The sequence below is a fragment of the Hyaena hyaena genome, unplaced genomic scaffold (assembly GCF_003009895.1).
Source record: "Hyaena hyaena isolate Hyena2069 unplaced genomic scaffold, ASM300989v1 scaffold_43, whole genome shotgun sequence".
In the NCBI taxonomy this organism is placed as follows: domain Eukaryota; kingdom Metazoa; phylum Chordata; class Mammalia; order Carnivora; family Hyaenidae; genus Hyaena; species Hyaena hyaena.
In genome coordinates, this window is record NW_024080675.1 from 926,782 (window position 1) to 1,170,574 (window position 243,793).

The 243,793-nt window shown below is 40.2% G+C and overlaps 2 protein-coding genes, 1 non-coding gene and 1 pseudogene across 5 annotated transcripts; 1 reads left to right on the forward strand and 3 right to left on the reverse strand.

Annotated features, from left to right (window-relative positions):
• Positions 1-67,368: 67,368 nt before the first annotated feature.
• Positions 67,369-67,878, reverse strand: LOC120230540 (annotated as a pseudogene).
• Positions 67,879-106,328: 38,450 nt separating this feature from the next.
• DTL (denticleless E3 ubiquitin protein ligase homolog) lies at positions 106,329-155,776 on the reverse strand. Of its 3 annotated transcripts, none has more exons than XM_039230135.1 (16): positions 155,614-155,776; positions 149,762-149,887; positions 148,852-148,950; positions 147,897-147,958; positions 147,692-147,812; positions 144,780-144,845; positions 143,491-143,603; positions 142,198-142,271; positions 140,756-140,859; positions 140,367-140,471; positions 137,213-137,325; positions 129,630-129,719; positions 127,072-127,204; positions 117,305-118,140; positions 114,629-114,739; positions 106,329-106,604 (listed from the first exon to the last, which is right to left on the reverse strand). In XM_039230135.1, exons 1-15 carry the CDS (start codon positions 155,663-155,665, stop codon positions 114,641-114,643), a joined length of 2,193 nt encoding a protein of 730 aa, XP_039086066.1. In that variant the 5' UTR covers positions 155,666-155,776; the 3' UTR covers positions 106,329-106,604; positions 114,629-114,640. The 3 variants fall into 3 exon arrangements, with proteins under 3 accessions (XP_039086066.1, XP_039086065.1, XP_039086064.1); XM_039230134.1 differs by lacking the exon at positions 106,329-106,604 and adding an exon at positions 112,759-112,937; XM_039230133.1 differs by lacking the exon at positions 106,329-106,604 and having other exon boundaries at positions 114,425-114,739.
• Positions 152,560-152,707, reverse strand: LOC120230543. Its single transcript, XR_005528069.1, has one exon. It is a non-coding gene; the product is annotated as a small nucleolar RNA SNORA79 (small nucleolar RNA).
• A 196-nt stretch (positions 155,777-155,972) lies between the features above and the next one.
• On the forward strand, positions 155,973-243,029 carry INTS7 (integrator complex subunit 7). The gene is made up of 20 exons (XM_039230100.1): positions 155,973-156,211; positions 168,184-168,313; positions 169,128-169,274; positions 176,056-176,193; positions 182,524-182,570; positions 185,855-186,054; positions 186,516-186,638; positions 203,927-204,044; positions 208,536-208,670; positions 211,904-212,001; positions 214,413-214,652; positions 216,231-216,368; positions 218,292-218,498; positions 227,424-227,618; positions 228,125-228,228; positions 229,265-229,333; positions 233,378-233,510; positions 236,869-236,967; positions 238,269-238,454; positions 241,560-243,029. Exons 1-20 carry the CDS (start codon positions 156,118-156,120, stop codon positions 241,845-241,847), a joined length of 2,889 nt encoding a protein of 962 aa, XP_039086031.1. The 5' UTR covers positions 155,973-156,117; the 3' UTR covers positions 241,848-243,029.
• Positions 243,030-243,793: the final 764 nt, after the last annotated feature.

Here is a 243,793-nt window from a genome sequence, read left to right on the forward strand (position 1 = left end):
GATTTAACCAGTCAGTGTACTGGACTCTAAATCTCCTCACCTCCCCCTGAAATGGCCTTGAAACTGTTTATTCCTTGAGATGTCAGAGTTCGGTTGTTCTGCCCTCATCTCAAATTTTGCACATTCAAAATCAACACTTCATCTACATCTTCAAAATCAGCCTCGATCCCCTCACCTCGATTAAACAGTAGTACCACCATCTGCCCAGCTGTTCAAGTTAATCTCTGACTCAGGGCACCTGGGTGGCTCAGCCAGTTAAACCTCCAACTCTTGATTTCAGCTCAAGTCATGTTTTCATGGTTCATGAGTTCGAGCCCCATGTTGGCCTCTGCCCTGACTGCACAGACCCTGCTTGGGATTTTCTCTCTCCTTCTCTCTGTGCCCCCTGACACCCCAATAAATAAATAAACTTAAAAAAAAAAGTTAATCTCACAACTGCTAGCTTCAAAACGGGCACCAATACATTTGTCTGACTTCTTGATTCTTCTGAAATGTCACTCTTGGGGGGGGGTTAATCACAGTCACCCTCACATGGTCCCAGCCTTTATCACTTCCTCATGTCTCTGTAACAACCCCCTACCAGACTTCTCGACTCACTCCAGCATGTCAAAATTAATTCACCTGGAGTTCAGATTTCGTCACTCTTTAATGCACAGAAGCCGCATCACCACTTAGGGTGCAGAGTGCAGCCAGACACCCAGCTGGCCATTCTCCACATTCATCTGAGGTCTGGCTGCCAGCTCACCCCCACTGCAGTCTCCCCACTCCCCCAAAGACACCCACTGCTCCCACCAGGCTGCTTTTAGTACTGCACTCTGCTTGGTGTGTGGCAGATGCTAGTTCTTGGGTAGGGGGAGAGGGAGGGAGGGAGGGAAGAAGGAGGTACTCAGCTTCATCTCCTCCACCAGCCATTATGGTCCTTACCACTTGCACCCTCCTGGGAGCTGTTCTGGGTCTACACCATTCCTTACAAAACAAACAAGCAAACCCAAAAACTTTTATCATGAAAATTTCCAAACTTATGTATAAACCTCTCATGAACCATTTTGTCAGCTTTCAACAGCCATCAAGTTTTGCCATATTGTATTTCATATTTCATCTACTCTCCCTCCATATTTTTGTGGACCTATTTTAAAGCAAATTCCAGACGTTATGTCAATTTATTCCCAAACATCTCAGCATGCACCTCAAAAAAGGACATTTTTTTAACATAGCCACAATGCTATTCTCACACCCAATAAAATTGCTAATTCATTCCTATCATGTATTTCTCAGTCTATAGTCAAACTTTTCAAATTGCTTAAAAAATCATTTTTAGAGTTGAGTGTATTTTAATCGGGATTCAAACAACAACATGCTTTCTCATTGTATTTGGTTATGTCTGTGAGTTCTCTTTCAACACCTTTTAAACAGAAGAATCCCTCCTCTACTTTCTCCTCCCTGCCATGGACTAAATAAATAAACAAACCAGGTTAACCGTTCTGTACAATGCCTAACATTCTCGATTTGGGTGATTACTTCCTTGTGGTATCATTTACGGACCACTCATTTCAACCCTTTATACATTGCCTTACCCTGTCTTTGACCTAATTTGTGTGTGAGTGAGTATGTACGGCTTCTTCTGGCGGAAGTACAAACTCCCAAAGGAAAAGTGGTGTGTGTGTGTGTGTGTGTGTGTGTGTTTGATTTCAGATCTTCAATAAATACTTGCTAAATGGCATTTATTAAGCACTACTGTCTGCAGAATTGTGGACTAGAGAGAGACATATAGAAAGAAAGAGACGGATTCCTAACCATGATGTTGCCAGTGCTGTTCATTATATAGGACAGTGGTTCTTCAACTTGAACAAGCATCGGAACCAACTGGAGGGCTTGTTAAAAACATAGATTGGGGGCTCCATTCCCAGAGTTCCTGATTCATTAGGTCTGGGATGGGTGTTGGGAATTTGTGTTTCTAATAAGCTCCCAGGTGATGCTGCTGGTCCAGGGACCAAACTTTGAGAACCACTAATATCAGATGTGAGCCTCAGCAAGGCTTCCACAGTCCCCACTGCCCAGCCCTTTAATGCAGTTTTGATTCCCAAAGCTGCCCATTTCTGAGGCCCAGGGTGTGACCTGAGTGGTCTAAAATTTGCAGTGGTGAGGAGCTACTTTGAAGACATGTTTCTGGTGGAGAAGGGTGAAATGAGGAGCCTGACTGTAGGGTAGAGGAGTGGCTTCCTCACATGGAGGAAGGGATCAGCAGGTTCTGTGAGTCACAGGAAGTCGGAGAGGAGTGACAGGCAGCAGGGGCCTGCCTGGATCTTAAAAGCTTCAAGCCATGGTCTCTGCGTATAAAGTGTATGCCTGCAGCCTTGCCCTGTACTGCAGTTCACAGCGGCCCTGGGATTTCCACAGGCAGGACATGGCTGAGGTTTTTGCTAAGGCTCTGGCTCCAGTGTTGCATCTAGATACGGAAAGGAAATATGCCCTTTGAAAGGAGTGGGAACAATGAGAAAAATTGAAAGTGTTTTAAGAGCATCCTAGACTCAGAGTGACTAAATAAAAAACCTTATTATTTTGCTCAACACACTCAACTAGGCTTTTCCCTATCCCAGGCTTATGTCTTTCCCTGCTGATAGCAGCCAGCTATCTCTTGGTGTTTTCCTTATGATAATTCCTCTTACTTCAGCTTCTTATCCCCTACCTCTTTCTTGGGGGGGACAGACTCCCTTATCTACCTCTTCAATGTGGACATTCACCCTGTTCTAGACTCAGCCCTCATTTCTTCTCACTATATATACTCTCCCAGAGAAACACTAGCTACTTTTTGAGAGACAGACAGACAGACAAAGCATGAGCAGGGGAGGGTCAGAGAGAGAGACACAAACAGAATCTGAAGCAGGCTCCAGGCTGTGAGCTGTCAGCACAGAGCCCAATGTGGGGCTTGAACCCACAGACTTCAAGATCATGATGTGAGCAGAAGTCGGACACTTAACTGACTGAGCCACCCAGGCTCCCCACTAGTTACTTCTTTAGCTTCAACTTTCCACCCATATGTTCATGGCTCCCCCCAAAATATCTGCACCCCAGACCACTCTCTTGAGCTCCAGACCATACCCCAACTTCCTGCTAGATGCCTCCATAGGTAGCATGCTCAGTATATCAAATCTAACTTATTTTCTCCATCTCAACATTTGTCTCTTCCTCTGGCCTTGGACCCCATCATCGAAGATGGGGTTACCATCTTCTAAGTTGTTCAAGCTTGAAATCAGGGAGTTTTTCTTCAATTCTTCTCTGTTCCTCGCCCTCCCTCTATCTAATTGTTCACCAGGCCCCGATTTTCACTCCTGAAATATCTTTATAATTCATATCCTCCTTGCAACCTCCCCTGCCTTTGATGTAGTTTCAATTCTCACTATCTCTTTCCTGAATCATTGCTAACTAAGCACTGTGTGTTTACTATGCACCAGGAACGGTGCTCAAACACTTTGAAACCTTCTCTGATTTAAGTACAAGCTAATAACATCTCTGTTTTACAGACAAGAAAATCAAAGGCTTAAAGATATTAAGAAATTTGTCCAAGGTCCCCTGCTCGCTGGTACATGTCCTGCACCATGTTGGGTGCATATTAGAATCAACTGGGGAGGGCACCTGGGAGGCTTAGTTAGTTGGGCAGCCGACTTCAGCTCAGGTCATGATCTCATATTTCATGGGTTTGAGTCCTGCATAGGGCTCTGTACTGACAGTTCAGACCCTAGAGCCTGCTTCGGATTCTGTGTCTCACTCTCTCTCAGTTGCCACCCTCCCTCCCCACCCCCGCACTTGTGCTCTGTCTTTCTCTGTCTCTCTCTCTCAAAAATAAATAAGCATTTAAAAAATTTAAAAAAGAGAATCAAATGGGGAGATCTTAAAGCCTACCATGTATCCAATCTGTGCCCCAGACCAATTAAATCAAAACGCTATCTACTATAGCTTCAACTTTCTACCCAGATGTTCATGGGTAGAAATATCTCCAGTTCAGACCTGTTTCTTGAACTCTGGGCTCTTTCCTTAGGTGATGCTCCTGGGCAGTCAGACTTGAGAACCACTGCTTTACTGCTTCTGTGCATAATTGCCTTCCTTGCTTCCCATCCTGCCCCACTTCGAACGTTCCTCCAGAATGCTGTCTCCTGTCCTTTTAAAACACCACCGTGATCACACTATTCCAAGGGCTCCCCTGTGCTGATACAATGAAGTGGATACTTCTCAGCGGAGCATCTATACCTCCATGGTCTGAATTCTCATCTGGGAGCTCCTTTCCCTTACTTTCTACCTGCAGCCACACCATACACTTGAGATTTCTAGTACTTTGCACCTGCTATTTGCTCAGCCTGAAGTGGCCTTTCCTGCTTTCTCTTCCTCAGCTTAACTCTCTAGCAAATAGCTTCTCTTTTTCCTTTTTTTGAGATGCAGTTAAAATGTCACCTCTACAACTTTCCTGGGTAGTATTAATGGCTTACCCTTTGTTCTCTTTTTAATGTGCCTCATTACGCTGAGTTGCAATGATTTATTTATACTCTGTCTCCTTCAAAAGCCTGTGAGTCTCAAGAAGATATGTGTCTTATTCATAATTTTGCCCCCAGGATCTAGCCCATATTAGGCACTCAGTAAATGTTGAATGAATGAATGAACGAATGAATGAATGAACTTCAAGACTCTTGCCAGCTTTTGCTGACTTCTGTTGCTGGGCTGTAGGGTCAAAAGCAGAGTCCTTGAGTCAGATGAGTCCAAATCCAGGTTCTGCCCCTTTACTAGCTGTGTGGCCACTCCTCCGATGCTAACTTTATTTACCTTGTCTATGATTTAGTCTCCTCATCTGTGAAATGGGGATATCGGTGGTGCCCACAACTTAGAATGGCTATGAGGCTTAAATGAGGTTAGTCCATAGCACTCAGTAATGTCCATTATTATTATTTGCTTAGAAAACAACTTTCTAGTATATTGTTAGCAGTTATGAAAAATCATATCCATATGTTTGCATGTGTGTATATAAATGTATGTGTGTGTGTGTGTATATATATAGAGAATATATATATATCGATATCTTCATCTATATATAGAGAGAGACATGGAAGAATATTCACTAAGGTAACACAGAGTAGAGTAGTTTTTTTTAACTTACATTTTTATTTATTGTTAGAGTGTTTTACAATAAATATTGATTTCTGTAAACACTTAGCCACTTCAATTCTCCAAATACAGCCACACACACACACACACACACACACACACACACACACAAACACTCTAACCTATAATATGCATATACAAACCCCACAAACTCACGTATAAAACACACAAATATGCACACTCCCTCAGGGGGCAGAAACTCTGAGTCCAGATGTGACCAGCCTCGGGGACATTGAGAACGTGCCTGTGCAGAGAACGTGTGGACCTCAGGCCATCTCTGGCTCTCCGCCAGTAGGGAGGGGTAGGCATGCTGCCAGCTCTGGAGCCAGGAAGTGACATTCCTATTCATCCAAGCCTTCAAGTAAACACCCAACCTGGGTGTCTGGAGACAGACCCCCTCCTCCTGCTCCCTGTGAAATGTGGGCCCTTGCAAGCGCAGGCTGACTGCACAAGTCTGCTTCTCAGGGTGGAGGACTGGGGAGAGGAGTAGAGGCCTCCAGCCCACAGCACAGCACACAAAGGGCAGTCAGGAAGTTTCTAGAGTAGAAAGGAACTAACTAACTGCTGTCAGAAAAATGATTTATTTTTATTCCTGAAAGTTTAGGAAATGCAAGAGGAACTGGCCGGAAGGAGCTCCCTTCTACACTTTAATTGGAAGTTCTTTATTTTTCCCCTGAAAGAGAAAACTTGTAATGACTTTTGAACTGGCTTTGATGCTTAAGCCTCAAGCTTACTGGAGTTTACAACAGCAACTATATGATCATAATCGGCCTGCTGCACGTTGGCATGTATTGTGACCAAGAATAAGCCGGTGGGTATCATATGGCCTCTAGAAATCAAACTTGCTTTCCTGTTGTGGGGAGCAAACGATGCCAACTATTAGGACAGAAATGAGGGAAATTTCTGGACCTGTGAACCATCCCCAACCTTTGGAGAAGGACTTAGAGAGACTGGCAGTAAATAGAACAGAGACTTGTCCAGGGTTGAAGACTCACACAGGTGGGCCCTGCTTGGCAGTAGCCCCAGGCCTCCATTAAGTTTAGAGTCAGCGTCGGGGCGCCTGGGTGGCTCAGTCAGTTAAGCGTCTGACTTCAGCTAAGGTCATGATCTCAAGGTTCATGAGTTCGAGCCTTGCGTCAGGCTCTGTGCTGACAGCTAGCTCAGAGCCTGGAGCCTATTTCAGATTCTGTATCTCCCTCTCTCTCTGACCCTCCCCTCTTCATGCTGTCTCTCTCTCTCTCTCAGAAATAAATAAAACGTAAAAAAAAATTTTTTAAAAGTTTAGAGTCAGCATGAGGAGGTCACAGGGTCAAGGCACTCCTATGGAAAAGAAGAGGGAATCCCTAATTCCCTAAAAAGATGTGATCTCTACCTTCAGAAGTCATTGTGATTGGGGAAATGAGATGGGCACTCATGAAATAATTAGAAAAAAGTCTCCTTCTATCTCCTTCAACCTTCTATCTTGGGCAGTAGAGACCCTAGGTACTGAAGAAGTTTACAGAAATATACAACTGACCAGGGCTACCACGTACAGCCACAGAGGTCCTACCACATACAATCTCCTTCAACACTTACATAACACTAATGATCCCAATCATCATCAGCCAAAAGAGGAAACAACACTACATTAATATCCAAAGTTTTACTAACTTGTGACTCTGGTGAATGAGGACCCCAGCCCCTCCTTCTACCGCCCCCAAGTTTCCCAGTTCTTTTGTTCATTCGTTCTCTGCTCCCTCCCTTCCTTCCTTTTTTCCTTTCCTTCTTTTCTTCCTTCGCTCCCTCCCTCCTTTTATTTATTTATTTTTTTAATGTTTTTTATTTATTTCTAGGAGAGAGAGAGAGAGAGAGAGAGCGTGAGCAGGGGAGGGTCAGAGAGAGAGGGAGTCACAGACTGAAGCAGGCTCCAGGCTCTGAGCTGGCAGTCAGCACAGAGCCCGATGCGGGGCTCGAATCCACGAACCATGAGATCATGAACTAAGCGAAAGTCGGACGCTTAACCGACTAAGCCACCCAAGCACCCCCCCCCCCTTTTAAAATTTAGCATTTTAAAGTGCACAGTTTTAGGGGCAGGCTCAGTCAGTTAACCAACTGGCTCTTGATCTCGGCTCAGGTCATGATCTCCTGGCTCATGGGTTTGAACTCCATGAGCTTGGGATTCTCTCCCTTTCTCTCTCTGCTCCTTCCCCATTTGTGGTCTCTCTCTCTTTCTCTCTGAAAATAAATAAGCTTTAAAAAAGTGCACAGTTTAGTGGATTTTAGTATATTCACAAAGTTTTGCAAACATCATCACTGATTCAGAACATTGTCATCACTGAAAAAGAAACTCTACCCATTAAGCGGTCACTCTTGCTCCAGCCCCTGGCAACCACTAATCTACTTCTGGTCTGAATGGATTTGCCTGTTCTGGACATTTCCTGTAAACGGAATCACACGCTATGTAGGCTTTTGGGTCTGGCTTCTTTCATTTAGCGTGTCTACAGGGCTCATCTGTGTTGCAGCATGTATCAATACTTCATTACTCTTCTCAGGTTTTTCTGGGCCTCCCAGATGGTGGTTCCCACGTGCTCGGGCACAGTTCTGCTCATGGACCTTTGCTCCCCAGAAGACACTTGGGAGAAGTGCCTCACAGCTGCTACCTCTGCCCAGTTTGCAGGTGCTGTTCTCCCGTCTCGGTTTTGTCTTCCAGTATTCTTCAGATTGGAAAACGCTAAGGTGTCAAATGATATTCAGTTCCTATCAGGTCCTCCCCCCAACACACACACACTGGAACTACGTCCTGTGCAGACTTGGGGACATGGCCTCCCTCCCTGCCTGAGTGTGGCCCCTGTTCCCCAGGCCTTTCAGAAGACCCCACATTCAGCTTGTAATGACAGACTTCTCTGGTGCCTGAGGGAGGGCCTGGTCTTCCTCTCCTGCATCTCTCATTCACTGCCATACTCCAGACCAGAGTAGGAAGGAGCCCAAGACAAAACAAACACATGCTAAAACAAGAATTGATGTGAGTGATTTTTAAGGCTGTGTTTCCAGGAAAAACCTGTAGGGGTGTGGGAAAGTAGTGTGGGGAATATGTGGAAGCCAAGAAGGAACTGATATCAAGTGAGGTCTCACAGAAAGTAACCTGAGCCCAGTCTCACCAGAGACCAACTGTGCACGTCAGCCCTTGGAGTCAGGTGTTTGTACCCTGCACCTGTCAGTCACCAGTTGAGGGCTCCTCCTTGCGTGTATACAGTCCAGGCCCTTTAGCCTGCAGGGTTCCCTGGCAAAGGACATCCTGACAAGCTGAGGGCAGCCCTTTGACATAGAGATGCTGGTGTTGGCTATTAAGAAGTGAAAGCAGAGAGTCTCAACTACATTCTTTCTATTTTTTTATGTTTTATCTTATTTTATTTTTATTTGAGAGAGAAAGAGAGATAGACAGAGACAGAGAATCCAAGCAGGCTCCACTCTCAGCATGGAGCCCAATTTGGGGCTTGATCTCACAAGCTGTGATATCATGACCTGAGCTGAAATCAAGAGTCAGATGCTCAACAGACTGAGCCATCCAGGTGCCCTAAATGGCTTTGGCTTTTTAAAAAAATATATTTTATTTATTTTTGAGAAAGACAGAGAATGTGAGCGAGGGAGGGGTGGAGAGAGAGGGAGACAGAGGATCCGAAGCAGGTCCCACCATGCTGACAGCAGTGAGCCTGGTGTAGAAGCTCAAAGTCACAAACCACGAGATCATTACCTGTAGAAATCAACAGTTGGACGCTTAACCAACTGAGCCACCCAGGCGCCTCCGGCTTTGGCTTCTTAAAAGGAATCTTGGGCAACTGAGGAGAAGAGTTTCAAAGAATGAGGCCGAGAAGGTTCCCCTGAGTCCTTAGTGAGTTCTGAGTCTCAGTGAGAAGTCAACATGACCCCAGAACTGGCCTGTGCCTAGTTAACCCTGCCACCAGGAGCCTGAGCAGACCTTTCAGGGTACAGCGTGACTACTCAGGAAAGGTCCCTCAGGGGCCCAGGCAGAATTAAGAGGCAAGGGAAGAAGACAAAGAGAGGATATGAGAAAGGGTGAGGGGAAAATGGAGGAAAGTAGGCAAGAGAAGGTAGAGGGTAGGTAACACATAAAGAAGTCAGGGGTAAAGGACAGAGAGGAGACAGAGGTGGCCATCCTGGAGGGTGACAGGTACCATTGGCAGCAGCTTCTCCTGTGATGTTTGCAACCTAGGCTTCCGGACACTGGTTCTGTGATGGAGGCCACATTCACTACATCCTTGTCACAGCCCTGCTCTCAACCCTTCAGCTACCTTCCCAAATTATCCCGGGGGCGGGGGGAAGTCCAGGAGGGTCTCCATGGTAGTCTGACCTTGACCCCGCAGACCTTCTACAGGCTTTGGGCTGAAGGTGGCCAGGAGAACCAGGAAGCAGAAGCCCTGATCTGGCCGGCAAACAGAGGGCCCTCAGTGAGTGTGCCAGCCTGTAAATTGTCCTTTTGTTTCGCGGGCTTTACCGAACACGGTTTTATTTCATGTGACTGTGCTATTTCAGGAGGAGTAAATATTGCCGGCGGTCTGCTTAAAAAGGCCAATGACCTGAAATTTTTTTTTTTTTCCCTTTTCTTTTCCATTTGAATTATCTCCAAAAGACAGGTCTGCCCAAGCATCGTGCCATTTTAATTCATTGGCTTTTACTTCTAACTTTCCCTTTCTGTCTTATGATTTGTTGAGCTGGCAAACAAAGGGAAAAAGAGAAGGGGAAAAAGATACAGGCACTGACCTAGGCCCGAGGGAAGAGGGGGAGATGGCCAGGGTGCAACCTGGAAGAGGGCAGGGAGCCATAGGCCCTCTGCTGCCGTTGCTGCTTCCGGAACTTGTGTTTGACCTATAATTATAGCCTCTTTCCTCCGATTTCCTCTGTGAAAATAGCAACATTCAGACTAAGCACAGAATAGAAAAGAGCCCTACATAAAGGATCAGGGATTTATAAATACAGTTAAAATTACAGGATTGTTACCCCCACGGTTCAGTTGTCTAAGAGTGGGTTGGGAAAGGGGGAGCGCAGTTCTTGAAACTTGTCTCAGGTGCTAAAATACCCAGGTGTGCTTCTTTGGGGGCCCTGTCAAGGAGAGATTTGATACAGGTTTTTTTTTCCCCCCATTAGATGTCAATCATCGTAAGAATGGATGTCCCTGGCCAGGCCCCTCTCACTCCCAGGAGTTCTGTTTTGACTTCTTAAGGATTCTCACTCACCATCTGATTGTTCAGGTTCTTCTCAACTCATTATCTCTAAGGAGGGGGAACAGGATATCCTTGTCTCAGCAAATACCTCCTAGTTTTCTGCACTTTTCCTCCCAGACAAACAAACACCGCATTCATGTTGTTATTGTCATGTTCTTATATGGCCCAGCACCCTGCCCATAGCTTACCCACACTGGCCCTCTCACTGGGATCTCTTAACTTGGAACAAGTGAGAGGTCACCAGGAAAGTTCATCTCTGGTGACTGAGACTGTCAGATGGAAATATGGCCATGGAAAGTGGAGTAGCCTGTTGCCGTGAAAGAGTGTGAAGCAAACATGAATGAGCAACAGAGGCCAGAGGCAGAGACAAAGGTCAGCCTGGTACTGAAATCTTTGGTTCTCATGGTTTCTGAGGCCTAGCTCCATGTATCCCTCATCTTTGCAAGGTTTTGATACTCAAACTTTCCTTGAATTCTGCAAGCAATAGATTCCCTCTTTCACTTCTACTAGTTCAAGTGGGGTTTTTTGATGTGCACAACCAAAAGTCTTGACTAATGTGATAGAGCTAATGCCAAGAATTCCCTAGGGAAGTTGATGAAGCAATATTATCAGTGCAGCTTCTCAAAATTAGTTTCACAAAGGGCTAAGAACAATGTTTATATGATGCTGACTGAATCACTGTCACTGTCCTACTTTCCAGAAGATAAGCCTTGGGAAGAAGAGTGAAAATATCCTAGGCAACATTCATGACCCAGCTACTGAAGAAGAAGAAGGAATCTGGGAACCAGACTTGTGGCCTTGCCTCTGCCTTCATTGAAGTGTAATTGCACATGAGCTTTCCAGATAGGAGATTTCCAGAACAGAGTGCCAGAATTATCTTCCCATCACTCACTACAATGTCTTAACTCTCACTATGGGATCTATGGTAAGTTGCCCCAGCGTCCCACATCTGCCTCTTCGTAGAGCCGAAGAATCGTGACTGATCTTGGTCAGCATAACAGCTGACTCTATGCTCTGAGTTGTCACCTCCACTCTAAATGACTACAGTCCCCTCTCTGTGTCTACAGGGCAAATATAATGGTCTGACATGATGGTGTAGAATATGCCCTAGGCTGGGCATCTGAGGACTTGGATTCCAGCTGAGGTTTTGCTACCAGGCACTTAGAAGCTAAGTCTTGGGTCCAGTTTCTTCATCAGCTAAATAAGGGATCGGGCAAGATCATCTCTAAACTCCCTTTTTACTCTCATGAACCATTACTCAAAGGTAAATTCCTGGCCTAGAATCATTCTCCACAATGAGTACTGTTTGCTTTCCACCCAAAACAGGAGGAACAAAAAGGAAAGAGAACAAGAAATTCAGACATGTTGTTTTCTCCTGTTTAAAGTGAGATGAATCTTTTTTTACAAATTAAGGTTATTTCAACATTTGATTTGATTTTTGAAATAACAAGTTTATTACACAAGAAATACAAGTTTACTATAGAAACTGTAGATATAAATAAGTAGAAAGGAAAGAATTTAATCTATAATCCTTCCTAGCAAAGATAGCCTCAATATTTTGTGTGCATAAATGTTTTTCTGTATACAAATATACATTTTTTTAATGAAAATAGGATCAGAATATCCATTTTGCTTTTCAAGTTGATCTTGACATACTGAAAACATCTTTCCATGTTAATAAATATAGAGCAGTGATTTTAATAGCTGTATGGTAATATGTTGTTTGGGTGTACCTTAACTTATTCACCAATCCCCTATACTTTGTGCATATATATACACTTTGTGTGTGTGTGTGTGTGTGTATGTGTGTGTGTATTTTAAGACCTCTGAGTTAGCAGACAGTACAATTCAACGTGATAAAGGATGCGCCACACCCTTCCTTGTGGGTTCATGTGTTAGTCAAGCTCTTTCACGCTACAAGGAACCATTTGAGTCCTCTGTACCATGTGACCTCCCACCACCCTGGTCACAACTGATTGGACTGGCATTCTCTCCTCCACAACGGCAGCCAACTGGAGGCTGGCCAAAAGCCTATGAGGGGCCTGGCAGGCGTCCTGTGCCCTGAGAGGGATTCCTTTCCAGGGTGGTGCTGAACAAACCAAGCAGATTCTCCCTCAGGGGAGCCAAGGCTAGACCTATGAGCAACCTCCGTTGGGGGGGGAGGGGGGGCAGGCACTGGGATGACTCTGTGGGGTAAACCACATGCACTGAAATAACCAGTGGGTTTCCTACAACCTGGGAGAGGAGGGAATCTCTTCCTGTATGAGTCCCAGGGTTCACCCTCCCTGGCTCTGGGTAGATTAACAAGGAGGGTGAGGGTGTGGTGTCTGGAGCCCGAGAGCTCGGGTTTGGATCCTGACTCTGTACTTCTTACCTGTGTGATCTTAGGCTAGTCCCTTAGCCTCCCTGTTCCTGAGTTTCCCCATGTGGAAAATAAGGACAATAAGGCCTACTACAAAAGGTTGCTGTGAAACTAAAAGAATTAATGTTTTATTTATTTCTAGGAGAGAGAGAGAGAGACAGCGTGAGCAGGGGAGGGTCAGAGAGAGAGGGAAACACAGACTCTGAAACAGGCTCCAGGCTCTGAGCTGGCAGTCAGCACAAAGCCCGATGCGGGGCTCGAACCCACGAACCGAGAGATCATGACCTAAGCGAAAGTCGGATGCTTAACCGACTAAGCCACCCAGGCGCCCCCAGGAGATGCTATTCTTATCATGCCTCTGCTAGTACGGTCTGCTTTACCTAGAATCTCAGGAATTTAGGACTCTTACAGGTCACTAATATCTGCAAAGACACACTGATGACTTCAAATATCCTGCTATTATTACTCTTTGAAAAACTTTTTTTAATGTTTATATTTTTGAGAGGGAGAGGGAGACAGAGCACGAGCAGGAGAGGGGCAGAGATAGAGGGGGAAACACAGAGTCTGAGCTGTCAGAACAGAGCCCAACAGTGGCTGGAACCCACAAGCTGTGAAATCATGATCTGAGCTGAAGTCAAAGGCTTAAATGACTGAGCCATCCAGGCGCCCCTAGTTTACTCTTGAAGTACTTCTGTTCCTTCCACCAGATTCCTTTTAATTTTTTTTAATGTTTTTATTTATTTCTAGGAGAGAGAGACAGTGCGAGCAGGGGAGGTCAGAGAGAGAGGGAGTCACAGACTGAAAAAGGCTCCAGGCTCTGAGCTGGCAGTCAGCACAGAGCCCGACGTGTGGCTCGAACCCACGAACCGCGAGATCATGACCTAAGCGAAAGTCGGATGCTTAACCGACTAAGCCACCCAGGTGCCCCTTTTCCACCAGATTCCTAACCTCTTTAAGGGCTTGGGTTGTACCTTAGTTTCCACTGTGCCCTCCATGGTGCCTTGCGCTGGGTAAGTGTTCAACACATGCTTGATTCTGCCATTTGGTAAGAGAGTATTTGCCGTGCAGCCCCAGCACAGCCAGCTTGGACCAGTGCAGTGGTCGGCTGGGCCAGCAGCCCAACTCCCCCTCCCCCATGCAGCCTCCCCAGGCCGGTCACCCTGGCTGGCAGAGCACCCGCAGCCCTGCTGGCAAGTGGATGCCTAGCGCTCCGTGCAGAGCCGAATTCTCCAGACTGGAAGTTGTAGCCTTCTTCAGGTTGCAGACTTAGAAAACCATCTCTGCCAAACCACCAGGGCCTCCCTGACATGTGCCAGAGCTGACAACATATAGGGTTACCTGGGCGCCTGGGTGGCTCAGTCGGTTAAGCTTCTGACTCCTGATTTAGGCTCAGGTCATGATCTCACGGTTTCTGGGTTCAAGCCCTGCATAGGACTCCATGGATATCGCAGAACCTGCTTGGGATTCTCTCTCTCCCTTTCTCTCTCTCGTCTCCTCCCCGACTCGTGCACTTGCTCACACTCTCTCTCTCTGAAAATAAATAAACTTAAAAAAAATATATATATATATGGGGTTACAATCTGTTCTGGGGACTTCTCTCTTCAGAGAAGCAGCAAACCTGCATGCTCTAGTTTCCCCTCTCAGGGGGTGTCCCTGAGGCTAGAGTCCTGGATGAAGAATGGAATGAGGGCAGTGAAGGTTGCTGGTCCTTCTCACGGCGTTGGTCTCCTCTGGACCCATCTGCTCACCTACTTGTGCCATCAAACATGGGCTTTCAGTGTCTGATTGCTGAATAGCCCTTGAAGCCCCAGTTTCCTATTAGCTGGAGAGGGGCTCAGCTGAGCAGGACAATAAGAAAGAGGAATTCCAGGGGACAGGCAGCAGGTTTAGTACTAAAGGCATCAGGACTTACCTGGGCATGACTCTGGGCCAGCATTCTGCTGGGTGTGTTGTGTCGTGTTAATAACAATAATAGTAACAGCAGGTAAATACAATTACCACCTGCCAATTACTATTCCAAGCATCTTATGCTTCTTAGCGCACTTAATCATTACCCCAAGTCATTGGAGTAGATGGTATTATTATCTTCATTTTACAGATGAGGAAACTGAGGCACAGAGAGATGTTAGGTAACTTGCCTGACTTCCCACAGCCTCTCTCAGTGACACACCTGGACATGTACCTAATCCCTACTCAAAAGCTTTTCAATTAATGTTTAAGTATAATCCTGTATGCAGGCACACATTTCATTCTCACTGGAACTCTGTAATGGCTTAGAGGTTAATGTGGCCCCATTTCACGGAGAGGAAAATCGAAGCCCAGAGAGGTGAAACATGTTTGGGTCACATAAGTAACAAGTAGTGGATTTCACACCAGGCTCGTCTGGCTCTGTGACACAAAGAAGACCACGTAAAAGGACAGGAGATGGCTTAGTGGCCTTGGGAAAGGAGGCCATTGGAGACCACAAAGAATTAGGGTTGTGCAAATCGGGTCTGCTGGAAATCACAGCAGGCACAGCAAAGGAGCCACACCTCTGACTACCTGGTTCTTTGCTGGTTTCCAGCCATATCAACTAGCTAGATGGGTGAGCTGATTTAAGACTCATGGCGGCCTGCCTTTTAGAAAGGTGAACTCAGCAGAGCTGAAAACTGGCTCTAAATGCAGCCAAATTGGGGCACCTAGGTGGCTCAGTCAGTTAAGCATCCGGTCTCGGCTCAGGTCATGATCTCACAGTTTTGGGTTCAAGCCCCGCGTCGGGCTCTGTGCTGACAGCTAGCTCAGAGCCTGGAGCCTGTCTTCGGATTCTGTGTCTCCCTCTCTCTCTGTCCCTCTCCTGCTCATGCTGTCTCTCTCTCTCTCTCTCTCTCAAAAAGAAATAAAATATAAAATAAATAAATCAATAAATAAATGCAGCCAAATCTCCAAATAGAAAAATCTCAAAGCTTTTCTTGCACTCCATACTCACTTCTAAGCCATCTAATTTTTTTCCCCTCTCCCTGATGAGTTTGTTCAGCCCCCTTCACACTATCTCTGACTCAAGAAAATTAAGATTCTAGAATCCCAGAACTGGAGTGAAACTTAGCAATGATCTAAAGCACCTTGTTAAGGCTACTTAAAGCAAACTACTGCTTCTCATTGCGTGTTTAAACTGTTTCTCCCTGAGGCAGAAGATTTTCCCCTTGTTAATGAGACTGAGAAACTGGCTGGTGGCAGAGCTATTTCAGGTACTTACCCAGGAATTGTACAAAGGAGGCTGATACTTATGCTATCTCCCAAAAGATAGATCTGTCTGCCAACCCTCTACCAGCGGCAGAAGCAGCAAGGTCCTCAATGGGAAAGGCCAAAGGGTCTAACCCACCGTTTCCAAATCAGAAGGAGGTCTAGGAAGGTCACCAGGAACACAGAAATACATAGGATCTATTAAGAAATTCACAGATGTAGGGATCCAGGGTGGCTCAGTCAGTTAAGTGGCTTGGGTCATGACCTCATGGTTTGTGAGTTCGACCCCCCGCGTCGGGCTCTGGGCTGACAACTCAGAGCCTGGATCCTGCTTCAGGTTCCGTGTTTCCTTCTGTCTCTGCCCCTCCCCTGCTTGTGCTCAGTCTCCCTCTCTCTCAAACAATGAATAAACAAACATTAAATAAAATTTAAAATAAATAAAATTAAAGAAATTCACAAATGCATAATGTTAATACCATGAGATTGTGTTATAGGATAATTGTAAGCAGTTTTAGGCAAGCACTCAAACCAGAAACTATCAGTGCCTGCAGGCATCCAGAGATCTCACCAAGAAAGAAACCCAGGAAAACAAGTGAAGTCTAGAGAAACTGCAGGCCTGGAAGCAGTAGGGCTTCTCAGTTGAGGGTAGGTGGCCCTGGTTTGGCAATCTGAATTTGTCCTTTCTGGCTGTGGGATCACAACCATTGACACACCTTGGCATTGTCAGACCTTCTTTTCATTGTGCAGCTGTCTGATTGGGTGGTTGCCCACACTGAAGAGGAAATGAATGGTGACTATAAAATTGAGTCCATAAAATGAATGACTATAAAATTCAGTTACACTTTACAGATACTTTTAAAACTTTTTTTGAAAGTTTATTTAGTTATTTTGAGAGAAAAAGAAAGAGTATGAGCAAGGGGAAGGGCAGAGAGAGAGAAGGAGAGAGAATCCTAAGCAGGCTCTGCACTGCCAGCATGGAGCCCAACATGAGGCATGAACCCACAAACTATGAGATCATGACCTGAGCAGAAACCAAGAGTTGGACGCTTACCGAATGAGCCACCCAGGCTCTCCTACTGATTTTTCTCAACACCAGCGCCATTGTCTGCACTAAGCACTAATTGATTACCCAGCCAGCAACTTTTAGATAGAGTGAGGAGGTTTTTCTAATATGGTGGAGGCTTATTTTGAGCTCAGCATCTCTGGTGCCATCCACAGAGGGCTAAGTTCCCAGCTATGGCATTGCTGAGGCCCTCGGCTCCCAGTAGGGAGACTGGATGATGGCACCAATAGGCACATCAGGGCACTGATGATTTAAAAAAAAATTTTTTTTTACATTTATTTATTTTTGAGAGAGACAGACAGAGCGTGAGTGGGGAGGGGCTAAGGACAAGTGAGACACAGAATCCCAAGCAGGCTCCAGGCTCTGAGCTGTCAGCACAGAGCCTGAACGTGGGACTCAAACCCACAAACTGCGAGATCATGACCTGAGCCGAAGTCGGACACTTAACGGACTGAGCCACCCAGGCACCCCCAGGACACCGATGATCTTAATTATACGTCAGTTGTTCCTCAACAGAAGCTGACAGCCAACCTTAGATAAATGTCTGCTGAGGTCAGGCACCCTTGATGAGTGTTATACACATGTTGTCCAGTGAAGCAGTACTTCAGTATCCCCATTTTGTAGATGAGGAAACTATAAGAGATGAAGTCATTCTCCCAAGGTTTCTGCACTGTATTGTGATTTCCATGAGAGAAAGGACTCCTTTATTGCTGCCTCCCTCACACCCAGAACAGTGCTAGGCATTGGGAATCTTCCAGTAAAAACTTTTTGAATGGGTGGATGAATAGGGTAATAAATGGTGACGCAAAGAAGACTATATTCTCTAGAAGGATTTTCTAGGCTAACTGAAGAAAGCCATAATAATCCACAGCTCTTTTAACCTTCTCTTTCTCCACGTATTTGCCCACTGGTCGAGTGTCTTCAATGGGAAGTGTCTTACTACTCTGTGGGTGTACAAGGTTGGTTACTAATTTTGGAATGCTTGTGAATCCTGGGCCCAGAGTCATGACCGAGGCTGGTGAGTCATATTCCCCACACAGAGCACCCTACACACTGGCTGTCAGAATAAGCCAGAAGTTGCCATCTCGTCCCCCGCTCTGGCTATCTCATTTTACCTTCTTGAAATGACGAAGGATATTCTGCAGAGGGTGGGGTCAGGGTGACGGTAGACTTCTGGATACCCTTGCTCTCTGGCAACCTGCAAATTGCACAGGCTCTGCTGGAAGCCTCACATTCTACTGGAAGAATCTATCCCTCCTCTAGGAGATCAGTGTGAACCTATAAGTGGCTGCGTGTCTTTATTGCAGGCAATGGCTGCAGGAGCCCCATGAAGCCATTGGAAGGGGTACATAACATAACCTGTCACTAGACCCTTAGCCTCTATAACAAAGGATACATTTTCTCATTCCTTACTCAAAGAGTTTAAAAATACAAATGCCCCTCTTCTGGGTGGCTCAGTTGGTTAAGCATCTGACTCTTGATCTCGTCTCAGGTCATGATTTCACAATTTGTGAGGTGGATCTCCGCGTTGGGCTCTGTGCTTCCAGTGAGGAGCCGGCTTGAGATTCTCTCCCTCCCTTTCTCTCTCTGCCCCTCCCCTGTTCACATTCTCTCTCTCTCTCTCTCTCAAAATAAATAAATAAACATTAAAAAAAAGTACAAGTGCCCCTGAGAGAGGAAACACATTGATTTAGTCACACGAAGGTGCAAAAAGCTGATGGAAGACAGGAAGAAGACAGAGTTCAGCAGAATTAAAACAGGGGCAGAAGAGACTTGGCAAATAACCGGGTACTGAAAATACCATCTACTATCTCTCATTCACATTGTGGGTTATTCAGGCGCCTTTGTGTGCGTGGCTGGGGCAGATGACTAAATCCTTGCTTCCAAGACTGCCAGTGGGAGAAATAAAAAGCCAGGAAGAGAAGAGAAAAGGTCTTTTGCTAGAGTAGGTCACTTGTTACCTGTGAACAACACCATGACCATGTCCTGATAAGTGATGAGGTTAAAAGTTAGAGATTTTCATTTTCTCTTCAGATTTTAATTTGCATATAGTCTGCCATCCCCTTTATTATAGAAAATGGAGAGTGGATAGTATCTGGCTGTGTGAGGACACTCTGACTGGGTGAGCCACCCCAGGATGCTTCCCAACGTCAGTTCCTCTGCCAAAAATGCCCCGATAGTTTCACTCCTCCTGACCGAAGTGGATAAAGCAGGTGTAAGGACAGAGGGAGAATCGGTGCTCTTAAAAATAGATCTGACTTAGTAGTCTTTAAATAACTAAGGATTGTGATACAAGAGAGGGCTACTTACATTGGATCTGTATCTCCACCGAGAGCAGAATCTGACAAAGTGGCCCCAACTGACTTGCATAAAGCGATTTGGCTTTGCTAAGTAGGAACTTATAAAAGGTAAGAGAGAGGGGCACCTGGGTGGCTCAGTTAGTTAAGCTTCCGACTTCGGCTCAGGTCATGATCTCATGATTCCTGAGTTCAAATCCCACATCGGGCTCTGTGCTAACTGCCAGCTCAGAGCCTGGAGTCTGTTTCAGATTCTGTATCTCCCTTTCTCTCTGACCCTCCCCTGCTGTCTCTCTCATTCTCTCTCACTCAGAAATAAAAAAAAAAAAAAAAAAGGTAAGAGAGCTGCTAAACAAGAGAAGGTCCTTCGCTGCAGCAGGATGGGTTCTGATTTGACTGAGATGGTCACTAAAATTCAGCCTACCTTGACACATAGGGATAGAGTGAATCCTTATCATTCAAAGTATGGTCCCCAGACAGCCTCACTGGAGAGCTTGTTAAAGATGTTGACTCTCAAGCGCCACTCTCAACCTACTCAATAAGGATCCCTCCACCCCCACAAAATTCCCAGGTGAAACACACGTACCCAACAGATGGAGAAGCCCTCGACTAAATGACCTTTACAGATTCCTTCCACTTGAGGATTTCATGGGCCATCTCCAGTTGAGAAGCAGTGAGCCCTCTCTGCAGAGGGGGACCTAGTTGCTAAGGAAGTCTGAAGCTCATCAATGTTCCCCCTCCCAAGCCACAGCTCTCCACTCGTTTGTTTTTATAGGACATGTTTCTCCGTGACCTCAAGGGTACTACAGCTGAAGTCCCTCTGAACACACACCAGACTCCCTGTAGCAAATTCCTGGGAGACCACACAGCTTGAGAGTCTGGTGTGTGTTCAAAGGGACTGCAGCTGCAATACTCTTGAGGTATGTCTCCCTCAGGCCCATCAAAGACATCCAAAGCAAGGAGTGAGGCAGGTAGTCCGGTGATTAGTGTAGATCCTAGCTTTCCTCCCTGGGCCAGAACCACCTACATACCTCCCTGTTCATTCATCTGGGGGCTACAGATGGCAGTCACCAAACATATCATCTGCTGAAGGATCATAAGGCAACTCACAGATTTTCCCTGGAAGGATTTATGAAAGTCATTATGCATAAGTTATTCATCAATACCAATAAGAAAAAGAATACCCAAATCTCAGGTGGGGAGTGAGGGATCTCGAGATATGGTGAACAACCCTCTAAGAGGATCTAGTTCATAGACACACACATTGGGGGGAGCAGATCCACCCAGACGCTGATACCAACTATTGATTTGATCCATTTGGAGTGCTATAACAAAATACTATAGCCTGGGGGGCTTACACAACAGACATCTATCTTTTCACAGTTCTAGAGGCTGGGAAGTCCAAGATCAAGGTGTTGGCATATTCAGTTCTTGGTGAGGTCATTCTTCCTGTCTTATAGATAGCCAGTTTTTCATTATGTCCTTACGTGGCCATTCATCACAGTGGATACATCAAGAAAGAGTTTTGGTGTCTCTTTCTTCTTATAAAGGCATTAATCCCATCATGGTACCCTACCATCACGGCATCCTCTAAACCTAGTGACTTCCCTAAGGCCCCATCTCCAAATAGCATCGTGTTAGGGATTAGGACTTCAATATATGAATTTGGTGGAGGACACAGACATTCAGTCCACAACAACTATCAATGTAATGGACATCAGAAAGGCTGATTTTTTTCCCCCTGAAAGGGTATGTTCTTGGCTAATATTTTTTAAAGAGAAACAAAAAATTAAAGTTATGCATCTTCATAACAACTAGTAGTCCTGTAGAAATGTAATTTATCAGTCCCTAGGGTGTCTCCACTCCACCATTTCAGGTCAAAGATGAACTGCACTATTTATTCATAGTAAGGAAAGCAGTTTGGATCTAGAAATTCTCCAATGTTTGATTTCCCCATCTATAAAATGGAGGGAATTATAAGAACTTCTATCATCATATATCATTTTACAGTCATGTGAGGGTTAAATTAAATAATCCATGAAGTGCCCTGCTACAGAGTAGACATTAAATATACAATGGCTATTACTATTGCTGTAGTTGCTATTATTGGACATGATATTTAAGTCTTTCTGGCTCATCTACTCTCTTTCTACCATTAGGTTGAGACCTCCAAGAAACAGGAATTAAATGTCCTCAATAGACTCCTTCTTACCTTCTTGAGTTTATAAAAGGTCTCCTGCTTCCTGTATCTCATGGAGCAGCCCATATAGGGATCTGCCCTTCGAGAGCCTAAGAACAAATGTGGCCCCTAGTCTGACTACTGGCTGGAAGAACTCCTCCTGAATCCTGAGCTCCTGGTAAAATTTGTAGCACAAGGTAGGACTTGTTTGTCAGGAGGCCAGGAGATCTCCTCCACCTCTATGACTCCCATTGTTCCACCCTGGTGAGCACTGATCTTCATCCATACCTCTTCACCCCTACCTGCCTGCTTCCCCTTATACGACACTTCACCCCTGAGCACATATCATGCAGCTGGTCTTCAAGGGTTACCTCTCCTTATGTTAGCTTTCATTTCTTCCAGGATTCCTTGGGGTCAGCCATCTGAGCAGACCCCTTGGAACATACCCAGTACTTCATGGATGGGTCACCTGTACATTACCAGAGTAGAAGAAGGTATCATTTCTACCCTGCTCATGCAGTCCTAACCATACCCATGACGTCAAAATCTGTTGTCATCCATCCATGGAAGACCCACTTCCCCAAATTCTATCATCCCAATTCCTTTGTCCAATGCTCTTAAAGCACATGAATGGCTTGTCCTCGGGCCTTGCTCCTCTCCTAGTCAATCAGCCAATTATCTTTTTCAGGAAGTTTCCTGCCTTCTTCCCCAAGCCAAGGACCCCTCGACTGAATTTACCCCTATTATTACCCATTATATTAGAATGACTTGTGTCTCTGTCTGCCTCCCCCAGTAAATCAAGTTCCAGGAGGGCTGGGGCCATGTGTTATTCATCTCTGTATCCCCAGCATTTAGCACTGTGTTTAATACATAGTAAGCATGCAATAAATATTGAAGAAAGAAAGAAGGAGAAGGAAGGGAAAGATAGGAAGCAAGAAAGAAGAAGAAAGGAAGAAAGGAAGGAAGAAAAAAATGAGAATAGGTTGGATTTAAATCTGTAGAATTCCCACTAGCCCTGAGCAATGAAGCTAAAACCCATCCTCCTCTACATTTAATCTTCCAATGTTTCCCTCCCTGTTATTAATATAAAAATAGAATGAGTTTATATAGACTCATTAAAATAGTTGGCTAAATAATCATTATGTTTCCTGGATCCCTTGGCCATCAGCAAGCCCTATAAAGTACTCTCTACTGACAGCAGGGCATAAAACCATCATCAAACGCAAACACTGAACTTTTTCCTGGTCACAGACACACAGTCCATTCGAAGGTCAAGGTCAGTCACTTCTTGTGTACATGAATCCTTCACAGCTGACAAACATTTCCACACACATCCAAGGAGAGGGGGAGAAGAACCAAGAAGCTCTTAGGAATTCCCTGTTGGTCATAATAACCTTATAGGTATCTCCACAAATGGAGAGGAGAAGGGCCCAGAGAGGTAAACAAAAAAACAACACAGTCAGATCATTATGAAAGTGTCCACAAGTGTACACATACAGACACACTCAACAGTTTAACTTTCCTAACACTGTTTTGCTCAGATTAATAATTAAATGGCCTTGTGTACTTTGAAAAGAAGCCAACTGCTCAGCAAAGAGAGGTGACAGAGAAGCATATCAATGAGATCAGCCTGGAATGAAGATTAGTCAGCCCACCATGCAGATAATCTTGAGTTTCTTGAATTCATTTTCTATATTTTCTCTGCCTGTGTCTAACTTGGCATTTTAGAGGTGGATTAGATATGAGGTCTGGAAAAGGTTCACTCAACAAACTTTGGTTTATTCCAGTCATTTTGGTCATTGTTCTCTCTACCAACTAGAAGTAATAGTTTGACTGTGAAACCTGAGCTAAACTGTGTTGGTTCTGTTTGGAGGACAGTTCCTCTTGGCTTTGGGAACTAATCCATCTGGGTCCCCCCTTTCATTAGAGCATGCCTCCTTATTAACAAAATGAAATCTCTCTGAATAAAGAGTGTGTATTCCCCATGATTCACTTTGTGGTCAGGGATTTCATTACTGAAGGTAGAAATCATGTGGGAGGGGACTACTGGGAAAAATGAGTGTGGTTGTAGGAAAAGATAAATTACTATCGATTACTTTTTTAAACACTGTCAAGTGCTAATCTAGTCCCTGGAAATAGAGGGAGAGATTAAACTAGAGTTAGCAGGAAGTCTGATGTGAGCCCACCTAATGCTCAGGCAAGGAAGGCAGGAAATGCGGAAACGATGCATGAGAGGGACACACCCACATGCCACAGCAGAGGATTGTCCTCCCCAAATCAAGGGAGAATGAGTGCTTCCCAGAGATCAGACTGTCCTCCCCTCCTTGGGCACCTACCAGGCAAGGATGCAGATTCTTGCCTGGGTCAGCCTTCTTCCCACCTTCTTTTTTCCTCCTTCCCTCTCTGCCTCCTTTCCCTCTATCCATTTTTATTGGCCGTCTTTTGTGTCAGATACAGGGCAGGTGATAGGAATATGAAGAAAATCATACAAGTCCCTAACCTCAAGTTATTGTTTGACAAACCAACAATGCAGTTGTACTACAGGGCCTGTGTCAGCATGCAAAGTGCCAGGGCCAGCGGGGCTCAGGGGAAGCTGTGGACGTTTCTACCTGGTGGCCAAGCCTTCATATAGCTGATTTCAGTAACGATGCAGTTCTTACATTTCTGCACACCTACTGCTCTAGATTAAAAGAATACAAAGAGACATCTTGACCAAACTCAACATAAGAATTTCAATTGGATCTTGTTTGAAAAATTACCTATTAAAGGACATAACATTTTGGAAAATGTTATATGGACTGGAATGAGGTGATTAAGGTGATTATCATTAATTTTCTTAAGTATAAGAAAGATGATTGTGAATATCCTCATTCATTAATGTCCTTATTTTTTTTAAGAGATATGTGTTGAAGTATTTAGGGGTCCTGTGTACATCTTACTATGAAATGGTTAAAAATACATATGGACAGCAAATTGCAAACAATTATGGAATAAGTGATTGTAGAATTAAAGAGAAGGGTTTGTGTGTCAATTGTACTATTCTTTCAACTTTTCTACACATTTGAAGCTTTTTGATGTAAAAAAAACTGAGATTCTCACCTCTTGTTCACTGTTATACTAAGGATTTCAGTAGAATAAAGCCATTTGTGTGTTGATTAGCCAATAGATAATCATAGCTGATATTTATCATGTGCCAGGAAATTCCGAGCTAACATGGGTTTTCTCCTTGAGTCTTTACAGCAACACTGCTTTCCGGGCTTTTCTTTTCAGAGAGGGGAACCGAGGCTTGGCAAGGTGAAGTACTTATCCCACATCACACAGCTGGTAACTGTCAGCGCCAGTTTCCAGCCTGGCTGTGATCTGGTTCCAGACTGCCCACTCTTAACCACCACTCTCTACTCATGGCCCCCCAGGAAACACTTTGAAATGCAATGTCTAGTTGAAGTTATGGTGACAGAAGTCATTGCCGTGAAGGGCAATCTGTCAACCTGTGAGTACAAACAACCATTGTAAGAGCCTTTCCTGTGTTGATAGAGAGAAGGGTCTCCAGGGCAGGAGGCTTCCAGGGAAGGAGAGGCCATTGGTGGAGCAAAGGGCAGAGAAAGGAAATGGGGAATGGAAGCATGGCCTAACCCTAAGCACCCACAACTGTTTGGGGGCAAATTAAAGCTGTTAGGCAGGTATTTCTGTCTGGAGCAGCAGACAAAGTATTTTCTGTTTAGTAGAAAAGGTGGTATGATTAATGCTGCCCCATATCACTACAGAAGCCTGGAAAAAAATCAGAGCTGAGATGGAAAATAGTGCTTTCTTCCCTAAAGGTTTCTTAATCAAGGTCTCTTTATGTCTGAAGTTCCTATTACTGACCCACCATTGAGGACATGCAAGTGGTTTAACAGAGTGAGACTAGGGCTGTGTTTGAGTCACTGTAACCCCTTACTACCCCTTATGACCAGAGCCAGAGAGTGGAGAGCAGGATGTTCCCAATCAGCTTCTGTAGGAGTTTCAACTATGACCTCGACCTTACTTGCCCTCTCCTCCAGTCTCCTGACTAGCCCATTGCATGGCCAGCCTGGCAGTCTCACCATGTAGTAAGCCAGGGTCAAGTTCTATTTTGCTCTTGGTGTATGAAATATTAAGAGTTAGAGAAATCATGTAAAAAGTCAAAAGGATGTAAACTTTGCAAACACCAGTCTCCCAGGGATTTGGCATTAGAACAGAAGTCACTTCCTTCAGTGCCCTTTCCTTACAGCCCAGCTTTTCCTGTGAGGACAGATCTACCTCCGAAAACATCTGTCTAATTCTGAGTAACTCAGGACTAACCATTTATGCAGTGAGGCCAAAGGTCTCCTTGTACAGAATTTGGGGACTGCCCCTGAGAAATCTTTTTTTTTTTAAACAAACACAATTGTGGCAACTGATTTCAGTACATATTTCCAGAAACTTCACAGCATTGTGACAATCACAGACCTTCCATCAGTCCCAGAACAAGGGACTCTGAAGCAGCCCTCGGAAGACAAAAAGTTGAAGTCAAGTCTGATGAATCCTGTGAAGCAGAATCCATTTCAACTGAGAGAAAAAGGAAGTCATTACCCAAACATCAGAAAGCTACAGAAATGACAGCTATTTTAACAATTCCAAAATGAAAGGTGCTCCTTGGGGAAGAAATGGAACAATGGAAAAATATTTGTTAAAATAAATGGCTTTGGGGGCACGTGGGTGGCTCAATTGGTTAGGCATCCAACTCTTGGTTTTGGTTCAAGACATGATCTCACAGTTTTGTGAGTTCAAGCAGCGTGTCAGGCTCTGCGCTGACAGTGTGGAGCCTGCCTAGGATTCTCTGTCTCTGTCTCTCTCTCTGCCCTTCCCCAACTCATGCTATCTCTGTATCTCTCAGGATAAATAAACTTAAAAAATTTTTTTTTAAATAAATGGCTTTCACAGGGCATTTCCCCTAATAGTTTCCCTTAACCCAGATAATTCTCTTGCCTTGAATCCATCTTGCACACCACCCAGCTGTGAGCATACCATGAGCTGCTGCCATTTCCTTGCTTGTTTTTTTTTTTTTAAATATTTTTATTTATTTCTAGGAGAGAGAGAGACAGCGTGAGCAGGGGAGGGTCAGAGAGAGAGGGAGTCACAGACTGAAACAGGCTCCAGGCTCTGAGCTGGCAGTCAGCACAGAGCCCGACGCGGGGCTCGAACCCACGAACCGTGAGATCATGACCTAAGCGAAAGTCGGATGCTTAACCGACTAAGCCACCCAGGAGCCCCATCATTTCCTTGCTTGTAAGCCTCAGTGCCTCCCACCCAACCCACTAGCCCCCAGAACTGGTCCCCTTCCTCCTGGCTCTCTAAGCTCCAAGACTCCATTCTCTCAGTGATCTTTCTAAAGGTAAGCATGAACCCACCCTTCTCCTACTTAAAACTATGGCTGGCTCCAGATCCCCTACATGATAAAATCACACACTATTTGGCACTGAAGGCCTTCAGGATCTTTCTCTTGCCTCCTTTTCCCAGACTCAACTGCTATCATAGCCCACACGCATCCTTTGTTCCAGTTATACAGACTTCTCTAAATTCTCACACTGTCTTTAATAGGTGGCCTCTGTCCATGCCTTCTCATTCACTGTTCCCCCTGTCTAGAATGCCATTTTTTCTGAGTCCACAGAGTACAGGGAAGCTTCAGAACTCAGCCAAATGTTACAACCTCAATGGAGCCCATCCAGAACTACTTTTCTCTATCTCCCTCTTTCTCTCTCTCCACACACCAGATGCCACACACACACACACACACAGACACACACACAATGACCCCAGCTTACTTCCCTAGCCACCCAAATATCACACCTTTTTCCAGGGCTCTGCTTTCTCCTCTGTTCCCACACTGCTGCCCGCCCACATATATGGTGAGTCCTTCCTTGAGGACAGAGCCCACACAGTGCTCATCTTTGTGTTCTGGTTCTTAGCACAGTGCCTGACACCCAGTAGGTGCTTCATTGTGTGGAAGGAATCTAGATCCTCCCCAATCAGCAAGGCCAGGCTCAAATTCTAACTTTCCTAAGTCTTCCCAGACACCTGACAAGAAACATTCCTGCCACCTCGGAACTCTATATCCTATATTGTCTGTGAATTGTTACTTCTCTCTTCCTAAAAATTTTTTTTTTGTATTTTCTAGGATTGAAAAAATTTATCCTTCTAAACTATAATATGCTTTCAGGAAGTCACAATTTTTACTCCCTCCCTTCCCCGACTGGCCTTTGGTTTTGTTTAGGAAATATTTTTGATGAATTAATTTGTCACCAGGTCCTTTATGACATCAACATCGTGTTAAAGTTTAAAATTGTTTAAAAACATCAATTGTTATAAAGTCTTAGTTTATAGAGAAAATGTAGCCAAAAGACTGGCTTCATTTATCACCTCTTAAGAGGCCCAGCATTTCTGTAAGATGAATGCTCTATATTCAGAAGTTGCAGGGAAGCCATGGGCTAATTAGGATAAAAAGTCCCAGCCCTGCACCATGGCCACCTTCTCCATTGTCTGTTCTTCTGCTTGGCTTCTTCCCAGGCTGGACTGCTTCCCTTTCCAGGGCCAAGGGATTCAGGTTTACAGACTGAAGTCCTCTCTGATTTTCTGGGGACAATCCCTTCAGTGCCTGGTTCTCTGCTCTTCTAATAACACTTCATCAACAGGACTGGTAGCTCTGCGGCCCTAAGGGCAAAATTTATATACATTGCTTCTTTCAAAGTGACTTTGGAGAAACTTCTTTTTTAGTTTCACCATTTCAGAAATTCTGAAATGCAGATCTGGGGAAGGAGAAGGAAATGTATAAAAACTCTCACTTAGCTTCTAAACGGGTCACTTCTTTGTATCACCAGCTACCTGAAGAGTCTAGTTGCCTGGAGGCCTGTAGCTAGGACAGTGGTGTGCTAGATAGGGTTCCTGGGCTGCAGTCTGGAACAGCATCAAAGTACCTCAGGGTTGGAAGAGGCCAATAGGAAAGCAGCTGGTGTCTCTACCGCCATTCTCCCTCCACCTCTATGACCCTCTCTTATCCTCTGTGGCCACCCTGACACAAAGTGCCCCTCAATGTCCTTGGTAGCCGAGTGTTTGTTAGTTGATGGAAAGGAGTCTCGTTTCAGTGTCAGACTGACACTGGTAAAGGCTCCCTCTGACAGCCTCTTTTGCCCATATTCTTCATATCCTGGAATTGAGCATTGGTGAGATGGGAATCCAAATCCATACACCTGTTCAGAGTCAAGGAGTAGCCAGGAGTTGAGAACAAGAGCGCAAGGTATAAGATTATTTGCGAGATAGATGGACATGGGTCCAGGCCAGCCTGGGAAGGCCAATGTGACATAATTATGCTTAACAAAAGTGGGGCTCAACCTAGTCCAAGAACCTGGGAGCATCTTGTAGGCAATCATCCAGGAGGCTAACAGCATCTCGGGGTTTAACAGGTATGGGACCTCAAGCTGGGGAACTAGGTCCTGGGGCAGGAGATAAACTATTGGATTTTACAAAAGAAATGCTGAATTATCAGGCAGAGGCTTGGTTAAAACAGAATATCCCAAAACAAATTGATAACAAGGAATCAGGATACTAAAGTCAAAATCTTGCTCACCAGCTGTTGAACTGCCTTGGTGGTGGGCTACAGGTGGAGAATCTAGAGCCAGGCCTAGTGCCAGACCTGGGCAGGACTTGACTTTGCATGTGGAGCCCTCCCTATTCTAAATTATTATTTTTTTAATATTTAAAAATGTTTTATTTACTTCTGAGAGAGAGAGAGACAGCGTGAGCAGGGGAGGGTCAGAGAGAGAGGGAGATACAGAATCTGAAACAGTCTGCAGGCTCTGAGCTAGCTGTCAGCACAGAGTTCGATGCGGGGCTTGAACCCACGAACCATGAGATCATGACCTGTGCTGAAGTCGGGCGCTTAACCTACTGAGCCACCCAGGCGCCCCTATTCTAAATTATTTTTAATGTTTATTTATTTTTGAGAGACAGAAAGAGACAGAGCATGAGAGGGATAGAGGCAGAAAGAGAGGGAGACAGAATCTGAAGCAGGCTCCAGGTTCTGAGCTGTGAGCACAGAGCCTAATGCAGGGCTTGAACTCACAAACTGTGGGATCATGACCTGAGCTGAAGTTGGATGCCTAACTGACTGAGCCCCCCAGGCACCCTGGAGCCCTCCCTATTCTAGATGACCAGCACCAGAAGGACAAAGACCACATGTGGCTTGCTCTCCACTCAGTAAGTGCCTGGCACAGAGTAGGTGCTGAATAAATACTTATTGAGGATGACCATTATGTAAATTATTGGGGAGAAAATGAGAAAGCCAGGCACAGCCTTCTACAAGAAGGTCAGAGTTCTTCTTTGTCCTGCAGGCAGCATTGTTACCAGAGCCCTATCTGGACCATTCCCACTCTAGTCCCTGTATTTATTTTAACAAACACATATAATGCTTGCCACAGTCCAGCAAGTATCAACGAACTTAATTCTCAAACCAACTCTATGAGTGCTTGCTTTGGCAGCACATTTACTTAAACCACTCTATGAGGTAGGTACTTTTATTAGCCCCATTTTGTAGATAAGGAAACTGAAGCACAGAGAGGTCAAGTAACTTGACCAAGGGTTCACAGTAACCAATAAATGATAGAGTCTGGATATGTAGCCAGACACTCTGGCTCTAGAACCCATGCTCACATAGTCTAGCATCTAAGGGATCCAGACCCATCACTATCCATGATTTGAGAGCTGTGTAGTGCTGATCTCTGTGACCTTCCAGAGGCCATTCACCACTCATAAGCATCTTGCTAAGCCTGAGATGCTGGCAGTGGCTACCAGATGTGGAAATGTTTCCGATTGCCTTTGCATGTCTTGGAAATGCAAAGTCCCTGGCCCTGGACTATGTCAAGGCCAGCTTCATAGGGGTATGTGGCTATGTAGTCACACAGGTCCCTGTGCTCAGAAGGGCCTCCTGTGCTTGGTTTAATGTTCTTTTGTTCCTCTGTCACCATCATAGAATTCCTAATGCTTTTTCTTTTTTTTTTTTCAACAGAGGGAGCACACAGGAGGGGCAGAGAGAATGAATCCCAAGCAGCCTCTGCACTATCAGCGTAGAGCCCAATGCAGGGCTTGAACTCACAAACTATGAGATTGTGACCTGAGCCAAAACCAAGAGTTGGAAGCTTAACCACCTAGGAGCCCCATTCCTTATAGTTTTGAACAAGAGATCTGGGATCTCTACTTGGCACTGAGCCCTGCAAAGGATGTAACTGGTCCTGCCTGCGTTTCTATGTTGACCATCAGATTCAACCAGATTTCCTTTCACTCACCCTCCCTTTCTTGCCCTCAGGAATCAGACTCACATCTCCGTAAATTCCTCTCATTCATAAGTGTTAAGAGAGTACACAGGCCAGCTCCAGTTTTTTGAGTCTCTTATTTTAATTTGCTTCCCCCAAAGCCAATTAGAATTTTTTTCCATAAGATTAAGGATGCTGATACTCACTGATACTCACTCCATCCCTCCCACCCTTTTCTCATATGGAGATCTTAATCTTTCAGCTACCTGCTCATCCAGGAGAAAGAAAAAGGCAGGGAGGCTGAGGTGGGTGATCAGAAACGAGATACCCCAGTTCACAGAGAACATCCACAGTGTTACAAGATAAACTGAGGCATATTAAAAGTTTTAGGAGTTTATCTAAGCAAAGATCAATTCAGATTAAGTAGCACCAAACCAGAAGTGGTTAGGAGTGCTCCACCAAGGGGAGCCAGAAGAAAGATTTAGGTATAGAAAGCACACAAACAAAGAAAGAAAATTATTTGCATGACTACCTTCAAGCCTAGGTGGCTGTTTGTAATTGGTTGTCCTTAGCATTTTGATTTCATAACCTTGAGGCATTTACAGGCTTAGCTTTGGGTTTGCTTTCGTCGGCTTTCAGGGCATTAGAGCCACATCAGTCTAATGACCTCCTTGTTTAATTAATTTAATAGTAGTCTAGATTAAAAGAGATTTAAGAGACATGTTGAGCAAATTAATGTGTGGATTCTGTTTAGATCCTGATTCAAATAAACCAACGGTAAAAAGATAACATCTTAGATGATCAAGAAACATTGAATATGGGCTGGGTATTAAATGGTATTGAGGCATTATACCTTATTTTGCCGTGCATGTGAAAGTTATTGTGGTTATGTAAAAAAAAATTCCCTTATTTCTTTTAGAGATGCATACTGAATTATTTAGGAGTGTTATGACAACGTATCTGGGATTACTTTAAGATGCTCTAGGGGGAAAAAGAGTTGGAGAGGGAGGGAGATGAAAGAAATATGGCAAACTAGGGATGCATTTTGAAGTTGGGGATGGGGTTTCTTGTACCCTTTTTCTTTGTTTATGTTCAGAAGTTGTCATAATAAATAGTTAAACATGAAAGAGAGGAAGAATAAGAGAGAGAGCATCTACACCACAGTGTTTCCAGAAGAGCAGAAGCAGATGTTTACCGTTGTTCCCTTTTGCTGTCTCAGAGGAGTCTGATCCCTGAATGAGCTGGTTTTTATGTGTGTGGACAACTCTCAACTTTGCAATGTCCTTTGAAACACAATCTAGAGCCGTTTCAGTGACAGTGGGAATGGCTCCGCCCAATCATCCTCATTCATTCTCCTTATGAGTAATATCTTTCTACGATACCAGTATAACTGGAGCTACAGAGGCTCAAACTCATGCCCTTGACTTATTAACTTCCTTCCCTAATTTCATCACACCTAAATCCTTTTCCTTTCCTGGACCTAGTTCCCATGTGAAGCTTTTATAACCACCAGCTTGTCCTGATATCTTCTTCCTCATCTCCCACAGCAATTACAGTCTACCAGCTGGCATTTAAATCTTTATTTGGCCCTGAGTTGTTCTTGGATGACTTTGTGCAACCCATTCTTATCTCCCCACCCGACTGCAGTTTCCCATGCCTTCCATCCTGACAGAGTTCGGGGTGCTCTGAACAGGTCTATTCCACACTGAGCAAACTGCAGGCTATTTGTTTGTATATTCGCTCATTTATTCTTCTGATACCGAGCACCTACTATATGCTAGGCATGGTGGTAGATGTTGGGGATTCAACAATGAACAAGCTAGATCTGGTCTCTGCACAGGAGCTCTTTCTGTTGAGAGGGAGAGATGACATTAAGTAAGTCCACAACACTGTAATTTGTAACAATAGTGGTGACCACCGCAAAAGCAGCACCCACAGTACTGTGAAGGTGCAGAACAGGAGACCTGGACTGGTCTGAAGAGTCAGGGGAGGCTCCCTATAAGGAAGTGACTTTAGGAAAGAACTTGAAGGAAATGTAGCATTTAGCCTGATGAGGTGAGGAGGAGCATTCCAGGCACAGAAAACAGCACAGGAAAGCCCCTGGGGGAAGGAGGTTGGCATTCCAGAAGTCCAATTTTACTGATATGCAGAGACCAAGATTGAACGTAAGCATGCTTGTTTAATTGAGACAAATTTCTTTAAGGAAAAAAATTTTAAATGTTATTTATTTTTGAGAGAGAGAGAGAGAGAGAGAGAGAGGCAGAGAGAAAGGGAATCCAAAGCAGGCTCCAGGCTCTGAGCTGTCAGCATACAGCCTGATGCTGGGCTCGAACTCATGAACCATGAGATGATGACCTGAGCTAAAGTCAGACGCTTAACTGACTGAGCCACCCAGGTGCCTTGAGATGAATTTGTAAGCACATTGTAAGCTGGGTTCTTATTATCATCTGAGGTAGACTGTTGCAGCAATGTTCCTGTCCCCCTGCATACATGTCCCTGCAGTGTGATCCTATCCCTCTTCTCACTGGCAGCAGAGTCTGTTTCTCTGAGTCTACTTCTCCATCTGTTGAATCCAGGCTTGGCTACATGACCTTATTTGGTGAAGGGGACAATAGTAAATGTGACACAGCAGAGGCTCTTGCTGGTGGAAACTCTTTACCACCATATGAACAGCCTGGCCCTTCCTCATTGAGGATGAGAGGCACTACATGGAAAGAGGTTCCAGCCACACCCTTGGTCCAGCATTCCACTTGAGGCCCCAGATGTATGAGTGTGGCCGTCCCAGACCATCTAGCCCCAACCAAACCATCCCAGACCGGAATAACAATCCAACCAACCCACACAAATCATGAACTAGGATAAATGTTTGTTATTTTAAGTCACTAAGTTTTTGGGTTATGAAAAGCTAACTGATACATTATCTTTACATCTTATATACTCCTACCAACCATCTCCTACATTCAAAGCATTTGGTAGGCACTAGGGGTACAATAGTAGGTAAAAACTCAAAGGTTATAATCTACTTGGGTAGATGTCTTACCTGTGAAAAAGTAACACTGCAGTTCAAAGTGATAAATGATAAGTGAGTTCTACTAATAGTGCTAATGCATAAGAGGAAAGAAGTGATCCCCAAGGCAGAGAAAATGTCTGTAGGAGCCTGAACTTCAACTTGGTCTTAAAGGGCACTTATTTAATCTTAAGATGACTGGAAAGGAACAGGGGTGGGATCTCCAGGCCAGGGGAAGATAGCAAACAGCATGTTCAGGAAACTGGTGAGCAGTCTGGTTTGGCCAGAGCATAAAGGAAATCAATGAGAGATAAAGTTGGAATGGGGGAGGCCAAGCTACTGAAAGCTGGAAACCTGGGGTTAGAGTTGATAGATTTACAAATAAAAATACAGTGAGTTTAGCAATATTTGGGACATACTTATGCTAAAAAATTATGTATTGTTTATTTGAAGTTCCAATTTAACTGGAAGTTCTGGTTTTTATCTGGCAACTCTAGCTAGGGTGGCAAACTCAAACTCCTACAGAAGGCTAGGAGATAAAATAAATGAGTAATATGAGCAGGGTGTAAGGCAATAGAGTGGGCTGAGGACCATGGCAAAACAAGAGAACACTTATTTCACTCAGGGGATCAGCTCAACTTTGCTCATGCCAATTGTTGCCATGTGAAAATGCAGGTCCGATGTTTCTTTCTTTCTTTCTTTTTTTTTCTTTTTTTTTTTTACAAATAGTTTATTGTCAAATTACAGGTCTGATGTTTCTAACGCTTCCAATTTTTCAAGAGAAGTTAAAATTTTGGATATTTATATGAAATCTATTATTTAGTATAAATGAGTATTTCACTATTTTAAAACACCTGACTGGGCCAAGCAAAAGTCTGCCAGCTATATCTAGTCTGAGAACCTCTGGTTTTCCACCTTTATTTTAAGTCCTAAATACCTAATTTTTTTTACTGTAGTAATATATGCCTGTAAAAAATTCAAGCATCAGAGAATTAAGGTGAATGTAAAGGTTTTCCTCCCCATTCTTTCCTCAAATCCTATTTCCTTCCCTAGAGGTAGCCCCTATCCGTAGTTTGGGCACACATGCTAATAACTTTATAATCTGAGGCTGGGATAAAGACAGAATCACAAATTCTAGATACATATTCTAGTAAACCTTTTGCATATGTGTACAAGGAGGTATGTGTGTAAGGAAATACGCACAAGGATGTTTATTGCTGTGAAAAATAAAAAGTATCCTAATTCTCATGTTAGAGAACTACATAAACTGTGATATATTCATTACAAAATACTAAATAGCAGTTGAACTGGATGAAATAAATGTTTATGTATCAAATGGATAGATTCTCAAATACATCAAGTGAGTATAGAAAATACCTGAAACAAAATTACTTTCTCTATTTCTTTCTTTCTTTCTTTTTTTCTTTCTTTCTTTCTTTCTTTCTTTCTTTCTTTCTTTCTTTCTTTCTTTCTTTCTTTCTTTCTTTCTCTTTCTTTCTTTCTCTTTCTCTTTCTTTCTTTCTTTCTTTCTTTCTTTCTTTCTTTCTTTCTTTCTTTCTTTCTTTCTTTCATCATCTATCTAATCCAAGTACAAAAACATGGACCAGACATGGAAACCTCTGTAACTCACTGTAATAGTTTCCTATTGTTGTTCTAACTAATCGGCACAAACTTAATAACTTTCAAGAACAGCACTCTATTGTCTTATAGTTCCCAAGGTCAGAAGTCTACAATGGGTCAGCAGGGCTGTGTTCCTTCTGGAGGCTGTGGGAGAGATTCCTAGCCTGTTTCAGCTTCTAATGGCTGCCCATATTCCTTGGCTCTTGGCCACATCCCACCAACCTCTGTTTCCATCATCATGTCTCCTCTCTGATCCTCCCTCTAATAAAGACACTGGTGATTACATTGGGCGCAGGTGGATAATCCAGAACAATCTCTCTATCTCAAAATCCTTAATTTAATTACATCTGCAAATTCCCATTTGCCATGTAAGGTAACATATCCACAGTGTGGCACATAGATGCCTTCGGAGGGCCATTATTCAGTCATGATAGTGTTTATCTGACGAGAGAAAGAAGAAAGTAGGATTGGGAAGACAAAGAGAACTTCAACTTTGTCTGCCAGGTTTTACGTGTTTAAAAAAACCTTTATGTTAAATTATAATTTTCTCATCATGGATGGGAAGTGTTAGTTATATTATTCCATATATATATTCCATATTACACACACACACACACACACACACACACACACACACATCTACATATCTATATATATACCTCTATCAATTTTTGTTCAAAGGTACCAGAAAAAAAGAAATGAGGTTAGGAAGGGAATATACTTTCCCCTACTTTGTATCTATGGAAGATGTGCTGTGCTACTGTGTGATCTATTAGAGAAGAATCAGGCTTTCTAAGGAAAGAAGGAAGGAAGGAAGGAAGGAAGGAAGGAAGGAAGGAAGGAAGGGAGAAAGAAGGGAAGGGAGAGAGGAAGGAAGGGAGGGAGGGAGGGAGGAAGGAAGGGAGAAAGAAAGGAAGGGAGAGAGGAAGGAAGGAAGGGAGGGAGGGAGGGAGGGAGGAAGGGAAGAAGGGAGGGAGGATTTTTAGATCAGAAAGGACCATAGAGAACAATTAGGCCAGTGGTTGTCTAATAGCCCCAGGAAGGTCTCACCTGGGGCAGTACTTCAAGGGGTTGCTGGGCCCAAGAGAGGGGCCTTGAAAGACCCCCTTCTTCTCCTGCTCCACCCTTATCCCTTCCACCCTCCATTCAACCAAAGCACATCTGTTTTTATCTGCTTTTTTATGATGGCGTCTTACATAAGAGGTCATCCTCCAAAATGATATGCCGTTATGTAAATATGTACTCACACACACATGCATGCGTACATACACATCTATGCACATGCACACATACACAGTTTGAAAACCACTAACCCATTTTACCTTTCCTCACTGTGTGACTGAGGAGTCTGAATCTGGGAAAGATGAAGTGACTTGAGACTACATAAAAGGTGTTACTATTATCAGTAAATCTCTTTTATTTGTGAGTCAGAGACCAGGCCATTATAAACTCACAGAGGAAAGCCTTAAGATTTTCCAGTAACTGGAATTGTTTTATCTGAAAACATTTCCTGGAATCATAGATTCCTAGGACAGGGGTGTGGAGACAAGGAAGGAGGAGGTGTTTCTTGAGGAGGAAAGATCCTTTGTTCATCCTCCCTGCTTCCGGAGGAGTAAAGAAACTGCTGAAAAGAGGGATATTAGGAAGGGAAGCAGTGGTAATAAGTTTAATGAAACTTAAAAAATAGCTTAAGAAAATCTGGTTTTCCCAGAGCTCAAGTGAACACAGAAAGATATTTTTCCCTCTGCCTCCTTTTCTTCTCTCTTGCTTTTGTGAAAGTATGTTTTCCTTATTCTGTCTTTCCAAGCCTGCTTTTTCTCTGTCTCTCTTGTGTTTTACTTTCTTATATATTTGTTTATGAAGTGAAAGGGACGTGGCTGGAAGTCACCCCTCCCAGGCATGGGGTCTGTGTGTGTGTGGTGGGGCCTCCATCTCAGGGGAGACTTTCTTTGCCAGTTGCGGAAGGAAGGCTCTACAGAAGTTGAGAAGGTCCACCAACACTGAGGAGAGCAGAAGCAGCACCCAGCCGGCCCGAGGACACCCACGTGGCCATATGTTGTGCAGCGTGGAGCAAGGTGACAAGAGCTAGCATCCACTATGGGAGGTGGTCACTCTCAAGCTTTTGAAACTATTTTCGTTGGCACTTGTCAAATAACTTGATTTCCAAGTGAATAGCTGTATGAAGGGGTTGACCTCAAGCCAGTTTGGATAGATTGGTTTGGGTTGTAGTGGAGAGAACTAGTAACTAACATTTTTTGGTTATATAACTGCTGGATGGTTGCCATTGTCCTGGGCATTTGCAGACTGTAGTGGGACAGGCTGGTGGCCTCCTCAACTTCCATTTCTCTCTTTCTTCTTTGCTAACAGAAACCCAGTTTTGTTCATCAATTCTTTCCTTTTGAGGGTCAGAGAAAAGTGACCTGTCTCCACTTCCAAAGGTAGGTACTAACTGGTCTAAGCCAATTAATATTTCCATTATCCTTGATAATGGCTGGCTTAGGAAAGGTCATGTATATAATTCTGTCAGAAATCATGCTAACTGATGTTGATAGGTTAGTTCACTTAGTCTTCTTCAGCACTGCCCATGAGGTATCTTATTTCCTTTTCTATAGATTAAGAAATGCATTTAAGTTAATACAGCTGGTGATCAGTTTACTCCAAATTCAATCTCTTTCTGACTTCATGAAGAAGATGGAACTAGGCAGGACCCTGAAGGCAAGGTCAGAATTTTGTTCACTGGTGTCTAGTACAGTGTCTTGCACATGGTAGCCATTTAGAATAAATTAACCCAGATCCCAGGTTTATTACCCTATGCCACTACTTTAGAAATAACAGGTAACTTCTATTTCCTGCAATGTGGTAGGCCAGCTATTCTTAAAAATCCCATCACTACCCAATACCTGAAATATCTAAAAATACTAAAAACATTTTTTAAACGATTAAAATGTACTGCTGAGCTGACATTCCCGTGTGTGCATGCATGGGTGTGCACACACACACGCACACATACACACACACAGAAGAGGAAACACTAAAAGGCAAAAAAAATCAAAGCAATAGCAAGTTTAGAGAGGTAAGCGAGTACTAAAGTCAGACGCACCCTGAGAGAAATCTTTCAATTTCTAGAAACCACAGAGCCCACACAAGCTGAAGGATCAGATCAGAGACTGCAGCTCAAAGCTGGGCTTCTGAAGGGCAGAACCGCAGTGTGAGTGGGGTACCCTCCAAAGGGACATAACAAAGAATCACTTGTCTTGGCTTTTGCTCTCAGTTTGAGAGAAAAAATGTTTCCTTGAGCTATGAATCATCACAAACCAGCCCTCAACTCAAGTTTGGGGTCCAATTCATTCTACTTGCATATTCTGAAGCCCTCCAACTGAGAATTACATTTAAATGGATCCTGGGTAGACGGTGATTCTGAGTGCTTAGAAGAAGCAAATATAAATCCTCTCTGGAGGAAGATACCACTCTAGGTCAGGCTTCAAAGAATTCCATCAGGTAAAGATCCAATAAATATAAGCCCACAGTTTTAATTTTTTATTTATTAATTATTTTTTTAATGTTTTAAAATTTTATTTCTAAGAGAGAGAGAGATAGCGTGAACAGGGGAGGGTCAGAGAGAGAGGGAGATACAGAATCTGAAACAAGCTCCAGGCTCTGAGCTAGCTGTCAGCACAGAGCCCGATGCGGGGCTCGAACCCACCAACCGAGAGATCATGACCTGAGCTGAAGTCAGAGGCTTAACCGACTGAGCCACCCAGGCACCCCAAGCCCACGGTTTTTAAAAACAAATCATGAAACACACAAGGAAACAAAATGCCATGAGTGAGAGTCAACAGAAACAACAAACAGAAAAATCGGGTCACAAAGACTTAAGATACTGGAATTATCCAAACAGAATATAAATTAAATACATTTAGTGTGAGTGGAATGAGGAAAAGAAAGAAGTCTTAGGGGTAGAAAAAAGGTAAGAGAATGAAGAGGGTATTAAGCTTGTATTTTTTTTTTTTTTTTATGTTTTATTTATTTCTAGGAGAGAGAGAGAGAGACCGCATGAGCAGGGGAGGGTCAGAGAGAGAGGGAGTCACAGACTGAAACAGGCTCCAGGCTCTGAGCTGGCAGTCAGCACAGAGCCCGACGCGGGGCTCGAACCCACGAACCGCGAGATCATGACCTAAGCGAAAGTCGGACGCTTAACCGACTAAGCCACCCAGGCGCCCCTAAGCTTGTATTCTTTTTTAAAAAAACTGTTCACGTATACTAATTACTCAAATAATACAATGACATATACATGTTGTAAAGATCCTAGCAACGCAGAGTGTAAGGGAATCAGAAATAAGAAAAAAAATTATTTAGTATCTCCAGTGGAAAGCTATGCACTGTTTAGGGCTTTTCCTTTAGGATGATCTGATTCTAGCTTTTCATTGTCTTTGCTTTATTTGACAGTTCTGTAAAGAGTAGAGAGCTGATAGCAAAGCAAAATAATGTTTGCCATAGACACACAAGTGAATTCTGTCCAGTGGAGGGACAACGTCCCCTGTCTCTGCCCTAGAAAAACCAGTTTTGTATCCATTTACAAATTCTTTTCAATAATCCTGATCTATAAATCTGCTGTCTTTTGGATTCCTTTGAACCACTTGTAACAACTGACTAGTCCTCTCATTAATAATAAGTTTAAACAATCTTCAAAAAAAAAATTTTTTTTAATGTTTATTTATTTTTCAGAGAGAGAGACAGAAAGAGAGAGAAAGCAAGTGGGGCAGGGGCAGTGAGAGAGGGAGACACAGAACTTGAGGCAGGCTCCGAGCTGTCAGCACAGAGCCCGACCTAGGGCTCAAATAAATTCACAGACCACAAAATCATGACCTGAGCCGAAGTTGGATGCTTAAGTGACTGAGTCACCCAGGTGCCCCTTAAACAATCTTGAACATATGTTTATTTTATATCTCATCATGATTTTCACCTTTTTAAAAAGTTGTCCTTATAACAAGAAGTGTAATGAAATAGAATAAACAATGGAAAGTCTCCTTCTTCCTGAACCCTTGGAAAAACTACTAATGACCTGGTCATCCTGGACAGCAAGCTGGAGAAGAGGTGGTAACCAGGGAAAAGTCACTCAACATGCCCAAAGAAATGAACCATTCAGGACTGCACCCAATCTGGGGGTGTCCTGGATGTTTCCATTGCTAACGTGCCATGTAGCCTTTCATCCTGTGGAGTCTGAAGCTGTAAATAACACCCAAGTCATTCTCATTTCACTTCAGGACACCCCCAGGCTGAGTCTGTGAATGGCTTCTTTCTTTGTACTAGTGCTGGCCACCATCTTGGGAAATAAAATCTTCCTTGACTTAGGATGGGGTTACACCCCAATAAACCCATTGTAAGTTGAAAACTTCGTAAGTTGAAAATGCATTTAATATACCCAACCTACTGGACATCATCACTTAGCCTAGCGTACCTTAAACATGCCCAGAACATTTCCATTAGCCTGCAGTTGGGAAACATCATCTAACACAAAGCTTATTTTATAATAAAATGTTTAGTGTTTTATGTAATTGAAAACTGTACTGAAAGTGAATAACAGCATGGTTGTGTGGGTACAGAATGGTTGTAAGCATATGGGTTGTTTACTTGCATGATTGTGGCTGATGTTAGCATCACAAGAGAGTATTATACTGAATATCACTAGACTGGGGAAAAGATAAAAACTCAAAGTATGATTTGTACTGAATGTTTATCTCTTTCTCATTATCATAAAGTCGAAAAATTCTAAGTTTCAACATCTTTTTTTTTTTTGCAGTTTATTTATTTGAGAGAGAGAGCACGTATGTGAGAGAGTATGAGTGGGGAGGGGCAGAAAGAGAGGGAGAGAGAGAATCCCAAGCAGGCTCTGCACTGTCAGCACAGAGTCCAATGCAGGGCTCAAACTCATGATCTATGAGATCATGACCTGAGCCGAAACCAAGAATCAAATGCTCAACCAACTGAGCCTCCTAGACACTCCCTAAATAGAACCATCTTAAGTCAAGGACCATCTGTGATGAGAAATTGCCAAGTATATCGTGGCTGAAGCCACCTGTGGATCATAGACGCTGATTTCAAGTATCGGTGTCCGTTCTAACAGTAGGTACCACAGGAGGAACAATTAATAGACAAACAAGAATTCTGCTTTTTTCCCTCCTCTCCCACCTCAAACCAGATGCTATAGATAAGCAGCTCCTCGGCTGATAGCCATCCCTGCTGATTTCTGGCATTCACCTCCTTCTTTTTAGCTCTGTGTTTCACCCCCTCATACAATTTTGCTCCCAGGAGCCTGGCAGAAACAGTGGGTGAGGGAAAAGGATTAACAAGGAGAAAAATTAAGAAATCACCACTTTTAGACTGTTTTAGATTGACATTTGTCTGAAAATAGACCATTCGGTCATGCAGCCAATAAAAAGTTGTATGTAAACACCAAGCACTCATGCAGATTTTATGAGCATGTAAATGTTCGTGTGACCCATGTGGATTTGGAGATGGTGTGACAACACCCTAAGTACAGCTTCATGGTGAAAAACTTGGGATTGAGCACAAACTCTACTAATTACTAGCTATCTGACCTCAGGCAAGCTACACAACCTTTTCTATGATTCAGTTTCCTCCTCTATAAAATGGGAATAACATAGTATTCACCTTATGGACCCGTTGTGAGGACTGAGTGAGTGAAACACTGTAGACTCTCCTTTACAGTGGCCTGGAGAGAAACAGTGACCTTAATAAGACCCTTTCTCTTCTCTGCTTTCATCTCTCCTCGTCAGTGACTTACCTTTCCTCTCCCACAGGAGCACCTGATTCAATGCAGACTTCCTCCTTCAAGGCATCTAGCCCAAAGGACTTGCCCTCCCCTCCTTGTATGGGTGGGGGTGGGGCGCTATGTTCTTGGCTTTGAGACAGATTCTTAAATTGTCTTCTGCAGTTGCAAGTGACTCAGCCGTTGCTTAGAGATTTAATTAACCAGCAATAGGAGGCTTGAAAGAGACAAACCTCTGGGGACTTTTGCTCTTCTTTGGTTGGCTGTGAGCAGAGGGAGAATGGAACAAAAAGGAAGCTTCCAGAGCTTCACTGTCCAATATGGTAGCCACAGTAGCTATTGGGCACTTGAAATGTGATTGTCTAACATGTGCTGTAAGTATAAAATACATACCAAATTTTTGAAGATGTGTATGAAAAAAGAAGGTAAACTTCTCAATAATTGTTATATGTATTACAAATTAAAATGATAATAGTTTTGTACATCTGCTTTACTTATGTGAATGTGGCTACTAGACAATTTAAAATTATCTATGTGGCTGCTGAATGTGCTGTTCATGATTTAATAATGACTAATAGCATGCCAGCATTTTAAAAAAGTGACCTTAATGTAGATCTCCTTTTGCCATTATGAAGTAGGTATTATTATAACAAATTTTCAGATAAGGGCAGCAAGATCATAATCTATTCTGTGTTTGGACAATCAGTGGACTTGCTTGGCTGGAGCAGACCCAAGCTAGGGGATAATCAGATGGAAGAACATTGACCATTGACTTAGGAATCAAAATTGGCTTCTCATCCTTGTTGTAGCATTAAACAGCTGTGTGACTTGCAGCAAATTACTGCCCATCTCTGGACCTCATGTTTTACTTAAGAAATAAAGAGACTGGCTAAATTAGAATTTCAGAGTGGGAGGCTAGCAGCTTACGGGCCAGTTAGAGCCACAGATTCATTTGTGTGTTTTGGCCAACAGAGGTGTTACAGAATGTATTTACATACTCTTAGGTAGGGGTCAGGGGCTCTGACGATTCGTCTTGGACTCACACTCTACCACTTCATACACTTTCATTATCTGCCTCAAAACCCAGGAGGCATTTGAGTTTGCAACCTTCGGCTGCAAATTTTAAACTTCAGGTCGAAGGACTCCATGGAAGGGCTGCTGACTCTTCCTTCTGTCCATGCCAATGCCAACCATTCTTTAAGCTGGGCGGTCTCAAGTGAGTGGGCACCGATCTACTCCAGGTCAAATTTTGGTCTCTCCTAGTTGTTGTTGTTTTTTTTTAAATGATGTTACCGTCTTGAATTTCTAACAAAAACAACATATCTTCTTGTAGAATCATAAATATTAACCTAGAAGGAAACTTAAAAATAATCTATTTAAGGGCAAACCTTTCATTCTGTAGAGGATGAAACCAAAAGAAATTGAAGGCATATTATTGTGTCAATGACTTTATCATCTGTCTTGGCAAATAAGATAAAAATAAGATGAAATATAATTATTTTTAATTCAAATATTATGCAAAAACTTTACATGAAATCCAGGTAGAATTTTCTTCTTCTCCTCCTCCTCCTCCTCTTTCTTCTCTTTCTCCTTCTTTTTAAAATAAAAATTCAATGAGATGGCTGGCTAGGAAAAGAAATAGTCTAGAATTGTTTCCCTTCCTTTGTGATTACGCTATATAAAACTTGCAACAACAAAAAAATAGGTAAATGTAACCCATGCAATGCAAGTAAATAGCTAAAGGATTTTAAAGCACTGAAAGAAGCCTTTTTGCAGGAATAATAGCAATTTGGATGTGAGCTACTGCTTTTGCATATTAAACAAAAGTCTTTGTCTCTTTCACCTCAGTAGTGTGAGAAAGCAAAATCTGATTTGATGGGGGATTAGGAAAAGACCGTAATAAAAGGGTGTGTTGTTTCCTGAGGGACAACCTTCCTAATGGCATTCTGCCCAGAAGTCCTTTCTTCTTGGCTGACCCACGTGACCAGGATATGTTGACTAACCAGACTGAGACCCAAAAGGATCAAGGAGAGACCACAAAGTTGATCAGTGCCTCCCGGGTCCAGACTTGAGCTGGTCCTGACTCTGAGGCCAGACTGGTCAGTGTTGTTGAATAAACACAGTCATGAAAATTCTACATGTGATCTCTGTTTAGAGAACCTCAAAGTCAGTGATGGAGGAGACCCTCCCCAAAGTTAGCTAGTCATAGGCACCACAGGAATATCTCAAAGTAGGATCACCCTTCAATACTACTCCTAGGCATCTCTTGCCAGGAGAGATATCTAATCTTGGGTACGTGGGGGGAACATGGCTGGGTTCATGCAAAGTGTATCTCCTCTACCTTCAGGGAGCCAACATTCAAAAAGGGGAAAAGACATATCTGTTCTTCGTCCACTGAAAGATAGAAAGATAAATGCTGGAGGTTGCCTTAGGGATTCAAGGAGAGGTGGAAGCAAAAAACAGCCTTTGCAAATGGCAAAAGCCAATCCAACCAACTCAAGTTCAGGAAAAGATGGAAATCAATAGTAAATGGTTTGGGGAGATAAAGGTCTTTTCAATACCCTGTTCTTTTCTCCTTTGTTCATAAAATTTCCTCTAGCAATGGGACCTTAATTCGCCTGTTTCTCCAACAACCTACCCATCTTTCAAGGTAACTCAGGAATCCCACTTCTCCTAAGAGGCTTCCTCTTAACCTCCAACCCACAGAGTTTCTGCATTTCCTATCTATACCATTCATTTGCCTTTTAAATATGGCCGTGAGCTGTTTTTTACTATATTTATGAACATGCACCTCACCTTCCTGACCTGACTGTAGACCCTTCACAGGCAGGGTGAAGTGTCAGTAACAATGTCTAGCTGAGCTGAACATAGAGCTCTTGAGAGGAGACCAGGGCACAGGCTCCCTATCAGCCTGGTCCAGGGCATCTCTGCTTCTGCTTCCCAGCATGCCCTGGGACCCTGCACTTCACTAACTCCATACCTGGTTCCCTTCTTTGTGGCCAGACAGGAACCACACTCATCTGTCCTGCTTTTTTCCTTGCCAGAAGGCCAAAAAAGTGATGTTTATCTTTTTATTCAAGAGATACGGTATCAGGGAAACAGAAACTATTATCAGCTGCTTAGGGAGGTTTATGATAGCAATTAACATCCAGATTACTAAAATTTTCTTAGAAAACCAAACCTTTTCCTGCTAAATGGAGTTGACCATTAAAAAAAAAAAAAAAAGGAAGCAAAGAAAAACCTTCCAGAACTTTCTTCTGGAGGTGTTACCAGGCATCTGAAGACTTAAAAAACATGCAGTCCAGGCTGAACCATGCACTTACATGGTTAAGATGATATATTTTACATTAGGTGCATTTTTACCACAATTAAAAACTTTTTTTAAAAAGTACAGTCTGATGGGGCATCTGGGTGGCCCTGTCAGTGAATTGTCCAACTTTGACTCAGGTCATGATCTTATGGTTTATGAGTTCGAGTCCTGCATCAGGCTTCCCACTGACAGTGCAGAGCCTGCTTGGGATTCTCTCTTTCGCTCTGTGTCTCCCCCACTCTTTCTCTCTCTCAAAATAAATCAACTTAAAAAAAAAAAGTGCAGTATGGGACCACCTGAGTGGCTAAGTCGGTTGAGTGTCTGACTCTTGCTTTCAGCTCAGATCATGATTTCAAGGTCGTGAGATCAAGCCCTGCGTTGGCTTCCAAGCTGAGCCTGGAGCCTGCCCTGGATTCTCTCTCCCCTCTTCCTCCCACCCCCACAAGCATCCATGCACACACACTCTCTCCCTCTCTCTCTCTCTCTCTCTCTCTAAAATAAAATAAATAAAATTTAAAGTTCAGTCTGTATACAATACGAAGTGTTAAACTAAGAGTAGCAAATTGAATATGGAAAATGTGAGAGTACAAACTTAGGGTGGACGATAGGTTAAGCTATTTTAGCGTAATGAAAGGGCAAGGGCACTCAATAAGTCTACTATACTACAAGTAGGTGAGGAGGAAAATAATCATTAACTATGATATAGAGTTAGTTAGGCATTTGATAAGAAATCAAAATTGAACTTGGAATTCAAATGGGATTGAATGCATAACTAAGCGCTAGATTCATTAGATGTCTGTTTTTATTTATAATTTTCTGCCTTTGAAAAAGAATCTGAGGTGGAGCTGAGAACATTAATAATATTACACAGTTGAACATGTGACTTCATTCTTTTCCCCCTAAGTTAAAAATCAGAATGTGCCAATATCATTAAATTCCAGCCGTCCAAGTGAGGTAAGGAACAAAGGAAGGAAACGGCCACTTGGGCCGGGTGTCTTTGATGGGCACATCTGCAGGGAAAGTTGAACACTGGAGACAGACCCTCCCCACCCATGATATTTTTTAAAAAAGCTTCCCCATTGTTACAGTCTCCCTAAAATATATCTGACTTCAGAACATTTTGTATATATAAGATATTGAGAAAAATACCAGTAGGAGCTCATGAATTACATCATAATAATGATAATAGCTAGCATTTGCTGATACTTAATATGCCAACACTATTCTAAGCACTTTATACTGATCTTTATTCTCAAAGCAACCTGCAAGGTAGGTATTGTTAATATCTCCCATTTTACAGATGAGGAAACAGAGGCACAGCCAGGAATGGAGTAAATTATTCAAGGTTACAGAGCTAGTAAGGAGGAATGTCAGGATTTGAGTCAAGGTAGTTACTTGGACTCCAAAGCCTATGTGGGCCTCACCCACTGTTGAGGACTAAATGGCTGTGTCCACCCCCATTCCCAAAATGTCCATGCTGAAGCTCTAACTCCAACGTGATGGCATTTAGAGAAAGGGTCTTTGGGAAGAAAAGGTTTAGATGAAGTCATAAGGGGGGGTCCCCATGATGGGATTAGTGCCCTTATTGAAAGAAAACACAGGAGAACTCCCTGTCTCTGTCTTTCTCTGTCTCTCTCCTCTTTGTGTGGACAGAGAAGAGGTCATATAAGCACACAATGAGGTGGAGGTCAACTACAAACCAAGAAAAGAGGCCTCAAATCGAAACCTACCTCGTCAACACCTTGATCTTGGACTTCAGCCTCTAGAACTATGAGAAATGAATTTCTGTTGTTTAAGGCACTGGTTTATGGTATTTGCTATGGTGGCTCAAACAGACTAAAACAACCACAATACCACATCCTCCTTCTGTGTAAATGTTTAGGCCAATAAACACCAAACAGCATTACAATGAATGACGAAATAATACACAAGATGCCTAACGAGAGATGGTTGTTGGTAAGTGTTGTTACCTCCTCTGAGCTCCCACTGAGCACAGGTGTGCAGTGTCTTCCCTGCCCATTGGGCTCACTTGGAGACATCATTTCTAAAGGCAAGTGGACACTATAGGAAAAAAACTATAGAAGTATTGTTCAATATATTCAGAAAATAAAACTTGTAGAATACTTTTAGATTGGCATAAAAATTACAAAAATAGTACAGAGAGTTCCTGTGTACCCCATACACTGGTATGGTAAGTTTGTTACAATTAATGAACCAATATTGATACATCATTATTGACTAATGTCCATTCTTCCTTCAAATTTCCTCAGTTTTTACCAAGTGTCCTTTTTGTATACCAGGATCTCATTTAGGATGCCACATTCCATTTAGTTGTCATGTCTTTGGGCTCCTTTTGGCTATGACAGCTTCTTAGACTTCCCTTGTTTTTGATGACCTTGATAGTTTTGAGGCAAAAAAATCAGGTGTTCTGTAGAATGTTCCTCTTGGAGATTTGTCAAATGTTTTTCTCATGATTGGGAAGATTATGAGTTTTTAGAAGAAAGACCACAGAGGGAAAGTATCATTTTCACTATATTATATAAAGGGTACATATTATCAACATGACTTAATCTCTATTGATGTTGATCTTGATCGCTTGGCTGGGGTCATGTTTGTCAGATTTCTCCACCATAAAGTGACTCCTTCTGCCCCTTTCCACGCTGTACTCATGGGAAGGAAGTCACTGTGCACACCCCACACTGAAGGAGTAAGGAGTTACTCTTGACCTTCCTGAGGATGGGGCATCTATGCAAATTATTCGGAATTTTTCCACACGGGAGATTTGTCTTTTTCCCCCCAGTGATTTATTCACATCATTCCTCTTCCTCTTCTTCTTCTTCCTCCTCCCTCTCTATTTCTCCTTCTCCTCCTCCTTTTCCACCTGACTTTATTTTTTAGAGGACTTTCAGATTCATAGCAAACTTGAGCAGAAAGTACAGAGAGTTTCCACATACACCCCATGTCCAGCACACGCAGCCTCCCCCACTATCAACATCCTGTAGTAGAGTGGCACATTTGCTACAATAAGTAAACTTACGTTGTCACGTCATTGTCACCCAAAGTCCCTAGTTTATATTGGGGTTCACTCTTGGTGTTGTACATTCTATGGGTTATGACAAATGTATAATGACGTACCCACCATTGCAGAACTGCACAGAATATTTTCACTGCCCCCCAAATCCTCTTGCTCTGCCTGTTTATCCCTTTTTCCCCTAACACTGGTTCACCCCCGGCAACCACTCACCTTTGTACTGTCTCCATAGTTTTGCCTTTTCCAGAATATCATATAATTGGAATCATACAGTATGTATGTAGCTTCTTCAAATCAGTTCTTTTCACTTGGTAATATGCATTTAAGATTTTTTCATATATTTTCGTGGCTTGATAGCTCATTTCTTTCTGGTGTTGAATGATATCCTGTTGTCTGATGTACCACTGTTCATCTATCCCTTCACATACCAAAGGGCATCTTGGTTGCTTCCAGGTTTTGGAAATTATGAATAAAGTTGCTATGAGCAACTGTGTTCAGGTTTTTGTGTGGACATAAGTTTTCAATTCATTTGGATAAATGCCAAGGAGTGCAATTACTGGATCACATGGTAAGAGTGTGTTCAGTTTTTTTAAGAAACTGCCAAACTATCTCCCAAAGAGATATACTGTTTTTGAATTCCCACCAGCAATGAATGAGAACTCTTGTTACTCCACACCTTTCCCAGTATTTGGTGTTATCAGTGTTCTAGATTTTGGCCATTCTAATAGGGGCATAATGGTTATCTCATTGCTGTTTAATTTGTAATTCTCTAATGACATATGATGCTGAACATCTTTATATAAGCTTACTTGCCATTTGTATATCTTCTTTGGTTCATGTTTTTGCCCACTTTTAAAATGGGGTTGTTTGTTTTCTTATTGTTGAGTTTTAAGAATTCTTGTATATTGTGGATAATAGCCTTTTATCAGATGTGTCTTTTGCAAATATTTCCTCCCAGTCTGTGTACTGTCTTATTTTCCTGACATTGTCTTTTGCAGAACTGAAGTTTTTCATTGTGATGAGGTCCAGCTCATCAGTTACTTCTTTCATATATTGGGCCTTTGGTGTTACGTTTTAAAAGCCATTGACGTGCCCAAGGTCATCCAGGTTTTCTCTTATGCTGTCTTCCAGGAGTTTTACAATTTTGTGTTTTACTTTTAGTTCTATGATATTTTTGTGGAGAGCATAAGGTCTGTGCTTAAATTAATTTTTTTCACATTAGATCCACAGTATATAGCACATGTATAATATCTTTTAAATATATGTTTAAATCAATTTTGTAAGAAAAATATTGGTAACATCCTAGTGATCTCTCAAGGCATAAGGGTGGCTTCAGAGCACTTTGGGAGATTTGATCTTCTAAACAATGACCCTCCATAGCCTGGTCCCTCCCACTTCTGCATAGTTGGCCCTTGGGACTTTTTGAATGCATTAAGTAGTCCAGCCAGACTGAGCTACCCACTGCCCTTTTCCACCTTGTTTCTGCCCAAATTGCCACTTCTAAAAATTCTCTTCATCCCAGAAGTTCCAGCTCTCACATTGAAAACTTTCCTGGCTGAAGTTGTCTCTTTCTCCTCTGGGCTCAGAGGATATACTACTTATACTTCTGTTGGTGATTGATTCGTGATCTGTTTTTGCTCCACCTCCAAGAATCCATGTTTTGTCCTCATTTGGGGATTGTCCCATCCTGCTTGGCGACCAATTGATGTGATGATGATCATCTGGCTCTTCCAAGATTTGTGTATTTTAGGTACAACAAAGACATTTGTGGGGTCCAGGCCAAAGAACACACGGAGTCCCATATACACATATCTAATATGTAAAAATTATAAATCAAGAGAATAAACTATTAAGTATGTTTTATTTTCCTACCTTGACAAATATACCTTCAGAATGACCTGGAAGGACCATTTCAAATTCAGCATACTTGAACTCCTTGGGGTTCTGCACTGGAGTGGGGTGGCACAAGGAATAATGATTCTTGCCACCCCCCTTCCTGTTCCCGGCTCTTCCTTGGGTACCTCATGTACAAGCCTCTGCATACTCCATCCTGCAGTTCAGCCTCTGTCCACATCCCCTGAAAACAGCTGCCCCAAGACGACTTGATCTCACACTGGCAGGGAGGTTGACCCCAGGAGAACGGGCCTGGGGAAAATCACACACATCCTGAAGGCAGGGCTATTTGTGCAAAGGATTCAGGCATCCCAACTACCTGGAGCATGGTCTAAAAGGGAAGGTGGGCTCTGGGTGGCCATATCCCCTTGGTCCTGAGGACTCTTTATCCAGCGAGGAGAGATGCAGCTGGAGGAAGCACATTTCTCAGACATTAATGTGCATGTGAATCTCCTGGGATCTTATTTAGTAGGTCTGGGTAAGGCCCAAGAGTCTGCATTTCTAAAAACTCCTGAGTAATGCCAGTCCTGGCAGCACAAGACTATATTTTGACTAGGAAAACTCTAAAGCATAAACCCAAGACAGAGGTCCCGCTTGCCAGGGCAGACCAGCACCTTTAGCACAACAGGATGTGTGTTATAACAACTTACTCACTGCCATGGATAAACTACCAGTGGAACTTAGTACAGACTAGGCTATGCAAAAGAATGCATGCACAATACAAAGTTGAATGCAGCATCAATCCCACACCTGGGGAGTTCTTCAGTCTAGTATGACCAGTGTCATGACAGGTGAGTGTCACAGCTTTCAGTCCTACCAGTTATTATTTTCTTCCCCTTCTTGCACACTGGTAGTCCTTCCCTCATGCGGCTCACCCTGTGTCACTCACTGACCCATTACCGACATTTCTGTTAGGGCTTTTCTGTGTCTTTCGAGACCCTTCCTTACAAACACATTTTCTTACTCTTCCTCACCTTTTACTCTTTCTTCTCATGTGATTCCCCATATACTCAGCACATTTCTTCTGGCAGTTTCTCCAGCAGACTGGACTCCTTTCCAGGTCCTTCTGCCCTTTCCTCTTAGCCCTCAAGCCCCCTTGGCCAAGCCCCTGTAGCCCGTGTGGCAGCCACTGCCTCCTGTCCACATGCTCCTGATGCTCCTTTCCTGCTGTTGGTAAGCACCTCCCTGAGGCCTGCCTTCTGTAACGTGGGGGCATCTTCAGCCAATTCCATGTGGCAGGAGAAAGCTATTTATGCCTTTCGGAAATCTCATCATCGGGGCAGGAAGTGACAGACTTCCTGGCAAAGAATTCCCAAGAACATCTTCCCAAAGGAAAAAGAAGAGAAAACATATCTCTGACGTACATGGATGGTTTCTTTACTTGTAACTGGCCCTGTCCCAGCCCAGTGCTATGGCTCAAGGCTGAAGAGCTCCTGCTGGTGACAGAAGCCCACTCTGTGTGACCCACTCAGGCTCGGGAACTTGGATGTGGCAGGTGTGTGACCTCGACTGAATCAAGTTGAACTTCCTGGGGCTGGAACCCTGTTTCCTATTTACTCTCTCTGCTCCTGTTGATCTTCTCATAGGGCGCTGCCAAATGTTGGTTACTGCAGAAAGTTAATTTTTTGCTACAGCTGAGGATTGGATATACCTCAGAATGCTGAGTCAGGCAGATCATGCACAGGGTACAGAGAGGGATGTGAATTTTCTTTTAGAAAGATTAATGTTGCAACATGGAGCCAGAAACTACCCTCCCACCCTCCACCAAGAAAATTCATGAAAAACCAAAACCCAAAAAACTCTACAGCATTGACTGGAACATACGAGACCTTCGTCTCAGGATTATGTAAGAGATGGCAACAAACAGGCTCTTTTCAAACAGCGACACGGTGATGTAAAGGGACCAAAGAGCCGAAAATGAATGTTCTGTCTATGGTTGTTGGAGATGCTGTGAGGGCTTGTTATACTCTAGCAATGACTGAAGGCAAAAATCACTGCTGGCTTTGGTGTCTTATGATAATTTTTTCCCAAATATTCCATTCCAAATTCTAGTGGTCAAAGACATGTCTCCGGTTGAAAAAGACTAAGAACCATCACAGTCTACCGTAAAGACTCAACAGAACTAGCCCAAGGGCAAATTGAAACAGGAGTGTTGGTCTTCAGGGAATAATTTCCTCTTCCTGCTGCAACCTTCTTGCTCACAATTGCTGGCTTCTTGGCAACACAGAGAACTTACTGGTAAAAGAGTTCTTTTTCCTAGCGTTGGTAGTTCCAAAGTATAGTCTAGTTAATCTAATTAATCCATGATAACATGCAAATGACATGGAGTCCTCCCTCCATTCACTATACATTTTCAGAGCAGTCTCAGAAGACCCTACCTCTCTAGTGCCTGTGAAGGTAGAAGATGGACACATGAGGAAGCCTTGGATAAGAGATATTCCTGCACATGTGTGGTCTTTAGACCCTCTGGTCTATCCTGGCACACCTGCTATTCTCTGTACAAGCGGTGCTCATTGTTACTATTTGCCCAATAGGCTGGCTGATTAAGAGACTTTCCTGAATGACAAGTGAAGGTTCAAGGGTGTTTTCTTTAGTGGTGTCCTTTAGGATGGTATTCAGGAAGGTTGTCTTGGGGAGGTGTCTGGTATAGCCATGATTCACACCATGATTTCCACATAACTCTCTTTCCACTTGGAAGCCTGAGGTATGGCCTTGGCTGAACCAAGTGGCTTTCCTTCCCCCAAACAAGGAGGTTGGGAGAAGGGTTATTCATATGTATTGGTTGAAATGTTCAAGCTATTGTTTTTTGGGGGGAGGAGGGGAAGAGAGGGAAACACAGAATCTGAAGCAGGCTCCAGGCTCTGCAATGTCAGCATAGAGCCCAATGCGGGGCTCAAACCCACAAACCACAAGATCATGACCCAAGCTGAAATCCGAGGCTTAACCAACTAAGCCACTCAGGCGCCCCTGAGCTATTGTTTTCTACATGTCTCATTTCTTGTTTCTTTTCTCCTCTTTGTCTTTTTTTGGATTGATTTTTTTAATGATTCCATTTTATTTCCACTATTGGCTTATTAACTATATCTCTTAAAAATTTTTCCTTGGTGCTTGTTCTCTATGGTTTATAGCATGCATCTTATCCCAGTCTGCCTTCAAATGTTTTGGATTTATATCACTTCACATAGAGTAAGAGCAACTTACAACAGCTTAATTCCATTTCTTCCTTCCTATCTTTTGTGCTATTGTCATATGTTTTACTCCAACATAGGCTGTGAACCCCAAGATATATTGTAATTAGTTTTACATTAATCAATTACTTTTAAAGAAATTGAAAAGCAAGATAATTTTCTTTTATATTTGCCTACTATTTAACATTTCTGGTGCTCTTTACTCCTACATGTAGATCCAAACTTCCATCACTTTCCACCTGATGAACCCCCTTTAACATTTCTTCTAGTGCAAGTCTTCTGGCAACAAATTCTTTGGCTTTTATTTATTTATTTATTTTTTTGGTGCAGAAGAGTATTGATTTTTGCTTTTTTTCTGAAGAGGTATTTTCATAAGGTATAGAATTCTAGGTTGATAGTTTTTACTTTCAGCATTGTAAAGATGCCCCGACTTTGCAAGCCGCTAACTTGCAAAACTTCTGACAAGAGGAATGCTCTCATTCTTGTCTTTTACTCTTCTGTATATTCCTTCTTTTCCCCTTGATTTTACAATTTTAATTTGTATCACTAGCTTTTAGCAATTTGATGCAGTTTTCTTTATGTTTATTCTGCTTGGAATTTTTTGAGCCCACTGTATCTGTGAGTTTATAGTTTTTTTAATCAACTTTGTGAAAATATCAGCCATTATTTTTCAAAAAACTTTTTCTGTTCTCCCTCCTCTCCTGGAACTCAGATTTCAGGTATGTTACACCACTTGATACTGACTCACAGGTAACTGAAGTGCTTTATTTCTTAGTCTTTTTTTTCCTTTGGACAGTTTCTTTTGCCATGTCTTTGATGCACTGACCTTTCGTTTTATATGAGCTGATTTGTTTTTAATCCCATTCAGTATACTTATCATTTAGATATTGTGATTTTCATCTATTCAAATTTTACTTAGATCTCTTTTGGATCTTCCATTTTCCGCTTCATTGTGTTTGTGTTTCCCTCTGTCTTCCTCAGCATGTGAAGCATGTTTATAACAGCTGTGTTAATGCTCTTGTCTGCTAAATCCATCTTTTCTGTCCTTTCTGGGTCTGTTTCTACTAATTGATTTTTCTTCCAGTTATGGATAATATTATCCTACTCTGATGCATGCTTGGCAAATTTTGCTTGGTTGTGGGACATGGTGAATTTTACACTATAGGTTACTGGGTTTTGTTGTAATCCTTGAAGTGGGGCGCTACATGTTCTGGCATGCAGATAAGTTGCCTAGAGTCAGTTTGATTCCTGCAAGGCTTGCTTTAAGCTTTGTTAGGGTGGATCCTGAGCAACAGTGAGTTCAGAACTCATTTAGCTCCACTGCTAGGAAATGCCTTTCTGAGGACTCTCCCAGATGCTGTGTGTATTATGTCTTTCCACTCTGGCTAAGGGGAACAGAGTTCTGTGAGCTCTAGGAATATGGGGGGCTCTTGCTTTCTATTGTTGTACTTCCTCTCTAACTGATCGCTCCCACCAGCTTGTAGTATTCTCTCACAAGTGCATGAATTAGTACTCAGCCAAAGACATGATCTACACGCCCTTTGGGGTGCTGTCCCTCTGCGTGGGTCCATCCTCTCTGATATGCTGCCTCTCAAATTCTAGCCATCTTGGTTTCCCTGAAGTCCCATTTTTCAAGCCAGTGAGGCCACCAGGTTGTTTGTGTTCTGCCTCCCCATGCTGCAGCCAGGAGACTGCCTGCAGCTGGTAAGCTGAAGCAACTGTGGAACTGACCTTGGGTTTGGTTTTTTTCCCCTTCTCTAAGGGACCACAGCCCTGTGGTCACTATAGCCCAAAGGCTGAGACCATTGTGTCATAGTTTGTCCAGATTTTTAGTTTTAGGTTAAGAGAGTCAATTCCTGGGGTGCCTGGATGACTCAGTCAGTTAAGTGTTGGACTCTTGGTTTTGGCTCAGGTCATGATCTCACGGTTTGTGAGTTTGAGCCCCACATTGGGCTCTGAGATGATAGTGTGGAGCCTGCTTGGGATTATCTCTGCTTCTCTCTCTGCCCCTTCCTCACTCACTCTCTGTCTATCTCTCTTAAAAAGAGAGAGAGAGAGAGAGAGAAAGACGGGGCACCTGAGTGGCTCAGTTGGTTAAGCATCTGACTTTGGCTCAGGTCATGATCTTACAGCTTGTGAGTTTGAGCCCCACATTGGGCCCTGTGCTGACAGCTCGGGGCCTGAAGCTTGCTTTGGATTCTGTGTCTCCCTCTCTCTCTGCCCCTCCTCCACTCTCTCTCTCTCTCTCTCTTTTTCTCTCTCTCAAAAATAAATAAACATTAAACAATTTTTTTTAAAAAGGGAGAGAGTAAATTCCTGGGGTCCCTGTTACTCCATCATGACCAGAAGTAGAAGTTTTCTTCATGCAGATATAATTATATAACAGACATTTTACATCATGATGTTTTCACTTAACAGTAGATTTTGATCATTTTTCCATTTCACTGTATAATTTTGGTCAACATTGTTTTAAACTGAGTTTACATTCATTTACTTATCAAACAGCTATCAGCTGAGTAACTCTTATGCTCCAGGCTCTGAAAAAAGCTGTGAACCAAACAGGTAAGATTGCCCGTTTCACAGAGGTTTTACTCTAGTGGAGGGAAGACAGGTAAAAGATAAGAAATAAATGAGCAAACCACAGAGTGATAAGAGCTATAAAACAGGGCAATATGTTAGAGAGTGACGAGGACAGCTACTGAAGATAGGTGTTTAGGGAAGTCCTCTCTGAGATATGGAATCTAAGCTCTGAGTGACTTAAGAGCAGCCATGTGCAGAGCTCTCTGGGCAGAGGGAATGGAAGTGCAGGAGCCCCAGGAAAGTAGGGAGCCCGGTGTACTGGAGGAACAGAGAGGAGACCAGTTTTTTGTTGAGTAGAGTGAGCAAGGGGGAAGAGTCGTCCCAGATAAAGTCAGGGAAGAGACGGGGGCCAAGGCTCGGTGGGGCAAAGAATACCATGCAAGTGTGTAATTTATTTACTTAATTGTACCATTATATAATTAACTTACCTATTCCTGTCCTGTTAAAACTTAGGTTTTTGCGTTTTGAAATGTTTTATCATCATTGACACTGCAGTAAACATCTTTGTTTTTTTCTTTTTTCCTTTCTGTATTTAGAATTCTTTCAATATGGCAGAATTCCAGGAGGAATGAAAGAGACAGAGGGTGTGTAGCAGAGCCTGTTGGTACCACCAGGATCCCTTTTACAGTTGGTGGTGTTCTTCGCCAGCCCCTGCAGGTGCTGCTCACAACTCACACCTTTGCCCAATGGAGCCACCTCGCCGCAGGCCTGGGAGTAAAAACCCCTCCACAGCCTACAGCCAATGACTGACTGGTGTGAGGAGACAAAGCACCCACTTCCTTGCCTCAACGCAGGACAAACTGTGGTGCCATTTATATTCCAGAGCTTCCAGAAGGACCAGGTGGAGGCCACATTTCTTCTGAAACCACATTCCTGCCTAGCTTTTTCCCTTCCCTATCCTCCCCTCCCTCCCTTCATGATTCTTCTAGAACACTCTCCCCAGAAGTCACCTGCACAAGAATCTCCACACTAGGCTTTCCTCCTAGGGAGCTCAGCCTATGACAGGATAGGAACCTTCTGAACATTTCTGATTTACTAAATCCTAATGAAGAATTCTGTTTGAACAAACACTAGGTTCATTGAAGACAATTTGAAATTTGCCAAGTTACCATGAAGGGTAGGAAGCACTGGGAGGTGGCGGATACATGGTTGGAGGACTAACTGGTGATGACAACAGCATGTAGAAAGAGGATTAAGATTCCAGCAAATTTGGACAGGTAAGGAACACAGGTCTGTTAAGATACAGGAATAGCCAGACTCAACCTAAATGAGAACAACCCGTTTGACAACATCCAGGGGAACTTGTTGTCCCTGTTCTCCTCAATAATGAGAGCCTGCAGGTTACCTCACTGATCCCAGAGCACATAGCTTATTTTCCTCTGAAGGAGTCTGCCATTTGATCCCAGAGGCTCTGGGCTTTAAGATAAGAGAACAGAGAGCAGAAACACTAAAGCCAGGGGTGGGAGCAATGGTCAGAACAAAGAAGGGGACACAATGAGAGATGGGAATGAGGGTTCAGATCAGGGAAGGAAAACTCAGGGTCTCCTGACACTTCAGTCATGATTCTCTTTTTCTTCTCTTCTATGGGAAAAGACGATAGTCCATGCGAAAGCCTGAGATCAGCAGTAGCTATCACCCCCTCTCCCCTCTCTTTACTCCCTCCTATTCTTGCCCACTCCACCACCTCCCCACCACCTTACCATCCTCTGAAGAAAGGATCTTGGACAAGGGACCCTGCACAGAGTGTTTGGAAGTACCCTCTTGCTGAGAGTTTGGGCAGAAACTAACCTGGCTTGCAAAGTAGATAGTAATTCTACTGCCAAGCATTTCTGAAGAGGCTGAGATCTAGAATCACTAGCAAATTCATCCAAATGTCAGGAACCTGAGAAAGCACTACATGCAGGAAGGCTATCTCTACCTACATCAGACTGAGAATGGTAGTGATGAACTAGAGTAGTCCCCCCACCTCCATCCATGGTTTAGCCTTCTGCAGTCTCAGTCACCTCTTGCCAGTTGTGGTCTGGAAGCAGAAGATCCTCCTTCCAACCTGTCATCACAAGGTCAACAGTAGCCTAATGCTACTTTGCACTGTCTTTGTCATTCGCCTCACTTCATCTCATCACAGAGGCATGCTTTTCATCTCACATCATCACAAGAAGGGTGAGCACAGTACAGTGAGGGATTTTGAGAGATCATATCCATGTAACTTTCATTACAACATATTGTTATAATTGCTCTGCTTCATTATGAGCTATTGTTGTTAATCTCTTACTGTGACTAATTTATAAACTTTATCATAGATATGTATGCACAGAAAAAAACCCACAGTATATATAGAGTTTGGTACTATCCCATGGTTGCAGGTATCCCGTGGGGGTCTGGGAATGCATCCCCCATGAATACGGGAGGCCTGTTGTACACACCTGAATATGCCCCTTATGTACTGAACACATAGTCCTTCGAACATGAATGTGACATGGACCTCGCGTTGCCTATTCAGGTCTATGGATGAGTCTCACTGAACCAGCCAGAGGTATGGTAATTGAAATTTTCACAGGGCCTTACAGCTTCCAAAATACTTTCATAAATATTTTTATTTAGCAGCCACTCCTCTGTAAGCTACATACTCTTATTATTGTTGCTGTTTTCATTTTTTCAGAAGAGTACATGGGGAATCAGAGCAGTTAATTACTTGCTTAAGATCCCAGGGCCATCAAGAAGTGACTCTTTCCTTCTCAGTCTAAATCCTGTATAGTTTTCATGCTATCTGCTTGCCTTGTCCCCTTCTCTGCTCACTGGCATCATTTTATGTCCTGACATTCAGGGCTAAGAGTTCTGAGATCCTAGAAAAGGCAATAGGGTCATCCGTGAACTCCAGAGCCTGCTCTCTCTCTCAAGGGTATCTTCTCATACTTACTGGAAGAGGAGCATTCTATCCTTGGGGTACAGCTCCCACATCCTGGACATAAGAAGTACTTCTTTCCCTCCCTAATTTTCTTCTCTGTGGCTCCCAAGATGGCAGGCCTCTCCACACCAATGGAAGATGGCAAGATGTGCCAACCTACCCCTGGGAGCAAAGACTGTGAGCCCATGTAACAGCATGGGTAGGAAGTGAGTGGGGGAGTCCTCTGGCCATGGTGAATGCTGAAGCACACTGTTTCCTAACTCTGCCCCACTGGCTCCCCTTTCTTCTGCATCTCCAGGGTTGCCTATCTAACTAATATGAGATGATGGAATGCCATTTCTTTCTTTCATTACCCTAAATTAAGTATCATTAGGGAGGTAAATGCTCTCCCTAAAACAAATAAATCACCTAACACACTCCGAGAGAGATTTAAATTATTTAAATTATTTATAGATAATCTGCATCTTTGGATTATCCAAACCACTGTTGAAAACTAACATAGAAAACAGACTCACCTGCAGCCCAGAGCCTTAGGGCTTACGCTGACTTGCAGACCGGGCGCGAAGCCTGCCATGGAAGGAAGTCCGTAGTGACAGCATTTGGGAGGATTTGTCATCCCGAGGAACATGGTGGTAGTATTTTCAGCATTTGCAAGCTCTGAGTCATAGCAAAGCATGCTGTGCTGTGGGGTAGACCCAGCTCTGGATTGGACAGCTTCCCAAGGCAGAGTCAACCAACAGGCCCGGAAAGCTCGTTAATCCTCTTCAGGGCGTCAGTACCGTAGCCAACTGAAGCCATCAGTGAGCACATGCTGAGATTCCCAGGCTGGAACGTGTAGGGGCAAGACCTGTCCAGAAGAGGATACAGAAGAGACTGGAGGCCCACTCCCCTGTCCCCAGGAACAAGGAAAGCTTATTCTGGGTGGAGGAAGGGGCTAGAGCTGTAAAGGTGGCAGAGGAGCGGGGGAACGGAGGAGGCTGGTACCCTCAGAGGAGTCATGCCTGCCATGCCTTGGCACTGCCAAAGTGAGCCCAACAGTCATGCCCGGGCCTGCAGTTCTGTTGGCTAACCTGGGAGGTCCCTCAAGGGTGATTAGAGCCAGAAGATTCTGCTTCTCTGGTCAGCAACACTGAGCACTGAATTGGTGCGAGAACAAGATTTGGAGGCGAAGACATGAGGAAAAAAAAGAGAGGTGTTTCCCCTAGGAACTGCTGTGGTGATGGGAGAGAGTTTGGGGTCAGATGCCAAAGACCCAGGAGGTATCTAGGATCAGGATGTGGAGGTGCTTTGTGACATAGAGTTCCTCCCGTCCCTAACATTCTGCTAGTCCTGTTTATTGGAGGACACTGGATAAACACACATGGAAGATGGAGAAATGCTAAAACAGGAAATGTAGCGATGGAGTCAAGTCTCCACTTCCTGCCTTTTTTTAAAAAAAGTTTTTTATTTATTTTTGAGAGAGAAAAACAGAGCACAAATGGGCAACAGAGAGAGGGAGACAAAGAATCTGAAGGAGGTTCCAGGTTCTGAGCTGTCAGCATAGAGCCTGACAAGGGGCTTGAACTCATGAACCATGAGATCATGACCTGAGCTGAAGTCAGATGCTTAACTGACTGAGCCACCCAGGTGCCCCTCCATTTTTTGCCTTCATTGTCATCTTTGTAGACCTCAGCCAGGCCCCACATGATTGACAAGAGGGCTGAAGACTGGACACAGTGCACAAAGGGCCATACATGGGGGAAAAGACAGGTGATTCTAGTCAAAAGTCCAAAGAGCTGGTTATAGAGCATATTGAAAGGGGAAAACTCTATAAAAAGAACTCTTTTTCTTACCTGAGGCTGCGAATCTCCTGCAGAGATATCATTTCAGTTAAGATGTAAACTTCCTGAAGGCAGAGAAGACGATTCAGGTGTTACCCCTGGAAAGGTGACTGGTAGTGAGAGAGGGGGAGTTGCAGAGGACTCAGAGCTGATTTGGGACTCACTGCCTTATCTACAGCGACTCAGGCAGCCCAGGCCCCTGCTTTCTGTGGGCTAAAACCCTCATGCAAACATGCAGTCAGTTGCTTTGTGGATGGTCTGAAATGCTTCTGCCACTGCTCTGTAACTGTCTCAAAGGAAAATAATTTGGAGGTTAAGACAGGGAAGGAGGGAGGTGTGATGTTCTATAGCTAAGTGGATTCAGGTGGGGCCAGGAAAGTTTTCTAGAAAAGGGGGATTTCAAATCTACTTGGCTGAATAAAAAGGAGCTATCTTCTGTCTTGTGCATGATCTACAAATGTGTCTTCCTGTACACTCCTCTGATCGGCAGTGGTAACACATTCAAATGGTCAATAGATTGGAGTGAGCTGAGGTGTCTATAGAGCTTCCGTTGCCTGAGGAGGCTGGGTAGCACATTGGAAAGTGCCTGGGTTCTGTTGCCAGAAAGAGCTGGGCTCAAGTCCTATGTGGGCCACTAATTAGTCATGTTTCCTTGAATAAGTCACTTGACCTCCCTGATTTCACAAGATCCTTAATCATAAAATGCAGACAATCACTCCATAGGGTGGGGCCGAGAATTAAATGCGACAATATACAGCACTAGGCCAAAAGGAGCACCACGTGCTTCATTTCTGTGCATGTCAGAGGCACAGTGGGAAGGCAGGACCTGAGATGGAGCTGGATGAACAGGTGTGCCCAATGTGGGGCCTTAACTGTGCTTTCCTCTAATGAAGTGCCATCTGGAGAAGAGCCAGCCTGAACCCAGATTGTCTATCCAAGATGGCAGCCTGTCCAGAGACTCCTCCACATACAGTCTGTGGCAGGCCCAGGACACCAGGCCACATGGCCCATTCCTCAGCACTGCCTTCGGCAAATAGGGCCACCCCCGGGAATTCCCACTAAACCCAGGCCCTGCAGCCATGCCAGGACAACACAACACAAACACAGCATCCAGGCCCAGAGGTGGTGCCTTGGCCCCATCTGTGGTATGTCTCCTTGGCATGGACAATAAGAGCTGAGAGATGAAAAGGAATCTCAAAGGGGGAAGTATTAGTTGAGATCACATGAACCAACTTTTAGTAAACACACTTTGATTTTTCTTCTTGCTTTTTAATATTCCTTGTGTGTTCTTGAATGAAAATGTGTCTCACCCAGCTAGGTGTGTCAAACAAGAAAGAGGAATCAGGACTGCGTGGGTGGCTCATTTGGTTAAGTGTCCAATCTGGATTTCGGTTCTCGTCATGATCTCATTGTGAGATGGAGTCCCGTATTGGGTTCTGTGCAGACAGTGCACAGCCTACTTGGGATTCTCTGTCTCCCTCTCTCTGCCCCTCTCCCATTGATGCCATCTCTTTCTTTCTATGTCTCTCAAAAATAAATAAGCATAAAAAAAAAATAAAGAGGAATGGGGCGCCTGAGTGGCTCAGTCGGTTAAACCTCTGACTTGGCTCAGGTCATGATCTCGCGGTTCGTGAGTTCGAGCCCAAAGAGGAATCAATCACAAGTTCTGGATTCCAGCTCCAGCTCTTATTAACTGAGAGGGACTAGGCAGATCTTTCATCTTGTAAAACGAGGACACTAGTGCCGTGTTTATAAAATCCCTTAATGAACCAAGGGCAAAAGTGATACAAATGGAAGCTAGCTTTTGCATTGATCATCTGCTTGAAGCATCGTAATTACTGGGTTGACTTCCTGGGCTAACATCTAAGCCCGTTCCTCCTCTGCTCGTCAATCCCTACATCAGTCTCCCTTCCCCATGAGGTTAAAAGAACTGAGACACTGTTTGTTGACCCCATTGTGCCTGGGGCAGGTCAGATGTTCCTGAATAGTCATTACAGACTCCTACAGATGGAAGTGATGATCCCACCTTGCTGATATGAGTGTGAGAATCCTTTCTCCTTGCCTTGCAAACCCTCTCAAGTCTTATGTTGTTCCAGTCTTTTCTTCAACAAGGGTAACAAAAATGAAAACAAAAGAAAAAGAAAACAAAAGAAAAGAGGACACAGGGACACGGGGTATGGGATGCTGACTGCCATGGTCTCCAAGTTGCCCTACCCACAAACTTTCCATGAAACACTTGAACGTGACAGGATTTCATGGAAAATCCCTCAAGTCCCCTGTCTTTGTTTTGTTCATCATGCCCTCCCCTCAAACACTGCAAAGGTTGTAGAGGACGAGGCTATAGTTACACGGCACGGAAGCCAAGAGTGGGTACAATTCCTAGCCATTCTGTGTGAATGTGACTTTACAGTCACTGGCTCTTCTTGCTTTTAGCATTAGCTACCTTGTCCTAGCAATTTTCTTTCATTAAACCATTAAAAGCATTTTATAACTATCAAATAATACACACTTTTAGAAAAAAAAACCTATAATTCAACCACTGCCAACATCGTGGGGGTATTTTCTTTCACAACCACAAAACGTGGGTGATGGTGGGTAAATATAGTTTTGTGTACTTTTTCACTTAATGTTATGCCATGAGAAATTTCCCATAATGCTAAAATTCTGAGAAAAGCATGGGTTTTAATGACTGGATAATGTTTATCATACAGATGAATCATAAGTTACTTCGCTGATTCCCTATTGTTCGACATTTAGACTGTTTTTATTTTGTTTCTGTTAAAAATAACACTGCTATTAATATCCCTGTACATAAGTGTCCATGCCTCTGATTATTTCCTTAACATAAATTACTAGAAATAGAACCAGTGGGTCAGAAGAGTAGGAATATTTTTGAAAGTCTTGATACATGGTGCCAAATTGCCCTCCAGAAAATATGTACCAATTTGCCCTTCCATGAGGACTGTGCGAAAGTACTCACTTCACCCTACCCCCACCAAGGCTGAATATTATCTCTGCTTTAACCCTTGCTCTCTTAATATGTGCAAACTGACTTGCTTCATATTTTTTAATGTTTATTTTTGACAGAGAGAGAGAGACAGAGATAGAGAATGAGTTGGGGAGGGGCAGAGAGAGAGGGAGAGAGAGAATCTGAAGCAGGCTCCAGGCTCTGAGCTGTCAGAACAGAGCTCAAAGTGGGGCTCTAACTCTCGAACTGCAAGATCATGACCTGAGCATGACCCGAAGTTGAGCCACACTTAACTGACTGAGCCACCCAGGCGCCCCTGCTTTCTCTTTATGTAGCTACCTTTTCTGGTCATTCCAGGTGTGGTACTTGTTTGTTACCTGTTTGATCATTGTGTATGCCCTGCCTACTTCCAAACAGAGTCTGGGGTGGTTCCAATTACATAATAAGTCCTCAAAGACAGTAATTTTCCTGATTTGTAGCTTCTACGACAGGCGCAGAGGCTTCACATAGTCAATATTTGGTACATGTTTAGAGGCTATTTTTGAACCATATAGATGTTCACGAACAGAATAGGGTATTCCCCTTTCTCCTGATGTACGTGGCTCCATTATGTTTCCTTTTCCCAGCCCTCATTGCTCTTAAACATTTAATCTTAAGTACACATAATTATTTACTAGTTTTTTTGGGGGTGAAACAAGCAAAAAACAAATGAAAAAAACACCTCTATCCCCTCAGTTATTAGTCACTTGAGGGCAGAGGATATACCCTTTGTTTCTCTTAGAAAAAATGAGTACAGCATTGAGCACATGTAGACATTTAACTTTTCATTCATTAATTCACTCATTTAATAAGCATTACTGAGCATCCATTATATGTCAAGCACTGTACTCAATGCTGAGGAAAGTAGCTTCCGGTCTAAGAGAAGGGGTGGGGTTTGGGAGCATGTAGGATGCTATAAGAACATTAAGGAGGGACCTGATACCCGGATGGGAGGAATCAAGGAGAGCTTCCTGAAAGAGGTAGTAGCTGACAGGAGTTAGCCAGTAAATAATGTGGCTAAAGGGTTGGGTGTTTCAGGGGCAGAGAGCTGCATCAGCAAAGTTATGGTAGACAAAGGGTGGTGCTTGAAGGAGTTTACCACGGGTGTAGCAAATCCAAAACTTAGAGAGGGACAGAGAGAATGCAGGAGGTGAGGCCAGAGAGTTGGCAGGGGCCATAACATGTACGGTGAGAATGAAAGTGACCAATTTCAGGCTTTACCAGTCAGTGTGTGCAAGGGCAACCCCACCAGAGTCAATATCCGGCTCTCCCAAGTTCAGCATCCCATCAGTTTGACTAAAGGAAGTCAAGAACTTTGAAGAATATCAGTTATTTTCAGGGTCTTTTCCACCAAGTACTTAGAAGACTCTTTAGGGGGAGCTTCTGTGTTTCGGTGAAATAGTCCAGGTTATCACCTGCCCATGTCTGGCAAGGCTGCAATCCTGCAGTCCTAGGCCTAATGCTTCACCAAGGCGCCAACACAAGGCTGGAAGTTTTGTCCTGTCATTGGCACAAATACCTAGCAGTCTATTGAGCTTTACAGTGCTGACACTGGAGCATCACTGCTGCATCTAAAGACCAGAGATTATTGCCACTGCTCTAGCAAATCCTCTGTGAAAATGCCCTTATTGGGTACAGTTCAAATAAAGTTTCCACAGCAAGGCTTGACTGCACACTAACAGCTTTTCAAACTTCCATGTAAGTCCTCCCCACCCCACTTTCTCCCAGGAGCCATACATGCAGCCCAAGTGGTTAGTGAGGCAAGTGGCAATGTTAGCTTCCACCATGAACCCAGAAGGCCATTCCCCTGGGGCACTCTGGCTCCACTGCTGGATTTGATCTAAGAGACCAGATGCTTTCTTCTCTATGATTGATGGCTTAATTCTCAGGCCCCTGTCCCCCGCTACTTATAATCATATCTCCTTCAGGCCCATCAGATGACTGAAATACAACCAGGGACAAGGTTCAGACTCTCCCATAGGCTGGACTGTTCAACTTCTGTGTAAATCAGTGGGTGTAAATAGATACATGGAGAGAAGGGCATTGCCTAACTGTTCTTATCAAAGGCATCTCCTGCTCAGACGATATACCTGGATTTGTTAAACTACTTAGATTTTATTCTGCAGACAAAGAGGATCCAGTCACGTCTATGTAGTCTATTAGTATACAAATTGCACTATACTAGTGACTAATATCCATAATATACAAAGATCTCTCAGAAACTGATTTGAGGGCCTTCTGGGTGGCTCAGTTAAGTGTCCTGATTTTGGCTCAGGTCCTGCTCTCATGGTTTGTGAGTTTGAGCCCACCATTGGGTACCAGGCTGACAGTGTGGAGCCTGCTTGCGATTCTCTCTCTCTCTCTCTCTCTCTCTCTCTCTCTCTCACCCCTCCCCTGCTCACACACACTTATAATAAATAAATAAACTTAAAAAAAAGAAACTCATCTGAAAAGACAAACCTGATAGAGATGGGTAGAAGAAAAAATCAAAATGCCCAAAAAATATATTTAAAGATGCTAATTAAAATTAAAGCAGTAATGTAATAGCACTTTATACCTTCTGGACTGGTAAAAATTAAGAACAGTGACAACACCTACTACTGGTGAAAATGAAGAGGAAACAGATACTCATACATTGCTGGATGAAATGTGAATCGCTGCAAAATTTTGGCACTCAAGACTAAAACATTTGAATACATATGGCCTTCAACCCAGCAATCCTACTGCTAGGAATCTAGTCTATAGAAATAGATTATGGTACAAAGCATACATAAACAAAGGTGTTTTTTGCTGTGTTATTTATGGTTGGCAAAACACTGAAAAGGAAATGAGTGCCCACCATCAGGGGAATGATTGAATATGTGCACATACCATGGGGAGTAACATAGCCATTTAAAAAGTATAGGCTACATCTATACTCAGTGACTTGGAGGGATTTCCACTAAATGTGATTACGTAGGAAGAGCTGTATGCAACAGTGTATATGTCCCCTGATCCACTTTTGCTGCTAATAGCAAAGCAAAAACCCTAACATCTTTTGTGTGTTAGCGTGTATGTGTGTGTGAGTGTGTGTGCATGTGCATGCATGTACATTTCTCCTGCATTGTCTTGCAGATAGGAGTGGCCAATGAGGTATAATGGGAGTCTTGGACTGTTTGCTGAAGCTCTTTCTTGCTATTGGTCTTCCCTTTTTCTTTCCTTCGTTCCTTCCTTCATTCTTTCATTCCTTTTTTCCTTTCTTTCTCTTTCTTTCTTTCTTTCTTTCTTTCCTTCCTTCCTTCCTTCCTTCCTTCCTTCCTTCCTTCCTTCCTTCCTTCCTCCCTTCCTTCCTTCCTTCCTCCCTTCCCTTCCCTTCCCTTCCCTTCCCTTCCCTTTCTTTTTTTCTGCCTACAGATTTATTTAACACAAAACCATCTCTTCCACCTTTACTGAAGTGGCTGACCACGTCCACAACCAAATCTGCCTCTAATCTGGAATTTAGTTGCTGACCCAGCTCCAGTGTCAGTTTTCTTGGTGGCACCAGGGGGCACAGTCCTTCGTCTGCAGGTGTCTCTGTCAGTGTCCCCTCATGTAAGTCTTGCAAGTTTCTCTCCCTCCAGACCTTTGGGCCCTGGCCTGCCAGTCTCAGGACAGCTGTGACACAAAGTGGCAGGCACAATCTCAGGGGGCAGGTGGAGGCAGTCACAGAGATACTGGGTACCCTGGCTGGTAAGGTAAGAGCAGAAATGTCTCTAGGTAAACTGTTCCTTTATGTGGCCTTGTGATCTGAGAGACTGCATGGCCTTCATGATGTGAAGACTGGGCACATTCTTGCCTGCCAGCTCTGAGGGTTTAGGCATGTGGATGTCTTTCTTGGCTACCAGCACCCCCTCCTTGAAAAGGAGTTCATAAATGGCAATATGGTTCTTCTTTGGCATCAACATCTCATCAACTGCTACGTCTGGGGCTGGGCCTGGGGAGTGGTCTTCTCCTTTTCTTATCTGAAATGGGGACGTGAGAGCTGGCACTTTTACACACATTTTTATGGCTTTGAAGATACAACCGTGTGAAAGATCACAAAGCAGACAGTCTGAAGGAACCTGGCTCTTTGATCACTTTATGGAGCCCTGGGCTTTGTGAATATAAGAATAAGCCCTCAAGGAATTAAACTTCTACAGTTGGGTCACTGTTGTGAGGAGCCAAACACAATATATGATTATGTGAGCCTGAAGAAAATGTATGAAAGTATACATATCAAGTTCTTAGCATTGACTAAGTGGGGTAGGGTAGGGCACAGGAAGTAAAGAAAGAGGAGAGAAGGTAAAGAAAAAAATATTTTTAAGTGCCTTCTATTCAAAACAAAACAGCATTATGATATTATCGCATTTATTTCCAATTATATATTAACTCCTTCTGAGCCCTCTTTGTTCCTAATTACAGTTATCCCTCTCTCAGGGCCATCCTGAGGCATCTGAATCCCAGTGAGAGACACAGTTCAGACTCTTTTCTCATATGATTGGTCAACATTAAAAAGTTAACAGAGGAATGGAAGTATCCCAGGGTAGTGGGATTTCAGGTGATCATTTTCTTTCTTCCTTATTTTGGTATGATTGTCTTATTTTTATACTGATCATGTATTACTTATATAATCAGGAAAGAAACAGCAAAGCTATTTTCATTGTGAAACAATAAAAATAACAGATTGGAGTGAGGCAAGGTTGGAGGCAAGATCAACTGGGAGGGTATTTTTAATACTCTGGTTAAGAAATGATGATGGGCCAAATACAACTTATGGTAATGGAGATGGAGACGTGTGGAAGGGGGGTAGAATCAACAGGACATAGTGATTGATTGGAAGAGGAAGAGGAGGCAAGCTTTCCAGCTTCAACAAGTGGACGGAGAGGTATGCCATTTCCTGGGATGAGGAGCACAGGGAGAAAAGCAACTGTTGAGTGGAAGACATGTAGCATCTTCAGATATTGATGCCTAGGCTCCACCCTGGTCCAGAATCTCCAGGCATGTGTTACAGGTGATTCTAAGGCACAGCCAGGGCTGAGATACCCTGGTGAAGACCCTAACATGAGGCTGAGGACCAGGGGAGCAGGAAGTTTGAGACTAAGAAAACATGGTCATAAAAGGAGGAGGAAAGCAAAGGAGAATATGTCCTGAAAATCAATAGAGAAGGCAGTTTCTGATACTTGGCACCGTGCTTGGAGCATAATTGGTGCTCAGTACATGCTTACTGACTAAATGACAGAAGGAAGGAAGGGATACTGGTATCAGATATTGTTAGTGGGTCAAGAAAGGGAAGGGTTCTAAAGTGTCCATTGGACTTGGCATCAAAGAGGTTACTTTTAACCCTTGTGGAGTCAGTGTGTGTTGAGGATGAGGGCAAAAGTGTAGTGGGCTGACAGATGACTGGAAACTGCCCAGTCATTATATTGAAAATCTAGGTTATGCTTAGAAATCACATTTCTGAAGCATTATTTTGTGATATTAAAAATGCTCCCTCTATCTAGAATACATGATCCTGATTTGAGTATAAATTAGAAGCACAAGGAGCCAATTTAAGAGCTTATGCTCTGGAGCTGGACTTGCTAAGACTGAATCTCAACTATGCCACTGACTCGGTGCACAACTCTGGGTAAGTCTGTCATTGGATCACGGTGAGCTGACCACACAGAAAGCACTCAGCAAAATGTCAGCTGTGAAGTGTTAGACATTGATATATACCTGAAAACTCAAAGTGAGTGGCAGGATTACAAAATTTCTTTTCAGTATAGTTTTGTGCAAATAATGAACGTGTACTACTTTTATAATCAGAGAAACATGTAAAATGATGTTTAACAACAACAAAAACATTTTGCTATTCAAAAAAAAGATAAAGAGAAGGTAATAGCTAAAGTGTATAGGATTGGTATTTCATGTGCTTCTGATGGGACAGACACTGGTCTGTTTTTGGCTTTGGGAAAAGCCTGAAAGATGCTGAGGGTGATACTGTGGCAATAATGTTTCTGGGGAGGGAGACTGGAAGGGGGTGGAGTGCAGTTTGAAGAATTAGCCTTGGATGGGATATGTCTTCCTATGATTGAGAAGTAAAGAAGTTGTGGGTAGGTATAAATGCAATAATTTGGGGGCACCTGGCTGGCTCAGTTGATAGAGCATGCAACTGATTTTGTGTGTGTGTGTGTGTGTGTGTGTGTGTGTGTGTGTGCTTATTTATTTTTGAGACAGAGAGAGACAGAGCATGAGTGGAAGAAGGGCAGAGAGGGAGACACAGATTCTGAAGCAGGCTCCAGGCATCAAGCTGTCAGCACTGAGCCCAAAGCAGGGCTTGAACTCACCAACTGTGAGATCATGACCTAAGCCGAAGATGGGTGCTTAACTGACTGAGCTACCCAGGCGCCCCTAGAGCATGCAACTGTTAATCTCAGGGTCGTGAAATTACTTAAATAAAGGTGTAGAGATTACTTTAAAAATAATTTAAAATTTTTTAGTGCAATAATTTCTAGGTGCAGGGGCAGGAGATCAAGGAAGTTCATGATCTTGATGTCTATATTGAGCCAGCAAGGCCGTCTTCTGAGAGGGGAGACTTTGAAAAGCCATCATAGGGAATAAAGAAGGAAACTGACAACACAGATACTGCCAAGTGGCACTAAGCGCCTGGCTTTGGATGGAGATGGGACTCTGCCAAAGCCCTGACCTATGTCACCTCCAGTGGAGCAGATGTATCCACTGTTCTGTCACACAGTTCTGGTGTGTTTGTGGCTTGCTCTGGATCCGTGATTTAGTTGCTTCCCGTGTGAATTCTACTCCTTCTGTCTCTTACTTACAGAAATCCTACTTGGTCTGCAAAGCCCAGCTCCGGTTTATTTACTCATTGAATGATGTTAACCAATCCAATTTCCAGGCGGTCTCTCAGAACCTCAGACCTTCTGGGTTCAGGAATGGGCCAAAGGTCCATTTATGCCTTTTCTCTTTGATACCTGTGCTATCTGATCATGAAAGTCATTTCAGGACAGGGGCTTGCCTTGAAGTTTGACTTCCTGATGATTTTTGATTGGGGGCCAGTATTATATTCAGTCTGTGTACATGTGCTTCCTTTAGTTCTGTTATTAGGGATTTAATTTACTGGAGGGGAAGCACCTGTAACCCGTTTGGAAAAATGTTTAATGGCAATTCTCCCGGATGTGACACACTTGACAGTAAAAGTTCCAGTGGAATCACTGTAGCCCAGTTCACGTGTAGATATAATCAGACATTTGGCTAGCTAGTTGGAAATGACTGGCTTTCCCAGAGAACTTAATCCCCATCATACCTATTCTCTGATTTTATCAGGATCTCCAGTGCTCCCACTCAGCCATTTCAGCCAATGCAGCACGCCTCCTGACATAGTTTTCTTCTACATCCTGCATGAAACATATGACATATCCTCTGGCCTTCCTAGCGTCCAAGGTTCCTGATTTTCCCATCGTGTCTTCTTTACCAGTCACTGCTTTTAAATCAATCCAGCTGTCTCTTTTGCTTTTATGTTAGGGCTACTGAGTCCTTCATCAGGACTTGGTTTTTGCCCCAACATGGCCAGCAGGGATTAGAGGGGCCAAAGGACAAAAAGTCAGCCCTGATGTCACTGGTGGGAATCAGGGGGACTTAAGGACCAAGGACCGGCCCGAGAGCAGCCAGGACAAGGGTTATGTGCAGGTGGACTGAGCAAATATGTCATATACCAAGGATAATGAAAGCCAATTCTCTCTCTGTTAGTGAAGGGAGTTACAAGAATGGAATGGGGAAGATAAACCCTACGATGCTGGATTGGAATTGAAGGCATTGGCTACACCTCATGGTTTCTGAGAGATAGATATAGAAATAGATACAGATGTGCATGTGTATGTATATTTATGTTTATACTTATGTTTATATTATTTATCTTTATATTTATAATTTCTGAGCTCTATCCATTGAAAGGACAGGAACCTAGAAGCAATAAATGACACTCCAGAAGGAAGGAGCACACTGAGTATCCAGATCCTGGTTTATGATTATCAACTTCCACTAAAAGGGATCAAAACTTCTTGGAGAAATGGCTGATTTCAGGGTAAGGGCAGGGAAGTATAAGATGAGTAACAAAGTACTAACATATTGAAAGGACACAGGAGATAACATGAAGGATTCCTACTGACCAAATGGGGGACAGTTTGAAGATTAAAAAAAAACAAACAGTGGGGCACCTGGGTGGCTCAGTCAACTGAGTTAAGCGCCCAACTTTGGCTCAGGTTATGTTCTCATGGTTTGTGAATTTGAGCCCTGCGTCTGGCTCTGTGTGACAGCTCAGAGCCTGGAGCCTGCTTCAGATTCTGTGTCTCTCCCTCTCTCTGCCCCTCCTGTGATCATGCTCTGTCTCTCTCTGTCTCTCAATGACACATAAACATTCAAAAAATTAAAAAAAAAAATATAACATTATAAGCCACTGAATAGGAATTCAATGGGTCCATACAATTGACTTTTAACCCAAAATTAACAATTTGTGGGGCTTATAACATGTAGAAATAATTAACACATTATAACAGTAGCATTAAAGCCAGAAAGGGAGTAAATATATGATTGTGTATTTCTTACCTTGTACATGCAGTAATATAATATTATAATATTATTTCAAAATATGCTTGTGATGTTAGGAATGTATATCTTAATTTCTAGAGAAACCACTAAAAAAAACAAAAACCCCATGAGGAAATATCCAAAATGGAACACTAAAAAATGTTTTGCTATGTACAAATAAAAGCAGGAGGGGAGGTAAAAAGAAGCAGAGAACAGCTAGAATAAATTAAAAATAAATCACGGGAGTAGACTTAAACCCAGTTGTATCAATAATTACACTACATATAAATAGTCTAAACACTACAATTAAAGGATAGGCTGTATAAATAGGATGTCACTACACAGGTGATAACTGAACAAATACATGAAGGAAAAGAGGGAACAAGACATGCAGATAACTAGGATCAGAGTGCTTCAGACAGAGGGAAGAATGTGTGCAAGACAGATGCTGTTTTTTTTTTTTAATGTTTGTTTATTTTGAGAGAGAGAGACACACAGTGTGTGCACAGGCAGGGGAGGGGTAGAAAGAAAAGGAGAGAGACAGAGAGAGAGAGAGACAGAAAGAGAATCCCAAGCAGGCTGCATGCTGTCAGTGCAGAGCCTGACACAGGGCTTGATCTCACGAACCATAAGACATGACCTGGGATGAAATCAAGAGTCAGATACTTAGCCAACTAAGCCACTCAGGCACCCCCAGATACTATTTTAAAAAATAAAGCTGACTAGCAGACATTGGTCAGAGCTGAGGCTTCTTGGATTCTCAATGATTAGAACATCCAGAAGTATTCCTAGGATTAAAAATTGGTAAATTCATGGTTTATGGTGATAATGATCACAGAGTCATAGATTTAGGGATTAGAAGACACCTTAAAAATCATCTTGTTCAAACCTCACACCTGTGGCATGGCTGATAGATAATTAGTTGGAGTCATATCCAGTGAAAATTATTTCACACCTCCCGAGGTCTACTCTTCCTCTTGATGAAAGGCTCTAGTAGAAAGTTCTTTCTTCTGTGGAGCACAAAGCTGTTTCACTGTCCTTGAATTTTTTCTGCACGTAAGCAATCCTGATGAATGCCTTACCACACCTAGTGAGAACTAAGGTAGGAGGGGTTCAACTTGACCATAAGTTTCTTGGCTTTTATCACCTTCACAGGGCCTGTCAAATGGTTTAGATTTCAAAACTTAAACCCTTGGCCTTTACTAAACCTTTCCAGTATCTTCTGTCAAAAGGCTTCCTGGACATTTGAAGGGAAAGTAAACCAAATGGGCGTTTGTTTCTCATCAGTGAAGGCAAAGTGCTTGCAGAGGCCAGCTGGTCTATTTTTGTCTGTGTGCCATGGATGGTTGCCAAGAATGAGCAGAGGGGTTTGCCTGTAGTAAAGACCGGGGACAGGGGTTGGTGGAGATGGTTACTGATGCAGAAGAAAGGCTCATGAACAGGACTCAGAACCCGCTGAGATGATCCTAGCTCCACTTTCAAGCTCAGACCTCTCATTCTCCTCCTTGTCTGTGGGCTCAGGACTGTAAGGGATTCATTCCTCTCCTAACAGAAAGTAGATATCCAGCCTTTGGTTGGGCCAGACCTTGTAGTGCCTGTGTCTTACTATGTGATGCTCTGGTTGTTGGTATTCTGGGTCCAAAGTGTCCCTTCAACAGCCTCACTAATGAGGCTCAGCACTGCTTTGGCTGGATGCAAAGACTGGGTGGAAGGACACAGGCATCTGCAGTAGCACTAAATGTCAGAGGGAGTCAAGTTAATCCTAGCGAGTTGCAAACTGACTCAGATTCAAAGACTGAGTGGAGACCAGAGAAACACCAGGATGCTGGGCTTTCAGAGCCATGGGACCAGGTAGAGCTGGTGTTAAAGGAAAGCAGTTTGGGACTAAGCCAACGCAGGGTCCTGTGTTACTTTACCATTTGCACTTTCCTTAAGGCCTTATGTGTATTGAATACATCCACACAAATGACAGTGAATTCAGGGCGAGTTTTTTAAAAATAGAGATTTTAGAATACTGATTTTTAAAGATATAGGTTAAAATATAGATTTCTAAGCCCTGCTCTTTGAAATTCAGATTTGGGGGCCACCTGGGTGGCTTAGTTGGTTGAGCATCTGACTTTGCCTTAGGTCATGATCTCGCGGTTCATGGGTTTGAGCCCTGCATTGGGCTCTGCACTGACAGCATGGGGCCTGGACCCTGCTTTGGATTCTGTGTCTCCTTCTCTCTCTCTCTGCCCCTGCCCCACTTGTGCTCACTCTCTCTCTCTCTCTCTCTCACTCTCTCTCTCTCAAAAATAAATAAACATAAAAAAGAAAAAAGAAATTCAGATTTGCTCAGTCTTAGGGGGACCAAAAAAACTGTCTTTTGAAAACTTCCCCAAATGAGTCTGGTGTCCTGGGAGTCATCAGCTTCAGGAGGTGGAGGTCTGGCAGACACCTGTGTCTGGTCACTTGCCTGCAGACCTCTGGACTTCTTGCCCTGAGCCGTGGGACTGTGCTCGCTTTAACTTTTCTCTCACCTACCGTTACCACCCTGTCCAGTGTTAGCAGGTCTCAGGGCTGCCATGAAGGGTAAGTGAGCTCGTGTTAAGAGTGCTTAGTGTTGAACCTGGTACTCGGTAATCACTCAGTAAAACTCAGTTGTTATTCTTATTGTCATCTCTGCTTAAAACTATATAATGTGCCTGAATTGTATGAGTCATTAGATTGTACACTTATATTTCTTGAAGACAGTTGAATTAGATCAACTTCCAACCACCATTCCAACCACCATCAACTTCTCCACCAGGAAACTTCCTGTTTGTCCCCATTGGCTTCTCACTTGGTGCCAGACTGACATTCTTGGGTTTACTTTGTATTGTTTTGGCAGGGTCTGGAGCAGGTGTAAGCCCCTTTATGTTTGTTTAGAAATGCTCTCTACTGGTTGGAAGGAGTTGGGCCTCCCACTCATAGTAATTTGTTTCTATTCCTTTGTGGTTGTGTTTATGATTGTGGCACAACTATTTGGAACTGAAGTGTAGTCTCTTTAGAGATGGGGTATTCTGTACACAGTGTGATATTCCTTGGGCTGGGAGGGTCCCCAGAATGTAATACAATATCTCTACTGGTCTTAGAACTGCCCAGAGTGGATACGATTTTACTGCTATAATGAGAATTAGGGTTCTAAAGTGCAAGAAAGTAAATGCAGGATTCATTCATTTGTTCATTTATTCAACTAATGTTTATGAGTGCTTTTTAAAAGTTTTAGACAGAGAAAGACAGAGCACTTGAGTGAGGGAAGGGGCAGAGAGAGAGAGAGAATTTTAAGCAGGCTCCATGTTTGATCCCACAACCCTGAGATCATGATCTGAGCTGAATCCAAGAGTTGGACACTTAACCTACTGAGGCACCGAGGTGCTCCATGAGTACTTTTAACATGCCAGGCACTCTATTAACACTGGGAAGAAAAAGAAGGTCCCCTCCATTTCAGCCCAGAACCTCTTTGTACTCCATCCTGTCCATAGATTATAACAGCCTAGATTATTAAACTTCACTCATTCATACTCACAGTTACTGAACACCTACTATGTGCTAGGCTAACAGGTTAGAAGGATATACAGTAGCTCGCTTTCTTCCATGGAGGATTTGTTCCAAGACCCCCTGTGGATGCCTGAAACTGTGGATAGTACCAAACTCTGTAAATACTGTTTTTTCCTATACCTACACACCTATGATAATGTGTAATGTATAAATTAGGCACAATGAGAGATTAACAACTTACCCAATGATAAAATAGAGCAATGATAACAATATGCTAAAATAAAAGTCATGTGGATGTGGTATCTCTCTCTCTCTAAACACCTTATTGTGCTGTACTCACCCTTCTGGTGATGATGTGAGATGAAACAATGCCTACCTGATGAGATGGAATGAAGTGAGTGATAAAGGCATTGCGATGTAGGGTCAGGCCACAACTGACCTTCTGTTGATATGTCAGAAGGAGGATCTTCTGCTTCCAGACCATGGTTGACCCCAGCCAACTGAAACCATGAAGAGCAAAACCTCAGCAAAGGGAGTGACCACAGATGCTCCTCTCTCCAGGAACTCACAGTTTGGTAGGAAAGGAGGTTCAGAAACATATAACTCTCCTGTTACAAGTCCTGGTTGGCATGAGTGAGATGTGATTATTCTACCAAGAACTTAGTGCTAAAATAGAGGTGTAATAGAAACATGTGCAAAGTACAGGGATATAAGAATTATATGCTTGGTGCTGTGCTCGGCAATACAGCAAAACAAAGAGACTAAGAGAAATCAGAACAGAGACAGTAAGAGAAATCGAAAGCTGTAGCATGGCTCTACTACTTACCACCTGTGTGATCTTGGGCAAAGTACCTTCCCTCTCTGAGCCTCACATTTCTCATCTATAAGATGAAGGAAATAACATCAACCATGTGGATTACTGCAAAGAGTAAATGAGGCCCCCCCCCTTTTTTTTTTAAAGCTTTCAGTTTGGTTTCCTTTTATTCTAACCTACTACCTTGCATAATAGTGGGTTAGTGCCTGACTGTTGCCCTAAACTGTGATTTCCCAAGGATGGTGACTGTGTCATTTTCAGTTTTGTATCTACGGTGACTGCCGCTTGTTGTATTGTACCCAGCTCATGTCTGCTCACTGCTGCTCCTGCTCCCATGCCATTGGCACCATCCATTGTCCAGGGGCGTGTGGCCAGGCTGAGATTCTCAGCACAGAGGAACCATATAAATACCTGGGGACCTAGAGGGCCTGGAGCAGGAAGCTGGGATGGGTAAGCTTGCTCCTACTCTCCTGCAGGTTCCTGATGTGCTCCCTCAATTTAACCTCCACCCACACCCGGGTTCTTGAACCCAGCCCCTGCCCCTTCTCTTTCTGTCCATGTCACGCTGCCTTGTCTGATATCTGCTGATTTCCTCACTGATCTGATTCTCCACACTAGCTCTCTGGGCCTCACTGATACACTACTGTCAGCTTCAGAAACCTGTGGTTACACAGGAGTGACCCCCAAATGACTTCTACCTCTCTCACCTTGACTCACTGCCCTAGTGGACACCTTGCTACTAGCTTTTCTGCCTCAACTGGTCTTCTGTCCCACTGTGACCCACTCAACAAACACTCATTGAGTTCTAAAAGAATGCCAGGTTCTCTGTGCTAAGAAACACATGGGTCCCTGCCTTGAATCACATCTATGATATGGCCCCTGTCTTTTGGAAAAGGATTGTTCAGCCTCCACAATGAGGTTTTCTAGCCCACTCTGATGAGCAGAAACCAAAGTGCCTTTTTGTGGAGCCCTGTGGCTAGCCCTCTTTACCTGCAAGAATAGCACAGGGCAGGAAGCAGTGAATTGAGAAACAGTTATTGAATACTTACCCTGCTCCAGGTACTGGGGACACAACAAGACTCTGAAACATTTTCTGTCTTTGCAGAGCTTGGAGTCTGTGGTAGGCAGAATAACGGATTCCAAAAATGTCCATGTCTTAACCCTTGAATGCTGTCAATATACTATGCGACGTGGCAAAAGGAATTAAGGTTCCAGATGGAATTAAGGTTGCTAATCAATGGACTTTAAAATAGGGAGAGTATCCTGGATTATTCCAATAGGCCCAATGTGATCACAAGGATCCTTAAATGGAGAAGAAGGAGGCAGAAGAGTTGGTGTCAGAGTGATGCGGCATAAAGAAGACACAACTGGTCATTGCTGCCTTTGAAGACGGAAGGGGCCATGAGCCAAGGAATGAGGGCAGTATCTAGATGCTGGAAAAAGCAAGAAAACAGATTCTATCTAGAGCCACCAGAAGGAACACAGCCCTATGCACAGCTTGTTTTTACCTCTGGGAAACCTATTTTAGACTCCTGACCTCCAGAACAGTAAGATAATAAATTTGTGTTGCTTTAAGCCACTAAGTTTGTAGTCATTTGGTACAGAAGCAGTAAGAAACTAACATAGAGTTCATGTGGGAAGATGGGAATTTAAGAGGAAATTATAGTTCAGTGTGACGAGTGCAGTGATCGGAGATGTAGTGGATCCTGGGGAGTGTACGGAAGGGGCCCCATCCCAGCCTCAGTGGAGGAGCTGGGCAGTGCCTCCTGGAGGAAGTGGGCTGGGGATCTGCAGGAGACGGGGAGGAGCCAGATGAGAACCTGCTGGGGGGTGGAGGATTGTGACCCGGCCTATCACAAGTCCAGTGAAGAGGTGTGGGAGAGTCTGGGCTACTCTGGGTGGTCCCTCTGCCTATAGTTCCTCCTTTTTAGAGAAGTATTTGGTGAGAGTGCTCAAAATCTAACAGGTGGATAAATAAATTGTTATCTATTTATACAACAGAATATAATACCTCAATTAGAAAGCAAATAAAAGTATTTTTTGCAGGAAAAAAATGTAAAAGACATAAATCCTCAGGCCCAGCAATTTTCACCACTAGGAACTTACTCTGTACGTGTGCCCTCATGGGAGTTCAGAGATAAAGTGTGCAAGGAGGCTCTCTGTTGAATGGTTTCTAGTTGTTAAAAACTAGAAATAAGTGTCCATATGGGTGATTCATTACATTTCAGGCATCCATGGTCTGACATTCCATAAAGCATTATGGAAAGCAAAAGAGATCCATGTGGTCTGATATGTAGACTGACCAGAGCGTTATTCAAACCAGGATACTTTCTTGAAAGTGGAAAGGATTCTATTGATAAGTATACTGGCACAGAAGGTACAAACCAGGACTGTCTGGTATGAGACAGATGATCATACTGCCAATAAAGAATAATTTCCAGGGGCACCTAGGTGGCTCAGTTGGCTGAGCCTCCGACTCTTGGTTCCAGCTCAGGTCAGGATCTCATGGTTCATGGGTTCAAGCCCTGCATCAGGCTCAGTGCTAACACTGTGGAGCCTGCTTTGGATTCTCTCTCTCCCTCTTTCTCTGTACCTCCCTCCCCTCTTTCAAAATGAACAAATAAACTTTAAAAAAAAGAAAGAATAATCTCCAAGGAAGAGTTTTAGGTGAGAAAAGTGAGTTGTATAACAATATGCATAGCATGATTCCATTTGTTTTTATGTTTTTAGGAAAGGATACATCTCACAGTTACATATGCATAAATGCTTTTTTTTTTTTATATAAGAATGTATAAGGAACTAATTACGATGGTCAGATATGGAGAGAACAAGATCATATGGGAACTATTTTATTTTATTTTGGGCCTGTATTCATTTTAAACTCTACAATGGATACTTAGGTCACTTTCATAGTAAAAATGCAAAATTGATAGGGTACATATATTGCTTTCGTAATAAAAATGCTAATTTAAGTAAAGTCATGGAAAACCAAATGTATTTTAACTAGGTGTTTGCCCCCAGTCTTCCTCTGGTTCCTAGGTTGGCATGGCTCACCTCCTCACACACTACCAAATCTGAATCTTAACAGTTGCAACAGGAAATGATGCATAAACAAAACATAGTAAAGAAATACACGTCAACATCATGTATGATAAAAATTCCTCTAGGTTTCCAATTGGAACAATTATAAAAGTAGAGGCTAAATTTTCTAGAGAAAGTTCTCTTTAAAGCTGTGGACTCTCCACTCAGATTGGAGGGAGCAGGTGCCCAATTGTAGACACTATTTTTCCTCTATATTCTAAAAACCATTGCAGGACAGTAAATTCTCCCCCACCCCCACTCCTTTTTCCTTCTGCGCTGAAAAAGGAGTTCATTTTTAAAGCTTTCCTCCTTGACATGATAAGTTCCTTCCAAGAAGGGAAGGGCTGAATTTCAGGTCACTTCCTCAGCCCTTGCTGTGGACCCCGCCTGAGAGCAAGGGGAAGAAGGGCTGTTCTTTGGCTTGGTGGTTTGGTCAAAGGGCCTTAGAGGGGTCAAGTTTGTCTGAAGAGCTGTTGATTTCCTTGGATTTTTGTTACCCTGGCACTTCTCCCTCAGGGAAAAGGAGGGACCAAACACAGACAGATTGAGAGGGTGGAGGTGGTTTGACTCTTTCCCTGAAGGACTTTTTAAAAGAATCCCTGCCTGTCAGACTCATTCTGTTCCTGCCCTGTCCCTACCCTTCATGATCACTAAACTTTTCTGGCCTTGTGGAGTTTTCACTCACAGTGAGGAGGGCAGGCAGTGGCTGGTGGCTGATAACACTAGCAAGTGGCTGCACTGGGGTTTGACCCAGTCTGCCTCAGGAGCCTGTGTGTGACATCTCTGCACTTCTGGCTCATCCCCTCTTCTCCTTGTGGGAATTCAGCGCCCCCTTCAGGCAGGGCTTTTCCCAGCTGTAAGCACCACTCCTTCCGCCCTCCAGATGGCCCCCCACAGACCACCCCCATCTTTCCCACCCTTACTACCCCCTTCAAATACCGCCTGCCTCTTTGGGGAGCCCTTTCAGTCCTATCTCTTTCACGGAGATCTCCCTGAGCACTGATATTATGTTAAGAAGATATTGGATTTTAAATGTTTATTTAGTTATTTTTGAGAGTGGGGTGCAGAGAGAGGGAGAGAGATAATCCCAAGCAGGCCCCAATTTGTCAGCGCGGAGCCCATTGTGGGGCTCGAACCCATGAACTGTGAGATCATGACCTGAGTTGACATCAGGAGTTGGACACTTAACCCACTGAGCCACCCAGGCACCCCAAAAGATACTGGATTCTAAAAATCTTCGAAAGCAGTGTGCAGAAGATTATTATTATCACTGATGATCATAAAATCATTGACCTTAGCTATGGGGCACGTTCAAGCTTCAGGCTTAGCCCACTGGCAGCCTGTGCTGGAAGCCTGGGATTCTTCAGGTTGGCTTTTCCAAACAGGTGACCTGTGGGGATTGATGGACTGGTAGACCAACAAGCTCTCCGGCTTAGGGGCAGAGCTAAGCCAGCCAGAGCCAGCCTGCTGGCAGAAGGTGCACGGAGAAAGCAGGCTGCCTATTGCCCATCAAATCCCAAACTGTTTTGCCTCAAATATGAAGGGGCCACTTTCTCAGGGGAAGGCAGTTCTTCCCACAGCTTACCTGAGGCCATTGCAACAAGTCCTGGTTGCTCTCTCACAGAATACAGGGTACACTGTGGTCTCAGGACAGAAGCTGGACATTCATTCAACAGGTTCCCCTGACCAGGGAGTTCTGGCTGTCGCTGTGCAGACCCAGGGGTTCCAGTTTCCAGATGTGTTAGTAGAAAGAGAATCTGGGCTTGAGTCAGAGAATCGTAAAACGTGGAGCGGTAGAAGGGAATCAAGGAGAAATTCAACACTCTCTGATAAGGTAAATGAGGACTTAGATTTCAGAAGTGGTTCTGAAATGCCAATCCTTTTATCTGTCTTCTAGGGGGCTGGGGGCAGGGGGAGACAAAGTAGTGATTTTAAAAAAATTAACTAGATTTATTAACACACTTAAAAAGGTGTGTCTTTTATTCTGATATTACGACCTCTTATTTTTCGTGTTTAAGGTCATTTTTAATGCTCTTTAAACAAATGTAGTGACTGTACTTAAAATTCCAAAGTTCAGATACATGGTTAGGTAACTCGCCAAAGGCCCTATAAGTCTAGTCAGAGGGAGGGCTGACTTTGAATTTCTATTACTCATTGTTTTCTTCTAAGCCACAGAGACACTTAACGTATGACTTGGGGTAAATGATTTACATTCTGAGTTCCAGATTTTGCCATCTGTAAAATGAGGGATCATAAAATCTGCCCTGGGTCACAAAGTATTCATGAGGTAAAAATGAGATAATGGGGAAAGAACTTTGAGAAGTAAGGTTTTTATACTGAACAAGGGTTTGATGAGATTACTACATGTCAATTGATTCTTGAGGCTCAAGCTGTGTGGATTCTTTGCTTTGAAGACTGTATTAGTTTCCTAGGGCTGCTGGAACAAAGTAGCACAAACTGGTGGCTTGAAACAAGAGAAATTTATTCTCCCACAGTTCTGGAGGCTGGAGGTCTGATATCAAGGTATTGGCAGGGTCATCCTCCCTCCGAAGCCTCTATGAGAGGATCCTTCCTTGTCTTGTCCACTTCTGGTGGCCCCAGCTGCTCCTTGGCTTCTCACAGCATAACTCTTGTCTCTGCTTCTGTTTTTCCATGACGGCCTTCCGTCTCTGTGTCTGTCTCTTCACACGGTAATGTCCTTTTCATGAGGAAACCAGTCATATCAGATTAGCGCAACGTCATCTTAACTTGAATTCATCTGCAATGAGCCTATTTCCAGACAGAGTCATGTTCTGAGGTACTAAGAACTAGGACTTCAACACATCTTTGCAGGGAGGGACACAACTCAGCCCATAACAAAGACCATCCAGGTAAATTTTAAGTTGTGTTTCAAGTGGCCCCAGCTGCCCTGACTCTAAGAAAAGCAAATTTTAGTCATCCCATTCTTCTATAAAGGACTGCTGTGAGGCAAAAACAAAGGGAAGTAGGGGGGACTTGGGATTGGAGGAAAATTAAAGCAGCTGGTTAATCAACAAACGGAAACCTTGGCTTCTGTGAGATGGAGCACTTAGAGCTCCAAAAGCTTGACCAAGCTTGAAAGCAAATTCCAGGCTGTGTTCGCCCCTTGGAGAACTCTTAGCTGGCATGCTGCTCCCCCAGAACAATCTGCATTGCCAGGGAAAGGTGAAGCTTTCTTAAGTCAACATACTTGGGCCTGAAGCAATATTTATTTATGAAGGGTCTGAGCTGGGTTCTGCTCTGCTGAGAGCAGATACACTGGTGGTGGGGGCACTGCTTGGCAGTCTGGCCTCGCCAGGCCCCGGGGCCGATTGAATCAATACCAGCCCTCCTCCTCTCGTCTAGCACAAGTCTCTGCTTCCTTCCCAGAGAGATTTTTTGTTTTTTAATTCTGACTCAAAGGTCAAAGGCAGCTGTGTTCCATTCTCCCAAGGACTGTGCCAAAGAAGGACATGGTCATGAGGAACTCCACTCAGATCTTGCAAAGCATTCTCTCTCCATGAAGTTTGTGGACCCTGAAACATGTTACCTGAGGAACAGAGGGTTGCATTATAGCTTTCACTGACCCTTGGCACTTTTGTCTTTGTGGGCTCTTCCCTCCATATAAAAATATTAAAAATTATGTTTTATATAATTGGTATACGGATTAGCAAAATTCAGGCTGTTTTCTTATTATATGTCCATTGGTATGATATATATTTTTCCTTATGGTTTTAAAAGAAGTTAAAACGAGAACATTTTGGGGGCTCCTGGTGGCTCAGTCAGTTAAGCTTCTGACTTTGGCTCAGATCACGATCTCATGGTTCATGGGTTCCACATTGGGCTCCAATGTGCCCACGACTGGGCTCTGTGCTGACAGCTCAGAGCCTGAAGCCTGTTTCAGATTCTGTGTCTTCCTCTTTCTCTGCCCTTGCCTCACTTGCACTCTGTCTCTCTCTCTCTCAAAAATAAAAACATTAAAAACAAAACAAAAACCATTTTTGTTGGTCCCTAAAATATCATGGGCCCTCAGCACTGTGCCTATACGTAAGTGAGCTCTGGAGAGAGGCTATGCTATTTTTTAAAATGTTTTATTTATTTCTGAGGGAGACAGCGTGAGCAAGGGAGGGTCAGAGAGAGAAGGAGATACAGAATCTGAAACAGGCTCCAGGCTCTGAGCTGTCAGCACAGAGCCCGACGCGGGGCTCGAACCCATGAACCGTGAGATCATGACTTGAGCCGAAGTCGGATGCTTAACCGACTGAGCCACCCAGGAGCCCCAAAGCTATGCTATTTTTAAGCATATGGGCTGGGGCACAGAGAGGGGTGTGTATCTGTGTGTATCCATACGTATGTGTGATTTAGATCTAGAAGATAATTTAAATTCAATCCATTGTGGAACAGAGGAATGACCAAGATGATCTCTTGAGGCCCATGTAAGCTGAAGGAACAAGGATTAGAGTTAGATGCTCCCTTTCCTCCTATAAACCCAGATATATATCCAAATGGAAAGTGGATCTTTGTCAATAGTTCCCTGATGTCTAAGTCAATATCTGGATACTTTGCCTCACCACAAGTCAAAGATCCAGAGGGAGATGTGCAAAACAGGGTGATGAGAGGGGGAGAAAACCAGCAGGAATTACCGGAACCACTAGTCTAAACAGGGACCCAGGGCCTGAGATTATCGCTATCAACACAAATCCTTCCCTGCAGGCGTGGGGGGTGTCTCAGAAAACATTTTTCACAGGGACCAGAACTATTCAGTTTTGAGCACAAAGTATTTTATCTTCCATCTAACCGAGCACTCACCTACCTTCTCCTCCATCAAGGAAAACTGTATTAGTTTTACAGAGTCTAGGAAGCATTCACTGACTCCTTAGGTTGGCAAACTTCTGTAAAGGGCCAGCTAGGACATATTTAAGCTTTGCAGGACTTACTGTCTTTGTTGCTACTTAATTCACTGTTATAATGCAAAAAGAATCATGGATAATATGTGAAAAAAAATAAGACCATGGCAGTGTTCAGTAAAACTTTATTTACAAAAACAGTTGGAGGGCCAGATTTGGCCTGTAGGTCGTAGTTTGCCAAACCCTGGACTTCCCTATCTTTCTCTTGTTGACCGCATCTTGTTCCTTCTTTCCAAAACATTTCTTAAGTGTCTATTATGTGTCATACACTGTGTTAGGGACATTATTAGGTCTTGTAATATTTAAGTTATCCTCTTTTTACTTCTTTCTTCAATGACCTCAAAGGCCCCTGCTTTCTTCTATATCTTCCATGAAGCTTAACATAGTGCTGAACTGAGTATACTTTGGTTTCTTATGATATTTGTTGCTTGCATTTTTCTGGCCTTGAAATCAACAGGGAAGGCATTAGTTAAATTCACCAAAACCCACCAATTTGTATTTCGTGTTCAAAAATCTTTCCTTTTAGGCTTCTGCTTTCCTCATGGAGCAACCTCCCGTTCTTGCCTGGCAGTTGTCTATACCCTACACTTGTCAGTCAACAAATACCCATTTAGCACCTACCAATATACTCCAGGCTATTATTTAAAAAAATATAAGATGCAATCTCTACTCTCAGTGTTTATAAACTGTGGTAGACATTGGTGGCACACCAAAAACCACATCTCCCACTAGAATTACCCTTCTAAAGGCTACATTGATTCTTGGGTTGGCTGGTGGCTTTCTCAGTCAAGGAGATATTAACAAACATGAAACAAGTAGATAAGTACTTGCACACTGGAGCTCAACTTCTTGAAATGCTCTTTTTTAGAACTTAGCTGCCATGCTGCAGGGAAGTACAGGATAACCAGCAAGAGAGGAGACCATGTGGAGAGGCCATGGAGAAAAGGGCCAGCCTGCGCCCAGTCGTTCTAATTCCCTCAGCTGAGGTATCAGACATGTGAATAAAACCCTGTTGAGTCCTCCCATCACGACTGAGCTTCCAGATGACTGCAGCTACATGAGACACATTGAGGCAACCAGCAAAAGAACCACCCAACTGATCCCAGCCCGTATTGTAGAGTTGTGAGTAAAAATCATTTTAAGTCACCAAGTATTGGTGTGGTTTATAATGCAATAGATACATTAATTGATAGTTGATAGACACTAATTAGGAAGGGTCTATACACCCACACCCACACCCACACACAGAGACAGAGAGAGAGAGAGAGAGAGAGAGAGAGAGAGAATCCAACCAAGAAGCCACATAAGGCCATGCCTGCTTGATCAAAGACTTGTATCAGCAACTCAAAGCCTAAAGATGAGGGCAGGCCAGGCTAGAACAAAACCACTGAGGAAGTGTTCTGGGACTCAATGACAGATAGGATTTGAATATGTGGAAAAGAGCAACCTACTAAAGAAACAGCAAGAGCAAAGGCTCATCTCTCTCTGAATGATATGCCTTTACAAGAAGACTGAAAGCTAAAACCATCCCTAAGGACTGACTCTAATGATGGATTTCTAAGAATGGTGACATAAGGGGCATTTGGTATGCAGCTGCGGTCCCCTCCCATTCTCTCAGAACATACACATGAGGGGCAACCTATTCCACTTACTCATGAAATCAGGCCTGATAAAAAATAATCTATTATCAATTTAGAAAACTCTTAGGGGTGGGGCACCTGGGTGGCTCAGTTGGTTAAGTGGCTGACTTCAGCTCAGGTCATGATCTTGCAGCTTGTGAGTTTGAGCCCCACGTTGGGCTCTGTGCTGACAGTTCAGAGCCTAGAGCCTGCTTCGGATTCTGTGTTTCCCTCTCTCTCTGCCCTTCCCCCCACTCACGCTCTGTCTCTCTGTCTCTTAAAAATAAATAAACATTCAAGAAAGAAAAAAAGAAAAGAAAGAAACTCATAAGGCCAAGAAACTCATCGGGCTAAGTCCTCAGGAACCTAATAGGGATTTCATTCTTAGGAGAAATAGCCAGGAACAACTAGATTTACACTGTCTACTTTATAAAACGGCCAAATGCTAGAACAGGGTCCTGTTATTATCCATCCTGGTCCATTTGTTTACCACTGATTTGGTTTCTTGTTTATCTATGTACTACCGAATTAAAATTTTTTTTTCATGTTTATTTATTTTTGAAAGGAAGGTAGGGGGAGGGACATAGAGAGAGGGAAGCAGAAGAGAATCTGAAGCAGCTGCAGGCTCTGAGCTGTCAGCACAGAGCCCAACACAGGGCTCAAACCCACAAGCCATGAGATCATAACCTGAGCTGAAGTTCGATGCTTAACTGACTGAGCCACCCAGGCACCCCTGTTCTACCCAATTTTTAAAAATTAAAAAAAAAAATTTTTACATTTATTTGTTTTTGAGAGACAGAGTGCAAGTGGGGGAGGGGCAGAGAGAGAGGGAGACACAGAATCAGAAGCAGGCTCCACGCTCTGAGCTGTCAGCACAGAGGCTGGGGGGCGGGGCTTGAGCCCATGAACTGTGAGATCACCACCTGAGCTGAGGTCAGACGCTTAACCAAATGAGCCACAGGCACCCCTGCACTACCCAATTTTTAAAGGCTAACTGCTTCTCTGGCATCTGAGTTTTTGGTTTTCTAATGGCAACACTACTGACTGAGATCCAGAAGTGGACAATGACCACACTGTATCGTAGCTGACTGTTCACTTCTCTGCAATTCCCAACAGAGCATGAGATCCTCAAAGGATCTCCAATGCCTACATATTGATTGACATATAGCAAGTGTTCAATAAACGTGTAATGCACTAATGAGATGCAAACCAGGAATACGACAACCATGGAACCATGCAAATTAGAGTGGAAGACCTAGCAGGCATAAAAGATCACTAACATTTGTCGGTGCAACTCCATTCCAGAATCTGTATTAAGCATGTGATGAATCTCTTGTTCGCTCTTAGTGTTTAGCAAGTTTTAATTACATCTGGAGAAATCAAATTATTTATCCACAGCTGGAATTACACTAGGCCCCTCAGTTCCCAAGTCCATGCTACACTTTCTAGGCCTTCTTCTGGATGTTGACTACACCCCACTCCTATTTGACGGTTCACCAAATATGGGCAGAGGTGAAGGGGAGAATAACAGGAGGGCTCCATTCAAGAACTTCTGCTTGGGCCTCAGGAAAGAACTCACCCCTAAGCTTGTGCTGAGGAGGATTAGGTGCAGACAGAAGAAGCCCTCAGAGTGTTTGAAGACCTTGTCATGGTCACGAGGAGGGAGGAGTTGGCACACAGCCTACAGCAGGAATAAGGATGAGTTCCTCCCAGGCTGTTCTTTGTTCCTCTAGGACTAAGTTGCTGTTCTCCGGAAGGACTGACAGGCAGGAGAGGGCAGCCAGACCTGCCTGGTCATAGGGTGGGGCAATATAACGACCCTGTTTCTCCCAAGTTTTGTGATTAAGATCAGGAGCCAGGGTGGGGCGGGGCTTGGCACTGGGGACAAAGCAGATGAGGGAAATTCAGGCTCACAAAGAGCAGAGTGGAGCTGGGGTGACTCAGGGGGCAGGACCCGGTGTGGGGCACAGCCTCTGGCAGGCAGGGGCAGATCTGAGGAAAGTGTCTAACCGCATCTCTGTGCCTGCGGCTTTGCAGGCACCATGAGTAGTGTGGTAAGTTCACTAGTGGCTTGGTCTCCAATGGCTTAGGCTCAAATCCTAGTCATTTAACTTTTCAGGGCCTCAGTTTCCTCTTTGATAGCATGGGGCTGTAATGCTAAGTGGGGGTGACAAATAAGTGAGAGAGCATGCTGAACATCAGTTCCTCTCCTCCCTATCATGCCGGCCCTCAGCACTTCCCAGAGCCTTAGAGGTGAGCTCTGTCAGGCAGGGCCACATTAGGACTCTCATGGGTAGTCAGGCCGTACGCTGTTCCTGCAGGATTGTTGGGTCTCTTCCTTCTTCCTTTTTTTTTTTTTTTTTAATGTTTATTTATTTATTTTTGAGAGAGAGAGAGAGAGAGAGAGAGATTGAGGCAGGGAGACAGACTCCCAAGCAGGCCCCATGGTGTCAGCACAGAGCTTGATGCTGAGCTTGAAACCATGAATCGTGAGATCATGACCTGAGCTGAGATCAAGAGTCGGATGCTTAACCAACTGAGCCATCCAGACACCCCTCTTCCTTCTTTGTTAATGCTTATTTATTTATTTTTGAGAGAGTGATAGAGTGAGCAGGGGAGGGGCAAAGAGAGAGGGAGACAAAGAATATAAAGCAGGCTCCAGGCTCTGAGCTGTCAGTACAGCGGACAGGAACCCATAAACTGTGAGATCATGACCTGAGTCGAAACCAAAAGTCTGACACTTAACCAACTGAGCCACCCAGGTGCCACGCCCCCCCTCTTTCTTTTTGAATCTTTGCAACCAAAATGGTTCAGAAGAGTGAATTCACAATTGAAGAGTCATTACCCCCCACCCCCCAAGATATTTACTGGGTCAGTGAGGGTGGTAGAGGTATTTCTGTGGTGGTCTCAGTGTGTCTGTGCTTTAGGATGTAGCTGCTATGGAGTCGGGGCAGGGTAGTGTGAAAGCCTAAATTACAAAGTGCCTGAAACTTTATTGGTTCATCCAACAAATATTTTTTTTTTTTGGTAGTATTTACCACAGTCCAAACCCTGTTATAGGAACTGGAGACATAGTACAATGAACAAAAAGGACAAAGTCCCTGTCCTCACGCAGCTTATTTTCTAGTCAAGGGAAATAGACAAGAAACAAAAAAAGTACATCAGCTGATAAATGCTAAGCAAGATGGGTAGGGAGAGCTGGTGGTGATAGGGTAAGAGGGGAGTTTCTATTACTTAGACGGTGATCAGTAAACATATCTTGGATAAGGTGATATTGAAGCAGAGCCCCAAAGGAAGTGAGGGACAGAGCCATGGGGCTATCTGGGGGAATAGCATTCCAGGCAGAATGAAAGGCAAATACCAAGACCCTGTAGCAGGAGCCTTCTCAGTGAGCTTGAGGAACAGAATGGAGGCCAGAGACTGGAGGAGTGTGGTAGGAGATGAAGTTAGACAGGTGGTGCAGGGCAGATCATGTAGGGCTTTGTAGGCTGTTGTAAAGATTCTAGCCTGTAGTACAAGTGTGACGAGAAGCCACTAAAAGAATTTGTTAGAAGAGTGACATGATCTCACTTGACTCTTAATAGTACCACTTTGGCTGCTTCCATGGAATAGATGGGAGGAAGCAAGCAGAGAAGCAGGGAGGCCAGTTAGGAGAGAATTTATACAGATTTGGGCCAGAAAGTTAGCAAAGGTGATGTGAGAAGTGGTTAAATTGGGGATATGAAGATAAAGCCACCAAGATTTGCTGGTATAATAAGATGTCTGGGGAAACAGAAAAAGAGAGGAGTCAAGGTAAACTCCCAAGGTTTTAGACTGGACAACTGGAAGCATAGAATTGGTGTTTACTGAAATGGGGAAAAGGGACAGGGGACATGTTTAGAGAGGACTCTGAGAGTTTGGTTTTGAATGAGTTAATTTTGAGATGCTTCTTAGATTCCCAAGCTGAAAGCACAGCGACCAGTTTTCAGATGTGGGCTGCCCCCAGCAAGGGGTGTGGAAATAAGCCAAGGAATCTTCCTTTAGCTGATAACATTGTCCAGAAAGGGACAGAGCTATGAGCCATCAACAGGCAACACTCATGGATGCTGAGGGAACGCATGTCTTAGTCCTGAAGGTGGAGGATCTGAATGCTACCTCACAGTATCCACTACAAATCGCCTCTTGTGCTGTTTAAATCCACTCCATCTGGGAATAGTTTCTCTAGAACTATAGTTGATCTGTTTCCTTGGGAAATTTATGGAAGATTAGTGGGGTGAACTAGCCACACACCTCCCTGTCTCCACTACTGCAGCTAGTCTTGAGGCCACAACCAACACTCAACATCTCCCTCCTGTACTGCCTATTCTAGAGTCCCCCCATCCTAGGCTGCCATCTCCGTTGTTCCAAGTGGCTTACCTGGTGTTGTGACCCAGACCCACATCCCTAAGGGATCTGAGCAGAGTGTATCACAACATGCTGATGATTAGGGTCAATCACCCTGGCCAATGTGGTGGCCTTGCCTGTCTGCCAGTCTCTTGGTATGAGGAGCCTGAAGTGACCAGACAGTAGCTGTGGCTTAAAGTTTACTGGAACCCCTAATGTACCTCTTCCTAGTAGGAGCATTCTCCCTTTGGGAACCAGGGTTTCTAGACCCACAAAGCCACAAGTTGCAGGGACTCGAAACAAACTCCTCAAGTAAGTCACTGGAGTGATGGTGACTGGGTCTTCCTCTTGGTTCCTGGACCTATGTATTCTGCCCATTGGAGACACAGTACTGTATAATGGTTGTGCTCAGGATGAGATCACCTCCTGGGGGATAACACCCCAACTCTGCAGGATATCAACTCCAGATTGGTACCTCAGTTGCATCTTTATGCAACCACTTCACCACTCTATCAGGCCAGCACCTTCTGGGTATGAGATAGGACTAAGGGATACCATGGTCGTGTGCCCACTCCCACATCTCCTTTGCTAAAAAGTGAGGCCTGTGGTCCAAGGCAAGGTCATGCTTAATCCCATGTCAGTGGATCTAATGTTCTGTAAGCCTTCGAATTGTGGTGTTGGCCAAGGCTCCATGAGTGGGAAAGGCAAATCCAAATACGGAATATCAACCAGGAATATACTGTTTTTAAATTAAATCTTTATTTGATAATTATAAACACACATGCAGTTGTTAAAATTAAACCAGAAACCCCATGTACCAGATTCCCAGTTTCCCTCAATGGTACATCTTGCAAAGCTATAGCACAATGTCACAACTGGGATACCAACTGTGATAGAACTCAGACTGCCCCAATTTTAATTACACTAATTTGTGTGTGTTGTTGTGCACATACCCTTAGTTCGACACAATTTTATCATACACGTGGGTTAGTATATCCACTACCATAGTCAAGATATAGAACAGTTCCATCCCTGCAAGGATCTCTGTATTGGCCTTCTATAACCACATTCCCCTATCCTTAATGCCCGAGAACCATTGATTTGTTCTCCATTTCCAAAATTCTGTCATTTCAAAAATGTTTTATAAACAGAATTATACAGTACACAAGTTTTTGGAATTGGCTTTTTTTCCCACTCAGCATAGTTCCCTGAAGATTCAGCCAAGTCCCATCCATCCATCAATAGTTCATTCCTTTTATTGCAGAGCATTCCATGGTATGAATATACCATCCTTTGTTTAACCATTCATTCACTGAAGGACATTTGGGCTGTTTTCAGTTTTTTTGGCTGTAATGAATAAAACTTCTTTGCATATTTGCATGTAGGTGTTTGTGTGAACAACACAAAAGTTAAGTCTTAACTTCTCCAGGATAAATGACCAAGAGTGCAACTGATGGGTCATATGGCAATTATATGTTTAGTTCTGTTAAAAAAAAAAAACTACCAAACTGTTTTCCAGTGCGCCTGGACCATTTGACATTCCCTCCAGCAATACGTGAGTGATCCAGTTTTTCTACATCCTCACTAGCATTTGATGTCACCATTTTTAAAATTTTAGTTAGCATGTAGTGATATTTCATTGTGCCTTTAATTTGTATTTCTCTAGTGGCTAATGATATTGAACATCTTTCCACATGCTTATTTGCCATCTGTAGATCTTCAGTGAAAGTCTTTATATTTTTGTCCATTTTATAATTGGATTTGTTTAACTGTGGGTTTTAAGATTTTTATGTATTTTTCTATATTTTATATAATATATTGTATATTTGTATATTTTGTATAGTATATTTTGTATACTTTTAGGTATTATTTCTCTGTCAGATATATGCTTTGCAAATATTTTCTCCCAATTATAGTTTGCTTTTAATCTTCTTTATAGGGTCTCTCACAGAACAAAAGTCTTATGTTTTGATGAGGTCAAATTTATCAATCTTTCCTTGTGGTCATGCTTTTGGTGTCAAGTCAAAAAACTTTTGTCTAGTTGTAGATCCCAAACATTTTCTCCTGTTTTTTCTTTTCTGTAAGTTTTATAGCTTTATTTTACATGTAAGCCTGTGATCCATTCTGACTTAATGTAAGAGTTATACATATGCATTTGAGTTAATGAAATACATCTTAATGCCAGTCAAATGGTTTCCTCTTCCAAGATGAAAAAGCTTGGAAGGGCAATCAACTTGCCACAAGTGGTTGGCTCGTGTCCTCGGGGGATGGTACTGTGGGGGTGGGGTGGGGGTGGGAAGGCTGAGCATTAGCTGCTGTTTCTGGTGGTATGTGGAGGCAGTAGCTAGACTAGCCTATGTAACTGGGAGTTTGCACAGAGGTAGCCAGTGACAAAAACTATCTGAGATCAACTGGCTGAGTCATTCTATTTTGGTTTAGTGGCAGTTGCTTTCTGGTGGCCATTAATATGTGGCAAAATACTTCATACTTCATGCCTACTTCCATAGACCTATCCACATGCATCTCCCTCAGACCTCACTGGCTCTTATCTTCCAAGCTTTGTCGTTCCAGGCCCCTGATCAATACAGCCAAACTATTTACCACCATTTGTATATTCTTTACCTCAGGCTATTTCTCTTTTCTTACAAGAGAGTAACAGGTGCATGAAAGCTCTATGATGAAGATTTCCCCTCACCACTGTTTTTCAGGGCTGCCCCTGGATAGGCTGTAATGCAGCACCAGTCTACTTGTGGCTTGGCCCATCTGTGACCCAAGCTTAGCTTCTTCCTCCTCTACCAGCTGATCATAAAAGCCCCACCACATGGTCACAAGTATGAGCTAAGAGAAATGTGGTAGTTGACATGGAGTCTGAACCTACATATCCTTTCCAACCTTGCCTCAAAGTCAATACAGCATCACCAGCTTGTTCAATTGGCAGGAACAGTCACAAACTTTCCCAGATTAAAGGACAAAAAAATCAGACTCTGCTTCTTGATGTGGGAATAGCAAGTCACATTGTAGAAGAATATGTGGTATGTGAGATGTTGGGTCATCTTTGGAAAATATAATCTGCCACAACAAGGTCTCTCTACTCTGTCTGGTAAGAACTTAAATAACTCCTATTCATGAATGAGCCCTAGGAATTTTTCAGCTCATAGCTCCCAGGAATTAGCCTTTCTGCAGCAGTTTTTCTTTGGCCTGGTCTTGTGAAATGTCACCCCATGCATGCACAGACTGATGTTCGTTCAAAGACTCAACTCCTTATACAGAGCTCTTTCTCCATGGAGCTCCCTCCTTTTTGGCATTTTTCTAGCAAATTTTAGCTGACTCAGCTTCCCGAAACTCTAATTTGCCTCCTCAGTCCAGCAAGACCACTGGGTTCTTTTTGGGTTTTCCAAAACAATCCATAAAATTGAAATGGTGCTGTAATGGAGGCTGAGGTATCTGGAAATTTCCTCCACAACTGAGGGTTAATCTCATTTGTTTCCCTTCTCTCACGGATCACAGTCCTGTTTTGCCTCTTGTCCAATGTCTAAAAATAGTTGTTTCAGATCTTTGAGCCAGTTTTTCAGTTGGTTATGGTCAGAGAGTAAGTTCCATTTTTTCATGGGTGGAAGCAGAGGCTGAATATATTTTGAACATAAAGTCAACAGGATTTGATTATGAGTTGGATACAGGTTGTGAGAAAAAGAGAGATGTAAAGGATGACTTCAAGTTTTTGGCCTGAACCTGGAAGGGTGGCATTGCTATTACCTGAGGTTAGATCAGAATAGGGTGTGGAGGGAGTAAAATTAGAAGTTTAGTTAAACTTGAGATACCTGTCAAACATTCAGGTGGGGATGTCAACTTTTCAACTGGATATAGGTATCAGGCATTCAGGTTGGAGATCAGGTAGAAATATACAATTAGAACTGTCTCTGTATAGATGGTACTAGAAGCCACGAGTCTGAATGAGATCACCCAGGAAGAGAGTAGAGATAGAAAAGAGAAGTCCAAGGACTGAGTCCTGGGACATTCCGATATTAAATATTTGGGAAGACGAAGAGGAACCCTGGAGTTATTTGTGCTAACTCTCCCTCTCCCCCATCCCCATGATTCTCTCTTACTCCCATGACTATGCCCCATCCTGTCCTGCTGATTTTCTCGCTCTGACTTCTGCTGGCCTGTTTAATCCTGTGGCCATCCCAGTCCAGGACTGACAGATCAGTTCCAGGATTGGTATTGGGCCTTAGAAACTGCTCTAGCCAAGTGAGGTTCTCAGAGTACTCTGGAGTTATGTGAGATCCATCTGGCTCCATCAGGACTGACTCCTGCCAAAGTATAGGGTGGGAATAAGGAGAATGGCTCATAACTTTCACAGTAAGTGGCTTGGCCAAACCATCTTATCATCTGTGATGGTAACTCCCATGTTGAGAGCTCAGAAGAACACGGAAATAGCAGATACATCATCCTAGATGAAGCCAGTTTCTTCTGCCAAAGATTCTGTCCTGCACAGTATTACTGTGTGGGCAAACTTGGTTGCTGTACTCTTGCTGTTGGCCTCAAAACACTAAGTGCATATTTCCCAAATATCTTCAATTTCCCCATAGCAATTTACTATTGCCTGGAGAGTGGTCATCAGTCTCAACATTATTCATCTAGTCACACATAAAAAGGATTAGATAAGGAATTTTATAATAGCACTATTTATAAAAGTAAAATATTAGAAATGACCTACATGCCTAACAACAGGAGATGAAATAAATAAGTTATAGGATGCACAACAGTGGAAAGCACTCACTAAAATAATTTTGCAGATATGGGAAGATGTTTATAATATATATTGCTGACTTAAACATTTTAGCAAGACTGTACAGTGTGGTGTTTAAAAGCACTTTTGAATAAAGAGACTTAAGAGAACTCCCTACCCTGAACTCTAACATCTAATAGCTAGGTAGAGAAGGATGAGTCTGCAAAGGAGACTTAGCAAGATCAGGGTCAAAGATCAGGTCAAAGATATACAAAAAGTATTGTGTCATAGAAGGCAGGGGAAGATTTTTTTTTTTTAAGAAAAAAAGGAATGGTCATTCAATCATTCAATAGAGTCAAATGCTGAAGAGGCAAGATGAAGCAGATTAATGAAAGCAAAAACCAGACTGGAGTGGGATGAAGAGTAGATGGGAGGTAAGAAAATAGAACTATTTTGAAGAATTAGATTTTATAAAGGATGAGAGACAGAAGGCCACAGATAGAGGATGTTATGTCAGGGATTCTTTTTTTAATTTTTTATATATTTTTATAAAGTTTATTCATTTATTATTTATGAGAGAGTGCAAGTGGGGGAGGGACAAACACACACACACACACACACACACACACACACACACACACACACACACACAGAATCCGAAGCAAGCTCCAGGCTCTGAGCTGTCAGCACAAAGCCCAATGCAGGGCTCAAACTCACAAACTGTGAGATCATGACCTGAGCCAAAGTTGGATACTTAACCAACTGAGCCACCCAGGCACCCCAGGGATTCTTTTTTTTATTGAGAGAGATATGGGTTTGTTTGGATCCAGTAGAGAGGTAAAGACTGGATGTATAAGAGCAAGACTGGATAAATTACAGATGAGATTCATGAAAAGGTACATGAGGACTGGCTATAAAACACAAGGGGAATTGCTCTTGGTTAGTTAGTAGGAAGAAATACTTTTCAATTGTAAGAGGAAGCAAGAAGGAAGGGTAAACGTGTTGGGTAGGTTTAAACATTTGGCAATACAAAGGAGGGACTCAACAATGAGGACTTGTGTAGAGGGCGTCAGAAGGGTCAGGGGAGTAGAGAAAGTTTGAAATAATTGTTGACAGTAGCAGTGTGAGCTGACCAGAGACAAGTAGCAAACTTTCGCCCGCCCTTTGTCCCATTTGGGGGCGGCGATCCTGAATTGTAGTGGAACCCAGCTGTCTGATAGACTTTCTTCAGCAGTGTTTGGTTGCTTGCGTGCAGGTAAGAAGAAAACAGATAGAAAGGTTCATCTGTGGTTGGGATTTGGCCATACAGGAGATGCAAATTTCTCCCACTGGCTTGTGGACCTAGGTGGCTGGGGGTGAGCCAGTTGCCCAGCTCTTCTGTGGAAACATAGCCAGAGGGAAAAGGGAAGAAGATGGTTCCTCTCTCCCTACTAGTTGAGTTTCTCTGAAGTCCACCTTCAAAACTTCCTGTCCCTGGGAGAGCTGGTCCTTTGTTAGCCTGACAGATTCCCCCATGTAGAGCTCAGCCTCCCATATATGCTCTTTGCTGTTTCTGTAGGCTTGTCAAGAACAATCCCTTTCAGTTTTCAGAAAGGTCTTTTTATATGTACTGCTTCTTGATCCATACTGTGCTTGTGAGTGCATGGGAGGGACAGGCCTCGACTCCCTGAGGAAGGTCACTGTTAAGCTCCAGTGAGGACAAAACAGCCTTCTTTAATGCTCTACTCACTCAATACTCTGCTGCCGTTACTGCTTTTAAGAAGCAACAGGGCTTCTCTTTCCTCTGGCCCTTGGCTTCTGTGGAAAGCAAAATAGAATGGAGATACTGATTCTTTTCCAGCTCTATGCTTTTACCCAAGGAGGAGAAAACAGGGCAGCGAGGTTATAATTTGTGCATGTGTGACATTCCTAACCTGGTTGCTGGGCCAGAGTTGGCACTGGGAAGGGAAGGGCTGGTGGGATGGAAGGAGTAGGAGAATCAGGTTCCAGCTCCCGCACAGGACTCAGTTGTGACTTCTACTGCATAGAGAAGAGAGGGGAGAGGGTAAACACAGGGTGAGCACTGTTGGCTCTGCTGACTTGTAGACAATGTTTCCAAGGCAGACTGGCTTTGGGAACAAGCTGGACTTGGGAAGGCAGTCACACTCCCGTCCTTCCCTTCCCCTGACATACATGGTCCAACTAGAAAAAGGGCAATGTGTGTTTCCTATGTGTCTTTGTTCCCTCTGGATAGAGGCATCTCATTTAAATGATAAGCTACGTGCCAGCTGACAAGGACTTGCATATCACTTTCCATCTTTGGGCCTGTTACTTCATCTACAACTGGAGAATTGAACGGGATGATTTCTAAGGCTCTTTCTGACTGTAAGTTAGATTTATTCTGGGAATAAATCTAATCGAGCTGGAATGACATCAGATTTGAATTGTCTTATGGGCACCGGATCCCGAGGTCTTAACACACACTGGATGATATACAGAGTCCCAGTCCTAACACTGGTCCCAAAGGAGGGGGTCAGGGAAGAGAGAGAGAATAACTTAGGATGCCTCCACCCTGAAACAATGTTGAACTTCCATGGCTCTGACTGCACTTTTTAGGCCTCTGTTTCCTCAACTGTAAACTGGAACTCTATAAGTCTAGAAGATTGTTAAGATGTAGTTCTGATGTTCTGTGTTGCATGTCTCCTCCTCAGGTAATGTTGAGCCCCGATGGATAAATACAGTGTACTTATTGAACTATCTGCTTGGCATATGTGCAGTGCTACAGTGGAATATGATCCCTATCTCAAGAAGTTCACAATGTATTTTTAAAAATACTGAGGCACACACACAGGAAAGTATAGTATAACATGCAGTACCATCCATTGCCAAACGAATAATACAGACACCACAGGATGGCTCTCTCTGGGCATGCCGCAGTCTGGAAGAGCCACAGTGACAGCCTACATCCCCCTGGCCTTCTGCTACTTCAGTCTTCAGAAGGGGCTTTCTAGGGGTCAGACTGCTGGGTTCAGTTCTGGTTTTGCCATTTGCAAACTTTGGGGAAGTTATTCAGCCTTTGTAAGCTGTAAGGTCAGTTTCCTGACCCTTACGATGGGGTTAATAGAAGTACCCTCTTGCCGGGTTGTTGTAAAGATTATGTGAATTTGCAATAACGGGGTATAGAGAGAATGTACCTCAATATAAGAAAGGCCATAAAGAACAAGCACACAGCTAATATACTCAACAGTGAAAAGCAGAAAGCTTTTCCATTAAGATTAGGAATAAGACAGGAGTGCCCACTCTCACTACTTTAATTGAACAGTGTTAGAAGTCCTAGCCAGAGCAATTAGGCGATAAAAAGAAATAAGACACCTGAATCAGTAAGAAGTAAAACTGTCTCTATTTGCAGATGACATATTACATATAGACCTCTTCCCAAGACTTAACTAAAAAACTGTAAGAACTAATAAGCAAATAAAGCTCAATACACATAAGTCAGTTGTTTCTTTTTTTTTTTTTTTTTTTTAAATATTTTTATTTATTTCTAGGAGAGAGAGAGAGACAGCGTGAACAGGGGAGGGTCAGAGAGAGAGGGAGTCACAGACTGAAACAGGCTCCAGGCTCTGAGCTGGCAGTCAGCACATAGCCCGACGCGGGGCTCGAACCCACGAACCGCGAGATCATGACCCAAGTGAAAGTCGGACGCTTAACCGACTAAGCCACCCAGGCGCCCCAAAAGTCAGTTGTTTCTATACATTAATAATGATCAGAGGGAAATTAAGAAAACCACTCCATTAACAATTGCATCAAAAGAATAAAATACTTAGGAATAAATTTAGCCAAGGTGAATGATCCATATGCTGTAAACTATAAATGAGGAAAGAAATCAAAGAAGATATAAAAAAATGGAAAGATATTCCATATTCATAGATTGGAAGAATTAAAGTTAAACATCTGTACTACCCAAGGCAGTCTACAGATTCAATGCAAACGTACTGAAATTCCAGTGGAACTTTTTACAAAAATAGAACAATCCTAAAATTTATATGGAACCACAGAAGACCCTAAAGAGCCAAAGAAATGTGAAAGAAGAACAAAACTGGAGGCATCACACTTCCTGATTTCAAACCGTATTGCAAAGCTATAGTAATAAAAAACAGTATGGTATTGGCATAACAACAGACACATAGAGTAATGGGAATAGAAGAGAGAGACCAGAGATAAACCCAGGCATATATGGTCAATTAATGTTCAACAAAGGAGCCAAGGATATATAATGGGGAGGACAGTTTCTTCAATAGAGGGCTAGGAAAACTAGGCAGCCACAGGCAAAAGAATGAAACTAGACTCCTATCTTACACCATATACAAACATCAACTCAAATAGATGAGAGACTTAAACATAAGACCTGAAAACATAAGATTCCTAGAAGAAAGCATAGAGGGTAAGCTCTTTGACATTGGTCTGGTAATGGTTTTTTTAATTTGACACCAAAAGTAAACACAACAAAGGCAAAAATAAACAAGTGGGACCACATCAAACTAAAAAACTTCTGAAGAGCAAAAGAAACCATTAACAAAAGGAAAATGGAACCTACTGAACAGAAGATAATTTGTAAATCGTGTATCTGATAAGGGGTGATATCCAAAATATATATAGAACTCACACAATTCAATAGCAAAAATAAAACAAAATACCCTAAACAATTCAATTAAAAAATGGTCAGAGGAAATGAATAGACATTTCCCCAATGATATACAGAGGGCCAATAGATACGTGAAAAAGTACTCAGTATCACTATCAGAAAAATACAAATCAAAACCACAATTAAGATACCACCTCACACTGACTACTGTTAGAATGGCTGTCATCAAAAAGACATAATAAGTACTGAAGAAGATGTAGGGAAAAGGAACCCTTGTACACTGTTGGTGGGGATACAAATTGTTGCAGCCAGTATGGAAAAGAAATATGGAGGCTCCTCAAAAAATTTAAAAATAAAACTCCCATTTGACTCAATAATCCCACTGCTGGTTATTTATCCAAAAGAAATGAAAACAGGATCTTGAAGCAGTATCTGCACTCCCATGTTCATTGCAGCATTATTCACAATAGTCAAGGTATTGAAACAAGTGTCCATCAATAGATGAGTGGATAAAAGATATACATTATATACATATATAAAATAATGGACTATATAATATATAAATGGAATATATATAGTAATGTTACTCAGCCATAAGGAAAAAGGAAATCTTGCAACATGGATGGACCTTGAGGGCTTGAGGGCATTTTGCTAAGGGAAGGCAGATAAAGACAAATATTGCATGTGGAATCTAAAAACTAAAAAAGAAGTCAAACTCATAGAAAAAGAGCAGAAAGCAGTTGCCAGAGATCTGTGTTAGAAAAGTTCCCCTAGTGTAATGACAATCTCTACCTGATGCAGTGATGTCCAAGCCTGTCACAGAGAGACAGATGGCAGTGATGGAGGAGCCCATACCTGTGGCCATCCATGGTTTGGTTCTTAGGTTGGCACAAACCCAGAGGCAAGAGGCAGGGGGTGGGTCAACTGAAAGAGGCAGAGCCCCCAATGGGCTCTAATCACTGTTGTGTTATAGTTCTTGAGTTTACCGCAAACCACTCACTCCTGTTGGATCCCAATTCCTTGATTTCTTAGGGGTATTAATATAAGAAGAGAAAACCTGAATTCCCAAGGAGAAATCCCAAGAAGTTAACAGGGTTTACTTTTTAAGAAAAGTAAAGAGGAAGTCAAGATATTAATGGGGATTCATCTAGAGTTCAGACTGGGGGGCCTTGAATGGATCTAAGGGAGGTTGGAGGGTTTTTGGCAACCAGATTTACAATTAAGGAGCCACAAGTATCCCCAGGACAGAGTCTTTGGACCTATCTGTTCAGCAGTAACTAACCCAAAGGCTTGTCCCAAGGGCTCTCAGGGCCAGCTAGTGCAAGTTACTAGAGCCCTGTGCTCATGGGATCACAGTTTGATATCTGTGTATATGTCACTGTCCCCACATTAGACTGAGCCCTAGCCCCAGCCAGCAGTCGCACATGTATATCACCAGGGACATACAGGGGACTGGCTGGGGATCTTGCTCAAAGAACACTCTGGCTCAAACCACACACCTTGATACCTCAGGTTTGGAGCAGTGTCATTGTCACTTCATAGTAAGTTTAAAAGACCATATGATCAGGGAGAGAAGACAGGATTCACTAGTGCCTTTACGCTGAGGCACTAGCCTAGTGCGTTGACCAATTGGAATAACTGGCAATTCTTCAGGAAGTAAGTACTCAGAATTCTCTATCTTTGGGGAAACTGCAGAGCTCTTCTTTCTTGAGGGGTCCCTAGGCATTTCAGCCAGACCTGTGGGGCTGGTCATCCAGGCTCACAGTGAGAGCTGTAGCTGAGTGTCAGGCATTACAGAACTAGAGGGCTGGGCCTGTGACGGCAGGTCCCAAAATAAGGTGCCAAGCCCTACTTCTCACTTTCCCCTTGTGCCCTGTGAGATGCTGGCACTGCCTTTGGAGCCATTACTCAGCAACCTGAATGTACAGAAATAGGCTGAGTGCACTGACCCAGGAGGCCAGGGTTCTTTCCTCTGGCAGGGTCCTGTCCTGGGGTGGTGGGCCCAGGCAGAGCTGCACGGGGACATGACCGGGCCTCTGATCATGTCTCACCTCCTGCCAGGCAGTAATCCTACCACAGGCAGCTTTACTAAACTGTTTCTAGGCCTTTGAACATGTGTCTCCTTGCCCCTGGACTGTACAGCATGTTAACCGGTGAACATACTTCCTTACCTTCCCCACCTTTTCAATACACACTCTTTCCACCTTCTTATCTTAAATGAATACCTGCCCTAGTTTGCCCTCCAGCCCTCTCCAGAGAGGGCAGCTTCTCTCCCTCCCCTGGTTTCAAGGTCGAGAGAACAACTTGGCATTCTCTGAGTTCTGATTTTTTTCCGCAGACTATGCTCCCCCATCCCTCTTGGGCACAACATCCCATCTTACTGGTCACTTATCCATTCAACTGTATTCTGATTTCCAGCACTCTTGTTTCCTCTTTAGTGGCTTAATGCCTGCCTTACAGCTTTCTTGGCCACTTCATCCCTGTGAGGTGAGGGGGACCCTCCAGATACCCTGGGTTCACCATCATTTTGAAAAACTACACATGACTAAATTCTGCCCAACCTATGAGTCACAGTGATGAACATGATTTGGATACAGGCACCAGAATGGCCCCTGTCATCTCAAATTCCCACAGCCCTACTTGGACCACAACCTAACCGACTTCCTTCTACTCGTCAAGGTGTTTCTTCCTCCACCCTCCCTAGAATCTCCCACTTCCTCCATATCCAGTTTGGACCTACTGGGCCTGCCGTTTCCAGAGTGCTCATGGATCCCTTTATTCTTCCCTGGGTGCTTCCTTGCTGCCTTCCCATCTTGGCTCATCCCCAACTCAGCTTTCTTTGCCTCTGCTCCCAGATTGCTGAGCTCTGCTGGAACCTGACAAGCTTTGTGTGTGCCTGAGTCCTCAACAAACCATTCCATTAAGAACATGTGTATCTGACTCTCTTCCCCACTGTGTGTTCTTCAATGTAGGAATTTTGGCACCCCAGAACAGTTATAAAAATTTAAAACTCAGCACACGTCTGGCACTTGTCTAGGTACTGGACACATACTAACTCATTTAACCCCTACCCAATGACAATGAGGGCAATACTGTGAATATTTTCACTTGGTGAGCAAACGGGGGCTCAGATAGATGAATTGCAGATGGTCACAGAATTACCAAGGGGCAGAGTCAAGATTAGGGAATCTAGGTGACACATTGTATCATGTCTCATCACAAGATGATGATCACTTCTGCACTAAGTTGGTTGACTTTCCTCAGAGCTCCTGCTGCAGTCCAGCAATCTTTTAAATCAACCCCTGTTCACTCCTAATTGGATGTATGTGCATTTCAACTCTGACTATTTATTATTTTTGGTCAATGTAGATCAGAGACCAAAGGCATGGCTGCAGAAGTCCCGGTGAGCATCTAGAGTCTCAGGGTATTCTCCTGTCTTCTGTCTTGTTTCTGATTCAATCAGTTCCCATAAAGCTTCCCTATGTACAAGATATACCATAGCCCTGGGTCCTTCTAACTACTTAACAGGGCTGCAGTGTCCTGGTCTTCATTCTCTATGGAGGGAAGACAGTGTAATTCTCATAATGGTTATTTCCAGCCATTTCCATGTGAACTGACTTTGGAGGCTGGGATTTAAATCCCTCCTCTACTACTCACTAGTTGCTATGGGCCAATGATTTAAATTCAGACATTTAGTTTCTTCAACCGCAAAATGGGAATATTAATCCTCTTAAAGGGTTGTATTTATTAAGGAGCCTAGCATAGAGCCTGGCACAGATCAGGCACTCTAAGCATTTGTTCCTTTTCCTTCTCTTCTCCATACCTTCCTTTTGCCTTGCCCATACATTTACTCCATTCTTCCCATCAGAGATCTTTTCCTGACCATGACCTGCCCCCGCCCCCCCGCATCTATCCTCTCTCACTTCTCTTCTCAGCCAGACTCCTTGGAGAGTAAAGCACATTGGCTATCTCCCATTTTTCCCCCCGATACTGTCACCTGGCTCCAATAGTACCCTCTAAGTTGCCAAATGTTGTCATTATTATTATTATTATTATTATTATTATTAATAGTAGGGTCAGAGAGAGAGGGAGTCAGACTGAAACAGGCTCCAGGCTCTGAGCTAGCAGTCAGCACAGAGCCCGACGCGGGGCTCAAACCCACGAACCGCGAGATCATGACCTAAGCGAAAGTCGGACGCTTAACCCACTAAGCCACCCAGGCGCCCCTGTAGTTGTCATTATTTGTTCTTCATCTTGCCTGTCTTTATTCAGTTGTATTTCCTGAAATGCTATCCTGACCACCTCTTCCTAAAATGACTCCTCACTCACTTCTGTCACTTCTTTAATCATCCCCAAATGCTGGATGGTTTTCCAAGTGTGATTCCCAGACCAGCAGCATCAGCACAGCCTGGGAACTTGTTAGAAATGCAGATTTTTTCAAGTCCCACCTTAAACCCCCAGAATCAAAAACTAGTAGGTGCTTGTTCAAGTTTGACAGCCACTGTGTTACACATTCTCTCTCTGGCTAATCTCTGTGAGCTCCCCTTTTAACTATTCTTTTAACATTGAAGATGCTTTCCACTCCAGACTGCTCTCCAGAGCTCCAATTGTATGTATACAACTATCGATGGGGCATCTCCAATGGCTGTCCATTAGGTGTCTCCAAGGAAAACAATCTTTTACAATTCTCTCATCTCTGTATCTCCCTTCCCCAAATGATACCACTGTTGCCCAGTTACCAGTGCTAGGATCCTGGGATTCATGATGCCTCCTTTACCCACCTAAGAAAACACTAGTTTGCCCTTTCAGGAGTATCTTTCAAACTGGCAATATCCTCATACATGAACCATTCCTTCACTTCAGGCTCCCCTCCTTACTGCTTAGATTACCACAGTCTCCTTCTGACTGGGTGAACTGCCGGAAGGCCGGTCCCTTTCCAATGTACCCTTCACATTGCTACCAGAATCATCTTTCTAAAATAAAAATATGATTGTGCTTATCTCCTGCTTAGTCATTCAATGACTGTCCAGGGTCTTTGACAAAGTTCAAACTCAGTATGGCGGCACCGTAGGGGTGTTTATGCCCGGAGCCCTGTTGGCCTCTGCAGCCTCATCTCCTGTTGGTGTTTTATGTGTTCCCTCTGCTCCAGCTCTAACAGGAAACTGGAACTACTTAAGAGTTCCTCAGACAGGCCACTCTTCCTCACTCCCTCAGACCGCTATTTCCTTTGTGAGGAATATCCTTCTTTCACTTACCTGGAAAATGTTTTTTCTCTAAGGCTCAGCTCAGTCAGCTTTAGTGTGAAACTTTCCCTGAATGCGCAGGCTCAGTTTGATGTGCTCCCACAGGGCCCACATCATGTCTTCATCACAGCCCTCACCACATTGTGTTCAATGTTCTCTTGCCTGCCGGAAGCATCAGGGAACAGCTTGAGGACAGCCTGTATGTTATCTGTTTAGTGCAATGCTTGATACAAATAGGTATTCAGCAAATAGCTGCTTAATAAGGAAATTACTTTCTTTTTTAGAAAGGCATCTACATTTACTGCCTATCTTTTCATTCCTGGCCACATTTCATCCTTATTATGCTGCTGAAAAAGCTCTTGAGAAGGACAAAGACGTGCTGGCCTTATTCAAGCTCCCACCTTCCTAACTTGTCTGCAGCAGTAAACCACCTATTTCTCAAAAAATTCTCTTTCCTGGGCTCCTGAACTGATGCTTTTTGAATTCTCTTTGCTTTTTGGTCTGCGCTTGTACTGGTTCCCTTTTGTCTTCACGCTTCTTGGAATTGCCTTGCATCACAGCAAGTCTAAAGGTGGCTGGTGGTGGTGGTGGGATTCTTACTGTGATGGGCTGGCTAGTAGCCTGGCTCCCTGGGAGTGGGGGGAGCCCTGATTTGCAGCTTTTGTTTACTCCATGGTGTAAGGACCCTCAACAGGACTGATTTCCAGCTACCAATATTTTAACAACCCGCTCATACAATTCCTGAGTATTTAAGAATTGGCTTTCATGAGGATACCATTGAGTATGCAGAAATGAATAAGACCAGTTTGACATTTCGGAGGATATAATCTGGTGGAGGGAATACAGAAATAAATCTGAGACAAATGTGACAAGCGCTACTGAGGGCATTAAAACAAGGCACCACGCATGGGGCTGAGTGGAAGGAAGATTTTTTTAGGAAAATCTGTGAATAACTCTTACAGGAAGGCAGGAGGGTTTGAACTGGATCTTAAAAATGGTATGTAGAGAAATGGCTAGAGTAGATCAGGAAGACTAGGGTACAAAGAATGTGGGGTGCCAGAATGGATTCTGCCACTATCTGGTTTTGTGACCTTAGTCAAATTGGTTAAGTTCCCCAGGCCAGTTTCTGCATCTTGAAAATATGAATTTGATTTCCATGGCTTGTTTCTGCCTTGATTTGATGATGGACCTTGGGGAGAGAAAGAAAATATATGTGGGGAAGAAGGAAAAAGGAAGAAACGTACTTAATGTGAAGAGTTTAGGAGGTCAAATGCAGCAGGACCCTCTCTTCTAACTCGTCCTACCTGCTAGCTTCTGGCTCAGTCCCAGTTATGAAAATCCCAACCCCATATCTGAGCGATTGCACGGTTTGCTAAAGGATCAGTTCTTTTCTTTAAAACTGAATGAATATAGTGAGTGCAAGTCAGTTCATCCTTCTGCTTTGAGGGAACAGAGGATTCTCCTTTTTCCTTAGAAAGTATTAAAAAGATCCCACAGACTTCCCTAGTGCCTTATTCCACTTGAAAACTTGTTATTATCAAATCTATCTAGAATTTCTCTATCCCTACGTCTTACCTAATCGTCTCTATAGAACTATTTAATCTTCATTCCTTTTCAAAAGCCTTTAAAAATCATGAATCATGAAACATACAGAAACATGTGTATAACATAAATGCAAGACAGAATTGTGATGTAAACACCCATGTAACCAAGCAGGGGAAGAGAGAACCTTGCCATATCCTAGGAAGTCCCCCCCATCACTTCCCAAGTACAACCTTCTGGGGGGATCCACTGTCTTGATTTATTGTGATCATGATCTTTGTTTTGCCTTTTACCACATATGTATGTACCCTTCCATACTAGTTCAGTATTACATTTTTTGTTAACACTTGACATGAGCAGAATCATATTGCATGCATATGCTTGTTTCTTGCTTTTTTTGTTCACTGTTCTAACATTCATTCATGTTGTATGTAGCTAGTTTATTCTTTTTCATTTCATGGTTACATACTGTTCTATCATGAGTATCCAAGTTTATCCATTCTAATGTGGATGAACATTTGGGTTGTTTCTAGGCTTTGGCCAATATAAACAATACTGCCCTGAACATCTTCGTTTTCGTGCTCAGTGCACGTGAACTTCCCTGGAGTGTAGGGGTGAAATTGCTGGGTCAGAGGTTTTGTATATCCTCCTTTCCATTCTTCAGTATCTCCCCTACATTTGTGAGTAAGCCTTTCCCGTTTTCTGAAGAGTTTTAACTTCTGTGCCTCTGTTCCTGTTTTTTCCACATTCAATCATGTTTGTTAATCTTATGTTCCTGTAACACACCTTATCAGTAAGGGTTCTAGCTTCTAGCGCTGGTAGTTAATGGTTTCCTCTCCAAAAATCTAAGATTTTTTTCATATATTACTCAAAGAGGAAATATATTTGGAACATTTTGAGAGTTTTTCTCTTTCAAGTGTGCACAAAATAGAAAGCATATATTTGATTAATAGGGGGCCAGGGACAAGCTTCTTTCTGTGAGGCATTATATTATGGGAACTAAGACTGTGGGCTTTGAGTCTGACCAAATCCACAAACTGCTGGCTATGTGTCTTTGGGTTAATGACTTAACCTCTTTGTACTTTAGTTCCCTTATCTGCCAAAATATGGGTAACAAATTATACCCACCTATAGAGCAATTCTGTGTGTTATGTGAAGCAATCTATATAAATTTGGTCAAAAGAAGTTTATAAACTTGGTCTTTAGGGAGAAAGACAGGCTTTCAAAATGCCTTCAGGTTATGTAGTGAAGATATATTCTATGGGTTTGTCTCCAGTGTTTATACTGAACCTAACTACTTTTCTCACTCCTTTCTGGGGCAGCTGGCTAGGGTAGGCAAGGGAGATGCTGCCTGTGGCCACAGAACAGAGTGAAGTGAATTGGCCCATTTGGGAATCAAATCCACAGCCCTGACGTTAAGCACTATTCAACTGAGTTCAGTGGGCAACATAACATGGAAAAGGAAAAAGTGAATGGGACTAGAAATACTGTCAAAGTAAACAGGGAGGCAAGTCAAGTTAACAAGTTGCTCTGAATGGCACCTTCTCATGCAATTTGTTGTACAAGAGAGTTGGCTGGAAGAGAAACCATTCCTAATCATCAAAAAACCACATTCTAATTTTCCTTATCCTCTAGACTCTGGTTAGGGTTCCAGACTGTTGCTTATATCTCTTGGTTTTAGGACATAGTTTTCCAAAGCCAGAAACTTAATTACAGGTTCAGCACTTTAAGGCCAATACCTAATTGCCTCATTAGGGAGCTGGGAAAGGATTAGCATTGCTATGCTCTTCATACCCCTAACCTGAAGTTACTAATGTTCACTTCGACTTGTCTGTCAGTCAACCCTTGTAGAGATAGTGATTTTTGGACTCTGAGTCTCTTACTTCCACATAAAGTTATCTAAATTCAAGAAGGCTTTTGAGGAAGCAGCATTTCCAACTTGACATCAAATGGTGGGCCAAATAATGACCCGTTACAGAGGCAACAATGCCTACTGGATTTTAGTTTTAATTATTTCAGTTCCTGTATCACTATTATTTCAGTTACACTTAATAAGCCATACTATTCTTCTTATTAAGTAATTTTTGGAATATTGTGATTATAGGTTATGGAAAAAAGGTGGAAAAGAAATTAAAAAGGGGAATAGTGGTTTGGAATGATTATTGAATGATGTGTTATGACAATATTTGCTAATTTCAAGTCAACATAGCAAGGCCAGATGGTTTATTTATAGTCTGTTTCAGTTATATATATTATCTGGTAGTATATTGCTAGGGGAAGGCCTCATTTGTACAATTACCGTACTTTTACACTATGACTTTAAATGTGAGTAGGCTGAGGTGCCTGGGTGGCTCAGTCGGTTAAGCGTTCAACTTCAGCTCAGGTCATGATCTCACAGTTCATGAGTTGAGCCCCGCGTCTGGCTCTGCAGTGACAGCTCTGAGCCTGGAGCCTGCTTTGGATTCTGTGTCTCCCTACCTGCCCCTCCCCAGCTCACACTGTGTTTCTCTCTCTCTCAAAAATAAGCCTTAAAAAAAACAAAATTAAAAGTGAGTAGCCAATAACAGGAAAAAAAATAGCCCTTAACATCTTCATTTGAACTGATAATTTTGGCACCAACCCAGGAAGGGGGCTGAGCATGGTGGGCCCATCTGTTTGCAGAGGTGCAGATGCCAGCTAATAAGAGAATGCCACATTCTGTAAGTTCCTATTTGGAAACAGGGTCTTGAACAGTGGCAGTGGCAGCATAATTTGATGCTCAGATGCCAAGAGAAACCCTGATGTTGCATCTGTCTACCATAATGTCATAGAAACCTTCATGGCTGGTATTTTGGCACTGATGTGACACTGTCAACAGGTACCAAATAGAAGTTCAGGGAAGAATCTCATTAGGTGAGAAAAAAGAATCTAGAGTCTACACATTACTCCTCCATCAAATGTTTGAATCTTGCATTGTACTAAGGGAGCCACATGGCCTGCTTTGAGCTTCATCTCTTATTTGCCTTCCCACTGGCCAGGGAACACAATAGCCTAACAAGTGATCGAGAACTAGCACTAAAGGCCAGCCAGCTGCAGCTTCGTCCCTAAAAGTGAACACGTGTTGAACAGTATAGTAGAGCTGGGGGCAGCAGTCAGGAAGTGGGAGGATGGGCTCTGTGAGCAAATGTGTGACTTGCTTAGAAGTCCAGGTTACATACAGATTTGCAAATTATAGCCTCTTTGAACATTGGCTGAGGCCACATATGAAATAACCTCTGTAATTTTCATGTGTACCTGGTGGGAAAGATTCATGAATCTCAAGCACCTGTGAAAGTGTGGAGTTTTTTCCCCCTCTCCCAGAGGTCTATTTGCTCCTTTTGAAAAGTGTCAGGACTGGGAGGCTGAGGCAACATGAGCAACAGCAAAAAAAAACTTCCCAAGTGATTCTCATTTAATTCCCATACCTTTGAGGACCATGGCTCTAGTGGAACATGAATGAACAGGAACGATTAAGAAATGGAAAGTTAAACCTTTATGTCCATTTATCCAATAAGGATAGACTCCTGCTCTCCCTACTTTGAGAGTAATAGCTAACAGTAATTGTTCAATAAATAGCTATTAAGTGCCAGGCACTGTCCCAAGACCTCTACATATAATAACCACACAATCCCATTTTACAAACAAGAAAAATGATTCATAGAGAGGTTAAGGAACTTGCCCAATGTCACACAGCTAGGGCTTGGATTCAAAGCTAGGCATTTGGCTATAGAGAACATTTCTTTTTTTACCCATTATTCACAACATTGTAAAGACTATAATAGAAACATGCAGGAGAAAAACATTTTACTTTGAAAAGTTAAGGTGCTCTAAGAAACTGCTGAATGAAGTACCTGGAGGGATGAGTCTGCATTGCATCCAGAGAACACTTGCCGCATTGATCGCTGTTCACAAACAACTTCACTCAAAGGACTTGAAAATCTGATCTTTGCCTGTTTCTCTCAAATGCTGACTTTAGCCTAATGAAGTACCACTGGTAAAGTGACTCCTTTGACAACCAAAAATAAAGAGAAGAACTCTGCAGACCAGGTGCCTCACACAGGGCTTGGAACCAGGTGATGAATAAAATGTTGACTGAATTGAAAGCTTTCCAGTCAAAGGTACTTTGAAATGTGCTATTCATAGTCCACAAAATGGCTTGAATACAGATTATTTGGAATGTCAAAACAGGAAGGGGCATGTGGCAAGTTAAGGAAATAAAGAGAAATGAAGTATAAATGGAATACTAAATCTTTGAAATTCAAAATAAAGAACCTGGTTATATATCCTTGAAATCCTCTTTCTTGGCTTAGCCAGGAAATGGGAGGGATAAGCTCTGGGGATGGAATAAGCCTATTCTTTAATAATATAATACTTCTTATTTGTGTTCTATGTACTTGCTGTAAGTGTACCGATGTGAACAAGCTGCTTAATACGCTCAGGTGATTTTTTTAAAAGACTGACTTTACCCTACAACATTCCCTAATGACCCTTGCACTTTTTAACAGGCATTTAAACATAGCTCAGAAATAAAAAAAAGGTTTTCTACCACTTTAGACAACAAAATGGGTCCCTCAGAACAATGCTGGGCTGTATTCCTAGTACTACATCTAATGAGGCATTAGACTCACCTCATGTCCACCAAAATGTTATGTTTGTCCTCCCCATAACTTTTAACCAATATCTAAAGAACTAATGCATAAAGCAGCGTTTTCCATAATTCTCAAGAATTTAATGAGTGACGGTTAGTTAGTTCATGATGTGATAAGATCCAAACCTAGGCAGCCAAAGAATCTCCTAGCTCCTATGAAGTCCTGTTGAGAAGGAGGGAGACCTGATGAGCAAGAGCTCACTGGACTCATATTCAGCCCTTTGACTGCCATGTGGAGGACAATGACTCAGTTTCCTCAACATGACATTCTCATCCAGTCTCTCTTCTGATGCATCTCTGTAAAATGCCACTCATGCTACCTAGTTGTGAACTGATTCTATGAAACTACTTGGTCTTTGCTTTATGAGCAGTGTAAAGGGAAGTCCGGGAAAAATTGACCTGAGAGCAGCAGTTTATCTGCTATGATAGGGTCTCAAAAAGCACATGTTGAATTGATGTATGTCCTATACAAGATCATGATCATAGACTAATGTCAAGCTGGGGACTAAAGCAAACACACACACACACTTTAAAAAGTTATCTCCAGGCATCCATATTGCACAGTTGAGGTTTTAAAAAAAAATGCTTCCTATACTGGGTTTCCCAAAAGCCTTAGTAAAGTTTTAAGCTTTTAGGGCCAGAGATGGCGTGGTGAGCTGAATTCACCCTCTGCCAGTCCAACAGGGGTAGCTACAGATGGTTTTGATTTATCTTCAGTTAAATGTGCAGCCCAGATTAAAGGAAACATTTTAAAGGACTAATTAGTCAACCCTCACAAAAGTAAATTAAGGGCCTGTGATGAAACAGCCAAAGGAAAGTCTAACACAGCACTGCAGCAATAATGCTTGGAGTGTATTCAAACGGAAAAGCTTGGGCTGGAAATACTTGTTTAGAAAAAGAACTACATCACTCCACCCTACTACATCAAGTAATCCAAGCCATCTTAAGCGCTCAAGGTCTGACCAAGCAGGACATGTTTATTAAAACCTCTTTCAGCTTGAACTAGATCATATCCTTGGGAATAAACAAATTTTATTCAATGAACAAGTAGAAGGGATTCTTGATTACTACTACAGTTCTTTTGTGTAGACTGCTTCTAGGCTAATGCAAAAAGCTCAGAAAAGGGTATCAGATAAGGTAAAAGGCTTTATTATTCAGGATCAGCTCAAAGTCTGACACTGACAGAGGCAAGGATAATTATTATCTCATTACATTTGACCTTTGGCACCCATTTGAAGTACTAGTTTTCCAAGTGGGACATGTTACAGCCAGTAGACTCTCAGCACACATTTACCCCAATTTCACTCAGTAGAGCTGTTAGATGTTCAAGGATACAAAGAATATAATTATCTAGTTATCCTTTTTTCCCCCCACTTGGCTTTCAAAGGAAGAGACAGATATCATTATTAGCAGAAATGGTCATAAACAACCTTTCCCACAGCCTAACATTCAAAAATCAAACACCAATTATAAGTAGAATTCCTAAATATTCAGTTAATGCTATGGAGTGCTTTGTTTCAAAAACAGCAATTCTGTGCCTTCCCTTATTTTTCTCCTTGGAGAAAACCATGTATAATCAACATACGTAGTTCTGGTTGTTACAAGCTTGACTTATAGGAATGAAGAATTAAAAAGTTGTCATTAAGAATAGATTTTTTAAATTATGACAAAAATATGAATAAACTCCACACATTTCTCAGGGTTATGGATAAAATGAATCAAGTTTCATGATAGTTTGGGGAGTCCCTTCCAAGGACGTAGCACATAGAAAGTACATGGAGCTTGTTTCTATGAGGTTGTAAAGGGGACAAATATAAAACAACAGTTTAGTTCAAGATGATTGCTATGAAACTGTTGGTTAAAGAAGATGCTCAAGATATTTTGTACACTATTAACTTAGAGTCAGCCTAAACATCTTCTACATTAAATATCTAGAGAAATTTCCATGACTTTTCAGCTCAGAGCTATTCTAGAGCGTCACTGTTTTCTTTCCTCATATATATATGAAGAAAATCCAAAAAATCAAGTTAAAAGCCAAGAGTTGTTTTTTAGGTTCTGGGTTTTCAGTTTAGAGCTATCTTCTTTTATGAAAGTATCAATAAGAAATGATTACTTTTTCTTAAAATTTGATGACATATATTTTGAAAAATTTGCAGCCTTAGCAAACTGAGGACGGATTTCATACCCCAGCTTCAATGCAGGACTATTGATTTTATAAGTATCTTTGTCTACTAAATGGCAAAACCGTAACCTCTTATAGAACACGATGTTGGGTTGCTACATAGTAAATTGCTTAGTAAAAATATAAGGATCACAGTCTCATATGGGAAATATATTTGGGGGATAAAGGCCAGGTAAAGGTTTCTAGTGTTGTTCTCCTAGTTTCTCCAAAGTGTTGACATTTATCACTGCTCTTAAAATAAAGATGACTTTAACTTAAGAGACTGTTGTTTAACACTGAATCAATATAAACGTACTTATCTGAACGTCACATTATTACACATACTAAAAACAAAACAAAATAAAAAACCAAAAGTGTAGTGAAAAGATTATATATAAATTTTAAATGAAATTATATTTGTTTGAGGCAGCACAGATCCAGGGGTCCCCAGCAGAAGACTTCTTCAGCCCTTGGCCTTCACAGACAGGCCTCCTGCTGTGACCAGCAGATATTTTCCACTGTGTACCCACAGTCTCAGAGTAACAAGAGACAAGTCTTGCTTTTTGCCTCTATGAGCTGGGATGTCATTATTACAAAGAAGAGGCATAATTTAAAAAGTGAAGACTACTCACTCAAAATGTTACAGAGTGACCGACTTACTTTATGGAATTTAAACACAGCATTCACTTCAAGGATGCTGCATATAAGCTTAGAACCAGAGTAGCGAAACTTCAGAATTGAAAGGATTTTTCTCTGATAATGAAAAATGGTAGCTTTCTTAAAGATCAGTTACTGAATCACTCTGTTGTATTTTTTTTAAGGGGCCAAAGTTCAGTTAACTCACTCAGATTAGAATCTATAATTCTGTTGACTGTTCGGGACTACAGTAGTCATCTTGGGATTTTCTATGGAAGTATGTGCAGATTTTCCTCATGGAGCTGGGAGGAATAGTGACCTAGAAAAAGAAAGGTTAGATTTCCGAGATTTTGTAAGATAAAGTTCAGCTGTTACTTCAGCAAGTTATCACTAAAGGGTATTTTAAAGTGGGATGCCTAGAAATTTGATTATTCAAGTCCCAAATACTTCGAGGGCAATATCTCTTTTGGCTGATTTGTACTGAATTTAATAAAATTTAATAGACATATATAAGAATGGAAAGCATAGATTTTTCACGTGAACAGAAAATATTTACCAGTTAAACTTCCTAATAAGACCCAAAGGTTATAATAACCCTCCTCTTTGAAAGAAACAAGTAAATCACCTCCCCCTCCCAAATTTACAAATGGGATAGAGATTTAAATGGCAGTGGCTACCCTTCTCTGAGGAAGTCTTATCGTTATGCACATAAAGAAGAAAAATCTCCTAAAGAAACTTTAGCTTCAAAGATTGAAATTATTAAACCAGAAATATATGGGACTGGCACACTATTTTTAAAAGCTTTAAAAATTTACACATTAGTGAAAACAATTTTTCACTGAAATTATTTTTCTAACACATAGCTGAGACCAGATCTGGAAAAAAAGAATTTTGGTTAGAGGCAAAAAACAGATACAAAGATAATTTTAGGGGAAGAAAGAAAAGATTCCAGATAGCTGTTTCTTTCCCATGTTCTGTAGCAAGGTCTTGGTTGGAGTTTGTGCTCGAAGTAATCTTTAAAATATTTCCAGGGGCACCTGGGTGGCTCAGTCGGTTAAGCGTTCCACTTTGGCTCAGGTCACAATCTCACAGTTTGTGGGTTCAAGCCCTGCATTGTGCTGACAGCTCAGAGCCTGGAGCCTGCTTTGGATTCTGTGTCTCCCTCTCTCTCTCTCTCGCCCCCTCCCCCCACCCCCTGCTCATGCTCTGTCTCTCCTCTTTCAAAAATAAATAAACATTAAAAAAATAAAATAAATTTCTAGTTTATTTTCCCTAAAATTATGGGATAGGCTTCAGGAGAGTAGGAGGGGGATATGAGCACTTATTAAACTAGAACTGACTTGAGGCTATCCAACCTTTTAGATTCTTGGCTTGGATTTTAATCATTCTACCACCTTCTCCTTAGCACAGAGCAAGAGCTACTATGAATCATAGCAGAAACTTCACTAACCTACCCCCGCTTTCACTTGCAAACTGATAACCTGAAGCTTTCTAGTCCTTTTGACCTGTGCCCATACTCACCCAATGCTTACAGATACTTTTCCCTCCACCATTACAATAGGTCCTTTGCTTTTCAAGGTTCACAAACTTCTTTCTGCCAGCAATACATGTTTTTGAAATTATTTAACTTAAATATTATGTCAGTCAATGAAATAGAAGTCCTAAAAAGGTAAGTGAAACTAAGCTGAATGTTTACAAAGTATAGATACAGGTGAATTGCCAAAAATACTAGTGTGAGCAAGGTGATGGTAAAAAAATTTGGGGAAAACAATAAAAACCTGGAAGGATTCTGCATTTAAATTGTTTTAAGTATCTAAATTTCACTGTATTTGAGATAGTCATAAACTGTAGTTAACAAACTGTAAATCTATTCATGGATGTTGGTAACTTGCCCATGAATGTCAGTTTTATCTATAAAAAGGGGAGGGAACCTATAAAAAGTGGTTGCCAGGGGCTGGGGAGTGGGGAAAATAAAAAGAAAACGCAGGGGTTGGCTGGGGAGGGAATAATGCCAAACAAAGAAGAAGGAAGATATATATATTTATTATTTCTGAGAGAGAGAGAGAGAGAAAGATAGTGTGAGCAGGGGAGGGTCAGAGAGAAAGGAAGACAGAATCTGAAGTAGGCTCCAGGCTCTGAGCTAGCTGTCAGCACACAGCACGACATGGGGCTCAAACCCACAAACCGTGAGATCATGACCTGAGCCGAAGTTGGACGCTTAGCTGACTGAGCCACCCAGGCGCCCCAGAAAGAAGATATTTTTGAACTGATATACTAGAGGATGAAAGCTTTGAGGAATCAGGCACCAGGGCTGAGGGTTATGGGCCTTCACAAAAGGGATTTTAACTGGAGTAAATGGTGTTGCTAGATAATAAAATACAGCAACACATAGTTACATTTGAACTTCAAACAAATATCTTTTAGTATAAAGAATTTTTAGTATAACTATTTCCCATGCAATATTTGTCCTGAACTTTTTAAAAAATATTTTATTTATTTTTGAGAGAGAGATAGAGACAGTATGAGCAGGGGAGGGTAGGACAGAGAGGGAGACACAGAATCTGAAACAGGCTCCAGGCTCTGAGCTAGCTGTCAGCACAGAGCCTGATGCGGGGCTTGAACCCATGAACCATGAGATCATGACCTGAGCCAAAGTCGGACGCTTAACTGACTAAGCCACCCAGGCGCCCCTGTCCTGAATTTTTATGTGTTAAATCTGGCAACCCTAGGTATAAGCAGATTTACTAAAAAAAAAAAAAAAAAAAAATCCTGACTTCTGAGACAAGATTTGTACTTGTCTTTGACCTCTTCCAGTTAGAGAATGTATCTTCTCACTGGTCCCTTTCAAGTTAGTAAATGTGTCTTCCCACCACTGCCGACTTACCGGGCCTGGAGAAGTCTTTCCGCTCTGTCTCCTGGAACTGGGGGTCTGGGAGGATGGACTTCGGGGAGATGAATTCTCAGCCTTCCGTTTGGCTGCCATGGCCAATAACCAGTTTTTATTCTCTGGGGAGCTATTCTCTTTGCCTACCACCTCAGACCCTTCTCCACAAGATCCCAAAGGAAGAGGTAGTGTTCCGCAGCTTTCTGAAGCATAAGGACTGGCAGGAGAAGGAGGCTCTGAGATACTCATACTACTAGCTCCTTCAATCTTGGTTGGTTTGGTAGGACCCAGAGAGTCCTTACCAAGGTCTTCCTGGCTACCAGCAAGGCAGCACAGATCCAAATGAAGCTTTTCCACTGGGTCATCAAGCTCAGTCACACAGTTGCAACTCTTCACACACTTCTGTTTCACACTCTCCAGACAACTGGAGTCCAGCCTCCTCTTTACTCGATTTCTGGACTCAGAGCACGCCACTGCTTGGGATGATTTTAGACTCACAGGAATGAGGGCTTTTCTTGGAGACGTGATCTTGGTCTCAGAAGCAGGGGGAGTGATGGGTGGTGATGAGGACGGTGTTCGGGTCATCCAGTTTCTAATGGACATCTTGAAAGACGAGGGTGGCTTGGGAGAGACTGAGGACACGGAACCTCTTCTGCTGATGGGAGACCGGGCTTTGGCAGGAGGGGTTTTAATAGAGAATGTGGGGGTATTTGAAGGAAGAGGGAGGTCTCCTGCACAGCTGGGAGCACAAGCTGCTGATGACGGGGAAGAAATAGATGGACTGCTCTTTGCTCTGGGGGCTTTGGCAGGAGTACTCTGGCTACTTGTCACTGTTACTGAAAAAGAACAGAGGGTCTTTTCAGGAGGAGAAAGCCATAGAAAATCCTTGAATTCTCATCAAGGAAAATTATAGCTAACTTACTCGTATAGGAATGGATTTCCCAGTGAGTAGATTATATAAATTACTTAATTCTTACCACACCCTTTCAGCTTATTCCCTCCTCTTTCCTAACTGCCAGCCTGCCAACAACTCTGTTGTAAAACATATACTTGTAATAATCTAGAAAATACAGAAAAATTAAAGGAAAAAATTTTAAATCATCCAGGTAAACCACTTATAGCATTTTCCCCTATACTTGTGCATGTAATATATACATTATTATACACCTCAAATTTTTTCTATACAAAAGAGACCATAAAGTATACACTATTCAGTAACCTGCTTATCACGAACATTCCCCACATTAATATAGACGTATATTACAATTTTTAATAGCTACCAAGTATTCTAAGATAACAGCAAGTAATTTAAGTTGTTAATGATATTTTGTTTTTATAAGTAAAGTTGCCATTAGAATTTCTGTATATGCTTTTGAGCAATGTGAGGGCAGAGAAGCACTGCACAGTGGTTCCCAAACAGAAACGCATGGGTCTAAAATTTGGCACGACCACTTACTACTGACTTGACCACAACCCTTTACCTCCTCTGCTTCTACTTCAGTTTCCATACCTATTAAATGGAGAACTTTTAATGTCTACAAGAAATAATACCATCAATTACTTTTTAAAGTTATTAGGCCTCACTTGGCTTTCCACCTTAATTTATAAATGGCTAATTTCCGCAAGCCAAATAATGCCATTTTCAAAATGAAATGCTTGCTCTCAATAAAGCAAATCAGTGGGCAGAACTCTTCTCTGAGTCCTGTCTGTCCTTTGTTTACAAGCAATGGCAAGCACTTAAGGAAAATTCTTATAAGCCTCATGCTTCTTCCCACTTCAGCCCTACCACAGACAACTCTGTATTGTCTTTATTGTATTATTTTTTATTGTATTATTGTATTATTTTTGTATTTGTATTATAATTTGTATATTATAATTTGTAATACAAATTATTGTATTATTTTTCTTCTGAGCTTTCTAGATTTCTCAAATAGTGTTCCTATCTCCAATAACAAGGAAAGGTCATCAATTATTTCTAAGTCACAAACTCTTTGTATTATAACTCTGATATTTAATTCAGTTTAATTACTGAATTGCATTTATATGCAACTGAATTTAGGATGAGCTGACATAAAAAGACAATCTCTCTTATGGCTAGAAAACAGACTTACAAGCACTAATTTCAGCCATTTAGTTACTCTATATGTTCTACCTTTTTTCAAGCAGTTTTGCCTTGAGACAGAAATTCTACAAATTGACTGTTGCCTAAACTTTCCCCATCAACAATATATTCAGAAGTGGCCACAGTGATACTGCTCCTTTAATTAAGATCATTACTGCAAAATCCATTCTTGCATAACAGGCTACAGAAGGAGAGTTAGTGACATAAACTGTCTCTGAAGCATCTGGTGACAGTTCTCATACTCATATTCTAGAGCTTGGTCAGTCATTATTTCAGGAGGACAGAAACTTTTCATTTGTTTCACTCCTCAGCACAGGTCAACAGTCACTGCACAGCCCCTATGGTTATTAGTTCCATGAGAGTGGGCTGAAGGGTTAAGGCAGGAGGTCCTAAAATAGCGAGGGTCTTACAATATGCAGACTCATTATAATGCAGGATTAGGAGAGAAGGGAAAGGCTGGGCCCTGGGCCAAGCAGGTATCTAGGTTTCTGATACCTGAGTAGCAGACATCTGAAGTGTTTACTAAAGGTCAGAGGGAGATCTTATGTGGTGGAAAGCTGGGGCATTTCTCTTCCTTTAGGATGTTGAAATAGAGGAAGGAGGGGACCATGGGGTTTCAAAGAGAAGATTTTATTAACTTTGAAGGTTAACAAAACTCTGGGCCAAAGGTAAATCTTTTTAAAAAAATAATAATTAGATTATCAAGATAATGAAATTTCATGGTAAAAAAAAATTCAGTTACAAAGGGAAATGAAGTGAAAAGTAAAAATCCCTCTTTTCAACCTTCTGATTTTACTCCTGTTCTTATGCATCCCACAATTTTCTAGATGCCAGTAGCACACAAAAGGTAGATCAGACCTTAAGAACCCAACAATGGATTATTACACATACACCACATACACACATTCTGTAATTTCTTTTCTCTAAACAGTGCTTTTTTTCTCTAGATCTCTAGAAGTACACTTAGATACAATGCATTCTTTTTAACAGCGACACAGTAGGTCACTATACTGGTGCATCGATTTAAATATGACAGGGCTATTTAGTATATCATTTGCTGAAGCCCCACTGACCCTAAGCACTGTGTGAGATCTGATGACACGGCATCACAGACTGCATTACTGCCCTAAGAGCCTCCTGCAAGCCAGTTCCTTTGAGGAATTATAGAGAGCTTACTAATAATCAGTCACTTTGTAGCTTCTTTCTGTGTAAGAGTCTGCCATCTAGCCTCAGCTCACCTTTTCGGTCATATCGTGTACTGCTACTTTAGGCTCCTGTTACAGGAGACTACTCAATGCTTCCTAAACAAGATGCGCACTGTCACATCTCTGTCTTTGTTCATGTGGCTTTCTTGCCAAGTCTGCCCCTTCTTGGCCAGGCAAAAGTTCTCCTCATGTTTCAGGCTCTGATGACAACCGTTAACTTCATTGTGAAGATTTCACAAACTTCTTTCATTGTGAAGAATTCACAAACTTCTTTCCTCCTCTCCCACAGGAAGTAGGTTCCTTTTGTTTATACAGTGTTTTATTCATACAGCTAAGAGAAATGTTTACAACATACTATGGCTTTTCTATCTGCCTCCTGGACTAGACTGTGAGCACCTAGAAGGCAGGTGATGATGATTTACTCATTTTTAGGTCTAGTGCCCCTGAAGTTCCCAGCGAAGAATTATTAAACAATGTTTGTGAAATTTCATTACTGCTCAGAGGGATGACAGTGAGGTTCCATGCATCAAAAAACAGACTCTGTAAGTATTCTGCAGACCTGTGAGACTATAGCAAGCACATGACAGAACAGGTAAGGTTTCCTTGGCTTTAAGATAAGGACAATCATCTTTGTCACTCAATAATGCCTAGACCAGGGGTTCTCAATCCTGGCTGCCTACCAGAATTACTTGGAGCTTTATAAAAATACAGGTACTTGGCCCCTACCCCAGACCTACTGAATAATCTCTGGGGACACACACACTTTTAAAAAGCTCCACAAATGGTTAGGATGCACAGCCAGGGTTGAAAGCCATTTGCCTTGACAGTACTGAGATTGCCGGCTGAAACAGTGAAACAATAGTAAGCGATAGACCAGGTGCTGGCTGGGAAAAGTAGGGCAGAGGGAGGGAAAAGGGGCTGTGCCTCGGGTTTAAAGCCTTCTAGTTAGTGTGTTAAAAGGTCCAGAAGAGAAGACAGAAAGCCCAGGACAACAGTGAAGGACTGGGGTGGCAATTAGGAGCCTGGGAAAGCAGAGGACCATAATTTTCAAAATGGGAGTGTGACTAACAGCAACCAATCTGTTGCTGGAAGCTGGGTTACAGGGCTGAATACCCAACATGCCAACCTTTGGCATTCACGTGGGGCTGCTTCTCTGTAGTGCTCTTCAAGTAACTCTAGCAGCACCCTGAAGGGAGAAATCTTGGTTGGGTCTTAACTTGAACCTTGTTTTCCTCTGTTGGGTTCTAAAGGAGGCAGTACTGCAGAATGCTTCCAAGCAGGTGCTCTAAAACTAGACTGCAGGTGTTTGAACTCCGGTTCTACAACAAACTCAACAGCTATGAGTGATCTTAGGCAAGCCTAACTTCTGAGCTTCAATTTTGGCTGTTTGGGAAACTAAATAAGATAATCCAAGTGGTCCTTAGAATAACTGTGCTCATACTCAATAATGGCTAAATGTTGTTGCTATCATTATGGTCCAAACTTGGTCAGCACGTGTAACTCTTTTTGTGACTTGGTTTCTAAAACCAAGAATAATTAATGACACACTAAAAATAATTAGTTAAAAGCAACTAAATTTTTCATTAATACTCTTAAAATGGTTACAGCAATTATCAAAGAAATGCCACCTCTGGGAATCTATTTTAATGGGATGAAGGAACCCTAAAATCAGAAAAAAGTTTCACAAAATATTGGAAACAAAATGTCCAACTATGAGAGAATAGCTAGATAAACTGTGGAACATTTACTCAGTGGACTATTTTAAATATTTTGCTAAAAAGATAACATAGAAAGTACTTAGAACATCATGTTCAGTGAAGACATCCCCAAGAAATCCAAATGTATTTACAGTATAAACATGATTCTATTAATAAGAATCTCTGTGGAAAAGGAGGAAAATCTCAAAAAATAAGTTAAACTGTTAATTATTTGTGACTGGTAGAAACACTGATGGCTTTATCCTCATTTGATTCTTCTCTTTGTTCTCCAAAACTAGAGAGAGATAAGTAAATATAAAGACAAGGTAGCTGATAGACATCTATGTTCATGGATCACAAAAATTAACACATCATGTTATAAGATGGCTGTATTCCCCAAAATGAACTATAAATTCAATATAATCCCTGTTACAACCTCAGGGGACTATTTTGCAGAAATTGACAAGCTGGTTCTGATATTTGTATCATATTTGTATCAGAAATACAAGAGACCAAGAATAGCCAAAATACTTTTGAGAAAGAAGAAAATTGGGGGACTGGCCTGGAGTTTCCAATTTCAAAACTTGCCATAAAACTACAGTAATCAAGACAATGTAGTATCACCATAAGGGTAGACATATACATCAATGGAACAGAATGAGAATCTAGAAATAAACCCTTACATTTATGGTCAATTGATTTTTGGCAAGGGTATGAAAACAACTTAATGGAGTAAAGAATAGTCTCTTAAAAATAATACTGAGAAACCAGGATATCCATGTATAAAAGAATGAATTTGGATTCTTACCTCACATTGTCCACAAAAATAAAAACAAAATGGACCAGATGGCTTAAAACTAAAAATCTCTTTGTGACCTTGGGTTAAGTAATGGTTTCTTAAATATAACATCAAAAGCACAAATGGTAAGGAAAAAAACAGATAAATTGAATTTCATCAGAATTAGAAAATTTTGTGTCAAAGGACACCATTAGGCAAGTAAAAAGACAACCTACAGAATAAGAGAGAATATTTGCAAATCATTATATGACAAAGGACTTATATCTAGAGTACATAAAGAATACTTACAACTCAACATTAAAAAGACAAATAGTCTAATTAAAATATGGGCAATGCAGAGGCATTTCTCCAAGGAAAATACACAAATGGCAAAAATTGTATACACATATTATATACAACATACACAAATGGCAAAAAAGCACATGAAAAAAAGCTCAATATTATTAGGCATTAGGGCAATTTAAATCGAAACCACAATGGATACTACTTCACATTCACTAGGAGGGCTCTAGTATATAAATATATCTTGACAAGTCTCTAACAAAACAAAACAAAACAAATCTCAAGGGAAAAAAAGCTCAGGAAATAAAAAGTAACAGCAATTTACTACGTAACTCCCTTCTGAATACAAAAAAACAAAACCATAATAAAAAAACTAACTCCTGTTCAAACCAAATTACGATCCTATATTGGGAAGATGGGGAAATGCACAGTGTGCAGAGGTTTGGAAATGGTGGGAACACAGAGAGCGAAATCTTAATCTTACAGAGTGAGAAGTCAGTAGATAATGTTGAAAACAAACCAAAACAAAAACCAAAAGAAACAGAAATGTACAAATACTGTTTAGAGATACAGACACACATATCAAAGAATCAGCCAGAAGGCTGAGAGTGGCTGCCCCTGAGAAAAGGGAACTGTGGGGCAGGGCATCTGTTGTTTATCTTATCCACTGCTGAAGGACTCTCTGACTTGTTAAACTATAATACTAATAAAAGAAATTATTTTTAAAGAGAGGAAAAACCAAAAACTAAAATTAAAGGCATCAAAGGCTCTACTGAAGGCATCTTCAGAGTTAAAGACCCCCCTGTAGTCCAGTTCTGCTTATAACATCTTGTAAGAGTCTAAAGAACTAAATCGTTAGAAAAATGGGCATATATTCAGTCTCACCTTCAACTCCCCTTAGCTTAGGCCTTGATGGTTAATGTAAAATGAATCTTTAAGCTTGAATCTCCAGCTTATTACTATATATCTGATAACATGAAAATCCCCTCTGGCTGGTTCTGTGCTTGGAAGAGTTTTGCTTTCGGTGTATTATCACTGTCTTCAACACTGTCTCTGTCAATTATGGCCATTACAAAATCCACATACGTGGTCTTTCCAATACCTTGGTTGCTCAGTCTCTTGGCCTTCTACAGCCTTGTCCTTTAATTCACTCAAGCCACTTCTTGACCTTATTACTACCAACCTGCAAATCCTCTGTTATCTGTTTCAACCACCAGCTATCTTACAGTTCACTTTAGTGATCAATCCCCCAAATCCCTCATCCCTCGGGGATCCTTAATTCATGGATCACTTTAACACTACCCCTCCCCCCCCCCCCCCCCCCCCCCCCCCGTGGCACTATATGTATGCTCACTGCCATCCTTACCCGGTTTAAATACTGTAGTCAAGCATTACAACCATTCTCTCATATCTACCCTCAACTTCCTTGGCCCTCCTCTCACTTTACACTTGTGGATTTAAACCACATCCCTGGTTAAATGCAACTCCGCACCTGTACTGTATCTGTACCTGGGAAGCAGACACAACCATGCTGACTGCTCACTTACAATTCATGACCACTAGCCTCAAGCTGACCCACTGCCCAACAACCATATTTCCCTGGCCCACTTACTCTTCTTTGCAGGACTATTTCAGACTCATTTATCACTTACGTTCTTTCTCTCTAATTACTATGGATGAACTATCCACACTCTTGGCAAAGGCCTGCCCTTCTACTTGTAATTCGATACCATCCCTTCACAATTTACTTGAGAACATTGCTCCAGGAAACTTCACTGCATCAAGTTTCCCTCTATAGGATCCTTCCAATCATATATAAAATGCTATATTCCTTAAAAAATTTTTAAAAAATGTTTATTTTTGAGAGAGCACAAGCAAGAGTGGGGGAAGGGCAGAAGGAGGGAGAGAGGGTGAGGGGGAGAGAAAGAGAGAGAGCGAGAATCTTAACCAGGCTCTTCACTGTCAGACAGAGGCCAATATGGGGCTTGAGCTCTAACTGACCAAGCCACCCAGGTGCCCTAAAATGCTGTATTCCTATTAAAACAAAACAAATGCTACTTTTGCCCTCAGCTACCACTTCATTTATCTCCTTTCCTTTCTAGCAAAACTCCTTGACAAAGACTTCTATACTTGTAGTCTCTAAGTTCTCTTCTCTGATCCTCCTAAACACCCATCAGACCATGACACTCCACCAAAACTGCTCATGAAATTCACAAATAATCCCCACGCTGCCAAGTCCAAAGGTCAATTTTCAGTCCTTCTCTTACATAGAATGCTAAAAACATTTGACCAAATAGATCCCCATCTCCATTACTTACTTGGGTCCCAAAATATAATACTCTCCTGGTTTTTTTTTCTAACTTCTCTGGTTGTGTCTGTTCCTTCACCTCTCTAATCTCTCAACACCAGGGTGTTCTAAGGCTCAGACCCCAGACCTATTCTCTTTCCTTAGCTATACCTTCCTTGGTCATATGATGATGAATCCCAAATTTATAGCTTTAGCCCCAAACTGCAGAATTAACATCTAACTGCCTCTCTGACATCTCCATTTGAATGTCTAATAATCATATCAAACACCATATCCAAAGGGAACTTCAGCTATTCCCTCCCAAACCTGTTCCTTCTGCAGTGACTCCTGTCTAGGTCAATGGCAATTCCATTCTTCTAGCTTTGCAAGCTCTAAACTCTGAAGTCATCCTTGATAATTTTCCCTTACATCTCACATTTGATCCCACACCATATTCTGTTGGCTCCACCATATATACATATCCAGAATTTGAAGACTTCTCACCGTATCTTTTGCTACCCTTCTGCTCAAGTCACCATCATGGCTTCCTGGATTATTTCAAAAGGACTTTAAAATTAGCTTCCAGTTTTTATACTGCTCCCTTTACAATTTGTTTTCAACACAGGAGTAAGAATGATCAAGTAAAATAAAAGCATGATACTTGTCCATTTAAAGCCCTGCAATAGCTTTTTGTCTGTCAGAATAAAAGTCAAATTACAGAAGAACCTCATTTTCCATTACTATTCCCCTCCCTCTCCTTAGCTTGCTCCAGCCACAGGGGCTATAGCCACATTAGCCTCTTAAAGGAACAAAACAATATGTCAAGCCTGTTCCTACTTCAGGACTTTTGCATTGGCTGTTTTGTCTGCCTGGAATGTTCTTCAAAATGCCCACATGGCTCACTATTTTACTCCTTTTACTCAAATGCCATCTAAACATTGAGGCCTCCCTGGGCACCTAATTTTCCAGTGTTTTTCCCCCGCTCAAGTACTTATTATGATCTGATGTAGTACATATTTTACTTTAACTTGTTTCTATGCCTCTCATACTATAATCTATAAGCTTCATTTATGTCTTTGGGTTTTTGATTCTTTTGTTCATTGCTCAATCTCCAGCAACTCAGAATAGTGTCTAGCACATAGTAAATGTCCAAAAATACTTTGAAAATAAATCCACCACTGTATTCCAGTGCTTTGTATAGATGATAAACATAGTAGTGCTCAGAAAATATTTACTGAAAAGATAAATGTCAAAAAGATGGTGCTTTCCTTTAAAAATATACCAAGACAAGACCAAATATAGCTTATCATTCTGTACTGTAGAATGAAACCAATCAAAGGATGAACAGCTTAGAAAATTGCATGGGATTCCTTACCTAGGTCAGCTCGCGCCTCTTTCTTCTTCTGAGATGCCCAACCCACTATGGAGAGTTTATCTCCGGATTTCTCCTCTAAGCCTCTATTCAAGCGCCAGATTTTCAGTGTATTGTCATCAGAGCAGGTAGCAATCTAATGAGAACCAGAAAGGGAGTCAAGAAATTTCAATCAAAGATTTACAACAAACTAAAAAGTAGATCTTAAGGACTCATAAGGAGAATTATTATGTCTGATATACCAGGATATAGAAAGTGTTATCTGAAAAATCATATACTTCCATTCCCTGCTTTCAGGAATCACTCCAGATTTCCAAAGGACTCTACAGTTTTTTTATATCTGCTGGTATATCTTTCATTACCAGTCATTTCTTACCTGACCTAAGGCCCTCATATAAAACCAAGTTCACTTCATTTTAATCTTAAAAACTTGGGCAAGTCATTATCTTTATCACCTGCTATAGAACTATGGCATATATAATTATAATACCTTTTTTACTCTTCCTCTTAAATGATAAACCAGAATATGTCACCAACATTCAGTTTCTACCACTTTCTTCTGAATTATACATGCTCTGGCTCACTGCTAAGGAAATGGGATCATTTCCAAGATCAGGCTTAGTCCATGAATCTAGGAAGCTGTGACAAGTAGAATGAAACCATTCCTTTGAGATTCTTTTTCAAATAGGTAAAGGAGCGATCTGGGAAAACAACAAGTTCACTAGGCTGAAAGAAGTTAAAAATAACCTTTGCCCCTTTAAAAATATCTGACCATTCCTGATCATGGTCCCAAGCCTTTTATGGCAGAGAAAGTCCAGTCTGAAGAGCTTGTGGCAAATGGCCACTGGTACGAGAGCTGTTCCCCAGCATTTGTTTATATAATTTCTCTATTTCAGTCACTAAAGAGAGAGAAAAAAGAACACACGTTCTCTTAAGTCTTGGCCCCCAAGAGACTGGCAGCTTTTTCCTTTCCTTACTGGGAGGCCAAAAGAAGACACACATATTTAACTGCTCAAGAAGAAATGCCTGGAATCCCCAGTTACTCTATGGCCTATTAATAAGAATTATTATTTCCAGAGTACCTACTGTGCATCTGACAATTTATATTTTTTATCTTGCTCAATTCTCGCAATGTAAAAACCTTGAACTCAAATAACCTCATCTGTAAAATAAGAATAAAGTTATTTGCCCAATGTCACCACAATTAAGTGGCAGAGCTAGGACTGAAATATTAAGTTTTTCTAATTTCAAAGGCTAGAACCTTTTGTTTTTAAACCATATCTTACCTTCCTAACTCTAGGCTAGGAGCAAAATTATTTTAAAAATCCTTTTAAAAGGGTGTTCACTAGATTAGTACAGGTAAACACTCCTGTTATTTCCTAGAAGTATTTTCTGTGCACATAGATAATGCACAGAATATATGGTGGTTGAAAACAGATGACACAAATAAGTGAAAAATTAAAAAAAAAATCTTAGTTCTACAAAAGTATAAAATATGTTAAAAGCAGATATTTCACTGGAAGTTACATGGAATCCCAGAAGGAAAATGTCACTGGGATGTAATTATTGGAGATTAAAACAATGAGTTAAAAAAAAAAAAAAGGCCTATCATGAGGCTGAGCACAGAAATGGTTATACAGGGATACAGAAATAAAAAGAAACCCACAGCAGTACTGGAAAGCTAGCAGGGATGCCATGAGTAGGCCAGACCATAAGAAGTTTCTGGAAGATAAAAAACAGATGGGAACAAAACCTCAAAACGTCATACATGAAAGGGGAGATCTCCACAGAAGTGATATTGCTTGTAAACCCCAAATAACCCAAAGACCAGAGCAATGGAAGCCAGGAGAGTGTGTGGAATTTGGGCCACCATTGTATGAAAGCCCTACGTGTACATAAAATTAATGTTTCTGGCCTTTCTAACTTTCAGGATTTTGTTTGTTTTTAAGTGCTACTGTTAAATTTTCTTTTAAGTGAGAAATGTCTAAAACATTTTGGGGCTGCTTTTGCAGTTTGCCATAGCTACCGTAGCACATTAAGACTTCACAGTACACATTGCTGAGGCATGTGAAGACTAAACTGGATTGTGAAGAACAGTCGGGATGTTACCTTTAACATATCACATTAATAATATGCAGGAAGTTAATAAAACTGTTTTTTTCACCTTTAGATTTTTGTTTTACCTTAGATATTTGGATGAAATTTAATTATATTAAAAACTTAATTCTACAATTAGGAAAACAATGACTTCTAAGGAATCAAGAAATCCATTCTTATTCCTTAGTGTAAGTTTCCCTACTGGTAGAGAAAAGCAGAATGTCTATGATTTTTTTTTTTTTTTTTTTTTTACAAATAGTTTATTGTCAAATTAGTTTCTACATAACACTCAGTGCTCATCCCCAAAGTGAGAATGTCTATGATTAATGCTGACATAGATCCTGGATCTAGTTCTTTTGATCTCTATTTAAACATTAAAGTCTGTATAACTCTCAAACTAACCTTGGGAGAATCTACAAATCTGTGATCCACTTTTTAAGTCAACTACAGATTTATTTACAAACCTTTGTGAAGTCTGATGGACACCAGCACACAGATGTGACCTCTTGAGAGTGACCCTGGAGTACAGTAGGAGGATGCCAGGGTGTGGAGACCTATCACACCATCAAAAAAGAAAAAAACAGGTCAGCAGAACAGTGTTAGGTCTCCCATATAGAGCCTTTAAATCTTTCCATGTCTGTGCCTTAGAGAGCTTTGTTACCAAAGGTCTCTAAGTATGTCTAGTTATAGCTCAGAAAAGAGTTCCAATGGGCAAAGTTATGTCACTGATCTGAGAAGACAGATAGGAACTCAGATACCAGGACAGGACTACTTAGCTATCCATATATATTTTGACTAAAATGCAAGGATGACATTTCCCCTCACTTCTTAGCTGATAAACTTTCTGTAAGGATGGAGGTCAGCTGCTAGGTAGTGTACACTTCAAGTGGAGTCCTGTTTTCACAAAGCCTAGACATTTTCAGATTTTCTCTAATCAGTGACTTCCAAGAACACATTAGTTAAACCCTGAAAGCATCTCAGACATACTACCAGTTCTGTGACAAAAGGAGAGTCTTTCATCCAAGAGACTCACTGATTTTTATCAAAGTCATCCCTTCATTTTGCTTAACTGACTGAGCCACCCAGGCTCTTCATTTTGAAAGTCTATAAACTATATACTTTTTTATATGGACCTTTTGGGAAAAAAAAAAAACTTTTAAGATTTCATTTTGGTTAATTTGCTTAAAGAACTCTTGAATTTTCAGTTAAGTTCTGCCACATTTAAAGGATCAAGAGGGTCATATTGTGCAGTGCAACACACGTGACTAAGAATCACACACACTCTCCCCCCGATGCCATTACTGATCTGCATTTGACAGTTGATTCATTCAAGACCTGTCAATCCCTTTCAGAGGCCATGGGAATTAATCAGCACAATATGGCACAAACTCATTTCTATTATTATAGCACATGTGTTTGAAAAAGAGAAACTATTCCCTTTTCATTTTCCCGAGGCTCTGAATCATTGCTCATCTGTATGAAGAAAGTGGAGGCGACTGTGGAAAGAATATTTGCAAGAATGACTAAGTAAACTTCATAGATTCCTTCAATTGTAGTGAAGATATTCAACACACTGATTCATAAGGTTCTCCAAATCAATTATTACTACTCTTGGGTTAAATGGCACATGTAAGGATTCAAAAAGCAAAAGAAGAGAAAGAACAGAGTCTAATTTGCCTTGCTGGGTTAATTAAGAGTTTCACAGAAAAAGCTTTTTCCTGAGTATTAAGAAAAAAGACCTCACTTTTTGCCTCCTACAAAATTTGTGCAAAAAATTGCACAGAGAACAATAACCTGTTCTCTCATGAGGTAGCATATTTTTGAAGACTTTTGAGATAGTCTCTTTCAGAACTCAGAGAAATTCTCCTTCCTTCTCTCTTTGGGATGGCCCCAGCCCATTAAGCTTCCCTTTATCCAAGGCCCAAGCAGGACTGGTAGCACCAAATTAAAAGGGAGAGAAAATCCGAATGTCCTTTTGACCCTCTCTGGTAGGAACACATTACTCTACTGCGTTGGTTTACTCTGCTTATGGCCTTTAACTTGTCATTTCATGATATTGGCTCTTCTTCAATTTTCTAGGCATTACAATACCTAAGGGAACCTAAATGTGTATGCAAAGGATTAAAATAAATTTCAAGGGGTGCCTAGGTGGCTTAGTAGGTTAAGCTTCTGATTTCGGCTCAGGTTATGATCTCACGGCTTGTGGGTTCGAGCCTCGCATCAGGCTCTGTGCTGACAGCTCAGATCCTGGAGCCTGCTTCAGATTCTGTGTCTCCTTCTCTCTGCCCTTCCCCCTCTCACACTCTGTCTCTTTGTCTCTCAATAATAAATAAACATTAAAAAAATAATACAAGTCAGCATTTGTTGAGCCAGGCACTTTACATAGCCTTAAACATGGGGGGAGAAGGTTCATCAAAAAGTTAAACACAGAATTAATTACTAGATCCAGCACTTATATTCTTAGATATACACACAGAAGAACTGAAAAATGTATGTTCAAACAAAAACTTATACATGAACGCTCATAGCTGCTTTATTTATAAAGCCAAAAAAGTAAAAATAATTCAAATGTCTACCAACTAATAAATCGGTATGTAAAATGTGGTCAATCCACACAATGGATACTCAGCCATAAAAAGAATGAAGTACTGATACTTGCAACAACACAATGAATCTTGAAAACATTATGTTAAGTAAAACAAGCCAGACATAAAAGATCACATATTGTGTGACTCTATTTATAGAATATGTCCAGAAGAGGCAAATCCATAGACAGAACATAGGTTAATGCTTGCCCGAGGCTGAGGGCAGGGAAGAGTGGAAAGTGACTCTTAATGGGTACAGTGTTTCTGTTGGAGTAATGAAAATGTCCGGAAATGAAATAGTGATGGTGGTTGCACAATATCGTGACTGTATTCAAAATCCCTGAACTATACATTTAAACATGACTAAAATGATAAACCTCTATCTCAACAAAAAAAAGTGGAGAGAAGGACATATTGTGGGCTGAAATGAGAGGTACTGTCCAGCACGTTTATATGAATGGTAGTTCCAAGAGCTTTCACAGTTTAGGTCTGTATTAGCACGGTATAGTATACTTGCTGACTGCTTGAAGAAGATGAGTGTCCTCTGGTGAAGCTCAAGTAGTTTTTAAATCCTTCATTTTTATTCAAATAAGTTTTTATTCATTGTCACTTCATTTTTATAAAACATCACTGTATCTACATGATTTATCTATTTTTATTCAAAAAAATTTTTTCAACATTTATTTATTTTGAGAGAGAGAGAGAGAGACAAAGAGAGACAGCATGAGTGGGGGAGGGGCAGAGGGAGAGGGAGACACAGAATCCGAAGCAGGCTCCGGGCTTTGAGCTGTTAGCACAGAGCCCAATGTGGGGCTTGAACTCACGAACTGTGAGATCATGACCTGACCCAAAGGCGGATGCTCAACTGACTGAGCCACCCAGGCTCCCCATGATTTCTTTTTTAAAAGCCTCTCTACTTTTAAGTCGAAAGAGGAAACTATTTAAGTCCAAGAGGCATTTACACCTGTGCATCCTGGAGAGGGTCAAACCATGGAAAACTGCCCTCTCTTACATATTCTAGCTGTTATACAGACTTTAATTCAAGGAATGGAGAGTCCCCATGGTAAAACTCCTGGAACTATAAAGGCAACAGGTAGAAAGAACTGGCTTTAAGCTATACATGTAATAAAACATTTTATATTCTTAAACATGCAAAAAAGATCAGCACCTTTCCCCCTAAAGTCTCCTTACTATGCCCAGTGAGAAACCAAATCTCATCTTTATTTCTGCCATGAGATCATTTACACTTCCTAAAGTGTCAGGCTCAATGTTTCGCAGTCAGCGGTAGAATGACTGTGCCAAATGAGTTTATTTATAACCACTCCAATACTATTCAGTGGCTATAACAGAAATGAACCAGGGAAAGGAGGCAAGGGTAAGAAATTAAAAAGAAAAAAAAAATTAACTGTTTGTATTGTTAAGTCTTGGGCCTCAGTGTCGGAGTCTAACTATGTCTCCCCTTTGTTGAGCAGTGGTAAAGAGTAGAAGGCCATTCTCTTCTGTCTTAAGACCTGAAACTCCTTTATTTCTCTGTTTTCTAGTGCCCCTAGGCTTTTTAATGTAGAAAAAAATCCCAACACTTGAAGGAATTCTGACCTTTTGGAAACATAGCAGAGCTATAAAATAACCTAATAGCTTGGATATGCAGCTTGCACAGAATGGTTTTTAAACTACACCCCCACCTTATTTTTTTAATCATGGAAAAGAGAAACTGAGCCACCTCACTAGGCAAACTCAATTTTAGGAGCAGTAAGCTTGCCAGGATCTCAAATATCAGAGCCTGCACATTGAGTTATGTGTGGACAGGCAGGAGAACATCATGTCTGAACCACATCATTCAGCACTGACATGTGACCCAGCCTAGGAATTTAGAAAGGGTCACCCATGTATGTGATAGCCAGAGTAGATGTCTGAAAATGGGTTACTAACAACAGCCAAATATCTTTACCGCATGTCTTTAAAGAGAGAAACTACCTCGACCCTCATTCCCTGAAACAAAACAAACCAAGACAGAATGGCCTATGTACTAAAGAAAACAGCTAGAGAGAATTGACAATAAAAGTATATCTATAAACACGTATACACGTGTATAATATACAATTATATGTAGAATTATGTATATGTAATTAAAAAACTGATTTAGAGGTGCCTGGGTGGCTCAGTTGGTTAAGGGTCTGACTTCGACTCAGGTCTTAATCTTGCGGTTCTCGAGTTCAAGCCCTGTGTCAGGTTCTGTGCGAACAGCTCAGAGCCTGGAGCCTGCTTCGGATTCTGTGTCTCCCTCTCTCTCTGCCTCTCCCCTGCTCACACTCTGTCTCTCTCAAAAATAAATAAATGTAAAAACAAATCTGAGTTTTAAGTGATTTTTAAGAATGATCAGTCCATTAAGTATTTTTTGCATAATCTTTTATTATGCTTTTTGGTATGTGTAATTTTCTTTTAAAAAATTAAAAACCTTAAAAAGATACAGACTTTGGTAGGAATAAAAATCTTCCTGTGAAATTGGGAGTCAAATAGAAAAGGGAATGGAGATAAGACAGTGAGAGTGGGAGAAAGGGAAAACAAAAAGAAAAACAAGCATTAAGATCAAATCTGAAACTCAGAATTTAATATATTAGAAGAAAGCATTAGTGTCAGTAACCTATATTATTAAAGTTTAAAACTCAAGTCAGATGGGGCGCCTGGGTGGCTTAGTCGGTTAAGCGTCTGACTTTCGCTTAGGTCATGATCTCGCGGTTCGTGGGTTCTGGCCCCGCGTCAGGCTCTGTGCTGACTGCCAGCTCAGAGCCTGGAGCCTGTTTCAGTCTGTGACTCCCTCTCTCTCTGACCCTCCCCTGCTCACGCTGTCTCTCTCTCTCCTAGAAATAAATAAAACATTAAAAAAAAAATTTAAAAAATAAATAAATAAATAAAACTCAAGTCAGAAAATTTTATAGGCAAGAAATTAAGTAAAAACTCTTACGAATAAGGGTCTTAGATATATATTTTATAAGCAAATTGCCATTTAAAAATACAATAAATAGGGGTGCCAGGGTGGGGCTCAGTGGGCTAAGCATCTGACTTTGGCTCAGGGCATGATCTCACAGCCCGTGAGTTCGAGCCTCACGTCAGCCTCCATGCTGACAGCTCAGAGCCTGGAGCCTGCTTCAGATTCTGTGTCTCCCTCTCTCTCTGCCCCTCTCCTGCTCATCTTCTGTCTCTCTCTCAAAAATAAACAAACATTTAAAATATTAAAAAAATAAAAATAAATACAATAAATAAAAGAAAGAAATGCACTTACAGAAAAAGAGGCAAGTACAACAACACAAAAGCAACTTGGATAGAACAACGTCTCCACCATGTGACCATCTAGGATATTGTGACTAAAAACTCCTAAGGTAGTGTTGCATTTTTGCACCTCTAGGTATTCAGTTTTTTTAGTGTGTCCCCCAGGACCAGATGAAATTAAGCTGAAGAATTATCCTTCATACCTGACGGATTCTATCCTGTCCTAAACCAACATTAAAGATACAACTTCCTAGAGGTTGGCAGGACTAAGAAAGATGTAATTGCCTTCTGAGAAGGGATTTGATAACATTGAATCTATGGGTCTATGAAGTTTGAGACTTTATGCCTCTAAGATCCAAAATGTGTGAATTCTGATCATTAGATTCACCAATGTCAAGGACATCTATGACATTACAAGGCAATCTAGAAGATCCTTTCTAACCATAGGAAAACAATGCCATATTATTCTTATTTCTCTGAACTCCCAGACACTTCTATAATTAATTAGTCCCAAAAGAGCTAGTGGTTAGTAAGTGCTACTTGTGTAATATTTGTTTTCTCCACTAATGTCAAATGGAAAGCTTTAAATTTCTTTTTAATATATTTTTAATGTTTGTTTATTTTTGAGAGACAGAGAGAGAGGATCTGAAGCAGGCTCTGTGCTGTCAGTACAGAGCCAACTCGGGGCTCAAACTCTCGAACCACGGGATTATGACTGGACCTATAGTCAGGCGCTTAATGGACTGAGCCACCCTGGATGCCCGCAACAGCTTTAAATTTCTAGGCTTATAGCAGTCACTTAGGAATCACTGTTATTTAAAAAGTAAAAACATATTGGGGCACCTGGGTGGCTCAGTTAGTTAAGCATCCGACTTTAGCCCAGGTTCATGATCTCCCGGTTCATGAGTTGGAGCTTATCAGGTTCTGTGCTGACAGCTCAGAGGCTGGAGCCTGCCTTGGATTCTGTGTGCCCCTTTCCTGCTCATGCTCTGTCTCTCAGTCTCTCAAAAATAAATAAACATTGGGGCGCCTGGCTGGCTCAGTCGGTTGGGCGTCCAACTTCAGCTCAGGTCATGATCTCACAGTCCGTGGGTTCGAGCCACACATCTGGCTCTGTGCTGAACATTTGCTCAGAGCCTGGAGCCTGTTTCAGGTTCTGTGTCTCCTTCTCTCTCTGCCCCTACTCTGCTCACACTGTCTCACTCTTGTCTCTCAAAAATAATAAATGTAAAAAAAATATAAATAAATGTTTAAAAAAGTAAAAAAATTTATAAACTTGTGAAATGGGAAATCTATAAAATAAAAAGATTAAATAGTGCTATTAAATATATACAAAAGGGAGAGGCACCTGCATGGCTCAGTCAGATAAGCAGATGACTCTTAATTTTGGCTCAGGGCATGAGCTCATGGTTCGTGAGTTTGAGCCCCACTTTGGGCTCTGTGCTGACTATACAGTGCAGTGCCTACTTCTGATTTTTTCTCTCCCTCTCTCTCTGTCCCTCCCCTGCATATGCTCTCTCTCTCTCTCTCTCAAAATAAATAAACTTAAAAAATATATGTATATAAAATTGATAAAGCAGCCACATCTCTTCTAGTAACCTTAAGATTGGACAATTATGAGAGAGTAAAGAGTACAATTGCCATATAAATATTTTTGAGTGTTTTGTGCAAGGCTCTATGGCTAATTTGGGTATAGGATCCTGGGGATTAAAATATTGTATTTTGAAGATATTTCTAAAAAATATATTTTGAGAGAGTGTGTGTGTGCAAGCAGGGGAGAGGCAGAGAAAGAGAGGGAGAGAATCTAAGCAGGCTCCATGCTCAGCGCAGAGCTCAACATGGAGCTAGATCTCATGATGAAGGCAGAAAGGCAGTCCCAATGTGTTTTTCCAGGAAGTAAGACAAAGTAGTTAAGACTCTCTCCAGTTTTTTGAGTTCTTAATTTCTTAATAATCTGTGAAACTCCTGGAGGACATAGGTTGTCAATTTCTGAGAAGCTCTGGCCATTAAAGTGTGATATATTCTGACAATCAGAAGGAGGTTTGGCTATGTTAAGAAGGAAGAAGCAATTTTTATTGAACATCTGATGTAGAAAAAGTTAACAGCATGTGTTTGCATTAAACTTGCTCATCTTAGAAAAAATATTTTAAAGAATACTTTAGTCTCACATTTGTGAGGGAAGTTTGGCAACTTACCTTCCAAATGTAGGCAGCTTCATCACTTGAGCCACTGACTAAAAACTGGTCATCTGGACTAAGACTGGATTTAACATAAAAGGTAGAATTTTGATGTCCATTGAAGATAGCCACTGCCAGAGGGGGGAAAAATGAAAATACTTGGTTCTTGTTATTTCAAGTGTTCAAATAAATGCAGACAATATACGTGTTCTAACAAGGTTTATTACTGTATTGACTATTGAATGTTGAAACAGATAGCCCAGCTATATTCACTAAATTAAAGGGAACTGGACATTGGCAGAAAAGCAGAGGAAGTCTCAGAGAAGCTTTATATTAGACCCACTCTCATGACCTAAGCCAAATACTTGGTACAGAGCTGGCTATACACAAGAAAGTGATGAAAAATGTTCCTAAGAAGAAGAACGGAACCAGTGTCCACTCTTTTAGTAAAATGCCTTATTAGACTTCTCTTTCCCCACTGTGAGGTAGGGCTTTTCCACTGTATAATACATTGGTGCTTCTTCCTCTAAGACTTCAAATCTCAAGGATAAATTTCCTATTTTATCCTTTCCTCACTAGATCTCATAGTAATTTGAACAGAGCAGATTTTCAAACATTTGTTGCATGAATAAGCACAAATCAGTGGAAAGAGTTAAGATTTAGGGACAGCTCATTTGGGATGTAGAAATCTACCTTAATTTTTCTAAGAGTCTTTTTAAAAAGGATGGAAAGAAGTAGCTAGTGGGGTAAACTGTATGTTTATATGTAAGATATTCCAACTAGGTTAGGGTTAGCCTTTAGATTTAGACTTTTTAGTACATGGTAAAAGGGCAAATAATCCAACCTAGCACAGTGTGCTTGATAGGCTCTTCTAAGAAGACCAAAACCTGAGGCCTCTGCTATGAGAACACTAATGGGTAATAGAAAAAAAAAAAACAAATCTCACATATTGGAGAATTTAAGACTATATATAAGCAGGAAAAAATTCACTCCAATCTTCTAACAGAAAGGAAATAAGAATTACTAAGGACTTAATAGCTTTCCTTAAGTGGTCATAGAAACCTCTTCCTTTTACCAAAATAAAACTGGAAAAAGATCTTATAATGTTAGCTTTTCAAGAAAAAGCCTACACTGTTACACAGTCTCCCCTGTAACCCTCCCAATGTGGAAGTTAAGCAGAATGTTAATCAATTCAGATATACATTTTCTTTTTACCTATTATGATAAATCTCACAAAATAAACAGGTTCCTTTGTTCTGAATACAACTCGAAAATTATATTTGTTGATCTTTCTCTACTCTAATTATGAATGGAAAAATACAGAACAAATTTCCCGCTAAAATAGTAAGTATTTATTGCCCTCTACTGGTCATCAAGTACACTGTAAATGCTTCAGATCTCTCAAAAAATCCTTAAACCTGTATTGGCTTTGATTAGCTCAACTTAAACTTTAACAATTTGGGCTCTGAAAATAAAAATGCTTTATTGAAGTAGTTCAGAGTCATCTTTGTGAACATCAGTTAATATAAAATATTGCGAATTAAAAGTATGGGAGATGAAATATTAAGCCCAAGACCCTTTTTGAAGTTTTGAAAAAGATAAGCAATTACTGGGTGTCACACATACATCTGTCACTGAATTTCTAAGGAACGTTATCTACCTACCTATCTACCTACCTAATACTATTTTAGGAGCACAGGGAAAAAGTTACTAAATTATCAGTAAAGTAGCCGTGGGCATATCTGTTTGATGACAGAGGGACAAACTAAACTCAAGGTCCCCCTTTAGGGCCACACTATAAAAAAAAAATGACACAGAAAGAGCTCTTGTGGGGTGCCTGGGTGGCTCAGTTGGTCGAGCATCTGACTTCAGCTCAGGTCATGATTTCATGGCTTGTGAGTTCAAGCCCCGCATCAGGCTCTGTGCTGACAGCTTGGGGCCTGGAGCCTGTGTTGGATTCTGTGTCTCCATCTCTTGCTGCCCCTCCCCCACTCATGTTTTGTGTCTCTCGCCCTCAAAAATAAACATTAAAAAGCATTTAAAAAAAAAAAAAGAAGAAGCTCTTGTATATTCGATAACATGATTAGGACTGTACTTTTATTTTTTTTGGAGAAAGTTTTCAAAAAGTCTATTTTATATTATTTAAGTTAAAAACTATCCAAGTTCTGGTTCTACTCAGGAAAATAGGAAAAGAAGTTATAAACCACTTCCCCTTTCCAAATATTCTTGTTCTTGTTTAGACAACACGAGAACTAATCCAGGGCGTTAGAAACACCAAATGTGAAGCTGTCATAGAAGTCAAACTCCTATTAATGGCTTGGGGCAGTCTTTGGAAACTTCTGTAAGGGCCCAGCTAAATTCTGTACTATTTTAAGATTTCTTATTTATCAGCACATCTTACTTTAATGGGAACTAGGTAGCTTTGGGGATTGGTTACAGAACTCAAACTCTGTTTCTGACCTGAGCAAGAACCACGTTACTCAGATGTAGCTTGGCTAAGTAATTAATAATATTCTTAAAATTATATAACCCAAATAACCCTCTTAGACTATGCCTAAGAAACTTTCACCTCTTTTCTAAAAATGTCAGGTATCAACTTTATACACCAGATACCAATTTTAATTTTCTTGAAGGAAAAAAAAAAGGTGAGGTTAGGGAAAGCTAGAGATAAAATAGACTCTGCCCAACATTAAGGAGGTTGAGTAGATAAAACCTATTTAAGGCCTTAAAAACTTCAGCTCCCTAATTTTAACAAACAATGCCCGAACAAGACAAAAGCTAAGCAGAACAGCTTTCTGTATCTTACAAAAAATTGAGATAAGTCTAAATATAGTCAAAGGGACATAATTTCAGGAAAGACTCACTGTTAAGACCTCAAAGTCCTCTTAGAAAAAGGGCAATATTAAATTATCATTAACAGGGGCGCCTGGGTACCTCAGTCGGTTAAGTGTCCGACTTCGGCTCAGGTCATGATCTCACAGTTTGTGGGTTCGAGCCCCGCGTCAGGCTCTGTGCTGACAGCCAGCTCGGAGCCTGGAGCCTGTTTCAGATTCTGTGTCTCCCTCCCTCTCTCTCTCTCTCAGAAATGAGTAAAAAACATTAAAAAATTATCATTAACAAACACTTCCATATTAGTTTTTGGGGAGGAGATTTGAAGTGGCTAAGATCTTACCTGGAGAAGTCTTTAATCCAGTCATATTGAACATATAGATATTGTCATCTGTGCAGTTAGCAAATAAAGTAGAGCCAGTGGAATCCAAAATCAGACTTGAGTACCCTAGAAAAACGAAACTTTAGTTAGCATGTCCTGATGACAGCGAATAGAACTGAGATGAAAATGTAGAGGCAAAAGAACATTCCACAAGATTATCAGAATTCATCTTCCCTCAAATATATATAAACCAAAAATATTCCTTTTATCTTTTGAATTTCAAAAAGATACAACCACATGTTCACCTCAAGTCCATGTTGCTGAAAACCAGCCTGATATTTATTTTTAAAATTTTAACAAAAACTCACACATCTAAAAAAAAAAGTCCTACAGGATCTAAAAAGGCTTACCTAGTTTTCGAGTGCTGCTACCTGGGTACAGAAAAGACTTGGATGCTATGGGTTCCTGTCGATAAGCAGTGTAATTCTTACGTAAATCCCATATTTTGATTACCCTAAAAACCAAGGTAAAGAAAGTTATTTTGTAGCCACCCAACTCCAAACAGTTTCAACTACATTGAATGACTGAATGTGAAATGACTTTTAATCTGACTCCTCTAGCACATCAACCACGTACAATGAGGATATCTCATTGGGGAAGAGACTGAACTATCTCATACTATTGTTTCCAATGTCAGGCTAATAACTTAAGCAGAACGGAAACAGATGTGATCTGACCCAGTGATGGGTTACCTTGAGTTTACTTTAAGAGAGCGGAAAAGGAAGATGAAGGTTGGGTTCTGATGGTCATTGCTTCATTGTTTTCAGAAAAAAACAAAAAAACAAAAAAAAATGCATGCTTCCTAAGTCGTTAACACTCTACATGTAACCTCTAATACCATAAGGAATAAGCTCTGTCTTATGGTTATATCTCTCTACATAATTCAAGTAATCTAAATAAATTTTCCTGTGAAATTAAGTATTTCTTCATTTTATCTATTGGTATAATTGTATTAATCTTCAACATCTAGTTTATAGGCAACCTGAAAACCCATATTTTGTGTAGAAGGGCAGTATCCTTGGAAACAGAGCAAGCTTTCACGCCATTCACAAGCATTACTAATAACCTTCAGATAATCCTCCATTTGTGCCTGAGAATTTGGTCCAGAGACAAGTTGTGGGGTCCAGAAGAGACAACAGAAGTTCTAGTTCATTAAGCCTTCATCTTCTTAGTTTTGAAGGGAGGGATGTCTTCAGAGATACAATGAGCAAATAAGGGGGCAAAGAAGGGTGCTTAAAAACACTCAAAGAATTTTTATTCTAACAAAGCAACCAATCAAGAAGTACCACCAACTTATTTGGAAACTAAACATTCAGACCAATCACAGATGGCAGGTATGTGAAAGTCATTAGGCCTTACTGATTACTCCCCAAAATGCCCTTTATATACCCAGAATCAGATTTCTTCTTTTAGGGTTATTCCTAAACCTGAGAAGAGAAAATGCAATATAACAGAAATCTTACTCCTGAAATAAGACCCGCTGCTTAAATTACACTGCGTGGACAAGGGAGCTTCCCATCCCGCTTCTCTGCAACAGCAACAGCAGCCAACACCGCTCCTGCGTGCTAGATAATGTGCTCAGTGTGACACATGGATTACCTCATTTAATTTTATGAGCAAAAGTCCTAATTAGGGATTTTTCAGTGTGATCTGTAGTTCCTCTTCTCAGCTGGATATTCACTACATTGAAAGTTAAAAGCACACACATTCTATTTTAATGGGACTAGGTGACTTCCCTGTCATGTTTATGAAAGAGATCTCATCAAAAGAAACAAGAAATAAAGGCTCTTACCCATCCACGGCTCCTGCTGAGACTAATGTATTCTCATCTTGAAAGAGGACCACAGTAACACTCTGCTGGAAATCCTGACAGCACGAAAGGCAGAAAAAGAATGGCAAAAGTCCTATTTTGGGTATCATAATCTTCACCACGAAGAGAACAAGATGCTAAAATGATGGCTTCTCCCTCACCCAAACTCTGACTTAGACTAAATCTTCCTTTTCCAATAATCCTAAATCAGATATTTATACTGACCAAGGAATTTTAGTGTGAAAATGACCTTTATAAACATCATTAAGTTACAGTATGTAGTGTTGACTTTGCCTTGTTCTCAAGAAACAAACTGGTTCTACTTAAAATCAGCCCTACTAATAAGCTGTGTATCCTTAGGAAACTCATTTAACTTTCCTGTGCCTGTTTCATCTGTAAAATGTCACCGTCCACCTAAACTATCATATGGAAGTGTCTAAAGAATTATGGATGAAAGATGATTACATGCTCTGAAAAATTTAAAGGAGCTCAGTGGAGTTTTACCTAATTGCCATTAACAAGTTTTCTTAGCTCAGAATCTGATTGTTTGAAATGATATTAATTTTAACTTCATCTGGCCTCCAAAAACCACATTAAGCCAGTCACTTTCCACTCATGCCTGTGTCCTATTCATGGTATACAATTTTAATTAGTAAAAACATTTTTCTAACATATTAATTTGGATCCTACAGACCAGGAATATTAGAAAAATAAACACAATAAAGAGTAATGGTGATTTTTTTGGAAAGGAAAAAAGATGTATTATGGGCATTGTTTAAGCTTCGACTACAAGTTTCTAGAGAGATACTACATTCTACCTAAATGTCTCAGTACATTTACTATTTTGCCAAATGTTTAGAAAAGTATTAAAAACTCATATATTTCAGGTAGTTATGAAAATAAGAGTGATTACCTCCCCCTAAAGTAAACTGTATCAAGGTACTTAATATGTTTCTTGAAACTATCCCCCCCTGCCTAACGAATTATATTATACTATAGATATGTATATGCATGGAGAACTCTAGGGATGAGGCTCAGGAAAATGAATTTTTAATATACTTCCAGGTAACTGTGTTCCACACTACAGTTTGAGAACTACTACTGTAGTACTGAAGGTATTGAGTGTTAAGCAATAAACTACTGTTACCAAGACGAAATGAAGCTTCTCATTTACTTCATCTATAGCTCCTTATGTTATGCCCAAGAAGTTCTATAAAATGTGATTCTATCCTACTGTTAAGATCTGCACATATGTACACAGCTATAAAACCTTACCACAGAAGGAGCAAGTCCTTTTGAATTCTGTTTCTTCTTAGGTTTTGAAGGGGTTTGCTTGTCTAAGGTATTGTGAGCTCCACTGATTTGATTCACTTGCCTATAAAATCCATCTGAAAGATATTCCCAACAAACTGATTTAGGTTTCAGAACTTTATTCCCTTGCTGGATATAACATTTATGCATAATATCCCCAAATTAATTCTATTCTTAAAAGTGAAATAAGAAGCCAGGAGCTACTGCATTTCTTTTGGTGAGATTATAACGTATAAAAAAGAAATAATCGCATGGATATTTGGAGTACCTTTATTCCCAAATGCCAAAACTTGGAAGCAATCAAGATGTCTTTCAGGAGATGAATGTATGAATAAACTGTGGTATATCCAGACAATGGCATATTACTCAGCGGTAAAAAGAAATGAGCTACCAAGCCACGAATAGACATGGAGGAAACTTAAATACATATTAAGTGAGAGAAGCAAGTCTCAAAAGGCTACATATGTATGATTCCAACTGTATGACATTCTGCAAGAGGCAAAATTATGGAGACAGTAAAAGATCAGTGGTTGCCAGGGCTTGGGGAAGGTCAAGATGAACAGGCAGAGCAGAGAAGTTTTAGCATTGTGAAACCAGTCTGCATGATACTATAATTGTAGATACATGTCATTATATGTTTGTCAAAGCTAATAGAATATACAATACCGAGAGTGAAGCCTAATGTAAAGTGCAGAGGGGCACTGAGTGCTAATTATGTATCAGTGCAGGGGCATCAATTCTGACAAATGTCCAGTTTGGCTGTGGGATGCTGACAGTGGGAAAGGCTGTGGGCAGAGGAAGTATTTTCTGCTCAATTTTGCTGTGTATCTAAAAGTGCTCTGAAAAATAGTCTATTAAAAATAAATAAGTTATTTTTAAAAAAGGAATAAGCAGGGATATGTTCATTGCATTCTGCTTAGTGGTGTCATGGGCACAACGTGAGCATAATTATGTTTAATCCAATTCTTGAAAGCCAAATAATTTTTAAATTAAAAGATTATCTCCCAGTGAGCCCATGTATTAATAATTACATCATTAATTGAGGTAAATGGCATAGTTCAGAAGACAACAGAAGTGAATATGGAGGGTAATACTTGAAACACTCACAGTGATCCTGAGAATTCATACAATGAGCAGAAATGGGCGATTATGAACATGTGCCCCCTGGTGGTAACCAGATAAAATCACTAACTCAATCAAAATAAGTAAGGGGTGATCCCACATTTATCAAAATTTAAATGGAACTGGTCTACCTTTTTTGTTGCACCTGGTGTCCCAGACCATGATGTTGCCATCTCTTCCACCTGTACAGAAGACAGCTGGGGGCGAAATAATTTATAAGAAGTTAACAAAAACCAGTCAATAATACATGCATTTCAACTTAAGTTTCCTAGAGTATCTATTATTGTATGTTAGGCACTATAATTGGCACAGGAGATTAAAATTGCAAAAAATACATGACTTAACAACAAGTAAGAGAAAACAAAGTTGTGAAGGGAAAGGATTACAAAGAACTCAAAAGGCTTATGCTGAAAAAACCACTTTATAGAATAATCCCTCTGTGTAAATATTCTTAAAACCACACAAAACACTATATATAGTACACGTACGGAAATAATGATAAACAAGCAATAACCAAAAGATACTCAGAGCTTACTAAGTGCTGTACACTAACCCATTGGCTTTATATAAATTATCTCAATCCTTGTTATCAACCCTATTAGGGGGTTATTACTATACCCATTTTATAGATAAGAAAACTAAGGCATAGAGAAGGTAAGTAACTTATAAAGATATTCTTAGAATAAATCCAGAGCCCACTCTCCAAACCTCCAAGCTATATTGTCTCAGTATAAAAACATGGACGAAATCTATACAAAATAGCACAACAGGTGACCTCTGGGGATGGAAAGAGGACAATGGGATTAGAGAATGGAACATAATGGAACTTCAATTTATCTGTAATGCTGTATTCTTTAAACCAAAAAGACTGTTTCCTGTGTGGAAGAGTGAGCACTTACCAAACCAATCTTTACCTGTATTAGCTATAAACTTTGGACAAAACATAAAAACCAACTACCTGAGGGCTGTTTAGAAACTAAACAAAAACATGAAATTTTTGGAGGGGAGTTTATACCTGAAGCAAATGATTGGCCTGGGCTAATTACGGTTTTTTTCTAGTTTTACCTTGAAGGTAACCAGTTGTAATACCATTACCAGGCAGCTAAGATGCCAATAAAAAACCTACTATCTTTCAAGCCATAGGAAGTAGGAAAAGGAGGCTGAGGCAACAAGAGCTGTCAGAGAGGGGAACTCCAGAGAGAGCGAGGGAAAGGGTAATCTCATTCTATGTTTAAATTTAAAGCACAGGGCACCTGGGTGGCTCAGTTGGGTAAACCTCCGACTTTGGTTCAGGTCATGATCTCACAGGTCATGAGTTCGAGCCCCATGTCAGGCTCTGTGCTAACAGAGCCTGGAGCCTGCTTCATTCTGTGTCTCCCTCTCTCTGTTCCTCTTCCCTGCTCATACTCTCTGTCTCAAAAAATAAACATTTAAAAAACTTTAAAAAAAAATTAAATTTAGCACAAGTCTCTGGTTGACCCCTTAACCACAGATGCAAGGGAAAACCAAAAGTGGCTTGTAACTAAAGCTTATGTTGAAGAACTGAAGTGGGATCTGACCCTCCTGACAGTCTGTAATCTAACTATTACTGAGTTAATTGCCTGTTAAAACAAAAGTATCAACAAATGAAAGTCCAGGGAAATAAAACTGACTTTGCCCAAGGGTTCAGAGGCAGAAACCAGGAATAAAACAGGGGTTCTATGTATGTTTGTAAAAGTGTGCCCTGTACAAAGGCATTTGGCTGAAGAATCTAAAATCTAATCTGTGTTAACCAACCAAAGTATGTGGCTTTGGGGGCAGTGTCCAACCAGATAATTCATGCTAGAGCCACTACCGACTACTGAGAGCCATGATAAAAGCCACCAGCCCCAATTTCTAATCCAGTGCTTTTTCTACTAGACCACATTGGCATAGACTTACTGTATAGAGGGACCAAAAGATACAGTGTTTCCCTTTTCTATTACTCCTTAAATAAGTTTACTTAAAGTAGGGTAAATTTTCATGATCTTATAAACTCCGAGTAAACTCTGATACAGTAGTAAACTAGAATACAAACATACCTAACTTTATACAAGAGATGTTCTAATGACAACCTAGTGGTAAAAACTATGCCATATATTTTTCTTCAAGATTCCACTCTCAAAAGCAACCATAGTCAATTAAAATTGACATTTTTTTGAGTACAAATCAGCTCAACAACTCAGTTTAATTTTCCTGAGGGCTCATGTGAATAAATGAAAATGTTCCTTTTAAAAACAGAATATTCTTAATGATAAAGGAGACTGCAATGTTTATCTTTATCATTGAGATTAAAGTCAGATTAATGCAGTCACTTCTTGGAGATCAATGTTTGGCCTATTTGTTTTTAAAAAAATTATACAGTGAGAAACTAATGGAGGAAGGAGAAAAGAAGTGAATAGAAATGAAGAACTCATTCAGACAATCCTAAGTTTTTCCCTAGCTATTATAGCACTGTTCTGTATACCATTCTTTATATCTTCCTTCTCTATTATAATAGCAAAATAAATATAGAAAGATAAATTTTGAGTAAATAAGAGTTGAAAACATTAGAGAATTGGGTGATTTAAAGCAATTAAATGGTAAACTTTTAGGTAGAGAATCACACCCATTTTACCAGTTTTCCCACTCTATCCTTACAATCCATTTAATTAAAATTTTACAAGTAAAGTTAAAGTATTTAGTTTACAAATAGAGTTAATCAGTGTCCAGGACAGGTTTTGACTTTAAAGGACACTCAAAGTTGAACAGGAGTATTGTGGCTATTTATAAATATTCACCTTATCTGCAAGATTATAGAAAAAAATTATCTGAAGAATCTTAACAGGGACAAGCTGGAGATAATATCCATAAGAACAGGACTAAAAGCCAAGTTAATTTCATGGATTTCAGTCATGAGACTCTCAATCATCTATGTAGGTAAAGTAGCAATTCTGACAGGAGAAACGGAGGAAACAATTACAGCTTCTTATTAACTCACCATAAAGGAGGTTAAGGACATGAAAGAGGATAGGTACAAACCTACCTTTCTCAAACTTAGAAAAGGCAACTGATTTGAGGCTGCACTGATGACCTTTGCATGTTCCAATCAGCTCGCCAGCTTTTACATCCCAAAATTTGGCTGTTTGATCACCTGCTGCTGTAACCTTTCAAAAATAAGGTATTGTAATTTAATCAAGCAATGCTTTACCAGTATTTACCCAAATTCCAATAAAATGAAAGTCACTTACAAGCTTAAGTTCACCAGGAACCCAGGCCAGATCAAAGACAGCATTCCAGTGAGCCATCCATTCTAAACAAAGAAAATTGTGAATGTGAAATGTCTACACTATGTTCAGGGGTAGCCATATCAATAGCAGTTTGAATTTCTTGAAAGCTATAGTGAAAAGATCAGTCATCAGCACCCACAGTCCACAGGCCAAAGAGAACTTGTGTACTCACAGACATGATACATTACCTTTACTACTATAGAGGACTACCATTTGATATCAAATTCCTTTCCATGAGGTGACTAGTAACATGCTCTCTAAAATGGAATCTTTCTGAAACATTTCCAGCTCAAAAATTTTCATCATGCTCTCTGCATGGAATCTAAACTAGTCTGACATTTAAGGTTCTGCATACTTTGGTCTTTATCTCTGTTGCAAGGTTTATCTCTCACTGTTCTCCATCTATCTTATTCCAGCCAAACTGGATCACTCCCTGTTCCCTAATTATAGCCTATGCTTTCTTATCTTTAGGCCTCTGCTAATGCTTTCCCCTCCACGTGGCAGGTCCTGTTCCACACTGATTGGTTTAAATATCATAGTCTAACCCGAATGTCCTACACTTCATGAAAAATTTTCCTTGCCATCTTTACGACATGAAAGCTTTCCTTTTGACACTTGTGGCATTTTTCCTGTACATTTATATCATTTATAGTTTGTTTTGCTTATCTCCACACTTGACTTAACTAGTTCCTATTAGCTTCTTAATGTCAGTATAACTTTTCCTTGGGAAATGCTTGGTCAATATAAATACTTTAAAGTGATGCTTCCTCTAACCACATTAAGTGTAAAAGATTTAACTTCTTAAACAGACTTAATCAGAAGTCAATATAATCGGTAATATATCCAAATAACAATTTACATGAGGCTTTATGAATTTAAAGTAATGCTAAAACAAAAAATTTAGACCTAGGCTTACCTTTGACACACTTCTTTTTATTGGCTTGTGATTCTGTGTTATATAACCTAACGAAGCCTTCTTCATTGGCAACTGCTAGTATATGCTCCATATTGGGAGCTAAATAAGAAATAAAAAATAAAATACATAAAAAGTAACACAAAAATTTTAAAGCTGGGTATAAAGCTATAAAAACAATGATATAGATTAGCTGAATGCTTCTAGTTAAACACAAAAAAATCTGTCTGAAAAGAGGGAAGAGGATTCTACCCAAATAGCAGTTGATATGGTAGAGAAGTTATTTGAATTAAAGACTGCTTAAAATCTTTCATAATATATAATTCAATAAATGACTCAAAACCACCAAAATTATCTTCAGATAATGCCTTACTTAGAGATGGGTAGTGCTTAAACAAAATAAGAGAGGTACTGATCAAAGGCAAAGAAAAGCATATGATACAGGCCACCAGCAGGTTGAGTCTATTAAATTTCCTTTTCATACCCTTTTACTTTTCCTCTCCTAAACTATTAACAGTTGGGACAACTTCTTCTATTTTTGTTCATATGTTCCCCAATACATTAGAGAGAGAGATTCCATCAGACCAAAAGGTGTATCTACTGGGCAAAACAGTTTTTCATGATAGCTGAACCTTTGCAATCCCTTCTCAGTATCAAGTCAAAAAACAAACAAACAAACAAAAACAGCACCCAACAATGCTATAATAGACCTATGCTTTAGAGAAACTGTAAAACTATGCATAGAAATTAAGAAAAGTCTATTTCATAAATCATAGGAGAACAGTTTTTAGAAAAACTCCACCATCTGTCAAACCTACTATTTTCTTGAAAGGGGGATACCCAGTATATTTCTTCTCTAAGTGTGAAATAGATTATTTCCGAGCAAGCCTAGATGAGATAGTAATTCTCTTACCAGAAGAGAAGGTACATCCAAAAGGAGGAACTGGGGCTCCTGTTTCTCCATAAGAAGTGTGTTCATCATTACAGTTGCACTGATAACCAGTTAGAAGGGACTGTAGAGGGTACTGTGAAGACCATCCTAAAGTAAGACATAATTCCTTATAGAATTCCAATATCACCACATATCAGTACTTTTAACAAGCACAGAGGTAAATATCTGTTTTTAAAAGCTTTACATACTTTATACAAATCCACTCACTATCCAGGATCCTTTAGAATGCAGTTTTTGATATTTTCTTAAGGGATCCTGAGGTTGAAAGGTAGAGATGAAAGAGCATTCTCAACTTCTGGTGAGGTACAGCTTTGGGCTTAAGTGGAATATTAATCCATCTTCAATGGAGACTCTTGTTTGTACACTGAAGATTTTAAGAAACAAGTGGCCTTTGCACATTTAAAAAAGACCTTACCTCTCCAATGCTCTTTGGTGACAATGACAAAACACAACCACAAAGACTACCAAAACCATTAAAACTGCCCTTCTCTTCAATTAAAATTTTGGTTCCAGAGTTTCTAAATCAACATTACTGCAAACTCTTAAATTACTAGATATGTCATACATAAGCCAATGGTCAAAGAGTTAAAGGAAATAATGTAGGTAAATGTGCCTTCCTAGCCACTAACATATTCACAAGTAAATTCTAATTCCACTTCCTCTTTGCTTACCAATGCTAAAATTCTAGGATTCTAAAATCTTAACAGCAACAAGTCACAGTATCTTCAAGTATATTAGAGCAGTTTTCATGTGAGGCATCATGTACCTACCCCTAGGGTACAGTCAGTTCAGCCCTGGCTACTTGTGGGGTCAGGGTAGTCTTTAGAGGAGGTGAAATCAAAGTTGAGAGGTGAGTAAATTTTCACTGAATATACAAGAGAGAGGAAGAAATTTAGGGTAGAGGGAGAATTTATTCTACTTGGGTCAGAGATATAACGTGTACTATGGTCCTAAGTAAGTAGTAAGCAATCTTCAAAGATTTATCATTTAGCTATAGGGGTCAATAACATTTTAAATATTTAAAAGAAACATTTAATAAATGGTTACTGAGAACTAAATGTTTATAAAGCACCAGAGGACAATGAAATTACATTCTGTTGAGAGCTATCTAAATAATTAATAAACTCTCTTACATTTTAGGGTACTTTCAATTCCCACTTTTCATCAAAAATACTGTTTGTAGAAGACCTCTTAGTCTGACATACCTCAGACACATCTAGCTTTGGTGTTCCTAGAGATAACCTGAAGGAATCCGTACAAAAGAAGAAAGAATACAATCCAAAGAATACAACCCAGATTTAGTCTTTATTCCTGGGGGTATTACCTCTAGGTCAGGTATCAGGGTAAACAAGCCATTAATAGACCACTAAAGGAAGAATACAATATTTATGTTGTAAAGTTCATAAATATCCATTTACAGAATGAATTTTAAAATAAAAACCTGTGTTCTAAAGTTATGTAAATGTACACTTGTGGTTTGGGAGTTAAAAAATATAATAATCTAATGATTGCAACACACAAAGTCAAAAGGACCAAGTCTTGAACAATTTAGGCGGAACTGAACAGGATAAGCTCTGGAGATCTAATTCTCTGGAATTACACGGGGACTCCTTCAAACTCTACCTCACTGCCCATTGACTAATATCCAAACACCAACAAAAGGCCTAATAGGGCTTGGTAACTTGTCCTTATCCCCCATTCCTTCCATTTCTTCACTCCCTATAACACACATTGTAGACAGGTCTCTTAACCAACTGTCGTTGGATCCTCGTGCTTTGCAAAAGTTTCCAACATGAATATATAGTTCTTTCCCCCATAACACTCACTTGGAAAAGGCTATTCTTCCCTTGATGTACAATTTAAGCCCCTAGAATTAGGTGCCAATTTTTCAAGGAGTATTTAAGGACATGAAGGTTTTCAGAGAATCATTTGATATATGTGCATTTCTGTAACTGATCTGTCTGAGAAGGTTGTGGCTCTTTGCCCTCCTCTCCCTTCATCACTGTCTTTTTTCCACTTCTCAAAAGGAAGCCTTTCCATGTCCCATTCTTAAACCTTGTTTGATCCAAAGTATAAAAACTTATGGGACTCCAACTAAGAGACAATAGGATAATTCCTTTATTTTATTTTTTTTTATTTCTAGGAGAGAGAGAGAGACAGCGTGAGCAGGGGAGGGTCAGAGAGAGAGGGAGTCACAGACTGAAACAGGCTCCAGGCTCTGAGCTGGCAGTCAGCACAGAGCCCGACGCGGGGCTCGAACCCACGAACCGCGAGATCATGACCTAAGCGAAAGTCGGACGCTTAACCGACTAAGCCACCCAGGCGCCCCAGGATAATTCCTTTAATAAAGGCATCATAAATAGCTAAATCCATCTCTTTAAAAGACATACTTTCAATTAAATTTTACTTTTGGCCTCATAATTATTTACCAAAATTAATAGTCCATATTGTTTTGATCACTTGGATATGAATAACTGTAACAATTCAGAAGAAACTCTTGACACTTAGTGTTTTATGATTACAGAAAATTTTGACACTGCGATCAAAAAAATAACTTTTCAAGCCTAGAATCAAATTACATTAGGATAAATCCTGTGAAAGAAAGTGGAAATAAAATCAAGGGGAAAAAGCAACTATAGCTGACCTTGAACACAGGTTCGAGTCCCCTTACATGTGGGTTTTTTTTTTTTTTGACAAACATAGTAAGGTAATCAGATTTTCTCTTCCTTATAATTTTCTTTCTTTTTTTTTTTTTTTTAAATTGTTTGACTCCACAAAAATCAGAAGACACTAACGGACAGCCAACCCATCCCCATGGTGCCCTGAGTGAAGACAAGTCAGTTTACATTTATGATGGACTAAAATCCCACTACCTAAGGCTCCAAGCAGTGAGAGGAACAGCCATCAAATCTTCCTTATAATTTTCTTAATAAGATCTTCTTTTCTCTAGCTTTACTGAAAAAAATATAGTGTATAATATGTGGAACATAGAAATTATGTGTTAACTGACTATGTTATTGGTAAAGCTTCCTTCCAGTTAACAGGAGGCTGGCTATTAGTAAAGCTTTGGGGGAGTCAAACATTATAGGTAGATTTTTGACTGTGTGGCGTTGGTGACTCTAACCTCCATGTTGTTCAAGGTTCAACTGTACATACAAAATCTGGCAGTTAAAGAGTTTGTTCATATTTAAAAAAAAATGATTGATGTGATCATCAAATCACTAATCTTTATATTCCATTAGATACATTTCGATTTTTTATTTTAAAATTTCAGTAAGTTTAAACCTATGATAAAAACTTTTAGATAACAATTTAAAAATAAAGGAGTAATCAGATTTCCACTTTAGAAAGACTGTTAGCAGCAATGTGGAGAATAAACTGGAGACAGAAACTAAGAGACCATTTAGGAAACTTGTTATTGTATAGACAAGAATTTATTAGGACCCAATGGAAATAAAATGGTAAGTATAGAACACATCAAGATATACTGATGAGGTAAAATCAGTGGGAACAGAGAGGACAGATTCAAGAGGTTTTAAGGGAACTTTCTGTATTTTGTGGAAAAAAGAGGAATTTTTGAATGACTCAAGTTTCTGGCTAGGAAGACTAGTTTAAAATAATGGGTTCATAGCAGCACTCTCAACAATAGCTAAAACATGGAAAGAGCCTAAGTGTCCATCAACGGACGAATGGATCAAGAAGATGTGGTTTATCTATACCATGGAATACTACATGGCAATGAGAAACAATGAAATCTGGCCATGTGTAGCAACATGGATGGACCCTGAGGGTGTTATGCTGAGCGAAATAAGTCAGGCAGAGAAGGACAAATATCTTATGTTTGCACGTATAGGAGGATTAGGAGGAACTTAACCGAGGAGCAAGGGGGAGAAGAAGGGGGGAAATGGTGGGGGAAAGGGAGAGAGGCAAACCATGAGAGACTCTTGAATGCTGACAAAAACTGAGGACTGATGGATGTGGGCGGGAGGGGGGATGGGCATGGAGGAGGGCACTTGTGGGGATGAGCACTGGGTGTTATGTGGAAACTAATTTGACAATAAACTATTTGTAAAAAAAAAATAAAATAAATAAAATAAAATAATGGGACCACTCCCTAAAGTAGGTAGCAGAGCAGGTTTGAGGAAAAACGGAGTTCAGTTTTGAGTACTGGAGTCTGAGATGTTTGTGAGACTGACCTGCTGGGCGAAGATACTCACACAGCTTTTATAGGAATGGATGTAAAGTATAGGGAATGGACGATTGAAGGTAGTAGAGGAAGAAGTCCTGGTTGTGGATATGATCAACATTCATGGGAGTAGGCAGAAGGAGAAAAGGGGCCTAGCATTGAACATCAACATGGAAGGGGAAAAAAGATGGTCCTATAAAATTCTATGCATAGTATATAACAATGAATGAATTTCAGTGTCTAACATATGATACATGAGTTTCTGTGAATGAGAAAGAGAGGGGAAGTAGACAGATCTACTGGAGAATTAGGAAAAACTTTAATTACAAAATAGAAGCTAAATATAAACAGCTTGCCAGGTCTCACAGATAGTAAGGACTTGTGCTAGAATTAAACCTCAGGCAGTTTAACTCCAAAGACAGAGCTCTTACCTACTGCGCAGTACTGCCACTCAGGACACAAGGCACAAAGAAGTTACTTAAGCAAGGTCCCAGGAGAGACAGACAGAGGACATTTAGAGTACCATCAGAAAGAATATACAAGGTGGAAGTAGGTAAGGATGGTACAAAGTTCAGAATGGGGACAGGAAACTGAGGGACTATTCCTCAATCTACTTCTCAATATCCTTTTCCTAGACCCTTGCCTTAATATAAAAGGTCCCCTTCTCATATTCTTTTCTTTTTGTTTTCCACATGGTGTCAAGGGGAAAGAAGACCATTTTTAAATGAATGAGATTTCATTTGCATCCAACCTTAGTCTGCCTAGTAACTCCCTGGTCAAAAACTTAACAGAAAGTTTCAGGTTGATGACACTCAAACCTGAGCTCAAAACTCCTATTGCCAATGTTTTAACCTAAGGAACCTCAACAACTGTAACGAATAAGTTGGATTTCTACATACTACTAACACAGAAACATCCCCAAGTTATACCGCTATACCTGAAAACGAAACAAAGCATTTAAATCCCATTTCTGTATATAACAATACATACTACACTGGCATTCCGAAAATCATTTGGAATAATATACTTTAATCTACTATCAGTGATGATCTCTGTGGGATGTGGTTATGGGCATTTTTCACTGTGTAATTTCGAATTTTCATGCACATGGGGGAACATTTTTTTGACCATGCTAGAAGCAGATGTTCTGTCTTCTCTGCTTGACTGCGTTCCTTAATAGCGAATCATATTCACCAGCGTATACAGCAAACAGTTGGGCTCACTAAAGTTCCACAGCAAATGAATCAATGAATTAACAAATGAATCCGTGAATATGAGTCTTGAAGATCTCACAAAACTGTTAAACTGCACACACACACACATTCAAATGCACGCATTGTCCAGTTAATGTGCAATACAGACAGAAGCCGTAAAGAAGGCCAGCCGATTCAACTTTCGTCCCTCCGTCGGCCCGTATTGCAATTTAAAAACTCCCGATTACGATTAAAAGTGTCCCAAAGGCATAAAAGTGCAGCTTTCTTCAGTAGTTCTCACTAACAAGAACTCACTTTGGCCTTGAGAGAACTCGGGGGCTGGGAAACAGAGTTGGAGTCGGCCTTGGTGCGCCGTGTTGTTCGGGGGAGGTGAAGCCCGCCAGCAACAAGTAGCGGTTAGGGCCGTTACTCACCATTTCTTGGGACGCCGAACTGGGGCTGGCGGAGCACCGAATTGAAGAGCATCTGGGCCAGAGGAAAAGGTTCAACTGAAGGAAAAGCCGCGGAAATGGCCCCTAGGTTCAGCAGAAATCGTAGCTTGCGCCCCTCAGAACACGACTAGTTATTGCCTCCAACTCCCGCCACTGTAAGCCCCGGCCACCAAACTCCCCGCCAAACTGACGTCACGCCCTCTGATTGGCTCTCGCCGCGGCGTCCGGGCGCCTCCGAGTCACTTCCCCCTTCCAATCCCCGCCTCTTTTTCTCCAAGCCGCGGGAACCCAGAGTTCTGGAGCTCCCTGAGCGCCTGCGCGGGGGGCCGCAGAGGCGCTGGCGAACGGCGGGGAGACCAGGGCGCATGCGTAACAGGGCTTGACATAGCGCGGAGGAAAAATCCGCGAGGTGGTGGAAGAAGATGGCGGTGCTGGGGCAGAGTTTGCAATCTTTTTAAATAGCCTAGTCGCGTGATTATTCGGGTCATGGCGTCAAACTCAACTAAGTCTTTCCTGGCAGATGCCGGCTATGGCGAACAGGAGCTGGATGCTAACTCTGCCCTTATGGAATTAGACAAAGGTATTCGAAAGAGCGGGCTGAGCGGGTGAAACGGGTGTGGGGGGCACTGGCGCCACCAGGCGGTGGTGGCCGCCGGATAGGCGCATGCGCCTAGTTTTCCTGGGCGAGGGCGAGGGCGGGGGCGGGCTCCCAGGCTCTGGGTGAATCCGGAGCTTTTGCAGCTCTCGAAGACTGCAGGAAAATTGCAACGTTGCCGGTTTGGCTTTGCACCAGTTGAACAAGTAGCGCTCTCCAGTGATGGGCCCGGTCTGACCACTTGGGGGCACAGTCCCCCGATTTTCCAAGCAGTTTGTAAAAATGTTAAATTTAAATTGTGAAATTATTTTTCAGTACGTACAGTTGAAACAAGGTCTTCGCCAGGAGTGCTAAATAATAATCTTGCACCCACTTTATAGCGATTTATTTTATTTCTGTTAACTCTGTTACCTACAGGTTATTAGGCAGGTTAAATATGGCCCCCCAAAATTGGAAAAGCATCGCCTTTTTTTCCTGTAAATTCCACGAGTTCTCTTTTTCTGTCGGTGAAGGGGTGGAGGGTGAGGGGTGCAAGGGCTGCTTGGTGTAGTGGAAGAAGCTTTGGAGTTAGGCCGAGTCGAATTCCAATGCCACTAATTTTAATGATCATGAACAGGTCATCTAAGTTCACCTAAGCTAGGTTTTTTTGTCTCCGAAGTGGGTTCAGTACACCTGAGCTGGCAAGACTTGTAAATATAGATGTAATTTTATGGAAAGGAAGCCTTTATTAAATGCTAAAGAGATATGCCTTCTTAGATATGGGTGTGGGGGGCAAAGGCGAATATTTGACAGTAAAGAGCTCAAGTATTAAACCTTTGTTTCGGTGTACTTCAGTGATTTTTATTGAATGGGGGGATCATTTTGTCACCTGGCACACAGTTAATTCTTCATTGATCATAGTCCATGTATAATATATTGAGAGTTAGGACTACAGGTTAGAAGGATCTGTCTTTAAGTCCACTTTGAGCCATTTCCCAGCTCTCTGATGTGGACACTGTCAAGTTTTTGGGATTTCATTTTTTTTGGTTTTTAACCTGTAAACATTTCGAGTAGGTAGGTCTAGATAAGGGTTTCTCAGAAAAAGCTTTTAACTCCTTTTGATCAACATAAAGATGTCACAGCACTTCAATGAGATATTCCTTTGGTTGAATCATCATATCTTTAGTACAGACTCATCAGCCAAGAAAATGATGCTGGGCTTTCCTTTCTCTTATTGTTTCCACTATGAAATATGAAATTATAATAGTAAATGTCTTTTTTAAACATTACCTAATCTTTTCCTTTTCATTCTGGAAATTCCTTCCTATTCCCCAGTGAAAGTTGCAGGTCTAGATATCTAATAACCTTACCAATTCTAAAGACATTTTCTGCCACTCTGGTCTAGGTGGGCTCATTTCATGACAGTAGGACAGTGGTTGTAGAACAGAGATCAGGATCAGGCTCTGAAGAAGTGAGAAATCCAGAATTCCTAAAAATTTGACATTGTGGTGAAAAATATATAACACGATTTGTGCTTTTTAGAAGTTGAAATAGAACTACAGTATTTCTTGCATGACTATTGAGTGTTTAACTATAAACCTGCAGTCAGTCTGAGGTATTAAGCAAGTGATTGTATTCAGTTCTGCCAGGAGGACCCCAGGTGAGTATTCCCTAGATGAGTCTCAGGCTCAGAAAGATAATTTGAACAATACAAAAACAACACTTTTGTTCTTTTTCACTTCACCATGCTCATCTTTTAAAGCTGTTATAAAATTAGATTTTAAGAATGGCCAGTTTCATTAGAATATAATTTAGTATTTTAACTATTGAATAATTTCATCCTTTACTTGTTAAAGTATTTCTGTTTTATGAGCCAAAGGTCATAGAGACAGAAAGCTACAAGTTCTGACTTTGCTTTAATTCTAAAACATCTAGGAGCACCTGGGTGGCTCAGTTGGTTAGGCATCTGACTTTGGCTCAGGCCATGATATCACAGTTTGTGAGTTTGAGCCCCACGTCGGGGTCTGTGCTGACAACTCAGATCCTGGAGCCTCCTTCGAATTCTGTGTCTCCTCTCTCTCTCTGCTCCTCCATGCTCATGCTCTGTCTCTGTCTCTCAATAATAATGAAAAACATTTAAAAATAAATAAATAAAACATCTAGACCAGAGTTTCCCAAATTGCATTCCAAGGAATAGTTTCTCAAGTATTTTATAGGAGGTTCTTACTCCATAGCCCATCTTCTTGTCCCTCCCTTGCACCCCTCAAAACGTACAGACACTCACATTCACACACATGACTTATTTCATCAGGCTTTGTACTAGGGAAACAGTAACAAAAACAAAATAAGGCCCCTGCCCCTGTAGAGCTTATATTTGGGACAGAGAAAATAGGCAATAAGCAAATATATTAAGCATATATTGTGATAGGTAGGGATACAAACTATAAAGAAAAATGAAACTAATGAAGGGGGCTGGAGAAAACTGGGTGTGGACTTGGGGTTGGTTTGTTATTTTATTTACTTTTTAATGTTTATTTACTTTTGAGAGAGAGGGAGAGAGAGAGAAGGGGAGGGACAGAGAGAGGAGGAGACGAAGAATCCAAAGCAGACTCCAGGCTCTGAGCTGTCAGCACAGAGCCTGATGCAGGGCTTAAACCCATGAACCTTGAGATCATGACTTGAACAGAAGTCTGACACTTAACAGAGCCGCCCAGGCAGCCCTGGTTTGTTATTTTATGTAGGATAGTCAGAGAAAGGCCTTACTGGTCAAATAGAGGAACAGCAAATGCAAAGACCCTGAGGTCTGAGCCTGTTTTGCATGTTCTTTCTGAAGCAGAGTGATAGACATTGAAGATAGAAAGGTTACCAGGAGCCAGTTCATGCAAGGCAATACAAACCATTGAAAAGACTGGTTTTAATTCTGAGTGAGATGGGAAACCATGGGGAACTTTCAGCACAGGTGTGGCATATCTGACTTAACAGAAGGATCTATCTGACTGCTGTGTTGAGAGTACATTGAAGTGGGAGGGCCAGGGATGGAAGTGAGGAAACTAGTGAGGAGGCAATGGTAACAAACCAGGGGAACAAAAAATAGTAGCTTGGGCCACTGTGGTTTCAGTGAAGATGTGTGAAGTGCTGGGATTCTGGATATATTCTGAAGGTAGAGTCAACAAGATTAGCTAATGAATTTGATGAGAATGTGAGAATTAGTGATCAGGAAAAAAACTTTGAGGTGTTTGGTCAGATCTACTAGAAGTATGTATTGCCGTTTACTGAGTGGATGAACGTGAAATCAGTTTGGGACTGCTAAACTTGAGACATCTCTTAGTCATCCAAATGGAGATGTTGCATAGGCAGCTAGATGTACACATGTGACACTTGAACTCCATTATAAAGAAATATCTGTGGCACTAGTGTCCTTAGGTGCACACTTGGGAAATGTCATTTATAACCTCTTGTACTTTGTTCTGAGCCTTTTGAGCAAGCATGGCAGTAAGCTATTTGTTTCTGATCTCTCTAGAATAAATGGATGCCATTTTGAAGCTGATACAAGTCCATTCCTTCCAGATGTAGTTAGTAACACAGAAAAATTATCAGGTGATAGCCATTCATTCATTCAGCAAATATTTACAGATCGCCTGCATTGTGTTAGTCGCTGTACTCGGACTTTAGGCTATATTATTGAACAGTAGAGCTTTAAGAAGGAAACAGGGCTAGATCATATATGGCCTTGTTAGTCAGGACAAAAAGTTTGGTTTTTATGTCAAGTGCATTGAGAAAACACTGCAAGTTTTTAAGTAGAGGACTGTCACAGGATTGGTTTACATTTTTAGAGATCACTCTAGCTGCTTTTGGTCCCTTTTTTAGAGTTTTAAGCTGATAACCATGATGACTGAGCTGTGAGGACTAAGTATATACAGAGTTAAATGTTATAATCAAGTATAACTTATTTATCTGACAAGTTTCAGAACATGGATAATCATTAAGACAGGCATTGTAAGGACATATCATAAATTAATCAGTATAACTTTCTTACTCCTATAACTTCTGCATAGTTTGAACTGACAGAAAGTGTCCTGATGATTTAGGAAAACCTATGCAAGATCTCCTTCACCCTGAGTGAAAAGGAGTCTCCTTTAAATGACATCACTCAGCCTGTCTGATTCCTTGAGGTTGGTTGGCCTTGGAAAGGATATGTGGAAAGAGCAACCAGGAAGGGAGTGGTTCCCTTTCTTACAGCTGGGCTATGGGAAGAGAGGAAATTTAGGAGATGGAGTTGCTACTTGAGGTGTTGGTGAACTTACTGCTACATGAAATTTTGAGGTGTGTTCATTGAAAAATTTAAGTATGAAATAGAAAATTGATACAAATCAGGACAACTATTTATTCTTCCTGATTTTCCCCTTAGATGCTATCACCTCACCTATGTTCCAAAACCTGTGAACTCTCAGAATGTGAAAGAGACCACAGATTGCTATTTCACTATCCATATTGGCATAGATGTGGTTGGTGTTATAATAAACAAATGAGACTTTGGATATATCTACATATCTCCTACTGAAGTGAGGCCTCTGCAGCAAAGTCTGTACCAGGTGACTCATTCCATGCCATAACTGATTGATTCAGAAGTGGACATGCAACCCACATTGAGTCAATCAAATTCTCTCTTGAGACTCTGTACCACCAAACCATAGTTAGTCTGACAGTATCAAGAAGTAAACCTATAAGAAGGTCATGTGGAATTGAGAGTCTCAATATCTCAAATTCTGATTGGTGATCACTTGATGAGTCATGAACTATTCCAAAAACCCAAGGCCCTTCTTCAGTTCTTACTGAAATCCATGGACTCATTTTTAAATATGGGTAAGAGCTTCTATCTTGTAACTTACAAACTGGGTTAAGTATTCCTGAAAGTTAGTATTCATAAAATAAGACTAATTTGTTTATGATTCTAAATCAGTATTCTGACTGTACAATATTGTATACATCCTATCATGTATAGTTACAGACAATTTATGAAATTTGGATGAAGGATGTTTTATTATTTGTTATCAGTTGACCTATCATTTCAGTTGTTTCTAGTCCCGCTTTTAAAATATAATTTACTGAGACTTGGCCATGATCAGTTTATTAAACTGTGGGTTATTAAGTTATCTTATAATGTCTGGCGCATACTTAGGATGGTATTTCTTCTCCACCGCCATTTTTAATGAATACACTTTAAGATACATATGTGTTATGGTTCCATTTTGAATCATCCTCACCCCTCAGCTAAAGCAAATGTATATACCAGACTCTCTTATAACATGCTTGTATGGTGAAGTGTATCAGCATTGTTGTTTGCAGTGGTTATTAGTCATGTATTTGGTCACAGTGTCTTGGGATTGCTCCTCCCGTGCTTCAGGAAAGACCCACACCATGAGTCCTGTCTCACCACAGTGGAAGCAAAAACTGACTTTCTAGTTTCTTTTGCAGGAGTGCAGGATGTGAACTTGGCTCTGCCAATCAGACAGACCTCCTCTGGGCTCTGTGATACAGGGGGTTAGCAATGCAAGAAGGCATAGTTGAAGGGCACACTCACAATTCCGTGCCCTGGCAGCGACAGTGGCTGCGGTGTTAGCCGACAGTAATAGCGGCAATGGCTACGGCATTCCTGGATGACAGCAGAGCTAATAGTAGCATCCCATGTTTCCCAGCAACAGGACTTATCATCTAATCAGTCTAGCAGTGTGGTATTACGTGTTCTTAGATCTTTAGCCTTGAAACTGTTTATTAGATTTTTAATAAACTCATGTTCTGCATAATCAGCCAGTTAGCCTGTGTGGCTTGAAGCTAAGAACTCTGATTGATACATGCTACTGGAAATGTACGTTGTTTTGAAAACTTAACATAATGTACATAACAACCACCAGGTTTACCATAATTTATGTTATTCTTCCTCAGTTCCCTAGAATTTGTCATCCCTCAGAATTACAGCACTCTAAAATCTTAATCAAATAATCCCTTTTTATTTTTTTTATTTATTTTTTTTAATGTTTTATTTTTTAGGAGAGAGAGAGACAGCGCGAGCAGGGGAGGGTCAGAGAGAGAGGGAGACACAGAATCTGAAGCAGGCTCCAGGCTCTGAGCTGGCAGTCAGCACAGAGCCCGACGCGGGGCTCGAACCCACGAACCGCGAGATCATGACCTAAGCGAAAGTCGGACGCTTAACCGACTAAGCCACCCAGGCGCCCCGCAAATAATCCCTTTTTAAATCTTAACCTCTATTCTCTGGTCTGGAGCCAGATTGCCAGGATTTGAATCCCACATCTGCCTTTATTAGCTGTTGTTTCTTGGGAAAGTTGCTTAACCAGACTTTGCCTGTGTCATCTTTAAAATGGGGATAATAGGTGGCTCAGTCAGTTGAGTGTCCAACTCTTGGTTTCAGCTCAGGTCATTATCCCACAGTTTGTGAGTTTGAGTCCCATATCGGGCTCTGCGCTAACAGTATAGAGCCTGCTTGGGATTCTCTCTCTCTCTCTCTCTCTCTCTCTCTCTGTTTCTCTGTCTCTCTCCCTCTCCTTCCTCTCCTGTACTCACTCTCTCTTTCTCTCTCAAAATAAATAAACTTAAAAAAATAAAATGGAGATAGTAATAGTAACTAACTTCTATGACTATAGTGAGAGTTTAGTACATTTAAAGTGCTTAGTAGAGTGGCACAGAATAAGCACTTAATATGCACCACCACTGTCATCATCATAACTGCTATTGACCTTTCTTTATTTTCATTCAGACCTCACCAGTCTACTTTCTCTTACCCATCAGACTCTTCTGTTTTCTTTATCCAGCTTAGATTTCATGGTGCCTCATTTTATTAACTTTATTAGCTTTCTTACTTTAAATTCTTATCCAAAATTCTCTTCTAGTTATTTGAGCCCAAAGGCAACCAAAAATTGCTAGAAAAAGTCCTACAGTAGAGTGTGTGGTTATAGTCACAAATGATATCAAACCCAAACTGCCCTTGAACACAGACCTGCAATACTACAGTGTTTATATAGTCAAGACTCCCACCTTCTTTAATGACATTGCAGATCTTTAAAATTTTCAAAACCGGAAATTCTGGGGGATTTTTTTTTTTTTTTTGGTGAAATCTCATTTCATTTTAAAATTTGACTATGAATTCAAAACCTTTAAAAAACTTTGTTATCTGTCAGGTGAAATTTGTCTGAGGGCCAGATTCAGAAACCTACTAGTTTTTTAATTGCAGTATAGACAGGCCGGTCAAGTAAGACACAAGTAGTGGAGGATAGCTTGAGGATCCAAATTCCTACCCTCTCAAAGTAGCTTTAGGCTCAGGTCATGATCTCATGATTCATGAGATCCAGCCCCTTGTCAGGCTCTGTGCTGACAGTGTGGAGCTTGCTTGAGATTCTCTCTCTTCCTCTCTGCCCCTTCCCCACTTGTGCGTGTTCTCTCTCTTTCTTTCAAAAATGAACATTTAAAAAATAAAAAAGGAGAGCTCTGTTTCTTTGGTGGGAGAATACAAAGAAAGATGTAGAAACAGCAATCACATCCCTACACCTTAATGTCTGGTTTTATAGTGACATTCTCACCATTACTGGTCTTATGATCAGGGCATACTTCCTCAGGTTGGTTGTAGCTAGCAACAGAGATGAAGTGAACAGTCCTTCTTAGAACACGATCTGTTTGTGCTGCGTGCCTATATTCAGGTGCTTGGCTTATTCTGAAATTGAAATTGGCCCAGAGCAAGCCACGGGTACCCTAGCCCCAGCATAGGATTGTTGCCAAATCCTACATCTTCAGGCATTTCTCTCTTCCCTTGAACCTTAGCTTCTGTCCCTTAGAGCCAACCTCACTTCTTGTTTCCTTTTTCCTAAAGCTCTTACATCAGAAAATAAGCAAGAAATGTACTGTTCTTTAACTTATTTATTTTGATTGGCTCTGTTACAGGAATGAGGGTCTATTTTATCTTAAGGAAATAAAATTTGACAATATTAGAGAAATCGAAACATTTCTGTGGCCAAATTCAAAATTATCTTTGGTACATTTTAAATCACCGTGTTTAAACAAGTCAGTGTAATCTGTAGTTCTGCTTTTTAAGAGAATGTAAAACAGATCATATTCTGTCAGGAAGCTTCCTCTACATGGGCTGTCTCCTACTTTACGTTTTTCATCCCAATCAGGGTTCAATTCATCACAAACAGAACTTTACCTCCTTTTGCGTCACTCAACTACTGGCAGGGAGAAGAGGAGGAAAAAAGGCCAATGACAGTGTATCATCCCGACAGATTACCCCCTCACACACACACATGCACAAACACATCTGTTACTTCTCTCATCTCCATCCTCACACTTGCCTTTCCTCTTTCCCTTCCTTTTGTCCTTACTGCCCTGTGTGTGTCCCTGGACCCCTTTGTCAAGTCAGGCCTTTAGAAAAGCTTTTAAGTCTCAATGAGCCACTGCCAGATGCCTGGAACATTTCCATAGGCAAGGTGTGTTTGTTGGGAGAAGAGTCCTAGAGCTTTAGTAGCAGTTCTGTGCATGAAGGTGGGGGGTAGGGGAAGAGGGAGCAGGCAAAGAAGGGATATGTTCTAAATATCTCAATTAGAAACGTGAATTAATTTTTCCATAGGAACTTTTATTATAAGTAGTTATTGGATTCTGGAATGTGACAAGTGCTGATAGTGCTTTTTATTTTCCTACGAGGAAGTATATTTCAAGTACCAAATAACCAACATGAGTGCATTTATAGAACTCACACCATTAATAAGTTGTAGAAATTGCTTGTGCAGATTTACTCTGTGATTGTCTTTTGTATTGAAACACAGTCACCCAGTAAAGAGTCCACAGATGAGTACTTCCTTTGTCATTTTCTAACAGTGAGCAGACTTTACTGAACAGAGAGAGTGTTGTGCACCTATTTTTGTACAAATACAGATATATATAATTAGCATTTTGCAAATGCTAAAATACTAAAAGAAATATTTGAAACTGATTATATTAATATCATATCAATATATTCATTCTAAATGAATATATTTTAGGGATTGAATATTAACTTTTTTATTCTTTTTTTAATTAAAAAATCAGATTAATTGAGGTGAATTAAAATTCACCAAATGTATGCAGTCATGAAACCACTACCACAGTCAAGACCTAGAGTGTTTCCGGGATACCAGGGTCGCACAGTTGGTTGAGTGTTCAACTCTTGATTTTGGCTCAGGTTGTGGTCTCATGGTTCGTAAGCCCGGGCCTCACATCAGGCCTGCATTGACAGCACATGACATGCGTGGGATTGTCTCTCTCCCCCTCTCCCGTTCAAGCTCACTCTGTTCTCTCTCTCTCAAAATAAATAAACTTAAAAAAACAAGACATAGGACATTTCCTTCACCCCCAAAACTTTCCCTCTACCCCTTTGCAGTCAGTGTCCTCTCTCAAGCCCCTGATAACCACTGATCTGTTCTCTGTCCCAAAGTTTTGCCTTTTTTTGAAAGTCATATAAAATGGTCATATAGTTTATAGTCTTTTTTAGGTCTGACTTCTTTTACTTAGCATAGTGATTTTGAGACCTACCCATGTTGTTGCATGAAGCAGCATTTGTTTCCTTTTTATTGCCAACTGGTAGTCTCTTGTATGGATAGACCACCACCAGCTGATGGACATTTGGATTTTTTCCAATTGGGGGCCATTATGAATAAAGCTACCATGAACACTTGAATACAGATTTTTTCCCTATGGACAGATGTTCTCAATGCACTTGGATAAATATTTCGAAGTAGGATTGCTGTGTGTACAGGAGGTGAATGAACACCTTTATAAGAAACAACCCAACTGTTTTCCAAGGAGTTATATAGTTTTGTATTCCCACCAGCAATATTTGAGAGTTCTAGTTGCTCCATATCCTCATTAGCACTTGGTATTTTCTGTCTTAACATATTTTTTGCCGTTCTAGTGGTATGTAGTGGTATCTTAATGCGGTTTTTAATTTACATTTCGCTGATGACCATCTGTTAACTTGCATGTATTTGCCATTCATATTTCTTCTTTAATGAAATTTCCCTTCAGATCTTGCCCATTTAAAAAATTGGGTTATCATGTAACTGAGGTGTAAGAAGTATGGATGATGTCTGTGGAGTGACCCAAGAGGGTGGAGACTGGAGACATGGGTGGTGTAAGAATTCACCCAAGGCACAACAAGGGAGATAGAAGTGTATTGAATACACTGCAAGGGAGCATTGGGCAGGATAGCTAAAGAGAGACAAGTGAGGAGACAGTGTTGGGGACTGGATTTAAAGGTGGTGGGGGGAGCAAAAAGTCATGGAAACATATGGAATTTTCCTTTATGGTACCTGTTCCTGGTCGTAAGTAGCCCACTGGTCAGGTAGGGCTTATGGAGATTTTGACGTGGGTCATCCCATTTGGATTCAGCCCAGTAGTCACTGTGGACCCATTTATGTTACTCAGGTTTCTATTGGTCAAGACTGTTGCCTAAAAGCAGCCTCTACATTGTCCTTTATCAAATACATGTTCTCTAAATATTTTCTTCTGGTATATGGCTTCTCTTTTCATTTTCTTAACAGTATCTTTTGAAGAGAAGGGTTTTTTTTTTTTTTTAATTTTTAAATGTTTATTTGTTTTTGAGAAAGAGAGAACGAGAAAGAGCGTACAAGTAGGGGAGGTACAGTGAGAGAGAGGGAGACATAGCATCTGAAGCAGGTTCCAGGCTCCCAGGTGTCAGCTCAGAGCCCTATGTGGAGCTTTAACCCATCAACCAGGAGATCATGACCTGAGCCAAAGTCAGATGCTTAACCAACTGAGCCACCCAAGTGCCCCAAAGAGCAGAAGTTTTTATTTTGATGGAGTTTATCACTTTTTTACTTTTATGGTTTATGCTTTTGTGTTGTATCTAAGAAGTCTTTGCTTAACCCAAGCTCATGAAAATTTCCTCTGTATTTTCCCAATATGGTTTATAATTTTAACTCTTACATTTAGGTCTGTGGTTCATTTTTGAGTTAATTCTTGTGTATGGTGTAAATTAAGGATTGAGGTTTTATTTGTTTATTTATGCTTGTGGATATTCAGTTGTTCCAGGACAATTTGTTAAAAAGAGTATCCTTTCAACATTGAACTATCTTGGCCCCTTTGTTAGATCATTGCTTTGAGACCTTTCTTCTTCACTAATATAAAGCTTTTAAAGTTATGTTTCTTAAAAAACTGTATTAGCTGCCTCCCTTAAATTGTTCTTTCTTTTTCATTCAGTTCAAGATATTTTTTCTTTTTCTTTTTTTTATTTTGTTCATTTATTGTTTATTTATTTTGAGAGAGAGAAAGAGAGTGCTTGTGGGTGTACACATGAGTGGGGGAGGGGCAGAGAGAGAGAGAGAGAGAGAGAGAGAGAGAGAATCCCAAGCAGGCTTTGCACTAACAGTGCAGAGCCCAGTGCGGTGCTCAATCCCACGAACCATGAGCTCATGACCTGAGCCAAGATCAAGAGTTGGATGCTTAACTGACTGAGTTAGCCAGGCTCCCCAAGATATTTTCTAATTTCCCTTTCACCCATGGCTTATTTATAAGCTGCTTAATTTCCAAATATTTAGGAGTTTTCTAGATATTTTTCTCTTGGCAATTTCTAACTTAATTCCATTCTAGTCAGAGAATATAACAAGTATGATTTCAGTCCTTTTTAAATTTGTTGAGACTTATTTTATGGCCCCAAATATTCTTAAACGACTCAACCTTAAAAAAATTGTTTCTTCTTCTTCATTATTTTATATGTAAAAGTGACAGTTTACCAAATTACTATTTTGCCTATTATTTATAAAAGATCATGAGTTACAATTGTACCTTACCTAACTGTTGTGAATGTTATTTTACGGTAGAAGTAATTTTACTGTGTAATTCTGTGTTGGCATTTGGTAGTTTTGCCTTGTTATAACCATGGATTTGTAAGCCGTTCTTCTGTTTTTTGCTTTTCTTAGGTCTAAGATCTGGCAAACTTGGTGAACAGTGTGAAGCAGTTGTTCGCTTTCCCAGGCTCTTCCAGAAGTATCCATTCCCGATTCTCATCAATTCTGCATTCCTAAAGTTAGCTGACGTTTTTAGAGTTGGGTAAGTCTTTTTAAAGCTTTGACATTCTAAAGTATTTTGTTCATGTTTCTTTGTTTAATGTTGTAGACTTTATTCTTCTTGCGCTTTAGGACTTCCACATGGTTAGTGACCGTTTTAGTAGATGCACATGGCAGCTTGCAACACTTTTTAGTGTGAAGTGTAATGGCATTTTGAGTAAAAATGAAGTCACAAGTCAGGGGGTACTTATTTCTTTGGGGAACAGGATAAATCAAATTAAGACAATCTTAATGTATTATTGTATGCTTTGGAAGTATCTGTGATTTGCACAGATTCTTTTGAGAAGTTTCTGATTTAATATTTTATAACACAATCTTACATGTTACTGTGGAGTGCCAGAAACATGGAAGTGCTGGATAAATCCCCTGGTTTGTTTTTTTTTTCTCCCCACCAGTCCCTCCTACTTTCCACCATTTTTCATGAACTCAGGTATTTATATACACATGGAGTCAGACTTGAAGGAGAGATGTGTAGAATTAGTTTGCGAGAAGAGGAAGACCATCTGACCTCCTGGCCATGGTTATAATGGGAACGAAGAGATGTAGTTCATCTCTATGGCTTATCTTTCTGAGAAGCCCTCTTGGTATCTTGCAGTAGAACTATAGGCATTGCTAACTGCTCATGCTTAGTATTCAAAACACAGGCTTCAACTCTTTTAGTGATGAGACAAAAAATGGTAAGATTGAAAAACATTACCCTGTTGCCAAAATTTAAAATCATTAATGTTGCTTTGATTCCTAATTAACTATTACTTTCCTAAAGTGGTCTCATTCACCTTCTCTATGCTTCTTCATAGAAACAATTTCCTGAGGCTGTGTGTTCTTAAAGTTACTCAACAGAGTGAGAAACATTTGGAGAAGATTCTAAATGTGGATGAATTTGTGAAGAGAATTTTCTCTGTGATTCATAGTAACGATCCCGTGGCAAGAGCCATCACACTCCGGTATACTCTGTTGCTAAAATGAATTGCCACAAAATTGTTTGGGTTGTAATTATGTACTCAAGAAAGGCAGTGTGTTTACTTTTTTCATTTTGAATGGTTCAAATTTGTTTTTATAATTAAGACTCCAGGCAGAAATATGGTAACTATCCCAGTCTATAGATGCTTTTCAGTTACCATCTGTGATACTGTTTGGTGTGAATTATTGCCTAACTTGTGTTTGAAACATTTCTTTTCCTAAGTTGGTGTTCTCATCAGGTAAGTGAGATCTAAATCTAGCTTAGCCTCAGCTCATTTTGTGCTCTTATCTTCCTGACTTTGTTCTCTTTCCTGTCAGTGTTTATATTCATCCATGGTTATGTGCTCATTTTTATATATAATAATTTATATTTGAACCCCTTGGAGAATGCCAGATACAACCACTGTTGTTTGTTCTGCCTTTTTTTCTTTCTCGGCATTTAAAAATTTTTTTGTTTAATTTTGTCAGAATTTTATACTGTAAACCTTCTATCCAGCTTCAACCATATTTTCAGGTCTGTTGTCTATGGAATGAATGTGTAATTTTTAGACTTTTGAAATTGACTTTCCTAAATTATAGGGCTCATTTCTGACTTGCCTTGTTCAGACAGTCATCTTTTTAACCATGAAGTCTAGGACGTCACTTTTTCCATCAGGAACCAGTTCTTCCCTCTTGTTCTAGATTAAGTGCTTTTGTCATTCCTCTGCCTTTTGAGTGATTGAGTTCTGAGCAGGCTGTGATATTTTAAAGTCAGTTAATTGGCTTTATCTCTTAAAAACTTTTAAAAAATATAAAAGATTTTAAGATATTCTTACCTTTTTTTAATGTTCATTTTTGAGAGAGAGAGAGAATGAGCACTCACACATAAGCGAGGGAGGGGTAGAGAGAGAGAGAATCCTAAGCCAGCTCCATGCTGCCAGCACAGAGCCCCATGTTGGGCTCAGTCTCACAAACCATGGGATCATGACCTGAGCCGAAATCAAGAGTCAGATGGATGCTTAACCGACTGAGCCACCCAGGCACCCCAAGATATTCTTATCTTTTGATTCAGAAAATTCACTTACAGAAATTGTTTTCTAGAAATCATTTTCAAAAGTTGGTGAATATACGTATACAGATAGTCATAGTATCATTTTTGTAAAAAGTGAAAAATTGGGGAAAAATCATGTGTAGATATGGGAATAGTTAACTTATGGACCACTGTATAACTTTTAAAAATAAAGTAAGTATGTGTTTAACATAGAGATATTAAGTTAAAAAAAATAGACAAGTGATGTCCATTTTATTAACTCATTTTCATCTGTAATATTAATATATGTGTTTATATATGCTCAGAAAAGAATCTGAAGGTATATATACTGTTAACAGTGATTATTTTTGTCAGAGGTCATTGGGCTATGGATTACAAGAGACTTCTGAGTGGTCTTGTGTGAGTTCTTTTCTTTTCTTTTTCCTTTCTTTTTTTTCTTTTTCTTTTTCTTTTTCTTTTTTTCTTTTCTTTTCTTTTTTTTTTTTTTACAAATAGCTTATTGTCAAGTTGGTTTCCATATAACACCCAGTGCTCGTGTGTGAGTTATTTTCTACAATTATAAGGTAATTTTTTTTTATCAGAAGACAAAAAAAGAAAAAATAGAATGTAACCAGTGGGATGATTTTATAGATAATTTAGAGCTAGTTTGAATATCTTGAGAAGAATATAGATTAATATTTGAATATTCCATTCATTTTGCATGCTTGCCCTTTCTAAGTCATGGCAACTAGACTTTGCCACAATTCTTTGAATAACTGTTCGGTATCAGTGAAACCAGAGATTTTTAGAAAGCTTCCAGAAAGAAAGGATTTATTTATTTAGATCACCTTAAAGGAAAAAAAAATGAGATTGAAGTTATATTTTTCAACATTAACACTTGACGCAAAAAATACTAAAATTTGAGCTAAGAATGTTATGGAGTCCCATTGCCATTTAAAACGTAGTACCATAAGAAGGTCCTCAGAGAGAAAAGGCTTCAGATGGGTTTGCCAAATATAGGGACCTGTTTTGAAAACATTCTTGGAGTAGGCACTTTAGGAAGAGGAAAAAGAGCTCGAAGATTGGGAATAATCGGTGATCAGATTGTTTTATAAAGTTTGCAGAACTGTAAAGTAAATATCAACCCTCCCCCAAAAAAGTGTATTTATAACAAAACTGAAATTCTACTATCAATACAATATGAGAATATCAAACCCTTTTCACAAAAATAGAACATTTTTGAATAGCCTTAGAAATTTTTTTCATGATTTCATAGTTTTTTCATCATATAAGAAATGACTTAAAGTGAAAAAGTATTTTCTAATTTAGTGTATTGTTTAACTTTACATTGTAAAGTTTTAAAAATGCAATCTTTTAGAAATTACAAAGAAAATGAATTTTGCCCTTCAACAGGTAACAAGCACCATTATCGTTTACTACTTATGTAAGAAAAAGTATGATTTGTCAATAAAAAAAATATTTTTTTTCTTTTTTAACAAATAGTTTATTGTCAAATTGGTTTCCATATAACACCCAGGGCTCATCCCCACAAGTGCCCCTCTCGGTGCCCATCCCCCCCCCCCCCCCCCATCCATCAGTCCTCAGTTTTTGTCAGCATTCAAGAGTCTCTCATGGTTTGCCTCTCCCCCTTTCCCCCACCATTTCCCCCCTTCTTCTCCCCCATGGTCCTCTGTTAAGTTCCTCCTAATCCTCCTATACGTGCAAACACATGATATTTGTCCTTCTCTGCCTGACTTATTTCGCTCAGCATAACACCCTCAGGGTCCATCCATGTTGCTACACATGGCCAGATTTCATTATTTCTCATTGCCATGTAGTATTCCAGGGTATAGATAAACCACATCTTCTTGATCCATTCGTCTGTTGATGGACACTTAGGCTCTTTCCATGTTTTAGCTTGTAAATAAAAAATTTAAATCGGGGTGCCTGGGTGGCTCAGTCGGTTAAGCATCCGACTTCAGCTCAGGTCATGATCTCACGATTCATGGGTTCGAGCCCCGCTTTGGGCTCTGTGCTGACAGCTAGCTCAGACAGTTTTTGTCTGTTTTCAGATGTCATATAAATGGCCTGGAGCCTGTTTCAGATTCTGTGTCTCCCTCTCTCTCTTACCCTCCCCGGCTCGTACTTTCTCTTTCTCTCAGAAATAAATAAAAACATTAAAAAAATTTAAAAAAAATATTAAATCACATTTGACTTGGGGCTAAATATATTAAAATGTAGGTTCTTTTCTTTTCCATTAACATTTTATTATAACTTATAACAAAAGAGCAAAAAATTTTTTCTAATGAATTTCCTAGTAAATTACAGACTGTAAACTTTCCTGTGGATACTTTAGCATGGGTATCATTAGCTAGAGTTCAGTTTGTTTACAGGGTTATCTGGTTCTTTAATGTCAGTTAATTTACTGAGTACTGACAGATGCTTCAAGTAACTCCCAGCTGCTATCAAGATACAGAACTTAACTCCAGAATATACTCTTATGCCCCATCCTGCTCACTTCCTTCGTCCACCTCCCCAGAGGCCTCTACTGGCCTACATTTTTCCTGTTACCTAGATAAGTTTTTGTCTGTTTTCAGATGTCATATAAGTGGCCTCATAAAGTGGGTATCCTTTTGTGTAAGGCTCCTTTTAGTTTTTTGATATTAATACATTTTGTATGTCACTAATTTGTTACTTTTTATTTCTGAGTACTTTTCCATTCTGTGATTATAAGTTTATTTGTTCCCTTACTGATGAACACTTAGGCTGTTTCCAATTTGCAGCTATTATAAGTAAAGCTGCTGTGAACCTTCTTGTACAAGACCTGTTGTGAACATGCCTCCTTTCTGACAAATATATACTTAGGAGTGAAATTGCTGAATCATAGGGTTGGTGCATATTTAATTTTATAAGAAACTTCTTCCAAAGTGGTTTTAACCATATTATATTCTGACCAACAGTATGTGAGTTCTAGTTGCTTCAACCTCTTGCCAACCTTTGGTGTTGTCTGTCTTCTACATTTTAGCCATTCTGATGGGTGTATAGTGGTTTTTTGATTTGCATTTCCCTAATGGTAATGATGTTGAGCTTTTTCTCATGTACCTTTTGACAACACTTTTTATATCTCTTTTTGGGGAGTATCTGTTCAAATCATCAGCCCATTTTCTTTCATTAGATTGTTTAGATTTTATTATGTTACCTGTCTTTTTATTACAGAATCGTAGGATTTCTTAATATATTCTCAATACCAGTCCTTTGTCAGATACATGGTTTATGTATCATATTTAAGAATAGACAGAAACTTCTTTTAGGGCCTGAACACCATGAACAGAATTACTACCATTTTTTATACTCTTTATTAAGTTATGTCTCAACATTATCATTTCTTACATTTTCTGTCTGTAACTAAAATAATGTATGCTTCAGAATAAAGATAGTTCCAAACCGGGTAACTGTCAAAACCACCCCAGATGCTGGCAGCGCGAAACCAAGTGAGTAGGCTGTGAGTGTGCTTACACCATCGCCACTAACCACTGTACATATGCTTTTATTTTATACCACGAGGACTTCAAAATATTCTGCTTTTAAAATTGAAAGGTAATTTAAGTACTGTTGTAATTAAAAAAGAAAAAAAAGATGTCAGCATTTTGAAACTCCCATTTGGAAGCAGTGGCCTGCTCAGCTGAAGAGAAGCTTGGCTGTGTGCGTAGAGTTCAGGCCCCAACTCACATTCTGATGCACTGACATTTCATAAATCACTTTTCCTGCTGTAAAACAAGAAAAATTATACCCTCCCTAATGGATTCACTTATTTCCTATGTGGTAAAATGTAACACATGCAAAAAAAAAAAAAAAAGTTTTTAGTCACCATAGAAATGTAAAGACCTTGGCTATTAAAAATCTTTGAAAAAATAGGAAACATATTAGTGATTATATATTCATTCCTTCTGTCATTAAATGCTTGACTACAATACTTTTTTTTCGTAAAGAAAAAGATATAATACAGAAAGGAGCTTCACATTTTAGAGAAACATGGTTTTTCATTGAGACCCATGGTAATAGCATGATGAAAAACTGAAAAACGAGTCTGTTAAGGAGATAAAAGCCTACAAAGAAAAGATGGGCTGATAAATGATAGATCAACATTAGGTACTCTGAGTACCCGTTGAATAGAAAGTTTGTTGTGTGTTTTAAGGAACATAAAGTGGGAATAGTGATCTCAAGGAGGCTGTTTTCTACAAGAAGGTATTAATAAGATTAAACACATGAAGAAAAGCAAAAAGTGATGTCTCTCAAACACTAAGGAGTTTTTAGAGTCAGAATGATTTAAAAGGGAGAAAGGACAAGGAAGAGATGATATTTTAAAGATGTTTTCTTTTTTTACCCAATACTTTAGTCTTCCCAATTAAAACAGGGGCACCTGGGTAGCTCAGTTGGTTAAGTATCCGACTCTTGATTTCTGCTCAGGTCATGATCTCACGGTTTGTGAGTTCGAGCCCCGAGTCAGGCTCTGCACTGACAGTGCAGGGCTTGCTTGGGATTCTCTCTCTCACTCTCTCTCTCCCTCTCAGAATTCTCTCTCTTGCTCTCTCTTTCCCACTCAAAAATATTTTTAAAAAATCTAGACATTAATTAAAGCAATTGGAAGAAGAAGAAGCTAGAAAGTATTTATAATATTTGAAATGTAGTGCTATAAGTTACTTATATAATATTACCAGAAATGTCTTCAGAAAGTAGTGACCAATGAGATTATGCTTGTTTTGCCCTTTTATATTTAAATAGTAACAGGCTGTTAATCAAAATGTGTCAATAGTGGGCTACTCTAATCTCTTGTATAAAATATTTTACAAGTTGTTTATTTCTTTTGAAGAATAACTTCTGTAATTTTGAAACTTTATTTTCAAATTAAATACAAATTACATATTAGTCCATTTTAGTATTTTGTATAAACTCTAATACTTCTGTCTAATCAAATCTCCATAAGATACTGATAACATGTCAGGTTGGAAAGTTTCTTAAGACATTGACTTAGAGAAAGGTTGCCCCTATAGGAGCTCCGTTTCATTCATTGCAGTGTTTTCAGCTCTCAAAAATCCGTGCCTTTCTGCTGAAAACATCTTTCAGGCTTTACCTTCTGTAGTTTATGTTACAAACAATAGATTTTTTTTTCCTTTTCTAAATTTAATTTATTATAAAGTAGACTGTATTTTTTCCAGACTCTACCTTCCTCACCCTTGCTGATTTGATATGAGCCCCAGGGAGCTTTTTCTACCTCTTTTCTCTTGATGTTGAAGACAAATTTGAAAATCATGGTATCAGTATTTACCGATGTGGGAAAAAAGACTGGGAATCTTTTCTTATTTGTGATTCTGCTTAATAGCAATATTGTTGCTCTGCCAAAATGGACTTATTTACAAAACATTGGAAAATTGATATTTTGGATGCTATAATAATTCAAAAGTTTCTGGGCTCTACTTTGTACTTCGGATGTACTTCAGGATGATGATTTTAAATTTTGCTTATGAAAGCAAACATGGTAGATAAGCCATGTTAAATTTTCTGAGATATTGGAATATGGAAAACTATTTAGAATTTGAGACACTGCTTGATTCCTAAAAATTGATGCTTTATTAACCTGAGATTGAAGAAATTACCTACAAATTTTAATTTTGATATCTAGCTTTGCCTTCCTTCTTCCTCTCTTGATTTTTACCTTACTGTATTTGTATCCTTTTTGGGTTTCTCTTTCTCTGTAGGATGTTGGGAAGTCTGGCATCAATAATTCCTGAGAGAAAGAATGCTCATCATAGTATCCGGCAGAGTCTGGATTCACACGATAACGTAGAAGTTGAAGCTGCTGTTTTTGCTGCTGCAAACTTTTCTGCACAGTCAAAGTAAGCATTGGTCTTTTAATAATTTGGCTTCCCAAGAAGAGGTTTTGAAGGAATAACTCATCACTGTATATAACCAGAGAAAAATGTAAATGGCAAGGTGTATTTTCCAAGAGGGTTACATCCTGTTGGGGAAACAGAACTTCAGTACATAAAACAACAAAGTACAAATGTTGGCCCTAACATAAGAATTTCTGGAAGGACAGTGGAGTAGTTAGGGAGGGCTTCATTGAGGAGCAGAAGTTCTGTCCACTGAGGCACCCTCCCCAAACATACATGGCTCTGGTGCTCCGTTGCTGCTTTCCCATTGTCTCCTCAAGGTTAGCTCTTTGGCATTAGAGCTGTGCACAGTTTGACAGAGATAGTCACTTGAGCTGAAACCAGGTTTAACCTATTTGGGATGTCATATCCTACATTATTATCTTGCAGAATGATTTTTTATTATTTTCGATGCTGTATTGACCATGATTGTATTACTCTGTTTGACTTGTTTGATTACTATCTCTAAAAATATATGGCTGATAATCAAAAGCAGTGTTGCTTTCTGGAGGGCATTTTGGTCATATGCCTTTTGCCTTAAATATGTCCAGCCTTTTTCCCCTTAAGTGGACTGATAAAATCCACTTCTGAGAACTTTTCCTGAGGAATCAGGAATGTGTACTGGTAATTATTTGCAAGGATGCTAGTTGCAATATTATAAAAACAAGATTAGTAGCAACCTAACTTCTTACCAGTGTTCTTAGATAAATATTATCATACAATGAAGTATTATATTAGTTCTTAACAAATATATTTTAGAAATGTATTTGAAAACATTACATCATAGCTTATGAGGTAGTATAGAATATATTTTTTCAAGAAACATGTATTTGTATTGATGGAATAGAAAAAAGACAAAGGATGTATATATCAAAATATTGTCTCTGGGTGATTAAGTTGGTATCTTATTTTAATTTTCCTTTTTATACATTTCCATATATACCATCAGGAGCAGGTTTGGACTTTATAATCAGGTGAATGATGGTATTTTTTAAATTAAAAAAATAGCATTTCCAATTAAGAATCTCTGCTAAATTTGGATAAAACTTGAAATAGTTAATCACCACCTTTCTTTATTCACAGTTTAGTTATATGAGTATTCGCCTCTTCAGCTGCTCCTATCAAACCTTCAGAATCACAGGATTATTCTTTGGAAAGGAGAATGGAGAATAGAAAGCATGTAATTTTTAATGTACTGCTTAAAATTAGTACGTGTGGCAGTAATTGAGGAAGAGAAATATCTGAGTAAATACAATTCCTATTTGTGCTTTTGAAAACTGGCATTTTTTTTCTTATCAGGAGTCATTACTATTGAAAGAACTTTTTAAAAATTATTTTTATTGGATAGGAATTATATCTAGTGAATAGTTATCTGATTACCACTGACAAGGTGCCTGTACTTTATAATCTACCTGAGTAAATTTGCTACTTTCTGTAGCTCCAAAAATAGTTTTCTAAAATTAGTTCCTAAATTTAGATGAAAAATTTGTAATTTAGTAATTATATTTGATTTAATGAGAATCATTTTTACTTCAGATTTTCTCTTGTGTTATAATCAGAAGCTATGTTTACCAGGTATGAAATTTCTGATCTCTTTTGGAAAAGATTAAGACCAAGTAACATGAAACATGATTCTTTGTTTATAGAATTGATGACCAGTAAACATTTAAATTAAGTTTATGTTGAAGCAGTTTTTAATGTAAGAGGTTCCAATAAGAGGTTTCAGTAGAATTTGTGATGTTTAAAAATACCAAATTAGCACAGTAGGAAAGGCTAAAGGGGTTATCAGAATGTATCAGAGTGTAAAGTTGTATAATGAACTGTATCTTTTTGAGATTAGCATTTACCTCTTCTTCTGAAATGATGCCCGACCTGGCTTGAGATCAGATACTTCAACCAGTACTGATGGGTTTTTGTCTTAGTATCTCTCTTTATCAATTTTGGATCTTAAACAAATTAGAGCAGCTGGCCAAATAAGACCCTAAGAATTTATTTAATACTGTTCTCCCCCTGCCTCCTATCACAATCACATCTCACTTGTTCTAAAAAAAATTAAGATTTTATGTATTTAAAAAGCTAGTCACCAGGTCACAAAGCAGAAGTTGGAGACTGAGGAAGCATTGTCAGTGAGAGTGGTGCCCTCTTGTGGCCACTGTGCTGAACTGAATAGTGTACTTGCCTTCAAGAAGTGGTAGCTGCTTGCCCCTTGGCCCCAGCTGATTGTGACAGCGCAGGAATGTAGGTGCAGTGTTGTGAGATCTGACTTTTGGGGCGGAGGGGGGGGAGCCTAGAAAATCTTATGATTCTGTTTATAGTCTTATTACCATATGAAACTATATATTCTTAATATATGTTCTTGATGTTGACATTAAGAACTTTAAAAAGTATTACTAGACAAAAAAGAAAGATTGCAGCCTTCTAATTTGCAGTTCATTGACCCTAAAGGCTAAAGGCCCATAACAGATTTTCAAATTTTGAGTTGTGTAAAAGTTACATAGTTAGTGAAGAAATGCTTGTAAGTACCCAGGAATACAGGGGTAGAGAAGATCCTGGCCCTTATCAGATGTGTGTTAATGTTATGAAAAAATAAAACAATTTTGTGATAAATTATTTCATTATTGTGATAATGACCTGAATGACCTGCTTTAAGTAGGGAGATCAGGGAAATCCTCTCTGATAAATGACTTTTGAGCTGAAACTGGGTGATGAAGAGGCAGCAAGTGAGAGGAGGAATATTCTAAGAAGAAGGGATAGCAAGTATGAGAGCATTCTGAAATGTGAATGAGTTGTCTATATGGACCTGATACACCTTTTAACCTTATACCTTAAAAACATTTATAACTTAAATTTTTCTTATCAAATGTGAAGCTGATATCTTAGAACCATAGTTTTCAAATTATTTGGTATCAGAATCTCTTTACACTTTTCAAGCATCGTTGAGGTCCTCAAAGAGCTTTTTTGTTTATGTGGACTATAGTGATTAATATTTACAATGTTAAAAATTTAAATGTCTAAATTTTTAAAAAACTTACTCATTTTTAAAATAACAATTCTCTAAAGATGTTAATGTAAATATACTGCTATGAAAATAATTATTATTCAAAATAAAAAGGCAGTTTTGTCATATAAGTAGCATTATTTTACATTTTTTACAAATCTCTTTAATGTCTGGCTGGAATCATAGATCTGTTTCTGTACTCAACATTTCTTCTGGCAATGTTATTTTGGTTAAAGTATATGAAAAAAATCCAACCTCATACATATATAGTTGGAAAAGAAAGGAATATTTTTAAAAGCTTCATAGGTAAAATTATGGATATTTTTCTCTGATGCTATACCAAAACCAGACAAGTGTGGTTTCTTAAAGGTTAACTTCAGTGTGGGCTCTAAAACATATCCATGAACTTGTGCTATATCACATTGAAATCCATTGGAATCTCTTACCCATGTATGGTTCTATAATTTATGCATTGTCTTTTGGAAAGTATTGGTTCACTGCATCATGCACACACATCATCTTAATGTTGACCCATCTCACTGTATCATATCAGAGGTTCACATTTGTTACTCTCACCCACATCATCTTAATGTTGACCCATCTCACTGTATCATATCAGAGGTTCACATTTGTTACTCTCACCGCCGATCACATCAGGGAAGTCTTTAAACATTAAGCTGTCAAGCTCATGGCCATAGTTGCAAGTTTTCTGAAATCCTGATTTTTACTTAGAAGATCAGATTGGCAAAAAGTTTTCCCGTGTTAGTTTTTGTGAATTTACAAGCTGGCTTTATTCATCTTTTGAGAAAATGTTTGCCAAGTAGCCAAGTCTGAATAACCGTGAAGTTTCATAAAAAAAAAAAAAAAAAAAAAAAGCTAATTCATATCGTAACTCAAACAATAGTCTCGGACTTTTCCTGGAGACAACCACTATGTACTTGATGTGTGCCTTCCATTTTGTCCAAGAATATTAAAAAGACTTGTTCAAGGGTTGAAATTCAGTAACGTTAGTAATTTTCACTGTTTTATCAAGGACACTTGTAAGAGCATCTGGCTTCCTTTCTTCCTTTTAACGTGAGTGCATAGCGGTCAGCAGTCTGATGACCATAGTTCAATTTAGTGACGCCGTCTTGATTCTTGCCGAGGTGCCAGCAGTTTCTCTCATTGCTTTGGTACCAGTGGTGAAGAAAGCAGCATTGGTGTTCCAGAAAAACCAGGAGATTAAAAAAATAAAGTTACTTTGAAAATCTCATCACAAATGGTACTTATTGCTCAGAATTTACACAAAAGATGATGTTTCATGATTAAGTGGTGCTGATAGAACCAGAAGAGCATGTTTCGCCATGTCTGTTGATCTGTGCAGTCTTCATGTTTGCAGCTAAATCTTTTATGTGATAAGTTACCTAATGTTGAAAAGTGGCAGTGCCTTGACTTCTTTTACTGACTTTCATCCAGGTTTTCAGCATTGTCAGTGCTCAGTTGCACATGCCTCTTAGGTCAGGTGTACTTCTCCAGCCAACACATTATGATAACTTACCGTGTTCTCATTTCTAGTTTAAAAATCAATATTTTGCTTTTAAAGAGCCCATTTAAAATAGTCTTTTTTAAAAATTCTGAATAGTTTGAAAATGAAGCCACAAGTTAACTGGTACCATGATACATTTTGAATGTTTTATATCCTGAGGCACGATAAGTTAAATCATAAACATCTAAAACATTAAGGATGGCTTTAGTCATATTTTTTAATTTACAGTTTTGCTTTCCTTTAGAATGGATTCTTTCTTTCCACAAATTAGAAAACTCTCTGATGTCAGCTTTAGCTTTTTTCAGACCTAGACAGTACAACTGTGTGTTGAGAAAACAGGTCTTCTCATCTCTGCCTGGCCAGTGATTCTTTTTAATTATAAAAAAAGACCTTGCAAATAAGCTTTATTTTACTTTGGAGTAAAATATTGTTAAATTCTAAAACAAAGGCAACTTCAGATAAAATTTTAAAAAATCTTTCAAAATTTAATGCAAACCATGACAATGTGTACTTCCTGTTATGTGTCTTTGCAAACATAAGGAAAACCTCAGGGTTTCAAAATAATGATAGATGATAATGAGGTTCTAAAGATAATAACAGAGTCAAGGGGCCCCTGGGTGGCTCAGTTGGTTAAGCATCTGGCTTTGGCTCAGGTCATGATCTCAAGGTTCATGAGTTCGAGCCCCGCATCAGGCTCTGTGCTGACAGCTCAAAGCCAGGAGCCTGCTTTGGATTCTGTGTGTGTCTCTCTCTGCCACTTCCAGCCTCATGCTCTGTCTGTCTGTCTTTCTCTCTCTCAAAAATAAATGAACGTTAAAACAAAAAAGATATGGTCAAATATAGTAAGAGCACAGAAGAATTGAGTACAAACTGAGTTAATCTCAGAAAATGTATACACGAAACCTACTACCTTGGAAAATTCTAGAAAACACAAGAATGCACAATTATACATTCCATTAGCTGTCAAGAGATGGTGTCATAATACATCAGGTAGCCTCTGGAAAACACTGTTCGCTTATGACAGAATGAAATTTAAAATGGCAAATATCTTAATGGCAGGGAATATTTTATATAGACATCCATTGAACTGCAGAAGGGAAGTATTTTATGCCTTAGCATCTCATTTATCATGGCTAAATGAGCCAAGCTTGATCATATTATCTGTATCATATTTCATATGATGTAATGTCCTATCCCAAATATTCATGTTATTAATAACTTTTGCAACACTCAGTGATATTTTTTTGTTGAGACAGAATCAAAAGCAGCCCCTTGGAAAACACTTTACTTGTATATAATTTTAAAAAAATAGGTAGTTAACTTTAAATAATTTAGCTCTTGGTAAGATTCTGCCCATATTTCCTACCACATCTAAAACTTAGGATATTTAAAATATATTTTATTTCTTATATAATCAGTTTATGGTATTAAAAGCTTTTCATAATTGAAAGTATATCCTAAAACATTGCGAACTGAGATAATGACCTCAAATGTTGTAGACAGTGGAACTGAGTTGCGCAGAATGCAGCACTTGTAAATCAGAGCATCTTTCCTTGAACACCACTTGAAAATGGTGTTGACAAAGCCATTCACTGGTGGGAGTTTAGGTGTCAGTTGCAGTTCTTACCCCACCCCCAGTACCTGACCCTTAGAATACTCATTACGATTTGAAGTATTGTGTTGATTATGTTCTCTTTAGGTTCTTAGAAAACTTCAGCAAATGTAATTTTTCTTGGTTTTAAAGTTTTTGCTGTTATCTCTTTTTTCAAAGGGATTTTGCTGTAGGAATCTGTAACAAAATCAGTGAAATGATTCAAGGTATGTGTGCTTCATTTAGTTTTATGAAGTGATTTACTGGGATTTGTATTAATAATAGCTGCTACCATTTATTAAGTACTTACTGTGTCGTCATCACCATTCATTCACTTATTCATTTAAATAATATTTATTAAGGGTCTTCTAAATGTCAGAGTTGTTCTTGGTGCCTAGGATGTAGTAAAGAACAAGACAAAGTCCTTGCCCTCCTGTAACCTACATTCTAGTGGCAGAAGTGGGTGGAGAGGTGGCGATAGAAAAATTCGATGTAACAGTTGATATGGAGAAAAAGCGAGGTAAGGATAGGGAGCTCCCAGAGTAGAGTCCACACTCCAGGGTGGAAGGGGGTGCTTTATATTTTGTATATGCTGATCAAGGAAAGCCGTGGATGGAGTGATACTTACATGAGAGATGCAGATATTTAGGGGAAGAGCAGTCTGATCTGGGGAGCGGAGGGCTGTCAGCAGTTCTGGGGCTCGTACCATACTCCGTTAATGTTCCTCTCGTGTCTTCCAGCTGCAACTAAACTCAAATACAGCTTCCTTACCATGGCCTACAAGGCCCTCGTTTTCTAATCTCATCTTGCATATTATGCCTATATTAGCCCCGTTTAGTCTCATGCTGTTTGCTAAAGGGGGCTTTGGGGCTCCAGCGCTGCACAGCTCTAGACAGCGCCACCTCCTCTTTGTTTTTCTAAGGGCGTTCCTTTGAGTTGTGCAACTTGGCAGATGTCAATAGGTAATGCTATTATGTCTCTTTTACAGAAAAGGAAATGGAGCCGCATTAAAATTATCTGAAGACCAAAATACAATGGTTGAGCTTTGTCCTGTTCTCCTTTATTCCTTTGTCCTTTTTTTCTCACTGTCAGAAAAGGGCTTTTCTGCAGAATGCTACCATTAAAAGGAAGCATCACTCATTCATTGAGTAGTTTTTATCAAACACTTGCTCTGTCAACAAGAACTCAGCAAAAAACAGATGTCACACTTGAATTAAAATAATCCAAGGAGGGCTTAAGGAAGGAACAATTTACAAAGGTGTGGGCAGGATGAACTGTAGAGGATAATGTAGTCCTGCACCCAAAGGTGAAGAGAGGGAGTGTTTACCGGAAGTTTGGAGTCATGTTAAGAGGGCCACTTTGAAACATTGACCTTCAATGTGGTATCACCTGATATGACCCTGTGGAGAGGGACCCAGGGAATAAGTACTCTGACGTCCTGCTCCTTCCCGTACCCTGCTGGGCTCTTCACTGGCTAACCTCAGACAGCCGGCAAACAGCAAGGAAGTGGGTGGAAGCTATGCTGGTGACCCTCATGCAGGGCGGGAGTGTTGTGTGTACCTGGGTAATAGTTATTTGGGTGTATCCACGTGTAGAAACCCACTAGTTTGCACACATAAGATTCATTATTGTTTCTTAAGTTTTATCCAAAAAAAAAAATTAAAGCAAAAGAACAGGAACTAGGGTGTTGAAAGAGAAAGAGGGAAAAACGCACAGGAGAGGGAGTGGAGGAAGGCTGGAGCCCAGGGTAGGGAAATGGCAGGGGAGTTTTAGGAATGAAGTATCCTTAACGTTTAATTTTAAATGGCTTGTGTTTCTGCAAAGTAAAGCATCCTGAACGTCCCTAAGCCAGTAAACATGTCTGTCAACATGAGGAATTCCACTGGCTGCTGGGTTGAACAGAGGTTTGCAGAGGAAGGAGGGGAGATACAAGACAGGAGTCTGCCATGGGGAAAGGCGTCAGTAGGGAGAATACTTAGGAGACCTTTGCAGTAATCCAGTCAGGAGATGGTGGTGGAAGGAGGCCACAGTGACTGCAATGGGAGCAGAATGGCATGATCAGATTTGAAGTATATTTTAAAGACAAAATCAACAGGGTTTGCTAATAAATTTGGATGTGGGGTGTGAGACAAGTAAGAGAATCAAGAAAGGCTCTATAGTGATGGGCCTGTCATATACTAAAATGGGAAGAATTTTTAGAGGGTCAGTTTTGTGGTGAAGATCCAAAATTCTCTGGGCCCAGTTAAGTACAAAATGCTTCTGACCGGACATCCCAGTGGAAGTGACCAGGAGGTAATGGGATTTATGTATCTGAAGTTCAGGTGCAAGGCGGAGGTGTAGGAGGAGGTAGTCTTTAGCACATAGCTGATAATGGAAGCCATGGGATAATATCGCCTCACTCAGGGAAAGAACTGAGGGTGAGAACAAAACGTATTACCAACCCCAAAGAATACCAGAAATTACAGTGTGGATAAAAGAGATGAATACAAAGAGATTGAGAAGGAATAGCCAGAGGAAGGACAAAAGCCAGGAAGAGCATGCCTTAGAGAAGAGTTTCAAAGACAGAATGGCCAGCAATGTCAAATACATTTGGTACTGTAAGGATCAAAATATTAATAACATAAGCATGATATGGCTAATAGAAAACCAGGGAGTCCATACTCTGACCTCATTTTTCTCCCCCCTATCTCCTGGGGATCTCTGCTTTGGCCAGACCTAAATAGAGGCCAGATAGTAAGGGAGTTTGTTGATGTAAGTAACCATAGGATGTTGGAATGTTCTTATATATTCCCGCTAACAGTAACTCACAATGGGAAAACAGTGTTCTGCAGAGTATGAAATAGCTTTTGGCATATGTGCGGTGAATTATGATGGACAGGTTTTTGTTCTTTATCATCACAAAGCTATGCTGCAGAAGAAAAGGTGTTTTTGCGTAGCTACAGTGTTGAGAGCAAAAGATACACTGGACTTAATTCTCATGGAATCCCTGCTGTGCAGGAGGTAAAAAAGGCATTGCCATGCCACACCAAGTTCAGAGAACTTCAGAACCCGTCCACACAGTCTGTTTGCATCCAGATATTAGTGTTGAAGGAAAAAACTAAAACTGCAAATAGAAGGAAAAATTTTAAACTGTAAATATAATTAAATTGTAGCCATTGAATATGTGTGTATATGTGCCTGTATGCATGTATCTTTTTAGTATGCTATGGGATGACATAAACAGCAAATAATGAACTTTGCTTTCTGCTATGCCTTTTAAAGGCGTTTTCTACTGTCCGCATGTAGTTTCATACTCACCAAAAAATCAATGTTAAGATAAATGCTTTGGAAGAGAACTATTCAACTTAATTGGGTTAGCTCTAGTATAATTATCTTTAACGTCATAAACATAACCGTATACTATTTGTTTTTAAATGGTCATTTTTGCTAAGTGAATCAGACCTTTTAAATGTGAACTAGTATCGAGGATGATAATCAGAAACCTGTCTCTGATGACCCCTTGTGTGCCCAGGGTTAGCCACACCCGTTGACTTGAAGCTGAAGTTAATCCCCATCCTTCAGCACATGCACCACGATGCAATCTTGGCGTCCAGCGCACGGCAGCTTCTACAGCAGCTGGTCACATCCTACCCCTCCACCAAAATGGTGATTGTTTCCTTGCACACTTTTACTCTGCTCGCTGCTTCATCTTTGGTTGATACACCTAAGCAGGTAATTTCTGTTTTCTTTAAACTGCCTTTTCTTCGGTAAACTTGCCTATTAAGCATAAACCAAAAAAAAATTAAGTAACCCCTAAGTTTTGATAATATTAAAATCTCTTTCTCTGATAAAGATTACTTTAACTTCCTTTTGTTTGCTTTTTTTCTTTTCTGTATTCAAAGTACTAATTCTGGGGAGCCCTTTAAGAAAATGAAGCAGAAGTGGGGGCACTTGGCAGAGCATGGGTTTGGCAGCAAAGAAAAGGCCAGGTCCCGTGCTAGAATCTTACAAGTTAAAGGATTATGAGTGTATTTTTATGCACAAGGAGAAACTGGCCCAAACATGGACCCATAGCTAATAAATGACCAGGCTGCAACGTGAAATGAGTTCTGTCTCAAATCTAAAAGCTTCAGTTACATCCCTAATGATAATTTCAGTGGCGGTATTGTTCAGGAATGACTTTTCTTTCATAGATCCAGCTTCTACTGCAGTATTTGAAGAAAGACCCTAGGAAGGCAGTAAAGAGACTTGCTATACAAGATCTGAAATTACTTGCAAATAAAACACCACACACTTGGAGTAGGGAAAATATTCAGGTATGTAGAACTTTGAACATTAATATTTTATGTAGAGAAATAATGCAACATTGTCATAAATTGTTTTACTCTACATTTTTGTATCACCTTTGTCATCTTTTAAATGTTTGGATTTGAAAGAAAATTTAAGAACAGCATTGAGGGGCGCCTGGGTGGCTTAGTCGGTTAAGCGTCCGACTTTCGCTTAGGTCATGATCTCACAGTTCGTGGGTTTGAGCCCCGCGTCGGGCTCTGTGCTGACTGCCGGCTCAGAGTCTGGAGCCTGTTTCAGTCTGTGACTCCCTCTCTCTCCGACCCTCCCCTGCTCGCGCTGTCTCTCTCTCTCTCTCTCTCTCCTAGAAATAAAAAAAAAAAAAAAAAAAACGAACAGCATTGATATTTATGACAGAAGTTTTTTTTTTTAATAGGGGCAAAATAAATACCTAAAACTTTTATCCTTTAGTGCATTAAGTTGTTATAGTGAGTTAGACTTTGTCTCTCAGTTTCCTGTTACTTTTCCCATAGCAGCACTAAGGCCACACAAGAAGCCCAGTTAAATCACTTATTTAATTCCTGTCTCCTTTACTCACTTTAGGGAGAAAAATTGGGTGCCGGCTGTGATTTATTAGGGAGAAGGTACTGGAAGTGTAACTTAGCAAAGTATATTTTTCCTTTTTATGGAGAGGAAGGACATTCTTAAGTTTTCTTTTATAACTACAGGAGCAGGTCTCAATCTTTAGACTTTTATTTATTTTTAAAGGTTTATTTACTTATTTTGAGAGCAAGAGAGAGAGCAGGGAAGAGGGAGAGAGAGAGAGAAAGAGAAAAAGAGAAAGAGAAAATCCTCTGCAGGCTCCACACCACCAGCACAGAGCCTGATGCAGGGCTTCATCCCATGAACCGGGAGATCATGACCTGAGCCGAGATCAGGAATCAGAAACTTAATGGATTGAGCCACCCAGGCACCCCAGTCAATCTCTAGACCTTTTTTTCTTTTTTTTTTTTTAATGTTTTACTTATTTCTGAGAGAGAGAGAGAGAGAGACAGCATGAGCAGGGGAGGTCAGAGACAGAGGAAGACAAAGAATCTGAAACAGGCTTCAGGCTCTGAACTGCCTGTCAGCACAGAGCCCGACGTGGGGCTCGAACCCACGAACTGTGTGATCATGCCCTGAGCTGAAGTCGGATGCTTAACCGACTGAGCCACCCAGGTGCCCCTCTAGACCTTTAATGTGGCATCTTTTATAGCATTGTTTAGGTTAAGATAATGTTTTATATTTTTTCTCAAAACAACCCAATTTGTTTATTCACTACTGTTAACAGATGCACCATTTTCTAAAAAATGCTATTTGAAGTGAAATGGAAGATTGTTGGAATGTAACCTTTATTTTCATGGATTTTATTATCTTTTGGTGTTATCATCACTGCAGTGCAACAGAAACCTTTGGATTTCAGATCATTAAGCTAAGCTGCCGGGTTAATTTGTTTTTTTGTTTGCAGTTTTCTAAACATGTTTCCGTATATTGTGATCTGTAGGCTCGACTATCCCAAGAGATAAAGGCAGGTGTTAGTATTTGCATTTAGGAGGTGAAACAAATTAGGGTTCAGAGGGGCTTAATGTGCTTAAGAGAGCTTCTTAAGAGGACTAAATTAAGGTTTTAATTAAGAGAGCTCTGTCCTCTATTGCTTTTTCCACTAAATAGTACTGTCTTTCTAAGAAGAGAATGTACTCAGCTACAGTAGGGAAGCAAACCCAGTGAAAGCACTGTATTCCTTCTCATTCGTCTCCTTACTGTAGGATACATCACACATACAAGACAGTATGTTAAATATATATTTAATGGTTTAAATAATTGTAAACGAAAACCAGGTAGCCACCATCCAGCTGGAAATAGAAGACTGCAGGCTCACAGGCCCCTGGGCCTTCTCTCACACAGTAGTCCCTGGTCAGCACCAAACACCTACCCGGAAGAAACCGCTATTTTGACTTTTTGTGATAATTGTTTCTTTGCTCTTTATTGTTTTACCACCTATCTATGCTTCCCTAAAAGATAATGTTTAGTTTTTGTTTTGATTTCTTTTGCTTAACGTTGTACTGATGAGACTCGTCCATGTGGTTGCATGTTTTTTCCCCTTTAATTGCTGTGTAGTTTTCCATTGTATGAATGGACCATGGTTTGTTTGCTCCTGGTGGGTTCTTTCCAACACGGGGCACTTGCAAACAGTGCTGATATGAGTATTCTTCATCTCCTGGCACATATGTGCAGGGCGTTCTTTAGATACTTAAGAGTGAAGCTGGTGACTTCTAGAATATGTAGATCTTCAGCTCTACAGTTAATGTCAAACCGTGTTCCAAAGTGATTGAGCCAATTTACATTCCTAATAAGGGGAGTGCTTATTGGTCCACATCCTTGCCAACACTTAGAATTACCAGACCCTTACATTTTTACCGGTTTAGAAGTTGTAGTTTTAATTTCGAATTCCTGATTACTTAAGAAGTCGAACATCCTTGACCATTGGATTTCCTCTTTTGAGACAGAGCTATGCAAGTGTTGATTACTTTTCTGTTGATTGTAGTCATTCTTTGTATATTCTGGATACTTGTACTTTATTGGCCCTTGGCATTCTATATACGTTTCAGAAGCAGCTGATCAAGTTTCGCCTAAAAAAAAAAAATTGAGAGGGGCACCTGGGTGGCTTGGTTGGTTAAGCTTCTGACTCTTGATTTCGTCTCAGGTCATGATCTCATGATCTGTGAGTTTAGGCCCTGTGTCAGGCTCTGCACTGACTGCGCGGAGCCTGCATGGGATTCTTTCTCTCTTTCCCTCTGTCTCTCTCTCTGCCCCTCCCTCCCATCTTTCTCTCTCTCTCTCAAAATAAATAAATAAAACTTTTTTAAAAAGTTGATCATTTCATTGGGATTACATTGAATGGAAAGATCAATTTGTAAGAAATTATGTGTTTACAGTATTAAGCTTTCTAATGCATGAACATCTTTTCATTTATTTAATTTTCTGTAGTTTATCTTTTACTGTAATCTGTTTTGTCTGATATTAATATAGTTACTTCAGTTTCCTTGGGATGTACCTACATGATAGATTATCATCTTTTTACTTCTAGGCTTTATCTGTTTCATATATGTCAGATGTTAATTCTGCTACAAAGACCTTACAACACACACAACTCCTCTTTCTTTAAATTCTTACATATTGTTGTCATGTGTCTTAATTCTATCTTTTCAGACTGTTTTGTTGTTTTATAAATTCATTGATCGTTTGGACCTTCCACTGTCTTTGCTCTTCTTGCATCTCTGCCTTTTCTCTGGGATACTTTTTCTTCTGCCTTTGAAAAGTTATTGATTGATTGATTGATTGATTGAAAGTCCTTTAGTGAGGGTCTGTGGTGTTAAGTTCTCCCAATATTTGCTTGTCTGAAAATGTCTTCATTTTGTCCTCCATCTTGAAAGATACTTTTTTGGGGGGTAGAAAAACAGCCTCGAGGGTATCATTCTACTCTTTAGTGATTTCCATTATTACTGCTGAGAGTAGCAGTACTCTTTGTAAGAAATTTTTTTTTCTGCTTTAAAATTTTTGTTTAATTTGACGTTCTGCATAGTGAACCATCTGTGGATTTCTTTTGTTTAACTGTCTAGACTATTGATTTTCTCGAAACATAAGAATGGTGTTTTTCAACACTTTTGGGAAATTGTCAGCTATCATTTTTGCAAATATTGCTAGTCTCTCACCTTTCCTCCTGGATCTCCAGTGAAATAAATGTATATTAGTCCTTCTCGTAATCCCCCATGTTCCTTATCTTTTTTCCGTCTCTTTATCTCTTTGTGCTGTGTTCTGAATAATTTCTCCTGTACATGTTTTAGTCCAATAATTATCTCTCCAGCTTATCTAAGGTCTTTTCATTGGCCTTCTGTTGTAGTACCCTTTTTCCGTATATACCTGGCTGTTTTTTACTTCAAGCTACTCATTTTCCTTGGAGAAGTGTGTGGGAATCTTCTAAAGAAGAATTTCTCTAGAGAAGGTTTGCGTTTGCTTCTGCTCTGTGGAGAGGCCAGGTAATGATTCATGCTGTGGGGAAAAATAAAGTCAGGGAAGAGGATTAGTGAGTGAGGAAGGTGGAGGTTGTAGTTTTATGTAGGATGGTCGGGGGAGCTCTTACTAAGAAACTGACACTTTAGCAAGGAACTAAAGGAGGGACCCCAACTTTGTGAGCCTCTGAAAGAAGAACGTTACCAGCAGTGAGAACAAGAAAAAGGTCCTGATGTGAGAGCATTCATGAGTGTGAGGTCAGTGTGACTGTACATACAGCGTAAGATGGATGGAGTGGGTAGCAAATCATTTAGGGCCTTTGAATCCTTTGTCAGGAAGGACTTTAGCACAAGCCGTTATTATTTTTTCATTGAAATATATTTGACATATAACATTGTGCTAATTTAAGGTATACAGCATGTTAATATGGGACACTTCTATATTGTAATATGATTGTCATTGTAGTGATAATTTGTACCCCATCACAATAACATAATTATCACTTCTTAATTTTAGTGGTTGGAATAATTAAGTTCTTGAGTCCTAACAAGCTTGATGCTCATACAGCATTGTTGTCCATATTCACTATATGATACGTTAGATCTCTAGGACTGATTTATTCATAAATTTGTACTCTTAAACCACATGTGTCCTATCCTCCCACCCCCAAGTTAGACAGCAAAAGACAAATACTGTATGATGTCACTTCTTTGTGGAATCTGAAAAGGCCAAACTTAGGAAAACAGTAAAATGGTGGTTACAAGGGTGATGGGGGGTGGGGTGCAGAGGATGTTAGGATACTTGTTCTAAAAGACTCTCTCTGGCTTAGATATGTTGAGACTAGATTGTAGGGACACAAGGGCAGAAGCAGGCAGAACATTTAGGACGTGATTGTAAATATTCCAATTAGAAAACACTGTGGTTATCAGAACCCAGGGGAGCAGTGGAGATAGCAGCAAGAAGTGGTAATATTCTGGATATATTTTAAAGGCAAAGCTGACAGATTTACTGGCAAATTATACATAGAGTATAAGAGTAAGAAAGGATGACTCAAGGCTTTTGGCTTCAACAAATTTACTTGGATTGGGTAAGACTCTGGGAGTCTTATTTCTTGAAGATAAAGAGTTCAATTCTGACCGAATAAAGTTTACAGTGTCAGACATCTAAGTGGAGATGTCAGGGCATTGCAGTTTTAGTGAACAGATCTAACTGAAGTTGTAAATATGGGACCATCAGTTTATAGATGGTATTTAAGGTCATGAAACTGAGTCACCTAGAGAGAGAGAACGATGAAATAAGAAAGAACCAAAAAAGAACCAGCAAAGCAGCCTGAAAAGAAGCAGCCTGTGAGGCAAGAGATAAGTCAAGATAATATTATTTTATAGGAAGAAGGCTGTAATCAACCATGAGAGATACTGCACTGTATTTGTATTCTCCAAGATAGGAGGACTGATAGTTCACCTTTGCAATTAACATAATGAAGACATTGATGACCTGCATGAGAGCAGTTTTATTGGAATATTGTGGGCACAAGACTAGTTAGAGAAAAACAGGAGAAATACAGTGAATATAGAAAGTGCTTTTTAAAATTTTTTTATTTTAATTTTTTTGTTTATTTATTTTGAGAGAGTACATGTGTGTACATGGGTGGAAGAGGGGCAGAGAGAGAGGGAGGGAGAATTCCAAGCAAGGTCTGAGCTGACACACCAGAGAGCCTGTCGTAGGGCTTGAAGCCATGAACCATGAGATCATGACATGAGCCAAAATCAAGAGTTGGATGCTTAACCTACTGAGCCACCCAGCCACCCCTATTTTTTAATTTTTTTTAAGTTTGAGGTTTGTTTGATTTTTTTTAATTTGAGAGAGAGAGAAAGAACGAGTATGGGGAAGGGGTAGAGGGAGAGAGAAAGAATCTTAAGCAGGCTCCACATTCAGTGTGGAGTGGAGCTCGAACTCAGGACCAGGAAATCATGACCTCAGCCAAAATCAGGAGTTGAATGTTTAACCAACTGAGCCACCCAGTTGCCCCTAGAAAGTGTTTTTAAAGGAGTTCTGCTTTACGAAATAGGTCAGTCAGAGTAAGACAAGTACCATATGAATTCACTCACGTGGAATTTAAGAAACAAAACAAATGATCATAGGGGGAAAAGGAGAGGGAAACCAAGAGACTCTGAGCTATAAAGAACAAACTGATGGTTATCAGGAGGCCGGTGGACAGGTTGGAGGGGATGGGTTAAATAGGTGATGGGGATTTAGGAATATACTTGGGATGAGCACCGGGTGTTGTATATAACTGTTGAGTCACTGAATTGTATTCCAGAAACTAATATTACACTGTATGTTAGCTAACTGGAATTTAAATAAAAACTAAAAACTAAATAAATAAAAAACACAGGAGTTCTGCTTTAAATAGCAAAGAATTGAGATTATACTGCTGAAATGTATGTTGTCTGCTTTTTGTTTTTTATCTTGGGAGGAGTTTAAAGAAACAGAAATGCCTTTAAGCTAAGGTAATAGAGGATTGCTGGATAATTAAGATATTTGAGCAAAGCAGTGTATATACATATGGTGTCTAGCATATTTATATAAGTGGTTATTTAAGGGGTGCCTCAGTGGCTCAGTTGGTTGGGTATCTGACTGGGTTTCAGTTCTGGTTGTGACCTTGGGGTCGTGGGGTCCAGCCCTATGTCAGACTTCTCACTGGCCATGAAGCCTGCGTAAGATTCTCTTTCCCTCTACCATTTGCACTCTCTCTCAAAAAAACAAAAAAGTTTTTATAAGAATAGTTCTGAAAAGCTATATTACTATATTACAGATAAGATTTTTCTGTCGTTTTCCTTCTTGTATACTTTGACAGAATAAAGGGTTTGGGGGGGTGCTGTCTTAATAAAATGAGTTGGGATCTTTATCTTTCTATATTTTGGAATGGTGAACAGCTATGACAGAAATTTTCTGTCTTCTGAAGATATTGCTTAAAAGATATCATAAACCCATCTGAACCTGGAACTTTTTCCAGGGATAGTATTTTGAGAATATTTCCAATTATTTACATAGATACTGCCCTATCAAAGTTTTCTACCTCTTCTTGAACCAGTTTTGATGTTGCCCATTTAATTCACTTCTCAAATTCATTAGTATCAATATAGAGAACCTTTATAATTTTTAGTATTTTGTATTTGGAATTTTATCTTTATCTTTTCTTACTCTTTGTGTTTGTATCCCCCTTTTCCTGATTAGACTTTGCAGAGGCGTGGCTTTCTTATGTTTTTCAAGGGCTTAGAACACTTACTTTTATCCTTGTTTTATAATGAAAGAAGTTAAGGCTATTAATTTGCCTCTTAGTGCAGATTGCCTACATTCCATAAATTATGTCTTCTAGTGCTCTCATTGCCATTAATTTGAAAAGCATTTTTTAAAAGTCAGATTTATTGTGGTATAATTCATTTACAGAAACCTTTCTAGGTATACTGGTCAATGAGTTCTCATAAATGTATATAGTTCTGTAACAACCAGCACAATTGACATATAGAACATTTTTATCACCCCAGAAGATCCTTCAGGCTCCTCTGTAGTCAGTCCTTCCCCCAACTCCTAACAACCACCAGTCTGATTTCTGTCCCTGTAATTTTGCCTTCCTAGAATATAAATGGAATCATACAGTAGGTAGCCTTCTGGATATGACTTCTTTTACTTAATAGAATGCTTTCGATATTCATTCATGTTGTTGCATTAGGCAGTAATTCACTCCTTCTTATTGCTAAGTAGTATCCCAGTGTATGGACATACCACAATTTGTTTATTCATTCACGGGTTGAGGGACACTTGGATTGTTTCCAGTTTTTGCTATTATAAATCAAGCTATTCTTGTACAGGTCTTGGGAGACATTTCTGGGGTAAATACTTAGGACTTGAACTGGCAGATTGTGTGGTAAATATATTACTAACTTTGTAAGATACTGCCAAACTGTTTTCCATGCTGACTGTACCATTTTACATTCCCACCAGCAGTGTGCAAGAGTTCTAGTTCTCTATCTTTGCTAGCACTCTCTATTGTATGGCTTTGTAATCTTGGCCATTTTAATAGGTGTATCGCGTCATAGTTTTAATTTACTTTTCCCTAATGACTAATGATGAGTGTCTTACAGGCTTGTCATCTGTATCTCTTTGGTGAAGTGCCTATTTTAATCCTTTATGCATTTTTTTAAGATGATCTTCCTGTTACTGAGTTTTTTATATATTCTGGATGCAAATACTTTATCAGATGTGTAGTTTACAAGTATTTCCTGCCAGTATGTGTCTTTACTACAGTATCTTCTAGAGAGTAGAAGTTATTTACTTTGATGAAATTTAGTTTATCAATTTTTCTTCCCTTTTTTCGGTTGTGTTTTTGTTTGTTTGTTTGTTTGTTTTATCTAGGAAATCCTTACCTGATCCAAGGTCACAGAGATTTTGCCCTGTGTTTTCTTCTAGAAGTTTTATAGCTGTGGTTTTATATTTAGCTCTGTGTGATCCATTTTGAGTTGGCTATTGTCTGTATAGTACAAGGTAGGGATTGATAGGCATTTAGCTAGCCAGTGGTCCCACACCATTTGTTGAAAAGACTGTCCTTTCTTCATTGACTTACCTTAGCGTCTTTGTTGAAAATCCTTTAACCATATTTACATAAATCTGTTTCTGGGTTCTATTTCTTTGATACATGTGTCTGTCCTTAAATGAATAGCACACTACCTTGGGGTTTTATTTAGTTTTATTTATTTATTTAAAGTAATCTCTACACCCAGTGTGTGGCTCCAACTCATAATCCTCAGAACAAGAGTTGCATGCTCTTCCACCTGAGCCAGCTGGGCTCTCCAATAGCACACTATCTTGATTACTGTACCTTATAGTAAGTCTTGGAATCAGATGGTGCGAGTCCTCTACCTTTGTATTTATCAAAATTATTTTGGATGATGTAGGTCCTTTGCCTTGTCACATAAACTTTAGAATCAATTTGTCAATCTCTGCAAAAAGGCTTGCTAGGATTTTGATTGGTATCTGATCTATAGATCTATAGATCAGTTTGAAAAGAGCTGACATCTTAATAATACTGAGTTTTCTGATCCGTGAACATATCTCTCTTTAGGTCTTCCTCCACATTTCTTATTTGCAGTTCTTAGTTTAAAGCATACAAATCATGTAACATTCTGTTAGATTTATTTGTAAGTAGTTGATGGGTTTTGGTGGTATTATAAATGATTGTTTCTTTATATTTCCAAGAGAGCCATTGTGATTTCTTCTCTGACCCTGAAATTAATTTTTTCTTCTTTATTTGTATTATTTTTCCAGTTTTATTGAGATACACTTGACACACATCCCTGTGTAAGTTGAAGGTGTGCCCCATGATGGCTTCACTTACATTCATTGTGAAATGATGACTGTAGTTAAGTTTAGTTAGCGTCTGTCATCTCATGCAGGTACAATAGAAAAAAGTTTCTTAGGATGAGAACTCTTAGGCTTTACTCTCTTAAGTTTTGTATACATCACACAGCAGCATTAACTATAGTCATGTTGTACATTCCATCCCTGGTACTGATTAATCTTATGACTAGAAATTTCTGTTTTTGAAGTGATTAGTTTTTTATATTCATGGCATTTTTGTTGTTGCCAACCTTCTGTTATTAATTTCTAATTTTAAAGTTTCTATGTGGTCCAGTGAAGGATCACTTTTTATAATTATAGTTGACTGTTGAACAACATTTGTTTGAACTGCATGGGTCCACTAATACTTGGATTTTATATATATATATATATATATATATATATGCATATGTATATATATATACACATATGCATATATATATACACATATGCATATATATATACACATATGCATATATATATACACATATGCATATATATATATATATATGTTGAACTAACATGTTCCACTGCGTAGGGCGTTGGCACCCTCACCCCTGTGTCAACTATAGTTCAAAGGATTTAAAAAGAAGGTATATTTTCTATTTAATTATATCAGATATGTTATATGTAGATAATTTTATACTATATAATGTTACATGTTATATATATGTGTTGTAATAATATTATATATGTATATTACATATTATAGGTAACTAATACAGCATTTTAATATAAAGCTATATTGAATCTACTTTATTGATGATAGTACTCAAGTATACCGTCTTAAATTAGTTTTTTTTCCTTTTGATCTATGGGGTTTTGATATTTATTTGCTTCTCACATCCATTTGTATTTTAATTTAAAAATCTTAGAGACGCCTGGGTGGCTTAGTCGGTTAGGCGTTCGACTTAAGCTAAGGTCATGATCTCGTGGTCTGTGAGTTCAGGTCCCATGTCGGGCTCTGTGCTGACAGCTCAGAGCCTGAAGCCTGCTTTGGATTCTGTGTCTCCCTGCTCATGCTTCTATCTTTTTCTTTCTCTCAAAAGTATAAACATTAACAAAAAAAATTTTTAATCTTAATGCTCTCTTATTGCACAAATAGAATTTATTAATATAAAGGAATCCTCTCTCCTATTTAAAGCTTTTTGCCTCTGATTCTTTATGTATCATTAATATTGCTACTTATTTCTTTTTCTTTGGATGTATTCATTAGGTCTGCCAAATTTATTATCATTGACTTTTCTCTGTCATTTGGGTTTAATTCTTATAAATAGCAAATAGTTAGATTTACCTCTTTAGACTTAATCTGAGTCTTTTTAAGTAGTGTAACATAACTTATTTGCATTTATTGATATACCTGAGGTTTTTGTTTAACTTCTTCCATCTTCCTGTTGGTTTTATACATTCTTTTTGTTTCCTTTCTCTATTACTTTCCCTTGTTATTTTGATTGTTTTCTTTATTCCTTTATTTTTAGTGAATTAAAAAGATTTTTACATGCTAATTAAACATTTATTTTTACTATACTATCTCTGTACTCAATATATACTAATGTAAGAATGTGTGAAAAGTGTGGTCATTGAAATGTTGCAAATTTTAGCGGGCTTGAATTCTCTTTTTTCCTCCACTCCTTCCTCCCCATATGTCTTTTTAAAATAATGTGGAATTTAATGATCAATCATTTTGTGTTTTAATGCTATACAGGGTTTTTTTTTAGTAATAATTTTTTTCATAATATATGCACTGAACTTCACAGCTACATTAATGGTTACTTAAATGTTAACTGTTTTTGTTTATTTCACAACTTACTAGTATTTCTTCATTTTACCACATGTTCCCTTGAGTTTTTAATTCTGACTTTCCTGTGACTTTTTCTTCTATTAATTTTAATTGAAAATATGTATTTTTTGATATTTACTTCTCTCACAAAGAATTTTTTCCTGTGCCTGAAACCTGAGCATATTGATTTTAATTAAACAGATATGGTCAAATAATCACTACCTCAGAGCCTCAATATATTTTTGAAAATGCTGAAATAGAGCAGAGGAAAACAGTGCTAATGATGTAACACAGGATAATGGTTTGTTGGTTTCAAATTTGAATTTTACTCCCAATTACCAAGAGTAATTATATTTTTTCTAGGGCTTCCTCCTTGCCTCCCTTCCCTCCCTCTTTCCTTCCTTCCTCTCAGCCAGTTTTATCTACCGCTGATTAATTCTTGGGTTTTGGTACTTCAAGAGCAATTATGTCTATTTCATTGCTGCATTTGCTGGTGTGATGGTAGGTAGTATAATTAACATATGGAATCATATATTCCAGGTTTAAAGGAAATCATTTCATTCTAAATGTTCTAAAAACACAAAATGAAGGCGTATTATTTTTTTTTTTATTTTTTTTTAATGTTTTATTTATTTCTAGGAGAGAGAGAGAGAGACAGCGTGAGCAGGGGAGAGTCAGAGAGAGAGGGAGTCACAGACTGAAACAGGCTCCAGGCTCTGAGCTGGCAGTCAGCACAGAGCCCGACGCGGGGCTCGAACCCACGAACCGCGAGTTCATGACCTAAGTGAAAGTCGGACGCTTAACCGACTAAGCCACCCAGGAGCCCCTGAAGGCGTATTATTTAAAAAAAAATTTTTTTAACATTTATTTACTTTTGAGAGACAGAGAGAGCACGAGGAGGGGAGGGTCAGAGAGAGAGGGAGACACAGAATCCGAAGCAAGCTCCAGGCTCCGAGCTGTCAGCCCAGAGCCTGATGTGGGGCTCGAACTCACAGACTGTGAGATCATGACCTGAGTTGAAGTTGGATGCTCAAGTGATTTAGCCACCCAGGCACCCCTAGTGTATTATTATTAAAGTAGTCAAAAATAGAAGTAATTTCATAAAAGCAAAAATATTTTTTCATGTGTTTATATTTTTGTTTGGATTTTGTGTGCTTGCTAATAAAAATATCCATTTTAGTTGGTGTTAATTTGTATTAATAGCTTACACTATTCTGATATTATAATCATATCTGAAGAAGTTGATTTATACAACCTGTCTGTTACAAAGCAAAAGATATTTTTTCTGGATATTTTCAAAGACATAATTTATTTTTGGTTTTATATCTCCTGAGAGTTCTGATTTGTACCTTACCTGATACTAGAAGGAATGACAAGTTAAGCCTGAGAATTAGTTCTTTTACATCTTTTTCTTTGTGGTTAGTACAATAGAGACATAGAGAATTTTGAGAGATTATGTCTCTCTGACAGAGTACTTTGAAACATAACATTTTTCTGTACCTTAAAGATTTATGAATTTTTTGCCATGCTTTTCTGGAGCACATCCCTGGTGACCAATCCCATTCTAGGGTAGAAGAGAAGCCCCTATTTAGGAACTGACCCAGAAAACAGTAATTCAGGACAGAGCTTCAGTTAAGAAGTGAGGTAAGCCAGCCTAGAGAGAGAAATTCAGACCAAATAGTGAAGAAGATGGTCCTGGTGAGTGAGAAAGGGCTCTCTGTTTGAAGAGTTAGAGTTTTCCTTTTTGTTGATCTGAAAAATGGCCCTGGTATGAACAGTTTGTAATAGGTTATGTCCTTGGAACAGAAACTTGAGCCAGATTTCATCATTGAAATAGGATTGATGTGCCATCTCTGGAGAACTTTGTGATGTACTCTGTTAAGCTTACTGATTTGAATTAATGAACCTTGAAATCAGTATGCATTTACTGAGAGCATCTTAGGTACCCAGTACTGTGCTGAATGACAGAAATTAGAAGATAACATTAATTTTCTAACATTTTTCTTCAATTTTTTAAATGGTAAAATTCTTCTTGCTTTTTAAAAATCATTAATAACATTTTCATAAATGTCTCACATATGCCTTCTTGATTGTCCCAAAAGGTTAAATGTCTCCTAGTATACAGAGCACTCTTTGAAGCATAATTTTTAACACATACAAATATAAGACAGAGTCCTTAACTTCTGGGGCTGTTTGGCTGAGGGTTTTATTCTTAAGCACAAGTTTAGTTAATAGCACAAGGCAGGACAGTTCAGGCAATAAGACATAGATAAATGGAAATGGCTTATGTGTTTAAATAAAAAAAAGACTATGGTATTACCTAATCACAATCACTTTTTTAAAAGCTGCTTTCATTTGCACTTCAAAAACAGCACCTATGTCTTCTTTTATTTCTTTATCCTTCACTCTTTCTTTCATACACTTGCATTTAGATCTGTTTTCCTATCTCTTTTGCTTCGGCACTTAAAATGTCGCCAGTGTTCTTATTGCTAAATCCGGAGGCTCTTCTGCTTTCGTCATCTTTCCTTTTAGTATATTTGGCACCATCAGCCTGCCCCTTCTCTTGGCTTCCTTGCACTAAACTGTCCTCACTCATATCTTCCACTCTTGAAACTGTATCATTTTTGGATTCTTCACCGCTCCTTTTCTTCAGAGTTGAGTCTTTGGGTTGAGTTGAAGCTGGGTGCTTCCTTCCATTTATTTCGTGCCATTGTGACTGCTCCCCTTCATGTCAGCATGGGCATTCTAGTCCTTTTCCCTGAGCTGAACTGCTCTCCAGCATCGTAGCTTGTAGAGCTTACAGGATTTTTGGACTTTTTATTATTATAGACAATAAATGTCACCCCTGCTTTTATTTTAACATTTATTTCTTTTTATGCCAATACATTCATGTGTTAAAGTTCAAAAGCTGCAAAAGGATACATGCATATATATACATATATGTAAAATATTTTCCCCTTACTCTTCTGCCCTCCACTCAGCTCCTTCGCCCAGTGGCAACCAATGCCTAATTTCTTGTATGTTTTTCCAGAGATGTTTTACATGAAAACAATTTGGTATATATCTTTACCCCCATTTTGCAGACAAGCTGAGACTCAAAGATTTCAGTAATTGGCTCAGATCACAGAGATGGTAAGTGGCAGAGCCAGAATTCCAGTGTGTCCTCCAGTTAAAAACCTGCTACATGTCAGATTCCAAATGCGTGGTAGATATTTCTCCTTGGACTTCCTGTCTTTTCCTATTTCCATCTTTCCTCTGAAATTAGCTTATTCTCGTAAATTCTCAATCTTAAATGGAATCAACATTTTCTAGACATCAGGTTTCAAATTTTGTAGTAATCATTGAGTCCTTGTTGATTCCCTCTTACATAGTCTGTTTCAGAACATCTTTCATATTCACACTCCACTCTCCATTCCTACCACCAAGCTGTGGTTCAGGCCATTGTCCATCATAACCTGCCCGGATTACTGCCTAGGCTGTAGGTTGCCTCCTTGACTCTCAACTCTGTTTAGCTTGCCAGAATAATCTTCCCTAATTCTTTTGATAACATCATTCCTCTCCATTGGCTTCCTTTTACCTTTCTCATTAGGTCTTAATTACTCTGCCTAACTTTCAAGGTCATTTTTAATCAGAGCTAATCTTCCCTATTCAGTGTATGTCTCCCTTCTCATCTCTTTGGGACATATCTCCTTAGGCAACAAATATTCCATATTGTAATCTAATTGCCACAGTTCTTGTTTGCTTCATCTTAATCACGGTCTTCCCTTCCATTACCAGAAACTACCTTCTTTTTCAAATCCATTTCTATTTCTGCCATGATTATTTGCTGCTGCTGCTGCTTTTCTTCTTAATTAGGTTTTTCTTTCAGTTGAAAAAGTACATGTGCACATGATAAAAAATTCACAGAGTTCAAGTTGCACAGTGAATGAAATACAAGTCATCTCTTCCCTCAGCTCTTGCCTGCATAGGTGGTCAGTATTACTGTTTTCTTCTGTGTCCTTCTGAATTTTGTCATTTGTCATCCATATGCAAGCATGTGTTTGTCCCGTCTTTTTTCTGTATGAAAATGAAAATGCAGTATATACATATTCTGAACCTTTTATCAGCAGTACATCTTAGGGAACATCTTGTGTTATCACTGAGGTCTACTGCATTCTTTTTTTACTAGCTGTATGGTATTCCCTGTATATTCCCAATCCTACTGATGGACATTAGAGTTGTTTTTAGTACTTTTACTGTTACTGATTACATTGCTACATTGACTAGTTTGTTTAAAAAAAAAAAATCACCTTTGTGAATGTACCACTTCTAAAAAAGGAGTCCTTGGATCCAATGATATATACATTTAAAATTTTTATATTTAATGCCAGTTACCCATCAGTGAGGTTTATGCCATTTTACATTCTATCAGCAATGCGTGAGAGCACCTGTATTCCACACTGTTTTCAGCATTGTGTATTATTAAGCTTTAATCTTGTCTGGTGAAAAGAAGTCTCTTAATTTAAATTTTTCAAATTATGAGTAAGATTTAACATCTTATACTTAAAAGCCATTGGATATACAAAAGCCATTTTGTATAAATACTGTGAACTACTCATTTTCCTATTAGGTTGTTTGTCTATTTGTTAGTAAGAACTTTTTATATGTTAAGATTGTTGGCCCTTCATTGACCTTACTTGATGGGAATATTTTTTTACAGGTTTGTCAATTATCTTTTTACTTTTTCTTTTCCCGTGTTGGCCCTTAGTACTTTTTACAGTTTTGCTTTTTATTTGCCATAAAAAAGAAACAAGAGTCTAGTTTTATTTTACCCAGATGACTTCCTGCTGTCTGTGAACTGTTGACTTAAAAGCCCCTCTGATTTGAAATGTCATTATCGTATATTAAATTCTATGTATATTGAATCCATGTCTGGGACCAGTTCTCTCTGACTGATTTCTCTGTCATGAGTAGGAAAAACTTTGACTTCTATAGGTTTATTATACATTTTATATTTGGTAGGGCTTATTTTGTCCATCATTATGCTTTGTCAGAATTTTTCTGGATATTTTCTGATTTAATTTTTCCATATGATCTTTAGAAACAGATGATCTAAATCTCCCCCCTCCCAAGATTTTGTTGCTATTTTTATCTGGGACATATTAAGTTTATTTTATAATTTTATAACTTTATTTTATAAATTTATTAACCCTTTCTGAAATTTTATTCTTTGCTTTTCCCCTGGTCTTTAAGTTTTGCCATTTTCTAAGCCTTTGCCCTTGGTAAAGAATGGCAATTAGTTTAATTTAGCAGAGCAGTTGCTTGACCATTTACAAGACATGTCCCAAGAGTAAATACACAGGATGAGGCAGGAGTCCCTGTAACACAAGCATATATTCGTAGTTGACTGTGCTGACAGAAAAGCATCTTGTTTTTCATAATTCTTCAGATCATCGTAGGCATAGCGTAGATAACCCAAGATGGAGAAGAGACTGCTTATTCACTTGTATAGTAGATAGAATTGCCACAGTCTATTTTTTTAAATATCCGTATATGAATTAACATACATATCTCTCAAGTAAGCAGAGTATGGTAGATGTTCTGCTTGTGATGACTAAAGAGTATATAAATTTACACACTGGGCTTAATAAAAAATCAGTCATGATGACCATTTTTTTTTAATAGATTTATTCTTCATAACAGGTGTAGATTTACAGAAAAATGGAAAAGATAATACAGAGGATTTCCATGCACCCAACATCCAGTTAACCCCTATTATTGGTAATTAACATTAGTATGGCACATTTGTTAAAATTAATAAGCCACTGTCGATACATTATTATTATTAAACAAAGTTCATTCCTTATCCTGGTTCCTTTAGTTGTTACTTGGTGTCCTTTTTCTGTTCCAGGATCCCATCTAGGAAACTACATTATATTTAGCTAACATGTTTCCTTAGGCTCCTCTTGGATGTGGCAGTTTGACTTAGGTTTTTTTATCATGTGGGAAAAAAGATAAAATTTTTCAAAAAGCTAGAACATTTAAAACAAGTAGACAATTTTAAAGTATATTGACATTTCAACTTCTGCGTTCCTTTCTCCTCTATTTCAGGCACTCTGTGAGTGTGCCCTCCAGACTCCTTATGACAGCTTAAAACTTGGGATGTTGTCTGTTCTTTCCACACTGTCAGGGACCATTGCCATCAAACATTACTTCAGCATAGCTTCAGGTAAGGCTAAGAGAGCGGAGAATATATGGACATTGTGATAATCCCTTTTTTCATATTGATGGGTCATATTGTTTATTCAGTAAAGCCTTAGAATGCAGAACGGTTTCAGTCTCATACTCTGTTATATGCTAGTGATTGATTTGAAAAGGATTTAATGCCTGTCATCATAAAATCTTGCACTTTGATTGTAATTCAAGGATATTGCTTTTCTAGATTTGCCCTGTTTTGAATTATATGTGAGTGAAACAGTATTTTTGCAGATACTTAACATAGCTTGTTTGCTTTTTGTATGCCTGTGACTCAAAGTGCCCTTTGGATTTAAGTACATTTCAAAGGCTAAATGGTGGTGATGCTTAAAGGCAAATGTCATATGCCCTCTTTAAGGTATATATCATCCCTCTGGAAAATGATTAAAATAAAACTTTACCCCAGTTCTATAATGATTTCCTAGTTGCCTATTCCTGATGATTCACCTTCAGAATGCCTGTATTGGGGCTCCTGGGTGGCTCAGTCAGTTAAGCGTCTGACTTTGGCTCAAGTCATGATCTCATAGTTCATGGGTTCGAGCCCCCCATCGGGCTCTGTGCAGACAGCTCAGAGCCTGGAGTCTGCTTCAGGTTCTGTGTTTCCTTTCTCTCTGCCCCTCCCCAACTTGTGCTCTGTCCCTGCCTCTGTTTCTCAAAAATCAATGAAAAAAATTTTTTTAATTAAAAAAATAGAAAAGAAGTAGGGAAGTGGGAGAATCCATCCTAGTGCAGTGACCATGGTCATGTCCCGTTTCCAGGGTCTGCTGTAGCAGTGGGCGTTTGCTGTGTCATGTGTGGTACTTTTGGCAGCAGTATGAGTTGTGATGTTAAGGAGTCCGTGCCGGGTGGTAATACCTTCGCTGAACTCATTCTGTGTATGGTTTGGGCAGTGATCTTTGTTGGTCTGTAGCCTTGCCATTTTCCTGTCTGTTTTCTAAGCCTAGTTTTCTAGCCTTTCCAGTAATTCTGTGAGGTATTTCTATGTCAGTTATCCATTGCTACACAATAAGTCACCTCCAAACTTAGTGGCTTAAAACCATCACCATTGTATTTGCTCTGATTCTGCATATCAGCAATTTTCATTGGCTTCTGCTGATCTCACCTAGGCTTTTACTCAGAAGACTGCAGTCCTCTGGAACCTGGACCAGACTGGACGGTCTAAGGTAGCCTCATTTACCAGCTGGAGCTTTGAAAGGCTCTCGTCAGAGGCACCGTGGTTCCGTATGCAGCTCTTAGGAGGCTAGCTTAGCCTTGTTGACATCGTGTCCTCAGGGCCCTCACATCAGCCTAAAGAAGGCAAGCCACCAGCATATAAGCACTTCTTAGTCTTTCACTTGCGCATGTTTTTTCATGTCTCACTAGCCAGGGCAGGTCACATAGGCAAGCCTAAATAAGTGGAGAAATAAGCACCTCTTGAGGCAAGGCATTAGAAAATGGCATTGCAAAGGGGCAGGCCTGCAAGGGATGGCATATATTATCACAGCCTTTTTTATCAACAATCTGTCACATAGCCATTGTGCTTTCCATAAGTTCTTTTTCTACATAAATCAGCCAGTCTCAAATTCTCAGCTGATAGTTACTATCCTTGACTGACATCCGGAAGAGAGCTGCAGGAAGCAGAGTATTAATTGTGTCTTACAATTTATCAGTGCCTTCCCATACAAGGACCCACTGCTCCTGTACAAGTAGCCCTTCAAGTACGGCACGTGGAGAGGAGTTAATAAGTATTAAAATTGAGGCTTACAGACTTGCAGTGATACGTCCAAATGTACACAGGCGCCTCAGCCTGGACCTGAACCCAAAAGTTCTCATGTACAGTGCATTTTTATACCAAATGACCTAGAGATAAAATAACTTTCTTTTTCTTTATTTAATTCCAGAGTCATTTATAAGCGTTTGTCAGGTTATACTATTCAAGCACTTCTTGAGCTTTGTCCTTTTACAGAATTCTGAATTTCATTAAATTTCAGTTTCTATATGGAATTAAGCAAAAGGTTTAAATAACCGCACTAGGTCATATTCACAAGAAATTAAAATCAAGGATTTTCCAAAATCATACTATTTTCATAAGCAATAGTAAATGTTTATGTTTTTGTTGATTAGAGTTTTTAATTATAAGCAGGATAGCTCATAAAACAAACTTAAATTTTGTGTCTAAATCACATGCTCATAAGCATGTAAAATGTTCATTGTCACGCATACCTAAGAAGAATGCTAAATAAAGTCACACTGAAATACTTTACCAGTCCATCAGCACAGCTTCAGAAGTGTGATAGCAGGGGTGTGGGTGAGCCACAACTCTCATGCATTGCTCGTGGGTTGTGAATTATTAAAGGTCTGCATAGGTGATTTGGAAATATTCATCAAAATTATAAATGAGCCAGAAATTCCACTTCTAGGAATTTGTCCTACTGACATATTCACATATTTGACAAATGACAAGTGTACAGGGTTATTCATAGCATCATTGTATGTAATAGCAAAATACTGTCTATCAGCAGGGGTGTAAGAGCATAAAAAAATCCATCAGTAGGGACCTCATTAAAGAAATCATAATGCACAACTGCAATAGAAGTCAGTGTCATTTATTAAAAGGAATATATGGCATGGAATAATCTCCACGATACAGTGTTTAATGAAAAAGCAAGATCCAAAAGATCTTGGGAAGGAGAAAGAGAAGTATGTGCGCTTGCAAATTTATAGAGCCTGGAATGGTACACAAGGAACTGATAACATTGCATGTATGAGGAAGACTTCTCACTCACTGACTTTTTACCTTTTTCTACTATTTGTTGAACCTTTTGAACCAGTTGGATTTATCTTAGTAAATAAAAAATTAAATTTAAAAATAATGTCCCTAAAACAGTTAACATAGAAAAATGCCAAAAAATACTATATTTGAAAGGCAAAATATTGGCCATTCTCCACTTACCGTGAGGATGTGTGAAGTTTTAAATTGTATTGATGTGCATACAGGGAAAAAAGATTTATTTAAAAGAAACACTCTAGAAAGTTAATGAAGTAATGTCACACTCATTTGTGGAATTTGGGATGATTTTTGTTTTTTTCCTTTGGATTTTTCTGGGGTTTTGCCAAGTTTCCTGTGATGAGGCTTCATAGGAAAAAATATAAGTTGCATGACATGTTTGTAAATTTATAAATGAGTCTGTTTTGTCCAAATCACATAGGAAAGAAAAAGAATGGAGGAAATACAGTGCCATAGTTTTGAAGAAACTTTTCAAATATTTTAAAAACACTAAGGTTTTACCTGAACTAGTATTTTTATGTCAAACTGGAAATCAGTAAGGCGACATATGTCCCACATTGCCAGAGATAGTCTTGGTTTATGCCTCTCGTAAGTAGTAATTGTGTCCCCTTTAGCCTCAAAAAATATGATCACCCTTGGTATGGGAGGCAAGGTTAAGTTGATAGGAATCATGGAAAATAAACAAGAGTGGAAAAAGGACAGCAGGAGCAAAAGACTATGCCAAAAAGTTGAAAAGCTTTAATCTTCTTCAAGCTCCTTCACTTATACTTGAGTGTTTCTCTATTATAAATTAAAGTATTTGCAACATAAGCCTTACGTTACAGACTTTCAAGTGTGAATTTAAAAAGTCACTGTGGGGCGCCTGGCTGGCTCAGTCGGTTAAGTGTCCGACTTTGGCTCAGGTCATGATCTCACGGTTCGTGGGTTCGAGCCCCGCATGGGGCTCTGTCTGTGTTGACAGCTAGCTCAGAGCCTGGGGCCTGTTTTGGATTCTGTGTCTCCCTCTCTCTCTCTGACCCTCCCCTGCTCACGCTGTCTCTCTCTCTCAGAAATAAATGGAAAAAAAAAGTCACTGCAGTCTACAGCATGGAGGTTAAGGTATAAAGCACAGGGGTAGGATATAAGTAACAGATTTTATGATCTCAGGGGCAAGATGCTTAAAATCTTTGGGCTTCAGTTTCTTCTGTAGAAAGCATTGAATCATTGATCCCAGAATCCTTTCCAGTTCTAAAATCATGAATTCTGTGTAAGCCTTTTGCCATATAACTATATGCCAGCCATTGAGGTGGGAAAAGCAAACTTAAAAGTTTTCTCTTTTTCTTTCCTCTCTTGAAGGTAAGGTTTATCTGATCAGAAGCCTGTATTGACATCCTAATTTTAATGAGAATCCATTTACATTCCCAGGATACACTTTTTAGTTGTTTTGGCTTTTGCTGTGTTCCTTGGCCAGTTTTCATTAATATGTTTGTGGGAAAGTCCTATATCATTTTAGATCCTAATCTTTACAGCCTATCGCATATACCTACCCATTCTAAGTATCTTGACAGGAAAAGCAAGAATGATGGTTTTTATTGATGATGAAATAGAAGTAGATGGAGTAGAAATTTTCTTTGAAAATGAGAAAAATGAACCTCTACGTTGAACTGCTTTTGAACTATCTGAGTGAATTAAGTGTGCTCCTTTTCTCTTCTTGTTTAGGAAACTTGGGTTCTTCCCCCAGATCCTCTGACTTGGTCCGGTTAGCCCAAGAATGCTGTTACCATAATAACAGGGGCATTGCAGCTCATGGAGTGCGAGTCCTAACTAACATAACTGTCTCCTGTCAAGAAAAAGGTCAGTTTGATCAGGACTGATACTATGTATAAACTTTCAAATTGCAGTTTGGGTGGAATTGTGTGTGTGTGTGTGTGTGTGTGTGTGTGTGTGTGTGTGTGTGTGTGTGTGTGTTTGGGTTTTTAATCTCTTATTATTTTTAGCACATGTGCTTTTACCTACTAGTGCCTCTTGAAGTGTTCTTGGAGCAGGTTTTCTCAAGCCTGTGAAATCCTATGAAAAATAAAAATTTACACATGAGGACCTTGGAATTGGGGTTGTGAAATTGAAAGATTTCATGGAGCCCATTTACTTTCAGTGTTCAACTTTGCCATGTATAGAGCTGTGGGTAGGAATCGCTTATGACTGCCCCATGGTATGACAATTTGTTCACCTGTACAAAAGCCTGAAATTTTTAGGAAAAAATAACTTATCACGGACTTCAATAGCAAATAGTTTAACCCGTGGGGCTTAAATAGCAGTTTCACCTAGGAGCAAATGAATTAACAGAGTAATATGAATTAAATTGGCATAGAATTTGTCTCTGGGTATTTAAACTGATTTGCATAATTTAGGATCTGACTAGAAAATGCTTAGGGGAGCCTGGGTGTCTTAGTTGGTTAAATGGTTGGCAGACTCTTGATTTGGTCATAATGCCAGGGTTCTGAGGGTTCTGAGATGGAGCCGCACTTGGGGCTCTGTGCTGACTATGGAGCCTGGTTAAGATTCACTCTAGATTTCACCCCTTGCCCATCTCCGCTGATGGATCTCTCTCTCTCTCTCTCTCAAAAAAAGGAAAGAAAAATGCTTATATTTTATTATATTCATAACATCCTTGATCTAAAGAAAAGCTTGAATAAGTTCATGCTGGTGTTCAAAACCAGAAATGTATTTTGGATATTTCTTCTGTTACAGTGTTTATTTTGATTTTTATTAAGGATTTTAAGTGGAAATCTTAGCACTCACAAGATGTCAGCACTGCTCATTCTTAGTACCTACTTTTTCTCTAGCATCCTGACCTTCAAGTGGTCTTAACACTGTTTGTCAAGCTGTATACTAATTCAGGTGACATTTCTTTACTTAAAAAAAATTTTTTTTAATATTTTATTTTTTTGAGAGAGAGAGACAGACAGCATGAGCAGGGGAGGGTCAGAGAGAGAAGGAGACAAAGAATCAGAAGCAGGCTTCAGGCTCTGAGCTAGCTGTCAGCTCAGAGCCCGACGCAGGGCTCGAACCCACAAACCATGAGATCATGACCTGAGCCGAAGTCAGACTCTCAACCAACTGAGGCACACAGGCGCCCCTAGTGACATTTCTCTAAATTGTTCTTTAAATGTTGATTCTTATTTGAATAATTAAACCTGTTTTATTTTTGATACAGTTATGAGTGTTGTCTACCATGTAACATAGAAAACTGTGTATTCTCAAAGCTCATTCATATTAACCTAAATATGGTTAACTAATATATTCAGAACTTTCTAGAACATTTAGAGAAATTTTAGCCCTATGGCAGTGGAAAGATGCTGTAGTACTGCTATTACATGAGACATCTTAAGGAGTTTATTTTTCGTGGTCTGACTTAAAACGTTAATAAGATTATGTGGCATCTTCATTACTTCCTAAAAGGGGTGCAGTTTTCATTAGAAAGTTACGTTATAGGTGAAAATGGACGAGCATAATCTATGTGTAGTTAGGAAGAAAGATTAAAGATTTATGTCTAGTTAGGAAGATTTATGTCTGGTTAGGAAGATACTACGTGGTTTGCCGTTCCTAGTATTTTCCTCAGCTAAGTTGATGACACTGTTTCAGTTATGCTTTATTTATACCTTTACGGCTTTAGCTCTTGATTTAATGTGGGTACATATCTTTTTTAAAATATTAGTTTCAGGTGTACAACATAATTATTTGATACTTGCATATATTGTGAAATGATTACCATAGTTAGTCTAGTTAATGTCAGTTACCATACAGGTACAAAATTTTCTTGTGATGAGAACTTTTAAGATCTACCGTCTTAACAACTTTCAAGTATGCAATACAGTGTTATTAACTATATTCACCATGCTGTACATTACATCCCATGACTTACTCATCTTATAACTGGAAGTTTGCACCTTTCAACCCTCTTCTCCCAGTTTGCCTACCACCTGCCTCTGGCAATCACCAATTTGTTCTCTGTACCTATGAGCTCAGTTTGTGTTTGTTTGCTTTGGCTTGTTGCTTGTTTATTTGTTGCTATTAGATTCCACATATAAGTGAAATCATATGGTTATTTGTTTTTTTCTGTCTGAGTTATTTCACTTAACATAATGCCTTCAGGATCAATCCATGTTGTCTCAAATGTCAGGTTTTCCTTCTTTTTGTGGCTGAATAATGACCCCTTGTGTATCAATATCACATTTTTCTTTATTATCGGTTTTTCCATATCTTGGCTGTAGTAAATAATGCTGTAATGAACATGAAGGTAAATTTGTCTTTTTGAGTTAGCATTTTCATTTTCTGTGAGTAAAGATCCAGAAATGGAATTGCCAGGTCATATAGTAGTTCTGTTTTCAGTTTTCTGAGGAACCTCCATGCTGACTTCCAAAGCAGTTACATCTCTTTACATTCTCACCAACAGTATACAGGGTTTCTTTTTCCCCATGTCCTCACCAGCTTGTTCTTTCTTGTCTTTTTGACAGTAGCCATTCCAACAGGTGTGAGGCGATCTCTCATGGTCGTTTTGATTTACATTTCTCTGATGATTGGTGATGTTGAGCATCTTTTTGTGTACCCATTGGCCATCTGGACATGTCCTTCAGAAAAATGTCTCTTCAGGTTCTCTGCCCGGTTTTTAATTGGATGGTTTGTTTTTTGCTACTGAGTCATAGGAGTTCTTTATGTATTTTGGTATTAACCCCTTACCACATACATGATTTGCACATATTTTTCTCCCATTCAATAGGATGCCTTTTCATTTTGTTGATGGTTTCCTTTGCTGTGCAGAAGGTTTTTAGTTCGATGTAAAGTGTATATTTTTACAGTCATTAGTAAAGTAGTGAAAAAATAGAAGTCTAAAGATAGCCTTTACATTTCAGAAGTAATGACACGTACTTTTTCAGGAAGGTTAGCTTTACATGTGGCAGCGTTTCCTATATCTTCCATTCCTTCCTGTTTTTTTCATGTGTGTGTGTGTGTATGTGTGTGTATGTACGTGCATGCATATTTAATCTTCTCCATTTGACCACGGTAAAACTTAACATTTTTTTCTCTAGACCTTTTGGCACTGGAACAAGATGCTGTCTTTGGCCTGGAATCCCTTCTGGTACTTTGTAGTCAAGATGATAGTCCAGGTGCTCAAGCCACGTTAAAGGTGAAAACATCATTTATTTTAATATAATGCCTGTTTTTATTGCCTCAGCTAGGGATTGGCAATGTCTCTATAAAGGGCCAAATAGTAAATATTTTAAGTTTTACAGGCTATCCACTCTTGTCACAACTACTCAGTTCTGCAATTGTAGGACAAAGCAGCCATGGACAATGTGCATAAGGGGAAAAAAGAAAGTATGGTGGTATGGCAGTAAAACTTTATTTACAAAACCAGACAGATGTTGGCCAGAGGGCAGTAGTTTGTAAACTCTGGCTTAAAGAAACATTTGCCCTTGATCTTCACTTTCAAAATTCTCACTTTGACCATTGTTATACCAGAGGATAGACAAAGTAAAAATCTGAGCTTTGGCCTATTTTGCCATCACTTGACAGTTTTTATTAAGTTGAAGTAAATAAATATGAAGGTCCTAGACAATGTAGGGCAAAGTTAAATAGGCAGAGACCCTGCACTTATGGAAGTTTATAATCTGAAGTAACACTGATGAGAGCTAATTTAAATTTATTACATTTTTTATTATACTTAAGATATTTAAGATACTGGAGATTTTTAAGGTTTTTAAGATGTGAAATGAGACTACTCTTATTGGAGTGAAATATGAAATGCGATTTGTGATGATACAAAATTAAGAAAGGTGGGGCTAATAGAAGTAAAAAGCTATTAGGTAGATATTGGAGATTATAAGAATGATAGGTTGTCTAAGTTATGGTTCAGTTTGAAGAAAGTCATAATTTAGGATGTTAACAAAAGGTATGTCGCAGTGATGAACAGTAAGGATATTAGTAACATTAAATAAAAGCTGATAATCAAGAGGTGGGAAGAGAAGTTTGGCAAATGATTCCTCCCCAGAATCTCTTTGGAGCCACAATACATTTATATAAAAGTTTTTAAAAAAGAGAAAGAAAGAAAACAAACCAGATCCTTTTCTTGCTAATTACAGGTGTGAGTAAAACACTGGCCTCAGCACAGTGGGACATACATAGATGGTCAAGAAAGGTCTCCATCTGGAACACATTGATATTTATCTGATGATACCAAACAGAATGCATTAAGTTCCCTGGTAGTACAAATGAACGTGCAGCTCTAATGAGAGGAGAGAGTTAAGAGTGATTCTCATGTTGGAAGAACGGTGAATAGTCCACTGTGGCTAGATGACACAATTAGGAGATCGGGAAGATCGTCTGCAGTTCTGTCATGGAGGTCACCAGACTTGATGCCAAGGAATTTTGTCTTGATTCTATAGGCAGTTGAGGGGATATTAAAATTTCTAAAGTAGTGGACATGCTGTAACATTTGTAGTAGTTATTATTGTTATTTACATATGTCTGTAATGTGCCATACTTTGTTGACAATTTGTATATACATTTTTTTCTTTACAAAAAAACCCATGTAGTGAAATTTGTCCCTCTTTAAGGCTCACAAGGAAATTAAGATTCAGAAAGATAAAATAACTTGTTGAAAGATACCTAGCTAATCAAAGGCAGGCTGATCTTCAACTCTGGACCTATCTGGTTCTGAAGACCACATTGTGTCTTCCTAACACATACTGAAAGCTACATGGTTGTAGTGTGAAGGTGGGTTCATGGGCCCATGTTTTCAAGAAATTGAAATTGGGAAGAGATTTATATTGTGGTAGAGAGAACGGAAAAGAGATGGATATTGAAGATTTGACAGAAGTGGAATGACTAGATGTAGCAGTCAGTTGGCTATGTGAAAATGAGATGACTTCAGGTTTCTGGTTTTGGTGGCTGGGATATGAGTCAATGTCATTAACTGACCTGCATAGAAGTTCTGAAGCCAATTCATTTTTGGATTTCAGGTGAGAAGGAAGAAAGAAAATTAGAAGTTTCTTCCCCACTTCAGTGTGCCTAAGAGTCATTTAGGACATCTTTTTTGAACTTTAAACTCCTAGTAACCCAAATACTAAAAAAAATTAATCCATTAAGTTTGGGATAGGTAGGGTCCAGAAATCTGTATTTTCATTAGCATCCTAGGTGATGCTGGCATAGGGAAGTTTATAAACCATACTTCAGAAGCAGCTTTTGAAAAACAATGAAAGTGCAGCATGGTGATATCTCATTTGGCATATACTTTGCCTCTTCCTCATTGTGATTTTCACCTCAGGTCTTTTTTTTTTTTTTTTTTTAAATAGGCTTAGATTGAAATGAGTGATTAATATACAGTCCTGACTTACTCTCATTTTAAACATGGCTCACTTTCAGATCTTATTTAATAGTAAGATTCACTTCACCATGTGTTTCTCAGGCAGGAAAATGTTATGCCTACAGAAAACCTTTTCCTTGATTTTTCCTAATCACTTGTACCACGTTCTTTTCTTTAAAGCTTCAGTTAATTCCTTCAAAGTGTAACTGGTCCATCTTCTATTCAATGTGCAGATTGCTCTGAACTGTATGGTGAAGTTAGCCAAGGGCAGGCCTCATCTTAGTCAGTCAGTGGTTGAGACCCTGTTGACCCAGCTGCACAGCGCTCAGGATGCTGCACGGACCCTCATGTGCCATTGCCTGGCAGCCATTGCTATGCAGCTGCCGGTGCTGGGCGATGGAATGCTTGGGGACCTCATGGAGCTGTACAAGGTGATCGGACGGTCGGCCACAAACAAGCAGCAGGAACTTCTGGTAAAGAGCCACCTTTTGAACCCGCTGAGTATGAATAGATCTGGTCCAGTGGGAATTACTTTAGGAAGGCAACGTTACAGTTTGACTACTTAAAAAGATTAATCACGTAAGACCAAGAGTATGCTAAAGTCAGAATAGAATTGGAACCATGAGCTCTTGACTGTTTCCACTTTTGATTTACAAAGCTCTATTTAATTCAGATATAATACTGCATTCTTCCAAAGCCTTGTCAAGTCAGCTTAGTCTAGCAAAGCCTCCAATCTGATATTTTTCTTTTATTACAAAGTGAAAATAATAATTTTTTTTCTTTCTAATGCAAAGTAGTAATGAGCTAAACCCTATTTTGTACTTTCAAAAATAAAATATAATGTTAACAGTGATCATAAATTAGCTCAAATTCCTCTTTTCCCATTCAGGACCTCTATAGCTGTTTAGAATCCCGTTTAGGTTTCAGTGTAGTCCTGGGGTTGGGAAGGGTGCTCACTTTAGAAACAGAAGGCAGGGAAGCTATATAATAATGTGTAGTTGGAAGTTCTCCAGGGCTGAGAGGAGGCTTCATTCTAAATAAGCGTAAATGAGATGTAAGCCTTAAGTTGGCCACTCTGTATTGTGGTCATCTGAATTTAGGGCTTGGGGAAAAGTGTAATGAGATTTCTTACTCAAGCTCATTTTATATTTAATCTTCCAGGGAGGATTGTGTAAAAGATTACCCCCATCTCATTCCTACCAGGAAAGGTTACCCTTGATGAGCAAGCGGCAGTGGTCATGGGAGTGACATCATACAGTTATCCCAACATATGTGCACCTTTGTATGCATCAGCCTCAGAATGCTAAGACGCAGTTAGCCAAGTTTATTTTTTATTGAAGCAGCATTTTCAACTAATGTTCTTTGTCCCTTTTTTATTAGTACTACTGTGAGGCAGTTTTAAATTATGAAACATAATATTAAAAAAGCACAAGGAATAGTATGAAAACATTTGCATCTATCACTTAGCTTAAGAAAAAAATATTATCACTACAGTTGAATTGTACTTCCCTCTGTACCTCCCTAATAGTATCTTCTTCCTTCTCCCAGAGGTAACCACTATCCTGCACTTGGTGTTTATCGTGCCCATGCATGTTATACGTTTACTACCTTGGTATATATTCTAAGTAGTAAACAATATTCTTTTTCATAATTTTAACTTTATATAAAGGTTATCCTGCTACATGAAGTCTTTTGCATGTTTTCTCTCTTTGCCTGTTTGGTGTGAACCATCTAATAGATAAGTGTATCTCTTGTTTACCCATTTCACCAGTCTGTGGTATTTCACTGTGTGATTATATCATAATTTACTTATTCGTATTATGGGCATTGTTTCTAATTCTTTTCTATTATAAACAATGCTCTGAGCAGTGGGATAAATTGCTTAATGACCTCAAAGTGGAAGATTAATAAATGTTAAAGGAAAGCAAATTTTGTTCCTTTTTGATGGGTTCCAATTAGTTTATCTTCTCCCTTTCGGGTAAAGTCATCTATGACGGTGAATAGAATTACATGTTTATTACTTCCTTATTTTTCTTCCTGCTCAACATTAGGTGAGTTTGGCCACTGTGATATTTGTAGCAAGTCAGAAAGCACTATCTGCTGAAGTCAAGGCAGTAATTAAACAGCAGCTCGAAAGCGTCTCCAACGGTTGGACTGTTTACCGAATTGCCAGACAGGCATCCAGAATGGTATGTATCATCCTTCCGCATGAACCGGGTTGGTGAAAGTGGCAGGTTACAAACCTTTGATTGTGTGATTGTCACCCCTAGTCAAGACAGAAAATAAATATGGAAGTATGTTTTAATCATGGGATTGAAAGATGATAATGGAAAGAACTTAGTTTGTAACTTTTCTCATGTGTTGTTATGGGGAAAGTCCCACAGGAATTCCAAAATTATGAGCTTGTTTTGGCTGAAGGTTATTAGTACCACTTCATTTTGCCCTATATTCTCATAACCGCAGCTGCCTCCAGCCCAGCACTCTGTCCTCCATTATCAGTATACCAGACCTTTCTTCCTTCTGTATCCCCAGCCTTGTCATTCTTTTTTTTTTTTTTATGATTTTTATTTATTTTTTATTTTACTTTTTTTTACAAATAGTTTTGTCAAATTAGTTTCCACATAACACTCAGTGCTCATCCCCATAAGTGTCCTCCTCTATGCCCATCCCCCCCTCCCCCCCACATCCATCAGTCCTCAGTTTTTGTCAGCATTCAAGAGTCTCTCATGGTTTGCCTCTCTCCCTTTCCCCCACCATTTCCGCCCTTCTTCTCCCCCTTGTTCCTCCGTCAAGTTCTTCCTAATCCTCCTATACGTGCAAACATATGATATTTGTCCTTCTCTGCCTGACTTATTTCTCCAAAGAGGACATCCAGATGGCCAACAGACACATGAAACGATGCTCAGCATCCCTCCTCATCAGGGAAATACAAATCAAAACCACACTGAGATACCACCTCACACCAGTCAGAGTGGCTAAAATGAGCAAATCAGAGAACTCTAGATGCTGGCAAGGATGTGGAGAAACGAGCACCCTCCTACACTGTTGGTGGGAATGTAAACTGGTACAGCCCCTCTGGAAAACAGTGTGGAGGTTCCTCAGGAAACTAACAATAGAACTCCCCTATGACCCAGCAATAGCACTGCTAGGAATTTACCCAAGGGATACAGAAATGCTGAGGCATAGGAGCACATGTACCCCAATGTTCATAGCAGCACTCTCCACAATAGCTAAAACATGGAAAGAGCCTAAGTGTCCATCAACAGATGAATAGATCAAGAAGATGTGGTTTATCTATACCATGGAATACTACATGGCAATGAGAAAGAATGCAATCTGGCCATGTGTAGCAACATGGATGGACCTTGAGGGTGTTATGCCCAGCCTTGTCATTCTTATTTGGAGACAGGGGCACATTTTAGTAGGCTGTTGCCTGCTCAGCCATATGAAAAGCCTAACAATTTTTAGTTTGAGAGGAAATAATAGAGTTTGGTTAGTATAGAAATCCTATGGGAATAAGACCAGAGAGCAAGTTTGAGAAGTGTTATCCTAGATACTGTAACACATGTTCTAATTTTATAGTGTTTCTCAAATGGGAGGAGGAGCTCTGTTGACAGGACAATTCCTTGTTATACCCAGTACCCTCAAGCATCCAGGCACTGCAGGATACTGAGCTCACATTCCCTCCAACAGCTCCCTCCTCCCCCAGTCATTTCTGAAGGTATGCGTGGTGCTGCTAATAATCACTTCAGGGAACTTACTGGAGTTCCCACCTCTCTTCCCCGCCCCACTAAATAGCGCAGACAGAATGGCATACAATGGGTGTTCATACTTTTCTGTAGTTTAAACTAAAATTCTAGACATGAGTTATAATTCATTCCATTTATTTTCTCTTTGGAACTGTTTTAGAAAAGAACTTTCAGACATTCTGTTACATAAAAGCAGCTCAGCATATTTTCTCCGAAGAAATACTTAGACTGAGTCTCAAAGAGTTATATAATATGAAGAATGATTGTTAAAATCTATTCAAGGTTTGAGTTTGTCTTTTAGCTGCCTCACCACCTAATTCAAGCATAGAATCTCATCATGTGCGTCCCCCCACCTTTTTTTAGGGTAACCATGACATGGCCAGAGAGCTTTATCAGAGTTTGCTGACTCAGGTTGCCTCAGAACATTTCTACTTCTGGCTGAATAGTCTGAAGGAGTTCTCACATGCAGAGCAGTGCCTCACCGGGTTGCCAGAGGAGAACTATAGTTCAGCACTTTCTTGCATTGCTGAGTCTTTAAAATTCTACCACAAAGGGATTGCTTCCTTAACAGTAAGTCCTCTTAATTCTCCTTTGGTGATGATGACTTGTGTGAGAATGGTCTCCCTTTTCTTTTTGGGTTATTCTGCTTTAACTACCTTGAAAAATCTGCTGATAAATGTATTTAGCTATATTAAAACAAATAGGACATGGTAGTAAATCCTTAACCCCTCCCCCATGTTTTAATATTCATAAGTTGATGGAAGTTTATCATTTTGTTTTTGTCGAGTACTAGGTACCACGTAGAAGGAGGATTACTGACTCCATGCAGAACAGACATGTGGAGATAGGATGTTCCCTCTCTAGACTCCTATTAATAAGAGGTACTGGGTCAGTACCAACCACCACATGGAATCCCTGCCTCCTATTTCATGCCTAGCAGCTGCTCACTAAGAAACTAGAGTTTCTTACTTTGTAGCTAAAGAAGAAATTATCAAGGATGCTAGTGTCCCATTTTTTACCCCTCTGTGATACCCTCTTGTTCCAAATTAACAGTCAGCCAGCTGCTATTTTTTGTTTTCTCTGCTAGGAGAGTAAAGGGGTTGCAAGAAGGGCAGACCTTTAACATTTCTTACATTTCCTTGAAATAAGTCATATTCTGAAGTAAAAACCTATGTCCAAGAGTAGCATTTTCTGTATTAATGCGAAGATTTGTTTTTTCCCTCAAGAGTAAAGAGTGTATATAATCAACATTAGACAATTTGTAAGTATTGTCACCGAGCTTTTAAAATTGTGTATATTTACATGGAACCCTAAAACTTCTGGTACCTGTTTACGTATACTTATCACATAATCTAGAATATTTTTAATGGTGGGCCATCCCAAAAGAGATGATCCAGAGTAGAATAAAGAATAAACAGATGTCACAAAAGGGAATATTCAGACTACCGTGGGTACGTATCTTTTGAAGTATAATTTCTTTTTTGGCTAGGACTAATCAACTGTTTTAAAAATGGGAATATACAAATGGCTTCTCTCCATCTTAAAGGGTAGCATTGACTACAGTGATTCTTTCCTCTTGATTATTCTGGGAAAAGAGTGTTTTTACCTATATCAGGCTAATAAATGCCTCAGAACATCAAAAGGTACAATTATCATTGCAATTAGTAGAATTATTTCATTTTCTAGTTCATGTGGGGCTAGTTTATCAGTCAACACAGAAAATGGTTACAACTGTGAAAGAAGCTCAGAGAACAGTGAAGCAGACAGAATTAATATTATGAAAATCCTGTTGAATATGTAATAGTCTTTAATGATTTGTGGGGTATGTGTATTTAATGAGGCTTGGCAGTAATTAAGGATTGAATTCTGACATAGAAAGAAAGTCTCTACTCAGTTGACAGACAGAAAGCCCTTGTCTTCATCTGCACTCTGCCGTTAACATATTATGACCTAAGGCATGTTATTGGGCCTCACATCATCTCCTTTTGAAATGCAGTTCTTTTATTCAGCAGACCATATGCACTTACTATATGCCAGACTCTGCTTTGAGGTTAAAAAAAAAATTGGGGGGAAATGATTCTCTTCTTGAGAATAGGGTAGAGAAGAAGGCAGTATGATCCTTACCATCATTTGGAACTCTCCACATTTCTGATTGTACTCTACCATCAGGGTTTTTGCAAAGACTTTATTTTAATCATTCATTGAGCAAGTGTGGATTTGAGAGTAGCTTTTACGTCTTTGTAACTGAGAAGATAGGAGCACGGACTGCCCTTCCACTCCTGCCACGTGAATGAGTCGACATGAGGTTGTACAGCTCTGAATGACCTCCTTCAGCCAAACCAAACAGGAGATGCTCAGCATTCTGTGCTCACAGGGACCCTGCAGCAACACTGGGTGGCTAATTTCCCAACACGGTGATTAATTAGATAGAGTTATCTTGCTGCTTAAGAATAAAAATTGTAAAAAGTATTTTAGTTTTCTGTGCTCTGTAACAAATCACACAAATTTAGTGACTTAAGACAACACTCATTTGGGGCGCCTGGGTGGCTTAGTCGGTTAAGCGTCTGACTTTTGCTTGGGTCATGATCTTGCGGTTCGTGGGTTCGAGCCCCACGTCGGGCTCTGTGCTGACTGCCAGCTCAGAGCCTGGAGCCTGTTTCAGAGTCTGTGACTCCCTGTCTCTCTGACTCTCCCCTGCTCACGCTGTCTCTCTCTCTCTCTCCTAGAAATAAATAAAACATTAAAAAAAATTAAAAAAAAAAAAAAAAGACAACACTCATTTATTATTTCACTGTGTCCATGAGCCAGAAGTTCAGACATGGCTTAGCTGGGTCCATTGCCCGTGTTGTCACGGTTGCAGTCGTGGTGTCTGCCAGGGCCGGTCTTGTCAGAGGCTCGAAGAAGTGAAGGGTCCCCTTCTGAACTCACATTTGCAGAATTCATTTCCTCCTGGCTGTAGAATCTGTGGAAGCTTCAGGGCCAGGAGGATTTCTCGCCTTCAAGACTGTCTTTTAATGGGCTCACCAGATAAGAGGAGATCCACCCAGAATATATGAATCTCTCTTTTGATTGAGATAAAGTCACTTCATCAAAAATCTAAATTACATCTCCAAAATTCACCTTTGTCATATTCCATTAGTTAGAAACAAGTTACAGGTTTCATTCACACTCAGGGATTACTAAAGATGTGGATACCAAGGGGTATGAACCAGAGGAACCATCTTAGCATTCTACCTACAATGGTGGATTCTTAACTTTATTTATTTTAAAATAGGAAGTATGTATACCATATCCATATATATTGTAGAGGGAATATAAAAAAGGTAACAAATATTCCAAGTTTACCTATCATCTTTAGGAAATGGGACATTACCATAGCCTCTAAAGTTCCTCTATGTTTGCATCCCATTCCTGCTCTACAAAGGTAACCACCATCCGGCATCTTATGTGTACCATTCCTGCCCCCTTCTTTATAATTTTAACATGCTTTTTTGTAATTCTAAACAACGTACCATTTTATGTTGTTTTTGAATTTTATATAAAAAAGAATCATACATATTTGTCTTCAACTTGCTTTATCTAGATTATGTTCCTTTTTTTTTTTAAGTTTTATTGATTTTGAGAGAGAGAGTATGTGTAACGGGCAGTATGCCTGAGGGGAAGGGCAGAGTGAGAAGTTGAGAGAGAGAATCCCAAACAGGCTTCACACTGTCAGCATAAAGCCTGGTTCGGGGCTTGATCCTATGTACCAGGAGATCATGACCTGAGCTGAAATCAAGAGTTGGACACTCAATTGACTGAGCCACCCAGGCATCCTTATCTAATTGATGTTCTTAAGATTTATTCATCTTGTTGCCTGAAGCTGTAGGTCGGTTTTACTGGTGTATATTCTTACATCATATGAATATTTATTTGCTTATTCAAGTGTTGATAGAAAGTTTAATTTTTCCAGTTTTTTGCTATTATAACCGTACTACTGTGAACATGCTTGTACATGTCTTTTGACAGAACTATGTAAAGCTTTTTCTAGGACAGTCATTCTCAGTTGGAGATGATTTCACCCTTCCAGAGGACATTGGGCAATGTCTAGAGACATTTTTGGCCATCGTGATTCATCATGGTATTACTGGCATTTAGTGGACACAGGCCAGAGATGCCTCTAAACCTTCAGCAACCCACAGGACAAGTCTCCTCAACAAAGAATTACTTGGTCCAAAAATGTAGCTGGTATACTGAGGTTGAAAATCCATCTCTAGGGCAGTAGATCTCATTTGAAGTGGTATATCTGTCCCCTGCTCCAAAGTGTGTGGGGATGTTTCTTTTTGTCATAAGGGTAAGGAGTATAAGTATAACTGGGAGTTTTTACTTTTGACCCCCTTCACCCATTTCACCCACCTATCACCCCTTTCACTCCCCTACCCCCTCTACCTCCCCACCTCTGGCACCCAAAAATCTATTCGCTTTATCTATGAGCTTTGAGTTTTTTATTTTTTGTTTTTATATTCCACATATAAATAAGATCATATGGCATTTGTCTTTGTCTGACTTACTTCACTTAGCATAATGACCTCAGGGTCCATCTGTGTTATTGCAGATGGCAAAATTTCACTTTTATATGACTGAATAATACTCCATTTTATATATATATGTGTGTGTATATATGTATGTATATATATATACATACCACATTTTCTTTATCCATTCATCTATTGATGGACACATTTGGGTTGTTTCCATCTCTGTTGTAAATAATGTTATAATGAACATGGGGGTGCGTGTATCTTTTTGAGATAATATTCTTGTTTTCTTCAGATGAATACCCAGAAGTGGAGTTGTTGGATCATATGTTAGTTCTGTTTTTAGTGTTTTGAGGAACCTTCCATACCGTTTTCCATAGTGGCTACACCAATTTATATTCCCACCAACAGTATATCAGGAGTTTCCTTTTCCCCACATCCGTGACAACACTTATTTCTTATCTTTTTGATAATCGTCTGAAGTGATATCTTATGGTCTTGTTTGCATTTCTCTGATGATTAGTGATGATGAGCATCTTTTCATATACCTCTTGGCCATCTTTATGTCTTTTTTTGAAAAATGTCTAGTCAGATTTTCTGCTAATCTTATAATCAGATTTTTTGTTTGTTTTGGTTTGTTATTGGGTTAATAGAAGTTCTTTATATATTTTGGATATTAGCCCCTTGTTAGATTTAGGATTTGCAAATCTTTTCTCCCATTCAGTAGTTGCCTTTTTATTTCCTTGAAACAGTTAAACATTTGTTTCATGTTTGGCCATTTGTATTTCGGTTGTGTGTGTGTGTGTGAGAGAGAGAGAGGGAAAGAGAGAGAGAGGGAGATAAAAAATGTTTCACAGAAGTGAAAGTTGAAGTTTTTTGTTCATTTTCCTAGCAGGCTGGTTGTCTTATTGATTTGTCAGAATTCCTCAATTGTTCTGGATACTAGTTTTTTGTACGTTATATGAGTTGCAAATATCATCTTATTTTGTAGCTTTTACCCCACTTTCTATCTTTTGATGGACAGCAGTCCTTAGTAGTTTAAGACTTAGTGGCCTAAGTTATTGGTCTTTCTTCCTTTATGGTTTTTGTTTTTAAAATTTTCCCCCACTTCATGCTCCCTTTACCCTTCTCCCCAGAACTCAGCACTATTTCGATTTCTAAAACAATAGATCAGTTTTGCCTTGTTTTTAATCATCAGTTAGAGAATCGTACAGTAGTATTCTTGGATTCTAGCTTGTTTTGTTCAACTTTATGTTTGTATGATTCATTCATTCTTTTGTTTTTGCATATTATGGTAATTCATTCACTTTCATTTCTCTGTAATACTCTTTTGGTGACTATTAAAACAATCTGTTTATCCTTTATATCACTAGGGCACATTTGGGTTGTTTCCAGTTTGGAACTATTAAGAGTAATTTGACTATGAACATTCTAATGCACATCTTTTGGTAGAGGTGTGCATTTCTTCCGAATGATAGTGCTGTGTCATAAGATATACTGAGGCTCGGCTTTAATAAATACCGCCAGAAGTTGCCCATGGTGGTTTCCATCTTAGACTCTTACCACTTTTTGGGGCTCATAGTGTTTTCTTGAATTTATGGCTTGATGACTTTGATCCATTTCAGAACATTTGGCCATTGTCTCTTCAGCTATAGCTTCTGTCCCTTTCTCTCTCATTTAGGACTCCAGACACCTACAGTAACTCTTCTGACCATGTTTCATTTATCTCTTACATTCTCTTCTGCATTTTCATCTTTTTATCTCTCTATTCTTAGCTCTATATATGTTCTTCTGACTGATAGGTAATTCTTCTTCCACCTCAGTAATTCTTACATTGTGTCTAATCTGCTGTCAAACCCATTCATTAAGTTCTTAATTTTATTTGTTGTGTTTTTTGTTCTTTTTCAGTTCCAGAATTTCCATTTGGTTATTTTATATTTTCCAGTTCTCTGCCAGGACTCTGTCTTGTCATTTAATTTCTTTTAATATATTAATCATAGTTGTTTTAAAATTCATGTCTGATCTGTTTTCTGGATCTGTTGTGGTTTATGTCTTTGACTTGTTTTTCTGCCTCTTGGTTTGGAAAATTTTGTATTTTTTGAATGCTTCGTAATTTTTTATTTGGTTTTGGACTGGGGATGAAAAAGTCTAGCAATTACTCATCCAGAGCCTTCTATATCTATTGGCAGACAGTTAGGCTAAGATCACCCTAATCCAACCAAGGACTGAATTGAATCAAAGCTAGGCTTCAGTCCTTGAGAGAGCCAATATATTTTTGGGTTCTCCTGACTCCTAGGGCATAGCCCTTTGAGGTTACAGCCACAAGCCTGAAGTGTTCTCCACAGCACCCCCGTGGTCTTAGGAGATTGCCGACAATTCTGCTCAGCCTCTCGGGCTCTCAGGAGCAGCTTGCAAGTTAGCAGATATCTCAAGGGAGAAAATGTCACCAAATGTCAGTCTCCTCTCCTAGATTTTTACTTCGAAATCCTTTTTTGCCTTAATATGGTCTTCAGTGCTTTCAAATAGATGTTCTTAATATTGTATTCAGTTTTTACCGCTGTTGTTAGCAGGAGGCCCGGTCTAAAACAGTCAAGGCCATGACTGCCTTATGCTTGGCTTATTCTTTCAGAATCCAAGTTATAGTAAGTAAAATAAGCCAGACATAAGAAGACACATGCTACATGATTCCACTTGTATGAGATATCTAAAGAAGTCAGATTTATAGAAACAAAAGCACAATGATGGTTGCCAGGACCACGGTTTACATTATGGCTTACACATACACACACCCTGTTTTTTAAATGGGCGCATCAGATAGCTTTCTTTTAAGCCATGTTGGTTCTTTAGGTAGCTCCTTTCAGAGAATTGGGTGGAGGGCACCTGAGAGGCTCAGTCGGTTAAGCATCTTACTTTGAGTCAGGTCATAATCTCATGGGTCATGGTTTCAAGCCCCGTGTCGGGCTCTGTGCTGACAGCTCGGAGCCTGGAGCCTGCTTTGGATTCTGTGTCTCCCTCTCTCACTTCCCCTCCCCTGCTCATACTCTGTCTTTCATGGGTGGTATTACCTTTTGAAACCTCTGACCTCTATGACAAATATATGTTTTCTATGTTCTTTTGAACATGTGTACTGTACTTAGCATTGCTTTCCTTCAGTTTAACACAGTCCAAGATGCTCAGTCACTTTCAGGGTTACCATCTTATATCATCAATAAAATATTCAAAAATAAATCCAGAGTTTCAGTAAATCTCCCTCATTGTAACTACACCTTGCTTCTCTTTCAGTTTTATAATGCATGTTAGGACAAGATTGCCAGTGTTTTTTTATCTGGTCAGACGGTCTATACTGTATTTATATAACAGTATCCTATACACCTACTTGTATTCCTGACCATTGTAAAGTTACTGACAAGTGGTAAGTTAAAAATAGCAGGTAGTAGCTTAAGGAGCCGAGGAGATCTTATAAGAGCAAGTTAAATCTCTAAGGAATTAAAGACAATAGAAATGATCTCTTTAAACTCCTAATCTGTACTGTTTCCTGATTAGAACAGACATCCCAAAAGCATGAAAACCACAGAATTCACTATATTGAGTACAATTATTACCTCTAACTTCTATAGCTCTGTTTATACGTGGCTTTTAAATATCATCAAGGACCTTGCAGTTTGAAAAGGATACTAGAGCAGTTGTATGTTCTTATATAGGGAGTGGCTAATTATTTCCTAGAATAAAATATGAAAACTACCAAATAACAAACTTACTGTTTGACACTTAAAAGTAGAGAGAAGTACACTAAGGTCAATATGTAATACTTGGCTACGTGGTAACATTGTACCTGACTTCCCAAAGTCAGATGCTTTGCTCTCCTGCTGAAAGAATAGTGAAGTGAGGTAGTATGTAGGGAACAAATGGCATCAGCATGTTTTAAGCTAGTCATGTCAGAGAAAAATTATTTTCACTATTCCTCTATTTATTGTTAATTTAGGATATTTTTGCTATCCCTTTTGTTGAAAGCACCATGCTCAGTTCTCTGCTAGAATAGTTGCTGAGTGGTTAAAAGTTGTCCTGGTTCTCTGCCCACAAGTCTGGCTTGACTTATTGTCTACATAGCAAATGCTACTCTTTTACTATCCAGAACTCACCCCTGATACTTCTCCATTTTCATTGAAACTTCTTTGTGTTTTTTGACCCGTTCTTCCTTCCATTAGCCTCTCTGTGCATTCTAAACGTGTCTACTCAGAAATTCTTTTGAATATTAATCCTGGCTCACAGTGGGAAAATGTGCCTATGTGACAACACGCTTTTTTAACAGTGACTGTGTAGCACCATGTTTCTCCTGCCCTTATCTTTCTTTCCTCCCCGCCCCCCAACTTTTAAAAATCCTATTAATGATTCCAGTGATGAGAATTTCAGGTTAGGAAGGTAGGAGGGTGGCAGGGCACCTGGGTGGCTCAGTTGGTTAAGTGACTTGGGCTCAGGTCATGATCTCATGGTTCGTTGGTTCTAGCCCCACCTCACGCTCTGTGCTGAAAACATGGAACCTGCTTAGGATTCTGTGTCCCCTTCTCTCTTTGTTCCTCCCTGCTTCTGTTCCATCTGTCAAAAGTAAATAAATACTAAAAAAAAAAATTTTTTAAAGAAAGGAAGGTGGTGTTAAGGGGTTTTGGAAGAATGAAAATGTCCTTGAAGTGTCCCTCAAATGATGTCTTACTGGTGATGATCTAACCAACCCACATGCTGTGGAGTCTGTGAATGTAGGAAGTAAGGAACCTGAATGCTGATGGAACAGTTTCTCAGAGCTGATGCTAAGAATGCTAAGTTTTTCTTTCTAATATTACATCATTCCTCTTATAATGTAGGTGTTTATCCATCAGTGTTAGAGCTACTGCTCTTATGCACAAACGGTGCCAAATATTTTTTGCCTGGCACCATCTTGCTATTATGTGTTTACTTTGTCTTATGTATATCTTTTTCCCCCCAGGCTGCCAGTACACCACTGAATCCTTTAAGTTTTCAGTGTGAATTTGTAAAACTCAGGATTGACCTTCTACAAGCCTTCTCTCAACTTATCTGTACTTGCAATAGCCTAAAGACAAGCCCTCCACCTGCAATTGCCACAACCATTGCCATGACCTTAGGTAATGACCTTCAGAGGTGTGGTCGCATCTCCAATCAGGTGTGTCTTAACTTTATTTTCAGTGCATGTTTATTTATACTTTAGAGGTTTTTGAGGTTAGTTGTGAGATGAAAAAGCCCAAAATCAGCGGTTTGACTAAAAGATCTTTATTAACCATCAAATGCTTATTAACTCATCTATTTTGCCAAAAATAGGCTGACATTTTTTTTGAGTGGCAAAGTGATTGTCTTGCTAGGTGCTGCATGTTTATAACTGTATTAATGCTTTTAGTGGAACCTGAAGCTAAAAAAGCAATGTTTTTGTTTCTGTGTATCATATGTATTATTATAATTATTATACTTCAGTGAACATTTACTGTCTTTGTCAATTTTATTTAATAAGGGTTGTAAGAATGAATAGAATGGAAATGAAAAGAGTTGAACTACTTTTTGGATGTGTTTGATTGTTTTAGGAGGGGTTGTTATGTTTTGATTTTTGTAGTCTATTATTATACAATAATGATAACTTGTTTGTTTCTCATAATGGATAGTTTTCCTTCTTTTCAGATGAAACAGTCCATGGAAGAATTCCGAGGCCTTGCTTCCCGATATGGGGATCTTTATCAGGCGTCTTTTGATGCTGATTCAGCAACTTTGAGGAATGTGGAACTATATCCTAAGCCACCTCGTTATTTCTTGTTCTTTGGAAGTATTCTTTTAAATGTGGAGTTAATGCTTTGGATATGCTTAACTAAAAATATACATAGTAGATAAGCCTGCAAATTATTTATAATTAATAACTTGTCTTTTGAAATCTAGTATGAGCAGTACAATTGTACTTTTTAACTTCAGCCAGGCTTTAAAAATTAATAGTAACTCAGTGGTGGCCTTTCTCCACTGTTAAGAAGAGCATCCAAAACCCAGCAAGTGTTGCATACTTAGTGCTCACTTGAACTGCAGCGGAAAACACAACACATTTTCCCACCAGAAACACATTTTCTCTTTTGCATCACCTATGTTTTCTTCATGGAGAACAACCCTGGTTCCCATCACTTTTATTAATGATCTGTATTATTCTGTAATCTTCATTGTCCCTTTTGTGCCCTAAGCCCTCTGTGAGGTCTCCATATTTTCTATTAGCAGCCTCAAACCCTTTTTGAAAGGAGGGCAGAGATAAACTGTTTTTAAGTTGTAGGACCTATAAATTAGTAGTTCTGGGCCTTTTGCTGTTGTAAGTAAAAATCGTGAATGCTGTGGACCCTCTCCTATCCAGAATGCATTTCTGCACATCCCCCACAGATTTACAAAATTGCAGCAGGGTTAACAGATCACTTGAGCCCCAGCTTAGGAACCTCTGGGGCAACTAGAGACCATTTTGGTTGCTGCTGTTTTTAACTTTTATCAGTGAAACTCCTACCTCAAAGCAGAAGAAAACTGTTTCTGTGATTGAAACTCAGAGCCTATTGCTCGGTTCCCTCCCTCTCTTCCCACGTTATGTGGCCTCTGAAGTAATCTTCCTAGAACAAAATATCAGAGACACTTATAAACAATAAAAGGGGGAAAATAAAAGACTCCCAAACCATTTGATTTGATAACATTATGGTTACCTTAACTTAAAATGTGATCTTCATCTTGACTTGAACTTCAGAGAATATAAAGTCTGTGTGGATTTCTCTCTTTTCATGTATAACCTTAACGTCCATCCAGACAGCAGCAGAGCTGTTTATTGATATCTCATGCAATAGAAGCCCTCATTTTGGATCCAGAATCAGCAAGGTATTTCTAATAATAGTTTACATTGAAGTACATTTTCAAATATGTTATCTTACCTAGTCATCACAACAGTGTTTGGGAAGAGGTTTTATACAAGAAGAAAGAACAGGGACTTCTCCAGTTTTTACCTGAGGTCACAGCTAGTGACAAAACTTGAATTTTTCCACTCCACTGTTTATTTACCTCCTGACTCCTATTTTTAAAACATTGACCTGAAAAATAACTAAGAGGAAATTCTTTGAAATTTGATTATTTTCTTCTGGTATACTATAACTAAATTTTGATATGAAAAACTGGGTTAATAATATAATTAAGCTTGACATTTTTATTCGTTGGTTTCCTAAACAAAAAGATAGACCTGGTTTTGCTTCATTAATATTCTTCTCTCCTCTTCCATTAGTTATTTATTCAAGGATGGTCTGTTGGGTTTTGTTTTTTTCTTTTTCCCTTTACAGTATTCTGTTTGGGAATATGCATTTTCAACTGTCTGTAATTTCCAATCTAATAAGGCCTCTGATTCCAAGGTCAGCTTCCTCAAAGAGAATACAGTGAGCAAAGCAGGGTAAAATTTCTCTACCCTAGAGCATTGACTCACCATTTCTTTTCAGGACAATAGTAAGGTCCTTGCTTCTGTCTTAAAGTTCTGCTTACTCCCAGACTAGGCCACTTGTGTTCATTTTCCCTTCAGACTTACAGTGCTTATTTTTAAAAAACAAACCCCTTCCTTTTAAGTTTCAAAGTGTGCTTATACTTCTGTACTTTACAGTCTTTGCCCATTAATCGATGATTCAAGGCTCACACCATTTTTGATTATGCCATACTCATTTTACTTCTTGGCACCCAGATATCATTGTACTGTTGACTGGTATGATAAGCGTTAAGTTTTTCTCTCGATTGACTTTTTAGCAGAGAGTTTGGGTGCCTTGTCAGCAGGGATGGGCTGAAGGGAGTTATCCAGCCAGCTTACTCATGCTGCTACTCTCTTTCTCACTCTCTTTTCTTCCTACCGCTTTTTTTTTCACTCTTCTCCATCCCCTCTAATTCTCCCAACCTGTTCCCCTAGCCTCTGCTCTTTGTAGCAGGAAAAGTTGGGGAAAAAAGGATGTACCTTGAAGGAGGGTTCTTTGGGTTTCATTCTCAATAGTATGCAACTGCAAAGAGTGGCTTCCTCCTAAAACTTCTGTTCTTGATATTATATATTCTATTATTATATATTCTGTTCTTTCCAAGTAAAGAAGGACTTGCAGCTAAAAAAGAACCTCAAGAGGATCTCTTTTGCACTGCTGGTGGGAATGCAAAGTGGTGCAGCTGCTCTGGAAAACAATATGGAGGTTCCTTAAAAAATTAAAAATAGAACTACCCTACGACCCAGCAATTGCTCTACTAGGTATTTATCCAAGGGAGACAGGTGTGCTGTTTAAAAGGAGTACATGCACCCCAGTGTTTATAGCAGCACTATTGACAGTAGCCAAAGTATGGAAAGAGCCCAAATGTCCCCATTGATGGATAAATGGATAAAGAAGATGTGGTATAGATATACAATGGAGTATTACTCAGCCATCAAAAAGAATGAAATCTTGCCATTTGCAACACTACATGGATGGAACTAGAGGGTATTATGCTGAGCAAAATTAGCCAGTTAGAGAAAGACAGATACCGTATAACTTCACCCATGTGTAGAATTTAAGATACAAAACAGATGAACATAAAGGAAGAGAAGCAAAAATAATATAAAAACAAGGAAGGAGACAAAACATAAGAAACTCTTAAATGTGGAGAACAAACAGGGTTGCCTAGGGGGTTGAGGGAGGGGGGATGGGCTAAATGGGGCAAAGAGCATTAAGGAAGACCTTTGTTGGGATGAGCACTGGGTGTTACACATAGGGGATGAATCGCTGGGATCTATTCCTGAAATCATTATTGCACTGCATGCTAACTAAGTTGAATATAAATATAAAAATTAATTTTTTAAAAAAGCTCAAGAGAAAGAGGCATAACACTGGTATTTCACTGTGGTTTTTACAAAATGTGTCTTTTTCACAACCTAGAAGCTTTTTTGGAAGAAGAGATCTTGTCTTACTATTCAGCTTTGTATCCCTAGCACCTGATATAGTGCCTGAACCAATAACAGTAAATATGGATTGGGACAGGTTAGATGTCTATAATTATGAATTGACCTCATTCCAACTTTTTAGAATTATCAAGAAGAAATATTTTGTGATGGTGTTTCATTGCATTTTTCTGTTCTTTTTATTTGCTCTGTCATGAGTCCTTTGCACTTAATACTTAATATCACTGTCTAAAAGACAAGGGCACAGTTCCTGGCTATGACAGAATAAATAAGACTGGAGTTTTCCTTTTACTGTGAACAGCTAAAGCCTGGATAAAACATAAAAGTTAACTGTTTTCCAACATTAGACAATAGGAAATTCAGGAATGCCATCCTTCAGTGAAGGGACCCAAATAAGGCAAACCCTACAATAGTCTTTACTTTCCCTGGAGACACTTAGCAGAACACAGTGGTCTTGCTTAGTTGAAGAGATAGGAATCAGGTTCAGGGAAGCAGAAGAAGCTAGAATTTGCAGGACAGAATACAGGAGAGAGAAAGCTTCCCAGGGAAAGAGCTCCAGAAATTTCATAGGCTGTGAACCTTTGGCTGAAGATTAACATATGTGTACTTAGATACACATATGTAAGGTGAAACTGCACAAAGCCAGGCAAAAAACAACTACTAGGGAAAGAATAATTACCAGGAAGCTATAAGCTGAACAATTCCTAGAGCGCACACATGTCTGAGAAATGTTTGAGTTCCAACTAGCCAAATGGAGAGATTTATTGAACACCTGAGAACATTTAAAAGAAACATCAGAAGGGTCACACCACCTTAGCAATAGGGCTAACCTAGATCTAGAATAGTCTTTCAGGTAAGCTTTAAAAGAATCAGGATTATGTACAAGTAGCTTAACTGTCTACCAAAACAAAATTTAACATTCTTTAAAGACAATAAAATAAAAGGTTCAACAGTATAAAATCCACACTTGTAGCATCAGATTAAGAATTATTAGACATGAGTAGAAGCAGGAAAATGTGACAAATACCCAGGAGAAAATTTAGTCATTTAGGAAAAAGACTCAACAAATGACAGATGATGGAATTTACAGAGTTGGACTTTAGAACAGCTCTTAATAATATTTTCAGAGATTTAAAGGTAAACGATAACATAATTAGGAGAAAAATTAAAGATATAATAAGGACCAAATGGAACTTCTAGAGCTAAAAAATACAGCGTTCTTGATTTTGCCTTTATTTTTGAAAGATAATTTTGACATGTATATTACCAACAGCAGTATATGTGTTTTTTCAAGTACATTTGGAACATTTAATGAGATAAACCATATGCTGGGCTAGAAAACAAATATCAATAAACTTAAATACTTTTAAATCATACAGAATATGGTATCTGACAATTAAATTATAATTGACTAACAAAAATGATCTCTAGAAAATCCCCACATATTTAAAAATTAAATAAGACTTCTGTATAACCCAACTGGTCAAGAAATCAGAAGGAAAATTAGGAAGTATGTTAAACAGGATGAAAATGAAAACATCAAAACTTGTGGGATGCAGCTAATGCAGAGCCTAGAGGGAAATTGATAGCTTTAAATATTTTTATGTAACATAAAAAGTGTAAAATCAAAGAGCTACGTTTCTTGAAGTTCGCTGGTTGTTTGGTGCTTATGGATAATTACCTTTTCAAATGTCTTAGGTCGCCTTACTTTCATGGTACAGAGTTTAAACATTTTTCTACTACCTAGCAACCAGAGTGATTAGACTTAACAGAATTTGAAGTCAGGTCTGGGTTTGAATTCCAAGCTTATTACTTAACCTCTCCAAGCCTCAGTTTCCCTACCTGTAAAATGGAAACAACCGTGCTTATTTCGTTATTTTACAAATTAAATGAGAACATGTGCAAAGAGCCTGACACATGTAGACATTGAAGTAGTGACTATTTTGGTTGATTAATTGATACTGATTTGACCTCAGTTTCCAGGAATATGGATCTACTGGAGCAGCCCATGCTGATAGTGAATACGAGAGGAGAATGATGTCTGTGTATAATCGTGTCTTGGAAGAAGTGGAATCACTCAATCGGAAATATACCCCTGTTTCTTACATGGCAAGTGACATTTGTTTTATTGAGTTTTCATTACATAAAAGTGCTTTTTTATCCAACTCTGGCACTTACTAACCGTGTGAATTCATCGAACTCCCCTCTCTGCCTTTTTTCTGCTATGCCAGTTTTGTAGCGGTTAATAATTGCTGTGAGGATGAAATGAGCTAATCCATGGAGCACTTAGCACATCTCTCGCTGCTACAGAGTTACATGAATGTGTCAAATCTGCTCTACCAGAATGCAGATAATTTTTTTTTTCCTTTTAACAATTTAACTCAAGTTGCAAGAGTTCTCTACCCTGGCTATGCCTTAGAATCACTTTGGGAGTTTAAAAAAAAAAAAATACATCACTACCCAGGCCCGACTCCAGATCAGTTAATTTTGAACCTCTGCAGTTGAGGCCCAGGCATTAGTACTTATAGAAGTTCCCAGATGAATCTGTCCTGCCACCAGGGTTGAGAACCACTGGCCAAATGAAACAGAAAGAACTGGGCTTGTCATCTACAAGTCAGTGAATCACTTCCTGCCAGATGATGCCACTGATGTCCTTTTAGCCTGCTGAGTCCTTCACTTTCCTCCATCATAGGACGGACTGACACACCTTCACCCAGGCTTTCTCCTCCCTGTCTGGCCATTCCCCACGTGTCTTAGTCAGCTCAGGCTCCTGTATCGAAATACCTGTAGACAGGCTGGCTTCAACAACAGACACTTCTCTCTGATAGTTGTGGGGGCTGGAAAGTCCACAACAAAGGTGGCAGCCAGTTTGGTTCCTGGTGACGACCCTCTTGCTGGCTTGCAGACAGCCACCTTCTCACTGTACCCTCACACATGGGAGAGAAAGGGAGCTCTGGTCTCTCTTTTTCTTGTAAGGACACTAATCCCATCGTGGAGCCCTGTCCTCATGACCTCATCCAAACCTCATCACCACCCAAAATCCCTGCCTCCCAGTTACCAACATATTGAGCTAGGCCTTCAATACAGAAGTTTGGGGAAGCCCCTAACACCCCATCTGTGGCCTTACACCTTGGAGAGTTTCCCTTGCCCTGCCCACCCATTAGATGCTGACATTCCCTGTAGCTCTTTTCTAGCTCCCGCTCTTCTCACCCTGTACTCTCACCCTTTATCAGGTGTTTCTGAAGAAATTGGTAAGATGTGTTGTTGAAAAGTTAAATTAGATTTTCAGGACAGATACTTTTCCTGACATAAAAACGTCAGTACATATTTGCTGAATTGAATTGACACAGATGGTTGTTTGACAGAGACTTGGTTGCTAAGAGACAGTGTAAAGATTATCTTTGAAGGAAATACACACATCTGTGCAAGACATTGATTAAATGTCAAAAAATGCAAAGGCTGGGGGCACCTGGGTAGTTCATCAGGTTGAGCATCCGACTCTTGGTTTCAGCTCGAGTCATGCTCTCACGGTTCATGCATTCAAGCCCCTCAGCTTGGGATTCTCTCTCTGCCCCTCCCTTTACTCTTGCACATGCACTCGCTCGCTCGCTCTCTCTCTCTCAATATAAATAAATAAACTTTAAAAAAATACAAAGGCTGGAAAGTATCATATTCAACAAAGCAGAGCGTGTTTGCTCTGCTAGTCCTCCTTCTGGTTTACTAACCACGCTACGTGCCTCCACATCCCCAGACTGTTAACTCTAATGGTAATCTGCTCCTAACACACCTGTGCACGCGTGCCCAAAGAGCCACCGGCCTCAGAGGCACTCCACACTCTCGGTATGGGGAATTGTAAAATTTGCCTCCATTCTTTTAAAAAAGAGAATGGTGCCTTTTTGCCCCAGAACAGCCTGGGGTCACTTGGGGTCCCCTAAGTTTACCCTGTAAAGAGGTTTCTCTCCTAAAATACTGTTGGCATCAGACTTCCACCACCAATAGGATGTCCCTGCAAGTGCTTCCCAGATTCCTCGTTGCAGGAAGGTGAATAATGTGTCAGCAGTTAAACCTGAAGAAATAGACACAATGTGTTTGAATCTGTGTGTGGTTTTCTCAAGTAATAGACCTGGCATTTGTATTAGGAGTCTCTTGGGCACGAAATGTTCAACAGCCTGAAACCAATTAAGGAGTGGATTCCTCTGGCCTGTAGCCTCAGTGCCCAGCTGTTTAAAATTGTTTACAACATCAGCAACTAGGTGGCATCGTGCTTGGAATCAGCAGCTTGGAAGGGCAGGCAGCATAAGAGAATGGTTTTCAACTTCAAGTGCTTTGGGGCCACTGGTGGGAAAGTAGCCTGAGGAAGAGGCGGGTAGACCAATAGGAGCAGTTCTAGGTCACCCTAAGCTACAAGAGTTCTGATGGTGCTGAAAATTTTTTTCTATTAAGTTTGCAAACCATTGGTGAAGTAGAATAAAATCACTGAACTAAGAGTCAGGCAACCTAGGTTCTAGTCCCAGCTTGTCCCATTACCTGTCCGGGTGACCTGTGTCATCGGCAAAATTGAAGATTAGATTGGGTGCTCTTTACAGTATCCTTGACAGTGTCACAGCTGTATACTCATCTCCAAAGTCATCAAGTTGGGTCCATTAAATATGTACAGCTTTTTGTATGTCAGTCATACCTCAATAAAGTGGTTTTAAATACGTGCATATATACATATAATAGCTCAGAACTCTTAAGTTCTAATTGTAGGGCTCCTTTTACTAAGACTCAGAGGATTCACTGTAGTGATTCTCTTCTTCTGCAGCTATGCTGGGATTTTCAAAACTTAGTTAAATTTGTGAAATAGATATTTGAAATAAAGTATTTTAGTAAAATTTCAGAATTCCATGGAGTTGGACTATATTGTCATTCTTCATCTGAATTCCACTAAGTTTCCCCCATTGCTCACTCGGGCGGCTGTAGGGATAGGGAAGGCACCATATGGAGATCGGATGGAGAGTGAGGAAGCCGGGGTTCGTGGGATTTGGTATCAGGCCTCGGACATCGATATACTGCTCTGGCTTCTTTACCATATTTTCTTTATCCTACTCTAACATATGACAGATACTCTATATCGTAGTAACTAAAATCATTATATAATAATGTGTCTAATAGCTCTGTGTGCTATGGAAAAGCAAAGTTTGTGCATTATTTTACCTTGAGGATTTTCTTCTACATTTACTTCTTTTATTGAATATACTTCAAAATGAAGTAAAAATCTGCAGGTATATATATTCCTTGATATGAATGATTTTGCAAACATTTGGGTGTTATGCCTGTTTCCTGATAAGTATGTACTTTTGCAATAATCATATAACCATTTTACTTTTTAAACTTCTTCCTGAAAGTACCATTTGCTGATGAAATTTGGAAATTTATTTTTATTTGACTTAGTTTCTTTTTCTCTCCCCCCCCCCCCCCCCGCCAGCATACAGCATGCCTCTGCAATGCCATCATTTCCTTGCTGAAAGTTCCTCTTTCATTTCAGAGATATTTTTTCCAGAAATTACAATCTACCAGCATCAAGGTAATAATAGCAAGAATATGGAGGCTAATATTGATTAAAAACCCAGTTATCTTCTGAAGAATACGTGGGATAGAGCTCTGCTTCAGGATCTTACCTTTAGTTTTGATAAAACTTACAGCTTTTAGTTGTGAATTTCTTCTCCCTTTACAGAGTGGTTTGGTGGAAGGAATGGGATTTGGGGGTTAAACCCTCTCCCTTGTTACCTGTCAGTGCCTGATGCAGTGAGACAGGGGTTTGGGTACCTGGAGCTCTGTCCCTTGTCTCCAAGAATAATTTGAGAAGTTTCATGATAGTTACCTCCAGGGATCTTGAGCTGAGTCCATGTCTGATTGGTCTTTCCAGACCCAGAGTAAATCAGGTCCAGTAAAACATCACCAGCCCTACCTCCAGGGCACTTTTGTCTGTGAATATCCAGTTTTGACGAGTTGGCCAGTGAGAAGAGCTAGTATTTGAAAATATGTAAGCCACTCAACATTCAAAAATGTATTTTTTATTCAGAGACTGAAATTGTTGGAAAAGGAGGAAAACTCACTGGCCAGAGGTTTTCTAGGTTATCCCCGGCAGCAAGTGTCTTCCCTGCATTTTGCATATCCATTCGAATGCATTTGGTTGCAAATAACAACATTCCATTTCAAAATGACCTGAATAATAAGAAAATTGATTACTTTAGGTAAGACATGTGCAGGGTTGAATGAAGCAATGCTCAACATTATCAAAAAGACCCAATTTCTTCCTTCTTTTTGTTTAGCAGAATTTGGGCTTTCTGTAATAGAAGTATATTTGGGATTTTAAATATGTTTTTAAATAAAAACTAATGAGCAATTTAATATTGACTTTTATACCATTGTGACTTGATTGTATGTGTAATCCTAGAATATGAAGTACATTTGCCTTTGAATTTAGTGTATTTAAAATTATGTAAGACCAAAGCACAGCATCTAGACATGAAAATTTACATGATGCATTTCCTTACTGGAATTGATTCGTAGTCAAAGAAAGGCCCCACCACAGAAATGGGCAAGAATAGTGCCTTCACTATTGTCTAACCCTCTTTTACCCTCACACAGAATTGGGGTTTGAGGTAGAAAACACGGTGGTATTTAAGAAAGGTATTAGGTATAAAGGTATTAGGCAAAGGAACCCTTGACCTTAAAGGTACATCTGCCTGTTGTCCTGGCATAGCCAGGTCGTTGGTTGTGTGTGTAATGTTGTAACCTATAAATAGTAATTAGCACAAACTTGTCTGTCCAAAGAAAGCTTGTTCTTGCTTGTTAGCATTTACTTTAATGTTGGTATTCTAGCTTGCTCTGTCGCCATCCCCCCGGAACCCTGCGGAGCCCATTGCTGTCCAGAATAACCAGCAGCTGGCTCTAAAGGTAGAGGGAGTGGTTCAACATGGATCGAAGCCAGGGCTCTTCCGCAAAATTCAGTCCGTCTGTCTGAATGTTTCTTCTACGCTACAGAGTAAATCTGGACAAGACTACAAGGTAATTTAGGAAAGAGGCAAAGTTGTGATGTGGATTTGATCAGCTTACATTAATGGAAGTTTTCTAGTGTTAAGCAGACTGCAGTTACACCTCCTAAGGGATGCGATATGGACACAAGTCAAAAGTGCATTCTGGGGCTTGAGGGAGCTCGTGAACAACACTTCTCTTTTCCCTGCCTGAGCCAGCTGATAGAGAAACATCCAGGCAGACAGAGATCAAATACGAGTTTTATTATAGCTGTCAGGAAACCCAGCTCAGGTACCTGGCAACAAGGACTTCCTAGCCTTGTACCTCTGCACTGAATTTTCCCACCAGCCTCAGCCCACACACACAGGAGCCTGCCCCTATAAAACTGATGGTAGGAAAGAACGCCCTGATGCCCAAAGAAGGGAAAGAGGAGGGCTTAGCTCCCCATGCTCAGTTCCTACCCAGAAACTTCCCATCAGTCAGATTCACCTCCTTCCCTGGAAACCGATACTGCTCTTCTAATGAAAAGTCCCTCCACATGGAGGGAAACATCAGGAGTGAGGGAATAAGTACTCCCTTACCCCCAAAAAGCACACATCGAATTATTTTTCTCTATTTTAAGGGAATTTTAGCATTTCCCCCCCAAAAAAAGGGTATACAACATTGACAAGCATGGTCAGATAAAGTAAAATCTTTCCTTAAGGGTATGACCCTGAGAATTGGCTTTGAGAAATCATGAGGTAAGTAACCAAAAATCATACTTGCTTTGTTAGCTACAACCAGGATGCTGAATACCGTGGAATACTAGTATTCCAAATGTAGAGTGTTCTTTTCTGTGGACATCTCTTTCTGGTTCCTTGATGGTTTATTCACAGTAAATGGAACAAAGGAACAAGTACACAGTTGTATGAACAGAGTGGTGGTTCAAATGCCCACATTGGTTATATCCAGGTTTATCGTGGGCACGCTTGAACTGAGCTCCACAGCAAGGAAAGGAGTATTAGTAGAAATATAAAAAGAGAGCATTTTATTCTCTTTGGTGGTTTTAAGCTAAAAACCCAAGAGAAGGTGTGTCTTACCATTTTTACTTTCTTTACTTCGGTAACTTTCTCCTTTGCCCACTCTATGGCTCAGCCATCACTCTCTTCTCTTCCTTCATTCTCTTCTCTTCCTTTCTTTGACTCCCACAACACAGAGCATGGTGCCTTATATAGCAAGTATTTGATGAATGATGAAAAAAAGTCATATACTGTATTTAGAGTACAGCTGTTATGTTCATGGGTGATTCCTTCTATCACAGAAGGTCCTAGTGAGAATTTATATAGTTAACTTACCCCTGTCAACAGCTGTCTCCTCACTTTGTGTTTGAGAGAAGAGTAATGCTGATTCTCATTGTTCTTGTGATACTACTGTTAAGAAAAAAAAAAACCTTGAAACCAGTCTTCTGCTTATTGACTTACCTCTGGAGGCATTGCTTAATGCCCAGAAGCTGATATAAGTTATGTAGTATAAGATTGCTCTGTTGTGTTATACACAGTGAGTTCTCAACTTGAAATGCATCATCTATTCAGAGTGATTAGGTTGCCTTGGCCTATTTCTGGTCCTTTTAAGGAAGTTATTATTTGGGTAGGCATGTTATTTAGGGACCTAAAAACCCTATAGAAGTTGTGCAGACAAACAAAACAAGGCCTATAAATCCAAGATCTGGAATTGGTCAGTGACTTCATTCCATTGCTGTTACAGAAAGATTGACCTCATGGTAACTGCTCCCTGAGTCACAAAGCTTCAGGGCACATTTATATCATTAATTATACAACAGAAACACATAAATGTAGAACAATCTGGCCACATATTCATTAACATTACCTTTATATGCATTCTCAGAATAAATGTCTCTCTTGACATACCTCTTCTAGAGTGCAGGTCAGGGTAGACCAGCAACTGATACTCTGTTCTTTGAAGGACAAGACATGAGTGTCTAGCTAAATAAGTGAACAAGCCCATAAATCTGTGTTTTATAGTGTATTGTGCTACCCATGTGAACAAGACACTGAATATTAAGTGAGTGCTATACAGGTTATAAAGTTAATTTATTTTAAAGAGGGAGGAATGACTGCATGAAGTAATACAAAATCAGACTAGCCAGGAGGAAGAACTCTAACTTGTATTTACTTAGTGTTACATTCTTTTTCAGTCTCTTAAATTTTAAACTCCCTGAAACAGGTGACTGTACCCTCTTTCTCAGAATTTCTCTTCACAGACTAAAGAAAGATAGGAATTGGAGTTGAGCTTGGGTAAGCAAGTGGAGAAGAAGAAAATGTTCTCTACCACTCTCTTAGGGTCTCCAGCTGGGCCCAAGACTAAACTAACATTAACACAAATTAACAGGAGAAAAGAATACAGGTTGTTAGAATTGTACACATATATGGGAGTCTTCACAGACAGTGGAAACCCAGAGAAGTGACCACAGCAGCAAGGTTATGTAACTTTTACACTAAGAAACAGTAAATTTGTGGAGACATAAGACAAATGGGCAGTAAAGTGGGGCTAGTGACTGGGAGAGAGATGGGGCGGGAGTCATTTCAGCATTGTCTCTCCGTCTCTGGTAATAAGGATGTTCTCCTTCTCTTGGTACCAAGAAGGGCACCTTTCTCATGGGAGGTTTGATTGCCTGTTTTAGGTAAAAATGGCAAGGTCAGAGAACCCTTCCTACATCCTGTTTCTCAAGTGCCTTTAGCTTAAAAGAATCAATGTGCTAAAGCAGCATTATTTTGAAGAGGCATGTCCTGAGCTCCTTTACAAGGAGGAAAGGCCAGCATCTGAAGGCATTGAGAAAGGCTCTGGTAGCTTGTTCTAGGAGTGAGGAGGTCGTATCCCCTACTGATAGAGCATAGGCTCTGGAGTTCACCTGCCTCGGTTCAGAGGCCAGTTCCACTACTCATTAGCTGTGTGACCTTGGAGAAATTACTTAACCTCTCTGCCTCAGTGTTCTCATCTGTAAAGCAAGGATAATAATAGTACCTAAAGCTCTTGGTTGTTTGCAGGGATTAAGTAAGCACTTAGTACAAGGCCTTACCTCACAGTAAGCACTCAGTAGATGTTTGCTGTTCCTGTTATTTAACAATATTTTCATTCCAGATACCCATTGACAATATGACCAATGAGATGGAGCAGAGGGTTGAACCTCATAATGATTACTTCAGTACTCAGTTTCTGTTGAACTTTGCTATTCTCGGAACACACAACATTACAGTGGAATCTTCCGTGAAAGACGCCAATGGTATTGTATGGAAGACAGGTCCCAGAACTACCATATTTGTAAAATCCCTGGAAGACCCTTATTCCCAGCAAATTCGCCTACAACAGCAGCAGGCCCAACAACCATTACAACAGCAGCAGCAACGAAATGCCTACTCAAGGTTTTAGCCACATGATGAATGCACTACAGACTACAGGAATCAACCAAATGGGCAAAAATAATTTGATTTTTCACGTGGATTAAGATATAAAAGAATGTGGAGCCCGTCTATTCATTGGGTTCTATAATGTGAGACTCTGGTGAAACAAAAGGGTTGTTTTTTGTTTTTAAATTTAATTTGAGAAATAATTGGATTCCTAGCCAGAAAGAATTTTTTTCCGTGTTCCTTCTCAAGCCATGTCCTTTATCTTCTGTTTGATGTTTTCATTGTTTTTCTGTTGCTGAGCTTTTCTTTCTCTTTCAAGAAAAGTCATGTATTGGGATCACTGAATTAATATATTTGTCTGATTCTCTACCAAAATACATCACTCACTACCTGGCCCAGACCTCTCATTCTGAGCTAGGCATGGCAAGTTCTGACTAGTTGGTATAGAGTTTACCTGTGGTAGCAGACACTGAGTTCTGCCCTAGACAAACTTGGATGTGTCCCCTGAAACACCCAGCTTTCTGCATTTTAAGAGCATGCAGTCTAGCAAAATTGAAACATCCTGCTATATTATTTCAACTATTTGCCTACGTTTTTCTATGCTAAAGCAATCTTAATTTATTTAGTATTTAATTGACCCTCCAAAAACAGCTAACAGTTACATACAAAGATTGGCAAGTAATCGTTTGTGTTTTCTATTTCTAATATGTGTGTGGTTTTGTTTATACTGTAGACTTTTTACATTATTTCCAAGAGCAAAAAAAATCACTCACGTTTAATATCTTAATGTTTTAAGTTAGAAGAGCAGATCTTTTGATTGGTTTCTTCTTGGCAAGTTATGTAATGCTAGACTTGATTGTCTAGAAAGAACAGTCTCTTTATAGCACAATCTCAATTAGTTGGGATGCTCAGGGAATAGAAGTTTTCTGGTTAGCCAGAAAACCCCCTTTTTTTTCTATCTCAATACAGGTTGAAAACCATTATATAAAATAATAATAATATTAAACTTGTCTTAACACAGTAGACTAGATGTAACTTACCTGTTCGTTCTCAGTTTGGGACCATTCAGTGCTCGGGATCTTGGTTTCTAAACATCAGGGATTGATGATGTATGTGGGGCAGTTGGGCCGGAAGCAGTTCCAAAGAGGAAACTGGGCACATTCCCTAGAGGTTCCCTTTTTAAATAAATCTCCCATTTTCTTTGCTTGTGTTTTGCATATTTTTTCCCTTTAAAGCCATCATTGCCTCAAACTAAAAAAAAAAAAAAAAAATGAGTTGGCTTTTCTTTGTCATGTTGCCTCCAGAGGTGAGAAGTGATTGGCGATTCAGATCCCTCTGAGATTGCCTGGCTACGTGAGCTATTTTTCCTCAGCTGCCATTGGCCAGAACATCATTGTAAAAAGGGTAAATCTCCAGTGTTGACTGTGGGTGACATCCCTTTATGTTCAGCCCCATTGTATGCAGTGCACAATGCCGCCAGTTGTGACAGGGCCTGGGAGCACAGGCCTTAGGAAGAACTGCCAGAGCTTGTGCCGGCACACAGAACCCCTTGGCCTCCCAGGAATGGAAAGAGCTGAGTCAGAAATAACAGGTTGCCCTTTTGGCTCTGGTGAATTAGCTGTGTGGCCTGGGGCAAGTTACTTGATCTCTCTAGGCTAATTTCCTTGTCTGTAAAATGACCGAATTAGACCGGATCTCTTAAAGCCAACCTAGAGTTTTATCAGGCAACTGAAAGACTAAAAGACTCTTAAATTAGGGGAGAATTTTTTTTTAATGTTTTATTTATTTTTGAGAGAGAGAGACAGAGACAGAGCACGGGAAGGGCAGAGAGAGAGGGAGACACAGAATCCAGAGCAGGCCCCAGGCTCTGAGCCATAAGTTCAGAGCCTGATGCAGGGCTCCAACTTGTGAACTGCGAGATCATGACCTGACCGTTAAGTTAGATACTTACCGACTGAGCCACCCAAG

What these genes read in the sequence shown, in the direction of transcription:
- INTS7 (XM_039230100.1), top strand. Translation starts at nt 156,118, where the DNA reads ATGGCGTCAAACTCAACTAAGTCTTTCCTGGCAGATGCCGGCTATGGC. An exon ending in TTGGATCCAGAATCAGCAAG is followed by an intron (nt 229,334 to 233,377) that starts GTATTTCTAATA and finishes ATTTGACCTCAG; the next exon opens with TTTCCAGGAATATGGATCTA. An exon ending in AATCTGGACAAGACTACAAG is followed by an intron (nt 238,455 to 241,559) that starts GTAATTTAGGAA and finishes TTTTCATTCCAG; the next exon opens with ATACCCATTGACAATATGAC.
- DTL (XM_039230135.1), bottom strand. Translation starts at nt 155,665, where the DNA reads ATGCTCTTCAATTCGGTGCTCCGCCAGCCCCAGTTCGGCGTCCCAAGA. An exon ending in TGGATTAAAGACTTCTCCAG is followed by an intron (nt 137,326 to 140,366) that starts GTAAGATCTTAG and finishes CCCCTCTGGCAG; the next exon opens with TGGCTATCTTCAATGGACAT. An exon ending in AAGCTGCCTACATTTGGAAG is followed by an intron (nt 129,720 to 137,212) that starts GTAAGTTGCCAA and finishes ATGGTGTGATAG; the next exon opens with GTCTCCACACCCTGGCATCC.